At 46.4% G+C, this 288,358-nt stretch overlaps 3 protein-coding genes across 8 annotated transcripts; 1 reads left to right on the forward strand and 2 right to left on the reverse strand.

Moving 5' to 3' along the window:
• Positions 1-7,124: 7,124 nt before the first annotated feature.
• LOC143769437 (uncharacterized) lies at positions 7,125-51,563 on the reverse strand. 5 transcript variants are annotated; one of them, XM_077257960.1, is made up of 9 exons: positions 43,220-43,272; positions 36,873-37,019; positions 36,387-36,473; positions 36,080-36,160; positions 34,873-35,196; positions 11,644-11,751; positions 11,234-11,326; positions 10,853-10,933; positions 7,125-10,572 (listed from the first exon to the last, which is right to left on the reverse strand). In XM_077257960.1, exons 1-9 carry the CDS (start codon positions 43,238-43,240, stop codon positions 8,431-8,433), a joined length of 3,084 nt encoding a protein of 1,027 aa, XP_077114075.1. In that variant the 5' UTR covers positions 43,241-43,272; the 3' UTR covers positions 7,125-8,430. The 5 variants fall into 5 exon arrangements, with proteins under 5 accessions (XP_077114075.1, XP_077114108.1, XP_077114119.1 ...); XM_077257982.1 differs by lacking the exon at positions 43,220-43,272 and adding an exon at positions 51,429-51,563 and having other exon boundaries at positions 7,131-10,572; XM_077257970.1 differs by lacking the exon at positions 43,220-43,272 and adding an exon at positions 42,969-43,069 and having other exon boundaries at positions 7,131-10,572.
• Positions 51,564-69,022: 17,459 nt separating this feature from the next.
• COPA (coat protein complex I subunit alpha) lies at positions 69,023-100,502 on the reverse strand. Its single transcript, XM_077258018.1, has 33 exons — positions 100,262-100,502; positions 90,694-90,807; positions 90,551-90,624; positions 90,357-90,437; positions 90,124-90,200; positions 89,934-90,043; positions 87,395-87,504; positions 86,678-86,777; positions 81,557-81,692; positions 81,376-81,458; positions 81,089-81,239; positions 80,910-80,976; positions 80,535-80,610; positions 80,165-80,247; positions 79,945-80,084; positions 79,719-79,804; positions 79,486-79,624; positions 79,194-79,356; positions 78,855-79,001; positions 78,472-78,661; positions 78,295-78,390; positions 78,129-78,217; positions 77,874-77,997; positions 74,029-74,115; positions 73,844-73,953; positions 73,685-73,762; positions 73,528-73,596; positions 73,304-73,440; positions 72,830-73,016; positions 72,637-72,747; positions 72,357-72,518; positions 72,077-72,271; positions 69,023-70,126 (listed from the first exon to the last, which is right to left on the reverse strand). The coding sequence occupies exons 1-33, from the start codon at positions 100,299-100,301 to the stop codon at positions 70,067-70,069; spliced, it is 3,672 nt and encodes a 1,223-aa protein (XP_077114133.1). The 5' UTR covers positions 100,302-100,502; the 3' UTR covers positions 69,023-70,066.
• NCSTN (nicastrin) lies at positions 100,492-121,126 on the forward strand. 2 transcript variants are annotated; one of them, XM_077258031.1, is made up of 17 exons: positions 100,492-100,645; positions 102,377-102,481; positions 103,469-103,592; positions 103,698-103,816; positions 104,503-104,648; positions 104,721-104,871; positions 104,937-105,046; positions 114,825-114,977; positions 115,156-115,260; positions 115,411-115,488; positions 115,598-115,767; positions 115,955-116,057; positions 117,391-117,483; positions 117,758-117,845; positions 118,529-118,695; positions 118,896-119,108; positions 120,203-121,126. In XM_077258031.1, exons 1-17 carry the CDS (start codon positions 100,570-100,572, stop codon positions 120,326-120,328), a joined length of 2,127 nt encoding a protein of 708 aa, XP_077114146.1. In that variant the 5' UTR covers positions 100,492-100,569; the 3' UTR covers positions 120,329-121,126. The 2 variants fall into 2 exon arrangements, with proteins under 2 accessions (XP_077114146.1, XP_077114154.1); XM_077258039.1 differs by having other exon boundaries at positions 104,940-105,046.
• Positions 121,127-288,358: the final 167,232 nt, after the last annotated feature.

A 288,358-nucleotide genomic window follows, 5' to 3' on the forward strand; every position in this document is an offset into this window, starting at 1 on the left:
CGGGGCGGGGACATAATGGCTGCGTACCAACAGGTCACTCAAGTTTTTGCACCTACGGGAGGTCATCTGGGGAGATGAACCAAGGGAAGCCGCCAGGGAGGGCTCAGCTCCCAAGACCGGCCAGTGTCTGGCGAGGATGGAGCGCATAGCTCTCCATTCATGATTGTAGGTGGAGATAAAACGAATAGTACCCGCCCCATCCCCACCAGAACGCCGGCCATGTGAGTGTAGGAGAGTCTCCCGTGGGGTTCTTCTGGCACGGTCGTATCCGTACTTGATGGATCGCCGGCTATACCCCCGGGCCAGAAAACGATCACGTAGATCAGAGGCTTGTGCCTCGAACCTAGACTCTGAGGAACAGATTCGCCTCATCCTCAGGAACTGTCCGATCGGGACGGCCCTCACGCTGGATGGATCATGTGCCGATGATGCGTGCAACAGTGAGTTAACGGAAGTCGATTTCCTGAAGACGTCCGCCTGGATACGCCGATGTGAGTCGACCTCCAGGCGAACGTCCAGGAAATCGACCGCAACATCACTGTAAGTATGTGTAAGTTTAATGTTCCAGATGTTATCATTCAATGTATCCATAAAATCACCGAGCTGCTGGACAGTCCCATCCCACAGAAACAGGATGTCATCTATGAAGCGATACCAGCACAGCACATGGGAGGCGGCCGGTGGGCCCTCGTCGCCGAACAGGAATCTTTCCCAGTGTCCCAGGAAGAGATTAGCGTACGAGGGCGCACAGGCCGCGCCCATGGCCGTGCCGCGCTTCTGTAAATAAAAGACATCTTTGAAAACAAAAAAATTGTGCTTGAGGGCGAAGTCGAGCAGCTCGAGGATTAAACCACATAGAGGGCCGTCCAGATCGGAGGCCCCGAGGAAGAAGCGAACCGCCTCAATCCCACGCGAATGTTCTATACAGGTATATAAACCCTCCACGTCTGCAGTGACGAGGAGGGTTGTCCTATCCACAAGGATGCCATCAACCCGCGCCAGGACGTCAGTAGTGTCACGAATATGGGAGGGCAATGTCTGGACCAGAGGTTTCAAATAGAAGTCAATAAATTGACATGTATGGTCACACAGCCCACCAATTCCAGACACAATAGGACGTCCCGGGGGGCTGAGGGCATCCTTGTGGATTTTAGGTAACAGATAAAAGGTCGGAGTTCTCGGGGAGCGAACCATCAAACCATCAAAAACCTTCTTTGTAATAATACCTAATTCAAAGGCCCCACAAAGGATCTGCTCCAACTCCCGCAAGTAAGTGGCCATTGGATTGAAAGACAGCCTGGCATAAGTATCAGGATTTCGAAGCTGGCGAAATGCCTCACGTTCGTATTTGTCATTTGGCCAGACCACAATGTTCCCCCCCTTGTCCGCCGGTTTGAAAACAACGTCCCGCATAGATTGAAGCTGCTCAATGGCACGACGCTGTTTGGCGGTTAAGTTGTCAAAAATCCGTCTAGTGGATAATTTTTTAAAATCCTCACTAACTAGTTTAGTAAATATTTCAATTGCCGGACTTAAGGACAAGGAGGGGAACCTTGTGGACCTGGGCAAAATGGAGGACGGAAAATTACTTACATTTGGGCACTCCTGTTCCTCCAGCAAATCCTTTAGGTCACAAAGTGCCTGTGCCTCCACTGCACTCATGGATTGTGATGTAGCATCCCTTGTGTGCAGTTTTTTCAAGATCAACTTGCGGGAGAAAAGATGCAGGTCCTTTAGGGCTGTGAAATAATCAAATGAGTTTGTTGGAGAGAAGGTTAGACCCCTACTAAGAACATCCAACTGACACTCAGTGAGTATATGTTGTGACAAATTTAATACCTGGAGACCTCCCTGACGGCTCCCACGGGCCATGGTGCCCCCAGCTCCCCTGCTCCTGGCATGTTGCCTGGTAGTCATCCTTCTATCGTCAGACTCGGGTACCGGGATCTGTTCAGATTGGGAGGTGCCAGGCCTTACATCATCATCATGATTGGATCTGCCTGAGAGTACGGAGGTGGATCTAGACCGGGAATATGATGTATTTCTGGACCTGGGGCGAGACCGCCCCCATGGATTCCGCCATCTATACACCCTGGACTGTTGTTTGTCCTGAATATCTCGGTTAAACTTCTTAGCCTTTGTTATTTGGATATCATGAGCCCACTTTTGTAAGTCGGCATCCATTTCTTCATTGAATTTTTTCAATGCATCACCAGTCATCTTACTCTGCAGGCAGATCTGTAAATCATCAATTTCTTTTTCAATTGATTCCAAAGATTCATGGTTCAACTGTTTCAGCAGGACCATGAACCCCTTGGAACAAGTATTGGTCAGTGCCTCCCAATCGTTTTTAAATTTATCATCCGAAATGGGAAATGACGGGAACACCTGGATTCGGAGTCCGCGTGGAATCAGATCCTTATTAATATACATATCTAGGAACTCATGGTTCCACCATGTCCGAGTTCTCTTACACAACAGTTCCTTAAAGCGGTACACAACCTCCTGCAGCTCCTTGGAGGGTCCCTCAACAACCCCGTCAGCATTATCGAGACAAGCATCACTAATCGGTGCTCGCCAGGTGCAGTCACGTGCACGGAAGTCCATGTCTGAAAATGGGAGAGCTGTGAAAAACACAGAAAATAATGAACACAAGAATCCCATATACATCATGTGAGTATAAAACGGGGTCTGGCGGACCAGGCACGCCTATAGAACCCCAACTCACCAAATCAGCTCTGTTAAGCCATAAACACAAGGAGGAAAATACTGAGCAATGATTTACTGAAACAAATTTTAATTAGACAAATAGTAATAAATACATACAATGCAGATATAAGTAGTAAATAGCTAAAACACATAGCGAGTGCCCGAAAAATGCTAACATGGACCCCCATACACCACTCCCCAGATGTAAAACCGGTATGAAGCCCATAACATAGATCACTATCATGCTCCCCTAATTTGGGGATGTAAAGAGCAGGAAAAGCACCGTAGGTGCATATTAGCACCCATATAACCGGGCACAATCACCCAAGTGGGGACCCAGTGGTGAAAATCCCTTGATGGATAAATGAAGCAAATGCTTCAACCTACCATGAGCAGAGACCGGGTGGGGAGACTGGTGGGGAGAAACCCCAACGCGCGTTTCGTGGCCACACAGGACCACTTCCTCAGGGGGATAACACGTTACTGCATGAGAGGACCTTGAAATAACCCATGGCCCCGGTCACATGGTGACCTAGCTTGATGAAACAATGAGCCCCTTTGACCTTCCCCCTCCTGACCTGTGAATGAGGAGGGAGACTAAAAATATCAGGGAGGTGAGACACAGATCAGTCCTGTGTGGACTGATGATGTGGACACAGCATATCAGAGAGAAGGAAGAGTATATGGACTATGCTATCCTCCTCTGCTGGATTGTTGGACTTTTATCCTGTTACTGAACTGCATTCGTGTTCTGGACTATTTTATTCTTTGTGTGGTGGATCGTTTATGGACCTTTCATATTTTTGCCTAAATAAAGGTCTTGGAATTGTTTACTATACTCTAGCTCTGTTGATTGTGTGTTATCGGAGAAGGACCCCGTGACACATTGGATGAGAAAGAACCAAGGGAAGGTGTGGACAGACTTGAAAAAAGACAGATTCAGAGGTGGAGGAGTTGGTTAATGTTTTTTGGCAGTTTTAAGCTTCTGGACTTGGTTTTTCTGCTTCATCGGCCTTTTCCTTCCTGTTGCTGAGTGGTGGGAGTGAAAGTCTGGGCTGCTGCACTCGGCTGCATGGTAGAGGTGGAAGGCTGGGCTGCTGCACTCGGCTGCGTGGTTGAAGGGGAAGGCTGGGCTGCTGCACTCGGCTGCATGGTGTAGCTGGGTACTGTTGGAACAGTCCTAATGTCCAGCGGTGGATGTTGTGGTGGTGGATAGTGCCACTGATGCTGTCCTGGAGCTTGTTGCCCTGTAGGGAGAGAACTTGGTGCCTGCTGCTGATATTGAGACTGCTGCATGGCTTCGGTGTAAGCATCCTGACAGACCTTCATCACATAGAGCTGGAGATCAGGACTAAGGTTTTCCGTCACGCCTCATTCTATAGAGGAAAAATATTGTCACATCGGTCTATTAAGGTCGGCTTCCAGGCTGTCAAGGCGTCTGTGGACGTCCTGGAAAAGTGTGTTCATGTGAGTGAACCCACTATCCAGTCTTTCTACAACCGCCTTCATCCCAGCCTAGAAGACCGAGCTTAAGTAATAAACTTGGGCATGACTGACGTCTCCCAGGCCCTCACCCACTGGCGAGCAGACCCAACCAAAGTAGTGGCAGAGGGCTGGGAGAGGGGAAAACCAGATGGACCGGCTTCCTGTTTCCCAGCCTGTGAAGCCTGCCTGGTTGCTCCATTGCTGGTGGATAACTGAGACTGAGCCTGTTCGTTGGCTGGTTGATGAGGCGCCTCTCCAACAGAGGACGATCCAGGTTCTGTGGTGCTGCACCAGGTTCTGTGTGGAAAATAAATGAAATTCATTAGTTAAAAAAATTAAAAGTTTAAATAATAGTAAGACAACACAAAAGACACTCACGTTCGCAGAGCAAGCGCAGGCCTCAGAAAAATAAGCCACTGATGGTACTTACATTTTCTGACTTTTTGAGTAGCACCACTTCGAACCCGAATCTCCTCTCTCATGTCCTTATTGAAGCGATCCTTCATCGAACGCCAACAAACTTTTACTCTCTTCGCTGTGAAGGGAGAAGAAAAAAAAAATTGTAAAAAGACACCAACATTTACAGCAAAACCGACGCAAGACCACATTGCAATACTTACGAAAATCCTTTCTGACTTGTGGCCTTGCGTGGTCCCAATCATCCAATAGCGATCTGGCCACTTCTTCCCAGAGTTGTCAGATCAAGGCTGAGATGGAATGATTCCGATCAACGCTGCTCGCTCTTGCACAGCTTGAATAAGGACGTCATTATTGATATCTGGTTATCCTTCCTCACGTTGTGGAACCTATAGATGAAATACATAAAAAAAATTTGTAAGTAAAACTGAAAACAAATTCAATTACAACTCTAATAAAGGCTACTTACACCCCATCTTTCCTCCTCAGCAACTTGAGGCCGACGACCCTGAGAAGAATCATTTCCACTAGACTGCTCCTGCTCTTCTGCACTGTCAGGTACCTGTAAAGAAAATACATGTCTGGTATTGACAGTCAATAAATACCAATCAGTAAATCAAATGTGATTACATAATCAGTGTCATGTCCACTTTCGGAAGATTCTGTGGAGGACAAATTGGAAGAGAATGCAGCAGTCAAGTGAAACACTAGAGAAAAAAAACAGATAAGAAAAATTTAACTTGTTAAAAGCCAAACACAATGTAGCACAAAAAAAAGAACAATGGACACCAATACTTACATTACAGGCAGTAGTCAAAAGGCACAGCAGTCAGGCAGCACCAGGATGGCAGCACCAGGACGGCAGCAGCATCAGGACGGTAGCAGCACCAGGATGACAGTCCCAGGAAAACGGCAGCACCAGGAAGATGGCAGCACCAGGAAGATGGCAGCACCAGGAAGACGGCAGCACCAGGAAGATGGCAGCACCAGGAAGACGGCAGCACCAGGAAGACGGCAGCAGCAGGAAGGCGGCAGCACCAGGAAGACGGCAGCAGCACCTGGACCGGAGCAACCAACTGTCTACAAGGAACAGAAAAAAATTAGTACAGAGAACACAGGACGGCAGCAACAGGACCGAAGCAGCAAACAGTCTACAAGGAACAGAAAAAAATTTAGTGCAGAGTACAGACTGCAAAGACAAACAGAAATTTTCAAAGCTTCTATACTTACATCCAGCAGCACCAGGACAGCAGCACCAGGAAGACAGCAGCACCAGGACAGTAATGCATTTTTTTTACGCACTCATCCGCAATCATCCACATGTGGACGATTGTGCAATATTTGACGCCTCAAAAAATGCAACATGTTGCGTTTGCCGGACACCGCTGCACACCGCGAAACATGCATATGCATCCACATGCGAATGCATGCAAACGCATGTCCCTGCGTACACCATGTTAAAGATATGTACGCATAATGCATGCGGATCATACGCTGTGCACAGAAACGCTAATGTGAACCCGGCCTAATGTGCAGTACGCCTTTTGTCGTAGAAGGCGACATCACCTCAGGTTTTTATTTTCTGTCTGGGTGACATTAGCTCTATAGTCTTTTTGACAGAGGAATCTATTTAAGGTGATATTTCCATCAATGTCATAAATATCTCCTCATCTTTGGTAAAATTGCCCCCAGTGCCCCCTCTCATGTAACTTTTTCAATAATGCCATAAGTTTTAGAAGTGAAGTAAAATCTCTATTGAAGGCCACCTAAACTGGGTCATAAGACCCCTATTTTCCTAGAAGGTGAGAGCCCCAGTGTTGTAAGACATTTTTAACAAAAACAAGGAACCACAGTATTGAGCACAATTCATCTAACAGGCCTCATTTATTAAACTTGTTGTCCATAGCAACCAATCAGAACTCAGCTTTCATCTCATAAGAAGCTTTGGTGAAATGAAAGCTGCGCTGCGATTGGTTGCTATGGTTGGAGGCAAGAAAGACACTTTTTCTTTTTAGGCAGTTTTGCTGAATCTACCCAGTCTTTTGTGGTCCTCTCCTGCTGGGAAAATAAAGAGGTTTACACCATATTTGCCAACTCTCACATAACATGAGGGGATTCTCAGGAAAAAAAGCCAGACCACTCGAAAAAGTTAGCAAATACTTTGGGGCCTAGTGGAAATAATAATAAAAAAAGCCATATAGTGTGGTCGCAGTGCACCATTATAGCGGTGGGCCCATAGGCTACCATGGAAGTTGGAGGCCTCCTGGGCTGCCATTTTAGTTCAACCATGGACTGTGGCTGAGCATAATACGAGAATATCATAGTAACTATATACTGCGGTATATTGAAGGAGCAATAAAACGAGCGCTGCTTCACGTTCCCTAATGGCACTAAAAAATAAGGCAAACAATAAAAATCTTTTAAAAATATGGAAAATAAATAAAATATAAAAATTTGATTCACCCCCATATTTTCCCCCTTTAGTAATAAAGAAATATACAGAATAATTTATTGGACAAGGATAAGATTTATTAATGTGGCTTCAACATCAGTTATAATTAGTTTAAAATCTTTTTGAAACAAAAAAAATGATGATGATGATTTCTTTATTTATATAGCGCCAACATGTTCCGCAGCACTTTACAGTTTTTGCTCACATTATCATCGCTGTCCCTGATGGGGCTCACAATCTACTGCTCATCACCTGTCAAATACAATCCCAACAGTGAAACATGGTGGTGGCTGCATTATGCTGTGGGAGTGTTTTCCGCTGCAGGAACAAGACGACTGGTTGTCATTGAAGGAAACATGAATGTAGCCAAGTACAACAGAGATATCCTGGATGAAAACCTCTTCCAGAGTGCTCTGGACCTCAGACTTGGCCGAAGGTTCACCTTCCAACAAGACAATGACCCTAAGCACACAGCTAAAATAAAAAAGGAGTGGCTTCAGAACAACTCTGTGACCATTCTTGACTAGCCCAGCCAGAGCCCTGACCTAAACCCAATTGAACATCTCTGGAGAGAAATGAAAATGGCTGTCCACCATCCTTCACCATCCAACCTGACGGAACTGGAGAGGATCTGTAAGGAAGAATGGCAGCGGATCCCCAAATCAAGGTGTGAAAAACTTGTTGCATCATTCCCAAGAAGACTCATGGCTGTACTAGCTCAAAAGGGTGCTTCTGCTCAATACTGAGCAAAGGGTCTCAATATGTATGACTACGTGATATTTCAGTTTTTCTTTTTTAATAAATTTACAAAAATTACTACATTTCTGTTTTTTTTCAGTCAAGATGGGGTGCAGAGTGTACATTATGAGAAAAAAATAAACTTTTTTGAATTTACCAAATGGCTGCAATGAAACAAAGAGTAAAAAATTTAAGATTGCGTGAATACTTTCCGTACCCACTGTAGGTATAGAAATTCTTGAAGATAGGGAGTCTAGCCCTATTTGGACTCCACTTCTACTGAGTAGGGAAAACCTGTACATGACATCCCTCCCAAGAAGAACTGCATTGTTTGCAACTCATTAGGTGATGTATTGGGTCTTGAATAAAGTGTGGTCCTTCGGTCCTGGGTGACAAAATCTGGTACTAGTATGGAGGGGCTCAATTAGATTTTTGCAATGTACACCATTAATTAGAGGCTTCAGTATTATGTCCAGTGACAGTTTCTCCTTAGCAATTGCATAGCTATATAATTGTTAAGCCGCTTATAAAAGGTACTATGTATGGTCTCATTGACTGTCTCTCCAGCATTGCCAAAACAGACTTCAAAATAGCATGTCTTTATAATGTCTTCTGAGGAGCAGAAGAAACTAAGGTTGTCGACTTGTTAGCCGTTTTGCAACCAGAAGGCCCAGTATGATGGCAACTAGAGCAGAGCTCACAGATTCTGGCAACACATGGATCAGAGTTGCAACCAACAGAAGACACATAAGACCCATAAAACCTGTCTTGAAAATTCTGTTTCTGAAAGGTGAATCTTGTGTCTCCAAAGCATTGTTTCGCGCTTCTACACTTGGTGGCTGTGCTACTCTTTCAGTCCCATCATCATTGGAATTATCCACACTTGGACCATCACCACTATCCTGACTATAAATAGTTTCTTCTACTTCTGGACTGGTGGGACCATTCTCATGGATTGTGGCTTCTGTATGTCTATGAGAATTCTCATCAACATCATCATCACCATCATCACAACTGTCTGCTTCATGGTCAGCCACACCTATTGGACCAACACCAGGAAGATCAACTAGAAGATCATAAGTTTTCAAAGAACCATCGATGCTTCCTTGATCAGTAATTCCTGGGTCATGGGTACTGCTAATCTTAGATTTAGCATCACATGTACTCCCTTCACCACATTCAAGTTCAGCTTTGACCAAATCACCAGAACTGCTGTCTAAGTCAGGTTTTGATCCTCCATGTTTATCAGTTTCTCTAGTGAAAATTACCTCAAATGAATTAAGGCTATTATGTAAGAAAGTGCTGGAAGATACAGCAGAAGATAGAACAGAAGTTGCAATAGGGTCTACAAGTTTTGCTGCGGGTTTCTCTGGCTCTTCTTTATCAGCATCATCGCCTTTCTCTGCCTCCTGGACAGCAATACCCAGTGTACCACCATGAGGAAATACAGCTAGGTGCTCACCAGTTTTCAGAGAACCATCTAGGCTTATTTGATCTGTCATTCCTGCATAATCAGTTATTCCAGTCTTGGATTTAGCATCACATACACCCATTACACCAGTCTCAAGTTGTACTTGGACCCAATCAACAAGATTGATGTCTAAGTTTATTTTCGCTTCAACAAATTCATCAATCAATTCAGTGACAATTACCTTGAGGCCATCATCACAAGAAGTGCTTGAAGATCCATCAGAAGATGCAACAGAATCTACAAGTTTTGCTCCAGGTATCTCTGGGTCTTCTTTATCAATATCATTACTATTGCCTGCCTCCTGATCAGCAATATCTAATGTACCAACACCGGGAAGCTCAGCTACAGGGGCATCATTTTTCAAAGAACCATCGATGTTTCCTTGATCAGTCATTCCTGGGTCATTGGTACTGTCAATCTTAGATTTAGAGTCAGATATCCCCACTTCACATCTCTCAAGATTTACTTTCACCAAATCAAAGTCTAATTCAGGTTTTGCTCCATCATATTCATCAGTTACTTTAGTGATAATTACCTTGGTGCTATCATCTAAGAAACTGATTGAAGACCCATTAGAACACGGGGCAAAAGATGCAATAGGATCTACAAATTTTGCTGAAGGTTTTTGTGGGTCTTCCTTATTAATATAATCGTCATTGCCTGCCATCTTATCAGCAATATCTACTGTGCTGATGCCAGGAAGCTTAGCTACAGGGCCATTATTTTTCAAAGAACCATCAATGTTTCCTTGATCAGTCATACCTGGGTCATTGGTACTGGCAATCTTAGAGTTATCATCACAAATATCCACATCACCACTCTCAAGTTCTACTTTGGCCAAATCAACAGGACAACTGTCTAAGTCAAGTCTTGCTACATCATATTCATCAGTTGCTTTAGTGACAACTACCTCACTTGACATAGAGCTTTTATCTAATAAAGTGCTTGAAGACACACCAGAAGATAGAGCAGAAGATGCAATGTAGTCCACAAGTTTTTCTTCTACTTCCTCTTCACTATAGGGAATGGGCCTCTCTACAATAGACTTGGCTGTGACTGCAGCCAAGATGGCAACCAAAATGCCAAAAGAACATACTACTTCAGCACCCACGAAAAATGCTTCAACTTTTAACCACTTATTTAGCATTTCTCTTTGAAACTCCTTCATGAAGGTCTTATGTTGACAGGTCTTGCTGCAGATAAACTTCAAAGCCAAGGAAGACAGTTCATGAACAATCTGCTTCCTTTCATCTTGCTTCTTAAGGAAAAGTTCTACCTTATTTCTCCATGCTGAGGTCATCTGTAATGAGTTTGATAAGAGCTAATGATTAAAAAATAGAACTAAACAAACATATTAAGATTCACCTTATTTTTTAAAGACAGAGTGTTCCAAAGCATTGTAAGTGATGGAAATCTTGTACCAACATGGAATCGGATCATCTAATAATGACTTAATAGGTGTGGCTATGGAATATTGGGGTGTGGATAGAGTAGTTGGTGGGGCTTACATTTTAACCATTTGCCAATTTCTTCCTGTAGTAATAATATTTTAGATGGCAAGCATGACAGGTAGTACTTACCAATAAATTTTCCACGAAAGCGGGAAGATGGAAAACTGAGACAACGTCATAGGATTCTTGTAAATTTTGCAAAAATTGTACCTGTAAAACAAAGAGATAATAAAGTTTTTAGAATAATAGCTCTTCAAAAATATATAAAAAGTTTACAAGAAACCTTATAACAAATGGTATCAAGGTGTCTATCCACAACATTCCCGTTCCACCCTATGCTGACCATAGGATCACGGGATCTGTGGACTAGGTTACTTCTCGTCAGTTGAAAATTCATCAGCCAATCTTGGTGCCTTCAATATTTCCACCCTGTAGGCCCACAGCTACCACTGATCTATAGATTACATTAATAATATAGGTCTGTAGGTGGTCCAAGGCAGGTTAACTTACCTCAGACTCTGCTTCAGAAATGGAGACCACCTTGTGGCATAATCCAAACACAAATGTTTCTTCAGAATGGACAGGTTTTTTGCCTCCCAATGCCTGGAGATTCATAAAGAGAAGTAACTATAATGAGTCTATTAGTAAAAATAAGAAGACTGCTGATCTGCATCACTGGTTAGCATTTAGGTGGTGCTGCTACATTGTCCCACCTAAGAATATCATGTATTTTATTATTTTATTGAAATTTTGCTAATCATGGAGCAGAAGCTATAACTAGTAATGTCTCCCTGTTCTCCTGGCCAACTCTACCCCACACTTTTCTATCTTCACTCATCAAATGGTCTGATGAGAAAACAATATGAGCCTTCAACACAGAAGTGTTTCAACATTCACAGTTTTGATAAATCTCTACTCACCCAGTTGTCTGGACAGGGATTTCGGAATATAATCTGCACCCTCTTTCCTTGATGTGTTACTGTTAACAGATCCACCATCACATCGAAAACATTCATCATTTTCTTAATCTGGGGAAAAAAATTACATAAAGTCATAATTATAGGGAGCAGTAGTATAGCAGTTATATTCTTATACATACAGCTCTGGCAAAAATTAAGAGACCACTGCAAAATGTTTAGTTTGTCTAATTTTTCTCTTTGTAACTTTTATGACAACATGTCTCCATGTCTCCGAATTTCCAAGCATTAAATTTTGTATTTTTTTTTTTTAAAAGGAGAAATGGTCAAAATAAAAAAAAACAGTGCTTTCAGACCTCAAATAATGCAAAGAAAACAAATTCATAATCATTTAGAAACAACAATACTAATGTTTTAACTCAGGAAGAGTTCAGAAATCAATATTTTGTGGAATAACCATGATTTTTAATCACAGCTTTCATGTGTCTTGGCATGCTTTCCACCAGTCTTTCACACTGCTCCTGGCGCAACAATTTAAGCAGTTCTTTGTTTGGTGGCTTGTGACTATCCATCATCCTCTTGATTACATTCCAGAGGTTTTCAATGGGGTTCAGGTCTGGAGATTGGGCTGCTCATGACAGGGTTTTGATGTGGTGGTCTCTTAATTTTTGCCAGAGCTGTAAGAGCAGTATTATGGTATGTTTGCACGGTCAGGAATAGCTCAGTGTTTGCTCAGGATTTGATGCAGGTAAAATCTGCACCAAATCTGCATCTGAGGTCACTGGCAGGTCACCTGCGTTTTTGATGCATTTTTTCATTGCATGCGCTTTTTTGTCACTTGAAATAAAGCTAATTGAAAGTTGGCTTCTGGGAAGGAAAAAAAAGTGATTTCCTGTTTTCAGATATATTGGGATATGTTCCAACAGTCATTAAACGCTGCGGGTTGTACGCTGCATACATCTGCAGCGTCCAGATGTTACAGCATAGTGGATGGGATTTCATGAAATCCCATGCCCATTATGAGTGCACCGATGCCTACAGCTCACCTGCAGAGACGGACATGTGGTGCATCTTTCCAGACTGCAGCATGTCAAGTTATGTAGTGTAGACCCTGTGTAAATTTCCCATACACTTTCATTAGATGCAGTAAAACCGCATTATCTTCCTAGTCACATGCATATTAAGTGCGGTAACGCAGCTTACTATGCATGTGTACTAATTTAAATAACAGTTAATCTTGTGACACAGCCAGACGTACATGTCACAGAAAGTGGAGGACAGCACAGAGAGAGGTCCCCTCCTTTTTAATAAATAAATAATAATTAAAAAAAAATAGTGTGGGATCCCCCTATGTATGTTAACCAGCCAGAGTAAAGCAGACTAGTGAGACTGATATTTCAGGCTATAACGATCAAATATCCATGAACCTTACCAGCCTGATAATACCAGGCTGCTGCAGTTTGCTTATCTTGGATTGTTAGCAAAAATAGTGGGATCCCCTCCAAAAAAAAAATGTTGTGGGATCCCCCTATTTTTGTTAACCAGCCAAGGAAAAAGCAGACAGCTGCGGACTGGTATTTCAGGCTGGTAAGCAGGGCCAGACTGGCCATTGGGCACTTCTGGCAAATGCCAGAAGGGCCGGTGCCAGTAGTGGGCCGCTCGATCCGCCTCCCCCCGCCAGCGCCGACTCACCCCCCTGCCATCGCATTCAACTATACCGGCGTCTATGACACCGGTACAGTTGAATGCAATGATGGAGGAGAGAGCGTCTACAGACGCTCCCTCTCCCATCATTCCCTGCTCTGCCTCTGACACTGCGAGTGCGCGAGTGCAGCGCCCCAGAGTCCTGGTCGTTGCAGTACTGATGCTCCGCCACTAAGGGGAGTGATGGTATGTCTGATGGCACTTAAGGAGGTCACCTGACCAGGTATCACAGACACCAATACACTTCATAGTCTGGCCTCCAGGGGGAGCTAAGGGTGCTATGTATTAGGCCACTCCTTACAAACTGGTAAAACTGGGGGTTGGATAGAAAGTTAGACAGAAGCTGACTGGGTTGGAACCAGGCAACATCCTGTGGCAGAGGGTGTTGCAGGGGAAGATTCAGGGGGTCCCTGTCAGGGGTGGGATCCTGACAGAGGCCTAGCGAAAAGGACAGAACGTTAAGGAACCGCGCCTGCACTACATCGCGGCGGTATCTCAAGAAAGGACAAGAAGCGAGGTTTATTGTGGAGAAGTGAGAAACGAGATCAAAGCAAAAAGGAGATAACACCAGTAGGAGTCGTGCTGTAAGATCGAGGCAACATCCTACTGAGGCACGTAGCCGGTGGCCGGAATGCTGAGGAAGTATTGGGCTCCAAGCATTACTTCAAACCAACGGCAGGACAGTTAATTATAGGTTGGCTGTCTCACCTAAATCACCTAAGCAGACATAGGGGCAACTGTGGGAGAGGGGCATCACTAGGGTCCCGGAAGAACTCCAGGCCTACCCGTCATACGGGTGCGTCCTATCCATATCATCTGGGGGACGGAGAAGAACATCAGAACAGACATAAGTTGTGGGAAAGAACATCAGAAACAGACACAACAGTTGTGAGGACTATCCCGTGGTTCTCAGCAGGGAAGTACTACAACACACAGGCGCTAGAAGGTAGGCACAGATTTCCACCTGCAAAGGGAACTCTGGAGGTGCCATCGGACCGGCCGGTCTCAGACAGCCCTGTTAACCGTACTCTGGATTGAGGATCTTGAAGCCTTCAGTAAAGAGGTAAAGAGACTGCAACCCTGTGTCCTCATTATTCATTGCGACCTGCACCACGCACCACCACCTACAACTTTCATTGGACGCCCCTTAGCAGGGTCACGGACCGGGTCTAGCCACCGTGACAACCCCAGGGGGCGCGCCACGATGACGTCATATCATCGTGCTCCTGCTGTGTCCCGGGCAGACTGCAGCTGCTGAGACAGGAGCAGGAAGCAACACGGGGCTCGAGGAGAGGTGAGGAGTGTGTTTTTTTTTTTTTACTGCACTGTGGGGCCATTCTCGGGGGGGGGGGAGTAGGAGGAGAAGAGATGCGGGCTGTGCGTGTGGGCTGTTCTGTATATAGTACTGTGTGGGCTGTGCTGTATATAGTACTGTGGGGGCTGCGCTGTATATACTACTGTGTGGGCTGTGCTATATACTACTGTGTGGGCTGTGCTGTATAGTACTGTGTGGGCTGTGCTGTATATACTACTGTGTGGGCTGTGCTGTATACTACTGTGTGGGCTGTGCTGTATATAGTACTGTGTGGGCTGTGCTATATACTACTGTGTGGGCTGTGCTGTATATAGTACTGTGTGGGCTGTGCTGTATATACTACTGTGTGGGCTGTGCTGTTTACTACTGTGTGGGTTGTGCTGTATATAGTACTGTGTGGGCTGTTCTGTATATAGTACTGTGTGGGCTGTGCTGTATATAGTACTGTGGGGGCTGCGCTGTATATACTACTGTGTGGGCTGTGCTGTATACTACTGTGTGGGCTGTGCTGTATATAGTACTGTGTGGGCTGTGCTGTATATAGTACTGTGTGGGCTGTGCTATATACTACTGTGTGGGCTGTGCTGTATATAGTACTGTGTGGGCTGTGCTATATACTACTGTGTGGGCTGTGCTATATACTACTGTGTGGGCTGTGCTGTATATAGTACTGTGTAGGCTGTGCTATATACTACTGTGTGGGCTGTGCTATATACTACTGTGTGGGCTGTGCTGTATATAGTACTGTGTGGGCTGTGCTATATATTACCGTGTGGGCTGTGCTGTATATAGTACTGTGTGGGCTGTGCTGTATATAGTACTGTGTGGGCTGTGCTGTATATACTACTGTGTGGGCTGTGCTGTATATCGTACTGTGTGGGCTGTGCTATATACTACTCTGTGGGCTGTGCTGTATATAGTACTTTGTGGGCTGTGCTATATATTACCGTGTGGGCTGTGCTGTGTATATTACTGTGTGGGCTGTACTGTGTATACTACTGGGTGGGCTGTGCTGTATACTACTACGCGGGCTGTGCTGTATACTACTACGCGGGCTGTGCTGTATACTACTACGCGGGCTGTGCTGTATACTACTACGCGGGCTGTGCTGTATACTACTACGCGGGCTGTGCTGTATACTACTACGCGGGCTGTGCTGTATACTACTGTGTGGTCTGCGCTGTATACTACTGTGTGGGCAATGTTATCTACTACGCGGGCTGTGCTATGTTATGCAGGCTGTGCTATATACTATGCGGGTTGTGCTATATACTATGCGGGCTTTGCTATATACTATGGGGAGTATATTATATTCTATGGTGGAGGCCGTGTTATGTACTATGTGGCTGTGTTATATACTATTGTGGGGGTATATTATATTCTATGGGGGAGGCTGTGTTATATACTATGGGGGGGCTGCATTACATTCTTTGGGGGGCTACATTATATATTATGGGGATGTGGGCTGTATTATATTCTATGGGGGGTTACATTATACTTTGGGGTGGCTGCATTATACTCTGTGGGGTGGCTGCATTATACTCTGTGGGGTGGCTGCATTATACTCTGTGGGGTGGCTGCATTATACTCTGTGGGGTGGCTGCAGTATACTCTGTAGGGTGGTGGCTGCATTACACTATATGTGTGCTGCATTATACTGTATCGAGGACTATGGGGAATACGTTATACTATATGAAGAACTATGGGGTGCATTATACTATGGGAAGTGAATTGCACTACATGGATGACTACATGGATGACTATGGAGGTGCATTATACTATATGGAGGACTATGAGGAGTGTATTATACTATGTGGAGGACTGAGCAGTGTATTTTAATATATGGAGGACTATAGGGAGTGTATTATACTATATGGAGGACTGTGATGAACATTATAATATATGGAGGACTATGGGGTGTATTTTACTAAACAAGTAAAATGTTGCATATTCAGATTGTTTTTGCCGGAACAAAAATCATTGTTCTCAGCAGCACATCGCCGGTGTAAACTGTAGATGTGCTGCTGATAACATGTTACTGTATGGTGATCTGTTAGTGATCTATTAGTGATCGTTCTGTCCCATCATTCTTTCTCAGTTGGTGTAAAGAGGCCGGGAAACAAGCATTGAACAACTTCAGTATTGTTGATCAAACTCATTTAGCGGCATGGACTCAGCGCACGTAAATACAACAGAAATGCTTTTGTGTGATGTGCAATATGTTAGCATTTGGGGCCACATTTTAAACTTTGCCTAGGGCCCCACTTTGCCTAAAACCGGCCCTGCCTACAAGTGTACAAATATATTATACAGTCACCATGTGACAAGTGGGCCTGTGTAACAAATGCCAGGGATGAATTTTAATCCCAGTCCGGCCCTGCTGGTAAGTATCCAATATCCATGAACCTTATCAGCCTGATAATACCAGGCTACAGCAGTCTGCTTACCTAGGATGGTTGGCAAAAATAGTGGGAAATTGCATGAAGTCCCCCTATTTTTGTTAACCAGCCAAGGAAAAATCAGACATCTGCGACCTGGTATTCTCAGGCTGGCGAGGCTTATGGATTTTGGCCCTCACCAGCTTAAAAATAGCAGCCAGCAGCCGCCCCTCAACTGGCACATTCCAATTGTGGTACTTTATCTGGCTCTTCCCACTCGCCCTCTAGCGGTGGCAAATGGAGAAATATTTGTGGGGTTGATGTCACCTGTGTATTGTCAGGTGACATCCATCCCAAGGCTTAGTAATGGAGAGGCATCTATAAGACACCTATCCATTACTAATCCTATAGTTAACACATAAACACAGAGCAAGAATAAAGTTCTTTAATATTCTTAATTTACCATACTTACTGGAACGCCTAATCCCCGTCTCCCTCAATCTCCTGCAAAAAATATAAAATAATAAACCAACATATAATACTCCCTGTCCGACGTAGTCCAAGTACTGAGTGTCCCACAACGAGTATAGCTCTGCTACATCTGGATGCCTTTGGCTGAAAGGTGGCATTGTGCCACCATCCAGCCTGACATCCAGACACAGCAGAGCTTGCAGATGACAACCGGAGATAACTCGGTCTCCGGCCGTCACCTGCACTGCAGTTCTCACGGTCAGCTGACCATGAGAACTTTGCTAGTGACCAGAGATAACCCCAACAGTCACGTTCACGGCAGCTCGAGGTCAGCTGATCTCATTCCGAGAACTGCAGTGGACATGAACCTCCGGCTGTGGCACAAGGTAAGACATTATGTAAATTAGTTCACATGGGTAGTAAACTGCGTTTCCGCAATTACTACGCATGTGACTATAAAGATGATGTGGTTTTACTGCATCTAATGATAGTCTATGGACAATTTACGCTTCCGTGACTGAGCGTCTCCACATCGTAAATAGACATGCTGCGGTCTGGAAAGACGCGCCGCATGTCCGTTTACGCAGATCTGCCACCTGCATCTTTGAATGCATAGTGGAGATGGGATTTCATGAAATCCCATCCACTATGCTGTAACATCTGGTTGCATCTGCGTCCAATACGCAGCAAATACTGAATGTGGAAACATACCCGTATAGTAGTTATATTCTTGTACATAGGATCAGGATTATAGTAGTTATATTCTTGTACACAGGGGCAGTATTATAGTAGTTATATTCTTGTACATAGGGGCAGTATTATAGTAGTTATATTCTTGTACAAAGGGGCAGTATTATAGTAGTTATATTCTTGTACATAGGGACAGTATTATAGTAGCTATATTCCTGTACATAGGGGGCAGTATTATAGTAGTTATATTCATGTACATAGGATCAGTATTATAGTAGTTATATTCTTGTACATAAGAGCAGTATTATAGTAGTTATATTCTTGTAGATAGTGGCAGTATTATAGTAGTTATATTCTTGTACATAGGAGCAGTATTATAGTAGTTATATTCTTGTACATAGGTGCAGTATTATAGTAGTTATATTCTTGTACATAGGAGCAGAATTATAGTAGTTATATTATTGTACAAATGGGCAGTATTATAGTAGTTATATTCTTGTACATAGGGGCAATTTTTATTATAAAAACAAAACATAAATACAATTATAATAAAAACAAAAATCACCCATAATTACAAAACACAATTCACTTTGGTTATATACACACAAGTACTAAATAATCAGATTCATACATAAATTAAAGTGTCCACACCTGGAGGTAGAAGAAAATTAAGGGGGAAAAAAATAAAAATAAATAAAAAATAAATAAATAAATAAATAAATAATAATAATAATAAAAAAAAAAAAAATAATAATTCATATTTCCTAACTGAATTTTACATTCCTCCATAACTTATTATTTCTCGGACTCCTTCCAACTTCTAGTGATTTTATCCACCGGAGCTCTGACATAACCTGACCATCTGCAGCGGTGTGATCAAACAGCTCATTGTGCAGTGACACCCGGGTTCTCATGTGCCAATGATAGTATTTAATGACACTTATTATAATGTACATCGTCTCTCTGTCAATGTTACTAACAGTGGAGGGGACACCATAGATGATGTCAGGATACTTTAGGGTCCGCAGTCTGGGGATTTTTAGATTATCTGACACTTCCTCCCAGATCTTCCTCCCTCCCCAGCAATCACATATAAAGTGCTCCATAGTCTCCTCCTGCTGACAACCAAGGGGACAATTCCGATCAGAGACACTCAGATGTTTCAGGTTCCCCCTGACAAAGAGCCGACTATGCATTGAAAGCCAAGTTACATCAAACAGTTTAAGAGGAAGTCGTTTCCCGTTTAGGAACCTAAGGCTTTCTTGCAGGGTGGTGGTGACACAATCTCTCAGGGCCAGTGGAGAGTAGAAGAAAGTCCTACATACATGAGCATATATGTCTCTTCTCCTACTGCTCTCAATGTAAGACTTCTCCAGTCCCCACCTCCTAAGACACTTCAGACCGTAATCCAGATACTGGGGGAGGTGGTCACCTGTCCATCTCCTCCTCTTGAGACTGCCGCCTCGCACCCAAGATTCTGCAAAAGGCAATATCCAGTACCTGATACTATTTACCCACAGGGAGCTACTGTTTGAGTCCATGTTCCCAAAATTTACCTTTAGGAACAAGGAGTCAAAGAAAACCCTTGGATTCAACATATCCAGCCCACCCTCTCTCCGCGGTAGGTACGTTATTCCCCTCTTTATTAGGTTCAACCTATTCCCCCACAAGAGCTGAAAGAACAGGCTGAAGAGCCTCGCTGAGAAAGATTCTGGCAAAGGGAAAATGACAGAGACATACAAGAAAACAGGGACCAGATAAGTCTTCAACATTGCGACCCTTTCTCTGTAGGTCAGCCTCCAGTTCTTCCATCGCTGAACCTTTGCATTTCCGGTTTCCAATTTCTCCTCCCAATTTAGGGTGGCATTATCCTCCCTCCCAAATTTAACCCCGAGGATCTTAATATGGGTGGAGGCTTTGGCAAACTGCAGCAGATCAAAGCTGGGATCAGTATCTAATGTCCACAGAGCTTGACTCTTCTCAAGGTTGACCAGAGACCCGGAGGCCTCTGAGTAACTTCTGATAGACGCAGATAACATCTGCACCTCTCGAGGATTAGAGATCACCAACGTCACATCATCCGCATAGGCAACAACATTCAGAGGCAGGCAATGGGGGACCGGCACCCCCTGAAAATCGCACTCCTGCAGTGACCTCAGAAACGGGTCTAGGGCAAAAACATACAGGAGAGGACTCAGTGAGCAACCCTGTCTCACCCCTACCTCAACTCCAAAAGTGTCACCCTGCCAACCATTAATCAGAGGAAAGCTCACCGTCTCTCTGTACAATGTCTTCAGCCAATCCAAAAATTGTCCCGGAATACCGTACTTTGACAAAGTGGCCCACAGATAGTCATGATCAACCCTGTCAAAGGCTTTAGCCTGGTCCAGACTAACAATATATTTGCCACACCGCAGAGCTTTACATCTCTCAAACATCTCCCGTATCGAGATGACTGCTCCAGAGATGTTCCGCCCTTTTACTGTGCCAAACTGAGAGCCTGCCAACAGTGCTGGGGACAAACAGACTAATCTAGAAAACAGGATCTTTGCTAGAATCTTCCTGTCCACACTCAAGAGGGCAATCGGCCTCCAGTTCTTGATGTTGCTCGGCTCTTTACCCTTAGACAACAGAATCAACGAGGACACTCTCATGGATGGAGGCATCAGGTGATTTTCTAGACAACTTCTATACACATCCACGAGGATTGGAGCCAGGAGGTCTCTGAATTTCCTATAAAATTCTGCTGTTATGCCATCTGGACCTGGTGCCTTCTTCAGATGTAATTTATCAAATAGCCTCCTTAACTTCCTCCACCGTTAACTCTGCTGTCAAAGGAGAAAAGTCCACATCATTAGTATCAGGCGCAGGAGTTGCCTCCAAGAATTGAGCCATCTTATCTTTATCCAAAACTTTCCTCTGAAACAAGTCAGCATAGTAAGATCCCACCACCTCCAGGATACCCTCCCGTGAATCCTGCAATACACCCTGGAAGTCAGTGAGACCCGTGACCATTTTTTTGACTACCCTCTCCCTGCAATTCTCAAAGGGATCAGGGGCCCCTAAGGACCCATAATCCCGTTCAAGAACCAGGGAGGTATACCTACTATACTGATACTGCCTTATCTCAGATTTCAGTCGGTCGATCTTCACTTTGTCATCCCCACCCGCCGAATATAGTGACTCCAATTCTTTACGCAGCTTTAGGTACTGGCTGTACTTATTCCTCCCTTTATTAACTGACAGTCTCTTTAAGAGGGATCTGATATCCTCCTTGACGTCCTCCCACCAGTCGGTCATGTTGTCATAGAAGTCAACCCTATCTAGATGAAGCTGGATAAGGGAGTAGACACGACTCTGAACATAAGCATCATCCAGGAGACTGGAATTGAGCCTCCACAACCCTCTACCGATGTCCGGACGGTTAGAGGTCCCCAGACAGAAGCACAAGGAGAGGTGATCAGAGTAAGGGACGACCTTCTCACTCAGGGTGCCGACAGCCTCAGTAGGACTTACAAAAGAAAAATCTATCCTACTGCTCCTGTTGGAACATGAATACGTGAAATTTGGCTGTCGACCTCCCTGTGCGAAAACGTCAGTCAGTCCAGCCTGCATTATAATGTTATGTAGGACCTTACCATCTCTGGTCACTGTCCTGCCCGAGGAACTGTCACCTGATGTCAGTATGGCATTAAAGTCCCCTGCCATCACCACCGGAAGAGAAGTGAAGAGGTAAGGCTTAACGCTATTAAAAAGCTGAATCCTGTCAGTCACTGTCTGTGGCCCATAGATGTTAATAAGCCGGAGTCGCCTACCATGAATAGTGACTTCCAGGACCAAACATCTTCCCATGACCACCTCCGTCATCCTATGCACAGTCACATCATTGGTGTTAAACAGGACAGCGACTCCGGCGTAAGGCTCCACAGCCAGTGACCAGAAAGAAGGACCGGACCGCCATTCCCTCTCAGCTTCTCTCATAAGCCCCAGAGATGTCAGTCGTGTCTCCTGCAGGAATATGACATCGGTGTCCAGATGCGTGAGATGTTCATACACCACATGTCTCGTCCTCCTTGCCTTAATACTATTGACATTACTTGAAGTTAGTGTTAATGAGAACCCCGCCATCACTACACAATAGAGAAGGAGCACAGTAACTGCCATCATCATGAGTCAGGGATGTTCTGTCCACCACTGGTGTCCATGACAGACTCTACCTGAGGGTCCACAGATAAAGGCTTCCGCTTTGACGGAGGGTGGTCCTCTATGTCCCTGTCACACTCTGCATCAACTTTCCTCAACTCTGTCTCATAATCATCATCATTAGACTCAGATAAAACGCCATACTTGTTGGACACAACCATCACTCCTGCAGAATTCTGAAGTTTCCTAGTAGCTCTCTGACTGGTGTCATATTCTGCCTCAGGTTTACGGGAGGATGTGCTCTTTTTCTTCCTTTTATTAAGATTGATGCTCCAGTCATCCGATTCAGACAGTGATGCTGAAGGGGGGGGGGGGGGACACCTGAGGCTGCTTTACCTCTGCACCCTCTATACCCTGCTTCTCTGGTGTTACATGAGTGGACTCCTGTTGGGCATCTGGGTTGGTCACCATCTCTCCTGACATTAAATCCTCCCCCTCATGTGCCCCTGCCACCACATCCTCATCCTCCTGAGCCTCTGCCCCTGCCAGTACAGCCTCATCAGGGAAGACTCTGCAGATATTATGCCAGGCGTCTGGACAGTCCCTGTGAGGGTGGCCCATCTTACCGCAGAGGTTACATCTAACATCCCGGCAATCCACAGCGACGTGGCCGATTTCACCACACAGGCTGCACTTCACCACAGTACAGGCGTTAGCCAGGTGACCTTTCCCACCACATTTGAAACACTTTCTGGGCTGCCCGGGGTAATAACATCTTCCCTTCTCCCTCCCAATGAAGAAGGAGTTGGGTAAGTGGGCAGTAATGTTATTAAATTGCCGCAATTTCACCACAGCTTTCCACCCCATTGTCCAGATACCATCCTCATCTCTGACCTTGGAGAGTCCAGAGGCGAGGTCACAGTGTCTCCGGAGCCACACCTCGATGTCCTGTGGGGGAACGGCCTCATTCCAGAAGGTGATATTTACCGTGACTGTGTCCGGCCTGGAGATAGGAACCAATATAAATTTATTCCAGCCTTCAGAGTCTCTGAACCTGGGGTAATTGGCCCAGAACCTGTCCAGGTCACACTGCAGCTTGAAACTGACCTCGTAGCCCTGCCTGTCCTGAAGGTTAGACACCGCCAGTATCTCGTTTGCCACAAACCCCATCTGGCCGCATAGCAGCTCTCTCACCACATACCTGCGCTGTGGCAGATCCTCCTTGGCACCTATGTATTTAAACCGCACCACATTAATGCGCTTAAATGTCTGTCCGGTGTACCTGGCGCTGGAAGTGAAGGATGGGGCGCCGCGGCTCCAGGCATTCCTGGGGGGCACCTGCCGGGTCACACTGGGCCGACTGACAGGGAGAGGGTCTGCAGCAGGGGGGCTGCCACACCTTGTGGACTAGATGGTAAAGGGGGATAGTCACACATATCATGCACATTATCATCAGCAGCATCATTATCATCAGACAGTGCCACGTCCATGACAGAATGTGAAACCCCTCCAACCCCCGACCCCATGGGCACAACATCACCAGCCCCAGTCTGTGCCTCAGCCTCGGCCTCATCAGCACAAACAGTCTCACAAATAATGTCCTGCTCCTGCGTGGGGCATTCTGGGACCTGTGGTGCCTCTGCTGGAGTCTGCAGTGCATGCTCCTGTTCACACTCAGCTGCCTCAGCAGCACAAACAGTCTCACAAACACTGTCTTGCTCCTGCATGGGACATTCTGGGACCTGTGGCGCTTCTGCTGGAGTCTGAAGTGCATGCTTCTGTTCACACTCAGCTGCTTGCTGCGGCAGTTTTTTCCCTTCCTGGAAGCAGAAGCGGGCAGCCTGTAACACTGGCCGTGTCCGCTGCTGGGGGGTCCCGGTCTCTACAGCACAGTCCTGCTTATAGGAGGCGAACCGCTCCCGGTTCCTGTAGGTCTCTGCCAGGGGCCCCATGCCCTCCAGCACAGACTCAATGTCCTGCACAACACTTGCCAGCTGCACCCCCAGTGTGTTCAGTCTCAGGTCATAGGCATCATTACAGGCAGGATTAGCGACTTTTAGACTATAAATGAAGTCTACCTCCATTTGCAGCGCTTTTTTTTGCTGCTGTAACTCACCCAGTTTTCTGACCAGTCCCGGTGTAACAGGCCAAAGTAACCCCGTCCCAGATTAACCCCGGGTATAATTTGGCCTAGGCCAGAGTATACCCCGGGGTATAAACTGGCCTAGGCCAAACTATACCCAGGCATAAAATGGCCTAGGCCAAACTATACCCCGGGGTGTAAAATAGCCTAGGCCAAACTATACCCCTCCAGGCCACATTATACCCCCCAGGGTTAAAGTGGCCTAGGCTACATTTAACCCTGGGTATATTTTGGCCTAGGCCAAACTATACCTAAGGATGTAAAACAGCCTAGGCCAAACTATAACAGGCCACACTATACCCTCAGGCCAGACTATAGCCTTTTACTGGTTGCTATGGGATTTTACATGGCCACTTTATCCTAGCAACGCCCTGGATACGGTTGGAAAAGGGGTTTATCTACCTTGGGGGCACCCTCACAGCACTGCGGGGAAGCCGGGGAACCCTTTTACTGGTTGCTATGGGATTTTACATGACCAATTTATCCTAGCAACGCCTTGTATACGCTTGGAAAAGGGGTTAATCTACCTTGGGGGCACCCTCACAGCACTGCGGGGTGGGTGGGGATCCCTTTTACTGGTTGCTATGGGATTTTACATGGCCACTTTATCCTAGCAACGCCCTGGATACGGTTGGAAAAGGGGTTTATCTACCTTGGGGGCACCCTCACAGCACTGCGGGGAAGCCGGGGAACCCTTTTACTGGTTGCTATGGGATTTTACATGACCAATTTATCCTAGCAACGCCTTGTATACGCTTGGAAAAGGGGTTAATCTACCTTGGGGGCACCCTCACAGCACTGCGGGGTGGGTGGGGATCCCTTTTACTGGTTGCTATGGGATTTTACATGGCCACTTTATCCTAGCAACGCCCTGGATACGGTTGGAAAAGGGGTTTATCTACCTTGGGGGCACCCTCACAGCACTGCGGGGAAGCCGGGGAACCCTTTTACTGGTTGCTATGGGATTTTACATGGCCACTTTATCCTAGCAACGCCTTGGATACGCTTGGAAAAGGGGCTTATCTACCTTGGGGGCACTGTCGCAGCATTGCATGGAGGCTGGGGAACTCTTTTCCTGGTTGCTAAGCGATTTCAAATGATCAATCTAAGGTACTTACACCATGTAAAACCCTATAGCAAGCAGGGTGCCCCCAAGGTAGATAAACCCCTTTTCCAAGCATATACAAGGCATTGCTAGGATAAAGTGGTCATGTAAAATCCCATAGCAACCAGTAAAAGGGTTCCTCGGTGTAACAGGCCAAAGTAACCCTGTCCCAGATTAACCCCGGGTATAATTTGGTCTATGCCAGAGTATACCCGGGCATAAACTGGCCTAGGCCAAACTATACCCCGGGGTGTAAAATAGCCTAGGCCAAACTATACCCCTCCAGGCCAGATTATGTAACTAATCTGGGGTTAAAGTTGCCTAGCCCAATTTATACCTCTCAGCTCATATTATACCCCAATGAAATCATTTGCATTGAGTGATATACACAAGAATTACTTAATGCTTCAACATTTTATTGAGAAACCAAACTGACAATTCTTAAAGAGTACCTCCCACTATACAAAACTTTTGCCCATGGCAAAAGTAGTTGTAAAGGGGGGTATTTGTAATGCATATGCATTACAAATACCCCCCCATTTTATAGTTACCTTAGGGGGGCTGCCCGATTACCCCCCCTCGCTAACCGCCGCTGCCCGTCTCCTGGTAGACGGGGTCCCCCTCCTGCCGCTAGGTGGCGCTGCCTCTCCATGCGCCGACGTCACAGCCAGGCGCCATAGAGGAGAGCGGCACCTGGCTAGTGCCGTTGGAGCTTGTAGAAGCAGAGCCAGCACCACCTAGCGGTGGGAGGGGGGGCAATAATTTCTCATTAGCTATAAGTCACTTATCATGCAATGCAATTATCTGGGGCAACAAATCGCCCAACAGTCATTCTGTGTATTATGACATTTAGTCTAGCATGTCCTTGCTACCAAATTAACGTTTAAAGCTAAACACTGATAACAACATTGAAATGATCGTGCTTATTTTCAAGATACAGTGCATGTTCAGTTGTTGACTGCAGATTGAAGCTTGCAGGATATGTCAACCAATCCATGGAGTCACCGACGTTTGTGTAGATTATTATGTCGCAACTCAACAGATTCGCCGTGGTCATGATCTCTGCATCAGTTGCCCAGACTCCATCACGAGAGATTCCAGAGATGTTCACATATTCATTCACATTTTGGTTCAAGTAGTCCTGTAGTTTTTTTGTCAAGTCAGTTTTCATATGGTGGATGACTTTATCTCTGAGAAGGGAATGGTTGTCCTCTGTTCCTGTCAAGATGTAGCTGATGGCCCGGAAGAAGCAGTTTCCATCACCTTTGGTTTTATATGTACGCCGTGGTTGTTCAAGGTCTCGTCTGCATCCACAGTATACAACCTTACTAAACGTAAGGCCAAGAGTGGTGCTAAGATACTTCCTTCTTGAACTTGGTAGTAGGTTGAAAGCCTTAGTTTGCTTATTTTTCTGTGTGGCAGAGTCACTGGAATAATCATCATCGGATGGTGGAGAAGCCTCTTTATCCTGGTAAATCTTTAGGTTGCTGGTGTGGTATGTGTTGCTTAATATCTTGCCAGTTTTGTTGTTCTTAAGTTTTACTCGTCCCTTGGTCAAGGATTCCACAACTAAATAAGGTCCAATCCAGCGTGGTTCCATCTTTGAACCTATGCGTTGAATACGGCGCTGATTCTTGATATAAACTATGGTACCAGCAGTGATTTCTTTGTTGCTTTTGTGTCGGCGATCAAAGGCACACTTCTGGTGTTCTTGAGCAGAGTGGATGTTGGTACTGACGTCTGAGTGCAGCTTTTTAAGAATGCTTGACAGTGTATTTAGCACATCAGGGGTGGCATGATCTGAAATGGGCATGGGATCCACCGTATCATCTTTTGAGGGATTAAGGTCCATGGGAAGCTTGGCCTTCCGTCCATACATGACCTCAAATGGAGTAACCTTGGTTGAAGCATGCACAGATGTGTGATAGGCAAACAGAACACCAGGGATGAATTGATCCCAGTTGTTTCCTTGGTCATTGACAAGCTTACTAAGAGCTTCTTTAAGTGTCCGATTATCACGTTCCCGCTGGCCATTTGTTTGTGGGTGGTATGCAGATGAAATACGGTGATCTGTTTGAAAATGTTCCATCAGGTTGTCAATGATCGAGTTTACAAACTCTCGTCCCTGGTCGCTAATCAGAGTCTCCATACAGCCAAGGCGACAGATAACGGAGTACAAAAAATTTGCCACTGACTTGGCACTCTTATCTGGGACAGCTGTTGCTTCAGTCCATTTGGAGAAATGATCAGTGGCAGCAACTATATATTTGTTGCCATTTGATGTTTCCTGAAGAGGGCCAATCATATCAATCCCAACTAAGCTCCATACTTTTCCAGGCACTGATATACTGTTGAGTGGTGGAGCTTCCTTTGTGATTTTGGGATTTATAACAAAACATTTTTGACAGGCTTTCACATACTGGTGAACGTCATTTTTCATTCCCTTCCAGTAAAACCGGTCAGAGATTTTGGCTAAAGTTTTATCTCTGCCAAAATGGCCCCCAGATATTGGGTTGTCATGACAGGCCTTCAGGATATTTGGCAGTCGACTTTTAGTAAGAACCTCCTTTTCCCTATGATAAACAATTCCTCCTTGGGCTCGATATGGCTTTGCTGTTTGTCTAAACTGGGACTTGGCATTTGCACGTTTCTCAGGAGGTAGATCGTAGGTATACTGAGGGTACCTTTGTTCTGTTGCAGTGTAGAATCTCAAAAGCTGGTCATACAATTGATCTTCCATGGTTGTCAAAATTGGAAAAGATTTGGTGTCATAGAGAGCAGAGAGGTGTCATAGAGAACATACAAAACAAGTTATCATTAACTATGCACTGACAGGACAGCGCCATCTACTGTCAGTTCAGATCTGCACACTTTTCAACAAATAAGCAATAGGGTGAGAAAAACAGTGAAGTGATAACATTATGGCCTAGAGAAATACTATAAAAACTATTTTATACCCCCTGGTATAAAGTTTATCCCCCGGGGGTATACTATGGCCTAAGTCAGCTTTTGAATTTTTGTGCTGTTTCCTTCCTCAGTAAAAGGGTTCCCCGGCTTCCCCGCAGTGCTGCGAGGGTGCCCCCATGGTAGATAAACCCATTTTTTAAGCGTATCCAAGGCGTTGCTAGGATAGAATGGCCATGTAAAATCCCATAGCAACCAGTAAAAGGGTTCCCCACCCACCCCGCAGTGCTGTGAGGGTGCCCCCAAGGTAGATTAACCCCTTTTCCAAGCGTATACAAGGCGTTGCTAGGATAAATTGGTCATGTAAAATCCCATAGCAACCAGTAAAAGGGTTCCCCGGCTTCCCCACAGTGCTGCAAGGGTGCCCCCAAGGTAGATAAACCCCTTTTCCAAGCGTATACAAGCCGTTGCTAGGATAAAGTGGTCATGTAAAATCCCATAGCAACCACCTAAGGGGTTAACCACCTATCCTTAAGTGCTGCGAGAGTGCCCCCAAGGTAGATAAACCCCTTTTTCAAGCGTATTCAAGGCGTTGCTAGGATAGAGTGATCATGTAAAATCCCATAGCAACCAGTAAAAGGTTTCCCCACCCACCCGCAGTGCTGCAATGGTGCCCCCAAGATAGATAAACCCCTTTTCCAAGCGTATCCAAGGTGTTGCTAGGATAGAGTGATCATGCTATATCCCATAGCAACCAGTAAAGGGGTTCCCCACCCACCCCTCAGTGCTCGTCAGTGCCCCCTAGGTATACAAAGCCCTTTTCCAAGCATATCCAAGGCGCCAAGACAACGAGCTGGCACGAGCAGGGCTGAAGATTTCATGTCACATGTGACTATAGGGAGGGGGTGGGGCTTAGAAAGGGAGATCCCTGGCGTCACCAGAGGTGGAGGAGCTTGAAAAGGAGCAGTGCCCGATGGGAGGGGGAGCTGTGACCTAGAAGAATGAGCAGCTTTCCCTCAGCTTACCCTGGGGGGTATAATCTGGCCTGGAGGGGTATACTTTGGCCTAGGCTATTTTATACCCCGGGGTATAGTTTGGCCTAGGCCAAAGTATACCCGGGGTATAATCTAGCCTAGGCCACTTTAACCCCGGGTATAGTCTGGCCTGGGGGTATAATCTGGCCTGTTACACCGGTATCTCGTCCGCTAGCTGCAGCTCGGGTGCACGTGCCGGCTGCACAGGTTTAGGCTTCACCACGGGTGCAGGGGTTTTGAACACAGTCTTGTGCGGTTCCACCACAGATGGCTTTGTGGCTCCTCGGCTGGGTGCAGGCTCCGCAGCAGGTTTATCGCTGCCACCTGATTGTGACCGGGTGCGTCCTGACAGCGCCACACTGCGATGTTGCTGCAAGTTCTCCTGGATAGTCTGTCTTTCCAGAGACGTCCGTCTCTGCCTGGAAGCAGGAGAGGTGATCTGCACAGCTGAGGCTGCTTTCACCTGTGCTCCAGGCAGGGGCTGCTTACTGACTGGGGAGTTACAGGACTTCATACTGTGCTGTGTAACATCACTCACCAACACTTTCACTTCTGGCTTCTTTGCTGGACTTGGAGGAGATTTTCCTCCCAAGACTTTACTTGCAGGTTTTTCCTCTTTCACAGAACTGCTGCAGCTTTGGCTCGCTGCATTCACTGGTCTCACAGTGACTTTGGGATTACTATTCCCATTTAGAGAGGTCTGGGAACCGTGTCCCAGTGTAGGCCGAGAAGCCTGGGCCTTGCCTGGGGAGCTTCCCCGCCCAGGGTGGCCCCTCCCTGGGCTTGCTCCAGACATCAGGAGAGCTACAGACACACAACCTCACAGCTAGGAGGCAGTATTATAGTAGTTATATTCTTGTACATAGGAGCAGTATTATAGGAGTTATATTCTTGTACATAGGGGCAGTATTATAGTAGTTATATTCTTGTAGATATGGGCCAGTATTGTAGTAGTTATATTCTTGTACATAGGAGCAGTATTATAGGAGTTATATTCTTGTACATAGGGGCAGTATTATAGCAGTTATATTCTTGTACATAGGAGCAGTATTATAGTAGTTATATTCTTGTACAAAGGGGCAGTATTATAGTAGTTATATTCTTGTACATAGGGGCAGTATTATAGTAGTTATATTCTTGTACAAAGGGGCAGTATTATAGTAGTTATATTCTTGTACATAGGGGCAGTATTATAATAGTTATATTCTTGTACATAAGGAATAATATTACAGTAGTTATATTCTTGTACATATGGGCCAGTATTATAGTAATTATATTCTTGTACATATGGGCTAGTATTATAGTAGTTATATTCTTGTACATAGGGAATAGTATTATAGTAGTTATATTCTTGTACATAGAATAGGGGCAGTATTATTGGAGCTATATTCTTGTACATAGGGGCAGTACTATAGTAGTTATATTCTTGTACATAGGGGCAGTATTATAGTAGTTATATTCTTGTACATAGGGGCAGTATTATAGTAGTTATATTCTTGTACATAGGGGCAGTATTATAGTAGATATATTCTTGTACATAGGGAGCAGTATTATAGTAGTTATATTCTTGTACATAGAGAGCAGTATTATAGTAGCTATATTCTTGTACATAGGGGCAGTATTATAGTAGTTATATTCTTGTAGATAGTGGCAGTATTATAGTAGTTCTATTCTTGTAGATAGTGGCAGTTTTATAGTAGTTATATTCTTGTACATAGGGGCAGTATTATAGTAGTTATATTCTTGTACATATGGGCCAGTATTGTAGTAGTTATATTCTTGTACATAGAGAGCAGTATTATAGTAGTTATATTCTTGTACATAGGGGCAGTATTATAGTAGTTATATTCTTGTATATAGGTTCAGTATTATAGTAGTTATATTCTTGTACATAGGGGCAGTATTATAGCAGTTATATTCTTGTACATAGGGGCAGTATTATAGTAGTTATATTCTTGTACATAGGAGCAGTATTATAGTAGTTATATTCTTGTAGATAGTGGCAGCATTATAGTAGTTATATTCTTGTACATATGGGGCAGTATTATAGTAGTTATATTCTTGTACATAAGGAATAATATTACAGTAGTTATATTCTTCTACATATGGGCCAGTATTATAGTAGTTATATTCTTGTACATATGGGCCACCAGTATTGTACTAGTTATATTCTTGTAAATAGGAGTAGTATTATAGTAGTTATATTATTGTACAAAGGGGCAGTATTATAGTAGTTATATTCTTGTACATAGGGGCAGTATTATAGTAGTTACATTCTTGTACATAAGGAATAATATTACAGTAGTTATATTCTTCTACATATGGGCCAGTATTATAGTAGTTATATTCTTGTACATATGGGCCAGTATTGTAGTAGTTATATTCTTGTACATAGAGAGCAGTACTACAGTAGTTATATTCTTGTACATAGGGGCAGTATTATAGTAGTTATATTCTTGTACATAGGGGCAGTATTATAGTAGTTATATTCTTGTACATAGGGGCAGTATTATAGCAGTTATATTCTTGTACATAGGAGCAGTATTTTAGTAGTTATGTTCTTGCACAAAGGGGCAGTATTATAGTAGTTATATTCTTGTACATAGGGGCAGTATTATAGTAGTTATATTCTTGTACATAGGGGCAGTATTATAGTAGTTATATTCTTGTACATAGAGAGCAGTATTATAGTAGTTATATTCTTGTACATAGGGGACAGTATTATAGTAGTTATATTCTTGTACATAAGAGCAGTATTATAGTAGTTGTATTCTTGTACATAGGGGCAGTATTATAGTAGTTATATTCTTGTACATAAGGAATAATATTACAGTAGTTATATTCTTGTACATATGGGCCAGTATTATAGTAGTTATATTCTTGTATATATGGGCCAGTATTATAGTAGTTATATTCTTGTACATAAGGAATAGTATTATAGTAGTTATATTCTTGTACATAGAATAGGGGCAGTATTATTGGAGCTATATTCTTGTACATAGGGGCAGTACTATAGTAGTTATATTCTTGTACATAGGGGCAGTATTATAGTAGTTATATTCTTGTACATAGGGGCAGTATTATAGCAGTTATATTCTTGTACATAGGGGCAGTATTATAGTAGTTATATTTTTGTACATAGAGAGCAGTATTATAGTAGTTATATTCTTGTACATAGGGGCAATATTATAGTAGTTATATTCTTGTACATAGGGGGCAGTATTATAGTAATTATATTCTTGTACATAGGAGCAGTATTATAGTAGTTATATTCTTGTACATAGAGAGCAGTATTATAGTAGTTATATTCTTGTACATAGGGGACAGTATTATAGTAGTTATATTCTTGTACATAAGAGCAGTATTATAGTAGTTATATTCTTGTACATAGGGGCAGTATTATAGCAATATTCTTGTACAAAGGAGCAGTATTATAGTAGTTATATTCCTGTACAAAGGGGCATTATTACAGTAGGTATATTCTTGTACATAGGGGCAGTATTATAGTAGTTATATTCTTGTGCATAAGGAATAATATTACAGTAGTTATATTCTTGTACATATAGGCCAGTATTATAGTAGTTATATTCTAGTACATATGGGCCAGTAGTATAGTACTTATATTCTTGTACATAGGGAATAGTATTATAGTAGTTATATTCTTGTACATAGCATAGGGGCAGTATTATTGGAGCTATATTCTTGTACATAGGGGCAGTACTATAGTAGTTATATTCTTGTACATAGGGGCAGTATTATAGTAGTTATATTCTTGTACATAGGGGCAGTATTATGGTAGTTATATTCTTGTACATAGGGGCAGTATTATAGTAGTTATATTCTTGTACATAGGGGCAGTATTATAGTAATTACCGTATATTCTTGTACATAGGAGCAGTATTTTAGTACTTATATTCTTGTACATAGAGAGCAGTATTATAGCAGTTATATTCTTGTACATAGGAACAGTATTATAGTAGTTATATTATTGTACAAAGGGGCAGTATTATAGTAGTTATATTCTTGTACATAGGGGCAGTATTATAGTAGTTATATTCTTGTACATAAGAAATAATATTACAGTAGTTATATTCTTCTACCTATGGGCCAGTATTATAATAGTTATATTCTTGTACATATGGGCCAGTATTGTAGTAGTTATATTCTTGTACATAGAGAGCAGTATTATAGTAGTTACCTTCTTGTACATAGGGGCAGTATTATAGTAGTTATATTCTTGTACATAGGGGCAGTATTATAGTAGTTATATTCCTGTTCATAGGGGCAGTATTATAGCAGTTATATTCTTGTACATAGGAGCAGTATTATAGTAGTTATATTCTTGTACAAAGGGGCAGTATTATAGTAGTTATATTCTTGTACATAGGGGCAGTATTATAGTAGTTATATTCTTGTACATAAGGAATAATATTACAGTAGTTATATTCTTGTACATATGGGCCAGTATTATAGTAGTTATATTCTTGTACATATGGGCCAGTATTATAGTAGTTATATTCTTGTACATATGGGCCAGTATTATAGTAGTTATATTCTTGTACATAGGGAATAGTATTATAGTAGTTATATTCTTGTACATAGAATAGGGGCAGTATTATTGGAGCTATATTCTTGTACATAGGGGCAGTACTATAGTAGTTATATAGTTATATTCTTGTATATAGGGGCAGTATTATAGTAGTTATATTCTTGTACATAGGGGCAGTATTATAGTAGTTATATTCTTGTACATAAGGGGCAGTAATTATAGTAGTTATAATCTTGTACATAGGGAGCAGTATTATAGTAGTTATATTCTTGTACATAGAGAGCAGTATTATAGTAGTTATATTCTTGTACATAGGGGCAGTATTATAGTAGTTATATTCTTGTACATAGGGGCAGTATTATAGTAATTATATTCTTGTAAATAGGAGCAGTATTATAGTAGTTATATTCTTGTACATAGGAGCAGTATTATAGCAGTTATATTCTTGTACATAGGAGCAGTATTATAGTAGTTATATTCTTTTACATAGGAGCAGTATTATAGCAGTTATATTCTTGTACATAGGAGCAGTATTATAGTAGTTATATTCTTTTACATAGGAGCAGTATTATAGTAGTTATATTCTTGTACATAGGGGCAGTATTATAGTAGTTATATTCTTGTACATAGGGGCAGTATTATAGTAGTTGTGTTCTTATACATAGGGGGCAGTATTATAGCAGTTATATTTCTGTAGATAGGAGCAGTATTATAGTAGTTATCTTCCTATACACAGGAGCAGTATAATACTGTAGTAGTTTTAGTGTACAATCCCCATTTGGATTTTGTTTCTCACCTGTTCTCTCTGATCCTCCTGTTTCTTCTCTTTCTCAGCTTTATAGTCAAAGCTCCCGATACCTTCCATAGATGTTGCCAGCTCAGCTGCCACCAATGCCATCAGGGCCCCAATAATCATGTCTCCTTTTTTCTGACTAATACAAAATGCTTGAAGTTTCTCAGTCAATATCCCATTGAGGCTTTTACAATAATCATTAATAATATGGTCTTCACAAGAGTTGAGGAACTGAGCGGCTGCCTTGCTGAGCTCCTGCACATCGACCTTGTGTTTTTTGTTAGGACTACAAAGGGATGAGAGAGAATCTTGATAGTTTATGTCCATCTGAAAGTTGTAAAAATAAAAACATGTCATGGAGAATTGGTAAATCTATAGAGTTTTGAGAGGATGTGGTGGTCTGTCCCATGGCACCTAGACTTGATAGGTTGACTCTTCCAAAAACGCTCTTGGTCTTGTACATAGTTTTTTAAGCCCATTTTTTTGTATTTTAAATATGTCCTGAGGGTGCTGTAAAAATAATGACTTGTACACACTCACCTATGGATCCCCAACCCTTCTCGGGTTCCCTGCCAGTCTTTACTACTTTTCTTCTGGTGTAGTTCACCACTGCAATTACTAATTGGCTGCAGCGGTCATGCACCAACAATGATAATAGAGTAGTAGAGGATCCTTAGGTTGGTAAGTGCTTTTTATTTTTGGGTAATGTGTAACATAAGAAAAAATGCATGAAAAACCCCTTTAATGGGATTGCTCGACACTGAATCAATTTTTTTAGACATGGATGGAGGTGATGTCTGACCCACTGATTGGCTGCAGGTAACAACAAGAGCGCATCATCAGATGTTTATTTGATGACTTACGTTTCTGTTCACCCTTGATTGGCTGCAGTGTTCTTGATACTTCTAAGGAGAGCACACATTGCTTCTGCAGCTGGTGCATACCTCTGGAACAGCCTGTACTGGTTTACATAAATAGTGGACAACCCCTTTAAGTTGCAGTAACAGATGAAGCCCATGGAGATGAGTGGTACTATTTCTATGAGAAAGGATCCATGTTTTTTAAGGGATGCTTTTTCCAAGCAAAGGGATTCAGGAGCTGTGTTTTGGTTTTTCAAGGTGGGAACATTTTTCTGCATGATATTAAAAAATAAATAACGGTGGAAGTCATTATTACTTTATGGACTAGGTCATTCTTCTAACCTCCTTACCAAACAGCTTTTGAAAAAACCCATGATGTTGAAGTTCGGGGACAGGCGGGAAATTTCCGAGGGACTGAGCAGCATACAGACCTGTAGTGGAGAAAAATAGGGAATTTCGTGAAAACAGATCTTGAGGGATCTGGGACAAAACTGGAAACCACTATGCCTGTTACCGGGACAATTTGGAGGATCAATTCTTTATAATCCTTTGGCAAGTTATATTACGATCAGTGCTATGAAAAGCCCCCATCTGCCTCATGAAGGGCCCAGATCTTCCTCACATCAAGTACCCAGATATTCAGATGATGGTACTCACCTCCCAGTCGGTCCCAATTGTGTTTGTTACGGTCAACACCTTGGTAGACACTCCATGCTGGAACATGCTCTTCTCTTTGTTACCACCCTGTAGAAGGAAATCTTGAAAATCAATAGTGTTATAGACAGTATCCTAAAAGAAATATATTATCAGAAAACCTTTTTCTTTCATTAAATATATATTTATTCAACATAACAATTCAGTGGTATGAGAATGTCCTGGAGTTGCAATCATCCAGACAATATCGCACTGTAGTGAAAGGAAAGACCTTTGCTAACACACTAAGCCTTCTAGAATGTAGAGATCTTTTCTTTCCCATGTTCTGATTGGCTTAGATGTGAGCCAATCACAGCATGAGCTCTGATATAGTGGGGATCTTCAAACTAACAACTAATGAGAATGACCTTTGCGATTCTCCTTGTAAGGTGCAACTTTTTGATTTCTGTCACGGCCACCCTTTGCTTGACACATATTCTTCTCTCTTACCTCCTTATTCAGAAGATGTAGTTGAGTGTTGTGGTTGGTGATGATGTAGAGGCGACTTTTACTGACCCGAGGGAACTTCAGAGCAACCTCGTGTTGTTTTACCGAGTAGTCGTTCTGCACCTCAAAGACTGTGACCTTAGCGTCCATCTGTTCAGCAATGAGATGGGTATCAAGAGTGATGCGTCATGCTAAAATAGTGTATCCAAGCCATTATTACATGTTTATCATGTATCCAAGCCAATCATATCCCATAAAAACTGCTCATCTTGTATTTTGGAGCCAATCAGGTGTGATACAACTCAGCAGAAAGTATCTTAGGCAATCAGAGCCACTTATGCATAATTACGTTTGCGGAGTCACGTTGTCTGAGCCAATCGCGATACTTTTTGCTTCGCTGGTACATCTAAGCCTGTCATGTGTGATACTGTATGCCGAATGTGTGCATCTAAGCCTGTCATGTGTGATACTGTATGCCGAATGTGTGCATCTAAGCCTGTCATGTATGATACTGTATGCCGAGTGCGTGCATCTAAGCCTGTCATGTGTGATACTGTATGCCGAGTGTGTGTATCTAAGCCTGTCATGTGTGATACTGTATGCCGAGTGCGTGCATCTTAGCATGTCATGTGTGATACTGTATGCCGAGTGTGTGCACCTAAGCCTGTCATGTGTGATACTGTATGCCGAGTGTATGCATCTAAGCCTGTCATGTGTGATACTGTATTCTGAGTGTACGCATCTAAGCCTGTCATGTGTGATACTGTATGAATCTAAGCTTGTCATGTATGATACTGTATGCCGATTATGCATCTAAGCCTGTCATGTGTGATACTGTATGCTGAGTGTATGCATCTAAGCCTGTCATGTGTGATACTGTATGAATCTAAGCTTGTCATGTATGATACTGTATGCCGATTATGCATCTAAGCCTGTCATGTGTGATACTGAATGCTGAGTGTATGCATCTAAGCCTGTCATGTGTGATACTGTATGCCGGGTGTGTGCTTCTAAGCCTGTCATGTGTGATACTGTATGCTGAGTGTATGCATCTAAGCCTGTCATGTGTGATACTGTATGCCGGGTGTGTGCTTCTAAGCCTGTCATGTGTGATACTGTATGCTGAGTGTATGCATCTAAGCCTGTCATGTGTGATACTATATGCCGAGTGTGCATCTAAGCCTATTATGTATAGCACTGTCAGCCACAAAATCTTTACTGTATGATAAGTCAGTTTGTGTGTGTCCTGTTTCTTAAATGAAATCACTAAAAAAAGGGATTTTTTTGACAACTAACAATCCAATTTTATAGTCAGTATCATTGGGGGACTCTGGAGACGTTGGAGGATTGCACAGTGGTCCCTATAGCTGGGAGGAAATGTAAAAGAGTCAGAAAGATGTAAGTAGATACAAAAGTAAGCACCCAAAAGAACTACGACTTTGGCTTGGGCTGTGTTGACGCGCCTGTCCAGAAAGGTTAGGTTGTGGAAGGAGAGAAAGAAATTCCTTCCGTATGTCCATCCAGGACAGGACCATGACATCATCCAGTTAAGGACTAGCTATGAGGATGGAGGAGAGTCATTACTGTCCAAACACCTTTTTGCGGACCTGTGGAGCTATGGCTAGACCAAACAGGACAGCCACGGATGAGCAAAGTATATAACGTGCTGAACAATTTTGCAGATCTGGACGTGTAGATATACATCCTTGGTGTCCACTGAGTAAAGGAGATCCCATGGATACAATCACTGTCTGCATGGTCAAATATACTTGCTAACATGGGAGATCAGTTGGGTGATCTCAGCCAGATCGTCAGGTGGCCTGCCAGAGAAGAAGAGTTTGTCTGTCTGTTTGGCCTATTCTGTAGCTGCCCTGCTGACTCAGGAAAATGCAAAAACTGGTCTCAAGGTCAAAAGAGCCTCCTCAAGTGAGGATTTGTTGACATCTCTGTGGCCGTGTTTTGATTAGGCCAGCATCGGAGGAGAAAATGCAAATACGGAGGGTACATGCTAAGTTGGTTACCTAGTTACATAGGATGAAAAAATACCGCGGTCCATCAAGTTCAACCTTTCTCCACCAATTATACATTTTGTCACTAAATTATCTATAACCCATAATGTTCTGTACTGAGGAAATCATCCATCCCTTGTATAACAGCTGTTATAGAGTCGGCCATTACTACCTCTTGTGGTCGGCATTCCACAGTCGGACTGCTCTAACTGTAAAGAACCCTTTCCTATGTAGCTGCCGGAATCACCTTTCTTCCTCCAGTAATGAGCGCCCCCTGGTCCTTAGTATGGTCTTTGGAAGGAATAAGTCATGTGCCGTCCTCTGTACTGACCACCCATGTATTTATACATATAAATGAGATCCCCTCTGAGACGTATTTTTTCTAAGCTAAACAAGCCCAACTTTTCCAACCTCTCCTCATATGAGAGGCCTTCCATCCCTTGTAATAATCTATTGCCCGTTATTGAACTGATTCTAACTTCTGAATTTCTTTTTTAGAATGTGAGGCCCAAATTTGGATCCCGTATTCTAGATGTGGTCTCAAGTGATTTATAAAGGGGTAACAATACGTTGGGATAGCGGGATTTTCTCGCTCTTTTTATACATCCTAAAATCCTATTAGCTTTTGCGGCTGCTGCTTGACATTGAGTACTGCTGCACAGCTTACTTATAACCAGAATGGAGGTCCTTCTGTTCTGTAGTCCCGAGTATACTCCCATTTAATGTATATACAGCAGTAGGATTACTCTGTCCTCGGTGCATTACTCTACATTTATCAATATTACACCTCAACTGCAGAGTGTTTGCCCTTTAGACATCTTATTCAGATCGTTTTGCATGTTAAGGGGAAATTTTCACTATTGTTACCTGGGGCATAACTTTGGAATGGAGTGGCACAGAAGAAAAAGATAACCTGTTCCAGAACCAGTAGAGGATGCACGCCGTGTAAATAAAAAAAATGATTTTTTTTCTTTATAAGGGTTATCCAGGACTTCTTTTTTGTTAATTTTCTCTTTGGGGCTAAACACTTGTCATCTGTGCTGCCCTACAATGATCTTCTCCTGCTTCCTGTGATGTTACAAACAGGGCAGCTCCTTCTCTCCCATCTGCTGGCGCCATGTTGATTGACAGCCGGCTCTTTGCTGTGTTAGGCTGAGCTGGATGACAATTAACATCATGTCAACAGAGCAGAGCGGAAGAGAAGGAATGGCTCTGTCGATTTCCTGTCACCGGCAGGAGCCGTCCGTGACTACTCTGAGCCAGAAAACGTTGGAGTCCCTCCTGTCTTTTGTGGATTTCCTCAATACAGCATGGCCAGGTATCTCCTTTACCATGGCCCATGATTCCCATAGAATGAACTTCCTGGATACAGTAGTCATTAAAGATCAAATGGGCAATTTGAGTACGGATATCCACATTAAAAACACAGACAGGAACAGCCTATTACATTACCAGAGCTGGCACCCCCAGGCCATCAAGAAGGCAATTCCCAAATCCCAAATTCAGCGGGTAACCCGCATAGTCTCGGACATTGAATTACGAACACAAAGAGTATCTGAAATGAAGGCTAAATTTCAAGCAAGAGGCTACCCAGATTCAATTCTTCAAGAATCCCAATCAATCAACCACTCCACCGGTCCAAAATCTCAAAAGCAAAATCGCATTCCTTTCGTTCACACCTTCCACCCATTCGCCTATATACTCCATAGAAACATACGCCAACACTGGCATTTGCTCAAAACTGCCCATCCCAATTTCCCTGAATTCAGGGAACCATTCCTCCCTTGTTTCAGGAGACCCCGCAATCTCAGAGATTCACTGGTTAGAGCTGACCTAGGATCTGACAGAAGACCACCCACACAAAGGTTCCTTCAGAATCCCAGAGTAGGGACCTTCCCATGTCTCCACTGCGCTCAGTGTAGCAACGTCCTGAGGGGCAATTCACTCCACCATCCACATTCTGGAAGGTCTTTCCCGATTAAAAGCTATTTTACCTGTGAATCATCATACGTAATCTACGTTATTAAATGTCCATGCGGCATGCTGTATGTGGGAGAGACGACCCGACCTATCCGAGAGCGTATCTCTAAACACAAATCTACGATCAGATGTGGGAACAAACTTCTACCCATCCCACAGCATTTTATATCTAAAGGTCATAACATCTCACAATTGATGTTCCAAGTAATTGAACATATCTCATTACCCAGACGTGGAGGTGACAGACTGGCTTCCCTCAAACAGAGGGAATCCTTTTGGATCCATACCCTCGATACCCTACATCCTAGAGGTCTCAATAGAGATTATGACCTCACTTTCATATAAGGTTTGATACCTCTCTTCTTCTCTTACCAGTTTATTTACCAAAGATGTTTACTGTCTATATTTATCTTGTTGTTACTGTTGAGGAGAGCCATAAGATCAAATACTTAATTAACCTCAACACATAAGATAATTGAGAGAAGCAACCTATAACATGTATTGTTTAACCTTACATAGGTTTTCCTCAGACAAAGTGAGACACTGAAGATGGCCGCCATCTCCTGTATCAGAGCCGTGTGCTCTGGTATCCAAGATGAACAATGAAGACACTAAAGATGGCCGCCATTTCCTGTATCAGCATGCCGTGTGCTCTGGTATCCAAGATGACGCCCACCCTGATGACCTCATGGATCCACCCACAGCGACGCCCACCCTGATGACCTCATGGATCCGCCCATGGACTTGCTCATGCCCAACCCACTAACCAATGAAATACATCAGATCACTCCCATTTTAGAGCTAACCGAGCCCCCTTACAGGAGATATATAACATTGTGTTTGACTAATAAACTTCCCTTCTTGGAGCTGAGCCACACATTGATCAAGGAGAGTTACAGCTGACTGTGTCTGGTGTATTTCTTTAGTGCACATGATCAATATCCATTAGGCCAGGAGTAGGCAACTAGAGAATTGAACATTTTATTAATTGTTCAACCCTAATATTACTATGAAGAAATCTACATCATGTTATTTAATCTTATTACTGATATTTCAATATTCTTAACAATGTCTATCTGTCTCCCTAGAGCCGATTATATTGAAACTCCAGGACTCTTCTTCCTCTCAGCGGGGCACAGTGGATAGAGCACATATCACCCTCCTCGTCCACCAATGCGGCCATTATCTTACGTTCTTTCCACAACTCTCTAGCGGTATCTCTAGCGGTATCTATGCAACGGTACACAAATCTAGTTGTCCCGCCTCCCCCTTGACAGCATCCTCTGGTTGGCTGACATAATTCTGTCAGTCACGACAGCGGTACACGGCCACTTCCGGTACGTCATTTCCGGCACGGCCGTTCCACACTAAAGGAACGCCGCACAGGCACTCTCACATTCGGGCATCACACCGACAGCGGTGGACACCGCGTCAAGACCCGCACAACATCAGGTAATACCCCCAACTACCTCCTGCCACCATGACGCGGACTCACAGTCCTAAGCCTTACCAGACCAATTTACTTTCATTCACAGCACTCAGATGTGCTTTCTGCTCGCCTCAAAAAGCATAATTCAGGTACCGCTTATCTCCTAGGGGACTTCACGTTATGTGCACAAGTGCACCCCTATCCCTATTTCTATGTTTTTTGTCTCTCAATACAGCGGATTTTTTTCCCCTCTTTTCACAACTTAGATATATCATAGAACCATCAGATCTACTGAGTGGACACTCAGTCATTCTACCGTACGGTACGCACATTTTTATACTCTCTCCACCTTATTCACCCACATTAGGGGGCTCTGGGTGGTAGTGTTGGCTCCTCCAGTTGTATTAGATTTCCAGCAAGCTACACATTATGACCGCATGATTCACTGTATATACCTTGTTTCCTTGCTTCTTGTTTCCTTTTTGGTTTTTCATTTTTTGTATATATTCACATATGTAACTACAGACGAATGTAATTGTTTATTTTGCTTATAATCTTGTAGTAACTGACGAAGGCCATACCAGGCCGAAACATTTTGATCGTACTACAGAATAAAAAATCTCAAATTTAAGTTGAGTGCCAGGTTCTTTATAATTACATGTATATGGTTTGGGAACCTACCTGTGCACCACTATAGCTGTGCTCACGTGTTTTGATCCACTGTACTCTGAGCCAGAAGAGATAGTCGCAGGGCAACTACCTGCTAAGTGCTCTGCCCCATAGGGAAAGTAAAAAATCTGCTGAATAACCCCTTAACTATTCTCCCTCCTCCTGGAGGGTAGCAGGAAAATCATAAAAGGCAAGAACACTGAATAAAACAGCAGATGCGTCTGTCGCAGAAGGACCACAAGCTAACTCTGTGTCGTACTTACTTTTCTTCTCACTCTCCTCATCAGACTGAACTTTATCCTTGTGTAAAGGAGAACAGGATTAGTTTCTGTTTCACTTCTTGTAATTCACCAGCCTTACTTTAACCCCTCGCCGGCCAAGTGCAGTTTATTCAGCCTGAGGCCGGTAACGCCCAACGGAGGCATTTTCCATTTTTGCCCTGTAATTTTCCTCTCCTCTTTTTCCAAGAGAAGATGACATTGCCGCATAAGGGCTTGTTTTTTTTTTTAACTATAGTTTAGAATGGCACCATTCATTTTATTATAGAATGCGATGTGACAGGGAAAGAGAAATCAAAGTAGAATGTAATGGTGCAAAAAAAAACCCCACCATTTCTTGTTTTGTTGGACATTGGCACCTGCATTGTGGTGGGTAGGTGACTGGGCAATTAGTACAATAAAGAAATGATGCCCCAGGATCAAATCACTTCATTGTAGCTTTCAGATATTGATAGCGGCGCTGCCACTTGTTGGAAAAAAACTTCTTATCCCCCATGGTGGATTATATCTTCTCCTACGACACACAGCAGTGGAGCAAAATAATCTGAAACAAGTTACAACCAGGATCCATCATAACCTAAACCCGGGGAAGATAATAGTGCCTTAAAGAAAGCTAAATTGAACCAAAGTGGGTGATTGTAAAACCTTACGACCCCGGCAGCCATTAGCGGAGGACATGGTACCACTCTTGCAGAACTTGGTGAGGATGCCCAAGTGGCAATTGTAGAGTGTACTTGCTATTTCCTCCCCAGCCAATGGCTGTTGGACATTATGTATATATTACTTCCTCCCCATTGGGGAGGTGCCTGAGCAACCTTCTGTTTACAATCTATGTTGTGCAAGGTCGCATACCAGTGCAAGTCCTGTTTGCTGCATGCTAGTGCAAATCCTGCTTTCTGCACTCTGATGCAAATCCTGCCTGCTGCACTTTAGTGTAATTACTGCCTGCTGCACTCTGATGCAAATCCTGTCTGCTGCACGCTGATGCAATTCCTGCTTGCTGAACGCTGATGCAGACCTGTCTGCTGCTCTCTGACATAAACTGCTGCACTCGGATACGAACTTGGTCAGCTGCACTCTGATGCAAGCTCTGCCTGCTGCTCCATCCAGTCTGTCCTTTCGGGTCCAGCTGCTGCGCGACCGTTGGTCTGTTCTGGACTGGCACCTGGCGTGCATTGGGAGCCAAGTCTAACCTCACCATCAGAGGCTCTAGTGAACATTCAGGTGATCGCTTAGTAACGCCCCTCCAGGCTTTCTGCGGTCCGTGGCATAGTGGTTCCACAAACCACGTCCGTGACAGTTTAAAATAAATCTCTGCATTATTTTTGTCCATTTCTTCCATTCCCTATCAAGGAGCATTTTAATTTTCTCATTGACAGGGAATGTACGCCTTCTCTTTTGCTCCAAACCCCGGAACATGATGTCCTGGACTGTTCTAGGGGTTTTCGTATCTGATGTCCCCATGGTTGCCCTGATGGCTCTAACTTGTCTGTGTCTTCCGCCAGAAAACACAGCCTACCCCCGTATCACTGTCCGAGGAGACAGAAGAGGAGTCTGATACATGTCTATCCTGCAATTTTACCGATCCATCTAAATCTGATGCCTGACGTTTTTTTTTCCCTCTTTTTGCCCCCTCTTGCTTAATTAGAAATTTCAAGGAGTCTTCAACTTCTGATTTAATTATGGATTTTAGATACATAGCAAAGCTGAGGGTTTCTTCAGAGATGGTCTTAACAGGGACATAGTCTCTTTATATACAGTTCTGGCAAAAATTAAGAGACCACCACATCAAAACCCTGTCATGGGCAGCCCAATCTCCAGACCTGAACCCCATTGAAAACCTCTGGAATGTAATCAATAGGATGATGGATAGTCACAAGCCATCAAACAAAGAACTGCTTACATTTTTGCGCTAGAAACAGTGTGAAAGCATGCCAAGACACATGAAAGCTGTGCTTAAAAATCATGGTTATTCCATAAAATATTGATTTCTGAACTCTTCCTGAGTTAAAACATTAGTATTGTTGTTTCTAAATGATTATGACCTTGTTTTCTTTGCATTATTTGAGGTCTGAAAGCACTTGCATATATTTTTTTTAATTTTGACCATTTTTTCTTTTCAGAAAAAAATACAAAATGCATTGCTTGGAAATTCGGAGACATGTTGTCAGAAGTTTATAGAATAAAAGAACAATTTATATTTTACTCAAAAATATACCTATAGAGAGAAAAATCAGACAAACTGACAATTTTGCAGTAGTCTCTTAATTTTTGCCAGAGCTATATATGCTGGGTAGATTATCCATGCACAGCGTATTCTTTATTATTGTGCTTGGTGCTACATTTCATGGGCCTTCACTAGTATAAAATACATAGAGAAAGGGACCTGTTTAACAAGGTCAACGGAGATCACTCGCCATACTGATGTTTAGTCTAGTGTACCGGAGATGAAGGCTGGATCGTCACTGGGGTGTGCCGGGTCTTTCACCAGCACACCCGGTGCATGCACAGACCGGGCATGTCCCGGCGCACTCAGCGTGGCACTCTAGCATTCCAGGCGTGTGCATACCTGGGACCTCATGTCGGCAATAGACTTTTACCAAGAGGTCTCTGCCTGCACGCCTGACCTCTTAGCCAGAGATGGTATCTTCAGTTCGGAAGTCATCCTGTCCATGCACACCCTCAAGACCTGGGTAAGTCCTAAATGTATCCCTCTTCTAGGTTCCCTCAAGGACAAGAAATCAAACTGATGCGGAGAGGTAACGCCCTTTTATTGAGTAGGTTTCCTGTCCTTGATTGTCTGGTACCCTCCCTCAGGTGCTGCTCTCGTGGGAGAAGTGGAAAATACTGCATTATAGGAGGGCTTGACCTTAATGGGGGCATCCTAAGCTAACTTTTCAATGTTTCTTAACACAGAAGGATAAAAAACAGGGATTTTTGTGTACTCATCGTAAAATCCTTTTCTCTGAGCCACTCAATGGGTGACACAGGACCATGGGTGTTATGCTGCTGCCTCTAGGAGGCTGACACTAAGTAGACATAAAAAGATTAGCTCCTACTCTGCAGTATGCACCCAGATACTGGCTCCAGCCGAACCAGTTCCGTGACAATGCAGCAGGAAAAAAAACAAGAACAATATATTAGAGTACACCAACGTCAAACCAAAAAACATACTCAAGCCGATAGGCCAACAGGGTGGGTGCTGCGTCCCCCAGCTATCTTGTTCATTTGTCCACACTTTTGTGTGCAGCAGTCCTTTTTATTGCTGCCATACTTGTCCTGAGATCATTGTAGGGAGATTGAAATTGTACTACAGTCCTTGTATTTTTTTCATATATCTTCCAGCCACTTTCTGCCACTTACATTGTGTTGTTTTATACACTGGGCCTGAGTTTTGGTTCAGTCTCCAAAAAAAAAAAGTGAGATTCAAATTCTCACAAAGTTGATATACTTCAGTCCTGTTAGTTTGTCGTATATCAGCCAGCCACTTTCTGCCACGTACATTGTGTTGTTTTATACACTGGGCCTGAGTTTTGGTTCAGTCTCCCCCCCAAAAAAGTGAGATTCAAATTCTCACAAAGTGGATATACTTCAGTCCTGTTAGTTTGTCGTATATCAGCCAGCCACTTTCTGCCACGTACATTGTGTTGTGTTACACACTGGGCCCGAGTTTTGGTTTAGTTTCCCCCCAAAAAAAGTGAGATTCAAATTCTCACAAAGTGGATATACTTCAGTCCTGCTAGTTTGTCGTATATTAGCCAGCCACTTTCTGCCACGTACATTGTGTTGTGTTATACACTGGGCCTGAGTTTTGGTTCAGTCTCCCCCCAAAAAAGTGAGATTCAAATTCTCACAAAGTGGATATACTTCAGTCCTGTTAGTTTGTCGTATATCAGCCAGCCACTTTCTGCCCCGTACATCGTGTTGTTTTATACACTGGGCCTGAGTTTTGGTTCAGTCTCCCCAAAAAAAGGGAGATTTAAATTCTCAACAAGTGTATATACACCTTCTACCTTGTTTTACAGTACCATATAACGGTTGTTATTTTGGTTAGATTTTCCAAAAAATGAGGAAGTCTGGTGGAAGAGGCCGTGGGCGGTGGTTGCCAGCTGGTACTGATGGTGGTGGTGCATCTGGTGGGAGTTGCAAAATCACAATAGCACCTAAGGCTGGAGGTGTTGAGCCAGCGTCATCGTCTGGCTACACAAGGCCTCAAAGGCTCCCTTATCTGGGAGTAGGAAAACAGCTTTTAAAGCTGGAGCAGCAGGAAAAAGTTTTGGCTTTCCTTGCTGACTCAGCCTCTAGCTCTTTCGCCTCCTCTTCACAAAGTTCCAAATATAAAAGCAGCGAGTCGTCAGTGGATGCTCCCGGTCAGGAACAAGACCGGGAGCAAACCAAGTGAAGGATGCGTCAGGTGACACTACAGGTTACTCCATGGAGCTCTTTACACATACCGTGCCTGGGTTAGAAAGGGAAATTGTTAACTGGCCATTACAAGATGAATCGGACATGGAGTGCACTGATGCACAGCCACAGCTAGATTATTATGCTGTTCCATTGACTCAGATCACTACATTGCCCTCGCAGTGTACTGAGCCAGAATCTGACCCTGATGAGACTATGGTGCCCCGTCCCGAATGCTATAGCACCTTACACGGTGACACAGAGGAAGGTGCACATCACATTGAAGAGGAGGTGATAGATGACCCAGTTGTTGACCCAGATTGGCAGCCATTGGGGGAAGAGGGTGCCGCTGCCAGTAGCTCAGAAGCGGAGGAGGATGATCTGCAGCAGCCATCTACATCTCAACAGCTGTCATCTGGCAGGCCCGTATCAGGCCAAAAACGTGTGTCAAAACCAAAAACAGTTTTAGGACAGCGTGGCCCTCCGGTGAAAGTAGTGTGAAGGAAGAAATTAAGAAAGAATCTCCATTTTGTGCTTTTCGACTCCATTTTGTTGTTTTGATATAAATTTTGTTAGTAGGCTAAAGTTTACAGCTTTTATGAGACCTTGATTGTTGCAATCTAAACAGAATATGAGACTGAGGGTGTATTGTTCTATGAAGCTTTGACGCACAGACTGTTCCTGCATTCTTATAGGTTAAGAACTGTGAGCGTGTTCTTATGCTGATTGGTTGAAGTATAATTTCTATGGCTATGATAAGTCATACAGAATAAATGGGGGCCAGAGAGATCAGCTTGATCCCCCCCAAACAGAGACACACGTCTCCGTCTGGTCATATTCAGTTGCCGGCAACACCTTGTATATTAATTTGGAAATCACTGGGTTAACCGTGAAGGATCACTTTAGATCCTCACTCAACAGTTGGCGCCCAAGAACGTGGGGCACCAAACAGGAACGCCTCTGCCCCCCGGAGGACAACAAGACAAAGGACCCTCGGACCGGACGCAGGCACTGGAAAATTGGGACTGATCATCCCCCACAACAACCACGGTAAGTTGGCAGTTATACTGTCCAGACTGACCGTTTGGTGTGGTTTTCCTGTGTTTGTTGCTGCAAAGAGGATCTGAGGTTTGTCCCCGGAGGCGGGATGATTTTTGGGTGGAATCATATAGAGGTGTAGTTCTGTTGGGAGCCCAGTGCTCGAACCGTACCTCATAAGGGACGGACACCCCGGATTGACCAGTGATGTAATTCTCTTTATAGTCAAAATATCCTGAATTCCTGATCACTGTTAGAATCAGGCGCGGTGAGGTGATCGAAGATTGGGTAGGATGCGTAACTCAGGAATATATAGGTATACAATATATATATCCAGAGGTGTCCGGAGGGTTTAGTCTGAGACGCCCTCCTCCTTTCGCTGAGTACCGCGATTTTGGGTGTCCCAGCGGGGGACAGGTAAACCCTAGTGGAATAGACTATACGGCCGCTCTAGTACTATGCACGACTAAGTAAGGGTATTTAGCTCTAAAGGAGAGTCATGTTTCCATTATGGAAGAAGAAGATTTTGAATTGTGTGATGAATTTGATATTGTTAGCTCAAAGATGGGAAAGAAATCTGTCAGGAATGCAGGGAAAATATTGTCAATTATTGTTTTTTTCCTAAGGTGTTCTGGTATGTGAATTGTGCGATGAAGATTTTGTAGAAATTAATTAAGTCTGAGAACTGCTGTATTCCATTTCTGTGTTTATCTCTAAAATATCCGATGGGAGGGGTCGAGCAGCTGCGCTGTTGCTTTCTCCCTTCTGCGCTGAGGAATGCTGTGATTTTCTTATCTATGCTGTTTCTGGTAGGGAGGGGGCGCGCACGTGGCTGCGCTCTTGAGTTTCACTATATTTTCTTGGTGTAGATTACGCACTGGTAGATCTGTGTTTTGTTTAAAGCGACAATATTGTTTTGAAGTACAAAGAAATATTGTAAATTGAAAGTGAAATCTAGTGCCTAGTTTTAGAAGGAAATTTGTAAGTGATTGTTTGATTATCACTGGTCAACAGCATTTTTGGTGCCAAAGATATTTCATCGAATTTAGGGTATTTTTGGGGTGCTGATTCTGAATATGTCATCAGTTTTGCCAGATTGGCTCAAGTTTTTGAGATTTTTGGTATCTTATTTATAGCACTTGTTGGTAAATGCGACGCATCATCTCATTAATTTCTTTGGATTAGTACTTGAACTGAGCAGTTCTCAATATAGTTTTGTGTTAATTAGTGTTCTAAAAGTTTGTTCATAGCTTGATTTTTGCACTAACTTTATGTTGTTGTCTGTTTTCCAGTGAAAAGCATGAACTCATCAAGAAGAAGTTGTCTTAACGATCCAGACTCATTCTGTTACATTTGTGGTGAATACACACTGCCAAAACATAGAAGAAACATAACAGACTTCGTAAAAAAAGTGTATTTTGCCTATTTTGGGGTTATGCTTGGGGACCAAGACAAGTTTTGGGCACCACACATAGTGTGCAAAGCATGTATCGAATGAATTATTACAAAAATGGAGCAAAGGACAAAGAAAAAGCTTCAAATTTGGTGTTCCAATGGTGTGGAGAGAGCCAAAAAATCATCATGATGACTGTTATTTATGGTAAACACAGGTACAGGCACATCTTCACAATGAGGGACAGGCCTTCTTGCAGATTCCATGTTACTCCCATTTTCGTTTCTTATGCTTATTGAATCCTTGCACTTGCACTGCACAGAAATAACAGTCATCATGATGATTTTTTGGCTCTCTCCACACCATTGGAACACCAAATTTGAAGCTTTTTCTTTGTCCTTTGCTCCATTTTCGTAATAATTCGATACATGCTTTGCACACTATGTGTGGTGCCCAAAACTTGTCTTGGTCCCCAAGCATAACCCCAATATAGGCAAAATACACTTTTTTTACGAAGTCTGTTATGTTTCTTCTATGTTTTGGCAGTGTGTATTCACCACAAATGTAACAGAATGAGTCTGGATAGTTAAGACAACTTCTTCTTGATGAATTCATGCTTTTCACTGGAAAACAGACAACAACATAAAGTTAGTGCAAAAATCAAGCTATGAACAAACTTTTAGAACACTAAAAAACACAAAACTATATTGAGAACTGCTCAGTTCAAGTACTAATCCAAAGAAATTAATGAGATGATGCGTCGCATTTACCAACAAGTGCTATAAATAAGATACCAAAAATGTCAAAAACTTGAGCCAATCTGGCAAAACTGATAGCATATTCAGAATCAGCACCCCAAAAATACCCCAAATTCATTAAATTATTTTGGACACCAGAAAAATTTTTTTTTTTTGTTGACCTGTGTTATCAGTGTGATTGAAAGATTGGTAAAAGATTCACCTGCTTCAAGTTGAGTGGTTGATATATAGCAAATTGAGGATCAACAGAGGAGATAGAAGATTTCCAGGAAATGTATTCTAATGTTATTCTTGGACCCCACCGTCATGATGTGCTCTTTAGGATAGGGACAGGGGATCTCACAAAACAACATGTTGGGGCCATAGTATATGCCGCAGATAACCAGCTCCGACATGCTGGAGGACTGGCTGCAATGATTTCACAGAAAGGTGGACCCATGATACAGGAAGAATCTAATTCATATATACAAACTTATGGCCAGGTAGAAACAGGACAGGTCGCAGCAACCAGAGCAGGACAGTTTCCGTGTCAATATGTAATACATGCAGTGGGGCCACGGTATAATCCTACCAACATTCCCAAGTCCCAACAGTTACTTACTGAGGCTGTCCAGAACGCAATCCTGTATGCCTCCTCCGTTCCTCCCGGTACGATGCCTCAACGTACAATGGCCATACCATTAATCTCTGCCGGTATCTTCCAATATCCCAGGAAGGATGCCGCCATGGTTATAGTATCAGCAATAGAGTGCTGTATACAGGAAAACCCCATAAAATTGGAGGAGGTCCGATTCAGGCAATACAATATCTAACTGTAACAGAGCCTCCTGCACCACCTCCACAGCACATGCCTTCTGTGCCTGTACTACCGCCACCTCCTCCCGCCCCCGAGTCAGTAATATCAGAGTTTGAAGATGATGTGAAAACTACTCCTGACAGGCCAAAGTATACCCCCTTTTCTCCATCGCAGATAGACACCCTTTGTAACCAATTACCCGATCCAGAAACCTCCCCCATGGCCTTCTATAGACAAATAGCAGCGAATTTATTCCACTCCCCGGAGAGATCTGTTACACTTACTCCAAGTGAGGGCTGGGGAGGGATATTTTCCAATTATTGAGGGTGGCATAATGTATAATGTGAACCTGGATGGGGGAACATATGAGAGTGGTGTTGATTTCTGTAATGCTTTAAAAGTTTGGGCACAAGATAGATTAGCGGACCAAGCTACCTCCCTCACAGATGTCACACAGGACAAGGGGGAGACTGCCGAGAAGTTTTATGGGCGTCTTATGGTAGTGTTTAAAGATTTGGGATTCTCATTGTATAATAAAGCCCATTCACACCTTTTTGTAGTAGCTTTAATGTCCGGCCTTAAATCTGAATTGAAAGAGGCAATGATGTCAGTTAGACCTGATATCGAGACTTCCACTCCAGATGATGCATTGAAAATAGTAAAGAGTTTTCAAAAGAATTTAGCCCAGCAGGAAAGGCAAGGGTTAAACCAGTAGCCACAGCAATTCCCGCTCCAAACACTGCTCTAGCCCCCACCGCAGTACAAGGACGTTCCTTATCAGTGGCCCACAGACTTCAGCTCCTGCCCTCCCCACCTTACACAAATCCAATATCTTTTTTAACCCTATGTCTGGGAATCTCACTCCCCAGCCCCGCCATGCAAATTCTCAGATCAAGAGCTTGTTTTAATTAGAGTAGATGGCAGGCCCAATAAACATACTCTTACAAAACCCATCCCTGTGGGACCTTTCCCTGAAGTTACTGCTCAGTTCGTAATCTCTTCTATATGTTCGGTAAATTTACTGGGGGCAGATTTATTATCACAGTTCTGCTCCAGAATATAATTCCAAGATGATGCTCAGATGTTTCTTACGTTATATAACCCCTATGCAGATGAACACAATGAGATCTGTATCCTACATGCCCTTCCCACGGTTATGATGGCCCTGATAGGCCCAGATCCACCCCCAATAATGCCTGTAGAACCAGTAAAAGTGTTTCTCAAACCTGGTGCCCCTTTTTCTAAAGTCCATCAATACCCTTTGAAACATGATCAGGAGCAGTGCCTCAAGGGGCAAATACAAATGTTACTCGATAATGGTGCCCTGGTACCCTGTGTTTCCCCATGTAACACGCCCTTGTTTCCCATTAAGAAAAGACCCCACCCGGCCAACCCCCTGTGTACCGGCTGGTACAAGATCTACGGGCAGTTAATGCAGTTACTGTTCTGGAATCTCCGGTGCCTAATCCACATACTCTTTTGTCCCAGATACCTCAGGATGCTGCTTGGTTCACAGTTATCAACCTTGCCAATGCCTTCTTCAGCATTCCATTACACCCAGATTGCCAGTTTCTGTTTGCATTCACATATCAGGGATGACAATTGACGCGGACAGTTATGCCACAAGGGGCCCAAAATAGTCCCAATCAGTTTGCAAAAAAAATAAAAATAAAATATGGGCGAGTGTCTTTTACCCTGGCAGTTAGAACACCCCTATGTTACGCTGTTTCAGTATGTGGCTGATCTTTTGTTGTGTGCACAAACAGAGCAGGAAGCCATTGTTGCTACTGTTAGACTCCTCAAGTATCTGGCAGATCTGAACTGTCGGGTTTCGGCCTCGAAACTTCAGTTCTGCCTTGGTCAAGTGATATTTTTGGGTCACTGTCTCCTTCAGGGTGTCAGACACCTCTCAAAAGAAAGAAAAATAGCCGTCAGCGCCCTTCCTTTTCCAAAAGATGCGACTGAACTCCAGCGTTTTCTTGGACTATGTACTTATTGTCGTCAGTGGATACCGGACGCATCCCGTATAATGCAACCTCTCTACAATGCCCTGAAAGACGGTTCAAGATATGCTGATGATTTTGGCAGATTTTACACCGGATACGCTGTTACTACGGAAGACACTGTGGTGCACGCAGCTGCACTCCCTCCCTCACTGTCAGCACAAGAAGCAGAACTTCAGGCTCTGTCTACTGCATGTGTTCTGGCCAAAGACAGGCGGGCTAATATATACACGGACTCACAGTATGCATTTGGTATTGTTTATGATTTCGGAGCCCTGTGGGCCAATCGAGGGTTTATTACCACCGCCGGGACTCCAGTGAAGAATGCTAAAGCTGTTAAAACCCTCATGGACTCAATCAAATTACTTACAAAGGTGGCTATTATCAAAGTTAAGGCACACGGTCCTAGGAAAAGTCCACACACTGTTGGTAACGCCTTTGTGGATATGCAAGCAAAAGCTGCTGCTTTTCTACCCGTTGAACTGAACATACCAACTATGGTGACCACACGCTCTCAGCGTAAACAGTCACAAGAAACACTGACTCTACAGGAACCTGATGATCGACGACATACTGAGGTTTTCTGTCGGACCCCGCGAGACCGCTTAATGACGATGCAGAGAATGTCCCCAAAAGGAAGAAGTGAAGCAGTGGAAGGCTGATGGAGCATGTATGGACAATGGTCTCTGGAAAAAGGACCAATTTCTGTGTCTCCCTAAGCGGATGTATCCTGCTATTGCCACGTGGGCACATGGGCCCACACATTGAGGAAAAAAAACAGGCCCTAGCCCTGGTACAAAAATTCTACTGGGCTCCAGGTATTTCTACAGTCCTGACAGCACTCAACCGTGCATGAAATATCTGTCAGACCTGCAATCCCGGTCAACTTCAATGTGTACCCCAGAAGCACCTTGCTAAGTCCGACTATCTGTTCCAAAGGCTCCAGGTGAACCATATCACGTTGCCTAAGTCTGGAAGGTATGAATATTGTCTGGTGGTTGTCGACATGTTCTCCAGTTGGCCTGAAGCATTCCCGGTTACCAACATGACTGCAAAGACTACAGCGAAGAAATTGGTGATGGAAGTTATATGCAGATATGGTGTTCCAGAAGTCGTTGAAAGTGACCAAGGCCCGGCCTTTTCTTCTCATGTGTATCAGGAGGTGCTGACAATGCTTGGATCTACTGTAGCCCTCCATACTCTGTACAATCCACAATCCAGTTGGAAAGTTGAGAGACTGAATGGCACACTGAAGGGACAATTGACCAAAATGATGCAGGAGACTACGGCTCCATGGCCAGAGCTCCTACCCATTGTACTGTACCACACTCGTACTACACCCCTATTGCAAAACATGGCCTGTCCCCATATGAGATATTGTTTGGTGCTAGACCCTCAGTTGCAAATTTCCAGTCTCAGTAGTTGTCAGAAGAAACAGACCGTGCTGTTCAATATGTTATTCAGTTTAGTAAAAATCTTGCTAACACCCATGTTTTAGTTTCTTCTTCCCTTCCAGATTCAGCGGAAACCGACACTTGTCACAATTTAAAGTCTGGTGGTTTTGTGGTCGTGAAAAGGCATGTCAGAAAATATGGACTAGAACCCTTGTATAACGGTCCCTACCAAGTCCTCAGTATCATTTCTATGTCAGTAAAGCTGGAAGGAAGGCCGACGTGGATCTACGCATCGCACTGCAAGCTGGTCAAACAGACTAGTAGCAAATAAGGGGATATAATGTTTTGTTTTTTCGTATTTCCATATAATAATATTGGTAACCACATGGGACAGCCTAAATTCCTCAATATCCTTGAATAATAAGTTTGTCCAATATCATGAAAGATTAGTAGCACAGATGGGTATAGCCAATAAAATTGTCAGTTCTATTTTCATTTACCCTATGATTACACAAATGTGGGATACATTGGTTAGGGCCACAGATTTTCTAGATGATCAAATTTGGGATATATTGGATATATTTAATATACTACTGTTGCTGTCCAAAACCAACTTATCATAGTTACTAATTAATATACTGTAGTACTGTAACAGCAGCACAGGGTGGTATGTGTCAGGTTATTGGACCCGCATGCTGTCATTATATAGATCCCAATAACACTATGAAGTTTAAGTTAGAGGACATTCAAAGACTCAGAGATTAATATAATAAAGACAATGACCGTAATAAGGACAGTTGGTGGGCAGACACCTTCTCCTTTCTTAATCCAGCAAATTGGTTTAAGGGATTTGGGGGCTGGATAGCTGGAATCTTGCAAAGTTTGTTACATATCGCTGCCTTTATCCTTGTTATGTATGTAATACTAAAACTTTTTTTTTGGTGTATTTCTGTGTGTATTAGGAAATTCTGCACTAAGACAACTAATGATGAAACCAAAAGCGTTGCCACCCCTGCTCTTCTCTACACCGATTTCACAAAGTTACCTGATGAAGATGTTGAAGCCAAGCGCATGGCTATCTTCAAAAGATCCCCACTACTGTTATCAATAATTGTTATTTGTAAATTCTAGTATACAGGGGGGACGGGTACGCCGCAACAGCCATGGCTGGTAACATGGCACCAGTCATGTGAAGACCAGTACCCCTCGAGCTTAGAGCTTGGGATAGTACCTCTGATGCTGGACATTAATTAACAAAATTTATCTAGAGGGGAATGTGAAGGAAGAAATTAAGAAAGAATCTCCATTTTGTGCTTTTCGACTCCATTTTGTTGTTTTGATATAAATTTTGTTAGTAGGCTAAAGTTTACAGCTGTTATGAGACCTTGATTGTTGCAATCTAAACAGAATATGAGACTGAGGGTGTATTGTTCTATGAAGCTTTGACGCACAGACTGTTCCTGCATTCTTATAGGTTAAGAACTGTGAGCGTGCTCTTATGCTGATTGGTTGAAGTATAATTTCTATGACTATGATAAGTCATACAGAATAAACGGGGGCCAGAGAGATCAGCTTGATCCCCCCCAAACAGAGACCCACGTCTCCGTCTGGTCATTTTCAGTTGCCGGCAACACCTTGTATATTAATTTGGAAATCACTGGGTTAACCGTGAAGGATCACTTTAGATCCTCCCTCAACAGTAGCACAGCGTGAAATGCCTGAAAAGGTATTCGATAGTAGGAAGAGTGTAGTATGGCAATTTTTTAACCAAGATCCGAATGATCAGTCAAAAGTTATCTGTAAGAAATGCTCAAAGACCTTTAGCAGAGCGAAGAATCTTCAAAATTTAAATACAACATGCATGCTTAGACATTTAACCAGCATGCACTTGCAAGCCTGGACTAACTACCAAACGTCACGTACCGTTGGTGCACCTGCTCAGAATGAAGGTAGTCAGCAACGCTACATTGCTTTCCTCACGGTTAGCCCACTGATTAGGACACCACCAGCAACAAATGTGGAGGTATCGTCGCAAGGCCAAAGCAGTCATGGAATCACAAGGTTATTGGTAGGAAACACTGTATGTAGGCCAACATCAAGAATACCATCACCAACCCTCTCTCAATCCGCCATGTCCACCACCAACACCGCTAGTTCCACCATATGCAGCTCTCCAGTCCAGCTCACCCTACAAGAGACTCTCTTTAGGAAAAGAAAGTACTCATCCTCTCACTTGCGTACACAGGGTTTGAACGCCCAGATTGCTATACTAATCTCGTTAGAGATGATGCCCTACCGGTTGGTTGAAAGCAAAGCTTTCAAAGACCTGATGGCCTACGCAGTACCACGCTATGACCTACCCAGTCGGCACTTCTTTGCGAGAAAAGCCATCCCAGCCCTCCACCAGCATGTCAAAGACCGCATTGCCCATGCACTGAGGCAATCAGTCAGTGGAAAGATGCACCTCACAACAGATGCATGGACCAGTAGGCATGGCCAGGGACGTTACGTGTCCATCACGGCGCACTGGGTTAATGTGGTGGATGTAGGGTCCACAGGGGACAGCCATAGTGGAACAGTTCTGCCTAGCCCATGGTCTAGGAAACAGTTGGCTGTAGGCGTTCGCCACCCCTCCTCCTCCTCCTGCTCCAGAAGCGAAAGCTCGTCCACAGAGCGCAGTCGCACGACCACTCCATCCGCAGCTGCCAGTGTTGCACACGAGGTGTCCCATTATGGAACAGCTAGTGGTAAGCGTCAGCAGGCTGTGTTACAAATTAAGTGTTTGTGCGACAACAGACACACCGCGGAAGTACTGGCCGAGTACTTGCAGCAACAAACTCAGTCATGGCTGGGCAGTGTACATCTTGAGGCAGGCAAGGTAGCCAGTGATAACGGAAGGAATCTTATGGCTGCCATAGCCCTTTCAGAACTGAAACACATACCTAGCCTGGCTCACACCTTGAACCTGGTGGTGCAGTGCTTCCTTAAAAATTATCCGGAGTTACCAGCCCTGCTCCTGAAGGTGCGAAGACTTTGCTCGCACATCCGCCGGTCGCCAGTACACTACAGCCGTATGCAGAACCATCAGCGATTGCTGAATCTTCCCCAGCATCGCCTAATAATCGACATTGCAACAAGGTGGAACTCCACACTGCACATGGTTCAGAGGCTGTGCGAACAGAAGCGTGCTGTAATTAATTTGTGGGAGGATACACATACACGGGCAGGCACTTGGATGGCAGACATGGAGTTGTCGGGTGTGCAGTGGTCGAAGCTACAAGTCCTTCAGTGTTTTGAGGAATGCACACGGCTGGTAAGTGCAGACGACGCCATCATAAGCATGAGCATCCCACTAATGCGTCTGCTGATGCAAAGTTTGACGCACATTAAGGAGCAGGCGTCTGCAGCCGAGGAGGAGGGAAGCCTTGATGACAGTCAGCCATTGTCTGCTCAGGGTACTCTCCTGGATGAGGTGGCGGACGAAGAGGAGGAGGATGATGGGGATGAATATTTATGGGAGGAGGATGCTTCTCAGGGGGCAATAGAAAGTGGTGGCGTTGCAAGGTCAGGTACAGGGTTTTTGCGGGACACAAGTGATGTTGATTTGCAAGAAAGTGCTCCTTAACCCAGCACAAGCTGTCAATTGACACCTGGAACATTGGCCCACATGGCTGATTATGCCGTGCGTATCCTAAAAAGGGACCCCCGCATTATCAAAATGATGACCGATGACGATTACTGGTTGGCCTGCCTCCTGGATCCACAATATAAAGGAAAATTATGAAATATCATGCCACATGAGAACCTTGCGCAAATATTGGCTACCAAACAAGCAACTCTTGTAGACCGTTTGGTTCAGGCATTCCCAGCACACAGCGGTGGTGATGGTTCTCACACGAGCTGCAGGCGGCAACATGGCAGAGGTGTTAGAGGTGCACAAATCCGAAGTGGCGTTGGACAAAGGTTTTTTTTTTACCAGTTTGTGGAGTAATTTCGCAATGACCGCTGACACGACAGGTACTGCTGCATCGATTCAAAGTGACAGGAGACAGCATTTGTCCAGTATGGTTACGAACTACTTTTCCTCCCTTATCGATGTTCTCCCTCACAGGTCATTTCCCTTTGATTACTGGGTATCAAAAATAGACACCTGGCCTGAATTGGCAGAATATGCATTACAGGAGCTCGCTTGCCCTGCTGCTAGTGTGCTATCAGAAAGAGTCTTCTGCTGGTTCAATACTGACCGAAAAAAGGACACGTCTGGCTACCCGAAATGTTGATGATCTAACCTTCATTAAAATGAACCAATCATGTATTTCAAATATTTTTGCCCCACCTTCCCCTGCTGACACATAGCTTGCCTGAAAAATGTCTTGATTTGGGTCTCCTCTTACTGACTTCTCCAATTCCTCCATTTGCAGCTGCTGAATGTCCACCATAGGCCATTTTTATACCTCCCAAAATGGGCTGACTCCCCCCACAGGGCCGTGGTCACCACCTGGTGCAAGCACCCGTGCGAGTGCCGTTTGCCTGGACAGGTGGGTGGGCCCACTCTTGGGCGACGGCACTGGCACAGGGTCCCTCATAGTACAATGAAGTGTCTCTGACGGTGGTGGTGCACAACCAACGTCAGACACACCGTCGTAATATGAGGGGCCCTGTGCCAGTACCGCCGCCCACGAGAGAGTGTTCCCCCCAGCTCGAACACTGCTCTACCACTTGCAATACTTACCTCTCCCTGCTCCACCACTGTGTGGTCTGCTGTTAAATCCTTCAATGGCACTGCCAATACAAATTTGTTGAAATGATAGATGATAGTTAAAATATACAGGGGCCCTGACCTTCATTTAGACCAGTTAATACTTTTCGCCTACTACCACTGTCTGCTACTCAGCAGAGGAGCCCACCCCTGTACCTAGCTATGCCACCTGTTTATTTATGAACAATTTTTTGGCAGACCGTTAGCCCGCTTTATTATTTGGGCCTACTAACTGTGTCTGCCACTCATTACAGTTTTCCTCCACTGAACAAAGAAATGCCACCTGTTTAGTCCTGTTACCACATTTGAACTGCATTTAGCCTACTTTATTTTTTGGGCCTACTAACTGTGTCTGCCACTCATTACAGTTTTCCTCCACTGAACAAAGCAATGCCGCCTGTTTACATACCTCCTAACTTTTGAAGATGGGAAAGAGGGACAGAGTTTGCGGCGTGCAAAGCGCGCCGCGGCAAATTTTAGGCCACGGCTCTGACCACACCCATTCATAACTAGCCACACCCATATCCACGTCCCAACCACACCCATTTAGCACTGCTGATCACACTGTTTCATAAAGAATAATTATAAACAAAAAAATATGGCCACACAGTGCTCCATACTATATAATGGCCACACATGATGCTCCATACTGTATAATTGCCACACATGATGCTCCATACTGTATAATGGCCACACATGATGCTCCATACTGTATAATGGCCACACATGATGCTCCATACTGTATAATGGCCCCACATGATGCTCCATACTGTATAATGGCCCCACGTGATGCTCCATACTGTATAATGGCCACACAGTGCTCCATACTGTATAATGGCCCCACATGATGCTCCATACTGTATAATGGCCTCACATGATGCTCCATACTGTATAATGGCCACACATGATGCTCAATACTGTATAATGGCCACACATGATGCTCCATACTGTATAATGGCCACACATGATGCTCCATACTGTATAATGGCCGCACATGATGCTCCATACTGCATAATGACCCCACATGATGCTCCATACTGTATAATGACCCAACATGATGCTCCATACTGCATAATGACCACACATGATGCTCCATACTGTATAATGGCCGCACATGATGCTCCATACTGTATAATGACCACACATGATGCTCCATACTGTATATTGGCCGCACATGATACTTCGTACCGTATAATGGCCACACATAGCTACTCCTACACACGCGGCTGCACTCCATACACACACGCTCCGCTCCATACACCTCGTACACACGCGTCTCCGCTCCGTACACCTCGTACACATTTAGCTCCGCTCCATACACCTCATACACATTTAGCTCCGCTCCGTACACCTCATACACACACGGCTCCACTCCATACACCTCGTACACATTCAGCTCCGCTCTATACACCTAATACAAACACGGCTCCGCTCCATACACCTGACCTTGTACACACACGGCTCCGCTCCGTACACCTCGTACACACACGGCTCCACTTCATACACCTCGAACACATTCGGCCTCCGCTACATCCACACTGTAAACACCTCCTGACCCCACACATGGCAGCTTACCTGATCCAGCACCATGGCAAGTTGGCAACCAGCACAGCCGAGTCCTGCAATCCACGGAGGTCCCGATCATGTGACCCCTGACTCCTCCCCCCTGTGACCTCATCACAGGTCCTGTGGCCACGAAGCAGCCAATATGTGGTGTGCTGTGCTCAGGCAGCTCTATGGGTGGATGGATGAGGCTGACCGCCTGATATTGCAGCACACCTCCCAACCACTGCGGGACAACTAATGTCCCGCCCGGGATCGCAGGGCTGATTGTCAAAATTGGGACAGTCCCGCTGGATCCGGGACGGTTGGGAGGTATGCTGTTTAGTCCTGTTACATTTGAACTGCATTTAGCCTACTTTATTATTTGGGCCTATATCTGTGTTTCCTCCTCATCCTGCCCATTGCCCAGCCACTGCTAGATGAGTCTGCTGGTACATTCCCCTTGCATTCTACACAGCCACAATCTGACTCTCCTGAAAGCCAGGTTCCCCTTCCCGCATACTATACCACCTTTAACGGGGACAAAGAGGAAGGTGCAGATGAAAGTGCAGGTTCCTTCATCAGGTGGGGGGGCATACTCGTTGGTGACGTCACTGGCACAGGGCCCCTCATAGTACGCAAAAGTGTCTCTGCCAGTGGGAGGCGCCACCCGCCGTCAAACACACTGCCGTACTGAGGGGCCCTGTGCCAGTGACGTCGCCAACGAGTATGCCCCCCCACCTGATGAAGGAACCTGCACTTTCATCTGCACCTTCCTACGAACGAGTGGGCCCCCCCTACTTGCTCAGGATCACAGCACTTGCAAAGTTGAAATACTTACCTCTCCCTGCTCCACTGCCGTGACGTATTCCGCGTTTCCTGGGCCCACGAAAATCTTGAGCCAGCCCTACCCCCCCAACTTTAGCCAAATGACTCCCAGTTTTCAATGCCTAACTATTATTATAAAGTAAATTAAGGTTGACAAGCTTAAAAATAAGAATTGATGTTTTTGGCATTAAAATGGGCACTGTAGGTGTTTTCCTGTCCTCCACTCACTGCCTACTTTGATTCCCCATTGACTTGCATTGGGGTTCGGGTTTCAGTTGGCCCCCGACTTTTCGCAATAATCGGCCGATTTCACCCGACCCGACTTTTGACAAAGTCAAGTTTCGCGAAACCCTACTCGATCCGAAAAAAGTAAAAGTCGCTCAACTCTAGTGGAAACCACTTCTTGGGAAAACTCAGCTGGGGTTAGGACCCAGGATTCATCGGCTATGCCGTTAAACACAGGGCCCCTGAGTTCTGGTGGCAAATCGGGTCCTGGGAGAGCAAATCTGGTCGATCCAGGAGTTGGCAGGGAATGTTGTTGACAACTCCGTGTACCATGCCCGACGCGGCCAGTCTGGATCTTGACAGACTTGTTTAGGAGCTTCAGGTCCAGAATGGGCAGCACTGTCCCGTCGTTCTTCGGAACCACAAATAAGTTTGAGTAAAACCCCTCTCATTTTCTGGGACCGGAATAATGACTCCGATTTGCCGTAGTGAATCGATGGCTCAGTAGGACTGTGACTGCGCATCCTGCTTCACGGCACTCCTGCATCTCGGACCTGGACATACAGCGCTGTTCGTTTGCAACTGAGTTGCCCGTCTGATGCGCTTTTCTTCGCCTTGCGGTATCCAGCAGTCCCCCAGCACATACCCGCTATAGCAGGCTCCTAAAATCCAGACGTTCTCTTGCTCTTACAGAGCGATCCTCCACATCCAGCTCATGTTAAAGGGAACCTGTAACCCCCAAAATCGAGGGTGAGGTAAGCCCACCGGCATCAGGGGCTTATCTACAGCATTACAGAATGCTGTAGATAAGCCCCTGATGTATCCTAAAAGATGAGAAAAGAGGTTATATTATACTCACCCAGGGGCGGTCCTGCTGCTGGTCCGGCGCCTCCTATCATCTTCATGAGATGACGTCCTCTTCTGGTCTTCACGCTGCGGCTCCGGCGTACTTTATCTGCCCTGTTGCATAGCAAAGTACTGCAGTGCGCAGGTGCTGGGCCTCTCTGACCTTTCCCGGAGCCTGCGCACTGCAGTACTTTGCTCTTTGCAGACAAAGTACGCCTGCGCCGGAGCTGCAGCGTGAAGACCAGAATAGGATGTCTTCTGATGAAGATAGGAGGCGCCGGACCCAGACCAGCAGCGGGAACGCCCCTGGGTGAGTATAATATAACCTCTTTTCTCATCTTTTAGGATACATCGGGGGCTTATCTAGAGCATTACAGAATGCTGTAGATAAGCCCCTGATGCCGGTGGGCTTACCTCACCCTCGATTTTGGGGGTTACAGGTTCCCTTTAACATGAGCTGGATGTGGAGTACTTTGCTCTGCCCTCAACAGTACGCCTGCGTCGAAGCCGTAGCGTGAAGACAAGAGGACGTCATCGTAAGAAGATAGGAGGCCCCGGACCCGGACTGCGACGACCATCGGATCGGACCGCAGTGGAACAGCCCCTGGGTGAGTATAATCTAACCTCTTTTCTCATCTTTTAGGATACATCGGGGGCTGATCTACAGCATTACAGAATGCTGTAGATAAGCCCCTGATGCCGGTGGGCTTAGCTCACCGTTGATTTTGGGGGTGACAGATTCCCTTTAAAGAATGTTCTGATGAAGGTCCTATGACGTACCGAAAACGTTCACACATTTTTGTCTGAATGCACAATAAAAGGAAGCTCTATTTGTTCATATACTGAGTGCCAAGTTTGTTATTATATATTGACTGGTTGCATACCTGACTTGAGCACCAACAGCACCACAACTAAGAGTGCCGTGTTCTTCTACATCAGGCTTCACATGTGGATATGCAGCTGGCCTGGAAAGATGGCAGCCGAGAATTGCACGGGGAAGTCTCGCCGTGAGCAAGACGCGCCAAGAGGAGGGCAGAACTGGCGTCACGATGTCATGACATGGGCGGCGCTCCGCCGCAACATCATAAAAATGGGGGAAGCTTCGGGTTGCGGCCTAAAATAGGCCCAAGCCGGGGTCTAAGTTTTGTACGCCGGCCGGAACGTGCCCAGGGGAGGCCATGGGTGATAGCGCTTAAAGCGCTGTTGCAGTACCGCGTTCCGGTCCACACTTACTAGAGGTATGTGTCCTGGTATGGAAACCGCCGCAGTGCAGGACCCAGACTGTGGAAGCGATCCTGCCGTACAGGTCAGCTGCAGCTTGGATGGTGCAGGGAACCCACCATGCACTATCAATTTGACAGAGAGGAGAGGGACCGTCCGCTTTCCTTCCATCGCCGCTGTTCAGTCAGTGGCGATGCAGTGGGGGCCGCACAGACGCCATAGGGGGTTGTCCACTACTTTCAATTAACCCCCCAATGTATCCCCCCGGGGCCCCTAATGAATTTTGTAAATACCTTCTGTTGCCGTTTTCACCTGTGAGCGGCGCTATGTCGGTGGCTGAGTCCGGGTCACGTGACCCCCAGGCTGCAGCCGCCGCTAATTTCCGCCAAGAGTGACTGGGCTGTGGGCGGCGCTGGGGGCTGCAGGGCTGTGCTGGGGGCGGGCGGGGCTAGGCAGGGATGTGCATGCTGTGCTGGGCGGGGCTGTGATGTGCGGGCGCGGGGGGTCTGCGTGGCTGTGCCGGGATGTGCAGGCGCCAGGCGGTGCGGCTGCGCCAGGATGTGCAACACTACCTTTGTCCCCTTTTGGTGTTTTATTAATACATTTTGTACTTTGAAATAATTATAGACCTATGTATCATCTGTTCTGGTAGTATGCTCATCTATTTTGTGATGATAGGTCACTACGATACTAAATTATTGAATATACATGGCCCTACTGAGTGTTTAGGGTAAATTGTCTAACCATGTATAATTGTCAAATAAGGTGTTAACATTCAATGATGGGACAATAGTAGTCCCATCATCCGGCTAATGTGTTGAATGTAAAAAAAAAAACAACAAAACACATACACAATACATACAACAAACATACATACATTACACACATACAGTACATACAACATACATACAACAAACACCGTGTGACATGCGACATGCAGTACATACATACAACATACATATAGACATACAGTACATATAACAGTACATACTCGCCATCACTTGTCACTTTGATCCCCGAAGCCAGTGTCACCTGTAAAAAATATTAAAATGACAAACACTATACTCCCTGATCCGCAGATATCCAATTAAAACGAGTGTCCCACGACGATCTCCCGTGGAGAGCAGCATCAGCTGATGTGACCGTTCTCCAGGGGCTCCAGGAATACAATGATGGAAGGTATCCTTCCACAATGTATTCGCCACAATGTATTCCTACGCCCCTGTGAGAAAATAGTCCCCAGTCTCACTTGTGGCACTGCTGTGTGAGAAAGTTCCCACGCAGCAATGGCATAAAGCGAGACCAGAGAACTAAGGTAACCTCTCAGTGATGCACTGCAGGAGCCATTGTCTCCTGTCAGTGTGTCACTGTAGGGTCTATAGAGTGGTGACATCACCCGATGTCACTTTTCTATAGGGGAGATCGTGGGACACTCGTTATTAATTGGACTACGGCGGTGAGTATACGGTTTATTATTTTTAATTTTTTGCAGGTGATCGAGTATGGTAAGTATGGTTAAATTAAGAATATTAAAATACTTTTTTTCTGGCTGTGTTTTTTTTTTTTTTTTTAACCCTTTCACTACTCTAGGATTAATAATGGATAGGCGTCTTATTGACGCCTCTCCATTATTAACCCGGCTTAATGTCACCTTACAATAGCAAGGTGACATTACCCCATATCCCACCGCTACTCGGGAGTGGGAAGAGAGGGGCTAAGTGCCGGAATTGGCGCATCTTACAGATGCGCCATTTCTGGGGCGGCTGTGGGCTGGTATTTGTAGCTGGGGGGGCAATATCCATGGCCCCTTTGGGCTATGAATATCAGCCCGCAGCTTTCTGCCTAGCCTGTGTGCGGTTTAGATTCTTTTTTTTTTTTGGTGCGGTTTTTATGCAGTTTTTGGTGCAGTTTGTGCGCGGCTTTGATTCAGTTTTTGGTGCAATTTTGATGCGTTTTTGATTCAGCTTTTGGGGCAGTTTTGATCCATTTTTGATGCAGTTTTTTGGCGGTTTTGATGCGTTTTTTGGTGCAGTTTTTGCGCGGTTTTGATGTAGTTTTTGTTGCGGTTTTGATTCCGTTTTTGGTGCAGTTTTTGTGCATTTTTGATTCATTTCTTGGTGCAGTTTTGATGCGGTTTTTATGTGTTTTTTAATGCTTTTTTTGCATGCGTTTTTGAAAGGCAAATAAAGATGTATTATTAAAAAAAAAAAAGATTTGTGATGTCATTATTGTCCAACATCCTCTTTTACATTTGTCCAACCCACACTCCATTACACACAGATAAATAGATGGATGAATGGATAGACAAATCTTCATATAGATAGATCTATAGATGCATACATCTATCTGTTCATATGTCTATCTATAGATATATCTGGATAGATATATCTATTGATAGATGTATGGATAGTGTAGGGTGCGCGTCCACTGTCCGGATTACATCCGGATTAGCTGCAGATTGGATGCTGCGTACTTGTAGTCCCATCGGATGATGCCTGCACACACACCCACCCAAATACCCCCCGCACAGACCCGCACACACCCTGACAGCCCCGTACACACCCGAACTGTCCCGCACACACCCCGACAGCCCCGCACACACCCCGACAGCCCCGCACACACCCCGACAGCCCCGCACACACACTGACAGCCCCGCACACACACTTCCCTCCTCCCGAACTGCAGCGTTTCTCGGACCCACATCCGCAACAAAACTGCAGATCTTTTTTACATCTGCGGTTTTGCTGCGGATGTGTCCGACTCATTGCAAGTCTATGGGTGCAGAAAAGCTGCAGTTCCGCACAAAAGAAGTGACATGCTGCGGAAAAAAAAAGCAGCGTTTCGGTGCGGCTTTTTCCGCAGCATGTGCACAAGTCTGCGGCTCCCATAGACTTACATTGGTTGTGCACTACACTACGGTTTTGATGCAATTCCGTGCGGCAAAAAAAGCTGCGGGTCTGCAATCAAATCTGCAACATGTGCACACAGCTTTAGCATTTAGTGAACCTAGCAAAAAAGCCAAGCAAAAAAAAAAAAAAATTGTGGGATTGCACTTTTTTTGCAATTTCATCGCACTTTGAATTTTTTTCACATTTTCTGTTACACGACATGGTAAAACCAATGATGTCGTTCAAAAGTAGAACTTGTCCCGCAAAAAACAAGCCCTCACATGGCCATATAGACGGAAAAATTATGGCTCTGGAAAGAAGGGGAGCGATAAACGAAAAAAGCTCCAGGAGTGAAGGGGTTTAGAAACATGGAGATGGACATATCTATGGAAATAGATATATAGATATCTTTGTATGTATCTATCCATCCATCTGTGTGGAATGGAGTGTGGGTTGGACAAATGTAAAGGAGGAGGTTGGACAGAAATGACATCACACATCTTTTTGAAGCTAGAGGGAGAGGTTTGGGTGTGTTTTGGAGTGGGTGTGGTAGGCTCGGGCTTAGAGGCCAGTGCAAAGCATCATGGAACTTGTAATATTAGAGCACAATAAGTCAGGAGAAAGGAAGTTGACGATTAACCCCATGGAAGCTGGATCCAGCACTGAAGATGTGCTGCTACAGCATGACAAAAGGTAATATTGCTAAAATAAACACAGTGGATGTTTTCAGTGGCACATAATAGCAAGATTTATGAAAAAAAAAAAAATTATAGCAGTGGACAACTTCTTTAAGGAATCTGTCGCGCACTGTAATCCTTTGAATATGTTGAAGATAAAAATACAAAATAAAATAAGAAAGCTACAGATGTGGTCTGAAGATCAGACCACATGTGCCTCCTACTGACACTAAGTTGAACTGGTTCTGCTGGAGCCAGTGTCTGGGTGTATACTGCAGAAGAGGAGCTAATCTTTTTGTGTTTACTTTGTGTCAGCCTCCTAGTTGCAAGCATGAGTGTTATACTCATGGTCCTGTGTCCCCCAATGAAGCGAAGGAGGAATGTTAAATGACAATGGCTGGTTTCTCCACCGACAACAATAACCTCAGCAGCGTGAGAATTCATCCTCTATAACCCCACCCATGCTTTAGTAAAATGCTGCAATCCCTTAGGCTAGGTTCACATTGCGTTAGGGCGATCCGTTTAACAGATCTGTTACTTAGCTGCACTGATGCAATGTAACGGATCTGTTAATGCGCCCATACTTACATTAACGTAACGCATCCTAATGCATGTCAAAATCGGCATGTGTTAGCGATGATGCATTACTTTGTAAATGCACCCTTGAACACGGTTTACCGCGTTTTCGGGTAGGTTAGGTCTAACGCACAGCGAACGGATGCCTTTGCTGTGCATAGACCTCTACTGCTAATGCATGTCAATGAAATGGTACCATGGGTTAACGCGATTGTAGAAATAAAGAGATTTTGGCCATCAGGGATAGCGCATCCGTTTAATGGATCCGTTAAACGGATGGCACTATCGCAATGTGAACCTAGCCTTAGGCTTTACTCACAAAGGCATCACCCCGACAAGGGCTTATCATCAGTCTCCCTATGTCACAACAAACAATGCAAGTCAATTCTCTTCAAAAGTGTAGACCATATAGTAAAAAAGAAAAAAGAGCAGCTAAACAATAGGATTTCAACAGAGCTTTATTCCCAGCATGAACACTGGTCAGAGATCACATCGGTCCAAAGGGCAGCCATGTACATACAGGAAGGTTAGAAGGGGCGTCCTCTTGAAAGGTGTGATTTCGTAGGACTTAAATTCTTCCTTCAAATCAATGAAATAGGTCATCGAAAATTATATACTTTCACATTTTACGCTTAACGACAAATCTTCCGACACATTTTTAAAGCTAAATGACTTAGAGTAACTTTTTATTCATTCATTTTACAGCCCTTGCAAAGTAATATATTTTTTAATATACTCCCATCACCTTCTAATGCTTCCTTTCCTCACAAACTTTATGCTGCAAGTGCTGTAGAACAGCCTTCTTTATGTTCTTTTACAAGCTGCTTTGAACTGCTGCTCTAGCAGGAATCTGCACTATGCTGCCCCTTGTCTCTGCTCCACTTCCCCGGTTTTGATATATAGATTCTTGCTAGAGTAGCAGTTCAAAGCAGCTTTTAAAAGTGCACAAACTAAACATAAACCAGCACTTTCAATATGTGGTTTGTGAGAAGAAGGAAGCAAAATAAGTAAATAAACATGATAATTAACTTAGGAAAGGCTGATAAATAATGAAACAAAAAAAGCTTAAATCACTCAAATGGAATTGGCTTTTTCTGTGACTTTATGCTGCGAGAGGGGAATACAGAGCAGCTTCATTCACCATTTGAAGAGAGAACGGTGAAATAAAAAGTAGTTTCATGCACATTACAGTTACAACATTTTGTATTGGCTTTTATGCAAACTGTTTCATTCATAGATATGCGAAACCAGATGTTGTACTCGGCAATTGGCCTGGTGATGATCATAAACTGCTCAAAATAAGTATACGGTTCCAGATTTCTGATTTTTGCTTCACATATGGAGAAAGGACTTCGATTTGCTGAGCTAAAAAATTAGTAAAAGGAGGCCTTGAGTCTCAACATGTAAGCATGGGGGACAGAAGCGGCTACTAATAATCAGGATGAGTAACAAAAAGAAAAAAAAAAAAAGGCTGTGAGGAGATCCTAACGGAACTGTAGAGGGCTGATCCTCAAACCAATCACATCTTTTCCGATTTCCGTCACCTATGAAAATGAATAACGGTAAAGAATTAGTGTTTATGAAAACAATAATCCAAGGATCTTATCCCCTTAGTGACAGAGCCAATTTTTACAATTCTGACCACTGTCAGTTTATGAGGTTATAGCTCTGGAATGCTTCAATGTATCCCACTGATTCTGTTTTTTCATGACATATTGTACTTCATGTTAGTGGTAAAATTTCTTCGATATAACTTGCGTTTATTTATGAAAAAAGCGGAAATTTGGCAATAAGTTTGAAAATGTATCAATTTTCAAAAACTTAATTTTTGTTCCCTTAAATCAGAGAGTGATGTCACACAAAATAGTTAATAAATAACATTTCCCACATGTCTACTTTACATCAGCACAATTTTGGAAACAATTTTTGTTAGGACGTTATAAGGGTTAAAAGTTGACTAGCAATTTCTAATTTTTCTAACAAAATTTGCAAAACCTTTTTTTTTAGGGATCACCTCACATTTGAAATGAGTTTGGGGGTTAATATAACAGAAAATACCCCAAAGTGACACCATTGTAAAAACTGCACCCCTCAAGGTGCTCAAAACCACATTCAAGTTTATTAACCCTTCAGATGCTTCACGAGAACTAAAGCAATGTGGAAGGAAAAAATGAACATTTTACTTATTTCCCCAAAAAATTACTTTGGAACTAATTTCTTTTTTATTTTCACAAGGGTATCAGGAGAAAATGAACCACAAAACTTGTTGCGCAATTTCTCCAGAGTACGCAAATACCCCACATGTGGAGAAAGCCACTGTTTGGGCGTATGGCAGGGCTCAGGGTGCACCATTTGACCTTTTGAACGCAAAATTGGCAGGAATCAATGGTGGCGCCATGTCGCATTTGGAGATGTACCTAAACAGTGAAAACCCTCCAGTTCTAACTCCAACTCTAACCCCAACACACCCCTAACAACAAACCTAACCCCAACACAAACCTAACCACAAACCTAACTCCAACACACCCCTAACCACAAACCTAACTCCAACACACCCCTAACAATAAACCTAACCAAAAACACACCTCTAACCACAAACCTAACCCCAACACACCCCTAACCACAAAGCTAACCCCAACACACCCCTAACCCTAATCCCAACACACACCCCTAACCCCAACACACCCCTAACCACAAACCTAACCGCAACACACCCCTAACCCAAACCCCAACACACACCCCTAACCCCAACACACCCCTAACCACAAATCTAACCCAACACACCCCTAACCACAAACCTAACCCTAACCGTAATCCCAACCCTAACCCACTTTTGCCCCAACCCACGAATGCCGAGACCCTAGAGAAATTCCGACACTGGGGGCGCTATACCCTTATTCCTCAGCGCCATTAAAAAGCGACGCTGTGGTTTAAGTACCCTTAACTGCCGCTGTTAAAAGACATTGGCGGTCGTTAAGGGGTTAAATGGTTAAACATTTTTTCAAAATGAAAATAAGTGATGGCTGCCATCAGCGTGGGGCGGTAAACTTAAGGGAGCAAGTGAAGGACACAGCAAAAAGCAGCGGCGGCAGGACGGGAGTGAGTACATTTTGTTATTTATCCTTTCCCGCCTCTACTTTAATAATGCTTTGTGATCTGGAGAGATATACCGTATGTACTTGAGTATAAGCTGACCAGAGTATGAGCGGTACCACATGACTGCTGCCGGCGTCAGAAACAATCTGAGAAGCAGGGACCGCACCGGGAGCAGGTGAGTATGATTTGACAGCCGACACTACCCCTCCCCTGCCGACCCCCTGGGACAATTACTTGAGCATAATCTGAGAGTGGTACTTTTAGCCTAAAAATGGGCTGAAAGTCTCGGCTTATATTTATGGTAAGAAAAGCCTTTTAGCGGCAATAAGACTGAATAAATTCAACAAGAATTGAATTAAAACTGCTGCCAATGATATGCATTTGATTTCCTGACATACCGTGGTGACCCTGCAGATCTGTCCCTTATACTCCGGGCTGTAGCAAGCTCCGCTGAGGGGACATTTTTCCACCGGTTTCCCCCTGTATATTGGCCGGTAAGAGGCGGCACAGATGTCGAAGGGGTTGTGCATGTCGTAGTTGAGCTGGTAGGTGTCGGTGAGGTTTTTCTCGCAAGCAGCCAGAATCTTGCGTGTCTGTCGTAGGAGAAAATAAATATATTAACTGCCACAAAGTCGATTCTAACCGTATCTGCATTAATCTTCCACCGCCATTCCGCACCTGCTGCGCCACTTCAGGTTTGGGCCCCAATTCTAGCAGTCGCCTGGCGAACACGGCAGCCGTTTTGAAGTTCTTCAACTTGAAGAAGAGATTGACGGCCGTTCTTAGGACCAAGATCATGTGAATCGGCTGCAGGCTGGAGTGTGTGAAGTAGGCCGCCATCTGCAAAAAACAAGTCACAATGCTCATTGGAAGAAATATGTACACTGCCCCCGAGAGGCACATCAACGTCATTACAGATATAGCAATGATTTTGTTTGGGCGCCGTTTTTTGCCTCACCTCGCAAATGCGCTTCTGTTGCTCCAGGGTATCTTTAGGAAGCTTCTTCCGCTCTATTTCCATGGACAATCCCACTATATACTCTCTGCAGATTGTGATGAGCTGCTGGGCCTGCAATGGAAGGTAAATAGGCAGTGATTTGGAGATTCACATTTCCTACATGGAGCGCTACACTATGCAACGGCCCCCGCACCTCTGCTATCTCTTGCTTGTTGTCCACCACCAGAAGAGGAACGCTGAGGAGGATGAGGCGAAACTTCTCCACCGCTTCCTCAAATTTTCCTGATGTGGTTAACTGGTAGCACAACTGTAGACGCTGGATCAGGTCGCTGAGCTTCAGGCCAACGGCTGGAAGTCCGTTCTTTAACCCAGCGTCCTTCCTGCAAGAGTAAATCCAAAGCTTAGAGGCAGAGATCCTTTTCTAAAATGCTCTAATAGGAAATTTATGGCAATGGTGGTCTCTCAATAAAGAGATGCAGTGCCCACCAGGGGAAGCCCTACTGCAGATAAAACGGTATGTGTGCAGCGGCCACTAGGGGGAGCTTACAAGATACAGATTCACCATCAGAGACTTTCCTCCGCTAGTGGTGGATACAGACAGAATAGTATTTAATTGTACAGCTTTCCAACAAAATATGAATTGTGTCGATCAGGAATGTGTCCTTACCAGTTCCTTTGGGGATAACCGTACATCGCTGGCAGCCCTGGCAGTGCCTGATAAGTGCTACGACCCCTGGAGAAGGTGTGCAGGAAATGCTGCTTATAGGCGCCAAAGTTCACCACCCCCACTTGGTCATAGAGAAGCTGAGGAGATAAAAAGATGGTCGAAGTGGATCTACAGGAGCACGCAGCTAGCACTGAATCCATGTCGGAGGCTTATGGTGAACTTACTCGCATTGCGGTCTCAAACGATCCGGCCAAGACGTGATCCACCGGGAGCTGAGAGTTGTTGCACCAAGACTGCAGTATAAAAATGACCAGAACATAATGAACATCTACGCCTTATCCTGCGTCACAACATGACTGTGTAGAGGGCAGAACATCTTACCTGTGCGGGACTACTGCCCTTGGTTGGTGGCACGAAGAAGCCGTCTTCTGCCGAGCCTGAGGCACCAGCGGGAACATCCTGAGAACACAGGGCCAAGTTTAGAAGGAAAAGGCAGAAGATAAATCCTTGCTGCCAACTGACTATCTCAGGACTACTCACCAGCTCAGGAGGAAGGTCCAGGTCCTCTTCCACATCCCATCCACCTCCTTCTTCCTGTCCTTTACCGGGGGCCTCATCTCCGAATGTTTCTCCCGCATCCACGAAGCCATCTGAAAAGCAACGCCATGGCTATTGGGTTTATATGCTTAGAAGAGAAGGAGGGTAATCTAGGCTGACGCCTTCACCTTCATCCAGCGCCAGCTCAGCATCTTCTCCCCAGCCTTCTCCTCCCACCGTGTCCACGTCCATATCGGCAGCCATTGCTCCCTTAGCTGGAAGGAGAAAAAGTGAAACCTCATTAATTAAGGGCAATTTTTTGGGAAAAAAACCCATAGGATTCCCAGTTATAGGGGTCAACATCCCCCTGTCCTGACATTAGTAATACATAGAGCCTCTCTGGGCCTGTTAGGACACAGCAGCTCTGCCACGTCTCGCAATGGTGCCGAAGCTTCGATCCAGTACTTAAGAGTGCACTTTATGTCCAGACGCCAGCTAATAGGACAGAAGTGGCGATACCCCATAGGGGGAGACTGGCGGAGCGGGAGCCTTTATCCTGCAACTAACTGGCATAAACTTAAAGGGGTTGGCTACTACTAAAAAAGTGGACTTGCAGTACCCAGCCAGGGCCACTATAGGAATGACAAAGCTGCTATGCTCCCGGCAGCATCTGAGATGTACTGGCTGACAGGGGTGTCAGGTGTTGAAAGGATGGGCCATCATAAAAAATATATAAATAAAATAAAATAGTGCCCACCCCTTTAACTTCTTCACCCTCCAGCCTGTTTGTACCTTCATGACCAGGACAAATTTTAAAATTCTGACCACCGTCCCTTTATGAGGTAATAACTCTGGAACGCTTCAATTGATCACACTGATTGTGAGCTTGTTTTCTCGTGACATTGTACTTCATGCAAGTGGTAAAATTTGTTCAATATGTAAAAATAACAGAAATTTGACAAATTTTGAAATTGTCCCAATTTTCAAACTTCTAATTTTTACGCCTTTAAACCAGAGTTATGTCACGTAAATTAGTTAATAAATAACATTTCCCACATGTCTACTTTACATCAGAATCATTTTTTAAACAATTTTTTTTATTAAGAAGTGTGTCCCCCAATTAAGCGATAAAGAAAAAAAAGTTGACCAGAGACTGTTCATTTTTCCAACAAAATAGACAAAACCATTTTTTTAGGGACCATATGACATTTGAAGTAACTTTATGGCAGAAAATATCCAAAAGTGACACAATTATAAAAACTTCACCCATCAAGGTGCTCAAAACCACATTCAAGAAGTTCATTAACCCTCCAGGTGATTCTCAGGAACTGAAGCAATGTGGAAGGAAATAAACAACTTTTTTTTTTTTTTACAAAAATTTTAATTCTGCCCTAATTTTTTTTTTTTTCACAAGGGTCACAAGAGAAAATTGACCCCAAAATTTGTTGTGCACATTTTCCTGAGCACGAATACCCAGTATGCAGGGAAAAACTACTGTATGGGTGCATGGCAGGGCTTGGGAAGGAAGGAGCACAGTTTGACTTTTTGAAAGCAAAATTGGCAGGAATCGAGGGTGGACGTCAATGTGCATTTGGAGATCATCTGATGTGCCTAAATATCCCCACAAGTGACCACATTTTGGAAACTAGGTCCCTCAAGGACTATCTAGAGGTATAGTTTTATAGTAACGATTATGCTTTTGGTTTTACTGGTGTTGTGTCAACAGGGTAAAAACAAATGTTATTAATTTGTGGACGTGTGGTACGCTTTGAAGCAATCCTTAATGCACAGGCCAGGATTCTCAGGGCAGGTTTCAATATGGTAAATTGTGTCCTTTCAGATTCCCCTCTTGGAGCTTACTCTGCACCGTTTTTGTGATCGTCCTTTCGTCGCTGTTTGGGGAACCTCTCCGGGAAAATGTTGACCTGGGACAATGTGGGCACTATCCACTTCAGAAGTACTGGGACCAGCACCTTCATGAGTGACAAACATTAGGGCCTTGATGTCTACCTCCTTAAAGTGAAGGAAGGTCCCCATATTGCCTGCAGATCAAAACAGCACAAAAGCAGTGTACAGTGCCATCTGTACGGCCAATTTTTTGCACCATCCTTTAGCTTTTCGCATCACATTGCATGGTTTGAGGACCTGATCTGAGAGATCTACACCCCCATGTACTTATTATAATCCAGGGTATAATCTGGCTTTGGGACTTTTGGTACCTCAGACAGTAACAAGTGGGCTGTTGCCATGGTGTATGGTGGTCAAGATAAGAACATCCCCTTTTGTCCTTATGCCTGACCACCAGTATGTTGTCGCTGCATTGGGCTCTGCTTTCGCCTTTTTAGTGGCTTAGGGAGGCCCTAAATCTGTGGGGGTACCCTTGCACAGCTTGTACAGTGTAATTCCGTACTCGGCCCTTTTACTGGGAAGGTATTTCCTGAATTTTAGAAGAAAAAAAAAATGAAAAGAAAAATCAATTGAAGTAAATAAAGTTTGTAAAGAAAAAAAAATTGTATTGAGTTCATTACATTACACTAAAAAAACCAAAACAAAAACAAAAAACACATAATCAGGTTCCTCGCATCATGTTCTCATACACTTTATGCAGTTAATAGCACTCTGTGTCTGTACTGCTACATACTTAGGCAGTTAACTGGTTCATGCAGCTTTACATGAACACCCGAGCCTTACACTATGGCTGGTCCAAATAACTAAAGCAATTGTTACCATCCACCTCTCGTGTCTCCCCTTTTCCTCATAGTTTGTAAGCTTGCGAGCAGGGCCCTCATTCCTCCTGGTATCTGTTTTGAACTGTGATTTCTGTTATGCTGTAATGTCTATTGTCTGTACAAGTCCCCTCTATAAGTTGTAAAGCGCTGCGGAATATGTTGGCGCTATATAAATAAAAATTATTATTATTATTATATTATTAATGCCCTAGCTATAAAATTTAGTTAGTGCGAAACCTTTTTTTTTTTTTTGCAAAAGAAAATCGGACGTCACTAGCAGTGTGATGTCCGCTCCCCTAACGCACTACCTCCCTACCTATAAGGCTCCTCTCTTCCTCTGTACTATTTTTTTTTTCTACAAAAAAAAAATAATCAGAAATCACTTACACTGCGACGTCCGCTGCTCTAACTAGCTATAAAATGTAAAAAAGTCCCTTGGCCCCGTCTGATCAGCAGCGATACTGACCAGAGCATAGCAACCACAGAAAGAACATGAATGCTCAGCGCAGGATGCCGTGCACACGAAAAAAGTGCAAAAAATTTCAATTGAGAGTGCTGGAGGGAGGGGTTCTGGAACAGGGATTTGGGAGCTGCTGCAATCACAGATCGGTCACATGACGATCGTCGGAGACAGATCACAGGAGGATCGCACTGGTTATCAATGATTATTCACTCTCTCAGGTACCAAGATTTACACAAATGCTCTGGATGCCAGACCAAAGGTAAAGATGGCGTGCAAAGTGGTGATTGCTATTTTAGATTAACCCCTTTGGCACTGATTGGCTGAACAATAGTTTGACCACTCAACACCAAAAAGGTTAATCAGCGGAGGCGATCGTCCCATCCATTGTGACTGCTGTGATTGGTGCTGTCTGAGCCAGCTTGTCACATATATATTTTTTTTAAACAACTTTGTTACGTCACTGTGATTGAATGGTCACAATTAATCAGCCAATCACATTTCTGCTGCCGGCATCCTGAAGAAGGGACCCTGCTCAGGTGCACTCCGCACCGCCCACCGCCGCAGCATTGCCACACCTCTGCAGCAACTCCCCGGTAAGCCTGTGTTCACACTATAGGACGCACCCCCCATTTTCCTCCCAAATTTTTTTTTGGGAAAAGTGCATCTTATAGTCCGAAAATATGGTATACATTTCGCATTGCGGGAAAGCAGCTCCCGCAGCATGTACATATACGGCGATTGTCGTGAACAGGTAAAATGGTCAATCGTGTTGTATTGTAATTTTGGGTAGGAAGGCGAGAGTTCCTTCAGATTAACATCGCACATCTACAAGACTACTTACCCTTATTTGATATGGATCCTTCAAAAAAGCCTTTGGATATGGTGAGCAGAGGCCAGTTAGTGTCCAGCGGCATCACCGGAGGAGGGGGCAGAAGCAGCTTAGCATCGGGATCCACCTCGGGAATCTGACAGCAAACATTAATCATTATAATATTGCCTTCTAATTAAAAAACGTTATTAAAAGATGAGTAATGTCGGGTGTGTGCACCATAGATGACCAATAAGTGAGGGTCCCGCCTGCAGGCCACCAACTTACAATTTCTTTCTCGGGGTCGAATGTTTCCCGTAGGTTTTCTTCCTCCTCGCTGATTCCATGGGTGGCAGCAGTGAGATAGGCCAGAGATTCTGTGCAAATGATGAGAGTAATAGTGAGTAAACGGTGGAGGGTTGAGGAATCGCCAGCCCACCGGCAGGGCACTCACTCTGCCCACAGTTCTTGAGAATCTTCACTCTCTCCTCCACGTCCCCCAGGTATAAAGCATTCTGATACTGGCCGCTGAAATCTTTACGGATCTCGGCTAAAAGTGAAAGGAGATGGGGTATGAGCTGCCGCAGTAATGCTATCAGACCGGGTGTGTGCCAGGGTGTGTCTAACTAACCAATCTTCATCATCTTGCGCAGTTTCTCCAGGTTCCCGGTGATCAGATAGAGGAAGGAGAGCTTGTCGAAATTCTTGGTACGCTGGTAGCACATCTCTACAATCTGATGGTTGCCCTGTAGCAAAGCCACCTCACCCAGTTTCTCCCAACAGTGCTTATCGTCCAAAGCCTTGGCAGCTTCAAGGGCAATCTGGTGAGAAAAAGAAAAAAGAAGGGGTTGTGCGACGTGGAATGTCTCAGTAGAGCCCCGCCAGGACCTTCTTCATCAAATGGCATCTCCATACACATTCAAACTGCTCTCAAGCAGTAACCCAAGGGTTGAGACAATGGAAGGACCAAGTTATGAGGGTAGAAAAAAGGAGAGCCCAGGCGTAGCCCATTACCTCAATGTTACCGCACTCCAAAGCCAAACTGAACCTGGTCTTCTCATCTTTCACAAAGTGCAGAGCCACCTCCGGGTAGCCTTTCTTCTGCAAGTAAGCGATAATGGACTGGCCGACCAGCTTGGCATTCCTCACCATATGTAGGACCTACGAGCAGAGGGTTATTAGACATTGTGTATCCCCCCATAGGTCAATTTTACACGAAACTTCAAAATATCTGGGAGACTAATCCTAAGAAAATATGGCAAAGAGGGCGGCCCGTCCCCAGACCGAAGGCCAAAGAGGGCGGCCCGTCCCTGACCAGAAGCAAAGATGGGAACCCTGCCAGCCTGAACCTACCTCATCATATTTCCTGTTAATCAGGGCCAACTTGAACTTGAATTCTGTTGGATCGATGGTGAGCACCCGCGGGCGGCACTCCCGGTCCAGACAGTAGACGCTGTTACCCTTCACTCGTGTGATATAAATGGGCAGATCGAGGGTCCGAATGATGCCATAGTCTCTGAGGCGACAAAAACAGTGGGCAGAGTGAGTGATGAGACTGACCCCTCATACACGCATGTAATGCGTATGTAGACGGAGGGTAAGGTACCTGAACATGACATATTACCGTTGCCCTGCCTGTACGTACCCAGTGGTGAGGGCGTATTTGATGTGGTTGCTGGTAGTGTAGATAAACACTCCGCTTTCGTCCCACGCTCCGCTCTTCACCCGGATGTTCTCGTGGATGTTACACAGAGACTCCAGTTTCCTGTTGCAGATCATTATGGCTGTGGATGGACGACAGCGAGGGGAGATGAGCCGGCCAGGCATGTACCCTGATGCCCAGGCAGTACTATATGCGAGAACCTGCAGGGAACTCACCATGTTTGGCCAGAAGAGCCACATGAGACATGTCTGATGACCAAATCACATACTTCACTTTAGAGATCTTCACAGATGCCAGAGTTCTGTGTGGAGAGAGGAAGCTTATCATGCACGGACCCAGTAGTGGACTCTGGCTAAATTGCCAATTAGCAGAGGGTCTCAGGTGGCCAGACCCATGATGAATATCTTGACTGCTGTGATGGGACTGCCATGGAGTCATTACCTTTTCTGCTGTACATCAAACAAGGTGATGGAGTCGGCGTCTCGGAGGAGCAGGTTCCCGGTTCCGGAGTAGAAGATCTCATCGCAGTTCGGCACCTGAACTTTCTTGGTGATTTCGTTCTTTAGGTTCTTGATGAGGATCTGCAGGGCAGAAGGAAGATCGACAGGTCAGCGAGGAGGCTGAGGCCAGAGAAATGGTGCAGGTAGGCCAAGCAACTCACTGAATGCATGCGATCCAGGACTGCAAACCGATTGCGAGCCACCCACACTGCGGTTAGTCCAGAGGAGCGCTTCCCTTCTGGGGCTGTGGAGAGAGGTGGAGATCAGGAATGATGTACTGCACGGGAAACCTAAAATACGAGTGGCAGGAACAGAAGGTGCATGATATGAGGAGTTACAGTCTTCACTATCCTCCAGAGCTGCATTCTGGGAAGTGTAATATCACATACAGCACAAATCTGTATCGCTTATAACTATAATAGATCTTCTATGCGGCTGTGGAGCATCCAGCTCAGAAATGCATTCACCTTCCAAAGACACCTTGATTTACTCCTTTAAAGGTTATGAGAACATGATTTTCTTGTTTCTTACCATCAGGATTCTGGGAGTCAGAGTCTCTGGGGATGGTATACAGGTCATACGTGCTGTTCTCAAGGTTACTGGCCCTCTGCCCAAATAGAAAAAATAAATAAATTACGGTATCACTTTCTTTCGCCCCTAAAATAGCCGAAAAGACTCATTTCTAGAGCGCAGAGAATATTCTAAAACGGCTATTGGCCCCGTGTGCTGTCACCATCCCTCTCTCCTGTGCCCTACAGCCAGCACCACCCTCTAACTTTAGAGATCAGAGCTTGCTCCAATCACTGCCGTTTATAGGCTAAAATGCCAGCTATAAGCGACGCCCTCCACCATCCTTACACCACGACGTAGATAAAACCACGATTCTGTACAACATTGGCTCCTTACCGTGCACAGCAGGACGGCATTCTCAGCAGGGTTGTAGGACATATTGAACACCGGGAACTTGGAGCCGCTGTAGCGAGAACACAACAGAGAGGATCATACACATATAATAGGTGGCCGATGACATTGCAGGTAACTTAAAGGGATTGTGAACGTCACCAGGTGTCTGGGGTGTATCCCACCTTCTCAGCTGCATCACTGCCACATCCTTCGAGCTGTTAAAGTCCAACTGTCGCAGGAAGCGGTCCTTTACATAGTACAAAATGTTACCATGCACGGCATAGGCGGGACGCTCTCTCTCCAGCTTAAATACGATCATTCCCCCGTCGTGTCCTGGCGGGAACAGATACAAGTAAGTGATCATAAGCAATCTTATAATACGATTGCTTCAAAACTACAAATTCCAGCAGGCCCTGGCTGGAGAGTTTCAGGGTGGAGATGGGGTGAGAGAAAGCAAAACGCATCTTACCTGCAGCAAAGAGGTTAAGGTTGGGGTGAGCGGCCAGGACCCAGAAACGGTCGTGATCTCTGCGGAAGGTTTGGACTCCAGTTCTGGGGTGAAATGGATAATCTGTGTTCAGAAATAAATCTACAGAGAGAATATACCGGTGGCAGAGGAGCTTGCTACAGAGGGACAGGCTGCTGCTCACCTCTTGGACATGTCCCAGACACGGATGCTTTTATCCTCGGAGTTACTGAGGATCAGCTCCTGGCGAGGATGGAAGACGGCGCACGAGACGTTGTTGTAATGTCCTCGGCACGTGTCCACCTCCCAGGCCTTAGATTCTGCATCAAATCAAGATGAAGAAATCAAAGAAATGGCAGATGAAACCGAACAACTCCAACATCTGATGTTTTGCAAAAACCTCATACGAATTCCTGATAGAGAAGAAAAATGCTAACAATCCTCAGTCCAAATAGCAACCATTACACATCAAATCCAGAGTGACTGTGTACAAACATTACTGAGTATTATATCCCAGAGCTGCACTCACTATTCTGCTGGTGCAGTCACTGTGTACATACATTACTGATCCTGTACTGATCCTGCGTTACATCCTGTATTATACTCCAAAGCTGCACTCACTATTCTGCTGGTGCAGTCACTGTGTACATACATTACATTACTGATCCTGTACTGATCCTGAGTTACATCCTGTATTATACCCCAGAGCTGCACTCACTATTCTGCTGGTGCAGTCACTGTGTACATACATTACATTACTGACCCTGTACTGATCCTGCGTTACATCCTGTATTATACCCCAGAGCTGCACTCACTATTCTGCTGGTGCAGTCACTGTGTACATACATTACATTACTGATCCTGTACTGATCCTGAGTTACATCCTGTATTATACCCCAGAGCTGCACTCACTATTCTGCTGGTGCAGTCACTGTGTACATACATTACATTACTGACCCTGTACTGATCCTGAGTTACATCCTGTATTATACTCCAAAGCTGCACTCACTATTCTGCTGGTGCAGTCACTGTGTACATACATTACATTACTGATCCTGTACTGATCCTGAGTTACATCCTGTATTATACCCCAGAGCTGCACTCACTATTCTGCTGGTGCAGTCACTGTGTACATACATTACATTACTGATCCTGAGTTACATCCTGTATTATACCCCAGAGCTACACTCACTATTCTGCTGGTGCAGTCACTGTGTACATACATTACATTACTGATCCTGCACTGATCCTGAGTTACATCCTGTATTATACTCCAGAGCTGCACTCACTATTCTGCTGGTGGTGTCACTGTGTACATACATTACATTACTGATCCTGTACTGATCCTTAGTTACATCCTGTATTATACCCCAGAGCTGCACTCACTATTCTGCTGGTGCAGTCACTGTGTACATACATTACATTACTGATTCGGAGTTACATCCTGTATTCTACTCCAGAGCTGCACTCACTATTCTGCATAGTTAAGCACTAACTTTCTTAATGACTATACATCTTACAGACATTTTGTTATGCAGGAACTAGCAGAGCATGCTGGGAGTTATAGTTCTAAGTTGAACACAATCTGTCAATGCAGTTCTCACACACGGCCTACAAAGCAGGAAAGAGGGAAGGGAGGAGACAAGCGTCTAATATCTTATACCACTGCACCAAACAGGGCGTCTGTAGTGTTACTGTCCCCGGATGACTATAACCCAGGGCGTCTTTATAGGGGACGCCCCAGGTGGCAGACGTTTTAGACCAGGCAGCTGGATGAGGTCTTCTCTAAGCTTGAGGCCATGTGCACACGTTCAGTATTTTTCGCGTTTTTTCGCTATAAAAACGTGATAAAAACGCGAAAAAACGCTTACATATGCCTCCTATTATTTAGTGTATTCCGCATTTTTTGTGCAAATGTTGCATTTTTTTCCGCGAAAAAAAAGCAACATGTTCATTAAAAATGCGGAATTGCGGGGATTCCGCACACCTAGGAGTGCATTGATCTGCTTACTTCCCGCACGGGGCTGTGCCCACCATGCGGGAAGTAAGCAGATTATGTGCGGTTGGTACCCAGGGTGGAGGAGAGGAGACTCTCCTCCACGGACTGGGCACCATATAATTGGTCAAAAAAAAAGAATTAAAATAAAAAATAGTCATATACTCACCTTCGATGGCCCCGGAGTGTTCCCGCCTCTCACCGCTGCATGCTGCCGCTTCCGTTCCTATAGATGGTGTGGTTCAGGACCTGCGATGACGTCGCGGTCTTGTGATTGGTCGCGAGACCGGTCATGTGACCGCGACGTCATCGAAGGTCCTGAACCACACCGGCATCTATAGGAACGGACGCCGCTGAGGATATCGGCTGTCTGCAGAGGGTGAGTATAACCATTTTTTTTTTTATTATTCTTTTTAAACATTCTATCTTTTACTATAGATGCTGCATAAGCAGCATCTATAGTAAAAAGTTGGTCACACTTGTCAAACAGTATGTTTGACAAGTGTGACCAACCTGTCAGTCAGTTTTCCAAGCGATGCTACAGATCGCTTGAAAAACGTTAGCATTTTGCAAGCTAATTACGCTTGCAGAATGCTAAAAAAAAAAGCGAAAAAAAAAAAGCGGATTTCTTGCAGAAAATTTCCGGTTTTCTTCAGGAAATTTCTGCAAGAAATCCTGACGTGTGCACATACCCTGATAGTTGGGGTGCGACTCTAAGTACATGAAGGCTACATGGGAGGACATTGTCATCCATCTGTCGATCGGTTCCCAGAGGGAGACAGTCTGAAAATGGCAGCTTTTTAGTAGCTGCAGATAACAATAGGTGGGGGACCAGTAAAACGACATCGTTCTGTACCCACACACATGCTACACGGGGGCAGCAGGCATGAGTGCCAACACCTCTAGTCATGTCTACTGAGAACTGGCCTGTAGTGGGCACAGCGTATTCTGGAAAACAGAGATACAGACAAAGGTGAGTCCATTTACATCCACCCTGCAGAACCAGCAATACACCTGTGTATACAGACAAGACATATTGGTGGGGGCTCTAAGGGGAGCTCTCCACTGGTGGTGGCCATAGTGCAGAACACCAGAGTAATAAGGAACTCTCCACTCATTGTGGCCATACTGAAAACCACAAGAGTAATAAGCTCTCCAGTGGTGGTGACAATACAGCAGACCACCAGTGTATTAAAGGGAACCTGTCACCCCCAAAATGGAAGGTGAGCTAAGCCCACCGGCATCAGGGGCTTATCTACAGCATTCTGTAACGCTGTAGATAAGCCCAAGATGTATCCTAAAAGATGAGAAAAAAAGGTTAGATTATACTCACCCAGGGGCAGTCCCGGTCCGGTTCTGGTCTGATGGGAGTTGCGGTCCGGTGCCTCCTATCTTCATCAGATGACGTCCTCTTCTTCTCTTCACACTGCGGCTCCGGCGTACTTTGTCTGCCCTGTTGAGGGCAGAGCTAAGTACTGCAGTGCGCAGGGCCTCTCGGAAATTTCCCAGCGCCTGTGCACTGCAGTACTTTGCTCTGCCCTCAACAGGGCAGACAAATTACGCCTGTGCCGCAGCGTGAAGACAAGAAGAGGACGTCATCTGATGAAGATAGGAGGCCCCAGACCGCGCCACCCATCGGACCACCCGCCCAGGTGAGTATAATCTAACCTCTTTTTCTCATCTTTCAGGTTACATCGGGGGCTTATCTACAGCATTCCAGAATGCTGTAGATAAGCCCCTGATGCCGGTGGGCTTAGCTCACCTTCCATTTTGGGGGTGACAGGTTCCCTTTAAGGAGCTCTCCAGTGGTGGTGACCATACAGCAGACCACCAGTGTATTAAGGAGCTCTCCAGTGGTTGTGACCATACTGCAGACCACCAGAATAGTAAGGAGCTCTCCACTGGTGGTGGCGATACTGCTGACCATCTGAATAATAATAAAGGAGAGTTCCTCTGGTGGTGGTCATACTGCAGACCATACTGTAGATTATCCGAGCAATAAGGAGCTCTCTCCTGGTGGTGTCCATACTGCTGACCATCTGAATAATAAGGAGCCCTCTTTTGGTGGTGGCCACAATGCAGACCCTCTGACTAATAAGGAGCTCTCCTCTGGTGGTGGCTATACTGCTGACCATCTGAGTAATAAGGAGCGCTCCACTGGCAGGGTGGATAAAAATCAATGTTTTTTTTAAAAAAAATCAAAAAAATCGGATTTTTTTTATTTAAATCGGATTTTTTTGATTTAAATCGGATTTTTTTCAATAAACTGCTTTTTGAGGAAAATATTTTACCATCCAAAGGTTCTTCCATCATGAGATAAAGCTGAGTTGTTTAACTCAGTAGAATAAAGGCTGTATATGTGTAACATTCACAATGCCATGCTCTTCCAGAGGTTTCTGTAGGATGCTGACTATCCAACAAGTTTGGGCATGTCAACTGAATGGAAAAAGAAACTAAACCAAAAGTGAAACCAAGCTAGAAGTGTGGAATTAAAGGGGCAGTATGAACAAAATGTGGAGGCTATTAATAGTTTATACAATTAAGACATGCTGCTTTTAAACACCTAAACACCTACCTATTGCCATATAGTAAAACAAAAAAGATTTTTACTTACTTTGGGGTCCCCCCCTCACCCTGGCGTTAGATCGTTGCCCCTAGTTTCGTCCGTGTAACTATGGGCGCACATGCGCACTGCTCTCACTTCTCATTTTAATCGTGATTTATATTAAAAAAAACCTTTTGATTTAAATCAGTGATTTAAATCATGATTAAAATCATGATTTAAATCGATCCGATTTAAATAGAAAAAAATCTTTTGATTTAAATCGTGATTTAAATCATGATTTAAATCGGCGTGATTTAAATCAATCCACCCTGTCCACTGGTGGTGGACACACTGCAGATTATCTGAGTAATAAGGAGCTTTCCTCTGGTTGTGGCAATACTACGTATTATCCGAGTAACAAGGAGCTTTCCTCTGGTTGTGGCCATACTACGTATTATCCAAGTAACAAGGAGCTCTCCTCTGGTGGTGGCTATACTGCAGACCATCTAAATAATAAGGAACTCTTCTGGTGGTGGCCATACTGCAGACCATCTGACTAATAAGGAGCCCTCTTTTGGTGGTGGCCACAATGCAGACCATCTGACTAATAAGGAGCTCTCCTCTGGTGGTGGCTATACTGCTGACCATCTGAGCAATAAGGAGATCTCCATTGGTGATGGTCATATTGCTAACCATCTGAATAACAAATCGACCATGTGACCCTTAAAGAAAGGGTAAAGAATCTGATGCCCACCCCTACTTACCATTCATCCTCCAGATTTTGACTTGGCGATCATCTGCCCCAGACACAATTAAAGGCATGGTGGGGTGGAAAGCCGCCCAGTTAACCCCACGGTCATGTCCCTATGAGGATGAGAAAAGAAAATGACAATGCATATATCCCTGTATTTCGATTTCCTTCAGCTATGCATCTATGTTCGCGGATGCTTCCTGGAGTGGCGCAGCTGCTTTACTCCGGTATAGCGCCATACATACAGTCCTGGCTGTCCCTGGCACTGCAGCTCAGATCCATCAAGTAGAGGGCATAAAATTGCAGTACCAGGCATGGCCAGGCTGGGTGTCAAGATATCCATGATCACGTGACCACTGGGAGGGAGGAGTCACGCCCAATTATCAGTTCATCACCCTTTCAAAATAAGCAATAAGTCATTTAATCGGTCAAATCCATTTTCAAAAATTCTCATAGTCCAACATACAAGAAAATAATCTATGCCGGATTTATAAAATTCATGAAAATTTAGTGGATCCTGTAGAAGTAGAGCGCCCCACTTGTCCACAGGTTATGTGAGGTACTGCAGCCCATTTTCTTCTATAGAGGTGTGATACCGCTCAGATCATGTGGACATGTGCGGTGCCGTTTCTGGAAGAAATCAGCCGTGTTTTTATATATTCCCCCGCTAGTGGTGACAAGCGGGGATGAGGGATCCTGGATGAGGTCAGGGGTCAATTGATTCACAAACCTCCAGAACGTGCTTGACCACAGCATCGGTGGTCCCAAATAAGTCCACCCCGGTGATTCCTCGGACATCGGTCTCCACCGCCCCAGGAGACAGGTTCTTCTTTCTCAGGCCTTTCCATGGGAGGGGAGTAAAGGAGGGACAGGTTAATAAATAAGGACGGCGCTAACAGGTCTAGGGCTGTATTATAGGGCAGCGCCATCATCTGCCCGATGCCAACCAAGCATGATCAGGCATAAAATGATTGCCAATACGGAGCCCGCCCCCCATAGTGGTAGACCTGACAGTGGACCCCATGTATTTCTGGAAATACTTCATCTTTCTTATCTTTCGCCTGCGGGCGGATGAATGGAAAGCGGCAGAAACATGGCGGTGGACTGACATTGGCCAGATGTGTCAGAAGCATGAATGGAAAATGTCTGTGACTGCACAAATAAAGAGGGCGGAGAGGACACTGACGATGGACCAGTGAGTGGTGCGGACTTGGGAGGGAGGGGGTTAATCGCTATGTGGTGGGGTTACTGTGGGATAAGGGGGGCATGCGTTTAATATCCGCAGAGGAGAGATGGATTAGTTCAGATGGTGACGTGCAACAGACGACATGTACGATGACGGCGCCCCCTGTCTGCAGTTATGGGGGGGTGGGGCTGGAGAGGGGATCCCTATTTTTTTATAATGGGGTTTAGTACAGCACAAACCCATGCTCACCTGGTTACAAAGGGTTAAGAAGCACAATTTTTTCCATCCCCCCAACAAACTCAAAGTTAAACTATAATTGGGGGTAATGATGAATGGGTTGTCTACAGAATGCATGAATGTGCTTGGCTCTCTGTGCCCCCCACCTGCATATTCCCCAATGCAGCATAGGAACCAATACGGACAACCCCTTTAAGATATTACATAAGCCCCCCAGGTTAATACATGTAATTCCCGCTGTTGCGTTACTTCGTTAGTGTGTGCTTCCCCTGCTGACGATGCTTAGCACGGCATGCAGCTCGCATAGGGTTAAACACGTCATGCATTCACAGTTACAGGACATCAGAGGGAAGGCAGACGGCAGCCATAGCATTAATAAAGGGGGGAGCATTCCCTCCAAGTGCATGCAGATTATGGCAGAGGCGAGACCTTCCCCCCACCTCGGCCATATTCTGCCATCGACTGGTCGGATCTGCCATGTACTGCAAAATGTGAATGGTGGAGCGTCCAGCCAAGAACTGCAGGAGACAAGGAGCAGGGAAACTCCAGAGCTGTGCTCACTATTCTGCTGGTGGAGTCACTGTGTACATACATTACTGATCCGGAGTTACATCCTGTATTATACCCCAGAGCTGCACTCACTATTCTGCTGGTGCAGTCACTGTGTACATACATTACATTACTGATCCTGACTTACATCCCATATTATACCCCAGAGCTGCACTCACTATTCTGCTGGTGCAGTCACTGTGTACATACATTACAATACTGATCCTGACTTACATCCCATATTATACCCCAGAGCTGCACTCACTATTCTGCTGGTGCAGTCACTGTGCACATACATTACATTACTGATCCTGTATTATACTCCAGAGCTGCACTCACAATTCTGCTGGTGCAGTCACTGTGTACATACATTACTGATCCTGATTTACATCCTGTATTATACTCCAGAGCTGCACTCACTATTCTGCTGGTGCAGTCACTGTGTACATACATTACATTACTGATCCTGAGTTACATCCTGTATGATACCCCAGAGCTGCACTCACTGTTCTGCTGGTGCAGTCACTGTGTACATACATTACTGATCCTGACTTACATCCTGTATGATACCCCAGAGCCGCACTCACTGTTCTGCTGGTGCAGTCACTGTGTACATACATTACTGATCCTGAGTTACATCCTGTATGATACCCCAGAGCTGCACTCACTGTTCTGCTGGTGCAGTCACTGTGTACATACATTACTGATCCTGAGTTACATCTTGTATTATACCCCAGAGCTGCACTCACTATTCTGCTGGTGCAGTCACTGTGTACATACATTACATTACTGATCCTGTACTGATCCTGAGTTACATCCTGTATGATACCCCAGAGCCGCACTCACTGTTCTGCTGGTGCAGTCACTGTGTACATACATTACTGATCCTGAGTTACATCCTGTATGATACCCCAGAGCTGCACTCACTGTTCTGCTGGTGCAGTCACTGTGTACATACATTACTGATCCTGAGTTACATCCTGTATGATACCCCAGAGCTGCACTCACTGTTCTGCTGGTGCAGTCACTGTGCACATACATTACTGATCCTGAACTAAATTCTTTATTATACTCCAGAGCTGCGCTCACTATGTACATACACTACTTGCAGAGGAAGCAGGGACATTTCAGCTCTGAAGTTTAGAATTCTGTTCCTAATAATATATATTTTTTGTTTAGTGGATTGAGTTTGCCTGAATTTGTTACATTGCCCCTTTCTCCTGCTCCTGGCCGCTCCTCCTGCAGTTTTGGGCAGGATGTGACCACACAGGTGACCCCCTTGACCTGGGCAGCTCACCAGAAATATCCCAGACGCGCACTGTCTGGTCCAGGCTGGCGGACACCACCAGATCCTCGGAGGGGTGGAACTGGGCGCACATCACGTAATGATTGTGACCGGTCAGGACACTGGAAGGAAAGAGAGGGGTTACAGGTGAAGTATCTCATATTGGGGGGTCCGAGGGGACGGACGGGCTTCATGGCTTTACCAGACACAAGTGCGGGACTGCCAGTTCCAGATGCGGATCGTCTGATCGTCCGAGGCGCTGAGGATCCAGGGGTATTCCTGCAAAATGATTCCTCTATTGACAGTTCTGCTTCAAATGTCAAAAATATTCCCACCCCTTCATATAAGATAGACCATGGGGTGTGAATATTCTTACAAAATATCCCGTTTTGGAGACTCTGTCCGCATCAGGGCTGTCAATTTGCTGAGACTTACATGATGGAAGAAAGTGGTGCGGATATAATCCAGGTGACCCAGGAGGGTGAAGAGACAGCGCCGGAGCTTGTAGTTCCACACCTGCAGGAAGCAGAATTCCTGGATGAGACAGCCAGGAGATGGCGGGGAGGATTGTAGGTCGCCATGCCATCTACTGGCAGTCAGATCCGTAGAGCATCCGCTCAGCATCTCACCTTAATCTTGTAGTCATCGCCCCCAGAGACAAAGAGCGGCTGCTGCTTGTGGAAGTCAATGCCGCGGACGGGGCCTGGACAGGAAAGAAGAGGGTGAGGATCATGTGACACCACAGCCGACAAGACCAGCCGGCGACACTCACCATCGTGTTCATCGAACTTGTCAATCAGAGTGCACATGCGATAGTCCCACAGCTGGATGACGCCATTGTGCAGGCTGGTGAGGACCCACGGACGCTTGGGGTGAAAGCTCAGGCCTGGGGGGAGAGAAAGCAGGCTCAGTACAGACGCTTACATCAAATTGTCCCCAAAAACAGAATCATTCAAAAAAGTAATTACTTCTCAGAATATACAATAACCACATATAACCCTTTCCATAAATTAAGCACCAGAAAAAAGGTCAGAGTATTTATATTAAACATCTTACAAAATTTATTTAACCCCTTCACCCCCAAGGGTGGTTTGCACGTTAATGACCAGGCCAATTTTTACAATTCTGACCACTGTCCCTTTATGAGGTTATAACTCTGGAACGCTTCAACGGATCTTGGCGATTCTGACATTGTTTTCTCGTGACATATTGCACTTCATGATAGTGATAAAATTTATTCGATATAATTTGCGTTTATTTGTGAAAAAAACGAATATTTGGCGAAAATTTTGAAAATTTCGCAATTTTCCAACTTTGAATTTTTATGCCCTTAAATCACAGACATATGTCACGCAAAATACTTAATAAGTAACATTTCCCACATGTCTACTTTACATCAGCACAATTTTGGAACCAAAATTTTTTTTTGTGACGGAGTTATAAGGGTTAAAAGTTGACCAGCAATTTCTCATTTTTACAACACCATTTTTTTTTTAGGGACCACATCTCATTTGAAGTCATTTTAAGGGGTCTATATGATAGAAAATACCCAAGTGTGACACCATTCTAAAAACTGCACCCCTCAAGGTATTCAAAACCACTTTCAAGAAGTTTATTAACCCTTCAGGTGTTTCACAGAAATTTTTGGAATGTTTAAATAAAAATGAACATTTAACTTTTTTTCACAAAAAAATTATTTCAGCTCCAATTTGTTTTATTTTACCAAGGGTAACAGGAGAAAATAGACCCCAAAATTTGTTGTGCAATTTGTCCTGAGTACGCTGATACCCCATATGTGGGTGTAAACCATTGTTTGGGCGCAGGGCAGAGCTCGGAAGGGAAGGAGCGCCATTTGACTTTTCAATGCAAAATTGACTGGAATTGAGATGGGACGCCATGTTGCATTTGGAGAGCCCCTGATGTGCCTAAACATTGAAACCCCCCACAAGTGACACCATTTTGGAAAGTAGACCCCTTAAGGAACTTATCTAGATGTGTGTTGAGCACTTTGACCCAACAAGTGCTTCACAGAAGTTTATAATGCAGAGCCGTAAAAATAAAAAATCATATTTTTTCACAAAAATGATCTTTTCGCCCCCAATTTTTTATTTTCCCAAGGGTAAGAGAAGAAATTGGACCCCAAAAATTGTTGTGCAATTTGTCCTGAGTACGCTGATACCCCATATGTGGGTGTAAACCATTGTTTGGGCGCAGGGCAGAGCTCGGAAGGGAAGGAGCGCCATTTGACTTTTCAATGCAAAATTGACTGGAATTGAGATGGGACGCCATGTTGCGTTTGGAGAGCCCCTGATGTGCCTAAACATTGAAACCCCCCCCCCCCCAAGTGACACCATTTTGGAAAGTAGACCCCTTAAGGAACTTATCTAGATGTGTGGTGAGCACTTTGACCCAACAAGTGCTTCACAGAAGTTTATAATGCAGAGCCGTAAAAATAAAAAATCATATTTTTTCACAAAAATGATCTTTTCGCCCCCATTTTTTTATTTCCCCAAGGGTAAGAGAAGAAATTAGACCACAAAAGTTGTTGTGCAATTTGTCCTGAGTACGACGATACCCCATATGTGGGGGTAAACCACTGTTTGGGCGCATAGCAGAGTTCGGAAGGGAAGGAGCGCTATTTTACTTTTCAATGCAAAATTGACTGGAATTAAGATGGGATGCCATGTTGCGTTTGGAGAGCCCCTGATGTGCCTAAACATTAAAAACCCCCACAAGTGACACCATTTTGGAAAGTGGACCCCCTAAGGAACTTATCTAGATGTGTTTTGAGAGCTTTGAACCCCCAAGTGTTTCACTACAGTTTATAACGCAGAGCCGTGAAAATAAAAATTATTTTTTTGTTCACAAAAATGATTTTTTAGCCCCCAGTTTTGTATTTTCACAAGGGTATCAGGATAAATTGGACCCCAAAAGTTGTTGTCCAATTTGTCCTGAGTACGCTGATACCCCATATGTGGGGGGGGAACTACTGTTTGGGCGCATGACAGAGCTCGGAAGGGAAGGAGCGCCATTTGGAATGCAGACTTAAATGGATTGGTCTGCAGGCGTCACGTTGCATTTGCAGAGCCCCTGATGTACCCAAACAGTACAAACCCCCCACAAGTGACCCCATATTGGAAACTAGACCCCCCAAGGAACTTATCTAGATGTGTTGTGAGAACTTTGAACCCCCAAGTGTTTCACTACAGTTTACAACGCAGAGCCTTGAAAATAAAAAATCTTTTTTTTTCCCACAAAACTTATTTTTTGGCCCCCAGTTTTGTATTTTCCCAAGGGTAGCAGGAGAAATTGGACCCCAAAAGATGATGTCCAATTTGTCCTGAGTACGCTGATACCCCATATGTTGGGGTAAACCCCTATTTGGGCACACGGGAGAGCTCTGAAGGGAAGGAGCACTGTTTTCCTTTTTCAACGCAGAATTGGCTGGAATTCAGATCGGATGCCATGTCCCGTTTGGAGAGCCCCTGATGTGCCTAAACAGTGGAAACCCCCCAATTATAACTGAAACCCTAATCCAAACACACCCCTTACCCTAATCCCAACAGTAACCCTAACCACTCCTCTAACCCAGACACACCAACCCTACCAACCATAAATGTAATCCAAACCCTAACCCTATCTTTAGCCCCAACCCTAACTGTAGCCCCAACCCTAGCCCCAACCCTAGCCCTAACCCTAGCCCTATCACTAGCCGTAACACTAGCCGTAACCCTAGCCCCAACCCTAGCCCCAACCCTAGCCCCAACCCTAGCCCCAACCCTAGCCCCAACCCTAGCCCCAACCCTAGCCCCAACCCTAGCCCCAACCCTAGCCCCAACCCTTGCCCTAACCCTAGCCCTAACCCTAGCCCTAACCCTAGCCCTAACTCCAGTCCTAACTCTAGCCCTAACCCTAATGGGAAAATGGAAATAAATACATTTTTTAATTTTTTTATTTTTCCCTAACTAAGGGGGTGATGAAGGGGGGTTTGATTTACTTTTATAGCGGGTTTTTTAGCGGATTTTTATGATTGGCAGCCGTCACACACTGAAAGATGCTTTTCATTGCAAAAAATATTTTTCGCGTTACCACATTTTGAGAGCTGTAATTTTTCCATATTTGAGTCCACAGAGTCATGTGAGATCTTGTTTTTTGCGGGACGAGTTGACGTTTTTATTGGTAACATTTTCGGACACGTGACATTTTTTGATCGCTTTTTATTCCGATTTTTGTGAGGTAGAGTGATCAAAAACCAGCTATTCATGAATTTCTTTTGGGGGAGGCGTTTATACCGTTCTGCGTTTGGTAAAATTGATAAAGCAGTTTTATTCTTCGGGTCAGTACGATTACAGCGATGCCTCATTTATATCATTTTTTTTATGTTTTGGCGCTTTTATACGATAAAAACTATTTTATAGAAAAAAATAATTATTTTGGTATCGCTTTATTCTTAGGACTATAACTTTTTTATTTTTTTGCTGATGATGCTGTATGGTGGCTCGTTTTTTGCGGGACAAGATGACGTTTTCAGCGGTACCATGGTTATTTATATCAGTCTTTTTGATCGCGTGTTATTCCACTTTTTGTTCGGCGGTATGATAATAAAGCGTTGTTTTTTGCCTCTTTTTTTTTTTCTTACGGTGTTTACTGAAGGGGTTAACTAGTGGGGCAGTTTTATAGGTTGGGTCGTTACGGACGCGGCGATACTAAATATGTGTACTTTTATTGTTTTTTTTATTTTATTTAGCTAAAGAAATGTATTTATGGGAATAATATATATTTTTTTTCTTTATTTAGGATATTTTTTTTATTTTTTTTTTTTACACACATGTGGGGAATTTTTTTTTACTTTTTTACTTTGTCCCAGGGGGGGACATCACAGATCATTGATCTGACAGAGTGCACAGCACTCTGTCAGATCGACGATCTGCTGTGCAGGGCTGCAGGCTTACCAGCGCCTGCTCTGAGCAGGCACTCGGTAAGCCACCTCCCTCCCTGCAGGACCCGGATGCCGCGGCCATCTTGGATCCGGGACCTGCGGCGAGGAGGGAGGTAGGAGACCCTCGGAGCAACGCGATCACATTACTTCAGGCTTGACTGATTACACAGTGGGGGAGCCTCCTGAATTCAGGGTGTCAGAGCAGGTACACAGTAAGTACTGGGCGCACACACTGTAGAGGGAGGGGATGCGCGGGGGGGATGCGGGGGGATGCGCGCTGCATAGCGGGGGGATGCGCGCTGCATAGCGGGGGGATGCGCGCTGCATAGCGGGGGGATGCGCGCTGCATAGCGGGGGGATGCGCGCTGCATAGCGGGGAGATGCGCGCTGCATAGCGGGGAGATGCGCGCTGCATAGCGGGGAGATGCGCGCTGCATAGCGGGGGGTGCGCGCTGCATAGCGGGGGGTGCGCGCTGCATAGCGGGGGGTGCGCGCTGCATAGCGGGGGGGTGCGCGCTGCATAGCGGGGGGGTGCGCGCTGCATAGCGGGGGGATGCGCGCTGCATAGCGGGGGATGCGCGCTGCATAGCGGGGGATGCGCGCTGCATAGCGGGGGGATGCGCGCTGCATAGCGGGGGGATGCGCGCTGCATAGCGGGGGGTGCGCGCTGCATAGCGGGGGGGTGCGCGCTGCATAGCGGGGGGTGCGCGCTGCATAGCGGGGGGGTGCGCGCTGCATAGCGGGGGATGCGCGCTGCATAGCGGGGGGATGCGCTCTGCATAGCGGGGGATGCGCACTGCATAGCGGGGGGATGCGCACTGCATAGCGGGGATGCGCACTGCATAGCGGGGGATGCGCACTGCATAGCGGGGGAGCGCACTGCATAGCGGGGGGTGCACACTGTACACTATGTTCCAAATTATTATGCAAATGACATTTTTCTCTGATTTTCCTAAATGGTTGGTGCAAATGACAGTCAGTCTAATGAAAGTCATCACCCGTTAGATTATACATCGAATTTTATTGAAGAAACCTCCCAATGATAACAGTATAATCTCCAAAATGAATAAAAACTTAAAATGCACTGTTCCAAATTATTAGGCACAGTAGAATTTCTAAACATTTGATATGTTTTAAAGAACTGAAAATGCTCATTTGTGGAATTTGCAGCATTAGGAGGTCACATTCACTGAACAAAAAAGCTATTTAACTCCAAAACCTCCTAACAGGCAAAGTTACATGTTACCATAGGAGCCTTCTTTGATATCACCTTCACAATTCCTGCATCCATTGAGTTTCTGCTTGTATTTCTTTGCATGATGTCAGCATAGCCTCCCAGAGCTGCTGGTTTGATGTGAACTGCCTCCCACCCTCATAGATCTTTTGCTTGATGATCCTCCAAAGGTTCTCTATAGGGTTGAGGTCAGGGGAAGATGGTGGCCACACCATGAGTTTATCTCCTTTCATGCCCATAGCAGCTAATGACTCAGAGGTTTTCTTTGCAGCATGAGATGGGGCATGGTCAGCATGAAGATGATTTTGCTCCTGAAGGCACGTTTCTGCTTTTTATACCATGGAGGAAAGTTGTCAGTCAGAAACTCTATATACTTTGCAGATGTCATTTTCACACCTTCAGGAACCTTAAAGGGCCCTACCAACTGTTTCTCCATGATTCCGGCCCAAAACATGACTCCTCCACCTCCTCGCTGACGTTGCAGTCTTGTTGGGACATGGTGGCCATCCACCAACCATCCACTACTCCATCCATCTGGACCATCCAGGGTTGCTCAACACTTATCAGTAAACAAGAATGTTTGGAAATTAGTCTTCATGTATGTGTGGGCCCAATGCAACCATTTCTGCTTGTGAATACTGTTTAAGGGTGGCCGAATAGTAGGTTTATGCACCACAGCAAGCCTTTATAGAATCCTACACCTTGAGGTTCGAGGGACTCCAGAGGCACCAGCAGCTTCAAATATCTGTTTGCTGCTTTGTAATGGCTTTTTAGCAGCTGCTCTCTTAATCCGATGAACTTGCCTGGCAGAAACCTTCCTCATTATGCCTTTATCAGCACAAACACATCTGTGCTCATATACAGCCACAAATATCTTAACAGTACGATGATCACGCTTACATTTCTGGGAAATTTCTAATGTTTTCATCCCTTCACCAAGGCATTGCACTATTTGATGCTTTTCGGCAGCAGAGAGATCCTTTTTCTTTCCCATGTTACTTGAAAACTGTGACCTGCTTAATAATGTGGATCATCATTTTTAAGTAGTTTTCCTTTAATTAGAATCACCTGGAAAACTAATTATCACATGTGTTTAAGATTGATTTCAGTGATCCATTGAGCCCTGAGACACAATACCATCCACGAGTTTATTTGAAAAACAAAACAATTAAATCTTTATCACACTTAAATCCAATTTGCATAATAATTTGGAACACAGTGTACAGCGGGGGGGAGTGCGCACTGTACAGCGGGGGGGAGTGCGCACTGTACAGCGGGGGGGAGTGCGCACTGTACAGCGGGGGGTGCGCACTGTACAGCGGGGGGTGCGCACTGTACAGCGGGGGGTGCGCACTGTACAGCGGGGGGTGCGCACTGTACAGCGGGGGGGTGCGCACTGTACAGCGGGGGGGTGCGCACTGTACAGCGGGGGGTGCGCACTGTACAGCGGGGGGTGCGCACTGTACAGCGGGGGGTGCGCACTGTACAGCGGGGGGTGCGCACTGTACAGCGGGGGGTGCGCACTGTCCAGCTGCGCACTGTACAGCGGGGGGTGCGCACTGTACAGCGGGGGGTGCGCACTGTACAGCGGGGGGTGCGCACTGTACAGCGGGGGGTGCGCACTGTACAGCGGGGGGTGCGCACTGTACAGCGGGGGGTGCGCACTGTACAGCGGGGGGTGCGCACTGTACAGCGGGGGGTGCGCACTGTACAGCGGGGGGTGCGCACTGTACAGCGGGGGGTGCGCACTGTACAGCGGGGGGGGGGGGGGGGTGTGTGCGCACTGTACAGGGGTGTGTGCGCACTGTACAGGGGGGGTGCGCACTGTACAGCGGGGGGGTGCGCACTGTACAGCGGGGGGGGGGTGCGCACTGTACAGCGGGGGGGTGCGCACTGTACAGCGGGGGGGGGGTGCGCACTGTACAGCAGGGGGGTGCGCACTGTACAGCGGGGGGTGCGCACTGTACAGCGGGGGGTGCGCACTGTACAGCGGGGGGTGCGCACTGTACAGCGGGGGGTGCGCACTGTACAGCGGGGGGTGCGCACTGTACAGCGGGGGGTGCGCACTGTACAGCGGGGGGTGCGCACTGTACAGCGGGGGGTGCGCACTGTACAGCGGGGGGTGCGCACTGTACAGCGGGGGGGTGCGCACTGTACAGCGGGGGGGTGCGCACTGTACAGCGGGGGGGTGCGCACTGTACAGCGGGGGGGTGCGCACTGTACAGCGGGGGGTGCGCACTGTACAGCGGGGGGTGCGCACTGTACAGCGGGGGGTGCCACTGTACAGCGGGGGGGTGCCATTGTACAGCGGGGGTGCGCACTGTACAACGGGGGGGGGAGAGAGTGCGCACTGTACAGCGGGGGGTGCGCACTGTACAGCGGGGGGGGGGAGTGCGCACTGTACAGCGGGGGGGGGGGGAGTGCGCACTGTACAGCGGGGGGGGGGGAGTGCGCACTGTACAGCGGGGGGGAGTGCGCACTGTACAGCGGGGGGGAGTGCGCACTGTACAGCGGGGGGGAGTGCGCACTGTACAGCGGGGGGGAGTGCGCACTGTACAGCGGGGGGGAGTGCGCACTGTACAGCGGGGGGGAGTGCGCACTGTACAGCGGGGGGGAGTGCGCACTGTACAGCGGGGGGAGTGCGCACTGTACAGCGGGGGGAGTGCGCACTGTACAGCGGGGGGGAGTGCGCACTGTACAGCGGGGGGGAGTGCGCACTGTACAGCGGGGGGGAGTGCGCACTGTACAGCGGGGGGAGTGCGCACTGTACAGCGGGGGGAGTGCGCACTGTACAGCGGGGGGGAGTGCGCACTGTACAGCGGGGGGGGGGAGTGCGCACTGTACAGCGGGGGGGGAGTGCGCACTGTACAGCGGGGGAAGAGCACTGTACAGCGGGGGAAGAGCACTGTACAGCGGGGGAAGAGCACTGTACAGCGGGGGAAGAGCACTGTACAGCGGGGGAAGAGCACTGTACAGCGGGGGAAGAGCACTGTACAGCGGGGGAAGAGCACTGTACAGCGGGGGAAGAGCACTGTACAGCGGGGGAAGAGCACTGTACAGCGGGGGAAGAGCACTGTACAGCGGGGGAAGAGCACTGTACAGCGGGGGAAGAGCACTGTACAGCGGGGGAAGAGCACTGTACAGCGGGGGAAGAGCACGGTACAGCGGGGGAAGAGCACGGTACAGCGGGGGGAGCGCACTGTATAGCGGGGGATGCGCACGGTATAGCGGGGGATGCGCACGGTATAGCGGGGGATGCGCACGGTATAGCGGGGGATGCGCACGGTATAGCGGGGGATGCGCACGGTATAGCGGGGGATGCGCACGGTATAGCGGGGGATGCGCACGGTATAGCGGGGGAAGAGCACGGTATAGCGGGGTGCGCACTGTATAGCGGGGGTGCGCACTGTATAGCGGGGGTGCGCACTGTATAGCGGGGGTGCGCACTGTATAGCGGGGGTGCGCACTGTATAGTAGGGGTGCGCACTGTATAGCGGGGGTGCGCACTGTATAGCGGGGGTGCGCACTGTATAGTAGGGGTGCGCACTGTATAGCGGGGGTGCGCACTGTATAGCGGGGGTGCGCACTGTATAGCGGGGGTGCGCACTGTATAGCGGGGGTGCGCACTGTATAGTGGGGGTGCGCACTGTATAGTAGGGGTGCGCACTGTATAGCGGGGGTGCGCACTGTATAGCGGGGGTGCGCACTGTATAGCGGGGGTGCGCACTGTATAGCGGGGGTGCGCACTGTATAGCGGGGGTGCGCACTGTATAGTAGGGGTGCGCACTGTATAGCGGGGAGAGCACTGTATAGCGGGGGTGCGCACTGTATAGCGGGGAGAGCACTGTATAGCGGGGGTGCGCACTGTATAGTGGGGGTGCGCACTGTATAGTAGGGGTGCGCACTGTATAGCGGGGAGAGCACTGTATAGCGGGGGGTGCGCACTGTATAGCGGGGGGTGCGCACTGTATAGCGGGGGAGCACTGTATAGCGGGGGAGCACTGTATAGCGGGGGAGCACTGTATAGCGGGGGAGCACTGTATAGCGGGGGGGAGAGCACTGTACAGCGGGGTACTCCCCGGCCAGGTCACTCTTGACTCCTCCCAGTGACCAACATAAGCCCCCCACACACATAATGCCTTAGGTCACATCTCAGCCCCCCAATACCTTTCACCCGAGCAGATTTAGTCTCGAATTTGGTCAACATGTCCTCCGTCCGCTTCTGCCGAGCCTCCTCTCCGCCGTCACACGTCAGCCTCTGTCCCGGAAGTGCCGCGTTGGATCAGCCTGACTTCTCTTACGCATGCGCGTCGTTCTCCATTCTCCAAGCAAGTGCTACCATAGAGTTCCAGCCCTGGAAGAACTTCCGGAAGGGAGGTCGGATATCCGAAGCCGCGCAACTTTCCTCACCATGGCCGCGCCTGCAGACTTCCGGCTAGGAAGTGATAGGCGGAAGTGGTTACTAATTGGTAAACATGGCGGCTGCTGGAGAGAAGGGGAGATTCCTGCAGGGATGGAGAAGTCTTGGGGCGACCCTGGTGCTGCTGGCAGGTGAGAGGTGATGTATGGAGTTATTTCCTCCAGCCCGCAGGGCTCTGCCGGCCACTGTGTGTGTGTGCAGCCCGACACTGATATCTGCGTCCTCTGTCACCCCCTCCTCCTGTGCCGGGGGTCCTCTGTCACCCCCTCCTCCTGTGCCGGGGGTCCTCTGTCACCCCCCCCTCCTCCTGTGCCAGGGGTCCTCTGTCACCCCCCCTCCTCCTGTGCCGGGGGTCCTCTGTCACCCTCCTCCTTCTGTGCCAGGGGTCCTCTGTCACCCCCTCTCCTCCGCCTGTGCCAGGGGTCCTCTGTCACCCCCTCTCCTCCGCCTGTGCCAGGGGGTCCTCTGTCACCCCCCCCTCCGCCTGTGCCAGGGGGCCCTCTGTCACCCCCCCTCCTCCTGTGCCGGGGGTCCTCTGTCACCCCCCCTCCTCCTGTGCCGGGGGTCCTCTGTCACCCCCCCTCCTCCTGTGCCAGGGGGTCCTCTGTCACCCCCTCTCCTCCGCCTGTGCCAGGGGGTCCTCTGTCACCCCCTCTCCTCCGCCTGTGCCAGGGGTCCTCTGTCACCCCCTCTCCTCCGCCTGTGCCAGGGGTCCTCTGTCACCCCCTCTCCTCCGCCTGTGCCAGGGGGTCCTCTGTCACCCCCCCCTCCGCCTGTGCCAGGGGGCCCTCTGTCACCCCCCCTCCTCCTGTGCCGGGGGTCCTCTGTCACCCCCCCTCCTCCTGTGCCGGGGGTCCTCTGTCACCCCCCCTCCTCCTGTGCCGGGGGTCCTCTGTCACCCCCCCTCCTCCTGTGCCGGGGGTCCTCTGTCACCCCCCCTCCTCCTGTGCCGGGGGTCCTCTGTCACCCCCCCTCCTCCTGTGCCGGGGGTCCTCTGTCACCCCCCCCTCCTCCACCTGTGCCAGGGGGTCCTCTGTCACCCCCCCCCCTCCTGTGCCAGGGGTCCTCTGTCACCCCCCCCCCTCCTGTGCCAGGGGTCCTCTGTCACCCCCCCCTCCTGTGCCAGGGGTCCTCTGTCACCCCCCCCTCCTGTGCCAGGGGTCCTCTGTCACCCCCCCCTCCTGTGCCAGGGGTCCTCTGTCACCCCCCACCCTCCTGTGCCAGGGGTCCTCTGTCACCCCCCCCTCCTCCTGTGCCAGGGGTCCTCTGTCACCCCCCCTCCTCCTGTGCCAGGGGTCCTCTGTCACCCTCCTCCTTCTGTGCCAGGGGTCCTCTGTCACTCCCTCTCCTCCGCCTGTGCCAGGGGGTCCTCTGTCACTCCCTCTTCTCCGCCTGTGCCAGGGGTCCTCTGTCACCCCCTCTCCTCCGCCTCTGCCAGGGGGTCCTCTGTCACCCCCCCCTCCGCCTGTGCCAGGGGGCCCTCTGTCACCCCCCCTCCGCCTGTGCCAGGGGGCCCTCTGTCACCCCCCCTCCTCCTGTGCCGGGGGTCCTCTGTCACCCCCCCCTCCTCCTGTGCCGGGGGTCCTCTGTCACCCCCCCCTCCTCCTGTGCCAGGGGTCCTCTGTCACCACCCCCTCCTCCTGTGCCGGGGGTCCTCTGTCACCCCCCCTCCTCCTGTGCCGGGGGTCCTCTGTCATTGCCCCCCCATCCTGTGCGGCAGTTCCCCTGTTATCCCCCCCTCCTCCTTTGCTGTGGGTCCTCTGTCCCCCCCCAATGCGGCTAGTCGTCTGTCGCCCACTCCCTTCAGTTCCCCCTCCTTATTCTCTGGCTTCATCTTCTCTCTTGTGGTTTTTGTTTTTCAGCTTTGTGTGGTGGGAATTCAGTGGAGAGGAAGATTTACGTCACTCTAAATAGTACGGCCCCCTGTGTCCGGCTCCTGAACGCCACACACCAGATCGGATGCCAGTGTGAGTCCTAGTCCTACGACGCCTTGGGAGGTTATTTCTTTCTACAGAGGCCACAAGAAAATTAGAGGCCAGGGGCGGGCCCCCTCTCTGCCGCCAGGGGCGGGCCCCCTCTCTGCCGCCAGGGGCGGGCCCCCTCTCTGCCGCCAGGGGCGGGCCCCCTCTCTGCCGCCAGGGGCGGGCCCCCTCTCTGCCGCCAGGGGCGGGCCCCCTCTCTGCCGCCAGGGGCGGGCCCCCTCTCTGCCGCCAGGGGCGGGCCCCCTCTCTGCCGCCAGGGGCGGGCCCCCTCTCTGCCGCCAGGGGCGGGCCCCCTCTCTGCCGCCAGGGGCGGGCCCCCTCTCTGCCGCCAGGGGCGGGCCCCCTCTCTGCCGCCAGGGGCGGGCCCCCTCTCTGCCGCCAGGGGCGGGCCCTTTTCTCTCGCCACAGGCGCCGCCTCTTTCTCTCGCCCTGTCTGTCTTTCCCGGCGCTGCTTAGTGTCAAAAGGGAGAAGAAAAAAATGTGGACAGAGAAAGTCTGGGTTATAAACAATTGGTTGAACAGCGTTCTTTCTCATTGGGGGGGGGGGGGCTAAACTTTGGAATGGGGGGGTACTCTGTTTACATTAAAAAAAAAAAGTGTCCAGGAAATGTCCTATTAGAAAAAGAAAGCAAAAATAAGCACCTAAACGTACGTGTAAGCTGTGAGTCTGGGTTACTGTGGGCTAATCTCTACGTGCCTCTAGAGAAGCCGTCTACCCTGCACTTTTCTCTACCAATACAGCAATAGATATCACGAGCTCATATGGAATAATATATGTTTCACCCATGCATCTTCAGGGAATGGGGCGACAACTTAATACTCTGGAGTATGCTGCCAACTTTCTCGACAAACGAAATGGGAAATAAATCACCATCAATTGTATCTATAGATAACATGGGTACTGAGGAAGGATATCTACTCTATAGAGTTGATGTTCTCTGTATTATCCTTAACGTTGTTGTTGTTTTTCAGCCTCTAGAAATGGCGACACGGGTGTGATACATGTTGTGGAGAGGGAAGAAGACTTGCCCTGGGTACTGGAGACCGGTCCTACCCCTCCGTACATGGTGCTTCTAGAGGGCAACCTGTTCACCAAGTAAGAAACGACTAATAAAGGTTTTTAACGTCCAAAAAAGAATAATGTATGGAATGGCGAAGTGTTGGGTTTACCACATATTGATGAACGTCTCATCCCAATCAGGGACATTCTGCTGAAATTTAAGGAGAGCTCTAGAATATCTGGAATAGCGGTAATATACTCCAAACCACCCCCACCTGAAGGCTTCTCCATGGACCTTCAGTGTCCTAATGATGGATTTGGTGAGTTTGTTCTGCTTGTAATATATGTATGCTGCCCCCTATGTACAGGATTATAACTACTATAATACTGTCCCCTATGTACAAGAATGTAACTACTATAATACTGTCCCCTATGTACAAGAATGTAACTACTATAATACTGCCCCCTGTGTACAAGAATATAACTACTATAATACTGCCCCCTGTGTACAAGAATATAACTACTATAATACTGCTCCTATGTGCAAGAATATAACTACTATAATACTGCTCCTATGTACAAGAATTTAACTACTATAATACTGCCCCCTGTGTACAAGAATATAACTACTATAATACTGCCCCCTGTGTACAAGAATATAACTACTATAATACTGCTCCTATGTGCAAGAATATAACTACTGTAATACTGCTCCCTATGTACAAGAATATAACTACTATAATACTGCCACTATATACAATAATAGAACTACTATAATACTGCCTCCTATGTACAAGAATATAACTACTATAATACTGCTCCTATGTACAAGAATATAACTACTATAATACTGCTCCTATGTACAAGAATATAACTACTATAATACTGCTCCTATGTACAAGAATATAACTACTATAATACTGCTCCTATGTACAAGAATATAACTACTATAATACTGTCCCTATGTACAAGAATATAACTACTATAATCCCGCCATCCTCCTCAGGACTGTACTCCAGTGCGCACGGCTCCCAGTACTCGCACTGTAATGGGACGCTGTGGAATCCTCTTGGTAGTGGGATGTCCTATGAAGATTTCCAGTTTCCTATCTTCCTCCTGCAGGATGAGAATGAGACTGAGGTCATTAAGCAGGTTGGTAGGTCGCTCCTTCTTCGGATTCTTGTACTTCTACTTCATCCTCCTCACCCTTTTTTCTCTCTCCAGTGTTACACGAAGCACAACATTCCTGGCAACGACACTTCTCCCCAGTACCCACTGTGTGCCATGCAGCTCATCTCTCCGATGCACGCCGTTACTAGCACCGTCTCATGTATGAGGCGCAATTCAATCCAGATGTCCTTCAGCATTAACCCTGGTGAGTGTCCCCTGGTATAATGTAACCGTGTAGTCTCCAGTACTGACGTCATCACTGTCTTTTAGAAGCTGTGTGTGATACTCTTACTGATTATAATGTCTGGAGCACTGTGAAGCCGGTCAACATCTCGGGGCCCGTACCACCCGACGATCAGGTGGTCATATCGGCTGCCAGGGTGAGTGCGCTAGGGGCGGGGCTTCCCTCCCCAACTTACTATTTATGTCGTGCCGCCATTTCGGTCATTACTGGAAATGTTAGGGTGTCCCCTACTCTCTAGACAGCCTCACACTTTTGGTTGGACAAGGTGGAGACCTCCTTTAACCCCCGATAGTCATCATCCTCCCTATATAACTGACACATTGCAGTATAAAGTACAAATGATGAAACGATTGCAGGTTCATTTGACCCCCACCCCAAAAGAAAAAAGTAAAGAACTAAATAGACGATATATGTATGTGAAATATAGTGAGGGTAGAGATGCATATAAAATATATATGAAAAAAGGTAAAGCTATAAATTCAAACTAAATCAAATACAACTATAAATATCATATGTACATGTAAAGGTTTAAGTGGAAAAAAAAAAAATATATATACTGGTTCAGTATACCTTCAATTTTGAATAAATCCCCAACAGTGTCACAGCAAAGCACCCCCACACCATCACACCTCCTCCTCCGTGCTTTACGGTGGGAACCAGGCATGTAGAGTCCATCCATTCACCTTTTCTGCGTCATACAAAGACACGGTGGTTGGAACCAAAGATCTCAAATTTGGACTCATCAGACCAAAGCACAGATTTCCACTGGTCTAATGTCCATTCCTTGTGTTCTTTAACCCAAACAAGTCTCTTCTGCTTGTTGCCTGTCCTTAGCAGTGGTGTCCTAGCAGCTATTTTACCATGAAGGCCTGCTGCACAAAGTCTCCTCTTAACAGTTGTTGTAGAGATGTCTTCTGCTAGAACTCTGTGTGGCGTTGACCTGGTCTCTAATCTGAGCTGCTGTTAACCTGCGATTTCTGAGGCTGGTGACTCGGATAAACTTACCCTCAGAAGCAGAGGTGACTCTTGGTCTTCCTTTCCTGGGGTGGTCCTCATGTTAGCCAGTTTCTTTGTAGCGCTTGATGGCTTTTGCCACTCCACTTGGGGACACTTCCAAAGTTTTCCCAATTTTTTCTTAAAGTAATGATGGCCACTCGTTTTTCTTTACTTAGCTGCTTTTTTCTTGCCATAATACAAATTCTAACAGTCTATTCAGTAGGACTATCAGCTGTGTATCCACCAGACTTCTGCTCAACACAACTGACGGTCCAAACCCCATTTATAAGGCAAGAAATCCCACTTATTAAACCTGACAGGGCACACCTGTGAGGTGAAAACCATTCCCGGTGACTACCTCTTGAAGCTCATCAAGAGTGTGCAAAGCAGTCATTAAAGCAAAAGGTGGCTACTTTGAAGAACCTAGAATATAAGACATAATTTCTCCTACGTATCATTGGGGGACACAGGACGAATGGGTGTTATGCTGCTGCCACCAGGAGGACACTAAGTTAAACACACACAAAAGATTAACTCCTCCCCTGCAGTATACACCCACAGGCTGGACAATCCAGAGCCAGTTCTTACTTAGTGTCTCAGGAGGCACTTGGGTCCTCAGGACCCCACCAATTTTTTTTTTGATTTTTAACGGAAGGGAGCGACAGGCAAATTTTCAGCTCTGATCTCTCCCGAACCAACAACGGGCAAGTACACGGAGCGTTCCTCCTGTATCCTTTCCCGCGACGATGGATGCCAGCCCTGGCTCACTTTCCAGTGTGGCGACGGTTCCTCAGCGTTCCGATCTCTCTCCCTCCCTCCTTTTCAGGCGACCACGGGGACTAATCATCCACCTAAGTCTCCTGGAGCCAGGGCACAGCCGGACTAATGATATGGCGTCCGTGCAGCCGCCCACTGCACCACCACTGAAGATAGCGGATGTTGCACGGCGGCAGAAGCTCTCCACCCTCTCCCTACTAAGGTGAAGGTGGATGGAGCATCGGCCCTATCGCACAAGGTAAGTGCGGGGGCCGACGAGCTGTCAGAGGACGCCTGTTCAGGGATCCCTTATCCCCTTTCTATTGCGGCGCTGCAGCCGCGGGGCAGCCTTATAATGGGAGCATGGCGGGCAATCCGGCGCTCTGTTAGAGCGATGGCACAGTTTACCGGCCCTGGGCCGGACTCTAACGCGGGCGATCATTCTCCCTCCTTCATACAAGGAGGGCGGCGCTACAACGGCAGCGTTCTGACGCGCATTGCAGGGAATCCACCGCCCGCCCACGACACGCCCCCTCTCTCTCTCTCTCTGGGCGCTTCTCGTTCCCGAGAAGCGCCCTTTCCACATCTCGGCGGCCATCTTGGACCAGGAAGTGCGCTGGCGGCTCTGCAGCACCACAGCGCACAGGACCTCAGGATCTCCCTGCCAAGCATCGCTGAACTTGGTGAGACGCACTCACTACGATTGTCTCTTCCCCTACCAGTACACTCACTTAAGGGAAAAGATGTCACAGTCTAAGCAAAAACGGACTGGAAAGACCCACTCTGTTATTTTTGCTGTGTGCACCTCCTGCAAGGTATCTCTACCCCGAGGTCACACTACCCCGCTGTGCTCCGCCTGCGAAATGTCTGCAGCACAGGATACTCCGGCCTCTGACCCGGAATGTACTGAGCCTAGTACCCCCGCATGGGCGTCCTCCCTTGCTCGTTCTGTGGCATCCTTGGAAAGGACGATACAGTCCCTCCGTGAACCGTCCTTTACCCAGGCCACTTCCACGGATGATGCAACGCGACCTAAGAACCCCTCTCGGCCTAGAGGTCGTACCGTTTCCAGAAGCCCTCACTCATCTAGAAAGAGGTCCAGGGTAATATCTCCGGTCCCTGATCAGCCCTCCGGCTCAGAGAGCGAAGTCTCTCGTCACTCATCTCCAGCTCATAGCAGGGAATCCTTTCTGGACGACGCATCCAGCGTGTCCTGTTCCCCAGAGTATCGTCACGACCAAGAGACCCTAGATTCTCTCATAGACTCTGTAAGTCAGACGCTACAGTTAGAGGAGGAAACCCCGTCCAAGGCGGTTCATCCCGTGTCATTCGGGCGAACTACTAAGGCTCATAGATTTTTTCCTATGCATCCTCAATTCAAGGACATTGTCGATCTCCATAGAGTCCGTCCGGATAAACGCTTCTCAGGGCAAAAGGCTATGCAATTGAAGTATCCGTTTGCTCAGGACCTTGCTAAGGAGTGGTCTCAGTCACCCTCCGTGGACCCGCCAGTGTCGCGGCTAGCCACTAAGGCGGTTCTATCCTCCTCCGAGGGCGCGTCCATTAAGCATCCCTCTGATAGACAAATCGAACAGATGGCTCGCTCGGCTTTTGAAGCTTCTTCGGCTTCTCTCTTCCCCTCGTTTGCCGCCACATGGGTTGCAAAAGCCATGACCCATTGGGCTGAGTCTTTAGCCTCTACAGCACTTCACGCCGACCTACCCCCCGAGGTTTCACACCTGGCCACCCAGATTGCCAGAGCGGGGGACTTTGTAGTTTCCGCTTCCTTAGACGCGGCCAACTGTGCCTCACAGGCAGCGGCCAATGCTGTCACCATCCGCAGATCCCTTTGGCTCAGGGACTGGAAAGCGGACTCAGGTTCCAAAAAATCTCTCACGTCCCTTCCATACCAGGGCGAACGCCTTTTTGGGGACAAACTAGATAAAATAATCGCAGACTCCACAGGGGGAAAGAGCAAATTCCTTCCCCAGCAACGAACCTTTCGTCCCTTTCGCAACCAACAGGGCCGAGGCCGATATTTCCGTTTCGGCTCCAATTGGTCCAATCCTTCCTCCGCGCCTCCCGGCGTCGGGAGAGGTCAGCGCAGGGACAGGGCCTCCCAGCCGTCTTACAAACCTTCTCCCTCTTGGAGAGGCAGACCCAGACAACAGGGATCCCGAGGACCCAGACCTAACAGGTCTCCACCTCAATGACTTTTGGCAAACGCCAAAGGACACAGACAGAGTTGGCGGCCGCCTACTCCTCTTTCGGGACGCGTGGCTCTCGGTAGTTCCCGACCGATGGGTCCGCAATCTGGTGTCCTTCGGCTACAACATAGAGTTTGTCTCTCTTCCCCCATCTCGTTTCTTCCAGTCCCCTCCTCCCAGAGCAAGGGTCCGTCAGTATTTTCAGGCCATAAGATCGCTATGGGAAGACGGGGTCATCAGTCCGGTGCCCCAGAACGAGAGGTACCAAGGTTTTTATTCCAATCTTTTCATTGTACCAAAGAAGGACGGCTCAGTACGTCCAATATTGGACCTCAAGCTTCTCAACAAGTACGTCAATTCCGTATGGAGTCCCTCCGCTCGGTAATTGCCTCTCTGGAAGAGGGCGAGTTCCTTGCATCTCTAGATGTTCAAGACGCTTACCTGCACATCCCCATTCTACCGTCTCATCAGCGTTTTCTCCGCTTCGCGGTCCAGGGGCACCATTTTCAGTTCGTCGCCCTACCTTTCGGGCTGGCCACCGCTCCTCGGGTGTTCACCAAGGTCATGGCAGCTGCCGTGGCCATTCTGCATGCTCGAGGCATAGTGGTGTTGCCCTACTTGGACGACATTCTCATAAAAGGCTCCTCTTTCCGGTCCTGCTCAGAGGCGGTAGACATCACGATAAATACTTTTTTGCGCCTGGGCTGGAAAATCAATTTCAAAAAAATCTTCCCTAGTCCCGGCCCAAACCATATCCTACCTGGGAATGATCCTAGACTCCTCTCAGGGTTTAGTACTTTTACCTCCGGGAAAGGTATCCACTCTACAGAGAGAAGTCCGGAAGCTTACTCAACCTCGCTTTCACTCCCTACGCTTCTCCATGAAGGTTCTCGGCAGGATGGTGGCGGCAATGGAGGCAGTGCCCTTTGCGGTTTTCCACCTTCGTCCCTTACAACACGCCATTCTGGCAGTATGGGACAGGAATCCTGCCTCGCTCGACCGCCGTCTTCTTCTCTCTCGCCCAATCCGACAGTCCCTCAGGTGGTGGACCAAGAGGTCCTCCCTGACTCGGGGGAAGTCCTTCCTTCCGGTGCACTGGCTGGTTGTCACAACGGACGCCAGTCTCTTCGGCTGGGGTGCAGTGTTCCAGCGCCACTTGACTCAGGGTCGCTGGTCTCCGCAGGAGTCCCAGCTGCCCATCAACATACTAGAGATTTGGGCAATCAGACTGGCTCTCCATCATTTTCAGCCGTTCCTCTCCGGCCGTGCGGTCAGAGTCCAGTCCGACAACGCCACTGCGGTAGCCTACATCAACCGCCAAGGGGGCACTCGCAGCAAAGCGGCCATGGCCGAGGTGACGCTCATTCTCCGCTGGGCCGAGACGAATTATTCCATACTCTCAGCAGTCTTCATCCCGGGCGTGGAAAACTGGGAAGCGGACTTTCTAAGTCGCCACAGCCTCGATCCCGGAGAGTGGTCTCTCCATCCCGCAATCTTTCACCAGATATGCTCTCGATGGGGGACCCCGGACGTGGACCTAATGGCATCTCGCTTCAATTGCCAGGTTCCTGTCTTCATGGCCAGGTCTCACGACCCCTCAGCCTTCGGAGCCGACGCTCTCGTTCTCTCATGGCAGGGTTTCAGACTCCCATACATCTTTCCCCCAATCCCTCTTCTGGCAAAGGTGATCAGGAAGATCAAGGCAGAACGGATTCCAGTAATTCTCATCGCTCCGGACTGGCCGCGCAGGACATGGTATGCCGAGATGGTTCAACTGGTCTCAGACGTACCTTGGAGGCTGCCGAGCCGCGCAGACCTCCTGTCTCAAGGGCCCATTTACCACCCGAACTCAGAGGCCCTGTGTTTAACGGCGTGGCCGTTGAGTCCTGGGTACTGAGGCAGAAAGGGTTGCCCCAGACGGTGATATCTACCATGCTCCGCGCACGCAAGCCTTCCTCTATGCGCATCTACCACCGCGCCTGGAAGGCATACTTCGCCTGGTGCAGGAAGCGGGGACGTTTCCCCTTCCGCTTTTCTATCCCTCACATTTTGGAATTCCTCCAATCAGGAGTGGACTTGGGTCTTTCCCTCAGCTCTCTTAAAGGCCAAATTTCTGCTCTCTCGGTTCTTTTTCAGAGAAGGATTGCAAACAGGCTGCAGGTCAGGACCTTCATCCAGGGTGTTTCTCATATGGTTCCGCCGTACAAGATGCCCTTGGAACCATGGGACCTGAACCTAGTTCTCTGTGCTCTTCAGGAGCCCTCCTTTGAGCCCTTGCATGAAGTGTCTTTGCTGTTCTTGTCTTGGAAGATTGCCTTCCTCGTGGCTGTCACGTCTATTAGACGTGTCTCTGAGCTGGCAGCTCTGTCGTGCCGGCCTCCTTTCCTCGTGTTCCACCAGGACAAGGTGGTTCTGCGGACATGTCCGACTTTTCTTCCGAAGGTCGTTTCCTCCTTCCATCTTAATGAGGAGATTGTCCTTCCCTCACTGTGCCCTGCTCCTTCCCACCGCACGGAAAGGGCGCTCCACACTCTGGACTTAGTGAGGGGTCTCAGACGTTACGTCTCCAGGACTGCGTCTCTCCGTAGGTCAGACGCCTTGTTCGTTCTTCCGGAGGGGCCACGGAAGGGACTTCCCGCTTCCAAGGCCTCCATTGCCAAGTGGATTCGTTCCGCCATCCAAGAGTCCTACCGTGTCAAGGGTCACGCCGCACCTCCGGGGATCAAGGCTCATTCTACCCGGTCGGTCGGCGCGTCCTGGGCCATCCGGCACCAGGCATCGGCAGCACAGGTCTGCAAGGCTGCTACATGGTCCAGTCTTCATACGTTCACGAAACACTACCATGTGCATTTTCAGGCCTCGGCAGATGCTTCCGTCGGTAGGCGAATCCTACAAGCGGCTGTGTCTCATCTGTAGCTCGTAGGCACGCACAGCATTTATAACTTTTGGTTACCCACCCAGGGACTGCTTTGGGACGTCCCATTCGTCCTGTGTCCCCCAATGATACGTAGGAGAAAAGGAGATTTTTGTGTACTCACCGTAAAATCTTTTTCTCCGAGTCATCATTGGGGGACACAGCACCCTCCCTGTTAGCCTAGTTGGCTCGACTGTTCTTTTCAGTCTGTGTTTTGACTATGACATGTTTTCTGTTTTTTGTTAACTGGTTTACTCCTACTGCTTTGTTACCGAACTGGCTCTGGATTGTCCAGCCTGTGGGTGTATACTGCAGGGGAGGAGTTAATCTTTTGTGTGTGTTTAACTTAGTGTCCTCCTGGTGGCAGCAGCATAACACCCATTCGTCCTGTGTCCCCCAATGATGACTCGGAGAAAAAGATTTTACGGTGAGTACACAAAAATCTCCTTTTCAGTTGTTTCACACTATTTTGAGAAGTATATAATTCCACATGTGTTAATTCATAGTTTTGATGCCTTCAGTGTGAATGTACAATTCTCATAGTCATGAAAATACAGAAAAATCTTTACATGAGATGTAGCCAAACTTTTGGTCTGTACTGTATGTGTGCGCGCGTGTGTGTCTGTGTATATAATATATATATATATATACACACACACACACACACACACACACACACACACACACACACACACACACACACACACACATATATATACATACATACACACACACACACACACACACACACACACACACACACACACACACACACACACACACACACACACACACACTTTATAGATGATCTCTGCTCAAAATTACTGTTATTGTGAACAGTCAGGCAAGTTGAAGATGGAATGAAGGCCTAAAGTTGCAGATGACACATTTCCTTTGGATTTTAGGCAAACAAAATTCTGTATACTCATTTTTTACTTTTTGAAAATTCCAAAAAGAAAAATGGACTGATGCAAAAGTTTAGGTACCCTTGGAGATTTGTGTGCTCAGATAACTTTGGCCAAGATTTCAGACCTTAATTAGCCTGTTAGGGTTATGGCTATCATCATTAGGAAAGGCCAGGTGATGCAAATTTCCTATCTTTATAAAAACCCAGCCTCCTCTAACCTTGTGCCAAAAAGCAGCAGCCATGGGTTCTTCTAAGCAGCTGCCTAGCACTCTGAAAATGGTGGCGGCCCACAAAACAGGAGAAGGCTATAAGAAGATAGAAAAGCATTTTCAAGTTGCCCTTTTCTCAGTTCTAAATTTCGGTGAGAGCCGCTCTAACATTGCTAGAAATGCAAATCAAAACCACCATTTGACTGCAAAAGACCTTAAGAAAGATTTAGCAGACTCTGGAGTTGTGGTACATTTTTCTACTGTTTAGGACATCTGCACAAATATGGCCTTCGTGGAAGTGTCACCAGAAGAAATCCTCTCCTGTGTCCCACCATAACATTCAGTGTCGTAAGTATGCAAAATAACATCTAAACTAGCCTGATGCATTTTTGAAACAAGCCCTGTGGCCAATGAGGGTAAAATGAAATTCTTTGGCCACAGTGATCACAGGTATGTGTGGAGTGAAAGGGCACAGAATTTTTTGACAAGAACATCTCACCAACCATTAAGCCTGAGGGTGGATCAATAATGCTTTGGGGCTGTGTTGCAGCTAGTGATGAGCGAGTATACTCGTTGCTCGGAGTTGAGTATTTGTTAGTGCTCGGAAATTAAGTTTTCAGCACCTCAGCTGAATGATTTACAGCTAGTAGCCAGGCTGAGTACATGTGGGGGTTGCCTGGTAGCTAGGGAATCCCCACATGTAATCAAGCTGGCTGACAGTCGAAAATCATCCAGCTGCTGCAAGGAAAACTAAATCTCCAAACACTAACAAATACTCAGAGACCACCTGAGCGGGAAAACTCGAACGAGTACACTCGCTCATCACTAGTTGCAGCCAATGACACGAGGAATGTTTCATTGGTAGCGGGAAGAAAGGATCCAATGAAATCATAACTAATTCTTGATGCAAACATAACACTATCTGTAAAAATAAATTCAATTTGAAAAGAGGATGGTTTCTACAAATGAATAATGATCCTAAACACACATCAAAATCCACAATAGACAACCTCAAAAGGTGCAAACTGAAGGATTTACAAAGGCCCTCATAGTCCCCTGATCTGAACATCGATGAAAATTTGTGGCTAGACATCAAAATAGCAGAGGATGCAAGACGACCCAGGAATCTCACAGAACTGGAAGAATTTTCCAAGGAAGAATATGAAAGTCCCCCAAACAAGAACTGAAAGGCCCTTGTCTAGCTATAAAAAGCGTTTACAAGCTGTGATACCCACAAAAGGGGGTGCTAGTAAGGACTAACTATGCAGGGTGCCCAAACTTTTTCATTGGCCCGTTTTCCTTTCTGTAATTTTTAAAATGTAAAAGATGGAACAAAATGTATTTTTTTTTTTTTTTTTTTTTTCCCCCTAAAATACAAAAGAAATGTCATCTGTAACTTTACTCCTTTTAGAGATCATTTCATCTTCAACTTATTTAACTGTTCACAATAACAGTAACTTTGACCAGGGGTGCACAAACTTTTACATGCCACTGTATGTGTATTAGAATTTTTTTTTTTTTTTTAAATATATATTAGAATTTTTTGATGATTTCATTTTTAATTTCATATGTAAAATAACAAAACAATTAAATATATTTATGCATATGTTTGTATAAAAGAACAAAACTCCCGATTTGACAATTAATTTTATTTGGTCTCATTACCCTCCTGAAAGGAAACCCCCATGCACTAAAATGTGATTAAAATGTAATTTGGACTCCAAAAATGTGATCAATAAAACCTACAATTCGCCATGCAAAAAAAAGCAGAAGTAAAAAGTCCTCGCGAGGCTCCATCTATAAAACCATAAAAGCAATTCCAGGTCTCGGAAACTCTTAGCACCAAGCTTTTTTTCTCTAAAGTTCAGAATTTCATTAGCCCCTGAAACAATAAATCTCCGTAAGTGTTGTGACTTCTTCACCAGCTGGACGGACGGTCGTTCTTCTGGAACCTGGCACCCTCGGCGGAGAGCACGGTGTCCGCCCTGGTGACCCAGCTGGCAGCCGCAGAGGCAATCCACAAAGTGGCCGATTCCCAGTTATTGCCCAGGAACATCATGTTTGCCTTCTTCCAGGGGGTAAGATGGTTTCTGTGTCAGTCTTCACCGAAGTTCTCGAATTCTATTCAGCAGTTGGAACACTGTCGTTTAGGCGCTGTGCACAGGCTGTTGCTGTTGCATGGCATGCTGGAATATTTAGTTCTGCCCTGTCAGAGAGACGTTTATGTAATCTCAGGTTATGTTATTATGTTTTCAGGAAGTGTTTGATTACATTGGCAGTTCCCGGATGGTGTATGATATGGAGAAAGGAAAATTTCCCATCCGGCTGAACAACATTCACTCCTTTGTGGAGCTCAGTCAGGTAATACACAGAACCGTACATTAGTGTACATCCTTCATACTTTACACTGCAGCACTGCTTCTTTAAATTGGCCAGTGTGCTCAGTATGACAGGAGCGCTGCAGGCTTCTTCGGTTACATTTTGATCTGCATTTCTGCCTTTGTCCACCAGGTGGCGCTGAGGAACGATTCTACTCTGTGGATCCACACTGACCCCATTTCTCGGGGTAATGAGTCTTTAAACACTGAGGTGGGCGCCCGGATGATCCTGCTGGCTTCTGCCCTGCTGCCGCCATTTAGCTCCCCCTAGATGTGGGGTAATGGAATAGCATTCATTGTAAAATATATCCCTCATCCAGGTGGAACAGCTGATCCAATTACTGAAAAATTCCAGCATTAACACCAATGTTACCCTGCAAGAAACCGACCAATCCCAGCCCCTTCCGCCAGCGTCCTTCCAGCGGTTCCTGAGAGTCCAAAATATCCCGGGAGTGGTGCTGACTGACCACAGAAGCGCATACCGCAACAAGTAAGACCAGCGCTGCCCCCATATGTAGGTTTCTTGGATGAAGCTTTGCAGAAATGGCCGCTGACCTTCACACATCCACCATAGTCGACTCCAGGCTGTTACCTATTTTCGTCCGGCAGGGGGCAGCGTGGAGCTGTACGAGACGTCACAGCTGACAATGGCTCCTCTCCGTTCTCTCTCCCCATAGGTACTATAACAGTATGTACGACACCGCCGCCAGCATCAACATGAACTATCCCAGCGGACTCTCCAAGGAGGAAGCTCTGAACTACGTCACAGAAGCTGCTCAGGTACCTCACTACAGCAGGAGGAGGCTCCACGTGTGTCCTCATACACGCCGCAGGCCAGACCCTCTTAATATGTTCCCACCCCAGAATAGATTATGGTGTCCTCCAAGGTGCTCCTCCTCCCCTGATCCTCTACAAGACTAGATCTGTGTGCCTCCTTCCGGGGGGCACATTTATTCAAGCCCCACACTTAGGACTTGGCACACCCTTAATGCAGCCGGTTTCAATAACACCCCACCCCACTCCCTCCTCATTCTTGAGGTCAGTCATCTCATCCCCGAGTAGCTCTCACTTCTCAGAAATTAACTCCCCACCTTCCTCGACTATGACTAGGTGGCCCCAATCCTACCACCTTACACTCCTCCCCAACTAGGTGTTAGCGGCGGTCCTTCCCAGGATCACTCACCCTCACACAAAATCCCTGCCTTCCTGCTACTAGGCCTCTTCGACGCTCTCCCCTCCTAGGGTCAGAGTCTGCCTCCCCCTGACTAGGTCTCTATGGCGCTCTCCCCTCCTAGGGTCGGAGTCCTCCTCCTCCCTGGCTAGGTCTCTACAGCGCTGTCCCCTCCCAGCGTCACTCTGCCTCCCCCTGACTAGGTCTCTATGGCGCGCTTCCCTCCTAGGGTCAGAGTCCTCCTCCTCTCCCCTGGCTAGGTCTCTACGTCACTCTCTCCTCCCAGGGTCAGAGTCATCCTCCTCCCTGGCTAGGCCTCTATGGTGCTATTCCCTCCCAGGGTCAGACTCCTCCTCCCCCTGGTTAGGTCTCTACGGTGCGCTCCCCTCCCTGGGTCAAAGTCCTCCTCCCCCTTGGCTAGGTTTCAGCGGTGCCCTTTTCCTGGGGTCATCTGTCCCTATTCCCCCTTTTTCCCTGACTGTTCTGTCAGAACCCTGTCCCAGAGTCACAGTTGCCCCTCCACCTATCCTATCTCCCTGATTAGCTCTCAGTGGTGCCCCCATTCACCTCTGGTCTGGATAGATCTCCCACTCTTTTTTGGGTCACAGTTATTCCCCCCCACTTACGGCTAGATCTCAGTGGCACCCCTTCCTGGGGTCATAGTTAATCCCCCCCCCCCCCCCACTCCTGGCTAGATCTCAGTGGTACCCTTTTCCTGGGGTCACAGATCTACCCCCCCCCCCCCTTTCCTGGGGCCAGTCTTTGTCCCACTCTCGGCTAGGTCTCATTGCCACCCCCTTTCCCGGGGTCACAGTTATTCCCCCGACTCTCGGCTAGGACTCAGTGGCGCCCCCTTACTGGGGTCAGTCTCCCCCACCCACCCTGTAAGTGTTGGCGGTGCCTACATATAGGCTCTGTCTATAAATGTTTTCCCTTTTGCAGTCCCTCTCGGAGGTGGCCACGTTGCTGGCCAGGACCCTGTACCAGCAGGCAGGAGGTCACAACACCGCTGACATCCAGGCCGACGTGACGTCGGTAAGAAGCTCCAGTCTGACATCTGTCTACTTTACTTTACTCTGATTCTACGTTCACCTTTAAAGCTGCCTTCAGATTTCTGCTGGTGTCCTGCGGTAAGAGCTGACATGAGCGCTATAGAGTCCGCGCTGACCTGGGTCATATCTTTGCCAACATGGACGAACTAAATCTCTGTTTTATGGGGACAATCAACAGAATTTTTCAGGCAGCTTTGGTTGTGACTGGAGAAGGTGACAATAAACAGCGGGGCTTTTATTTTTCTGTTTTGTTTCAGGTGACTCGGATGTTGTACGGCTTCCTGGTGATGTCTAACAATAGTTGGTTTCAGTCCATCATTAAGTCTGACTGGAAAGGAAACCTGGGTAAGGCTGGTCCACTTCTCCAAGTGGGATCAGGTTACACCCCACCCATAGAAGTCTATGGAGTGGGAAGGAGAGAGAGGTGCACAGACGCACACAAACCTGTGCAGCTACTCTTTCGTAACTGTTTATCTCAACCCAGCATTGGATTCACAGCTACACTGCTCAGTACTATTGTATAATGACCTTTATGCTGCTTCTTCTGACCATGTACTGCATAGAAACGTGCAAGCAGAATCTCCCTGCTTCTTCAGTGTGCAATGTATGGGACAGACCATAAGCTCATCTCTACCGGAGTCGGAGGCAACAGAAAATACGAGTGAAAGAGGCCACAGTGGGGGAAGCTTGTGAAATGTGCAGGATACTAGTCATAATGGTTAAAGATAGGTTATTCATCTTGTACATACACATGTCCCTGCTGCTGCATTTTTTAAACTGTTTACTTGACTTCAGAGCTGGATGCACAGCTACACTACTCAGTGCCGCCATGTAATATCCTCCATGCAGATAGGAGACATCATGGCATCTAGTCTCCATTCACTAAGTCATGGACAACTGAAAATTGCGTCAAATCTTTAAAAAAAATAAAAATAAAAAAAAAAACAAATGGAAAAAACCATAGAAAACTAGGATGAAAAGTCACAGGGCACAATGTGGTGTAACACAGATGCTGATTGTATTTCTAGAAGAAAAACCTCCTCAGTATTATGTGACGGCCTCTCTGATCGGGAGGACCCAGTCCCCAAACCCACCAACCAGCTTCCTCATCTCCGTTCTCGCCAATCTCACGGGGCAAGTGGTGAACTTCACCAAGGAAGAATGTCAGAGCCCAGACAAGGCTGCAGATCCTAAGGCAAGTCTGTAACACTGCAGAGCTGCAATCACAACTCGGCAGGCGTCAGAGCTGAAATATAGAATATATATCAGCTAATGTATAAAAAACTAAAGGCCCTCTATCTTATGGTCCCTGATGACCTGCCTACTGACTGTATCCATCACCAACTTAAAATATTAGGGTTTTTATAAGTTTAATTTGTTTTTTTCCCTCTTTAGCTTTATGAATACTTATGGGTGCAGGGTCCATTGAATGATAACTCGACGACCCGGGCACCGTACTGTGTGCGGACCACCCTTCATAGCTATCTGGCCGAGTCTCCCGCCTTTGAGCTGAATGAGTGGGACTCCACAAATTACTCCACCTGGACGGAAAGCCGCTGGAAGGAGATCCGGGCCCGCATATTCCTTGTGCCCAGTCACGAGCTGGAGGTGGGTGCCACCAAGCAGGAGCCCCAGTCTACTACACCTTGGGGGACTGTATTTTTCCTCTGTCTGCACGGAGCCATAACTTTTATGTTTTCCCGTCCACATCGCCGTGCGAGGGCTCATTTTTTGCGGGACTAGTTTTAGTTTTGATTGATTGCCATTCACTTTATCATATAATGTACTAAAAACAGGAAAAAAATAATTCTGGGTGGTGATGAAATGGTGGAAAAACAAATTCTATTCAGTTTTTTTTTTTTTTTCTTTGTATGGAACCTAGTGTGCAGTAAACATGACACTTGTATAGTTTTGCTATTACATTTTTGTTGGGAGTGGGTGGCATTTTATAAAACTTTGGTGTTTCCATGTTCTCAGACCCCCTCCTTTTGTTATTCGGTTGATTAACCTGTGTTAGGGCTTTTTTTTCTTTCATGGTGACCTGTAGTTTTTATTCCATTTTGGGGTATATCCAAACTTATATATATTTTTTTTTTTCCTAATTTATTTTTATTGTAGCTCCTCATACTTTTATTTGGAGGACATAGTGACCCAAAAAAGTCAATTTTTTATTTTTAAAGATCAGACTTTCCTGGACATCAAATATTCTTGCCAATTTTTATTTTCCGGCATGGGAAAAAAAGTGATTTTTTTTTTTTAAACATTCCGATTTTTTGTTGTTGTCTTTTTAACTCTTTTATTGATTTACCCACCCCATTCTCCCACCAGCAGGTTCTAGTTTGTGATTGCCCTACACATCAACATTGCAGTACACTGTCACCATAGCCGTGACTTCTGCCATGACGGCACAGTCGGTGCCTGTGTAGTCACATTAGGGGGAAATTAACCGCTTAGGTTCTGCTGTCAGAGATTGACTGTGGCATCTAAGGGGGTGAACCGCTGGTTCCGGAGTCCACTCTGTACACTTGCACCCATCAGGGCTTAAGTGCTGAGAATGTGTTACAGGGGGTCATGGTTCATCCATCTTGGTGTCCAGTGAAACTATTGGGGTCCACGGACCCCCCAGCCCTTCATTACATGCACGTGATGTAATACTGACTGCTCCCACCTCTTTGCTCACTCGCTTTTCTCTTTGCTCGCAGGTGATAACTCTGATCGTGGGCATCGCCGTTCTCCTTTTGTCTTTCGGCGCTACCTACTTCATAAACTCCAAGGCAGACATACTGTTCACAAGTGCACAAGACAGCAGCGGGTCAGTGACCTACTAGAGACATACCGCCTCCTGCTGGATGGAGGACTGTGACTGCTACTGTTTGTACTGGTTAGGTGGGAACACCCTTGCTGCTTTAACAATGGATCCACACTGGAAAGGACTTTGATTTTTTTTTTTTCTTTAATTCAAGCAGCGACCATGACAAAAATGAAAACTCCTGTTCCCACCTACAGGGAAAAGTGCAACATGATGGCAAAAAGTTTCCAAGATGGAGGCTCTGGATCCAGGACCAAATGCGTCCTCTGTCTTTACCTGCTTTACTGGGTGGCCTACAAACGGTTAATCCAATTCTCTCTCCCAAAATAGACGCCAGACTATAACATATGAGGAGGGCCCAATGCTGAACCTGACTGTCGCCCAATTCAGACCCCAAACCTGACTGCTTGGCAGTGAATGTGACGCCTACTGACCATTTCAATGACTACCTAATAGAGGTGTGCTGCCAACAAACGAATGGAAAGACTGATTGGTGGGGGTGTGGTGGATGACAACCCAAGCGGAAAGGCTGGTTGGTAGTGCTCCCTGACCACTGTAGCTATACAGACGCACGCTGGCGATATATACGGCAGCAATCGCACGCCCTATATCTGTCCTCATCTCAAATGCTGTGGTTAAAGCATATGTTTTCAGATTTTTCCCTTGGAATTTTCATGAAATTCAAAGCAATATTCCACCAACCGTAGGTTACTTGCTGCCATGGCGATAGAATGAACAACATCTGCCATCTTTCATTGTTCTTGTGGTTTTTTTCTTACGTCATTCACCTAGTATGTAATAAAATGACTAAAAATGATTCTATGTTAAATCTTTAAAATATCTAACGGGACAAGTCAAAAGAACTGCGGTACTACACTTTGACCTTTAGGTGTCACAGTTTTCAGCAACCTATTGAAAGTACTGAACTATAAACACTAGGTGTCACTTTTTCGATGCAAAGTACTGTAGTACTGAACTATAACCACTAGGTGTTGCCATTTCTATGAAAAGCAGTGTAGTACCTAACTATAACCACTAGGTGTTGCTGTTTCTATGGAAAGTACTGCAGTACTGAAGTAAACAAGTAGATGTCGCTGTGTCTGTGTAAAGTACTGTAGTAGTACCGTATTGTAGATCCTTCTCACCCTGTATCTGTCTGCTATTCCTGGTATGTCCTCTGGCTGCTATTACTGTGTTTTGTTTTTTTCCTTCCTGCATGTTTTCCCACCATAATTCTTTTTTTATTTTATTTTTTTTTAAATTCGTTTATTAATTGCAGGATAAATCATACACACATTTGCTCGTATTCATTATTATCCATTAGTTACATAAAATTACCATACATAGCCATATCAAAAGTATTGCAAAGGTAAGAAACAGTGCATGTTAATCATTTATGTCCTATTTTGAACCTTAACTAGTTTAACTTTTAATAAAACCTCTAAAACTAACATAATGCCGCCTGGAGGAGAGTTCTAAATAGGTTCCGCCCTGTGAGTAAATAATGTCCGCATAATCGTACACCCAGTTCTTATGCATATACTGAGTTATTTTAGCTTAAACAGTATGGCAGGAGGAGTTCCATCTTCCCCATATCTTCTCAAATTTGGCTGGACAACCTCTATTTTGATACAATGTCCGCTCATACGGAATAATTGAGTCAACCCATGCTCTAAGAGTTGGACAAGAACCACCCATCCACCGCAGTGCCAACACCTTTCGTGCCATAAACGGCGTCTCCCTCAGAAAAATTCCCGTATGATGATCCCAGGTCTCTGCCTCCCGTACTCCGAATAAACATACCAGGGGTTCAAGTGGGACAGGGATCGACACCAAGGATGTCAATAATATCGTCACCTCACTCCAGTATTGAAAGACAACAGGACATTTCCATATCATATGGATAAAATCTGCATCACTGGAGTGACACCTCAAACAGTCTGATAAGTGGAGACGACCCATTTTAAAAAGACGAGTCGGGGTCAAATAGGATTGATATATGATGTACAGCTGGGTCATCCTATTATTGACTGATGGGGAGACCTTAGTTGGAGATTCCAGGATTTCATCCCATTCTTCTCCCAGTGTATCTGGAAGAAGCCTCCCCTATTTCCCCTTAATTGAATCTATGGTAGATCCTTCGCCTATGGATAACAAATAGGTATATAAAGAGGAAATAAGTCCCTGAGGACCCTGCAAATTAAGAATTCCTATTAACGGTAAAGCTGAAATAGCTCAACCTGCACCCATATTCCGTATATCTGATTGGAAGGCTGACCTTAATTGTAAGTAACGGAAAAATTGAGACTTCGGTATGCTATAAGTATTTTGTAATTGTTCAAAGGAAACTAAGATCCCCTGGTTATGTATATTACTCACTGTGAGGACACCATACGATATCCAAAATTCAGTAGACGGGTGGCTCAATAATCCAGGAAAATAACTATTATTCCACAGTGGCATTTCGGCTGCTATATCGACAAATTTTGTTATTTTTTTAATTTGCCTCCATATTGATCGTGCCAGCCGAAGCAGAGGAAGCAAACAAGGAACAGCAATTCTCTCCATCTCCAAAAAACCCAGCGGGCAATCAATTTTAGCTGAATGTAGAATATGGCTTTCAGAGTTAGGAAGGGATTTCCCGGGCATCCACATATTCATCATTTTAGCCTCACCAGCAAGGTAATATAAATAGAATTCCGGTAAGGCCGCCCCACCCCCTTGTTGGGGTCTCTGCAGGGTGGATAATTTAAGTTTAGGCCTAGCCTTCCCCCATATGAAAGATGTAGTTAGGGAGTTTAGGGTTGCAAAGAAAGATTTAGGTATTGAAACTGCACTGTGTTGGAAACAGTAGCTCAATTTTGGGAGCAATATCATTTTGATCAGGTTGATACGACCAGCCACAGACAGCAGGAGCTTGTCCCAGGAAGCAAATTTGGATTTAACCACATCCAGTAATGGATATATATTGAGATGCAAATCTAGGTGACTGCGCTGAGACATATGTATTCCCAGATATTTAAAATTGGAGACAATGGGCAGCAGCGAGAGGGTTTCAAGACATGACATTGGGGTATGGGAGAGAGGCATCAGAGCAGACTTCTCCCAATTTATATAGAGACCAGAAAATTTACTAAATTTATCAATCATCGTTATTACTTTTGGTAATGTATCTTCCATTTGGTCCATGAATACCACCATATCATCAGCATAAAGACCAATGATGTCCACTCGATCAGCAATATGTATCCCATTAATGTCTACAGAGGACCTCATCCGTATTGCCAAGGCCTCTATTGCCAAGGCGAATAAAGCTGGGGAGAGAGGGCACCCTTGGCGAGTTCCCCTATGCAAAGAAAATGGTGCAGACATAGAGCCATTCACCACCATACGTGCCCTGGGCTTCGCATATAATGTACCTATCCCTCTCAGAAATTTATTCCCAAACCCATATTTCCGCAGACATGCAATTAAAAAGGACCACTCAAGGGAGTCAAAAGCCTTGGCTGCGTCCAGCGAAGCCAGTGCCCACCTATTATCCGGCTCCAGAGAACTATACTGAATGACCGACTGCACCCGTCTGATATTGATAGAAGTATTTTTCCCGGGCATAAAACCGGTTTGATCCGGGTGTATGAGATCTAATATGATCGTGTTCAATCTAGTAGCTAGGATTTATTAAAGATTTTATAGTCCACATTCACCAAAGAGATTGGTCTATATGATCCACAATCCAGAGGATCCTTCCCCTCCTTCCTGAGCACGATAATATTAGCATCATAAAATGTTTCAAGCACAGATTCCCCCTCCCATATTCCCTTGAGTACCTTCAGTAATATAGGTGCTAATTTGTCACGGTATTTCCTATAGAATTCAATGGGAAACCCATCAGGTCCCGGGGCCTTCCCAGTTGCCATATCTGCTATAGCATGTTCTACCTCTTCCAGGGTAAATTCAGCCTCCATAAAGGCTTGCTGGGATGGGCTCAGCGAGGGGAACGTTATATCCAATAAATAATCCAAGCATTCATCAACATCAAAACCACTACTCGACTTGTACAACGAGGTATAATAATCATAAAAGCCCTGAAGTATTCCATCAGTAGAGGATACTAATCATGCCATCGGACACCCGGATCTGCAATATTGTGTTGGAGGTACTGTGTTGGCGCACCAAGAAGGCTAGGAGTGTACTGGCCTGATTCCCCAGCTCAAAATAGGACTGACGAGTAAAAAATAATTTGCGTTTTGACTTGGCGTCTGCGTGTTGGGTATATAGTCTCTGGGAAGTAAGCCATTCAATTCTATTACTGCTGGACTGATTAGCTATATAAGTGGCCTCTGAATCTTTTAATCTTTGCTCTATCTCCTCATCCTCCCTCGCCGTTACTCTCTTAATATAGGAAATGGTAGAGGACAAGCACCCCCTCAAGTATGCCTTCAGGGTGTCCCAAAATAAACCAAGGTTTTGGAGTTCCGAGTGTGTTAGAATAAAACCATTCAACTGATCGACCGTCCTATCACTAGAGTCTATTAATTTTAACCAAAAGGGATTCAATTTCCAGGATCTATTATTATCGGATTGTCCATATTTAAGTTTAAGAATAATTGGGCTATGGTCTGAGATCCCCCGATTACCATGTTCAATACTATCCACCCATAATGCCAAACCACCCGACCCAAATATATAGTCTATTCGAGATAAAGACTGCCTAGTAGATGAATGGCAGGTGTACCCCCTGACTTCTGGATGACTTATTCTCCATAAATCTAGCCAACCATTACCATCCATAAATAGTGCCAATTGAGAGGGGGGTTGAGGTAAAGCTTCCCCTGATGCTGCGTCGTCTAATCTCAATCTATCCATGGATTGATTCATAACTAAATTAAAGTCTCCCATGCAAATAACGTTGGCTTCCGGATATTTTAAGGAGAAGCCCAGAGCCATACGGAGGACTGACATGTTGGCGGGAGGGGGGTTATAGATACATAACACCACATACTCTCGTGAGTTGATGAATGCATGTACAAAGACGAAACGACCCTCGGGATCACGTCTCTCCTCCTTGGCCTCCCATCTGACCTCCTTGTGTATCAGCAGAGAGACCCCTCTTGAATAACTAGTGTGGAAGGCATGTAGGGACCATTGTATCCACGGTTTTTGCATACATCGAGCCGTGTCCCTTGTTAAATGTGTCTCTATTAATGCTGCGATATGAGGGTGACATCTTTTTATCTGCGAAAATACCTTAATTTTCTTTCGAGGGGTTTTAATACCTCGTATATTCCAGGTCATACATATAATTTCAGCCCCCATGTTTACTTTTAAAGGAAGAATTAATGCATATCATTATTGTTCGGGTGCATTTCAGCAGCATCGCACAGAGCAAAGAGTTAGCATTAGCGGCAACCATATTTAGTAAGCAACCAAAACTGGTACATAAAACCAAACTAAACAAAACTTGAACAGTAAGGGAGAGTATTTCCATACTCCCACAGTCAGATTGAAAAGGGGATACCCTCACTGGATTCAGTGTCCGGTATTGTTGACATTTTCCGCACCCAGACAGAAAGCTCTATTTATATTGCCGCTAGTCAAGGAACCCAGGTTAAGAGTCTTCCACATTCCACATTCGGCCCTCCGCGAGACCGTAGCCACTCGGTCGCCTCCGCTGGGTCTGTGAAGAATAAGGAGGAGCCCTTATGGACGATACGGAGCCGGGCTGGATAGAGCATGGAGTAAACGATGTTCTTATCTCTAAGTTGTTTCTTGACATCCATAAATCGTGCCCGCTGCTTTTGAAGTTCCATGGAAAAATCTGGAAAAATCGATATGGTGGCATTATCGAATTTGATGAGGCCCTTCTGTCGCGCCAAACGGAGGATGGCATCCCTGTCTCTGCAGTTAAGGAGACGTGCCAGGAAAGGTCGCGGCGGAGCTCCAGGAGGAAGAGGTCTCGTCGGTACCCTATGGGCCCTCTCCACCGAAAATGTTGAGGAGAATCCATCTCCCAGTGAAGACTTAAGCCATTCCTCTAAAAATTGCTCGGGCTGCTGACCCTCTGACCTCTCCGGGAGACCTATAATTCGGATATTATTGCGGTGCAGTCTATTTTCCAAATCGTCTGCCTTTTGCTTCCAAGCATTTACGGATCCAGCAGCTTTAGTCAGTTTAGCCTCCATAGGAGTGATAGTGTCTTCTATATGAGATACCCTCGTTTCAACCTCCGAAATACGTCATGTCGCAGGCGGCCCACCTCAGTATGCACATCTTCTATTTTCTCCGTAAGAGATGATCTAGTGAGGGAGATAGCCTGCATCAACTGCTCTGATGCCTGTTTAAGAGTCAGTTCATCCTCCTCTCCCTCCTCAGTACCATTAGAGGGGCGACCTTTGCGCTGAGATGGTGCAGGGTTATTTCTAAGATTGAGCACATTATCATGAGAATCGTCCTTGACATATTTTTTAAGTTTTTCAGCAGCCGCCGCTCCTCTAGAGTGTTGCATGGTGGGCACACACAAGGGGATCTCACAAAGTAATTTCAGAGGTAATTATGGATAAACTGTACTCCGATTTCAAGTCCCGTATTATTAAGCACAAAATTATAAAACAAAAGTCCACTGGGCAGGTGGCTTAAGGTATCTGAGATATAGAGGTAGCCGCTGTAACACACAAGCCGTACAGTCTCACTGTTGCCACAGGGGGAGCAGCAAAAAGGGGGGTTAATCCCTGCAATGTTATGGCGTTTGCAGGGAAGGTGTCCGCCCGACAGGGGGGCGCAGGTCCCACTTTCTCAGGGCACACACTGCACCACCCCTACTTCAGGCACACGCTCACTCGCCCAGCGCCGCTGATAGGGAAGTTGCGCTTCTAATCTTATCAGTCAGGGTGTGCGCTAAGGTGATGGCCACTGCCCCAGGCACGTACCGCCGCTTGTGTCAGCTATCCTCCGCCGCCGCCTCCAAGATGAAAGGGGCCCGGCTCTAGCAAAGAGCAGCGCCGCGTCCTGTGTCCTCCCCGCTCCTGTGTGCAGGCACCTTGCTCACCGGCGCGGTCGGCCACCGCTGCTTCCAAGGTGAAAGGGGACCCGGCTCCAGCAGAGAGCAGCGTCTCGTCCTGTGCTTCCCGGCGCGCGCTCCGAAAATGGCCGCCGCTGCACGTGGGGGCCTCCTGTTTGCTCCGGCTCCCGCAACTCCCAACTCCACGAATCTCCACAGCGATCTCTCAGGAGATTCACAAGACTCTCCGATGCCTGGGGTTCCAGTTTTGGTGAGTACCGCTCGGGCACGCAGTTTATACGGCAGGATTAGCTCAGGATATACGGAGCTCTCCTAAGATGCCTCCTTCTTCGGCTACATAGCCACGCCCCCCCACCATAATTCTTTGATGCTAACACACAGTTGGTTTTATCTTTCCATTTGATTATGACGATTTCCTTTTGCATTTTCCCTTCTGACTTCTAATTTATCCCCTCCTGTGTCTGTGATCAGTCTCCCTGCTGCCCCTCCCTCCTGATCTCACATGGCCTATTTCATGTGCACTTAGCCTGTTATAAATTCAGAGTCACACGTCTGTCTCCATAAGGATGGCTCTAAAAGGATAACAGCATAAATATGTCAGAAGTTAACAAAAGGTACGACTAACCACTGTTAGTAAATGTACTAAATTTCTTTCCCTTTCCACCACACTTACTCTCATCATTCTGACATACGCTCTAACAGTTTTGGCTCCATTACTCCTCACTCTACTTCGCTATCCCCAAATCCCAGCACCCTCTAACCAAGTAATAATCTCTCCTGCCTCCCCACCTGACCTCCACTGACCTGCTCCTCAACCTCAATCTCTCCTAATAAAACACAAAACAAGCCACCCACAGTCCTCCCATTTGCTCTGTCTCTCTCTGCTTCTCCTCACTGTTGGAGACATATCTCCCAATCCTGGACCCCCACAGCTCAAACCTCCCTTCTATCGCTCCCAACCCAGCATAAACACCCGAAATCTTGCCCACCTCAAATCTTTGCTCTTTACGCCCAACACCCTGCTCCCTTTCTGTGGATCACTCTGGAATTTCCGCTCTGTCTGCAATAAACTCCACATGATTCATAACCTCTTTACCTCTCGTAATCTTTCCTTCCTGGGCCTCAGCGAAACACTGCCTCCCCTGCTGCTCTATGTTAGGCGGCCTCCACTTCACCCACACTCCTTGTCCTGGCAACAGACATGGTGGAGGAGTGGGTCTTCTCCTTTCTTCCACCTGTACCTTTAACCCAATCCCTCCTCTACCCTCCCTTATCCTCCCCTCTTTTGAAGTCCACACTGTCCGCCTCTACTCCCTCTACAACCTCCAAATGGTCATCATATACCGACCTTCGGGTCCGGCCACTGCGTTTATTGACCAATTCTCTACCTGGCTTCTTCACTTTCTGTCTGCTGAAATTCCCACCATCATCATGGGTGACTTCAACATCCCCGTTGACACCCACCAGTCAGCAGCCTCCAAACTCCTGTCCCTTACTTCACTTTTTGGACTTGCTCAGTGGTCCTCCTCAGCCACCCACACAGACGGACACACATTAGACCTGGTCTTCACCTGTTTCTGCTCCATATCTACACTGTGTTCCAAATTATTATGCAAATTAGATTTAAGTGTCATAAAGATTTAATTGTTTTGTTTTTCAAATAAACTCGTGGATGGTATTGTGTCTCAGGGCTCAATGGATCACTGAAATCAATCTTAAACACATGTGATAATTGGTTTTCCAGGTGATTCTAATTAAAGGAAAACTACTTAAAAATTATGTTCCACATTATTAAGCAGGTCACAGTTTTCAAGTAACATGGGAAAGAAAAAGGATCTCTCTGCTGCTGAAAAGCATCAAATAGTGCAATGCCTTGGTGAAGGGATGAAAACATTAGAAATTTTCCAAAAACATAAGCGTGATCATCGTACTGTTAAGAGATTTGTGGCTGTATCTGAGCACAAATGTATTTGTGTTGATAAAGGCATAATGAGGAAGATTTCTGCCAGGCAAGTTCATCGGATCAAGAGAGCAGCTGCTAAAAAGTCATTACAAAGCAGCAAACAGATATTTGAAGCTGCTGGTGCCTCTGGAGTCCCTTGAACCTCAAGGTGTAGGCTCCTTCAAAGGCTTGCTGTGGTGCATAAACCTACTATTCGGCCACCCTTAAACAGTGTTCACAAGCAGAAATGATTGTATTGGGCCCACACATACATGAAGACTAATTTCCAAACAGTCTTGTTTACTGATAAGTGTTGAGCAACCCTGGATGGTCCAGATGGATGGAGTAGTGGATGGTTGGTGGATGGCCACCATGTCCCAACAAGGCTGCAACGTCAGCGAGGAGGTGGAGGAGTCATGTTTTGGGCCAGAATCATGGGAAACAGCTGGTAAGGCCCTTTAAGGTTCCTGAAGGTGTGAAAATGACCTCTGCAAAGTATATAGAGTTTCTGACTGACAACTTTCTTCTATGGTCTAAAAAGCAGAAACGTGCCTTCAGGAGCAAAATCATCTTCATGCTGACAATGCCCCATCTTATGCTGCAAAGAATACCTCTGAGTCATTGGCTGTTATGGGCATAAAAGGAGATAACCTCATGGTGTGGCCACCAACTTCCCCTGACCTCAACCCTATAGAGAACCTTTAGAGGATCATCAAGCAAAAGATCTATGAGGGTGGGAGGCAGTTCACATCCAAACAGCAGCTCTGGGAGGCTATTCCAACTTCATGCAAAGAAATACAAGCAGAAACTCTCCAAAAACTCACAAGTTCAATGGATGCAAGAATTGTGAAGGTGATATCAGAGAAGTGTCCTATGTTAACATGTAACTTGGCCTGTTGGGATGTTTTGGAGTTAAATAGCTTTTTTGTTCAGTGAATGTGACCTCCTAATGCTGCAAATTCCACAAATGAGCATTTTCAGTTCTTTAAAACATATCAAATGTTTAGAAATTCTACTGTGCATAATAATTTGGAACAGTGCATTTTGAGTTTTTATTCATTTTGGAGATTATACTGTTATCATTGGGAGATTTCTTCAATAAAATTCGATGTATAATCTAACGGGTGATGACTTTTATTAGACTGACTGTCATTTGCACCGACCATTTAGGAAAATCTGATAAAAATGTAATTTGCATAATAATTTGGAACATAGTGTAACTTCACCACTTCCCCTCTCCCTCTATCTGACCACCATCTGCTCACTTTCTCATCACTGTCCTCCACACCTGTCACTGTCATGTCCAGCAACATGCGCACCCCCGCAGAAACCTCACACATCTAGACCCTTGCACACACTCTGACCCTATTCAGCCACTGTCCTCCATAGCTTCACTCCACGACACATACACTGCCACTAGTTTCTACAATGCCACTCTTGCATCAGCCATCGACTCGGTCGCCCCTGTCATGCATAGCAGAGTGTGATGAATCAATAGGCAACCCTGGCACAGTAACATCACTAAAAAGCTTCGGCAAGTATCAAGAATTGCAAAACGACGTTGGAAGAAAATGCATTCACAAGATGATTTCACTGCACTCAAACAAGCAACACTCGCATTCAAATCAGCTCTCACCTCTGCTAAACAGGCCTACTTCACAACCCTCGTATCTTCTTTATCCCACAACCCCAAACAGTTGTTCAACTCTTTTAACTCCCTCCTCAGCCCACCACTGCCCCCCCGACTTCCTTAATCTCTGCCGAAGACTTTGCCACGCACTTCAAAAATAAGATAGACCAAACAAGGCAAGTCTTTGTTGTTCAACCACCACAACCCCTTTGTATACCAGACCAATGCCCAAACCCCATAACTTCCCTCTCCAAAATCACTGAAGGACAGCTTGCTCATCTTCTCTCCAAATCACACCTCACCACTTGTGCACTTGACCCCATCCCACCTCCTCCCCAACCTCACCACCACACTAACCCCATCTCTAATCCATCTCTTCAATCTATCACTAACTCCTGGTACCTTCCCCTCTGCTTTCAAACATGCCACAATCACACCTATCCTCAAAAAGCCTTCCCTTGACCCAAGTGCTATGTCCAGCTATCGCCCCATATCTTTGCTCCCATTTGCTTACAAACTCCTTGAGCAGCACGTCCATGCTGAACTTTCCTCTCACTTTGCATCTAACTCTCTCTTCGACAACCTACAATCTGGCTTCCGTCCCCACCATTCCACTGAGACTGCCCTGACCAAACTTACGAGCGACTTACAGCCAGAGCTAATAGACATTTCTCTATACTCCTCCTTCTAGACCTGTCCTCTTCTTTCGATACAGTTGACCACTGCCTCCTACTACAGATCCTCTCCTCCTTTGGTGTCAAAGACCTTGCCCTATCTTGGATCTCCTCATACCTCACCAACCGCACATTGTGTTTCCCCACTCCCATACTACCTCTTCATCTCGCCCCCTCTCTGTTGGAGTCCCCCAAGGCTCTGTCCTAGGACCTCTTCTCAATCTATACACTCAGCCGGGGACAACTCATAAGGTCCTATGGCTTCCAGTACCTTTCATATGCTGATGACACTCAGATCTACCTCTCGGGCCCAGATGTCACCTCTCTGCTCTCCAGAATCCCGGAATGTCTATCAGCCATATCATCCTCCTCCCCCTCTCGCTTCCTCAAGCTCAATGTGGACAAATCTGAACTCATTATCTTTCCCCCATCTCGCACATCTCCCCTACCTGATCTATATATCACAATAAATGAATTCACACTTTCCCCCGTTCCGGTAATCCGCTGCCTCGGAGTAACCCTTGACTCTGCCCTGACCTTCAAACCGCACATCCAAACTCTTGCCACCTGCTGTCGCCTCCAGCTCAAAAATGTTTCCAGAATCCGTCCTTTCCTCAACCCTTACTCTAACAAAATGCTTGTGTATGCCCTAATCATCTCCCGCCTTGACTACTGCAACATCCTCCTCTGTGGCCTACCTTCTAACACTCTGGCTTCCTTCCAGTCCGTCCTTAAGGTACCTTCACACTGAACAACTTAACAACGATAACAATAGCGATCCGTGACGTTGCAGCATCCTGGATAGCGATATCCTTGTGTTTGACACGCAGCAGCGATCAGGATCCTGCTGTGATATCGTTGGTCGGAGCTAGAAGGCCAGCACCTTATTTCGTCGCTGGATCACCTGCTGACATCGCTGAATCGGTGTGTGTGACACCGATCAAGCGATGTGTTCACTGGTAACCAGCGGACGCCGGGGGACCCGACAGACACCGGAATGTAAGTATGTAGTGTTTTTTTTTTTTTACATTTACACTGGTAACCAGGGTAAACATCGGGTTACTAAGCGCGGCCCTGCACTTAGTAACCCGATGTTTACCCTGGTTACCCGGGGACTTCGGCATCGTTGGTCGCTGGAGAGCTGTCTGTGTGACAGCTCTCCAGCGACCACACAACGACGAAATCGTCTATATTGCTGCAGCGTCGCTTAATGTGACGGTACCTTTAACTCTGCTGCCCGACTAATTAATCTCTCTCCTCGCTACACTCCTGCTTCCCCTCTTTTTAAATCTCTTCACTGGCTCCCAATTTCCCAGCGTATCCAGTTTAAATTACTAACACTGACCTACAATGCCATCCATAACCTGTCTCCTCCGTATATTTCCACACTAATCTCTCAATATCTTCCCTCACGTAATCTCCGGTCCTCCCAAGACCTCCTCCTCTCCTCCACACTTATTCGCTCCTCACCCAATCGCCTCCAAGACTTCTCCCGAATATCCCCCATCCTCTGGAATTCTGTGCCCCAACATGTCCTGTTATCCACCACATTTGGGTCCTTCAAAAGAAACCTGAAAACCCAGCTCTTCAATAAAGCTTACAGCCTGTAACGACCACACGGCCACCGCAACACCATTGGAGCTACTGCAACCCCCGACCTACTGTTGGGGGTTGCAGTACACCATCCTGTACAATGTAAGCCCGCAAGGGCAGGGTCCTCGCCCCTCTGTACCAGTCTGCCATTGTTAGTTTTGTTTACTGTACTTGATATTTGCATTTTGATGTAACCCCTTCTCATATACAGCACCATGGAATTAATGGTGCTATAGAAATAAATAATAACTATGACCACTAGGTGTCGCTGTTTCTATGGAAAGTTCGCAGTACTGAACTATACCCCCCAGGTGTTGCTGTTTCTATGGAAAGTACTGTAGTCCTGAGCTATAACCACTATGTGTTGCCATTTTTATGGAAAGTACTGCAGCACTAAACTGTAACCACTAGGTGTAGCCGTTTCTATGGAAAGCATTGTAGTACTGAACTATATCTATTAGCTGTTGCAATTTTTGTGGAAAGTACTATAGTAATGAACTATAACAACTAGGTGTTGCTGTTATTATGGAGAATACTGCAGTACTGAACTATAAACCAATAGGTGTTGCCATTACTATGGAGAGTACTGCAGTTCTAAACTATAACCACTGGATGTCGCTGTTTCTGTAGAAAGTACTGTAGCACTGAACTATAACCACTAGGTGTCTCTGTTTCACCAGCTTTCTATAGACAGTACTGCAAGTGCTAGGTGTTGATATTTCAAAGCTTTCTATGGGAAGTACTGCACTATGACCTGTAGGTGGCGCTGTCTCGACCTATTCTTCCTTGCTTGACACCACTGTTGAAAATAGGTATATAATAGACTGTTGTAGCAGAGCTGAGGTTGTTTTCTCGCCACACGTTTGTCACTTCGCTGATTCCAGACAGAAGTCAATTGAGAAATCTAGAAAGATAAATTTAGTTTGGATAACGAGAAGGGTTTTTAATTTTTTTTTTGTATTAAAAAGAAAGTAATAAAATACATTATTTTAGCTTTTGATTGTGGCAAAAATCCTCCCGTACAGTCTATGGATTGTGATCCAAGTCTGGCAGCCATAGATCTGCAGTGTGTAGTGTATAGCGGTTACATCGCAGCGCTGCGGTTTTGTAGGGCTCCGGGTGGCTTCTCGCTGTCATAAGAGACCCTAACTCCATCTTGAATCTTCTCACTCCTCTTCCAGCTGCTGTCGGTCTGACCTGGGAGCGCCCCGCGGAGGCTCACGTGGCAGATGGGAAGTGAAGGGATGAGATTTAAAATGACAGCGGAGACCCCAGGACAGTAAGACTAATGATCATGGAGGTTTAACCCCTTCCCGCTGACTATGGGAATATGATTTATATTTGGAGCTGAAGTTTGGTGTCAGTGGCTTTACAGCTGCCTCCTGGCATTGAGCGCGGCGTGTCCGGTTCAGGGGCCTGCAGAGTCTTGTCTGGTCCCCCAGCTGATTTGTGATGCAGAAATGAGGTTGTCAGGGCATGCTGGGAGATGTAGTTCTGCACCCAAAAGCTATAAGGCTATGTGAACATGTTGCGGATTAGGCTTAGGAATTTCTGGTGCGGATTCTGCCTCTCCTGGCAGAAAACGCACCTGCGTTTTTTTGTGCGTTTTTGCTGCGGTTTTCTTGTGGATTTGCTGCGGTTTTTACCCCTGCGGTTTTCTATAATGGAGTGGGTACAAAAAGGCTGCAGATTCACAAAAAAGAAGTGACATGCTATTTCTTTTAAACCGCAGCGGATTTTCCGCAACGTGTGCACAGCGGTTTTTTTTTCTCATTGATTTACATTGTACTGTAAATCAATTGCTGATCTGCAGCGTTTCTGCACTGCAAAAACCGCTGCGGATCCGCAGAGAATCCGCAACGTGTGCACATAGCCTAATGGTAATGGAAGGAAGGTAGCAATAAAAACTATAGCTCAGTACAAAAAAGTAATCCGCAATCCGTCAAAGCCTATAAAATAATATGGATGGAATGATTTAATTCTGCCGCAATCCAGGTCATTTTTACCGTACAGTGAATACCATGAAAACAAAACCCAATAAACTTACTGGCATTACAATTTAATTTTTTCACTGCTCTAGTTTTTTCTTTCCTTTTTCTCTGTACATTATGTGGGTAAACGGGACGCGGAGGTGCACATGGTGCGGCCATAGATGGGAGATGTAGTGACTTGGGAGCGGGGGCCGCTACTGCTAATATGTCTGTGCCACCTGCTGTCCTGGCGCTCAGTTGGCGGCTGTGTACGGCTTGTTTAATGTCGCCAGCTCCTACGCTGCGAGTGATGAAACTGCAGGTAATGTCAGCAGATATCACCGGATGTAAACAAGCAGCTGCCCCCGAGGGAGATGTCACCTACCGGCACCTTGATGGCAGCACATTATCCTCCGGCATCACACAGGATTAGATACACGGCTCAGCAGTCAGTATCACACATGACAGGATTAGATACACAGCTCAGCAGACAGTATCACACAGGATATGATTGATTAGATACATGGCTCAGCAGACAGAATCACACGGGATAGGATTAGATACACGGCTCAGCAGACAGTATCACACAGGATAGGATTAGATACACGGCTCAGCAGACAGTATCACACAGGATAGGATTAGATACATGGCTCAGCAGTCAGTATCATACAGGATAGGATTAGACACCGCTCAGCAGACAGTATCACACAGGATAGGATTAGATACACAGCTCAGCAGACAGTATCACACAGGATAGGATTAGATACATGGCTCAGCAGACAGTATCACACAGGATAGGATTAGATACACAGCTCAGCAGACAGTATCACACAGGATAGAATTAGATACACGGCTCAGCAGACAGTATCACACAGGATAGGATTAGATACACTGCTCAGCAGACAGTATCACACAGGATAGGATTAGATACATGGTTCAGCAGACAGTATCACACAGGATAGGATTAGATACACGGCTCAGCAGATGGTATCACACAGGATAGGATTAGATACACAGCTCAGCAGACAGTATCACACAGGATAGGATTAGATACACAGCTCAGCAGACAGTATCACACAGGATAGGATTAGACACAAGGCTCAGCAGACAGTTTCACACAGGGTAGGATTAGATACACGGCTCAGCAGACAGTATCACACAGGATAGGATTAGATACATGGCTCAGCAGACAGTATCACACAGGATAGGATTAGATACACAGCTCAGCAGACAGTATCACACAGGATAGGATTAGATACACGGCTCAGCAGACAGTATCACACAGGATAGATTTAGATACACAGCTCAGCAGACAGTATCACACAGGATAGGATTAGATACACGGCTCAGCAGACAGTATCACACAGGATAGGATTAGATACACGGCTCAGCAGACAGTATCACACAGGAGAGGATTAGATACACAGCTCAGCAGACAGTATCACACAGGATAGGATTAGATACACGGCTCAGCAGACAGTATCACACAGGATAGATTTAGATACACAGCTCAGCAGACAGTATCACACAGGATAGGATTAGATACACGGCTCAGCAGACAGTATCACACAGGATAGGATTAGATACACGGCTCAGCAGACAGTATCACACAGGAGAGGATTAGATACACAGCTCAGCAGACAGTATCACACAGGATAGGATTAGATACACGGCTCAGCAGACAGTATCACACAGGATAGATTTAGATACACAGCTCAGCAGACAGTATCACACAGGATAGGATTAGATACACGGCTCAGCAGACAGTATCACACAGGATAGGATTAGATACACGGCTCAGCAGACAGTATCACACAGGATAGGATTAGATACACGGCTCAGCAGACAGTATCACACAGGATAGGATTAGATACACAGCTCAGCAGTCAGTATCACACAGGACGGGATTACATACACGGCTCAGCACACAGTATCACACAGGATAGGATTAGATACACGGCTCAGCAGTCAGTATCACACAGGATAGGATTAGATACACGGCTCAGCACACAGTATCACACAGGATAGGATTAGATACACGGCTCAGCAGACAGTATCACACAGGATAGGATTAGATACATGGCTCAGCAGTCAGTATCACACAGGATAATATTAGATATACGGCTCAGCAGACAGTATCACACAGGATAGGATTAGATACAAAGCTCAGCAGACAGTATCACACAGGATAGGATTAGATACATGGCTCAGCAGACAGTATCACACAGGATAGGATTAGATACACAGCTCAGCAGACAGTATCACACAGGATAGGATTAGATACACAGCTCAGCAGACAGTATCAGACAGGATAGGATTAGATACACGGCTCAGCAGTCAGTATCACACAGGAGAGGATTAGATACACAGCTCAGCAGTCAGTATCACACAGGACAGGATTAGATACACGGCTCAGCAGACAGTATCAGACAGGATAGGATTAGATACACAGCTCAGCAGACAGTATCACACAGGATAGGATTAGATACACAGCTCAGCAGACAGTATCAGACAGGAGAGGATTAGATACACAGCTCAGCAGTCAGTATCACACAGGACAGGATTAGATACACGGCTCAGCAGTCAGTATCAGACAGGATAGGATTAGATACACGACTCAGCAGACAGTATAACACAGGATTAGATACACGGCTCAGCAGTCAGTATCAGACAGGATAGGATTAGATACACGGCTCAGCAGTCAGTATCAGACAGGATAGGATTAGATACACGGCTCAGCAGACAGTATCAGACAGGATAGGATTAGATACACGGCTCAGCAGACAGTATCAGACAGGATAGGATTAGATACACGGCTCAGCAGTCAGTATCAGACAGGATAGGATTAGATACACGGCTCAGCAGACAGTATCAGACAGGATAGCATTAGATACATGGCTCAGCTGACAGTATCACACAGGATAGGATTAGATACACGGCTCAGCAGTCAGTATCACACAGGATAGGATTAGATACACAGCTCAGCAGTCAGTATCAGACAGGATAGGATTAGATACACGGCTCAGCAGTCAGTATCACACAGGATAGGATTAGATACACGGCTCAGCAGACAGTATCACACAGGATAGGATTAGACACAAGGCTCAGCAGACAGTATCACACAGGATAGGATTAGATACACAGCTCAGCAGAGAGTATTACACAGGATAGGATTAGATACACAGCTCAGCAGGCAGTATCACACAGGATAGGATTAGACACAAGGCTCAGCAGAAAGTATCACACAGGATAGAATGAGATACACGGCTCAGCAGACGGTATCACACAGGATAGGATTAGATACACAGCTCAGCAGGCAGTATCACACAGGATAGGATTAGATACACAGCTCAGCAGAAAGTATCACACAGGATAGAATGAGATACACGGCTCAGCAGACGGTATCACACAGGATAGGATTAGATACACAGCTCAGCAGGCAGTATCACACAGGATAGGATTAGACACAAGGCTCAGCAGACAGTATCACACAGGATAGAATTAGATACACAGCTCAGCATACAGTATCACACAGGATAGGATTAGACACAAGGCTCAGCAGAAAGTATCACACAGAATGGGATTAGACACACGGCTCAGCAAACAGTACCACACAGGATAGAATTAGATACATGGCTCAGCAGACTGTATCACACGGGATAGAATGAGATACACAGCTCAGCAGTCAGTATCACACAGGATAGGATTAGATACACGGCTCAGCAGTCAGTATCACACAGGATAGGATTAGATACACGGGTCAGCAGACTGTATCACACAGGATAGAATTAGATCAACAGCTCAGCAGACAGTATCACACATGATAGGATTAGATACATGACTCATTGGACGGTATCACACAGGACAGGATTAGATACACAGCTCAGCAGATGGTATCACAGAATAAGATTAGATACACAGCTCAGCAGACAGTATCACACAGGATAGCATCAGATACACGGCTCAGCAGGCGGTACACACAGGATAAGTGTCATGGGGTTACTGAGACAGTGTGGAGCCAGAAGACTGCAGCATCTGATTTCTCCTACTCCGGCGATGAGAAGGAACACTTCTCGGTCATATTAAATGTGTCTACTTCTTCTGGCAGAACAGGGGTTAATCTGCCATGTTGGAAATCCCTGTGCTCACAGCTGAGCTCGGTTAGCCACTCCTTTTCCCTTTATAATCTGGGCTCTACTACTAATCCTCCTCAGAGCTAGCATTTGCTGCATGGCTAACGGTGGAGAGGAGCACATATGAGGAGAGTTAGAGGAGTTATTAGTGACTGTTGCTTGGTTTTTATGCGTGGTAATTCCTTATTAGAGATGAGCGAATATTTCAATGTTCAGTTCGGCTCACGATAGCCGAATCTGCATTATTCGCTGATTTAATTATCGATTAAATCGCCAAATATAGCCAAACATACACAGCACAAAAGCTGGTGTTTCCCACGCTATATGACAGCATGGGAAACGTCGGTGTAGCACTTCTGATCGGCGGTGAAATCATCCCCGCAGGTTAGTGAGACATGGTTCCCACACTGCCAGAAGACAGCGAGAACACTCAGCTGTGATTGGAGGTATAAAGTTTACCTCCGGTCACTGGTGTTTTTTGATGGGACTACTGCTCCCATCAGCTGACACCTGCTGCTGCTAATAACAGTGAGAGCAGGAGCGGCAGATGAGCGTATTCATCAGCCGCTCCTGCACTGTAAATAAATAATAATTAAAAAAACCTGGGTGGGTTCCCCTATATTTTTGATAGCCAGCCAGGCAAAACTCATAGCTGGGGGCTGCAACCCTCAGCTGTCAGCTTCACCAAAGTTGTTTATTATAATAACTAGATGGCAGCCCGATTCTAAAGAATCGGGAGTCTAGAATCCATATATACTTTATTTATTCAAATGTAAGAATAATACAATTAATAAATAATAGTAAGAAAGAACAAAAAATGGCTGCACTCACCAGTTCTTGACAATTCTTGACAGTACGGCACATTTCTGATTGGTCGCTCGCGGCAGGCGGCAACCAATCAGAAAAGTGCCGCGCACCACGAAGGCATATATCTTTGTCCACCCTGAGCGGGTGTAGGACGCTGGTGATGTCACTTATCTCCGGACATTATCTCCGGACAAAGCCACGGAAGTTGGCACAAATTGCCGGAAGTAGTATTCTAGGCAATTATATATTAGATTTTAATGTTATCAGTGTTTACCTTTGAACGTTTATATTGTATTGTCCAGTCACCAGCCATGTGTACGATTATCGGCCGAAAGCCTCTCTGGAACCAATAATCACCCCATGTAAAGGTATCTTTATAAGTTAAAGATTCAGAATACTATGACTTTTATCATATCCTGAACAGTCAAGTTTTTTATGAACCGTTAAGGTTTTCTGGTTGAAGTAAAAAAAACTCTGAGTGTTTACAGTTTGAAACCATAAAATGTTGAAAAATTATGTCATTCTTGAGTATATCACTCAATGGTGCTCATAAACGTGTCAAATTTGATCTATAATATACTTTAATATACGTTACTTTAATCTTTAATATACTTAAGAACAGGGCCCCAGACATCACACAGGGGGTCTGAAACACCGCACAGTGGTCCAAAATATCGCTGTGCTCTGCCTGGGGCCCCATATGCTGCCTGGGGCCCCTGTGCTCTGCCTGGGGCCCCATATGCTGCCTGGGGCCCCTGTGCTCTGCCTGGGGCCCCTGTGCTCTGCCTGGGGCCCCATGTTCTGCCTGGGGCCCCTGTGCTCTGCCTGGGCCACTGTGCTCTGCCTGGGGCCCCATATGCTGCCTGGGGCCCCTGTGCTCTGCCTGGGGCCCCATATGCTGCCTGGGGCCCCTGTGCTCTGCCTGGGGCCCCATAGGCTGCCTGGGGCCCCTGTGCTCTACTGGGACCACTGTGCTCTGCCTGGGGCCCCATATGCTGCCTGGGGCCCCTGTGCTCTGCCTGGGGCCCCTGTGCTCTGCCTGGGGCCCCATGTTCTGCCTGGGGCCACTGTGCTCTGCCTGGGGCCCCATAGGCTGCCTGGGGCCCCTGTGCTCTGCCTGGGACCACTGTGCTCTGCCTGGAGCCCCATGTTCTGCCTGGGGCCCCTGTGCTCTGCCTGGGGCCCCATGTTCTGCCTGGGGCCACTGTGCTCTGCCTGGGGCCCCATAAGCTGCCTGGGGCCCCTGTGCTCTGCCTGGGACCACTGTGCTCTGCCTGGGGCCCCATATGCTGCCTGGGGCCCCTGTGCTTTGCCTGGGGCCACTGTGCTCTGCCTGGGGCCCCATATGCTGCCTGGGGCCACTGTGCTCTGCCTGGGGCCCCATATGCTGCCTGGGGCCCCTGTGCTCTGCCTGGGGCCCCATATGCTGCCTGGGGCCCCTGTGCTCTGCCTGGGGCCCCTGTGCTCTGCCTGGGGCCCCATATGCTGCCTGGGGCCCCTGTGCTCTGCTTGGGGCCACTGTGCTCTGCCTGGGGCCCCATGTTCTGCCTGGGGCCCCTGTGCTCTGCCTGGGGCCTCTGTGCTCTGCCTGGGGCCCCATATGCTGCCTGGGGCCCCTGTGCTCTGCCTGGGGCCCCATATGCTGCCTGGGGCCCCTGTGCTCTGCCTGGGGCCCCATAGGCTGCCTGGGGCCCCTGTGCTCTACCTGGGACCACTGTGCTCTGCCTGGGGCCCCATATGCTGCCTGGGGCCCCTGTGCTCTGCCTGGGGCCCCATGTTCTGCCTGGGGCCACTGTGCTCTGCCTGGGGCCCCATAGGCTGCCTGGGGCCCCTGTGCTCTGCCTGGGACCACTGTGCTCTGCCTGGAGCCCCATGTTCTGCCTGGGGCCCCTGTGCTCTGCCTGGGGCCCCATGTTCTGCCTGGGGCCACTGTGCTCTGCCTGGGGCCCCATAAGCTGCCTGGGGCCCCTGTGCTCTGCCTGGGACCACTGTGCTCTGCCTGGGGCCCCATATGCTGCCTGGGGCCCCTGTGCTCTGCCTGGGGCCACTGTGCTCTGCCTGGGGCCCCATATGCTGCCTGGGGCCACTGTGCTCTGCCTGGGGGCCCATATGCTGCCTGGGGCCCCTGTGCTCTGCCTGGGGCCCCATATGCTGCCTGGGGCCCCTGTGCTCTGCCTGGGGCCCCATGTTCTGCCTGGGGCCCCATGTTCTGCCTGGGGCCCCTGTGCTCTGCCTGGGGCCACTGTGTTCTGCCTGGGGCCCCATATGCTGCCTGGGGCCCCTGTGCTCTGCCTGGGGCCCCATATGCTGCCTGGGGCCCCTGTGCTCTGCCTGGGGCCCCTGTGCTCTGCCTGGGGCCCCATATGCTGCCTGGGGCCCCTGTGCTCTGCCTGGGGCCCCTGTGCTCTGCCTGGGGCCCCATGTTCTGCCTGGGGCCCCTGTGCTCTGCCTGGGGCCACTGTGCTCTGCCTGGGGCCCCATATGCTGCCTGGGGCCCCTGTGCTCTGCCTGGGGCCACTATGCTCTGCCTGGGGCCCCATATGCTGCCTGGGGCCCCTGTGCTCTGCCTGGGCCACTGTGCTCTGCCTGGGGCCCCATATGCTGCCTGGGGCCCCTGTGCTCTGCCTGGGGCCACTGTGCTCTGCCTGGGGCCCCATATGCTGCCTGGGGCCCCTGTGCTCTGCCTGGGTGTAGGACACTGGTGACGTCACTTATCTCCGGACATTAGCTCCGGACATTAGCTCCGGACATTAGCTCTGGACATTATCTCCGGACATTAGCTCCGGACAAAGCCACGGAAGTTGGCACAAATTGCAGGAAGTAGTATTCTAGGCAATTATATATTAGATAATAATCTTTATTTTTAGCGCAAACATATTCTGCAGCGCTTTACAGTTTGCACACATTATCAAGAATAGAGGGGTCCCCACGCCGTATTTTTAATTATTATTTATTATTTTTAATTATTTAAATAATTGTAAATTTTTTGCTAGATCTCCACATTTTTGACAACCATCCTTGCTAAATCAGACAGCTGGGGGCTGGTATTCTCAGGCTGGTAAGTGGTCATGGATATTAGCTCCCCCCAGCCTAAAAATAGCAGCCCGTAGCTGCCCCCAAAAATGGCACATCTATTAGATATGCCAATTCTGGTGCTTTGCCCGGCTCTTCCCACTTGCCCTGTAGCGGTGGCAAGTGGGGTTCATATTACTAATGGAGACTCATGTATAAGACACCTATCCATTACTAAACTTATAGTTGTATGGTGAATAAAGACACAGCCAGAATAACGTCTTTTATTAGAAATAAGACTGAACAACAGGTTTCTATTTTATTTAAAAATAACAAACACAGCTAAACTTGCCTAATGCCTATTCCACCGAGGCCCTTGATCTCCTGTAATAAGACAAAAGTAAAAAACTAACAATATCCTTCACCTGTCGGTCTTTTTGTCCCACGCCATAATCCATGTCTGGGGGATTCGTTTTCAATCTGGACAGTGCCAAGCAAGGCTGGTTGTCAAAAATCGGGGGACCTCATGTTGTTTTTTAAAAATTATTTATTAAAAAATACAGCGTGGTGACCCCTCTATTCTTGTTAACCCTCAGCTGACAACTGAGGGTTGCAGCACCCAGCTGCGAGTTTTGCCTGGCTGGTTATCAGAAATACAGGGGAACCTACACAGGTTTTTATTTTATTATTTATTTACAGCGCAGGAGCAGCTGATGAAGGCTGGCGTCACACTACCATAGAATACGAGCGAGTGCTATGCGAGAAAACATTGCATAGCAGTCAGCCCAGTGCCCAGTGTTATTCTTTGGGTTCATACTCATTTGTGAGAAAAAAGGATGAGTGCAATCTGATGAGAAATCGGACACCACTCTGACCAATGTTATTCAGTGGGTTACATCTCATATGCGATTTTTTTCTCAGCTGAAATCGTACTGAGAAAAAAATCGCAGTATGCTGCGATTTGCTGCGTATCTCGGACGAAACTCGTCAATGCAAGTCAATGGATGCGAGAAAAAAATTGCACAGCACTCAGACCATGCGAGTGCTGTCCGATTTTTACACACCAGTGTCCTTTGAAAAGTCGGCAATTCATGTGCGGTGTACAGTAAAATCACACTGACAGAATAGAATAGAAGGGATAGAATAGATATAAAATACATCGAAGTATAGATGTCAGTGACACACATATATATACAGTACAGACCAAAAGTTTGGACACAGCTTCTCATTTAAAGATTTTTTTGTATTTTCATGACTATGAATATTGTAAATTCACACTGAAGACATCAAATCTATGAATTAACACATGTGGAATTATATACTTAACAAAAAAGTGTGACACAACTGAAAATATGTCTTATACTCTAGGTAGTCACCGGGAATGGTCTTCCAACAATCTTGAAGGAGTTCCCAGAGATGCTTAGCACTTGTTGGCCCTTTTGCCTTCACTCTGCGGTCCAGCTCACCCCAAAGCATCTCGATTGGGTTCAGGTCTGGTGACTGTGGAGGCCAGGTCATCTGGCGTAGCACCCCATCACTCTCCTTCTTGATCAAATAGCCCTTACACAGCCTGGAGGTGTGTTTGGGGTCATTGTCCTGTTGAAAAATAAATGATGGTCCAACTAAACGCAAACCAGATGGAATAGCATGCCGTTGCAAGATGCTGTGGTAGCCATGCTGGTTCAGTATGCCTTCAATTTTGAATAAATCCTCAACAGTGTCACCAGCAAAGCACCCCCACACCATCACACCTCCTCCTCCATGCTTCACGGGGGGAACCAGATATGTAGAGTCCATTTGTTCACCTTTTATGTATCGCACAAAGACACAGTGGTTGGAAATCTCAAATTTGGACTCATCAGACCAAAGCTCAGATTTCCACTGGTCTAATGTCCATTCCTTGTGTTCTTTAGCCCAAACAAGTCTCTTCTGCTTGTTGCCTGTCCTTAGCAGTGGTTTCCTAGCAGCTATTTTACCATGAAGGCCTGCTGCACAAAGTCTCCTCTTAACAGTTGTTGTAGAGATGTGTTTGCTACTAGAACTCTGTCTGGCATTGACCAGGTCTCTAATCTGAGCTGCTGTTAACCTGCGATTTCTGAGGCTGGTGACTCCGATAAACTTATCCTCAGAAGCAGAGGTGACTCTTGGTCTTCCTTTCCTGTGGCAGTCCTCATGTGAGACAGTTTCTTTGTAGTGCTTGATGGTTTTTGCAACTGCACTTGGGGACACTTACAAAGTTTTTCCAATTTTCCGGACTGACTGACCTTCATTTCTTAAAGTAATGATGGCCACTCGTTTTTCTTTACTTAGCTGCTTTTTTCCTGCCATAATACAAATTCTAACAGTCTATTCAGTAGGACTATCAGCTGTGTATCCACCAGACTTCTGCTCAACACAACTGATGGTCCCAACCCCATTTACAAGGCAAGAAATCCCTCTTATTATACAACGATGTTGTATGTGGAATTTCCTGAAGAAGAGGTCGCACTGACCTTGAAACGCATTGAATAAACCACCTTTTAAATTTATTATCCTTGGAACTTCATCATTAAGGCAGCGCGGATTTAACCCACACCTCCTGCACAGTTTATATTCTTATTAAACCTGACAGGGCACACCTGTGAAGTGAAAACCATTTCCAGTGACTACCTCTTGAAGCTCATCAAGAGAATGCCAAGAGTGTGCAAAGCAGTCATCAAAGCAAAAGGTGGCTCCTTTGAAGAACCTAAAATATAAGACACATTTTCAGTTGTTTCACACTTTTTTGTTAAGTATATAATTCCACATGTGTTAATTCATAGTTTTGATGCCTTCAGTGTGAATTTACAATTTTCATAGTAATGAAAATACAGAAAAGTCTTTAAATGAGAAGGTGTGTCCAAACTTTTGGTCTGTACTATATATATATATATATATATATATATATATATATATATATATATATTTATTTATATATTTATATATATATATATATATATATATATATATATACTGCTCGAACAAATAATGGGAACACTAAAATCCCACATCCTAGATATCACTGAATTGAATATTCCAGTTGTAAATCTGTATTCATTACATAGTGGAATGTGTTGAGAACAATAAAACCTAAAAATTTTCAACGTAAATCACAACTAATATCCCATGGAGGTCTGGAGTTGGAATGATGCTCAAAATCAAAGTGGAAAATGAAGTTACAGGCTTATCCAACTTCAGTGGAAATCCCTGAAGACAAGGAAATGATGCTCAGTAGTGAGTGTGGCCTCCACATGCCTGTATGACCTCCCTACAATGCCTGGGCATGCTCCTGATGATGGTCTTCTGAGGGATCTCCTCCCAGACCTGGACTAAAGCATCCGCCAACTTCTTGACAGTCTGTGGTGCAACCTGACGTTGGTGGATGCTGCGAGACATGATGTCCCAGATGTGTTCAATCGGATTCAGGTCTGGGGAACGGGAGGGCCAGTCCATAGCTTCAATGCCTTCATCTTGCAGGAACTGCTGACACACTCCAGCCACATGAGGTCTGGCATTGTCCTGCATTAGGAGGAATCCGGGGCCAACCGCACCAGCATGTGGTCTTACAAGGGGTCTGTCGATCTCATCTTGGTACCTAATGGCAGTCAGGCTACCTCTGGGAAGCACATGGAAGGCTGTGCGGCCCTCCAAAGAAATGCCACCCAACACCATTACTGACCCACTGCCAAACCGGTCAAGCTGAAGGATGTTTCAGGCAGCAGATGACTCTCCACGGCATCTCCAGACTCTGTCACGTTTGTCACATGTGCTCAGTGTGAACCTGCTTTCATCTGTGAAGAGCACAGGGCGCCAGTGGCAAATTTGCCTTTCCTGGTGTTCTGTGGCAAATTCCAAGCATCCTCGATGGTGTTGGGCTGTGAACACAACCCCCATCTGTGGATGTCGGGCACTCAGACCATCCTCATGGAGTCGGTTTCTAACTGTTTGTGCAGACATATGCACATTTGTGGCCTGCTTGAGGTCATTTTTCAGGGCTCTGGCAGTTCTCCTGCTCCTCCTTGCACAAAGGCTGAGGTAGCGGTCCTGCTCCTGGGTTGTTGCCCTCCTATGACCCCTACCACGTCTCCTGGTGTACTGGCCTGTCTCCTGGTAGCGCCTCCAGTCTCTGAACACTACGCTGACAGACACAACAAACCTTCTTGCCACAGCTTGCATTGATGTGCCATCCTGGATGAGCTGCACTACCTGATCCACTTGTGTGGGTTGTAAAGTCCGTCTCATGCTACCACGAGTGTGGAAACACAACCAACATTCAAAGTGACCAAAACATCAGCCAGAAAGTATTGGTACTGAGATGTGGTCTGTGGTCCCCACCTGCAGAACCACTCCTTTATTGAGTGTGTCTTGATAATTGCCAATAATTTCCATCTGTTTTCTATTACATTTGCACAACAGCATGTGAGATTGATTGTCAAACAGTGTTGCTTCCTAAGTGGACAGTTTGATTTCACAGAAGTATGATTTACTTGGAGTTATATTCTGTTGTTTAAGTGTTCCCTTTGTTTTTTTTGAGCAGTGTAGTATGATGGTCCCACAGACCCATATATATAGTATGATGGCCCCACAGACCCATATATATAGAATGAAGGCCCCAGTTCTCCCCATATACTGTATATTATATACATTATACAAAAAAAAGGGTTGCACTCTATCGTGCCAAAGCATGTCGAATAGGAAATACATGAAATAGGAATAGCAAAATGGCTTTTGAACATTAGGAAAAATATTTATGAGACACTTTGCACAAAATTTGGCCAAATAGTGTGAGCCCATCAACCATTGTCAAGGTGGCCTCATTAATCTGATGGGTCCCTGAGAGTGCAACCTTTTTTCGTATACTGTATATGGAGGTAGCTGCTCCTGGTATGCACCTATTCACACTAGTTTGGATGTGCCAGTCATTTTTCTGTCATTTCTATGTTAGCTTACTCACTGAGCACTCCTCCCTTCACCATGTGGTTTTTTATTACATCCAGGGGTGGGATTCAGTTGGTTCTCCCTGGTTCGATGGAACCGCTTGTTAAAAAAAAACACGGTTCCCTGAACCGGGGAGATTCAGAGCCGCGATCCGGTACCATACCTCCCAACCTTCCCATATCCCGCTGGGGATTCCCGATTTGAGAGTGCCCCTCAATCCAGCACTGCAGAGCTGCATCCCTCCACCCGCAGAGAGCCGCACACCACATGTATGGCTGCCGCTGCGCTCTGTGCACTCAGGACCTGTGATGAGGTCACAGGAGGGGAGGAGTCAGGATTCACATGATCAGGGGTCTCCCTGTATTGCAGGACTCTGCTGTGCTGGTTGTCATGGTGCTGGACGACGGTAAGCTTATGTGTGGGGTCAGGAGTTGTTTACAGTGTGGATGTAGTAGAGCCTTTTGTGTGCACGAGGTGTGTACGAGGTGTGTGTGTGTGTGTGTACGAGGTATACAGAGCGGAGCCGTGTGTGTGTATGAGGTGTACAGAGCGAAGCCGTTTGTGTGTATGAGGTGTACGGAGCAGAGCTGTGTGTGTGTATGAGGTGTACGGAGCGGAGCCGTGTGTGTATGAGGTGTACGGAGCGGAGCCGTGTGTGTATGAGGTGTACGGAGCGGAGCCGTGTGTGTGTGAGGTGTACGGAGCAGAGCCATGTGTGTGTATGAGGTGTACGGAGCGGAGCCGTGTGTCTATGAGGTGTACGGAGAAGAGCCGTGTGTGTATGAGGTGTACGGAGCGGAGCCGTGTGTGTACGAGGTGTACGGAGAGGAGCCATGTGTGTATGAGGTGTACAGAGCAGAGCCGTGTGTGTGTATGAGGTGTACGGAGCAGAGCCGTGTGTGTGTATAAGGTGTACGGAGCAGAGCCTTGTGTTTGTATGAGGTGTACGAAGCAGAGCAGTGTGTATGTATGAGGTGTACAGAGTGGAGCCGTGTGTGTACAAGGTGTACGGAGTGGAGCCATGTGTGTATCAGGTGTACGGAGCAGAGCCGTGTGTGTATGAGGTGTACGGAGTAGAGCCGTGTGTGTCCGAGGTGCACAAAGCAGAGCCGTGTCTGTGTATGAGGTGTACTGAGCGGAGCCGTGTGTGTATGTGGTGTACAGAGCGGAGCCGTGTGTGTACGAGGTGTACGGAGTGGAACCGTGTGTGTATGAGGTGTATGGAGCAGAGCCATGTGTTGTGGATTCTGTTTGTGGGCTCCCTCTGGTGGTTACTGCTGGTACTGGGTGACTTTGGTGGGTTGCGGCTTTTGGTTTCCACCTGTCCATCAGAGGCTGGGTGTTTCCTATTTTACCTGGCCTTTCTGTCATTCCCTTGCCGGCTATCAATGTATTCAGATGTGCTCTGTTTGGTTCCTGCCTACCTGCTCCCAGATCTTTCAGGATAAGCTAAGTGCTGATTTTCAGTTGTTTGGTTTTTTGTCCAGCTTGCTTATTATGTCTCTATGCTAGCTGGTAGCTCTAGTGGACTGAGGTTCTCCCCATGTGCCATGAGTTGGCACATGGGTTCTTGTAATCTCAGGATGGTTTTTTGATTAGGGTTTTTTGCTGACCGCTCAGACCCCTTTTGTATCGTTCTGCTTTCTAGTTTACAGCGGGCCTCAATTTGCTGAACCTATATATATCATCTCTATGTGTGTGCCTTCCTCTCATTTCACCGTCAATACATGTGGGGGGCAACTATACCTTTTGGGGTTCATTCCTCTGCAGGCAAGTGAGGTCTTATTTTCTCTGCAGTACTAGTTAGCTCTTAGGCTGGTGCGTGGCGTCTAGAACCAACGTAGGCACGCTCCCTGGCTATCTATAGTTGCGTTTGTCAGGCGTAGGGCAGCAGTCAGCCCAGGTTCCATCACCCTAGAGCTCGTCCGATATTTTGTATTACTTTGCTTGTCCCTTGCTATCCCTAGCCATTGGTATTCATGACAGTATAGCCGGACTACAAAGTGTTAATTGTTTGGGCTGAAGCAGGAGAAAAAGAAGTGTTTAAGGGAAATTTTTTTTTTTTTTTCCTTCAGAGTTTTGCTGCCTAGCCCTTAATTGCTGTCTAGCTGCTTCTTACCTCCTCTTAACCCTTGAATGGCTCTGATATTAGCTGTTTAACATGGATGTCCAGAGTTTGGCTTCCAGCCTGAGTAATCTCGCGGCAAAAGTTCAAAACATACAGGATTTTGTTGTTCACACTCCCATGTCTGAACCTAGAATTCCTATTCCAGAGTTCTTTTCTGGAGATAGATCTACCTTCCTGAATTTCAGGAACAATTGTAAATTGTTTCTTTCTTTAAAATCTCGCTCCTCTGGAGACCCTGCTCAACAGGTCAAGATTGTAATATCTTTCCTGCGGGGCGACCCTCAGAATTGGGCATTTGCATTGGCACCAGGGGATCCTGCATTGCTCAATGTGGATGCGTTTTTTCTGGCATTGGGATTGCTCTATGAGGAACCCAACCTGGAGATTCAGGCTGAAAAGGCTTTATTAGCCCTCTCTCAGGGGCATGATGAAGCGGAAATATATTGTCAAAAATTTCGGAAATGGTCGGTGCTTACTCAGTGGAATGAGTGCGCCCTGGCTGCTAACTTCAGAAATGGTCTTTCCGAGGCCATTAAGGATATTATGGTGGGGTTCCCTACGCCTACAGGTCTGAATGAGTCGATGGCTATGGCCATTCAGATTGATCGGCGTTTACGGGAGCGCAAACCCGTGCACCAGTTGGCGGTGTCTTCTGAACAGGCACCTGAGACTATGCAATGTGATAGAATTCAGTCCAGAAGTGAACGGCAAAATTATAGGCGGAAAAATGGATTGTGTTTTTATTGTGGTGATTCAGCTCATGTTATATCAGCATGCTCTAAACGCACAAAAAGGGTTGATAAATCTTTTGCCATTGGTACTCTGCAGCCTAAGTTCATTTTGTCTGTGACTGATTTTTTCACTGTCTTCCATTTCCGTCGATGCCTATGTGGATTCAGGCGCTGCCCTGAGTCTTATGGATTGGTCATTTGCTAAACGCTGCGGTTTTAGTCTGGAGCCTCTGGAAGTTCCTATCCCTCTGAAGGGAATTGACTCTACACCATTGGCTATGAATAAGCCGCAGTATTGGACACAAGTGACCATGCGCATGACTCCCGTTCATCAGGAGGTGATTCGCTTCCTTGTACTGTATAATTTACATGATGTACTAGTGCTTGGTCTGCCATGGTTACAAACTCATAATCCTGTCCTGGACTGGAAAACAATGTCTGTGTTAAGCTGGGGATGTCAGGGGGTTCATGATTATGCACCTCCGATTTCAATCGCTTCATCTACTCCTTCTGAGATCCCTGCATTTTTGTCTGACTATAGGGATGTTTTTGAGGAGCCTAAGCTCAATTCGCTCCCTCCTCATAGAGATTGTGACTGTGCTATAGAATTGATTCCTGGCAGTAAGTTCCCTAAGGGTCGTTTATTTAATCTGTCACTGCCAGAGCATACTGCTATGCGGAATTATATTAAGGAGTCCTTGGAAAAGGGACATATTCGTCCATCTTCGTCCCCTCTGGGAGCAGGTTTTTTTTTCGTGGCCAAAAAAGATGGGTCCCTGAGGCCTTGTATAGATTATCGCCTTCTGAATAAGATTACAGTCAAATATCAGTATCCACTGCCATTATTGACTGATTTGTTTGCTCGCATTAAGGGGGCTAGGTGGTTCACTAAGATAGATCTTCGCGGTGCGTATAATCTGGTGCGGATAAAACAGGGTGACGAGTGGAAAACCGCATTTAATACGCCTGAGGGCCATTTTGAGTATTTGGTAATGCCTTTTGGACTCTCCAATGCTCCGTCAGTCTTTCAGTCCTTTATGCACAATATTTTCCGTGAATATCTGGATAAGTTTATGATTGTGTATTTGGATGATATTTTGGTGTTTTCTGATGACTGGGAGTCTCATGTTTTACAGGTCAGGAAGGTGTTTCAGGTTCTGCGGGCCAATTCTCTGTTTGTGAAGGGCTCAAAGTGTCTCTTCGGAGTCCAGAAGATTTCTTTTTTGGGGTACATTTTTTCTCCTTCTACTATTGAGATGGATCCCGTCAAGGTTCAGGCGATTTGTGACTGGACACAACCTACATCTGTTAAGAGCCTTCAGAAGTTCTTGGGGTTTGCTAATTTTTATCGTCGGTTCATTGCTAATTTTTCCAGTATTGTTAAACCTTTGACTGATTTGACTAAAAAGGGTGCTGATGTTGCTGATTGGTCTCCTGCGGCCGTGGAGGCCTTTCAGGAACTTAAGCGCCGGTTTTCTTCTGCTCCTGTGTTGTGTCAACCAGATGTTTCACTTCCTTTTCAGGTTGAGGTTGATGCTTCCGAGATTGGAGCGGGGGCGGTTTTGTCACAGAGAAGTTCTAATGGCTCGGTGATGAAGCCATGTGCATTCTTCTCTAGAAAATTCTCGCCCGCCGAGCACAATTATGATGTGGGTAATCGGGAGCTTTTGGCCATGAAGTGGGCATTTGAGGAGTGGCGTCATTGGCTTGAGGGTGCTAGACATCGTGTGGTGGTCTTGACTGATCACAAGAATCTCATTTACCTTGAGTCTGCCAGGCGTTTGAATCCTAGACAGGCTCGTTGGTCGTTGTTTTTTTCTCGTTTCAATTTCGTGGTTTCATACCTGCCAGGTTCAAAGAATGTGAAGGCAGATGCTCTTTCCAGGAGTTTTGTGCCTGACTCTCCTGGAGACTCTGGGCCTACTGGTATCCTTAGGGATGGGGTAATATTGTCCGCCGTATCCCCAGACTTGCGACGTGCATTGCAGGAGTTTCAGGTGGATAAACCGGATCGTTGTCCACCAGAAAGACTGTTTGTTCCGGATGATTGGACCAGTAGAGTCATCTCCGAGGTCCATTCTTCTGTGTTGGCTGGTCATCCTGGAATATTTGGTACTAGAGACTTGGTGGCCAGGTCTTTTTGGTGGCCTTCCTTGTCTAGGGATGTGCGTACCTTTGTGCAGTCTTGTGAAGTGTGTGCTCGAGCTAAGCCTTGCTGTTCTCGGGCCAGTGGGTTGTTGTTATCCTTGCCCATCCCGAAGAGGCCTTGGACGCACATTTCCATGGATTTTATTTCTGATCTCCCGGTTTCACAGAAAATGTCCGTTATCTGGGTGGTGTGTGACCGCTTTTCTAAGATGGTTCATTTGGTGCCCTTGCCTAAGTTGCCTTCCTCCTCTGAGTTGGTTCCTTTATTTTTTCAGAACGTGGTTCGTTTGCATGGGATTCCGGAGAATATCGTTTCTGACAGGGGATCCCAGTTTGTGTCTAGATTTTGGCGGACGTTTTGTGCCAAGATGGGCATTGATTTGTCTTTCTCGTCTGCATTCCATCCTCAGACGAATGGCCAGACGGAGCGAACTAATCAGACCTTGGAAACTTATTTGAGGTGTTTTGTTTCTGCTGATCAAGATGACTGGGTTGCTTTTTTGCCGCTGGCCGAATTTGCTCTTAATAATCGGGCTAGTTCTGCCACGTTGGTCTCTCCTTTTTTTTGTAATTCGGGGTTTCATCCTCGTTTTTCCTCTGGTCAGGTGGAGTCTTCGGATTGTCCTGGAGTGGACGTGGTGGTGGACAGGCTACATCAGATTTGGAATCAGGTGGTGGACAATTTGAAGTTATCTCAGGAGAAGACTCAGCAGTTTGCTAATCGCCGTCGCCGCGTGGGTCCCCGACTTCTTGTTGGGGATTTGGTGTGGTTGTCTTCTCGTTTTGTCCCTATGAAGGTCTCTTCTCCTAAGTTCAAGCCTCGGTTCATCGGTCCTTATAGGATCTCGGAGATTCTTAACCCTGTATCTTTTCGTTTGGATCTCCCAGCATCGTTTGCTATTCATAATGTGTTCCATCGGTCGTTGTTGCGGAGGTATGAGGTGCCCGTTGTTCCTTCGGTTGAGCCTCCTGCTCCGGTGCTGGTGGAGGGAGAATTGGAGTATGTTGTTGAGAAGATCTTGGATTCTCGTGTTTCCAGACGCAAACTCCAGTATTTGGTTAAGTGGAAGGGTTATGGTCAGGAGGATAATTCCTGGGTGGTTGCCTCCGATGTTCATGCGACTGATTTGGTCCGCGCCTTCCATAGAGCTCACCCTGATCGCCCTGGGGGTTCTCGTGAGGGGTCGGTGACCCCTCCTCAAGGGGGGGGTACTGTTGTGGATTCTGTTTGTGGGCTCCCTCTGGTGGTTACTGCTGGTACTGGGTGACTTTGGTGGGTTGCGGCTTTTGGTTTCCACCTGTCCATCAGAGGCTGGGTGTTTCCTATTTTACCTGGCCTTTCTGTCATTCCCTTGCCGGCTATCAATGTATTCAGATGTGCTCTGTTTGGTTCCTGCCTACCTGCTCCCAGATCTTTCAGGATAAGCTAAGTGCTGATTTTCAGTTGTTTGGTTTTTTGTCCAGCTTGCTTATTATGTCTCTATGCTAGCTGGTAGCTCTAGTGGACTGAGGTTCTCCCCATGTGCCATGAGTTGGCACATGGGTTCTTGTAATCTCAGGATGGTTTTTTGATTAGGGTTTTTTGCTGACCGCTCAGACCCCTTTTGTATCGTTCTGCTTTCTAGTTTACAGCGGGCCTCAATTTACTGAACCTATATATATCATCTCTATGTGTGTGCCTTCCTCTCATTTCACCGTCAATACATGTGGGGGGCAACTATACCTTTTGGGGTTCATTCCTCTGGAGGCAAGTGAGGTCTTATTTTCTCTGCAGTACTAGTTAGCTCTTAGGCTGGTGCGTGGCGTCTAGAACCAACGTAGGCACGCTCCCTGGCTATCTCTAGTTGCGTTTGTCAGGCGTAGGGCAGCGGTCAGCCCAGGTTCCATCACCCTAGAGCTCGTCCGATATTTTGTATTACTTTGCTTGTCCCTTGCTATCCCTAGCCATTGGGATTCATGACAGCCATGTGTGTAAGGTCTACGGAGCAGAGCTGCGTGTTTATGAGGTGTACGGAGCGGAGCCGCGTGTGTACGATGTGTACGGAGTGGAGCCGTGTATGCAAGGTGTACAGAGTGGAGCCATGTGTGTACAAGGTGTACAGAGCGGAGCCGTGTATGCAAGGTGTACAGAGCGGAGCCGCGTGTGTAGGAGTAACTATGTGTGGCCATTATACTGTACGCAATATCATGTGTGGCCATTATACAGTATGGAGCATCATGTGTGGCCATTATACAGTATGGAGCATCATGTGTGGCCATTATACAGTATGGAGCATCATGTGTGGCCATTATACAGTATGAAGCATCATGTGTGGCCATTATACAGTATAGAGCACTATGTGGGGCCATTATACTGTGCGCAGTATCATGTGTGGCCATTATACAGTATGTAGCATCATGTGTGGCCATTATACAATATGGAGCATCATGTGTGGCCATTATACAGTATGGAGCACTGGCCATTATACAGTATGGAGCACCATGTGTGGTCATTATACAGTATTGAGCACTGTGTGGTCAATATACAGTATGGAGCATCATGTGTGGCCATTATACAGTATTGAGCATCATGTGTGGCCATTATACAGTATGGAGCATCATGTAGGGCCATTATACAGTATGGAGCACTGGCCATTATACAGTATGCAGCATCATGTGTGGCCATTATACAGTATTGAGCACTGTGTGGCCATTATACAGTATTGAGCATCATGTGTGGCCATTATACAGTATGGAGCACTGCGTGGCCATTATGCAGTATGGAGCACTGTGTGGCCATTATACATTATGGAGCATCATGTATGGCCATTATACAGTATTGAGCATCATGTGTGTCCATTATACAGTAAGGAGCATCATATGTGGCCATTATACAGTATGGAGCATCATGTGTGGCCATTATACAGTATTGAGCACTGTGTGGCCATATTTTTTTGTTTAGAATTATTGTTTATGAAACAGTGTGATCAGCAGTGCTAAATGGGTGTGGTTGGAATTTGAATATGGGTGTGACTAGTTGTGAAACGGGTGTGGTCAGAGGCGTGGTCTAAAATTTGCCGCTGCGCGCGATGCAGACTTTACCCTCTTAACCTTCTTCAAAAGTTGGGAGGTATGGTTTAACTGCGCCCCTACTTGTAGATGCTTGAGGAAAAGGTGTGTGTAAATGGGTGTGGCTTAAAAAATGGGTGTGGTTTTCCTACACACAAACACAGAACCTGTTGTTAAAAATTTGAATCCCACCCCTGATTATATCTAATCACATTTGGTTCTGGCCAACCCATATATGTAGTCTTTACTGAGAGAGCTGTCCACATTCACCCATGCATACAGACATTAGCCTTCGGTAAGTGTACACATTTGGACAGGGAGTTCAGGGACCCATCAGATTCATGGCCAAATTTTGTGCAAAGCTTCTCATAAATATTTTTCCTAATGTTCAAAAGCCATTTTGCTACTCCTATTTCATGTATTTCCTATTCGACATGCTTTGGCACGATAGAGTGCAACCTTTTTTTGTATATTGTATATGGAGGTAGCTGCTCCTGGTATGCACCTATCCACACTAGTTTGGATGTGCCAGTCATTTTTCTGTCATCCCCATATATATGGTAGGATATCCACAGCTCCCCCCATATACAGTATATAATATACTCCCCCACAGCCCGTTCATATAAAAAATAATGAAGTTTATACTCACCTCATCCTAATGCCTGGCATCGCAGCCTCCATCCTCTCTTCCAGCCTGTATAGTGGCGCGAGACAATGACGTCATCGCGCCGCCTGCATGCGCACACTGATGTCTCAGCCGCGAGCTGTGGCTTATGAGACAGACTGTGATGTGCACCGTGCGGCCATGTCTGCTACCATCCTCATCACAGCAGACACGGCCGCACGCAGTTTGCTGTGCACGGCCATCAGGCTGTGCCAGCCCTGCACAGATGCTGGGGGAGCATTTGCCTCACTGTCACCCGGCCCAGCCCGCCCCCGAAGATGGGATCCAAATATAAGAGTGCGGTTGATCGGAAACGTTTGGTGGGTCCGGACCTGTGTGTTGGTGACTTGGTGTGGCTTTAAGTTGAATGTTCCATCTTGGAAACTGGGTCCCAGGTTTGTTGGTCCTTATAAGATCTAAGCCATAGTCAATTCCGTAGCATTCCACCTTGCTTTACTGCCTGCCTTTAGGATCCATAATGTATTTCATCAATCCCTCCTCAACAAATACATTGCATCTTCAGTACCATCACCACTACTGCCATCTCCTGTCATTGTCGATGGAACGTGGAGTTTCCGATTGTGAAGATCTTGGACTCTCGTCTTGTTCATCGGTTGCTTCAGTATCTGATACTTTACCAGCATCTGATGTTCATGCGGCCAGACTGGTCCAACTTTTCTCGTGCCACACCCCGATAAGCCGGGTCCTGAGGTTCCAGAGGTCCCTCATATAAGAGGGGGTACTGTCATGACTCAGCAGTCAGTATCACACAGGATAGGATTATTTGCAAAAAAATGGAACAGCACAATACCATTTAGCGGGTGCCCAGGCCACCTCAGCAATGCATCCAATACTTGCCACAATCCAGACAAAATCAAAAAGGAAGGCAGCTCTCCATTGATTAAAGGTGAAAAAAGTGGATTTTATTCAGACCCACATAGCACGACGACGTTTCACACTGAGCCATTCTCAAGCAGTGAGTCCCACACACAGGTGAGTATATATGACCATAAAAAAGTGCTTTAGTGCCAAAAGTGCCTTGTGAACAAAATTAAATATAACTGAGAAATAATTATTTTTTTGTTTGGGGACAGTTATTATTTACAGCAATGTGGGACCGCCATGGGGCCAATATGGCCCCTGCATGTGCTAAATTAGTCATGGGTACCCTGGAGGAGGACCTAGTCTATGTGTCCCATCACTTCCAGCATATGCTGGCGTGGTGGAGGTACATAGACAATGTTTTCCTCCTGTGGACAGGGACCCAGAATGAGTTGAATTTCATAAGTATCTGAACACAATTGATCGAACAATTAAATTTACACTGGTATCGTCCCGAGAGAATTTGCAAATTAACTACTATCTTATTTATCAAACAGACTGACAGGAATAATCTATTACTGTACAACAGTGAACATCCACGCAGTATGGTAAGATCGGCACCCCTGAGTCAACTCAAGGGTCGGATAGTTAATTAAACTGAAAAGGTAAATGGGGTTCTGGATTCTCTAGTGAACAAATTTAGACACAGAGGATATCCAGAAAAGTTATTGGATCAGCAGACAATATCACACAGAATAGGATTAGATACACGGCTCAGCAGACAGTATCACACAGGATAGGATTAGATACACGGCTCAGCAGACAATATCCCACAGGATAGGATTAGATACACGAGTCAGCAGACAGTATCACACAGGATAGGATTAGATACACGGCTCAGCAGTCAGTATCACACAGGATAGGATTAGATACACGGCTAAGCAGTCAGTATAACACAGGATAGGATTAGATACACGGTTCAGCAGACAGTATCACACAGGATAGGATTAGATACACGGCTCAGCAGACAGTATCACACAGGATAGGATTAGATACATGGCTCAGCAGAAAGTATCACACAGGATAGGATTAGATACACTGCTCAGCAGACAATATCACACAGGATAGGATTAGATACACGGCTCAGCAGACAGTATCACACAGGATATGATTAGATACACAGCTCAGCAGACAGTATCACACAGGAGAGGATTAGATACACGGCTCAGCAGACAGTATCACACAGGATAGGATTAGATACACGGCTCAGCAGACAGTATCACACATGATAGGATTAGATACACAGCTCAGCAGACAGTATCACACAGGATAGGATTAGATACACTGCTCAGCAGACAGTATCACACAGGATAGGATTAGATACACGTTTCAGCAGTCAGTATCACACAGGATAGGATTAGATACACAGTTCAGCAGTGTATCACCATGATGATCCGTTTTCTCTGAACATTGGGCTCCATCTTCTCGGATCTATGTTTTGTTAATTGGGGATGAATGGAAGGTGTTTCCGACTCCCATGACCTCTGACCTCCGCTGGCTGGAAAGTGGAGGAGGGGCGGCTGAGTGGCAGGGAGAGGAGACAGCTGCCCTGAGCCCTAAGGGGTAAAAGATGCTGCAAAAAGCAACATCATGCCAAGGGAACACATGTCCCTAACCACACAGAGCCGAGACGCAGCACATGGTGTAAAGAGCACAGCGGCTGGTGAGGGGATGCCGAGGCCGGCGAGGATTGGCTAGAACTTGCTTCAGATTTTATATACAGCGCTGGGCAAACGTTTTAAGAAAATATAAAGCTGCGCTCTGGATTGTTTAGAATGGTAAATCTAGGAAATTGGAGCTGCATTACTGCCATAGAACAGTGGTTAAGTGCCATATTATGTACATTTTGGAAAATTGGAAATACAATATTGCTATAGGAAAATTTACAGTAAAAGGAAGATTCTTAGCACCTAGATTGGCCAATGTATATGAGCCCAACTGCAACGTCAATGCGTACCTTATAGTTGGGTCCCTGTCCTGATAAGATACCTCGCCAGGACTAAAAAGCTTACAATTATCAGGACAGAGATCCAAGTATAAGGTACGCATTGACATTGCAGTTGGTCTCATATACATTGGCCAATCTAGGTGCTAAGCACCTTCTTTTACTGTAGATTTCCCTATATGGTAGCAATATTGCATTTCCAATTTTTCAAAATTTTACATATACATAATATAGCACTTAACCAATGTTCTATGGCAGTAATGCATTTCCAATTTCCTAGATTTAGTGTATGTGCACACGTTGCGGATTAGCCTCTGGAATTTTTTGTGCAGATTCTGCATCTCTTGGCAGAAAACGCAGTTGCAGGTATGATGCGTTTTTTATGCGGATTTTGTGCTGATTTGCTGCGGATTTACTGCGGATTTTGTGTGGATTTCTTGCGTTTTTACACCTGCGGATTTCTATAATGGAATGGGTACAAAAACGCTACAGATCCGCACAAAAGAAGTGACATTCTACTTCTTTCAATCCGCAGCGTTTCCGCACGGAATTTTCCACACCATTAGCACAGCATTTTTTTTCCATTGATTTACATTGTACTGTAAATCACTTGCGGATCTGCAGCGTTTCTGCGGAAAATCCGCAACGTGTGCACATAGCCTTACCATATATTTTCTTAGAATTGTTATGTTAACTGGCAACTATTCACACTAGTTGGGATCTGCTAGTCAGTTTTTTTCTGTTTGGGGCAAATGTTTTAGGCAGGTGGGAGAAAATGCTGCACAGTAAAAAGCTTCTCGAATAGAAGGAATAATGCCTTATTTTAATCAATTAACAAAATGGAAAGTGAATGAACAAAAGAGAAATTGAAACCATAAGTGTTTGGTGACCGCTCGTCGCTTCCGCCAATGGTATCTGGTGACTGCCCGTAGCCTCCATCACCAGTATCTGTTGACTGCCTGCTGCTTACATCATCAGTATCTGGTGACCGCCCGTTGCCACCATCATCAGTATCTGGTGACCCCCCGTTGCTTCTGCAGCACCCCAGGTAACCGGTTGCTGCAGTGATGTTGCCTTCATTTCCGGGAGGGTGATGTCTCGCTTGGAGGCAAGGGGGATTCTCTCTATCAGGTAAGGCACTCACATTCAACACATCTAAATCTAGGCCAGGAGGGGGAGCTCAGGACCCGGATTCAGGGGAGTTTCCTTAGACTTCATGTATCCTGGTCTGGAGGAGGAGCCAGTCAGTTAGCAGCCAATCTGAGAGAGGAGAGGAGAGTAGACTGACATCTGGAGCAGACCTAGAGGCCGAGCAGCCAAGTGGGAGCTGTGGCCTCAGGAAAGCCTGAGAATTTGAAGGAGTTGAATTGTGAAGGAGCTTAGAGACAAGAAGCACAGTGGAGGAAAGGGCTCAGGTGGGGAACAGCGGAAGGACACCCTCAGAGCCAGAGTGCAGAAGCTGGGTACCAGGAGCCCGAGGTTGTGTTGTTCTACAGGACGCGCGACAGAACCGGAGGGCATAGGACTATATGGCAATTGCCTGTAACAAGTCGGAGGTGAAGCAGTAATCGTACAGACATCTGTCTTAGGACAGGAGAGATGGGACCCTGTCAGCAAGCTTTAAGCCGCAGGGACCTCGCCATCTGGCGCAAGTAAGAAAGGCTTTGGACCTCACCTGAAGTGGGATCCCTTATTGCCTCCAAGCTGGCCGGACTACAGCTACCCTACACCTGGTACCCTGGACTGAGGACTGCTACCATCAGTAAACCAGGAAAAAGACTGCAAACTCTGTGTCCTCCACTTATTCGTTGGCATACACCATCTTTGCAACACACCGTGAGAGCCCTGGGGACATACTTCACCTGTGGGAAGTTATACCATCTAGCTGCCATACCATCACCCCAGAGGACCTCTTTAAGCAGCTTCGGTCCCACTGACCGAATACCACAGGTGGCGTCGCGAGCAATAGACTTTATCCACAACTACACTTTAAAGACCTTTCCCCTTTAATTGGGTGCCCAGGGCCATGGACTGGGTCACAGCCACCGTGAAATTCCCTTTAAGACCGGACTGGATACCAAGTACCCCAAGGCCCTGGCAGGCGTTCCACCTCCATAATCAGTATCTGGTGACCGCCCATCCCTTCCATCATCAGTATTTGTTGACTGCCTGTCTCCTCCATCATCAGTATCCGGTGACTACCCGTCTCCTCCATAATCAGTATCCAATGACTGCCCATCACCCCTGTCATCAGTATCTGGTGACTGCACATCACCTCCGTCATCAGTATCTGGTGTCCGCCCATCACCTCCATCATCAGAATCTGGTGACCTCCATCATTAGTATCTGGTGATTGCTCGTCACCTCTATCATCAGTATCTGGTGACCAGCTATCGCCTCCCTCATCAGTATCTGGTAACTGCCCGTCGTCTCCATCACTTCTACTCAGTCATGCATACGCAAGTTATGAAGGTTTTCAGCAAGAGGTTGTGCCAAACACCTTTGAGAACAGTCCATAGATCTTCTGTGGATGTGGCTTGTACACAATTCTTCCAAAAAGTCATTTTTCTGGCCAAAAGTTTCAGAACAGATTGTGTAGATTGTGTAGCTGATCCCACTGGTTGATGACAGTGCTGAGCTGATGGAGCTGATGGCACTGCTGGACATCTTCCGATTCTTAAGGCAAGCAAACATGATGTGTCTTTCATCTGCTGCACTCAATTTTGTTGGCCCACCACTTCATCTACCGTCGTCAGAATTGTCCATTTCTTGGTGATTCTTTTTCTTGAATCGCACATCTTAGAACCCCATTCTCATCTGAAAACTTTACATGGGAGAGGCCTTGCTGATGCAGTATAACTGCCTTGTTGTTGTTCTCAGTCCTGCTGTGGTGTATGACCGGTGACATGAACCATTCTATCTCAGCCTCACCTTACTAGCAGAGTTCTGCTGCTCATCATCCAATTTAATGCCTCCTATACAGCTGTTTCTGTTTCAGTTATGGAGTGTTTCAACCAACGTATAAAACTGATGATCTTTATTACATGTTTGATATACTTGGTCACTGATACACAAGCAATAATCTTACAAAATCCAAGACTTTATTCATGTGTATGTAGAACTGATGCACACCTGCCTAAAACTTTTGCACTGCGTTCTACATTTTTAAGAATAGTTTTTCTGAATCTGAGCTTCAGATCTGTTCACAGGTTGTTTTTTGTATTGGTGACCAGCTCCACTAAAGTGTATAAGAGTGAGCCGTAATGTCACGCACAACCTGTGGACAGGTGTGGCGCTGGCCCAAACCTTCTAGGTGAGGCCCCTATCTGCTATTAACCAACCTCTCTGGTCCACGTGTGGCACCCCAGGAGTCCGGATGCTACAATGGTATTGTCTTCCTCACGGGGGAGGTGATGTCATGCTTGGAAATAAGGAAGGATCCCTTAATCAGGTAACACTGACATGCAACACCATCCTGACTCCAGACCAGAAGGGGGAGCTCTAAGAAGGGGAACTTCCCTATAAATTCTGGCCTGGGGGGAGGGGTTAGACAGTCTGTTCGGGACAGTGAGAGGAGAAGTGGCAGAGGGGAAGAGCCTGGGGTCTGGAGCTACGAGTCGGCTCACCCCAGAGGAAAGCGCCACGAGACCGGACCAGAAGGGAGAACTCTAAACCCGGTTTCAGGGGAACTTCCATATAAATTCTGGCCTGGGGGAGGGGTTAGAGAGTCTGTTAGGGACAGTGAGAGGAGAAGAGGCAAAGGAGAGGAGCCTGGGGTCTAGAGCTGCGTTTTGGCTCACCCCAGAGGAAAGCGCCAAGAGACCGGACACCGGGGTTCGTGGTGGTGTGGGAATTGCAGACCCAGCCACTGAACTCGGAGGGCAGGAGATTGCAAGTTTCTTGCCCCATCTAACATCTGCAGGTACCACAGCAAGTCAGGAGCCTGGGGCTGCAAGAGAGAAGGGACACTGCCCATGAAAGGTTCAGGCTGTCAGCCATACAGGTTGAGAGTACAGACAGAGGACTTGTGTAGAGCTTCAGGCAGCAAGGGTCAGATATACAGCACGGGAGGAAGGCCTCCGAACCCACCTGGCTAAGTGGATCCCAAGCTGTTTCCAGGCTGATCGGACCCTACCATCACCTGTTACCTGTACCCTGGACTGTACCTGAATTCTACCAGTAAAAGGTAAAGGAAACTGCTATTCCTGTGTCCTGCAATTATTTCCTGCACCCTCAGTCCTGCACCCCCCGTCAATCATCCCTCTTACCAACTACACCGGGAGCCCTGGGGACCAAGCTCTACCTATACTAAGCTGCAAAATCATCAGCCCCAGAGGACCCCTTTATGCACCCAGAGCCCCAGAGCACCCCTGGCCGAATACCACAGGTGGTGTCACGAACATTACTACATTAGACTTTATTTCCATTTTCATCAACTCCATTTTACTGGATGCCCAGGGCCACGGACCAGGTCACTGCCACCATGACCACCCCTTTAAGAACAGAACCGACCTGGTATTGAGTACCCTATGGTCCTAGTGGGCACTCCGACTTGTCGTCACGAACAGGATTCGTACCCTGCGCTTGCCGGGTGCTGTTTGCCATAGACTTTGTAAACTGTGTGATAACCGCCCTTACTGCGCAACGCGGGGTGCAAGGAGCTGAGGAGGTGTGCCATAGTGGGCGGAACTAAAGAGAAGAGCACGAAGGGAAGCTGTGCTCCGTGCTCTGCGGTGTGCGGATAAAAGAAGCAGGAGGCCACTGGCTCAAGAACCAGAAGGAGCACTGTCCAGATCGCCGGTGGAGAAGCCACTCCCACCGGTAAAGGAACGCAGGGCCTGGCTGAGGTTAACTGGGGGGAGAAGGAACATGTCCAGCCCAGGTGGCGATGCAGCACCGGTGGCAGCCGCAGCCCCCATAGTGCCGCAAGATTCAGTGGCAGACATAGCCTCAACCCCTATAGTACCGCAGAATCCGGTGGCAGACGCAGCTGCAGCCTCCAGAGTGCAGCAAGATCTGGCAACCGCCGCCACAGTCCCCATAATGCCGTACATACCGTGAGCGGCCTGGTTTCCACAGTATTCAGGGGAGTCACACACCCTAAGTGATTTTAAGGAGAGCCTCTGCAGTTTGTTTAAAGTGTACCCCCTGTCTGAGGAGCCAAAAGTCAGCATCCTCATTGGTCAGTATACAAAACATGCAAATAATTACACTGACGTGTATCCACTAAACACTATAAACCTAAAAATATGATACACACCCAATATATTTGGAAAAGTATATAGTTTTATTAACAAGATGATTACAACTCTAATAACACAAAAGGGGAAAGCCACCTGGTGGCAAAAGAGTGCAGGGTTCCACACAAGGGCATGAATAGTTAAATACACTTAATCAAGAATTAAGTCAGACCAATAAATACAGAAATAAATATTAATTGTATATGATTGTAAAGAATATATCTTACAAATTAATAAAATAATACTAACTTTCTGTATATTAAACCGTCCAACTATGATTGTTAATCAATTTGTAGAAATTCAGCAAAGAACTATAAGTTAAATAAATATACCTAAGCACATAATTGCATGCAATCATGTTGCTGCGCAAAAATAAAAATGAACAAATAAGTAGTTAATACATATATAGGCTCCGATGGAGATACAGTATAAGTACAAACTTCTATTGCGAAAATAAAAAATATATACTTAAATGAAAAAAGGTGAATGCGGTGCAATAAAAGATAAATAGTTAGATCCAATAAAAAGTTTAGAGAGTGACAGTATTAGATAATCTAGCTATTGAGCCACAAATGTGCCAGTGCATATCAGAGCATCATTGCCCCACAAGAAACTAATATAATAGTCAATTGCCAAAAGAGTACATACCCCAGTGTTGGACCCGCACAGCCCGACGCGCGTTTCGCCTTGGCTTTGACGAGGGAGGCTAAAGAGAGGCCCTTCACATTGCATTTTATATAGAGGAAAACCAATCGGATAGTGCGTGGTGATTATGGTCAGGTGATGCCGGCGGAACTGTGATACCATGCATGGTACAGGAACAGGGGACGTGTCTCCTTTGAGCGCGTCACATGACCGGAAATGACGACGGCTTGCGTTCCACAGTGGAGCGCAAAGTGGCTGGAGCAGTCTGATATCACGTGTGCAAACGTAAGTGGATGAAATAGAAACAATAATTAATGTGAAATAAAACAGTGTAGGGAAAAACTGATAAATCAGAAGGAAATAAATGAATATATTATGTACATAGGTGACCATAAATATGTGAAAACTTACGGATAAAGAAATTAAGTGAATAGACGAAATTTATACAGTACAATGCTAATTAGAAAAAACAAATCAAATAAATATGGTAGTGAACTTCATATGAAGAATATAAAATCCTGTGAAAAGAATAATAATAATAGAAATGACAATAATAAGTGAAAGGAAAGAAAAGAAAGACCACCACAAAAAGAATAAATAACAAAAAATAAATATTTAAAAAATTAAAGGTATTAATAATATATATCTGCATGGAAAAAATGCAGTGACTAGCAAGTGAAGAAAATATAGTGCAGATAATATAATATCTTGTTAAATGGCAAAAGATCTAAAAAAACAAACAATAAAACAGAAAACATGTTAAAATCAATAAAACCAATAAAAAACAAAACAATAATAAACGAAGAAACTAATTAGAGAAAAGGAACAAAGCTCAGTGCTTCATTCAGGCCTTTCGGTGATACAGTGTCTAATATGTAAATCTATTGCACTTCTTTTTGCGCTAGACGTTTTTTTCCAGTCACCCCCTCGAGTATCTATGTTGATTCTATCAATGCCACTTACCCTAAGCAAAGATGAGTCACAGTTGTGGAAAAGCTTGAAGTGGCGGGGTATGGTCTTTAATTCTTAAACATTGGTGGCTTCCTCCGCTGCCTTAATGTCCAAAACATGATCCCTAGTTCTTCTCCATAATTCACGTGAGGTTAAGCTCACATATAGTTTGTTACAAGGACAACTGGCGCAGTATATTGCACTAGTGGTTTTGCAATTAATATTTTGAGTAATTTTGTAGGTCTTAGAGTTTGAGGAGTTTGTAAAAGTTTGCACCCCCACACTGGTTTCCTGGAATTAAAGATGGTCTTCTCTTTTGGTCCCTCCAGATTGCTATGGACCAATATGTCCTTCAAGTTACGTGACCTTCTGTAGGTAATTGCTGGACGTTTAGTAATGTATTTATTGATTGCATTGTCCAATTTCAGAATATCCCAATATTTATTGAGTGCATCCCACATCTCACCATTCCTAGCATTGAAGGTGAATATAAGCCTAACCATATTATCCTCCTTACATCTTTTTGGTTGGTAGAGAAGTTCTGTTCTTTTAGAAAATTTTGCACGACGGTATCCTTTCTGTATCAACCTCTCTGAATATCCTCTATCCACAAATCGGTCCCTCAATTTACTTGCTTTTTTCTCAAAATAGGTATAATTTGAACATATCCTACGCATTCTAAGAAATGCGTAGGACTCTTTTGCCACCTGGTGGCTTTCCCCTTTTGTGTTATTAGAGTTGTAATTATCTTGTTAATAAAACTATATACTTTTCCAAATAAATTGGGTGTGTATCATATTTTTAGATTTATATCCTCATTGGTCAGTTAACTGGTGCGGCCCAGAGGGCAGTAAAGTCATGGCCGAACACTGATAAAGGGACTGTCAAACAAATCTTGGCCGAGCTGAAGGACTCTTTTGACACTCGCACTGCAGCAGAAATAAAAATGAGATTCTTTGGATGTAAACAAAGGGTGCAGGACAGTATACGGGGCTATGCCCTTATTCTCTAGGAGGCACTGTGAGCCATTAAGCAGATTGACCCTGACAGCGTGCAAGATGGGAACAGATTATTTAAGGAGCAGTTTATTGAGGGACTCCTGTCCAGCACCCACAGGACACAGCTGCGCATCCTGGCCCTGCAAAACCCTGACCTGGACTTTGCACACTTTAAAGATAGGGCCATCCGGGTGCTGCATGAACCAAATTCCAGCCGCTCAGCGTCCCCTTAGGCGCCCAGTAATTACATATCACCAGGAAGCGGCATCTTTTCCGCAGACCCTGGTGGAAGCCGACGCGCATACCCTGGATAATGACCCCTCTGCAGAACTGCATCTCCAGGTCCAGGAGCTGACCAAAAGTGTAGCTGCCCTAGCCAAAACAGTGTAGTCCCTGTGGAGCGCCCCCAAGGGCAAGGGGGTACTCGGTACCGGGTCCTTCGGTTCTCAGGGGGGATGTCACGGTGGCTGACCCGGTCCGTGGCCCTCGGGAGGTCCGTGTAAAAGGGAAAGGTCTTTAAAGGGGAAATGTTCATGACGCCACCTGTGGTATTCGGTCAGGGTGACCGACGCTGCTTTAAGGGGTCCGCTGGGGTGATGTTGTGGCAGCTAGATGGTATACCTTCCCACAGGGGAAGTATGTCCCCAGGGCTTCCCAGTGTGTAGATGGTGGCTGGTGTGAGGCGCAGTGAAGAACGAGGACACAAGGCTGCCATCTCTTTACCTTTTACTGAAGGCTTCAGCATCCACAGTCCAGAGCACCAGACCACAGGGCAGGCAGAGTCTGGCCAGGTTGGAGGCAAATCCCGAGTCCCCTTATCCAGGTAGAAATCAGTAGCCTTCCTCTAGCGCCTTGGTGTTGTAGTACCTTACTGCTAAGCCTCTCATAAGGTCCTCACAGATGTTGTAGATGTTATTGATGTTATCTCTCTCTCTGTCCCTCAGATGGATAGGACAAACCCGTATGACCGGTGGTTTGAGGCTTTTTACAGGGACTCTATCATGCCCCGGCCTCTAAGCGCTGCCACCTTGCCTCCTGGGTGTGGGGCGGATCAGTAACTTGCAATTAGCTGTCCTGCCGGTCTCTGGAGCAAGGCATAATGGACTGTTGTTCCCTCGGTGATCCGGCTACCGGGATCCTGTGCCTCAGAAGAAGGCAGCCTGTGCAGGGCAGAACTCCTTCTGGTATCCACTCCTTTGCTATGACTTCTTTACCGTCTCTACAATACAGTTCTCTTTGGTGTCCATTCTTAGGAACTGCCGCATTTAGGGCAGGCGCAGCCCCGTGACCCTCTGTCTAGGCCTCTGACAGGCTCCCACCCCTGTCAGGGACCAACTACCTGAGCGAAGCTCAGCCAGCAACTGCCTAACTTCCTCTCCAGGCCACCAGTTTTACCTAAGTGTAAAGAGTGCCCTAATAAATAGGAGCATAGCTCCCCCTGGTGGACTGGAGTATGAACTGTGTTGTATGTTTGTGATACCTGGTAAAGAGATCTCCTTCATTGCCTCCAAATGTAACATCACTCCCCCCTAGAGGAGAATGATATTACTGCAACGACCAGGACCCTGGGGCGCTGCACCTGCAAGAGTCCCCAAAGGAGAAGATCCAGCTGGCTTCCAGTCTAGTTGAAATCCAATGGCGACAGCAGAAGATGATCCCACCGACCAGAGGGAGAGACAACAACTGCTACGACCAGAACAGATGACCCATTTGTCGCCGCTGCAGCAAGGCAGGACATATCACAAGATTCTACAATTTAAACGAGCATCCCCTGGGGCAGAGGGCCAACCCCCAGGAGTAAGACGACCAGGCCCACAAAGCTGGCAAGCCAAGTAGGACGACTGGTCCTCCCAATTGTGATTGAAGGCATCCCGATGAACGCTCTACTGGACACCGGCTCTCAGGTGACGACTATGCCATATATTCTTTACAAACGTTACTGGGCTGATTCAGACATTACCCGAGGCCCAGATAGTGATTTGACCATAGTAGGCAGCAATGGTCAGCCTTTGCCGCAAGTGGGGTACAAGGAGGAGACCATTAAGGTGGGGAGAGTAGAGTTGAAAGCCCAAGGCCTGGTAATTGTAGATATTGATCAACGAGAATGTAACCCAATGATGACCTTAGGTACTAATGTAATAGAAAACTGTCTTTGCGAGGTTATTGTGTTGTTACAACTGGTGGCCGAAACTGCTGGTTCCAGTGAGCAGCGTTTTCTGCAGAAGGAGATCAAACCACTGATGCAGAGAGAACAGGTAGAACTGTCTCGTGGAGAAGTCGGCAGCGTCAGAGTGAGTGATCCAATCCCCATTGCAATACCCCCCAGGAGTGAAATGTTAATCAGGTGTCGAGCAGCAATAGACCTCAGGGGTCAAGACTACCAGGCCCTGGAAGAACCTGTGTATTCTGATAGCAGGCCCACCATTGACAGACGGAGGCGTAGTTGATGTCCGCAAGGTGAGGGTACCAGTACCCATCCTGAATTTTGAGGAGAAAGAGGTCCATTTATCCAGGTATGCCACCCTTGCTAAATTGTTTACTGTCAGTAACAATGCAATACAAGCAACAGAACCCTTGGTCCTGTCTGACGAGGCGGAGGACAATGGCTCTCCAGGACAGTTGGAAGATTGGTGTCAACAGTTACACGTAGGCACTGATTCCACTCCTTTGCACCAAAAACATGGGGCCTACTGTGTGGTCCATGAGTAAGGGTACCGTTACACACAACGATTTACCAACGATCACGACCAGCGATACGACCTGGCCGTGATCGTTGGTAAGTCGTTGTGTGGTCGCTGGGGAGCTGTCACACAGACAGCTCTCCAGCGACCAATGATGCCGAAGTCCCCGGGTAACCAGGGTAAACATCGGGTTACTAAGCACAGGGCCGCACTTAGTAACCCGATGTTTACCCTGGTTACCATCGTAAATGTAAAAAAAAAAAAAACGTACATACTCACATTCCGGTGTCCGTCAGGTCCCTCGCCGTCTGCTAACCGCACTGACTGAGTGCCGGCCGTAAAGTGAAAGCAGAGCACAGCGGTGACGTCACCGCTGTGCTCTGCTTTTACTTTCCGGCCGGCAGTCAGTCAGTGCGGGAAGCAGACGGCTAGGGACCTGACGGACACCGGAATGTGAGTATGTACGTTTTTTTTTTTTTACATTTACGATGGTAACCAGGGTAAACATCGGGTTACTAAGCGCGGCCCTGCACTTAGTAACCCGATGTTTACCCTGGTTACAAGAGAACGCATCGCTGGATCGGTGTCACACACACCGATCCAGCGATGACAGCGGGAGATCCAGCGACGAAATAAAGATCCAAACGATCTGCTACGACGTACGATTCTCAGCAGGGTCCCTGATCGCTGCTGCATGTCAGACACAGCGATATCGTATGGATATCGCTGGAACGTCACGGATCGTACCGTCGTAGCGACAAAAGTGCCACTGTGAGACGGTACCCTTAGAGCGGGTATTCAGCAAACACCCACTAGACTTTGGCAGGTAAAAGGGGTTTAACATCATATCCTCCCTGGAGATCATCCGCCCATTAAAGAAAGGTACCGGCCTGTACCCCCAGCTCACTATCAATGTGCCAAAGATATGTTATGGGAGATGAAGGAGGCTGGGGGTGATCAGAGATAGTTGTAGCCTCTTGGCGCTCCGTTAGTCCTCGTTGGAAAGAAAGATGGTACTATGAGAATGTGTTTTGACTACAAGTGAAATAGCAGCATTACACACAAGGATGCCTGCCTGTTACCTAGAATTGAGGAGTCACTAGCTGCACTGAAATCCGCTCACTGTTTCTCCACCTTAGATCTCACCAGTGGGTATTGGCAGGTTCCTGTTGCAGAGGTGGATAAAGAGAAGACCGCCTTCACAACACCAATGGGACTCTCTGAGTTTAACTACTGTACATGCCATTCGGGCTGTGCAACACAACAGGGACGTTCCAGGGGATGATGGAGTGTTGCCTCGGGCACAAGAACTTTGAGACCACTCTGTTGTACATGGATGACGTCATCATCTTCTCCAAGACCTATGAAGACCATTTGAAGCACCTGGCTGAGGTGTTGGAAACCCTGTCCAATTTTGGCCTGAAGGAGAAGCCATCCAAATGCCACCTGCTGAAGCCCAAGGTGCAGTACCTAGGTCATTTGGTAAGCGCCGAAGGTGTGGCACCGGACCCTGACAAAGTCACCGTTATCAGGGACAGGCCAAAACCCAGCACTATTCATGAAGTACGACAGTTCCTCGGGTTGGCAGGCTACTACCGAAGATTCATGAAAGATTTCACCAAGATAGCCACACCACTGCAAGACTTGCTAGTGGGCCAATCAAAGAAGATTAAGAACAAGAGTCCTCCGTTTGAATGAAACAATGGACTAGAAGAATCCTTCACTCGGTTGAAGTTGGCACTCATGGGAGATGAAGTCCTGGCCCATCCTGACTATGACCAACTGTTTGTACTCTATGCAGACGCCAGCAACGTGGGATTGTGGGCAGTGGTGTCCCAGGTGTAGAAAGGCAGAGAGAGAGTGATTGCCTACACCAGCAGGAAGCTTTATCCCATCGAAAGGAACCCCGACAACTATAGTTCCTTTAAGTTAGAGCTTCTCGCCATAGTCTGGGCTGTAAAGGAGCGCTTCAAGCCCTACTTGGCATCAGTGAAGTTTACCATCTACACGGACAACAATCCGCTGACCCACCTGGAAACGGCAAAACTAGGTGCATTGGAACAGCGATGGATGGCCCGGTTGTCCAACTACGAGTTTACCATCAAGTACCATGCAGGGCATAAGAACGCAAATGCCGAAGCGCTGTCCAGGATGCCCAATTTACCCAAAGAGGGAGAAGATCCGGAAGCACTAGAAGAGATCGAGTTACAAGCCTTCCACCACCCCGAGGTGACCCAGTACTTCCATTGTATGAGGAACAAGCGCAAGGACAGGCGAAAAGTCACGCTGAACCCATTACGCTACCATGAATGGGCATAAACACAGGATAGTGATCCAGCAGTCTGACTAGTAATGGAGCTACTGACACAAGCTGACTCGCACCCTGGTACAGATGCCACACAATAGCCCAACAGTTGTGCAAGGAGAAGGGCAAGCTATTCATTTATGAAGGTAATCTGTGTCGGAGGAACATAGATCCACACACTCACAAGCTGGTCTGGCAAGTAGTAGTCCCGAGGCGGGATGCGCCAATGGTCTTGGAAGCGTACTACGATGGAGCAGGACACTTCGGATGGAAGAAATTAGACGTTCTACTTCGTGAAAGATTCTACTGGATTGGCATGAGAGAAGCCATTGAGACTTGGTGCCAAGAATGTGGCCCTTGCAACCTGCGCAGGAAAGATCGTAACAGCCAGAGGGCTCCCCTACAACCCATAGTCACCAAACAGCCACTTGAACTGGTAGCTTTGGATCATGTGAAGCTGACTCCAAGCCGTTCAGGCTATGTTTACTCCCTGACCATAGTGGATCATTACTCAAGGTTCCTGGTAGTCGTGCCTGTCAAGGACCAAACAGCAAAAACGGCAGATAAAGCATTTCAACAACACTTTTGTCGACCACATGGTTACCCTGAAAAGGTACTCACTGACCAAGGCCCAGCCTTTGAGGCAGAAGTGTTCCAAGAGTTCTGTAACCTGTGCGGATGCAAGAAAATCAGGACAACACCGTACCACCCACAGATGTAGGACTGAACCCGGAGGGCAGGAGATTGCAAGTCTTCTGTCCCATCCAACACCTGCAGGTACCACAGCAAGTCAAGAGCCTGGGGCTGCCAGAGAGAGGACAGTGCCCATGAAAGGTTCAGGCTGTCAGCCATACAGGTTGAGACTACAGACACAGAGGACTTGTGCAGAGCTTCAGGCAGCAAGGGTCAGATATACAGGGCAGGAGGAAGGCCTCCGAACCCACCTGGCTAAGCGGATCCCAAGCTGCTTCCAGGCTGACCGGACCCCACCATCACCTGTTACCTGTACCCTGGATGGTACCTGAATTCTACCAGTAAAAGGCAAAGGAAACTGCTATTCCTGTGTCCTGCAATTATTTCCTGCACCCCACCGTCAATCATCCCTCTTACCAATTACACTGGGAACCCTGTGGACCAAGCTCTACCTGTGGGGAGCTAAGCTGCAAAACCATCAGCCCCAGAGGACCCCTTTAAGCAGTGTCGGCCACCCCTGACCGAATACCACAGGTGGCGTCACAAACATTAGTACATTAGACTGTATTTCCATTTTCATTAACCCCCTTTTACTGGACGCCCAGGGCCACAGACTGGGTCACTGCCACCGTGACCACCCCTTTAAGAACAGAACCGGCCCGCTACCGAGTACCCTATGGTCCTAGCAGGCGCTCCACACGTAGCTGCGACTCTCGGGCCCAAAGGGGGTGACAGCGACCCACCTGCAGTGTAACCACTTAGAGACCTCAGAGGTCTCAGCAGGTGGATGCTGTGGAGCGCCATACAATCCAACACTGTGTTCCCCTGCATTGTGGCAGCTGGTTGGGTACAAGGCAGTGAACAGGGCTGGAGGATCAGTACTGGACCCATGTTTTATGAGATTTAGTTGGCACTGAAGTAAAATAATGCCAGCTCTGCCCAGTCTGGCACCTTACAAAAATACAATCAGCAATGGCGGAATCAGTGAGGGAATGAGACCTTCTCCACTGGCATCCAGCACACCCTGAGCATCTTTACAGATGAGTTTGTACCAGGTGCCAAGGTAGACGCTGGCAGCATTGGACATTGCAGAAAGACCAAAGCATCCAAGGCAGATAACAGCGCTGCATTCTGTGAGCAGGTCAGGGCATGGGTGACAGTATGCAACAGTACATGATGACAGTCTGTAGCTGTAGCAATCATATGCATCTGGTCTTGTACTGTATAGTCAGAACAGTACCACTCCTCCAGTCCTGCATAGGTACACTGCACAGTACTTCTTCTGTCCTGTATATATACACTGCACAGTACCACTTCTCCTGTCCTGTATATATACGGAATGCCTGCCAGGGCCGTGGGGCACTCGGTACCGGGTCCAGTATTTAAGAGGACGTGTCACGGCGGTGACCCGGTCCGTGGCTCTGGGCACCCATGTAAAAAGGGATATTGATTCAAGTTTATGTTAGTGACGCCACCTGTGGTATTCGGTCAGTAGGGACCGATGCTGCTTAAAGGGGTCCACTGGGGTGATGGTATGGCAGCTAGATGGTATAACTTCCCACAGGCGAAGTAGGTCCCCAGGGCTCCCGGTGTGTAGATAGAAGATGGTGAATAGTGCAGTAAAGAATGAGGACACAGGTTTGTGGTCTTTTACCTGGTTTACGGAAGCTTCAGGCAACCGCAGTCCAGGGCACCATATCACAGGACAGGCAGGGTCCGGCCGGCTTGGAAGCGAATCCAGAGTCCCCTTCACCAGGTGTAGATGAAAGACTTCCTCAAAGCGCGGTGGTGTTGTAGTCCCTTACTGCCTTTGTCTTCTGATAAGGTACTCACAGTTCCTCTCTGTCCCCCATAAAGGTTAGGACATAACCCGTATGACAGGTGACTCAAGCCTTTTTATAGGGTCTCTATCATGACCCGGGCTCTATGTGTCACTGTGTCTCTTGGGTGTAAGGCAGACAGGTAACTTGCAGTTCAGATGTCCTGCTCGTTTCTGCTGTGCCTCTTAGAGTCCGACACGGCCCAGGGAGGTAGCCAAATTACTGCTCTGTTCCCTTGGTGTCACTCTCCTGTGCCTTTTCTCTCCTGCACACTTTCCACAAGTTGTTCTTTTCCTTTCTGTTCTCTTTCTCCAGGGGCTGTAGTACCTCAGACTACAGGGCCTCTTCAGACCTTCTGACACTCTATGTCTGTCTGCTCACTTCTCTGTCTGTATCAGACTGCTGTCTGGCACTAACTGACCAAAATCTCTCTTTCCCTCCAGAGCAGAATGTATTTATAGGGGAGTTCACCCTAAACCAGGTTTACAGCTCCCCCTTCTGGCCTGGAGTATCAACGTGTTGTGTGTATGTGATTACCTGGTGAAAGATATTCTTCATCGCTTCCAAGCGTGACATCACTCTCCCCGTGGGGAAAGCAATGCCACTGTGACGACCAGGACCCTGGGGCGTCACATATACACTGCACAGTACCACTTCTCCTGTCATGCATATATACACTGCACAGTACCACTTCTTCTATCCTGTATACATACACTGCACAGTACCACTTCTTCTGTCCTGTATAGTATACATACACTGCACAGTACCACTTCTCCTGTCCTGTATATGTAAGGTACTAGCAGGAACGCGGGATGCAGTGACAAGCAGGAGGCAGAGCAAGAGTTAACAGGTTTTTTATATATAGTTACCACATCAGTAAATACTACACGCAGGGAGTAGGGGGGTGTAAGTATACAGGCCCACAATGTGTATACGGCAATAAAGCAACAACAACGGGTCAAATAACGGGTTAACTTATCAGTCTCTGGTTCTTGGACGATGGTGGATGGAAAATCCCACGATGGCACCATAGGTGGCGTGAGAAGTCTCTGAACCACTCCTGGAGAAAAGTGAACCACTGACTCGGTGATGAAGCATCCTGGTCTTCCTGCTCGTGGCCTTGTAAGGGGGACAAAGAGACAGCGGGTACCTGCATGCCGGGTCCGAAACTTGAGAGGCTGCATCTTCTGTTCCCAGGGGGAAGCTTTAGTGAGGCAGATCTTTCTCTGTTGCCTGGGAGAAGCTGGAGTGAGGCAGAACTTCCTCCTGACTGAGGAGGTGGAGATATAAAAGGGGAAAGTGCGCGCAGCAGAGCACTTTGTCGCCAACCCAGGGCAGTGCGCACATAGGTGAGCGGCGTGCTCCGCTTCCCCTCCCCCCGACAGAGTACCAGTGCTGTCGCAGGGTCCTACCGTCTGAAGAGGACCGCCGCACTGAGGGGAGCAGTGTGATGTACTGTAAGGGGATGAAGAGAAGGATGGACTCAAATGGGGTTGCCTCTTCTGCTCCGTGTCCGGAACCACCAGTGCAGATACCAGTGTTCTGGGGGGGGAAGCTTACCTGACCTGGACCGACCTTCCCATGTGACAGAAGGGGGCGGGTACCAGTTAAAAGGCACTGCACGCGGGAAGCTGACAAGAGTCCTGGCAGGAAAGTACAGAGCAAAGGTGAGTGAGCAGCCAGCTGCGCCGCAGTCACTAAGCGTGAGGGCCCCCCAACTGAGGACTCTTGCAAAGAGGCTTGACGCTGTAAGTGCCCCCCGAACTGATGCTGACCCGCCAGCCTCTGTGACTGGAGGAGACTCCCCTGACAGGTTAGAGGCAGACGCTGGTGTGGACAGGCCCGGTGAACTGAGCAGTATGCCTGAGCCCCTGAGAGGAGTAATTGGACTGACCGAGGAGTGCAGTATCGTTCCTGCAGTGACTCGTGCTGGACGGAGCTTTGGGACTAAGACTAGTGAGAGCAGGACGTCGTCTCACCCCACACCGTCCTGTTGCCTGCCTTGGGGACCGTGTTTCCGTCATGGACTGGGACCTGAGAGACTGCATGTGCCGCTGTTGACGGTGCCAATGTTGGAGAATTAGACCCATCAATCAAGCCTTCTACAGACTGATAAATTGATATCTGCCTTTGTTTATTTCCTGAAAAAACGTTTAACCCTTTACTTTTTGCATTTAATCCCCCATCTGCTCTTCCCTGCATGGACTGTTTATACCTGTAAATAAACCTTTTACTCTTGGTCTGCCTCAAATCTGTGGCGACTTCCTCCGTGCCTGCTGATTATTGCAAGTGGCGTAGTCGGCAGGATGTCGCACAACGGCACGGAGGCGGCAGACCAAGCAGTTGGGGGAGACCCCAGGTCCAGAATCCTCCTGTGAGCCATGCTAAATAATTTGCCGATATTCTCTGGGAATAATGTGATGTTGTGGAGCTGGACAGAGCGCATCCGAGGGATGATGCGGATGCATCCCATATCGCCGGCCCTGGAAGCAGAGATAGCCATGATGGCCCTAGAGGGGAAAGCCCGGGACTCCATTATGCTTAGACCCCCCAGGCGAGAGACACCCTGGACAAAGTCTTACTGATACTGGAAGAGACGAATGGGGACCCCACTGACGTAGGGGAACTGCGCATGCTGCTGTTCCACCGGGTTCAAAGAGAGGGGGAGATGGAGATGCAGTTTATGAATGTGAGGCGCCCACCAGGGCAATGGGGATACTTGGTACCGGGTCTGGTCGCACTTAAAGGGGATGTCACGGTTGCTGCGACCCGGTCTGTGGCCCTGGGCACTCAAGAAAAGTGGGAAAGTCTTTAAAGGGTTTAATAAAGTCTATTCATGACGCCACCTGTGGCTTTCAGTCAGAGGGGACTGACACTGCTTAAAGGGGTCCTCTGGGGTGGTGTTGTTGCTGCAAGATGGTGACGCTTCCCACAGGTGAAGCGGTGTCCCCAGGGCTCCCAAGGTGTATGGTAAGGATGATGGGCTACTGGCAAATAACAGAGGACACAGGGTTGCAGTCTTTACCTGGCTTACTGGAGTTGTAGTAGGCCTCAGTGCAGGGTACCGGCAACAGGTAAAGAAGGAGTCCAGGCTGACCGGAGACAAGTAGCAATCTCCCTTGGCAGGTCAGTTTGGGAGCCTTCCTCTATGCGCTGGGTTTCTGGTATCTTGCTACCTGTAGTTTGCTGGCAAAGTACTCCTTTCTCTCTCCTGTCCTGGGACAAAACCTGCACAGTAGGCAGCTTGAGCTGTTCGTTTGGGGTCTTTTACTCGGTGACTCCAGGCTCTAACTGCTGCTTTATCTCAGGTATGGTATTTGCAATTAACATGCACACATGCATTATCATGCAGTCCAATGCCCTCCGGTTCTACTGTGGACCTTACGGATATCCACAATCTCGGGCTCCCAGTGCCTGGTTTCTGGGCTCTGGCTGTATTAGGGAAGTTCCCCTAATACAGAGTTTTGAGCTCCCCCTTCTGGCCTGGAGATAGAATATGTTGTGTTTAGGATTTACCTGCCAAAGGGATCCCACTTGTCACCAGGCATGGCACTACCCTCCTCGAGAGGAAGGCAGCATCACTGTGGTACCCGAACTCCTGGGGTGCCACAAATGCCCTGCAGAAACTTCATACTGCCATTACCCATAAGGACGGCGTAGGCGTAGGGCCAATTGACGTTGTGCTGCGGGACCAGCTAGTGACGGGTTTGAGTGACATCAGAGGTGTATCTAGGGTTTCTGGCACCCGGGGCAAGAATTCATTTTGGTGCCCCCCCCAAGGACATATGCCACCTGTCAGCCCCATCATTGCCCTCTCCTCCTCCACCATCCGCATCATTGCTCTCTCCCTGTCAGCCCCATCATTGCCCTCTCCTCCTCCACCATCCCCATCATTGCTCTCTCCCCGTCAGCCCCATCATTGCCCTCTCCTCCTCCACCATCCCCATCATTGCCCACTCCTCCCCCCACATACACCACTCACTTCTCTGCACATTCCCCTGCAGCGCGATACACACACACACACACACCCAATACTGAGCCACACACATACACACATTCACATACACACACATTCACATACACACACACACATTCTCACACACACACACACATGCTCACACACACACATACACACATTCACACACACGCACACACACACACACACATACACACACACATTCACACACACACACACACATTCACATACACACTGAGTGATATTATACACTGTGTTTACAATCAATATGGCCGCCGCAAGGTGGGAAACCGGGGGGCCGTGTAGCGGTATAACCAGACATGTCAGATGTCAGCCAGCTCTCCCATCCCCCTGTACATCATGTGTTATACTCAGTTATACTCCAGTCCTCTCCAGAGCTGCATTCACAATTCTGCTTAGAGGAGCGTTACACGGTGAGATCCCGGCTCTCAGGTTATGAATCACAAGGTCAGGTGCTGCCAAAAATGTGAACGCAGCTCTAGATGTGACTTGGGAAAATGACAATAAATCCCAAAATTAATAGCACAAAGTATTGATCTGTGTCTGGAAAATTATAGGGTCTGTTAGGGGTTGAGACACTTACAGGAGTCCCCATGTCTGAGCCTCTCATAGGGGCACCTGTGTGTGAGAAACGTATGGGGTCCCTGTGCCAGAAACACTCATGGAGCACCCATGTCTGAAAAATGTATGGAGGTCCTATGTCTGACCTACTTATCTCCATGCCTCAAATACTTATAGAAGCCCCTGAGTGTGCAACACTTATAGGGGTCCCCATGCCTGAGATGCTTATAGGGGACTCATATCGGAGACACTTATGGGGGCTCCTGAGTGTGCAACACTTATGGGAGTCACCATACCAGCAGCTATTTTTCTGTCTTCACACATGGTAAATCTCCATAACCCTCATTACAGTAGTGCCATTGAGCCACTTATGGGGGTCCTCATGCCTGAGGCACTTATGGGGGCCCTGGAGTGTGTGACACTTATGGGTTTCCCCATGCCTGACACACTTATGGGGGCCTGTAGTGTGAGACACTTATGGGGGTCCCCCTGACTTAGACATTAGGGGTCACCATACCAGCAGCTATTTTTCTGTTTTCGCACATCAAAAATGTTCAAAACTCTTCTTTGTGCCATTGTACGACACTTCCATCCATGGTGTAGGTCTATGGTAGAATTGGGTTTCTATGGTCGGCCATGTTTACCTCACTTTCACCATTCACACCCCAGTATTACACAGGACAGGCTTCAGTAATAGCGGCCAGAGGTGTCTGGACAGAGTCGGTGCGGCAGCAGACAGGACGGGTCCTTTGTTATGGAGGAGCTGTGTTTGCTCACATCTGTGGGAACAGCGGCAGAGAAGAGTCTCATATAAAGGGGCCTTGTCTGCCCGCGCCCCTCCTGCCCGCGCCCACACATTCACACATTCTCACACACACATTCTCACACACACATTCACACACACACATTCACACACACACATTCACACACACACACACACATTCACACACACACATTCACACACACACATTCACACACACACACATTCACATACACACATTCACACACACCTCTCACCTCTCCTCGCGCTCTGCCGCAGCATCTCATCGCCTTCCTCTGACACAGCCGGCCGCTGAATGATGACGTCGTCCAGCGGCGTGTCTGTGTGAGAGGAAGCAGGAAGACAGATCGCTGGGCAGCAGAGCTGCAGGGATTTCTCCCTGCCCGCCGCAGCCACCCTGCAGGGGCCCCCTCCACCTCTGCACACGTTGGGAGCCGGCGCTCTGCAGCTTCTCTGTGCCGGCTGTCAGCTTTACAGTCGGCACAGAGAAAAGCTGACTCCCTGACTGGGGGCGGCAGAATGCAGCCGCCGGGGGAGACACTGCGGACCGCCGAATTAGGCAACCCGACTGCACCCCCCTGCCGGCTGCGACCGGGGCAAATGCCCTGGCTGCCCCCCCCAGATACGCCACTGAGCGACATGATTATGAAACAGGCCCTGCGGGAGCGCATGCGGGTAAAACCAAGTATGACTTTCTCTAAAGTGGGAAGTGAGATGCGCACACGGGAGCAGGAGCAGGGAGTGATGGTACCGGTGGGGAAGGTCCGGAGCCAGGAGGTAGCTGCCACGACAGCCGCTGCCCTTTAATGAGTGGAAGACTTGAGAAAGGAGATACAACAAATCCATGAAAAATTGGCTGGTAGATGGAGAGGCAGCCAAAGATCATACTGTGACCTTGGGCATGAACGTGCTTAAAGATTTCAGAAGCCTTCTTATTAATGAGTACCCAGACCAGTTCCTGCAACAGAAGAGCATTCAAAGGAGGATTGTCATGATCTCAATGGCAAGAGAACATAGCATAAGCATATATAGGAACTAGCTCTTGGAAGATGGGAACTGAGCTGACCATGAACTAAACCTAACGCACAACTAGCAGTGGCCGGGTAGCATGCCTACGTTGATTCTAGATGCCCAGCCCAGCCGGAGGACTAAATAAAGCTAGCAGAGGAAAATATTAGTCCTAGCTCACCTCTAGAGAAATACCCCGAAAGGAGACAGAGGCCCCCCACATGTATTGGCGGTGAGTTGAGATGAAATAACAAACGTAGTATGAAAATAGGTTTAGCAAATTTGAGGTCCACTTACTACATAGCAGAAGACAGAAAGGGCACTTTCATGGTCAGCTGAAAAGCCTATCAAAAACACCATCCAGAAATTACTTTAAAACTCTGGCATTAACTCATAACACCAGAGTGGCAATTCCCGTTCACAAGAGCTTTCCAGACACAGTAACGAAACTACAGCTGTGAACTGGAACAAAATGCAAAAACAAACATGGACAAGAGTCCAACTTATCTAGTAGTTGTCTAGGAGCAGGAACAAGCACAGAGAGGCTTCTGATAACATTGTTGACCGGCAAGCAACTAACAGAGCAGCAAGGTTATATAGCGACTCCCACATCTTGATGGGAACAGGTGAACAGAGAAGATGAAGACACCAGTTCAATTCCACCAGTAGCCACCGGGGGAGCCCAGAATCCAAATTCACAACAGTACCCCCCCCTCAAGGAGGGGGCACCGAACCCTCACCAGAACCACCAGGGCGATCAGGATGGGCCCTATGAAAGGCACGAACCAGATCGGAGGCATGAACATCAGATGCATTCACCCAAGAATTATCCTCCTGGCCGTATCCCTTCCACTTGACCAGATACTGGAGTCTCCGTCTGGAAACACGAGAGTCCAAGATTTTCTCCACAACGTACTCCAACTCACCCTCAACCAACACCGGAGCAGGAGGCTCAACGGAAGGCACAACCGGTACCTCATACCTGCGCAATAATGACCGATGAAAAACGTTATGAATAGAAAAGGATGCAGGGAGGTCCAAACGGAAGGAAACAGGGTTAAGAATCTCCAATATCTTATACGGGCCGATAAACCGAGGCTTAAACTTAGGAGAAGAGACCCTCATAGGGACAAAACGAGAAGACAACCACACCAAATCCCCAACAGAAAGCCGAGGACCAACACGACGGTGGCGGTTGGCAAAAAGCTGAGTCTTCTCCTGGGACAACCTCAAATTGTCCACCACCTGCCCCCAGATCTGATGCAATCTCTCCACCACAGCATCCACTCCAGGACAATCCGAAGATTCCACCTGACCAGAGGAAAATCGAGGATGAAACCCCGAATTACAGAAAAACGGGGACACCAAAGTGGCAGAGCTGGCCCGATTATTGAGAGCGAACTCCGCCAATGGCAAAAAAGCAACCCAATCATCCTGGTCAGCAGACACAAAACACCTCAGATATGTCTCCAGGGTCTGATTAATCCGCTCGGTCTGGCCATTCGTCTGAGGATGGAAAGCGGACGAAAAAGATAAATCTATGCCCATCCTAGCACAGAATGCCCGCCAAAATCTAGACACGAATTGGGTCCCTCTGTCAGAAACGATATTCTCAGGAATACCATGCAAACGAACAACATTTTGAAAAAACAGAGGAACCAACTCGGAAGAAGAAGGTAACTTGGGCAGAGGAACCAAATGGACCATCTTAGAAAAACGGTCACACACCACCCAGATGACAGACATCTTCTGAGAAACAGGCAGATCTGAAATAAAATCCATCGAGATGTGCGTCCAAGGCCTCTTAGGAATAGGCAAGGGCAACAATAATCCACTAGCCCGAGAACAACAAGGCTTGGCCCGAGCACAAACGTCACAAGACTGCACAAAGCCTCGCACATCTCGTGACAGGGAAGGCCACCAGAAGGACCTTGCCACCAAATCCCTGGTACCAAAAATGCCAGGATGACCTGCCAACGCAGAAGAATGAACCTCAGAGATGACTCTACTGGTCCAATCATCAGGAACAAACAGTTTATCAGGTGGGCAACGATCAGGTCTCTCCGCCTGAAACTCCTGCAAGGCCCGCCGCAGGTCTGGAGAAACGGCTGACAATACCACTCCATCCTTAAGGATACCTGTGGGCTCAGAGTTACCAGGCGAGTCAGGCTCAAAACTCCTAGAAAGGGCATCCGCCTTAACATTCTTAGAACCCGGTAGGTATGACACCACAAAATTAAACCGAGAGAAAAATAATGACCAGCGCGCCTGTCTAGGATTCAGGCGCCTGGCGGTCTCAAGATAAATCAAATTTTTGTGGTCAGTCAATACCACCACCTGATGTCTGGCCCCCTCAAGCCAATGGCGCCACTCCTCAAAAGCCCACTTCATGGCCAAAAGCTCCCGATTCCCAACATCATAATTCCGCTCAGCGGGCGAAAATTTACGGGAAAAGAAGGCACAAGGCCTCATCACGGAGCAGTCAGAACTTTTCTGCGACAACACTGCCCCAGCTCCGATCTCAGAAGCGTCGACCTCAACCTGAAAAGGTAGAGCAACATCAGGCTGACGCAACACAGGGGCAGAGGAAAAACGGCGCTTAAGCTCCCGAAAGGCCTCCACAGCATCAGGGGACCAATCAGCAACATCAGCACTGTCATGTCCCACGACTTGAGAAATCATTTAATGTTTGCATTGTTTGTGTTCCATCCTTTCTTTCTAGGCAGAAGTTTGCCTTTCCCTTTATTTTGTCCCAACTCTCTCACTGTAGTCCTGTGATGTATGTTTGTTCACGCCCTTATTCTCCATTTTGTCATCATCCCCATATCTGTATGCATCCTATTACATGTCCTCTGTTGAATATTCCTTTTTACCTGCTACTTTCATCATAATACAAGAATTTCGGTTAAAGCAATCCTCTTTTCCTGGAGTCTTCTTACATGAGATCGTGGCTGAGTTAAGCTATCTGATAAATCGGTATGAACGTGAGTACAGGTCAATACGGAAGCGCCCAAAAGAAAGGCCTATCCAGGCACCACTGCGTTCTACATATCCATGAGTCAGAATAGTAAAAAGGAATATCCTGCCTTCAGAGACAGTAACTCAAGGTCTGTGCTGAACCCCAGTGGAAAAGGACATTTCCCAGATACACAGTAACCCAGTTCCCAGCCAGACCCCAGCGTGCATAGAAGCACACACTGCAGATAAACAGTGAGAAGTATAACCCTCATCATCCACTCTTCCTGCCTGCAAGCAAATCATGTCTGAAGCAAGGAATACAATGTCCCTACCAGACTTACAAACACAGGAAAGAGACCTAGATCCCCATCCACCAGCTAGTGAAAGAGGAAAACGTACAGTTAAACCTACATGGAAAGTCATGGAGAATTTAGAGACTGAAAAAGGTGTTGTATATCGTGATGTGTCTTCACTGTGGGAGAAAGTGCTGAGTCACATAGACACTGTATCAAGGCCTGCTTCTCATGAGTTACCACTTGAGGGAGCCCTAGAACAATTATGCACAGCATACCAAAGGTATATGGAGAAGACTGACCAATACATTATTCTCCTGAAGAAACTGAATTTGCCAGAGACTTTAAAAGAATTGCAAAGTTTCCAGCAGCTTAATTCTGAAAGGGACTGCACCGTACGCGACATTAAGACAAAGATAGAGGCTAAAATTGCACGGACACCAGATGCATCATCTCGCTCATCCAAATCGTCTAAGCACTCAAAACGCTCATCTAGGTCAAGTTCATCAAAATATTCCACTCTCAGCCAGCAGCTTATAAGGGCACGTGCTAAGGCAGAAACGTCTAAGATACAAGCAGCCTTTGCGCAAAGGAGAGCAGATATGGATGCAGCCACAGCACAAAAGAGAGCAGAAATGGCAGAAATGGATGCAGCCACAGCACAAAAGAGAGCAGAAATGGATGCGGATGCAGCACGCAAGGAAGCTCTGGAGAAGGAATGTGAGCACGCAACAGCCATGGCGGAGTTAAGGATCCTGGAGCGAGCTATCAGTGGGAGTCAAAGAGACAGCATCAGTTTGTGTGAAGTGGAGGCGGAGGACCCTATTGAACGCACAAGAGACTACGTGCTAAGCCAAAATGGCGAACAGCAGATCATCACTAACACTCCTGATGGCGTTCATGCTTCTCCAGGACACCAGGATGCCGATCCACTTACAGAACCCTACACTCAAGGTCAGTACAATGCTCCCAAACTTGAACTTCCTTCGTATTCCAGTATGCGCCAAGACCATGCATCTCATCAAACTCCACAGGCTATTATCTACACGCAACCCAATATACCGGCAGGTCATTATACTCTCGACAACCGCACAGTGCCAGCTCCGCATGTAGCAGAGACTATACCCACCAAACCGGTTGCTGGACTAAATGCATATGCCACTCCATACTTACCCACGTTTCAAGGCCAAGACATCTCCACCCCTATGTACAGCACCGCTCAGCCCACATTCGTGCATCCTAAGTCAGAAAGAACAGACATGTCCGACTTCGCAAGGTACATGATTCGCCGCAAACTTACTAAAACCGGTCTCACAAGGTTTGACGACCAACCTGAAAATTACAGAGGTTGGAAAAATGTCTTTAGAACCGTAACTAGTGACCTCGGCATCACTGCTGCCGAAGAGCTGGACCTGCTAATCAGATGGCTAGGACCACAATCCACAGAGCGTGTCAAGAGACTCAGGTCTGTACATACCAGTAATCCAATGGCTGGTCTCATGGCTGCATGGGAAAGACTAGAGAAAAACTTTGGCAGTCCAGAAGCCATAGAGGATGCACTGTTCAAGCGTCTACAGAGTTTTCCAAAGATATCAAGCAAGGACAGTTCAAAGTTCCTAGAGCTCAGTGACTTGCTGTTAGAGCTCCAGCTGGCCAAGGCAGGCACCCACCTACCTGGCCTCAGCTACCTGGACACTGCTCGTGGAGTAAATCCCATTATCTCCAAGCTACCGTACAACGTGCAAGAAAAGTGGACTACACTAGGGTCAAAATACAAGAAAGACCATCAAGTGTCATTTCCTCCATTCTCCTACTTCTGTGAGTTTATAAAAGATGTGGCAGAGCACAAGAACGACCCAAGCTTTTCCTACCAAGAATCCAGTGGCCCAGCTTCACCTCCTTCTAAATACGTCAGCGCACGCTCGAACGACAGAAACCGCAGGGGTCCAGTGTCAGTGAAGAAGACGGATATTCTTCCCTTACCAACATCAGCCCCAGGCAAGAGTAACAAGGGTGAAAAGATAGAGAACCCAAATCGTGAATGTCCCATCCACAAGAAGCCACATCCCTTAAAAAAGTGCATCGGCCTCAGGAAGAAACCGCTCCAAGAATGCAAGGAGCTTCTAAAGAAGTTCGGGGTATGCTACAGATGTTGTGCTTCTACTGAACACCTTGCTAAAGACTGTAAAGCTACAATTAAGTGCATGGAGTGTGACAGTGAGGACCACGTACAAGCGCTCCACCCATTCCGTCCTGACTCTACACTTACTCCTTCCCCCACCATGAGCCATGGCGGGGAGGACGCAGCTCAAACTGCAAGCCATACCACAATATCTTCTTCATGCACAGAAGTCTGCGGAGAAGACCTCTGGGACAAGTCCTGTGTGAAGATTTGCCTGGTGAACGTGTATCCCAACGGTCACCCAGAGAAAGCCGTGAAGGTGTACGTCCTTCTGGATGATCAGAGCAACCGATCACTTGCAAGGTCAGAACTCTTTGATATGTTTAACTTAAAGGGAAATGCTTACCCTTACAGCTTAGGTACCTGCAACGGTGTTACAGAGGTTTCTGGGAGAAGGGCCAGTGGTCTTACAGCGACATCTCTCGAGAACACCGTCGAGATACCGTTACCTACACTGGTCGAGTGCAACCAGATTCCATCCAATCGAGAAGAGATCCCAACGCCAGAGGCTGCTCTTCATCACCAACATCTCAAGGGGATAGCAAACAAGATACCAGCCCTCAACAACAGTGCAGATATACTGATTCTGCTTGGCAGAGACATTCTCCGGCTGCACAAGGTGCGTCAGCAAATTAACGGACCACACGATGCACCATTTGCCCAACGCTTAGATCTAGGCTGGGTAATCATAGGCAATGTTTGCATACATAAGATGAAGAGACCTAACAACATCTCCTCTTACAAAACACACATCTTGTCAAATGGTCGCAGCACTCATTTCCAACCATGCCCACATCACTACTGGGTGAAAGAGAAAGTGAGCAACACCAAGTGGCAACAGGAATCCTTCAACAACATGAACACACTCCAGTCCTGGGAAGAAAACCTCGGGTCATCAGTGTTCGATTCCACAAGTAATGACAACAAGTTGGCACCCACAAGGGAAGATAAAGAATTTATAAAGGTTATGGATAAAGAATTTGTTCAAGACGACTCCAACAGTTGGGTAGCTCCTTTACCCTTTCGTTTCCCAAGAGTGAGGTTGCCGAACAACCTGCAGCAAGCAACTGCAAGGTTCTCATCCTTAAAGCGTACCCTAAAGAGGAAACCAGAGATGGAGAAGCATTTAATTGACTTTATGCAGAACATCTTTGACAGAAATCATGCTGAACCTGCGCCACCACTGAGGGAGGGAGAAGAATGTTGGTATCTTCCATCCTTTGGTGTCTATCACCCTCGCAAGCCTAACCAGATCAGAGTGGTGTTTGACTCCAGTGCTCAGTTTGAAGGCCTCTCTCTCAATAACCTGCTCCTAACTGGGCCCAACCTGAACAACAGCCTCCTTGGAGTATTGATCCGCTTCAGACAAGAACCTGTTGCCATAATGGCCGACATTCAGCAGATGTTTCATTGCTTCATTGTGAAAGAAGACAACAGAAACTATCTTAGGTTCCTATGGCACAAAGACAACAATGTCAACAATCAGGTCATAGACTACCGGATGAAGGTCCATGTCTTCGGCAACAGTCCCTCACCTGCTGTGGCGATCTATGGACTGAGACGGACAGCCCAGGAAGGTGAGAGAGAGTACGGTTCCGATGCTCGGCAATTTGTAGAGAAAAACTTCTACGTGGATGATGGGCTCAAGTCCTTGCCCACAAGCGAAGATGCAATTGACCTACTCTCCAGGACACAGGAAATGCTATCCACATCAAACCTCAGACTCCACAAGATTATCTCTAACAGTCAAGAGGTAATGAACGCGTTTCCATCTGAAGACCATGCCATAAACATAAAGGACCTCAACTTGGGTTCTGATATTACTCCAGCCACATTTCTCACACAGAAGATTGGAGCTGCTACAGTTCCGCCTGGGAACTTCGATAACAAGGACATTTACAGACGTCAGTGGAGGCAAGTACAACACCTGGCTAACGTGTTTTGGCATCGATGGAAGACCAAATATTTGCACTTGCTTCAAAACCGTCACAAATGGCAGACGCCCAGTCCCAATCTCCAAGAAGGAGACCTTGTTCTCTTAAAGGATAAAGAGGCTCATCGTAATGACTGGCCAATGGGACTTATTACCAAGGTCTTACCCAGTGAGGACGGAAAGACTCGTAAGGTAGAAGTTAAGGTGACAAAAGGGGGCTCTACCCGAACCTTTTTCCGCCCAGTCACTGAACTCGTGCTGCTTCTACGAAAGGAGGACATCACATGAACTGAACATGCTCCTGGACGTTGCTCACGGCGGGGAGCATTCCTCTTCATTCTCCAGTTTATTGAACCTTTAACATTCCCATTGGATTCTGGGTTGGTGGAAGAGTTTGCATGTTTGCGGCTTCCCCAATCTGAAGATGGGTTTTATATACTTGAACTTATCTTTCGGTGTGATCTACGGGTCAACAACAACGAGTTGGACTTAAAAATCTTTTATGTTTATTATTGCATGCATGTTTTCTTCCTCTTGTTTTTTCAGGTTCGAACGACTTCGAAAAATTACGGACATCGTGAAATCCAAGGATTTCAGACGGGGAGTGTCATGTCCCACGACTTGAGAAATCATTTAATGTTTGCATTGTTTGTGTTCCATCCTTTCTTTCTAGGCAGAAGTTTGCCTTTCCCTTTATTTTGTCCCAACTCTCTCACTGTAGTCCTGTGATGTATGTTTGTTCACGCCCTTATTCTCCATTTTGTCATCATCCCCATATCTGTATGCATCCTATTACATGTCCTCTGTTGAATATTCCTTTTTACCTGCTACTTTCATCATAATACAAGAATTTCGGTTAAAGCAATCCTCTTTTCCTGGAGTCTTCTTACATGAGATCGTGGCTGAGTTAAGCTATCTGATAAATCGGTATGAACGTGAGTACAGGTCAATACGGAAGCGCCCAAAAGAAAGGCCTATCCAGGCACCACTGCGTTCTACATATCCATGAGTCAGAATAAGCACCCTTCTTAGTCAAATCGGTCAATGGCTTAGCAATATCCGAAAAACCAGCAATAAATCGACGATAAAAGTTAGCAAAGCCCAAAAATTTCTGAAGACTCTTAAGAGAAGAGGGCTGCGTCCAATCACAAATAGCTTGAACCTTGACAGGATCCATTTCAATGGAAGAGGGGGAAAAAATATATCCCAAAAAGGAAATCCTCTGTACCCCAAAAACACACTTAGAACCCTTCACACACAAAGAATTAGACCGCAAAACCTGAAAAACCCTCCTGACTTGATGGACATGAGAGTCCCAGTCATCCGAAAAAATCAGAATATCATCCAGATACACAATCATAAATTTATCCAAATAATCGCGAAAAATATCATGCATAAAGGACTGGAAAACTGACGGAGCATTAGAAAGACCAAAAGGCATCACTAAATACTCAAAGTGGCCCTCGGGCGTATTAAATGCGGTTTTCCACTCATCCCCCTGCCTGATTCGCACCAAATTATACGCCCCACGAAGGTCAATCTTAGAGAACCACTTGGCCCCCTTTATGCGAGCAAACAAATCAGTCAGCAACGGCAATGGGTATTGATATTTAACAGTGATTTTATTCAAAAGCCGATAATCAATACATGGTCTCAAAGAGCCGTCTTTTTTTGACACAAAGAAAAAAACGGCTCCTAAGGGAGATGACGATGGACGAATATGTCCCTTTTCCAAGGACTCCTTTATATATTCTCGCATAGCAGCATGTTCAGGCACAGACAGATTAAATAAACGACCCTTTGGGTATTTACTACCCGGGATTAAATCTATGGCACAATCGCACTCTCGGTGCGGAGGTAACGAACCAAGCTTGGATTCTTCAAAGACGTCACGATAGTCAGACAGGAACTCAGGAATTTCAGAGGGAATGGATGATGAAATGGAAACCACAGGTACATCCCCATGAGCCCCCTTACATCCCCAGCTCAACACAGACATAGCTCTCCAGTCGAGGACTGGGTTGTGAGATTGCAGCCAAGGCAATCCTAGCACCAAATCATCATGTAGATTATACAGCACCAGAAAGCGAATAATCTCCTGGTGATCCGGATTAATACGCATAGTTACTTGTGTCCAGTATTGTGGTTTATTATTAGCCAATGGGGTGGAGTCAATCCCCTTCAGAGGAATAGGAGTCTCCAAAGGCTCTAAATCATACCCACAGCGTTTGGCAAAGGACCAATCCATAAGACTCAAAGCGGCGCCAGAGTCGACATAGGCGTCCGTGGTAATAGATGACAAAGAGCAAATCAGGGTCACAGATAGAATAAATTTAGACGGTAAGGTGCAAATGGAAACAGATTTACCAAGCTTTTTAGTGCGCTTAGAGCATGCTGATATAACATGAGTAGAATCACCACAATAGAAACACAACCCATTTTTCCGTCTAAAATTCTGCCGCTCGCTTCGGGACAGAATTCTATCACACTGCATACTCTCTGGCGACTTCTCAGTGGACACCGCCAGATGGTGCACTGGTTTGCGCTCCCGCAAACGCCTATCGATCTGAATAGCCATTGTCATGGACTCATTCAGACCCGCAGGCACAGGGAACCCCACCATAACATCCTTAATGGCATCAGAGAGACCCTCTCTGAAAGTCGCCGCCAGGGCGCACTCATTCCACTGAGTAAGCACAGACCATTTACGGAATCTTTGGCAGTAAATTTCCGCTTCATCTTGCCCCTGAGATAGGGACATCAAAGTTTTTTCTGCCTGAAGCTCCAAATGAGGTTCGTCATAAAGCAACCCCAAGGCCAGAAAAAACGCATCCACATTGAGCAACGCAGGATCCCCTGGTGTCAATGAAAAAGCCCAGTCTTGAGGGTCGCCCCGGAGCAAGGAAATCACAATCCTGACCTGCTGTGCAGGGTCTCCGGCAGAGCGAAATTTCAGGGACAAAAATAATTTGCAATTATTTCGAAAATTCTGAAACCCAGATCTATTCCCCGAGAAAAATTCCGGCAAAGGAATTCTCGGCTCAGATACAGGTGCATGACAAACAAAATCTTGCAAATTTTGTACCTTCGTGGCGAGATTATTCAAACCTGCAGTTACACTCTGAAGATCCATTACAAACAGGTGGACACAGAGCCATTCAAGGGTTAAGAGGAGGTAAGAAGCAGCTAGACAGCAATTAAGGGCTAGGCAGCAAAACTCTGAGGGGAAAAAAAAAAAAATTTCCCTTCAACACTTCTTTTTCTCCTGCTTCAGCCCAAACAATTAACACTTTGCGGGCCGGTCAAACTGTCATGATCTCAATGGCAAGAGAACATAGCATAAGCATATATAGGAACTAGCTCTTGGAAGATGGGAACTGAGCTGACCATGAACTAAACCTAACGCACAACTAGCAGTGGCCGGGTAGCATGCCTACGTTGATTCTAGATGCCCAGCCCAGCCGGAGGACTAAATAAAGCTAGCAGAGGAAAATATTAGTCCTAGCTCACCTCTAGAGAAATACCCCGAAAGGAGACAGAGGCCCCCCACATGTATTGGCGGTGAGTTGAGATGAAATAACAAACGTAGTATGAAAATAGGTTTAGCAAATTTGAGGTCCACTTACTACATAGCAGAAGACAGAAAGGGCACTTTCATGGTCAGCTGAAAAGCCTATCAAAAACACCATCCAGAAATTACTTTAAAACTCTGGCATTAACTCATAACACCAGAGTGGCAATTCCCGTTCACAAGAGCTTTCCAGACACAGTAACGAAACTACAGCTGTGAACTGGAACAAAATGCAAAAACAAACATGGACAAGAGTCCAACTTATCTAGTAGTTGTCTAGGAGCAGGAACAAGCACAGAGAGGCTTCTGATAACATTGTTGACCGGCAAGCAACTAACAGAGCAGCAAGGTTATATAGCGACTCCCACATCTTGATGGGAACAGGTGAACAGAGAAGATGAAGACACCAGTTCAATTCCACCAGTAGCCACCGGGGGAGCCCAGAATCCAAATTCACAACAGAGGATCTTCCAGCAGCTGATATGGACGGCTCACGCCCAGGAGACATGTAGTGGAGGGAAGCCGCTGGGAACAATAATTGTGCCAGCATCTGTTACTCGAGTCTTGCCCCCAGGACAGACCGTGCTCCCTCTGCCCTTCTGGGCCTGTACACCTCTGGAGGGGGTTGAAGTGCAGATTGATCCCAGCAAGGCCGACGAGATGCCATCAGGTATATTAGATGCATGGACATTAGCTACAGAGCGTGGTGGAACCACCCTAGTGCTTTGTGTGAACTTAGGGTAGAATGACGTTACCTTGCCCCCAGAAGTGAAGTGGCCCACATCCTGGGCAAGCCCGAAGAGCTAGTTTCCTCTGAGGCAGTGCATCTGACTGTGAAGCCACCAGATCCATGGATGGTGACGGTGGAAGCTGAAGTGACACCCAACCCCCAATTAGTGAAGGAGGGGCGACGGATACTGGAACTCACAGATCTGACTCCTCAACAGGTCCTGCGGGTAGAGTCCCTGCTAGGAAAATACCAAGAAGTGTTTGCAAAGCATGAGGACGATTTTGGGTGCAAAACCGCCATAACACACAAAATACCCACCGGAAATGCGCCACCCGTCAGAGAGCGGTACCGACAATTTCCTCCATGGATGTACCAGGAGGTGAAGGGGATGCCGTCTTAAATGATGAGACTATGGTGCTCCGTCCCGAACGCTATAGCACATTACACGGTGACACAGAGGAAGGTGCACATGACATTGAAGAGGAGGTGACAGATGACCCAGTTGTTGACCCAGATTGGCAGCCATTGGGGGAAGAGGGTGCCGCTGCCAGTAGCTCAGAAGCGGAGGAGGATGATCCGCAGCGGCCATCTACATTGCAACAGCTGTCATCTGGCAGGCCCGTATCAGGCCAAAAACGTTTGTCAAAAACAAAAACAGTTTTAGGACAGCGTGGCCATCCGGTGAAAGTAGCACAGCGTGCAATGCCTGAAAATGTATTCCATAGTAGGAAGAGTGTAGTTTGGCAATTTTTTAACCAAGATCCGAATGATCAGTGCAAAGTTATCTGTAAGAAATGCTCAAAGACCTTTAGCAGAGGGAAGAATCTTAAAAATTTAACTACAACGTGCATGCTTAGACATTTAACCAGCATGCACTTGCAAGCCTGGACTAACTACCAAACGTCCCGTACCGTTGGTGCACCTGCTCAGAATGAAGGTAGTCAGCAACGCTACATTGCTTCCCTCACTGTAAGCCCACCGGTTAGGACACCACCAGCAGCAAATGTGGAGGTATCGCCGCAAGGCCAAAGCAGTCAGGGAATCACAAGGTTACTGGTAGGAAACACTGTATGTAGGCCAACATCAAGAATACCATCACCAACCCTCTCTCAATCCGCCATGTCCACCACCACCACCGCTAGTTCCACCATATGCAGCTCTCCAGTCCAGCTCACCCTAAAAGAGACTCTCATTAGGAAAAGAAAGTACTCATCCTCTCATCCGCGTACACAGGGTTTGAACGCCCACATTGCAAGACTAATCTCGTTAGAGATGATGCCCTACCGGTTGGTTGAAAGCGAAGCTTTCAAAGACTTGATGGCCTATACAGTACCACGCTATGACCTACCTAGTCGGCACTTCTTTGCGAGAAAATCCATCCCAGCCCTCCACCAGCATGTCAAAGACCGCATTGTCCATGCACTCAGGCAATCAGTCGGTGGAAAGGTGCACCTCACAACAGATGCATGGACCAGTAGGCATGGCCAGGGACGTTACGTGTCCATCACGGTGCACTGGGTTAATGTGGTGGATGCAGGGTCCACAGGGGACAGCCATAGTGGGACAGTTCTGCCTAGCCCACGGTCTAGAAATAGTTGGCTGTAGGCGTTTGCCACCCCTCCTCCAGAAGCGAAAGCTCGTCCACAGAGCGCAGTCGCACGACCACTCCATCCGCAGCTGCCAGTGTTGCACACGAGGTGTCCCATTATTGAACAGCTAGTGGTAAACGTCAGCAGGCTGTGTTACAAATGAAGTGCTTGGGCGACAACAGACACACCGCGGAAGTACTGGCCGAGTACTTGCAGCAACAAACTCAGTCATGGCTGGGCAGTGTACATCTTGAGGCAGGCAAGGTAGTCAGTGATAATGGAAGGAATTTTATGGCTGCCATAGCTATTTCAGAACTGAAACACATACCTTGCCTGGCTCACACCTTGAACCTGGTGGCGCAGTGCTTCCTCAAAAATTATCCGGAGTTACCAGCCCTGCTCCTGAAGGTGCGAAGACTTTGCTCGCACATCCGCCGGTCGCCCATACACTCCAGCCGTATGCTGAACCATCAGCGATCGCTGAATCTACCCCAGCACCGCCTAATAATCAACGTTGCAACAAGGTGGAACTCCACACTGCACATGGTTCAGAGGCTGTGCGAACAGAGGCGTGCTGTAATTAATTTGTGGGAGGATGCACATACACGGGTAGGCAATTGGATGGCAGACATGGAGTTGTCTGGTGTGCAGTGGTTGAAGCTACAAGACCTCTGTCAAGTCCTTCAGTGTTTTGAGGAATGCACACAGCTGGTAAGTGCAGACGACGCCATCATAAGCATGAGCATCCCCCTAATGCGTCTGCTGATGCAAAGTTTGACGCACATTAAGGAGCAGGCGTCTGCAGCCGAGGAGGAGGGAAGCCTTGATGACAGCCAGCCATTGTCTGCTCAGGGAACTCTCCTGGACGAGGTGGCGGACGAAGAGGAGGAGGATGATGGGGATGAATATTTATGGGAGGAGGATGCTTCTCAGGGGGCAATAGAAACTGGTGGCGTTGCAAGGTCAGGTACAGGGTTTTTGCAGGACACAAGTGATGTTGATTTGTAAGAAAGTGCTCCTCAACCCAGCACAAGCAGTGAATTGACACCTGGAACATTGGCCCACATGGCTGAGTATGCCTTGCATATCCTAAAAAGGGACCCCCGCATTATTAAAATGATGACCGATGACGATTACTGGTTGGCCTGCCTCCTGGATCTACGATATAAAGGAAAATTACAAAATATCATGCCACATGAGAACCTTGAGTAAATATTGGCTACCAAACAAGCAACTCTTGTAGACCGTTTGGTTCAGGCATTCCCAGCACACAGCGACGGTGATGGTTCTAACACGAGCCTTAGGGGGCAACATGGCAGAGGTGTTAGAGGTGCACAAATCCGAAGTGGCATTGGACAGAGGGGTTTTATGACCAGGTTGTGGAGTGATTTCGCAATGACCGCTGACACGACAGGTACTGCTGCTGTTATGATCCGGTGACCTTGGAGCCGCATGAGACTTTCTCAGGAGTAGGTGGAACCTGTACTGACCGCAAACCCTAAACTGTCACCGCAACTAGAAGTAGCCGTGGGGTGTACCTAACACATCCTAGACACCTCGACACAGCCGGAGGACTAAATACCCCTATAGATGGAAATGGGAATTCTATCTTGTCTCAGAGCAGAACCCCAAAGGACAGGCTGCCCCCCACAAATATTGACTGTGAGTATTAGAGGAAAGACACACGCAGGCAGAAATCAGGATTTAGCAAAAGAGGCCACGCTAGCTAAATAGGAAAGGATAGGACAGAATACTAAGCGGTCAGTATTAAAACCCTAAAAATATCCACAGCAGATAATACAAAAATTCCACCATCTAACTAAAGACATGGAATGTATATCTGCATCTCCTGAGAATCCAACTTGACTGAAATATCCAAACACAGTCTAAGCTGGACAAGAAAAAACATTGAATAGTACTGAATTGTAAAGCACACAGCATGTGTGCTGCAGAAACAAAACCAGACACTTATCTTAGCTGATTTAGCAGCAGGGCAGGAGGAACCAGACAGAGATGCAAAACCTCCAAGAACAATGGACAACTGGCAAGGGCTAATGAATCCTGCACACCTAAATATCCCAGTCAGAGCTGCAATCAGCAGGGACACCTGCCCAGGATTGCAACCCAGGGACAACTGCATTACTACCAACAACCACCGGAGGGAACCCAAGAGCAGAATTCACAACATGCTGCATCGATTCAAAGTGACAGGAGACAGCATTTGTCCAGTATGGTTACAAATTACTTTTCCTCCCTTATCGATGTTCTCCCTCACAGGTCATTCCCCTTTGATTACTGGGCATCTAAAATAGACACCTGGCCTGAATTGGCAGAATATGCATTATAGGAGCTCGCTTGCCCTGCTGCTAGTGTGCTATCAGAAAGAGTCTTCAGTGCTGCTGGTTCAATACTGACCGAAAAAAGGACACGTCTGGCTACCCAAAATGTTGATGATCTAACCTTCATTAAAATTAACCAATCATGGATTTCAAATTATTTTGCCCCACCTTCCCCTGCTGACACGTAGCTTGCCTGAAAAGTGTCTTGCTTTTGGCCTCCTCTTACTGACTTCTCCAATTCCTCCATTTGCAATGTCCACCATAGGCCATTTTTATACCTCCCTAAATGGGCTGACTCCCCCCACAGGGCCGTAGTCACCACCTGGCGCAAACACCCGTGCGAGTGCTGTTTGCCTGGACAGGTGGGTGGACCTGGAATCCTGCAGCGCCAAATGGGTTTTTCTTCAGGTCTCTGTAAAACAAAGCAACTTTCATGGAAATGTTAGAAGCAGTCTTTTTAAAACTTCTTTGTAAAACCAGTAGGAAGCACCTTTAAGAAGGTGCAAACTGTGTACAATGGAGAGTTTGTGAGCCATTCACTGTCCATGACTTGAATGTCTTTAAACAAAATGCAACTTTTGAAAAATATAGTGCAAAAATATAAAAAAATAGTGAGGTATTGGTTGATATTTTGGCCAAAATACGCAAACTCGTAACCCACACCCTGCAGTGCATTTGTTCCAAGATCTGGGCAGGTAAGTCTTGCTGCCTTTTTTTTTTCTGCTGTTGAAAATTGAATTTTTGCAGACCTTGAGTCTTTAGTGGCTTTGCTATTTAGTTTAGTGATAGGACTCGTAAGCGTGGGGACCCTTGGCGCGGGTTACGAGCTTGCATATTTTGGCCAAAATATCATCCGATACCTCACTATTTTTGTATATTTTTGCACTATATTTTTCAAAAGTTGCATTTTGTTTAAAGACATTCAAGTCATGGACAGTGAATGGCTCACAAACTCTCCATTGTACACAGTTTGAACCTTCTTAAAGGTGCTTCCTACTGGTTTTACAAAGAAGTTTTAAAAAGACTGCTTCTAACATTTCCATGAAAGTTGCTTTGTTTTACAGAGACCTGAAGAAAAACCCATTTGGCGCTGCAGGATTCCAGGTCTGGATACACACCTTGTAGCCCGCCCAAACCAACATAGAGGGTTAATGATGGGTCCTTCACATCCTTGCTTTTGTTATAAAGTATTGATTGACTTGAGTATTAATTGCACTACCTCAGTATTGAAAGACTTGAATGTTGACTTGTTGCACTTTGCTAGTTAGAATTATATGTTGCATGATAGAAAGTTAATATAATAAAGAGTTAATATAGTGAATGAGAATAAAATTGAGACTTGAGCTTAGACAGTGTTGTGTGCAGATAGGAAAATAACTCATGATGCACTTTTGAATGAAATGGAAAAGATACAGAGAGCCCGTGGGGGTTGGTTGAAAGTTCTGCACCTGAATAAAGAAAATACTTGTTTTGCACTTTGAAGCTTTAAGATAGTAAACCCCTAGCGGGTAATAGCCTTTCATTTCATAGTTAGTTAGTTATTTCACTGTTATCTATTGTTAAAAGTACGTGTACCATGTAAATAGTTCTTGCAACGTTCAAGTGTCCTTACCTCCCATAAAGGGAAGCTCCAGTTCCATTATTAATTAGTATTAACTTGTTTTATAAGTTTAAAGCATTCCAAAAACTGTAAGTCTTTTTGCTAATCTGTATTGTTCTTCTTCTTTTCCCTGTTCGGGAGTACTGGAATTAACGGGGGGGAGATGTGAATGAGAATAAAATTGAGACTTGAGTTTAGACAGTGTTGTGTGCAGATAGGAAAATATCTCATGATGCACTTTTGAATAAAATGGAAAAGATACAGTGAGCCTGTGGGGGTTGGTTGAATGTTCTGCACCTGAATAAAGAAAATGCTTGTTCTGCACTTTGAAGCTTTAAGATAGTATACCCGTAGCGGGTAATAGCCTTTCATAGTTAGTTAGTTATTTCACTGTTCTCTATTGTTAAAAGTATGTGTACCATGTAAATAGTTCTTGCAATGTTCAAGTGTCCTTACCTCCCATAAAGGGAAGCTCCAGTAGATATAACTGGTAGTCTGTAGGGAAAGTAAGTTAGTTCCTGACAGAGCTCCAGTGAGTGAGTTCTTGCCAGGAAACAGACTGTATCAGTTTGAGGCAGAGAAGAAGGTTTTACGGAGCTGCGTAGCCTCAGTGCAGCAGTTCATGGAAAGAGACATTGAGAAAGCCGAATTGATTGCAGACAGCATGCAGGAGAGCAAAACACAGGAGAGGATATTAGAGGGAAACCAGCCTCGAGTAGGCTGCCTCCTTCTGAGGCACAAAAACCGGTAGCCGGAACACCGAGGATCGTAAGGCCCTCTACGACTTACATAAGAGACCGGCAGGACAGCTGAACTCTACGTTATCTGTCCGACCTAACACCCAGGAGGCACGGTGGCACCCCTCAGAGGCCGGGACGTGCTAGAGTCCCTATAAACAGCCTCAAGCCACCAGTCATACGGGTTATGTCCTATCCTACCAGGGGACAGAGAGAGAGATAACATCTGTGAGGACCTTATGTGAAGCTTTAAACAGTAAGGGACTATACAACCACGGCGCTAAAGGAAGGCTTTTGATTTCCACCTGGGTAAGGGGACTCCTAACTTGCCTTCAAACCGGCTGGACCCTGCCTGCCCCGTGATCTGGTGCTCTGGACTGTGGATGCTGAAGTCTTCAGTAAACCAAGGTAAAGAGACTGCAACCTTGTGTCCTTGTTCTTTACTGCACTCCTCACCATCTTCCCTCTACACCACGGGAGCCCTGGGGAAACACTTCACCTGTGGGAAGTTATACCATCTAGCTGCCATAACATCACCCCAGTGGACCCCTTAAAGCAGCGTCGGTCCCCACTGACCGAACACCACAGGTGGCATCACGAACTTAAACTTCATTCCCTTTAAAGACCTTTCCCTTTTACATGGGCGCCCAGGGCCACGGACCAGGTCGCCACCGTGACATCCCCCTGTGAACCGCAGGACCCGGTACCAAGTACCCCACGGCCCTGGCCGGGGCACTCCAGTAGCTTCTGTAGTGGTGAGGAGGCAGCGGGGTCAGTGCAGGCTGTAGGCTTTCCTGAAGAGGTGGGTTTTCAGGTTCTGTCTGAAGGATCCGAATGTGGTTGATAGTCGGGCGTGTTGGGGCAAATAATTCCAGAGGATGCGGATATTTGGGAGAAGTCTTGGAGGCGGTTGGGTGAGGAGCGAATAAGTGTGGAGGAGAGGAGGTCGTGGGAGTACGGAGATTGCGTGAGGGAAGATATCGGGAGATTAGTTTAGAGATATATGGAGGAGACAGGTTATGGATGGCTTTGTAGGTTAGTATTAGTAATTTGAACTGGATACGCTGAGGGAATGAGAGCCTTGGGGGACTCCAACAGAGAGAGGGTGGGATTAGGAGGAAGTATGGGAGTTGGAGAAGCTGAATGTGCAATTGGAAAGCCATGAGGAGATGCAGGATAGGGCAAGGTCTTTGATGCCAAAGGAGGAGAGGATCTGTAGTAGGAGGCAGTGGTCAACTGTGTTGAAAGCACAGGACAGGTCTAGAAGGAGGAGTACAGAGTATTGTCCGTTAGCTTTGGCTGTAAGTAGGTCATCAGTAATTTTGGTCAGGGCTGTCTCAGTTGAGTGATGGGGGCGGAAACCAGATTGTATATTGTCAAAGAGCAAGTTAGTTGAGAGATGCACAGCTAAGGATGTGCAAATTCCCGAAGTGAAGTCTCACCACTGCGAACCGCGTACAACATCGGATCAGCGCTACAAAGAGAGTCAGCAGATGTCAGATGCACCGACCGGTAAGTACTGTAGAGGTCGGAGGGTAACGGGGAATTGGTCTCAGGAGATGCACAGTCCATATGCACAGGGGATAGAACGATGGAATGCGGGTCTGTAAGTTGGCGTCGGTCAGTGGAGAAGGATTCAACCTTCTCCTGTAGCACACACTGGGTACCCGCCAAAAACCCCGTTTCCACGTGCTCCATCTCTTTTATATTACACCAGCCTCCAACAGTCAGGTGTAAAGGTTTACTCTGGTCAGAAAGTGCTTCTACTGACAAAAATGGTGACAGTCCCGACAGTTCCGGTCCAGTCCAGACATGCAAGAGAGACCACTATTCAGGTCCATCTTCCTACATTCCACTACTCCTTTTGCTCACCATTCCACCGACGAGATTTTTGGTGAAACACATGGCCGTCTTCCTCTCGTTAGTACCTTTTGCTGCCAAATGAAATGTTCCTGTTTGAAACGATAGGGGGGTTTGCCTGATGTTGTTCGTTTGGAGCGTTGTAAATTGGAAAAAGTAGTGGAGTCCCCTTGAGCGGTAGAATCAGGTTGTACAGAAGGGAGCAATGGTGAATCTGTATTCTTGGGATCAGATTCTTTGGGGACCCCAGGTCTTGGTTCCTCACACTCCTCATCCTCTTCTTCCTCTACTATCATGGGAACTGGCTCAGGAGTCTCTGATGTCTCTTCTGCTCGTACTGGGTCTTTTGATAGACAAGGCTGAAGCATGTTCCAATGAACTATCCGATAGGGTGAGCTCTGTTCTCCTTCAGGCTGAATCTCATACACAGGCTCCTTGGAGCTGATTCGTCATTTTACCCGGTTTGGGTCCTTTTCCCACCGATTTTCCAGCTTGTCTTGAGGATGTCTTTCTCGCACTAAGACACAGTCTCCGACCTGAAGATCTGTTGTCTGTGGTGGAGTCCTCTCAGCATGCTCCGACTCCCGAAGCCTGGTCTGTACCAACTGATGCAAAGTCTGCAGGAAGTGACGATGTTCTGGATCCCAGTCCTTGGGTAGTCCTCTTCTGGATCCAAATCTAACTAGGTGATTCCCTTTCCAGCCCGACTGAATAGGAGAGAATAGGGGGGTATAACCTGTGGTTTGGTGTACTCGATTATTGTATATCCACAGCAGATCTGATATATACTCAGGCCACCGGGCCTTCTGATCTTCTTCCAGAGTTCTCAACATTTGAATTAATGTTCGATTGAAATGTTTATAGGCGCCGTTTCCCTGAGGGTGATACGGTGTGGTGCGGGATTTGTCAAACAGGTACATACGATGTAATTATTCCATCACTTTACCCAAGAAACAGGCACCCTGGTCAGAATGGATCCGTTTCGGACATCCGTAAAGTTGAATTACATTTTTACAAATTGCATGTGCAGCTGACTCCGCAGTTTGGTCTCTGGTTAAAGTCACAACAGCAAACTTCGTGAAGTGATGTACCATCACTAAGCAATGTTCATACCCCTGGTGGGCCGGCCCGATGGTCAGATAGTTTATCACTAACAGCTCCAGGGGGACGGATGTCACAATGGACTGTATAGGGGCTCTCTGCTCCAGCGGTTTAGCTAATTCACATGTTCGACATGCTCTACAAGTCTCTTCCACGACCGCCTTTAGCCAAGGATGATAAATGAACCATTGTAACCACTGAAAAGTCTTCTACTGACCAAAGTACACTCCTTTTTCATGTGCTTCGGTGGCTATCTCAGACAGCAGCGCTTCTGGGACTATGACTCGCGAGGTGGCACCCAGCTCCACCTGAGTCTCCTGGGACAGGCTATTTCTCTCCGCCAAACTGGGAAGTCTCTTTAAGGTCACACACCTTCTAAGCAGAGCAAGCTCACTATCTTCTTGTATCCCGGAACAGGCCCAAGACGCCCCCTGTGTCAGGATTTGTACCTGGTAGAGAAAAAAGTACCGCACACTCAAAGTTGATATGATGTGAAAAAGGGGATATGCCAAATTTATTTACACACAAAAAAAGGAACAACAATTGCCACTGTGATAGTATGTAGAAAGGAACCCGACGTTTCGACCCTCCCGGGTCTTATTCATGGGGTTACTTAACTCTTTTGGTACACATATAAAGGTGTGGCAGTGTTAGAAGGCAAGACAATGGTCCTTTTAAGGCATAACCTTGTAAATCCAATGGTGGCTCCTATGAGATAAGTAGAGGAGTCCTGTTTAAGGTAGGCTGCGGGGGTTTCAGCTTGCAGAGCTGTCCTGTACTATCCTGGGTCTGGGGGTCAGCGGCGCATCCCGCGCCCAGCTGTGTGGTCCTGGATTGGCAGTTCATAGTACAGGACAGCTCTGCAAGCTGAAACCCCCGCAGCCTACCTTAAACAGGACTCCTCTACTTATCTCATAGGAGCCACCATTGGATTTACAAGGTTATGCCTTAAAAGGACCATTGTCTTGCCTTCTAACACTGCCACACCTTTATAGGTGTACCAAAAGAGTTAAGTAACCCCATGAATAAGACCCGGGAGGGTCGAAACGTCGGGTTCCTTTCTACATACTATCACAGTGGCAATTGTTGTTCCTTTTTTTGTGTGTAAATAAATTTGGCATATCCCCTTTTTCACATCATATCAACTTTGAGTGTGCGGTACTTTTTTCTCTACTATTTTTTTTTCTCTACTATTGACTTGACCTCACGGTCTGATTTACCAGCACCTCTACCCTCTTGACCAGAGTGCACACCATTACCCTCGTTGATAGGATTTGTACCTGGTCCTGCAATGCCACCACCATTCTGGCGAGATCTAGGAACCTGGGAACCTCCTCACTTTCCAGTTCTTCAGTCTCTATTTTGCTCGGGTTTAGCATGTTTTCCCCTAGATAGGGCATCTGCATGAGTGTTCTCTGCACCTCTTTTGTAAGAAATTTTGTATAGAAACTTTGCCATTTTGGCCACCCATCGTTGTTCCAGAGCTCCCAGCCTCGCATTTTCCAGGTGAGCCAATGGGTTGTTATCTGTGCATACCAGCACTTCAGAACCGGACAAATATTTCGCAAACCTCTCCGTCATAGCCCACACCAACGCCAGCAGCTCCAACTTAAAGGAACTGTAATTGTATGGATTACGTTCAGAATCGTGAAGGGACCAACTTGCGCAAATGATCACCTTCTCTTTCCCGTGCTGTATCTGTGACAAGTCCAAGCAAACTCCCATCGGTGTGGAGAATAAATGGTTGAGAAAAGCCCGCATAGGCCAACACAGGAGCTTCTGTCAATGCCTTCTTCAAATCTTGAAAAGCTTCCCCCTGGTGTTCCTTCCAGCCAATGTTCCAGTTCTTTGCCCCTGAGGTCACTCATTTAAGCAGCTCCAGCAGCAGTCTTGCTCCGCGGGCAAAATTCTTCACAAAGCGGCGGTAATACCCGGTCAGTCCCAGGAATGCTCGAACATCTTTCATCGTCTCTGGAGTGGGCCAAATCCTCTATCACCGCGATCTTCTCTCGGGATGGTTTCACCCCGTCAGCAGAAACAACATGGCCCAAGTATGCAATCTGAGTGCGAAAGAAATGACATTTATAAGATTTTACCTTTAATCCGTGCTTCTGAAGGCGACTCAACACCTATTCCAGTCGTTGGAGATGTTTCTCAAATAAAGCAGCGTAGACTATAATGTCATCTAGATAGGTAATCGTGGCTTCAAAGTTCACCCAGACACCTTTCCATGAGATGTTGAAGAGTTCCAGGAGTGTTGGCCAAATTGAACGGCATTCGATTGAATTCAAACAGACTCATGGTTAGAATAAAAGCAGTCTTTGATCGATCCCGTTCAGACATCGGCACTTGCCAATAGCCACTGGCGAGGTCCAACGTAGTAGAAAATTTGGCTTTTCCTAGCGCAGACAGGGATTCCTCAATCCGGGGTAATGGGTATGAGTCTCTCACGGCACAAGCATTGAGTTTCCGATAATCCACACAAAAACGCAAAGTCCTGTCCTTTTTCCGCACCAGCACTATCGAAGCAGCCCAGGGACACCACAGGGTATAGCTGTGGTGTAATTTGCCGTTCTCTAATGGGCACGGTATTTTCAGTAGGTATCTCGTGTGTGATAGCTGTGGTGCAGCCAAATTCGTCTTCATGGCGAGCAAACACGTTCCTATAGCGCCCTATCAGAGCTTCCAGCTGTTGCAGCCTGGCTCCTTATCGAGCTCCACTACGCATGCGCGGTTTTCCGGCAGCTTGTCGGCTTTTTTCTGAGTTCTTTGGCATCTAATGACTCACCGGATATGACCTTCTTGTGGCATATTTAGACCCGCCTGTTCCTCTATCGATTACCGCTCCACTATACCGGAAGTATCCCGGCGTTCCTTATATCACAAGTATGAGATTTCTGTTCGGGTTTATGGACTCTGGTGCAATTCTATCTCCAGTTACTGCTTATTTAATGAATGATGGTTATTATTTTTCCCTCCTTAGCATTCTGGCTAGTTCCACTATTATATTTTCCATTAAACCACTCTCCTGTGACATACAGGTATTTATGCGTTTTGTGTATGCTATGGCACGTTTAAGGAAAATCCCGTTTTTTAGGATAATTCCATCATTTTTTCAGCTGACGTATCTTACCTTACTGATGTTCCTGGGCTTTATGATGTCTAGTATATACCGTTATTTTCTAGTAAACAGGTATGGGACTCATTATTTGATTAATTAATTTTTTTGTATACTATATACCGGTTCCTTTTTAAGGCATTTTGGATATTTGGTTGTATGGTCCCCCTTTTTTTCTGTGGAGGTCCCTTGGGATTTCTGATGGTCTTATTCATTTCTTTTATATACTCTTCTATATACTTTTTTTTATATTTCTAGACATTTGCATGTTTCCTGGTGGTGCATTTTACATATATACCCCATAAGAATATATATTATTTCTGGTCACCTTATATTCTTGATCTACTTGGTTATGGTTCTCTTTACAGCAATTACAGCCTCTGACTAGTGACTGGTTCCCAGTTTCTTATGTGCTCTTCATTTTTGTTTGTGTTGTTGACCTGTTATTTATATGATGATGTTAATCATTTGTTTATTTATTTTTTTGTTTAATTTATATAGATTACCTTGATAAAGGCAACTTTGCCAAAACGTTGGATAATATCTGTATAAACTACTTCGTCGGCTGTCTAATAAACACAGTTTAATTGGAACTCTTCCTGTTTTGAGACTTATTGTGTGCTGAAGGTTATCTTTCAACATATTCATTATTTTCCTTCAAGCACCATAATACTCCAATTGAGTGCATCAACTTTTAACCTTTGGACAAAATAAAAGAGCGCCATCACAGCCCTCATGCCCAAAATGCACCGGCCTATAACAGTACAGAGCTCATTCACCCTGGTCATCTAGTGGTTCTGGATGATGAGGATTAGGAGGAGGATAACAGCAAACAGATCAAATCTGGAAGCGTATACCCATGTGTGGTTGTGAAGAGGTGCATGAGAATACACCTCCCCAAAAGAGAGAATGTATTTGAGGTTATGTTTCGCTGTTTTCATTTGGTGGTGTACAGAAGTCTTTCCCAATCCAGCCCTTGTTCATTTTTATAAGAGTCAGCCTGTCAGCATTTTCAGTTGACAGGCGGATGCGCTTATCTGTTATAATTCCACCAGCCGCACTAAAAACCCGCTCTGACAGAACGCTAGCAGCAGGGCAGGCCAGGACCTCCAAGGCGTAGAGAGCCAGTTCATGCCACGTGTCCAGCTTGGATACCCAATAATGAAAAGGTACAGAGGAATCACGGAGGACGTTTGTATGATCTGCAAGGTACTCCCTCACCATCTTCCCAAACATTGCACTTCTTGTGACAACACCCCTTGCCTCTGTGCCGTCACGATGGGAGGGTCTGAGAAAACTGTCCCAGAACTTTGCCATTGTTCTCCTGCCTGATCTGGATTGTACTTCTGTCTTTTTCTTTTTTTTAGTACACCTCTCTGCCTCTGGTAGAAGAGATTGAAAGTTTTCCTTGTAGTGTGGGTCTAGAAGTGTCACCAACCAGTAATGAGTGTCACCCAAAATTTTTATAATCCGAGGGTCACGTGAAATGCAGCGCAACATAAAGTCAGCCATGCGTGCCAGACTGCTAACAGGAAAGACTTCCGTGTCCTCGCCAACAGGACGACTGACCACGCTGTCCTCCTCCTCCTCATCCTCATCCTTCTCCTCCCTGTCCTCAGGCCATCCCCGCTGAACAGACGGTATGACAGCTGTGTTTGTAGTACCGTCTATAGCGCATGAAAGTAGCTCCTGTTCTTCCTCCTTCTCATTGACTACCAATCCATGTTGAGAAGATATGTATTATGCCGCTGTTGCCGTCTTCCTCGCCCTGTCATACTTACCTGTCTTCGGCGTCCCGGCGCGCCTTACCTTCTGCAGCGTCTTCTCCTCGGCGCTTGCTCCCGGCCTATGCTGCTTCGCGCGCACGCACGCTAGGTTCAAAGCTGCGCACTTCTAACCTTCGGCCGGCGCTCCTTATCGTCCTCTCTATGGTCCAAGAGGACTTGTACCCAGATGTGCCGCACTGCATCGGGTATTTAAACTACTTCCTGCCGCCCCTCTGTGCCTGATGATCATTTGTGCTAACAAGTGCTTTTGGCCGCTCGAGGTCTTTGTGTGTTCTTTATCCTCTGACTTTGGCTTGTTCTTGTTTCCGCAGTGCCTCGCCAGTTGCCGTGTTTCTGCTGTACCTCTCCTGTCCCTGAGTCTCCGCAGTATTCTTGTCAGTCCCTGTACCTCTGCAATACCTTGTCAGTCCCTGTGCCACTGCAATACCCTGTCAGTCCCTGTACCACTGCAATACCTTGTCAGTCCTCGTGCCGCTGCAACACCCTGTCAGTCCCTGTACCGCTGCAATACCCTGTCGGTCCCTGTGCCGCTGCAATATCTCGTCAGTCCCAGTGTCTCTGTAGTGTCTCCATCAGTCTCTGAGTTACTGCAGTGTTCCTGTTAGTCTTTCTGTCTCTGTCATACCCACCAGTTCCGTTTTTCTACAGTACCCACCCATCCCGAGTTCCTGCCTCCCCGCCAGTCCTTGGTCTTTTTCCCGTCCTGGTCCTCCAGCTTCCGTGGCGATAGTCCCCCACGGGCCTGCCCCTAACTCTCCCTGTATAGGGGGTGGTCTATCTGGTCAGTTCGTCTGTGGGGGGTTCGTCGTCACGGTCCAGAGGGTCCACTTTTTGTTTAGAACCATCACAGTATCATCAGGCCATGGACCCCGCTGGTATCTCCGCCACTCAGAAGGAATTACTTTTTTTGCGAGAGAATCAGACCAGAATCATGTCCTTCCTAAAAAACATGGAGTCTCATCTCGCAGCTTTACAGTCTACTGATCCTGGGAATGCCTCACAGTTGGCGGCTCTTCAGCAGGAGCTTGGTCAACAGCGGGACTCTCAGTCCCATATTTTGACTTATATGGCCTCTGTGGATAATTGGCTTCTCTTCCTTCAAAATGCTTCCTCTGCTCCTATCCAGGCCTCTGCTCCGCAACCCTCGCCCTGTCTAGCCAGGCCACCTCGGTATGGTGGGGATCCTGTTATGACCCCAATGGCAGAGGGTCTCAGGAATAAATACCAAGTCTGCAAACATAAAAAACCAGCTCATAGGGCAGTGGTAACTGGGCTGACCATATATCTAATCCTAGCACCACAAATAGAAGTAGCCGGGGAACGTGCCTACATTGGTTCTAGACGTCTCGCGCCAGCCGGAGAACTAACTAACCCTAGAAGGGAAAAGAAAGACCTTTCTTGCCTCCAGAGAAAAGACCCCCAAAGTTGGATACAAGCCCCCAACAAATAATAACGGTGAGGCAAGAGGAAAAGACAAACATAAGAATGAGCTAGGTATTTAGCAAAGAGAGGCCCACTAGCTAATAGCAGAATATAGTAAGATAACTTATATGGTCAGCAAAAACCCTATTAAAATATCCACGCTGGATATTCAAGAACCCCCGAACCGTCTAACGGCCGGGGGGAGAACAACAGCCCCCTAGAGCTTCCAGCAAAGTCAGAAATCACATTTAGTACAAGCTGGACAAAAATAGAAGCAAAGCAAGTAACTCAAAAAACAAAGAAGCAGGACTTAGCTTAATTTTGCAAGAGCCAGGACCAGCAGACAGGAGCAACAGAAGGATCTGATTACAACGATGCCAGGCACTGGACTAAGGATCCAGGAAGTTTAAATAGCGACACCCCTGGACTAACGACCCAGGTGAGTGCCAAACTGAAGAAAGACAATCCCAGAGTCATATCACTAGTGACCACAAGAGGGAGCCAAAAAGTCTAATTCACAACAGGATCCAAAATTATGTCGCAGGTTTCTCAATCAGTGTCTACTACACTTTGAGTTGTCCCCATTACTATACCATACCGACCGAGCTAAAATAGCTTTTGTGGTTTCCTATTTGGAGGGCGAAGCTTTGGCCAGGGTGAACCCTCTCTGGGAGTAAGATGATCCGGTTTAGATACCTTTCGCAAGGTATTTGATGAACCTGGTCGTTTGGTTTCTACTACAGAGTCCCTTTTCAACCTTTACCAGGGTACCCTCTCTGTAGCTCAATATGCCAACCGTTTTCGGACGCTGTCTTCTGATTTAGGTTGGAACAATGAGGCGTTGGTTGGAGCATTTTGGCGAGGTCTGTCTTCCCGTATTAAGGATGAGGTGGCGGGGCGTGATACTCCTACTGCTTTGGATGACCTTATTTCTTTGGCGACTCGCATTGACATACGCTTTCAGGAGCGTTCTCGTGAGGTTGTCAGAGAGAGGAGATCCCCGCATTTATCCCCAGTTATACGAGGAGCTTCCGTTTCCCAAACCACTGCAGTTTCTTCATCCTCTTCTCCTGAGCCCATGCAGGTAGATCGCCTCAAGCCCGCCGAACAACGTCGAAAGGAGAGACTCGCACAAGGCTTATGCTTCTATTGCGGCAGCGCCTCTCATCTTCTGCGTTCCTGCCCCCAGAAGCCAGGAAACGCCTCCGCCTAGGACAGGTAAGAGAGGGCTCCCTAGGTAGTTATGATTCCTCTCCACCTTTGATTTTGTCTGTTATTTTGCACATGGGTTCCAGCCGCTTCTCTCTTGAGGCTTATGTAGATTCTGGTGCGGCTGGGAATTTTGTTCAACTTGAGCTGGTCGAGAGGCTTGGGATTCCTGTCAGATCCTTAAAGGTTCCTAGGCAAATAGCGTCTGTCGATGGTCAGCCTTTGTGTGAGGTTGTTACTGCTGTCACCGAGGATGTTGAGATTCAAATTGGAGCCCTACATCATGAGAAGTTGGCTTTTTATGTTTTACCGTCTTTATCCCATACGTTTCTTTTGGGACTCCCCTGGTTAAGGAATCATGAACCTACTCTGAACTGGTGTACTGGAGACGTCCTATCCTGGGGACAGTTTTGTCAAAATAGATGCCTGCTTCCCGTCAAGCCTGCTAGTTCATCTCCCCCGGCTCCGGAACTAGCAAATCTACCCGCAGCTTATCACTCTTTTTCGGACGTCTTCAACAAAAAGGAGGCAGAGGTATTACCACAGCATCGTCCATATGACTGTCCCATAGATCTTATATCCGGTTCTACTCCTCCCAGGGGTCGCATTTATCCTCTGTCTCCCTCCGAGACTCAAGCCATGTCTGAGTATGTCCAAGAGAATCTGGCCAGAGGCTTTATTCAGAAGTCCTCTTCACCTGCAGGAGCTGGTTTTTTCTTCGTCAAGAAGAAGGATGGTTCTCTTCGTCCCTGCATTGATTACCGTGGCTTCAATAATATCATCATTAAAAACAAGTATCCACTTCCTCTCATCCCAGAACTCTTTGATCGTCTGCAAGGAGCACGAGTCTTCACTAAACTGGATCTCAGGGGAGCTTACAATTTGATCCAAATTCGTGCGGGAGACAAATGGAAGACTGCATTTAACACCAGGGACGGTTATTATGAGTAGTTAGTGATGCCCTTTGGTCTATGTAATGCCCCTGCAGTTTTTCAAGAGTTGGTGAATGATGTATTTCGGGACCTACTTTACACCTGTGTTGTGGTGTATTTGGACGACTTCCTTGTGTTTTCACTGGATCTGCTTTCTCATAGAAGAGATGTGCAGCAAGTTCTTCTTCGTCTGAGAGAGAATCGTCTTTATGCAAAACTTGAGAAGTGTGCTTTTGAACAGTCATCCCTGCCATTCTTGGGTTGCATCATCTCCGATTCTGGTCTGTGTATGGATCCGGGTAAAGTTTCTGCCATACTCAACTGGCCTCACCCGCTTGGGGTTAAGGCGATTCAGCGTTTTCTAGGATTCACGAATTACTATCGGCAGTTTATTCCTTACTTCTCCTCTTTGTCTGCTCCCATCTCCTCCCTGATTAAGAAGGGCGCCAATCCTCATCTTTGGCCAGCAGAGGCCGAAGAGGCTTTCCAGTCTCTCAAAGAAGCATTCGCCTCTGCTCCTATACTCCATCGCCCTGAAGCTAATAAACCCTTCTTCCTAGAAGTTGATGCCTCTGCTATCGGAGCGGGAGCTGTGATTTCTCAGAGGTCCTCTTCTGGTCGTCTTGTGCCTTGTGGCTTCTTCTCCAAGATTTTTTTCGTCTTCTGAAAGAAATTACTCCATTGGTGACAGAGAATTATTGGCCATCAGATTGGCATTGGAGGAGTGCAGGTATCTGTTGTTACACCCCTTTATCATCTATACGGATCACAAGAATTTGGCATATATTCGTTCTGTGCACAGACTGAATCCACGGCAGGCCAGGTGGGCCTTGTTCTTCACCCGATTTGACTTTGAACTTCGCTTCCTGCCTGGTGATAAGAACTTCAAAGCCGACGCTCTTTCCAGGTCCTTCTTATCGGTGGATGCTGAGGAGGAGTCCACGCACATCATTGACCCCACCAGAGTCATCACACTTGCTCCGGTCTCTATGACCTCTTTACCTCCGGGTAAAACTTTTGCTTCTGAGCGGAACAGGAGACGTGTTTTACTCTGGGGACATGCCTCCAAGCTAGCGGGTCATGTCGGTTTCAAGAAAACTCTCGATTTAATATCTCGCTACTACTGGTGGCCGACTCTTTTGAAGGATGTCCGAGATTTTGTCGTCTCCTGCCCGTCCTGTGCCAAGAACAAAGTTCTTCCAGTGGCTACTACTCCGTGGCAACATATTGCAATGGATTTCATAACTGACCTGCCTCGTTCTTGTGGTTGTACCGTCATCCTCGTGGTCGTGGACCGTTTTTCTAAAATGGCTCATTTCATTGCTCTTCCTGGTCTGCCTTCAGCTCCTGTGCTGGCGAAGATTTTTGTTCAACATATTTTTCTTATTTATGGTCTTCCACAGCATATTGTTTCTGACCGTGGAGTTCAGTTCACCGCTCGATTCTGGAGATCACTCTGTAAGTCGTTGAACATCTCGATTGTGGAGAGTACTAATCAGATTCTGGTTACTTATCTCCGGCATTTCTCCAACGCTCATCAGAATGATTGGTCTAACTTACTACCATGGGCTGAGTTTGCTTATAATAATCAAACCAGCGGAGCTTCTACCAAATCTCCATTTTTTGTCATCTATGGACAACATCCTGGTCTTCCTCTACCGGTTCCTCCCGTCTCTACTGTGCCGGCGGAAGATCTTCTGTCTAGAAAATTCTCCAGGGTCTGGCAGGAGACCAAGTCTGCTTTCGAACTAGCTCAGCATAGGATGAAGAGGCATGCAGATAAAAGGCGTCTCGATTCTCTTGTATTCCATCCTGGGGACAAGGTCTGGCTTTCTTCCAGATTTATTCGCCTTAAAATCCCTTCGCATAAACTGGGTCACTACTACATTGGTCCTTTTCAGGTGTTGGCACATATTAACAACGTTTCTTACAAACTTAAGTTACCTGCCTCCCTTCATATTCCTAACTCTTTTCATGTTTCTCTCCTTAAGCCTGTAGTGTTTAATCAGTTTCATACCTCAACCTTTTCTTCGCCTCCGCCTGTTTCCGCGGACAATGTTTTTAAGGTTAGGAACATTTTGGCCGTGAAAAAAGGAGGTAGAACTTTGTTTTTGGTCGACTGGAAAGGTTTCGGTCCTGAGGAGAGATCCTGGGAGCCTCGGGAGAACATTCAGGCTACTCGAATTTTAGCTAGGTTTTTCTCTAGCCTAAAGAGGAGGGAGGGATGTAAAGACGGGGATGCTGTCGTGCCGCCGCTGCCGTCTTTCTCGCCCTGTCATACTTACTTGTCTTCAGCATCCCGGCGCGCCTCACCTTCTGCAGTGTCTTCTCCTTGGTGCTCTCTCCCGGCCTCTGCTGCTCGCGTCCACGCTAGGTTCAAAGCTGCGAGTGCGCACATCTAACCTTCGGCTGGCGCTCCTTATCGTCCTCTCTATGGTCCAGGAGGATTTGTACCCGGATGTGCCGCACTGCATCAGGTATTTAAACTGCTTCCTGCCGCCCCTCTGTGCCTGATGATCATTTGTGCTAACAAGTGCTCTTGGCCGCCCGAGGTCTTTATCCTCTGACTTTGGCTTGTCCTTGTTTCCGCAGTGCCTCGCCAGTTGCCGTGTCTCTGCCGTACCTCTCCTGTCCCTGAGTCTCCGCAGTATTCTTGTCAGTCCCTGTACCTCTGCAATACCTTGTCAGTCCCTGTGCCGCTGCAATACCCTGTTAGTCCCTGTACCGCTGCAATACCTTGTCAGTCCCTGTGCCGCTGCAATATCCTGTCGGTCCATGTGCTGCTGCAATATCTCGTCAGTCCCTGTGTCTCTGTAGTGTCTCCATCAGTCTCTGAGTTACTGCAGTGTTCCTGTTAGTCTTTTTGTCTCTGTCACACCCGCCAGTTCTGTTTTTGTACAGTACCCACCTATCCCGAGTTCCTGCCTCCCCGCCAGTCCTTGGTCTTTTTCCCATCCTGGTCCTCCAGCTTCCATGGCTATAGTCCCCCACGTGCCTGGCCCTAACTCTCCCTGTATAGGGGGCGGTCTATCTGGTCAGCTCGTCTGTGGGGGGTTCGTCGTCACGGTCCAGAGGGTCCACTTTTTGTTTAGAACCATCACAATATGAAGCTGGACTGAGTGTAATCCCCCTGTATGGTTCCTTGCTCCATGTCCACGTGCTCTGCATGCAATACATCCTCTTTAATTGTGAGCAGAGAGGTTTTCAGAATGCTGAGAAGCGGGATGGTGACGCTAATTATGGCGTCATCGACGCTCACTATCTTGGTGCAGTCCTCAAAGTTTTGGAGGATGGTACATATGTCGGACATCCATGTCCACTCCTGAGGTCTTATGTGCGGAGTCTGAACTGAATATCAATGGCCTTGTTGATGTTGGTAGTCAGCAACTGCCCTCTTCTGCTCACAAATCCTTTCCAACATATGCAGCGTAGAGTTCCAGCGCGTGGGGACATCACACACCAGCCGGTGAGCTGGAAGCTGCAAGCGCTGCTGAAGTACGGCAAGGGCGGCTGAAGCTGTAGCTGACTCTCTAAAATGGGCAGACAGATGGTGTACTTTCACTAGCAGATCCGGCAGCTCCGGGTAGCTTTTCAGAAAACGTTGAACCACGAGGTTAAGCACATGGGCCAAGCAAGGTACGTGTGAGCTCACTTGCCTCAGAGCCGCCACCAGGTTATGGCCATTCTCACACACGACCATGCCTGGCTGTAGGTTCAGCTGTGTCATCCAAACATCTGACTGCTCTTTCAGCGCTGTCCACAACTCTTCTGCATTGTGCGGTTTGTCACCTATGCAGATTAGCTTCAGCACAGCCTGGCTGAGGCAGTGCTGCAGTGCTTCCAGCTTCTGACTGATATGTTGATTTCAGAGATGGAGGATGAAGAGGAGGAGGAGGTACAGGAGCTGTAGACAGTGGGGGCAACCCTGATTGACATAGGTCCAGCAATCCTCAGCGTGGGGAGGATGTGTTCCATCCCAAGGTCCGACTGGGTCCCGGCTTTCACTATGTTAACCCAGTGTGCCGTCAATGAGATGTACCATTCCTGCCCACAAGCACTTGTCCATGTGTCCGTTGTTAGGTGGACTTTCCCTGTAACAGCATTGTTGAGGGCATGGGTAATGTTGTGAGACACATGCTCGTGTAATGCCAGTACGGCACATAGGGAGAAATAGTGGCGACTGGGGACCGAGTACCTTGGGACGGCCGCTGCCATCAGGTTGCGGAAAGCTTCCATCTCAACGAGCCTAAAAGGCAGCATTTCTTGCTCAAGAGGAAGAGAAATATTAGAATTTAGGACTGTGGCCTGTAGGGTGTTGGCTGGGTATTTTCTCTTGCGTTCCAAAGACTTGGTTATAGACAACTGAAGGTTGTGCTGGGACAAGGACGTGGACGGGCTTGATGATGGTGCTGCTTGACTGTGGGCCACAACAGGTGCAGGGCTAGAGGCATCTTCACATGCACGGTGTACTGGGGATTGGCTTCTACGCAAAACAGTGGAAGAAGCAGTGGTGTGACATGTAGGCAGTGGTCCTGGAGCCTGGGATTCGGCCCACAAAATCGGGTGCTTTGCTGCCATGTGCCTGATCATGCTGGTGGTGGTCAGGCTGGTTGTTTTGCTACCCCTGATGATGCGGGCATGGCATGTGCTGAAAATGGTCTGTTTGGGGTTATCGGCAGAGTCTCTAAAAAATAATCAGACTCGGGAAGATCTAACAGTTGGAATGGCAATTTCTCTCATGTTGGTGTTACGGGGAATGGATGCACGCCTTCTGTCTGTGGCCACCACATTGCTTCTTCCTGCCTGTTGGGGTGATATGCCTCCTTCCCCATGTGTGCTGCTGCCCTCGCTCTGCATGTCCTCCTGCCAGGTTGGGTCAGTCACATAGTCATCCACCACCTCGTCTTCCACATCTGCACCCTGCTCCTCCTCCTAACTTTCTGGCAATTGTGTCTCATCATCGTCCACCTCTTCTGACACTTTCCCACCATCGCTGTTGCGTGACCGGGGCTGTTCAAAGCTTTGGGCATCTCTACATGTGATCTCATCTGCCCCCACTTTAAGTTGACCGGCCGATAGTTCTGAATCTTAAAATGGAAAACTGAACAGCTCTTCAGAGTGTCCAAGTGTGGGATCAGTTGTCTCAGGGCACTAGGCATGGTGGGAGGAAGGAGGATCAGGGCAAGGAATATCCGGGCCACAATCACGGCAATTCAAACTTTACCGTGTGGAAGACATGGTGGTGGTGATGGTGGCTATGTGACTGGAAGCATTATCTGCTATTCAACCAACAACCATTTCACACTGCTCTGGCTTCAATAGTGGTGTGCGGCGGTCCCCTAGAAACTGGGACAGAAAGGTCGAGCGAGAAGATGTGGGTGTTTGTTGTTGCCCACTTTCACCTTGGCCACGGCCTCGTCCTCTGCATGCACCATCATCATCACGTCCACTTCCCCGTCCCTTGCCCCTTGCCTTGCCCATTTTAAATGGACTACTGCACTATTTCAAATGCTCAACACAAATATATTTATTAGTAGTGTAATAATATCTGATCAGTATGCCTGCAAATCTATGATTTTTGAAAACCAAACACCAGGCAGGCCTCAGCCTGACATAACAGATGTTATTCAATTTTTGGGCACTTTTTTGTGAAGTTAATTTATGCAAAATAGTGCTGTATATAAATAGAGTAACAGACAGCAAAAAAGGGTTACACCGGCCTACAATGCCCAAACTTGGGGCACGCAGATATATCAGGGCTGTCACGGAAATACCACACTGGCAAATATGTGCCATTTTATATTTTTTTATGCTAAATAGTGCTGTATATTATTAGAGTAACAGACAGCAAAAAAATAAGTACACCGGCCTACCAAACTTGGAACAACCAGATATATGAGGGCTGTCATGGAAATAACACACCAGCAAATATGTGGCCTTTTAATATTTTTTTATGCTAAATAGTGCTGCAAATAATAAGAGTATCAGACAGCAAAAAAAGTGGTACACCGGCCTACAGTGCCCAAACTTCGAGCACGCAGATATATGAGGGCTGTCACGGAAATACCACACCGGCAAATATGTGGCCTTTTTATATTTTTTTATGCAAAATAGTGTTGTATATAATTAGTGTAACAGACAGCAAAAAAAGTGGTACACCACCTGGCCTACAATGACCAAACTTGGAGCACGCAGATATATGAGGGCTCTCACGGAAATACCACACTGGCAAATATGTGGCCTTTTTATATTTTGTTAGACTAAATAGTGCTGTATATAATGTGAGTAACAGAGAGCAAAAAAGTGATACACCGGTCTACAATGACCAAACTTGGAGCACGCAGATATATGAAGGCTCTCACGGAAATACCACACTGGCAAATATGTGGCCTTTTTATATTTTTTTATTCTAAATAGTGTTGTAGTGACCAGGAAAGCCATTACTAATGTATGTTATATATTATATGGTAAGTGTGTTCTCTATTCCTTACATGATTACACTTGCGACATCGGCTCCTTGTCTTGCCTTGGGAGGAGGTAAACTATTTAATTCTATGCTGCCCTCTCCTGCCTTATTTTGGTATTACAACTTGTAGTACTATACTGCCCTAGTCTGCCTTAGTTTGGCATTGCAACGTGTTTTTCTGATTTGAAGATAAGTGGCAGTTGGAGGTGGTGCGTGTGGGACAAAAAGTACTTTATGTACGGTTTTGGTGAGAGGTAGAATATTGGGGCTCCTGGATTGGGACAAGAGGCGTGTACAAATAGTACCCTATTCGGAGTGCCCTGCTTCTTACAGCAACAGAGTGCTGAAACAAGAGAAGGAATTGCAGAACTGCGCAGCAGATTCCCTGGATACTCCGATCTGAATAAGGTCAGTTTGATCCTCCTCCTTCATGCAGCACAGTTAGCAAAATGAAAAGTTACCACCATCCTCCCAAGGCCGGGACCGAGACAAGGCTTTTACCGTCGCAATTGTAGGAAAAATGTTATCAGCTACCCATAACTGTTATTGAAAAATATAAGGATTGTTACAAGTCTTCAGTAAAGTTCATCTTTCAAGTTTGCACGAGACCCCAGTGTATGCTTCTTTCGTTCGCAGCCTCATCCCTTGTGGGCATCAACATAACTCACAGTTTCATATATCCGTCATCTCCCCCTTTATAATTGCCACCGAACCTAGGGATTGTTAGAGCCATCGGAGTCACCGTGACTGAACCATCCTCCGAGATACTAGGCCCTGCATCTCACAAGGCGGTGCGTCATATATAATTAGAGTAACAGACAGCAAAAAAAGTGGTACACCGGCCTACAATGCCCAAACTTGGAGCACGCAGATATATGAGGGTTGTCACGGAAATACCACACTGGCAAATATGTGGCCTTTTTATATTTTTTTATGCTAAATAGTGCTATATATAAATAGAGTAACAGACAGCAAAAACAGTGGCAAAACGGACTAAAATGCCAAGAATTGGAGAAAGCAGATATATGAGGCCTTTTTTGGTGAATTTGAAACACCAACAAAAAAAAGTGGCACAAGGCTAGCACACACAACTATGCTACGTATGCCTGACAAACTATGATTTTTAATCAGGCCTCAGTCTGACAGAACACACTGTATATTATTTTTTTGGGGGGGTGAATTTTTGGGAAAAAAAATGCAACTAGGTACTTAGTAAAGAAGCTGCAGCAGCAGCAGCAGCAGCAGACAGTTATAGAGCTTTGGGAAGGATGCAGTGGGAGTAATGGACGCACATACAGTGCCTGCAGGCCTTGCACTGATGTGGATATGCTGTGCCCTGCCTGCCTAGCGCTGCAATATCGGGACCCACAAATTAGCCCTAAAAAGCACTGTTGGTTTCTCAGGAGTTGTGGAATTAACAGTTGCAGACCTACACTACCTCCAAAAACCATGATTCTGACCCTATCTCGGCAGCAGCTCTCCCTACTCTCACTGAATCCGGAGCTGAATGCGGCGAGCAGGACGGTGCCAAGTCTCTTATACCAGGATGATGCTGTACGGCTCAGCCAATCACTGCACGACCACAACAAAGATGGCTGCGTAGTTTCATGGCCTGGCAGACAATCCCTGCACCGTGATTGGGTCTCTAAAGTCGGCCAAAAATACTGGGTGGAGACTGCAGTTACCGCCGAATAATCCCGGAAATGCTCGCTGCTCGCCAAGTACGCCGAGCATAGTGATACTGGGGCGAGTAACGAGTAGTGGCGAGCACATTCGCTCATCACTAAAAATAACCAATAAATTTCATTCAACTTCACAGTTTTGTTCCACTTGTTGTTGATTCTTCAGCAAAAATTTACATTTGGTATCTTTATGTTTGAAGCATGATATGTGGGAAAAGATTGAAAAGTTCCAGGGGGCCAAATACTTTCGCATGGCACTGTATATACACTGCACAGTACCACTTCTCCAGTCCTGTATACTGGGTGTAATCCTCAGTATCTGTATTATTCTGTATATATACACTGCACAGTACCACTTCTCCTGTCCTGTATACTGGGTGTAATTCTCAGTATCTGTATTATTCTGTATATATACACTGCACAGTACCACTTCTCCTGTCCTGTATACTGGGTGTAATTCTCAGTATCTGTATTATTCTGTGTATATACACTGCACAGTACCACTTCTCCTGTCCTGTACACTGGGTGTAATTCTCAGTATCTGTATTATTCTGTATATACACTGCACAGTACCACTTCTCCAGTCCTGTATACTGGGTGTAATTCTCAGTATCTGTATTATTCTGTATATATACACTGTACAGTACCACTTCTCCTGCCCTGTATACTGGGTGTAATTCTCAGTATCTGTATTATTCTGTATATATACACTGCACAGTACCACTCCTCCTGTCCTGTATACTGGGTGTAATCCTCAGTATCTGTATTATTCTGTATATATACACTGCACAGTACCACTTCTCCTGTCCTGTATACTGGGTGTAATCCTCAGTATCTGTGTTATTCTGTATATATACACTGCACAGTACCACTTCTCCTGTCCTGTATACTGGGTGTAATTCTCAGTATCTGTATTATTCTGTATATATATACTGCACAGTACCACTTCTCCTGTCCTGTATACTGGGTGTAATTCTCAGTATCTGTATTATTCTGTATATATACACTGCACAGTACCACTTCTCCTGTCCTGTATACTGGGTGTAATTCTCAGTATCTGTATTATACTGTATATATACACTGCACAGTACCACTTCTCCTGTCCTGTATACTGGGTGTAATTCTCAGTATCTGTATTATTCTGTATATATACACTGCACAGTACCACTTATCCTGTCCTGTATACTGGGTGTAATTCTCAGTATCTGTGTTATTCTGTATATATACACTGTACAGTACCACTTCTCGAGTCCTGTATACTGGGTGTAATTCTCAGTATCTGTATTATTCTGTATATATACACTGCACAGTACCACTTCTCCAGTCCTGTATACTGGGTGTAATTCTCAGTATCTGTGTTATTCTGTATATATACACTGCACAGTACCACTTCTCCTGTCCTGTATACTGGGTGTAATTCTCAGTATCTGTATTATTCTGTATATACACACTGCACAGTACCACTCCTCCTGTCCTGTATACTGGGTGTAATTCTCAGTATCTGTATTATTCTGTATATATACACTGCACAGTACCACTTCTCCTGCCCTGTATACTGGGTGTAATTCTCAGTATCTGTATTATTCTGTATATATACACTGCACAGTACCACTTCTCCTGTCCTGTATACTGGGTGTAATTCTCAGTATCTGTGTTATTCTGTATATATACACTGTACAGTACCACTTCTCCAGTCCTGTATACTGGGTGTAATTCTCAGTATCTGTGTTATTCTGTATATATACACTGCACAGTACCACTTCTCCTGTCCTGTATACTGGGTGTAATTCTCAGTATCTGTATTATTCTGTATATACACACTGCACAGTACCACTCCTCCTGTCCTGTATACTGGGTGTAATTCTCAGTATCTGTATTATTCTGTATATATACACTGCACAGTACCACTTCTCCTGCCCTGTATACTGGGTGTAATTCTCAGTATCTGTATTATTCTGTATATATACACTGCACAGTACCACTTCTCCTGTCCTGTATACTGGGTGTAATTCTCAGTATCTGTATTATTCTGTATATATACACTGCACAGTACCACTTCTCCTGCCCTGTATACTGGGTGTAATCCTCAGTATCTGTATTATTCTGTATATATACACTGCACAGTACCACTTATCCTGTCCTGTATACTGGGTGTAATTCTCAGTATCTGTATTATTCTGTATATATACACTGCACAGTACCACTTCTCCAGTCCTGTATACGGGGTGTAATCCTCAGTATGTGTATTATTCTGTATATATACACTGCACAGTACCACTTCTCCTGTCCTGTATACTGGGTGTAATTCTCAGTATCTGTGTTATTCTGTATATATACACTGCACAGTACCACTTCTCCAGTCCTGTATACTGGGTGTAATTCTCAGTATCTGTGTTATTCTGTATATATACACTGCACAGTACCACTTCTCCTGTCCTGTATACTGGGTGTAATTCTCAGTACCTGTATTATTCTGTATATATACACTGCACAGTACCACTTCTCCTGTCCTGGATACTGGGTGTAATTCTCAGTACCTGTATTATTCTGTATATATACACTGCACAGTACCACTTCTCCTGTCCTGTATACTGGGTGTAATTCTCAGTATCTGTGTTATTCTGTATATATACACTGCACAGTACCACTTCTCCAGTCCTGTATACTGGGTGTAATTCTCAGTATCTGTGTTATTCTGTATATATACACTGCACAGTACCACTTCTCCAGTCCTGTATACTGGGTGTAATCCTCAGTATCTGTGATATTCTGTATATATACACTGCACAGTACCACTTCTCCTTTCCTGTATACTGGGTGTAATTCTCAGTATCTGTATTATTCTGTATATACACTGCACAGTACCACTTCTCCAGTCCTGTATACTGGGTGTAATCCTCAGTATCTGTATTATTCTGTATATATACACTGCACAGTACCACTTATCCTGTCCTGTATACTGGGTGTAATCCTCAGTATCTGTATTATTCTGTATATATACACTGCACAGTATCACTTATCCTGTCCTGTATACTGGGTGTAATTCTCAGTATCTGTGTTATTCTGTATATATACACTGTACAGTACCACTTCTCCAGTCCTGTATACTGGGTGTAATTCTCAGTATCTGTATTATTCTGTATATATACACTGCACAGTACCACTTCTCCTGTCCTGTATACTGGGTGTAATTCTCAGTATCTGTGTTATTCTGTATATATACACTGCACAGTGCCACTTCTCCTGTCCTGTATATGTAGCGCCCCCACTGCCGCAGGGCCGAGGGGTACCCGGTACTGGGCCTCTGAGTCTCTGCTCTGAGGTTGTCACGGTGGCTAGGCCCGGTCCGTGACCCTGCTGAGGGGCGTACAGTAAGTGATGGTTGTAGATGGTGGTGGTGGTGCGGTGCAGTAAATAACGAGGACACCAGGTTGCAGTCTCTTTACCTCTTTACTGAAGGTCTCTGGGTCCTCAGTCCGAAATACGGTTCACCGGGCTGCGGAAGTCCGGCCGGTCCAATGGCACCTCCAGAGTTCTCTTTGCAGGTGGAAATCTGTGCCTACCTGCTAGCGCTATGTGTTGTGGTCCTTCCCTGCTGTGCTTACGGAAAGTCCCCACAACTGTTGTGTCTGTTTCTTAAGTTCCCTCACAACTCGATTAGATGATGTTCTGCTAATCTTCCGTCCCTCCCTGATGTTACGGTTAGGACGGCACCCGTATGACGGGTAGGCTCGGAGCTCTTCCGGGACCCTAGAGTCGCCCCTCTCCACAAGTTGCCCCCCAAGACTGCATAGGTGATTTAGGTGAGACAGCCCGCCTATGACTGACTGTCCTGCCGTTGGTTTGAAGTATTGCCTGAAGCTGAATATAGTAATACTTCCTCGGCGTTCCGGCCGCCGGTTGTGCGCCTCAATAGGATGTTGCCTCGGTCTTACAGCACGACTCCTACTGGTATTTCTCCTTCTTGCTTTGATCTCGTTTCTCACTCAGCACAATATATCTCGCTTCTTTTCCTTTCTTAGGGCACCGCCGCTATGCTGAGCCGGCACGGTCCCGTGACGTTCCTTCTTGTAGCCAGGCCTCTGTCAGGGTCCCAAACCTGACAGGGACCCTACCGAATCTTCCCCCACAACACCCTCTGCCACCAGGTGTTGTCTGGTCCAACCCAGTCAGCTTTCTGTCTAACTTCCTGCCTGACCCCCAGTTTACCCACACGGTGAGGAGTGGCCTAATAAATAGCACCCTTAGCTCCCCCTGGAGGCCCGACTGTGAAATGTATTGGTGTATGTGATACCTGGTCAGATGAACTCCTTCAGTGCCATAAGACGTACCATAGCCCCCCTTAGCGGCGGAGCCACAGTACTGCAACGACCAGGACTCTGGGGCGCTGCACTCCCCCCCGGTTAAATCCAGTACTCTTGGACTGGGAAGAAAACAACAATACATGTCAGCAAAAAGACATACAATTTTTGTGAGTGCAATAACAATAAGCATATTTGAACAGAGCTTCCCTTTTTGGGAGGTGAGGACACTTAAACGTTACAAACATGGTTAAATACTTTTAAAGAACTTTTCTATAAATAACTCTTCTTACCCAACCGGGTATTCTACTAAGTGCAAAATTTTTAAACATTAATTCAACATTGCCTTTAAGGATGTACACTCTAAATCCACTAAAGACCTTCTTATAACACATTATAAGGCTTGAGCAACTGTGCTACATTCTCCTACTTTACATCTGCAGGACCGCCTGTCCTAACGGCTCCAGACCTACTGCCTCTCCTTTCTATCACAGGACCGCTCCTTTCTGCCCGAGCCTTCTGTCCTTCCACTACTATACACAGTATAGAACATGTTTTTCTTTCAGTTTGAGATCACTGAGCCATCTCTATATGGCTCCTAAGAGGACTCGCCACTAACCTCTACGGGTTCACTTCCTGTCCTCATCCTTCCATTAACATTATTGAACATTTCTTACAATCAACTAGTTGGATACATATAACTTTTACACATGAGCATCATCATCATTTTCTTTTTGTCAAGACATTATTGCCATCTATCTGTCTTAAAGCAATACCATTCTTTAAGTGCAACAAGTGAACATCCCCTTTAAGAGGGGATCCAGTCTGTATGAGGTAGCACATCTTCTCAAGCTACCAGTCCGTACTCAGCAAAGGCTCCGGTGCGGTATCTTCGCAAAGAGTCCTTCTTTAAGTAAAACCAGTAGGGAGCACCTTTAAGAAGGTGCAAACTATTTACAAGCAGTTTGTATCATGCACTGTTCATGATTGCGGCAGTTCTTGGTAACGGAACAAAAGGTAGGAAAAACAAACCAAACAGCAGAAACAATAGGGATCCCGGGTCAACAAAGGGATCCCTTTAAGAGTTAACCCTGGACGGGTTTAGCAGCAACATAACGGGAAAACAATGAACTATTTACATATTATGCAGAGTTTTAAAATCTTACTCTTGTGATGCGGAAGGTGGTTTTTGGTTCCCGGACGATGCAGCACCTGTGCTGGTAGTTGGTCTCTCAGATGCCATCAGATCAGCCGGTGTCTGGATTTGAAGGCTTAGGCTACGTTCACATTTGCGGTGTGCGCCGCAGCGTCGCCGCCGCAACGCACAGCGCAAATGTGAACACATGCACAACGCTGCTTTTTGCGCCGCATGCGTCCTTTTTTCCATTGATTTTGGACGCAGCAAAAATGCAACTTGCTGCGTCCTCTGCGCCCCGACGCGGGCGCCGCAGGGACGCATGCGGCGCAAAAAGCAAGTGCACCGCATGTCCATGCGCCCCCATGTTAAATATAGGGGCGCATGATGCATGCGGCGCCGCTGCGGCGCCCGACGCTGCGGCGCTAGCCGCAAATGTGAACGTAGCCTAATCCTGCTTGCAAGTTCAGCAGCCGCTACAAAGCGTAAGGTGGTGACAGTAACAAGATCTGGCAAATCTGGATCAGTCATGATCGGGGCAACAGGTGACGCTCCCTCAGGCTCACACCGGTGGATGTTCCGAGCGCACCATCCTTGTGCGTTCCGGTGACGAGTGTAGGTCACCTGATCCCCCCTTTGCAATGGGTCACCATCTCGACTGCAGCAGGGAGTTTTTACATTGTAACTAGTAACAAAGACATCAGTTGGTAGCCCCGGTTCCTGTATGGAGCCCCATCCCCTCTTCGGGTGGTAGGCCAGCACAGTTCCCCGCTTTACCACGTCTTTCCTGCCGTGCGCAGACTTCCTACGTTGTGTATCATGTTGTTTGGTCTCGTCTCGATCTTTCCAGTGTTGTATTAGACATCGCTTATACTGTTCCCAGGTAAGTACCGCAAGGGTGAGGCTCTCCCCCGGAGCTCCATACGGCTCGTTCCAGGGGGTGTCCCACCGGAGGATCACCCCGTCCGGGCCTACATCTATGGGTTCCCCCATCTTGGTCGGTAGTGGAGGTAACAGCTTCCCCATCGCGTCGGGGGTGAGGACTACCCGCTCCACTGAGAAGAAACGGTTATTGTTGCTGGGGTGAGGAGCGGTCACAGGAGCGGGATCGGTCAGGGGAGCCGGATCGGTCGGGAGAGCAGAATCGGCCGGGGGAGTAGGGGTGCCGTCCATACCTGCGCCTGATGTGATTCCACCGATGTCGCTCCGGTCCGTTGACGAGGACGCTGGAATCGGCTGCAACCCGGACCGCGGCTCTTCCGGAGTCACCTCTTGATGCGGCTCCGCCCTCCATGGTTCCGTGGCTGGGATAGGTAGGCTCGGCTCCTCCACTGGCGGCTCCAAGGAGTTCAGGTCCTTCACCGGCGGTGGACGCGAGTCCGTCTCTGATGGGTAGGGGCAGGCCAGGATCACCTCGCTGTTGCTCGGGCACTTGCTGCTCATCGTCGCTGTTGGGCATTCGGCGGCAACGCATGCACCTCGCTCCGCCATTTCTCCGAGGTCGGGCTCCTTCTTCACCTCGTTCCCGCCGTTGCAAGTCAGGGGGCGGTTCGCCTCGGCTGCTGGGTAAGTCGTCCTCTCGCAGCAGGAGTCAGAGGGGGCGGTCGCTACTTCTGGCGCCGCTTTGGTAGTCTCCTCCCATGGCACGCCCTTCTTCTTCCTCCGCGCTCCCTGGGACGCTGCAATGGCGGCGACTTTTGGCGGGAACTTTTGGCGGTAAATGGCAACACACAGTCTTTGCAATAAAGTACAGTCCAAGCACAATAAATCACAGTTCCAAGGCACACATGACCTGATTCTTCAGGCTTAAGTAGATCCTGTTCGTGACGCCAAGTTGTAGCGCCCCCACTGCCGCAGGGCCGAGGGGTTCCTGGTACCGGGCCTCTGAGTCTCTGCTCTGGGGTTGTCACGGTGGCTAGGCTCGGTCTGTGACCCTGCTGAGGGGCGTACAGTAAGTGATGGTTGTAGATGGTGGTGGTGGTGCGGTGCAGTAAATAACGAGGACACCAGGTTGCAGTCTCTTTACCTCTTTACTGAAGGTCTCTGGGTCCTCAGTCCGAAATACGGTTCACCGGGCTGCGCAAGTCCGGCCGGTCCAATGGCACCTCCAGAGTTCTCTTTGCAGGTGGAAATCTGTGCCTACCTGCTAGCGCTATGTGTTGTGGTCCTTCCCTGCTGTGCTTACGGAAAGTCCCCACAACTGTTGTGTTTGTTTCTTAAGTTCCCTCACAACTCGATTAGATGATGTTCTGCTAATCTTCCGTCCCTCCCTGATGTTACGGTTAGGACGGCACCCGTATGACGGGTAGGCTCGGAGCTCTTCCGGGACCCTAGAGTCGCCCCTCTCCACAAGTTGCCCCCAAGACTGCATAGGTGATTTAGGTGAGACAGCCCGCCTGTGACTGACTGTCCTGCCGTTGGTTTGAAGTATTGCCTGAAGCTGAATATAGTAATACTTCCTCGGCGTTCCGGCCGCCGGTTGTGCGCCTCAGTAGGATGTTGCCTCGGTCTTACAGCACGACTCCTACTGGTATTTCTCCTTCTTGCTTTGATCTCGTTTCTCACTCAGCACAATATATCTCGCTTCTGTTCCTTTCTTAGGGCACCGCCGCTATGCTGAGCAGGCACGGTCCCGTGACGTTCCTTCTTGTAGCCAGGCCTCTGTCAGGGTCCCAAACCTGACAGGGACCCTACCGAATCTTCCCCCACAACACCCTCTGCCACCAGGTGTTGTCTGGTCCAACCCAGTCAGCTTTCTGTCTAACTTCCTGCCTGACCCCCAGTTTACCCACACGGTGAGGAGTGGCCTAATAAATAGCACCCTTAGCTCCCCCTGGAGGCCCAACTGTGAAATGTATTGGTGTATGTGATACCTGGTCAGATGAACTCCTTCAGTGCCATCAGACGTACCATAGCCCCCCTTAGCGGCGGAGCCACAGTACTGCAACGACCAGGACTCTGGGGCGCTGCATATACTGGGTGTAATTCTCGGTATCTGTATCATCCTGTATATATACATTGCACAGTACCACTTCTCCTGTCCTATATACTGGGTGTAATTCTCAGTATCTGTATTATTCTGTATATTTACTCTGCACAGTACCACTGCTCCTGTCCTGTATACTGGGTGTAATTCTCAGTATCTGTATTATCCTGTATATATACACTGCACAGTACCACTTCTCCCATCCTGTATACTAGGTGTGATTCTCAGTGTCTGTATTATTCTGTGTATATATACACTGCACAGTACCACTTCTCCTGTCCTGTATACTGGGTGTAATCCTCAGTATCTGTGTTATTCTGTATATATACACTGCACAGTACAACTCCTCCAGTCCTGTATACTGGGTGTAATTCTCAGTATCTGTATTATTCTGTATATATACACTGCACAGTACCACTTCTCCTGTCCTGTGTACTGGGTGTAATTCTCAGTATCTGTATTATTCTGTATATATACACTGCACAGTACCACTTCTTCTGTCCTGTATACTGGGTGTAATCCTCAGTATCTGTGTTATTCTGTATATATACACTGCACAGTACCACTTCTCCTGTCCTGTATACTGGGTGTAATTCTCAGTATCTGTATTATTCTGTATATATACACTGCACAGTACCACTTCTCCTGTCCTGTGTACTGGGTGTAATTCTCAGTATCTGTATTATTCTGTATATATACACTGCACAGTACCACTTCTCCTGTCCTGTGTACTGGGTGTAATTCTCAGTATCTGTATTATTCTGTATATATACACTGCACAGTACCACTTCTCCTGTCCTGTGTACTGGGTGTAATTCTCAGTATCTGTATTATTCTGTATATATACACTGCACAGTACCACTTCTCCTGTCCTGTATACTGGGTGTAATTCTCAGTATCTGTATTATTCTGTATATATACACTGCACAGTACCACTTCTCCTGTCCTGTGTACTGGGTGTAATTCTCAGTATCTGTATTATTCTGTATATATACACTGCACAGTACCACTTCTCCTGTCCTGTATACTGGGTGTAATTCTCAGTATCTGTATTATTCTGTATATATACACTGCACAGTACCACTTCTCCTGTCCTGTATACTGGGTGTAATCCTCAGTATCTGCATTATTCTGTATATATACACTGCACAGTACCACTTCTCCTGTCCTGTATACTGGGTGTAATTCTCAGTATCTGTAATATTCTGTATATATACACTGCACAGTACCACTTCTCCTGTCCTGTGTACTGGGTGTAATTCTCAGTATCTGTATTATTCTGTATATATACACTGCACAGTACCACTTCTCCTGTCCTGTATACTGGGTGTACTGTAATTCTCAGTATCTGTATTATTCTGTATATATACACTGCACAGTACCACTTCTCCAGTCCTGTATACTGGGTGTAATTCTCAGTATCTGTATTATTCTGTATATATACACTGCACAGTACCACTTCTCCAGTCCTGTATACTGGGTGTAATTCTCAGTATCTGTATTATTCTGTATATATACATGTCACGGATTGGGGTGACTTTAGACCAGCAGACGGCTATCACATGTGCAGGGGGCTTATCCTAGTTTTCCTCCACTGCCACAATGTGATGAAAAGAACACACACAATGCTATTGACCTCTTAGTTTACAGCAGGGGCTTATTTTAGGTATCCCACTGCTCTTCAATATACCATGAACTGCAGGGATTTGTGTATCCCGCTTACAGTTTCACTCAACACTTGCAGCTCTCTGGCGCCCCCCTTACTCTCAGGTCAGATTAGGTACTGCACCTAGGGTAATTAGTCGCCAGAAAGGCTGCCTGCTATGTACTGGCTATTGGGCGCGCTGCAGCGACGCGATAACTACTCCCACTCAGGCAGGAACAATAATTATCAAGCCGCAGTCGCTACAGTGACCCCCCAAAAGCCGGCACACGGTAAGCTGCCACCAGCTCCGATCAAACGGGTCCGGAGCTAACCCCAAAACAGTAGCGTACTTCCCCTTCAAGAGACTTAGGGTACGTTTTTAGAGCAGGGAGAAAGGACTGGCATGAAATAATATACCCCACAGAATGTAGGCAGTGCTTTTTATAAAAATATTTTACAAAGATGTTACAACTGAGACAATTGCAAATATGTACAAGGTAATTATGAAAATAAAAGGATTAAAGGAAGAAAAGATAACTCACATGTTCTTAGTTCATATCAGTTCAGGCAAACACCATGCTAGGGGGAGGGGCTCCCAAAAATCCCAATGCATGAGGTACAGCTCTTCAGGTCAGACCCACATGTTCTTCCAGCAACAGACTGCCTGCTGGAGTCCGGCCAAAACAGTTATAGTTTAGCCTGGTGACATCACCAAAAGGGCTGGCTATCCCAGTCCCTCCTCTCTCTGCATTCTGACTAAGTATAAGCTAAATCTTTCTAAGACTTGTAATTCCGCTGCTGAACATATCATAATCGCACCATACCCCTCATTCATCTCGTATCATCGCCGGCATTCCAGTGAGACCAAACATGTCCCACCTGTCACGCACACTGACAGAGAAATCCCTACCTCTGTACCAGATGGAGCTAGAAACCTGTGTTTCGAGGGATGGGTAGATCCTCCGAGTGTGAATATGACGATATATTTTTGTGTTCGTATTTTAAATCGTTTGCCTAATATCTTTCAAAAACAGAACAAAGGACTTTCATGATTCTAGAATCTTCTCTAACAGTTAAAGCTGAGCACTTTCTACTACAGGAAATGCCGGTCGTAAATGCCTTTCGTCAATAAAACTCTCTTCCCCCATGCACAGTGGAAAGGCAGCTCAACTCTGAAGTAAAAGAGAAGGGGGGGTTTCTTAGCCCACATCCTGGGCTGACAAGAGAAACTAAACCTATATGATATTTCATACCATATCGTGACACCTCCCCCTTTTAGCGTGCGCTACGGCGGCAGAACCTCTCGGTATGCCTCCATGCGCACCTCCGTGGGTTCACCCTGGCGGGAGAGTCCATCTGCATTACCATGCTCTTTGCCCGCTTTGTGTTTAATGGTGAAGTCAAATTGCTGAAGGGCAAGGCTCCAGCGTAGCAACCTGCCATTGGTTCCACACATGGTGCTTAGCCAGCGCAGAGGGTTGTGGTCGGTCACCACCGTGAAGGTGCGACCGTACAAGTAGGGCTGCAAGCGCTGCAGGGCCCAGACTATGGCCAGGCACTCCTTCTCAATGGTGGAGTAGGCCACTTCCCTCGGCAAAAGTTTCCGGCTCAGGTACAACACGGGGTGCTCTTGGTCCTCCGAGTCAACCTGACTGAGCACAGCACCGAGGCCAAACTCGCTGGCGTCGGTCTGTACCAAGAACGGTCGACTGCTGTCGACTGCTTTCAGCACAGGGGCGTTGCACAGTGCTGTCTTCAACGCCTGGAAGGCCCCCTCACAGCCATCTGTCCAGTTGACGATGTGGGGTAGCTTCTTCCTGGTGAGGTCCGTCAAAGGTTTTGCCAGGCTACTATAGTGCTGCACGAAGCGCCTATAGTACCCTGCAGTGCCCAGGAAAGACATCACCTGTTTCTTGTTCTTGGGAGTGGGCCAGTTCACGATCACGCCCACTTTGTCAGGCTCTGGCTTTAGGGTGTTTCCGCCTACCCGGTGCCCCAGGTAGTGAACCTCCCTCATGCCCATCTGGCACTTTCCCGGCTTGATAGTCAGTCCTGCTCGGTGAATTCGCCCGAGCACCTCCTCGAGATGCTGCAGGTGTTCATCCCAGGAGGGACTGAAGATGGCAATGTCATCTAAGTACGCCACAGCGTACTTCTCCAGTCCCTGAAGCAGGAGATTGACCATCCGCTGGAAAGTGGCAGGGGCATTCTTCATGCCGAAGGGCATGACCGTGGACTCGTACAGTCCAAAGGGTGTGATAAAGGCGGACTTCTCCTGCGCCTCGGGGCTCAGGGGAATCTGCCAGTATCCGCGACTCAGATCCATTATTGTCAGGTATTTTGCGCCAGCTAACTTCTCAAGCAGCTCCTCGATGTGCGGCATTGGGTGCGCGTCAGAGGCTGTAATGGCGTTGAGCCCCCTGTAGTCCACGCAGAACCGGGTGGTCCGGTCCTTCTTTGGCACGAGAGCTACAGGTGAGGCCCATGCGCTCTTTGACCGTCGAATCACCCCCAGCTGTAACATCTCATCGATCTCCTGGCGCATAATCTGCTGCACCTGGTCAGAGATTCGATAGGGTGTTCGCCGTAGTGGGGCGTGATTCCCGGTGTCCACCTCGTGGACCGCTAACTCAGTCCTTCCAGGCCGGTTGGAGAACACGACCCGGAAGGGTTCCAGTGTGGTTTGCAACTGCAACCGCTGTGGTTCATCTAGCGAGGCGCTTACCTCCACGTCCTCAATGGACCCACGGGCCTTGGCTTGGGCCAGCATGTCCAGGAGGGCGTCTTCCTCCCCGTCTTCGGGTGCGCTGCAGACCGGTAGGACGAAAGGTTCACGTTCGTGATGAACCTTCATCATGTTGACGTGAAAGGCCTTTCGCCTACCCCGAGTGTGGTCAAGCGTGACCACATAGGTGACCGGGTTGAGCTGTTGGTGGACGACGTATGGGCCCTCCCAGGCTGCCTGAAGCTTATCCGTTGGTACAGGAACCAGTACCCACACCTTTTGACCCACGTGGTAGGTCCGCTCCCAGGCGTTCTGGTCGTACCAGTGCTTCTGATCAGCCTGAGCCTGCGTCATGTTGTCATGCACCAACTGCGTCAAGGTCTGCATCTTGTCACGGAAGCGCATGACATACTCCACTATGGACACTTCAGAAGGGTTCGGCTCCTCTTCCCAGGATTCTCTTACCAACCCAAGGGGTCCCCGGACTCGCCTGCCGTACAGGAGCTCGAAGGGGGAGAACCCCGTCGAGGCCTGCGGAACCTCTCTGTAAGCGAATAGCAGGTGTGGGAGGTACCGCTCCCAGTCGCGCCCTTGTGTCTCAACCAGCATGCGTAGCATCTGTTTGAGGGTACCATTGAAGCGTTCACACAAGCCATTGGTCTGTGGGTGATACGCACTCGATACCAGGTGCTTCACCTGCGTTTTCTTACAGAGAGCCTCCATTAGGTGAGACATAAATTGGGTCCCTCGATCAGTAAGCATTTCCCTGGGAAATCCTACCCGTGAAAAGATGGCCAACAGGGCATCCGCCACCTTATCTGCCCTAGTTGACGACAGAGCTACTGCCTCTGGGTACCGGGTAGCGTAGTCTACCACAGTAAGAATATATCGCTTTCCAGAGCTGCTGGAGACGGCCAGCGGGCCCACAATGTCCACCGCAATCCTCTGGAAAGGCTCCTCTATCACTGGCAAAGGGATCAGGGGAGCCTTAAGAGCAGGCCCCGCCTTCCCCACTCTTTGACAGGTGACACAGGAGCGGCAGTAGTTTGACACATCTGTCCCCATCTTAGGCCAATAGAAGTGTTGAGACAGCCGGGCCTTAGTTTTGCTGATCCCCAAGTGTCCAGCTAGCGGGATCTCATGGGCAATCCGCAACAACTCACCCCGGAATTGCTGTGGGATGACCAGCTGTCTTTCCCTCAACCACTCCTTTTGTGATTCTCCGGGTACTGTCTCCCGGTACAACCTTCCTCCTTCCCAGAACACCTTCTCCTTATCAGTCTCAGAGAATGACGTCCCGGCGAGTTGTCTCAAACTCTCTAGGCTCGCATCTGTGTGCAGAGCGGCCTGAAACTCCTGGCTAGGGGAAGCCAAAAGCGATGTCAGGGTCCCTTCCCCACGGGAACCCTCTTGGACCTGCTCTGGGTCCACCTCTGGTTCAGTCACACTGATGACTGAGGAGGGTCCGGAAGGCAGACAGGTATCTGCGTTCCGGGCACTCTGACTGCGGGTGACAGCAGCTACGTAGGCTGTCTCCCCGGGGATTTCTACAGACCCATCAGCTGATGCTGCTATGGGCTCTACCTCCCCATCCACCCCCATTACCTCAGGAGCATTGCTACTTATGGGCCAGTTACCTTCCTCGGTGGCACTGGTCAATTGCATGGCATCACCTTCCTCACGGTTCCCATGTATCTCCCCATTTCCGGTAGCACCGACACTTGCCCCTGCTAGGGGTTCCTCAGCCGTCTCACTCCGCAGAGCGACATGGCTGAGCACTCCTGTACCTATGGACACATCAACTTTCACAGAAACATTATTATCAGATACAGTTGGCACAGGTACAACATTTTCACCATCAATCCTAGGGAAAAAATGGTTAACAGATGCATCACTACAAGATAAAGCATGGTCAGGTAACACATGCGATTTCCCATCATCATCATCATCACCACCAGGGTTAACTTTACCCTCATTAGTAGATTGGGGAGGGGTGTCAATGACGTAGTATGCAAACAACCTCCCCAAATCAGTCCCCAACAAAACATCAGTGGGCAAATTATCAGACAGCCCCACTTCCTTCACCCCGCTCCCGGCACCCCAATCAATAAAAACCCGGGCCATCGGTAAGGGACAGCTGATGCCCCCAATCCCAGTGACAGTTAGGGTTTTCCCCGGAATGATTTCTTCAGGGGCCGCCAGTTCGGGTCGGATGAGGGTTCGTTCAGCCCCGGTGTCCTTGAGGCCTGTAGCAACACGACCTCCCACAATGACACGCTGTACGTTATCACACCCCCTCCCAGCCACACCACCCACCAAAAGAACTGCTGCATTAGGCCCTGGGGCCTGGGATGAGGGGTTCTTCTGCTTGGCTGGACATCGGTGACTGAGGTGTCCAGTCTGCCTGCAGTGGTAACACTGGCGAAGTTCGGTGGTTGGTCTGGTGCTGTTGGCCACGGGGACAGGACCTCTGGTGGGTTGGCTGGCAGGGGTACTGGCGTTGGCTGCAGGCTTACCCCCTCTCCAGCTGGTGGTGACTGGCTTCCGCATTTCCGATCTACGGTTGGCCTCATAGGCATCGGCAATCTGCGCTGCTTTCGTCACGTCTTTGGGTTCTCTGTCCATCACGAACTGTCGCACATCAGTTGGGCAAAGATGGAAGAACTGGTCTTTGATCATCAGGTCTCGCAGCTGTGCAAAGGTGGTCACTGACAGTCCTTGGGTCCACTGGTCAAAGTGGGTCCCCAGTCCATGCACCACATCACTGTAACTGTCGTGTGGGCCACGTTGGAGGGTCCGAAACTTTTTACGGTACACCTCGGGTGTAAGCTGGTACTTAGCTATGAGAGCCTGCTTGATGGCCTCATAGTCACCATCTTGTTCTTGAGGGAGTGCAGCAAACGCCTCCAGAGCTTTTCCTCTCAGCCCTGGTGTCAGGTATCGTGCCCATTCTTGTGAAGGCAGCTGGTACTGTCTGCAGGCTTTCTCAAAGGCCCGCAGAAAAGTGTCCAAGTCCCCATCCTTTTCCATAACAGGAAAGTGGTCGGGCCGGGGCTTTGGTGTCTGAGCGCTGCTGGGCTCACGGCTCTGGGATGACCCCTGCATTTGCAGTTGGGCCATCTGCAGCTGGTACTCCCGCTGCGCTTGGGCCTCTCGCTCGGCTCGCTGGGCCTGGGCCTCTCGCTCGGCTCTCTCAGCCTCTCGCTGGGCCTCTCGCTCGGCTCGGGCCTCGGCCTCCTGCCGGTATTGCTGAATCAGCTGCCGACGTCCCTCATGGTCGTCAGTGGGGAATTCTTTCAAGGCCGCCTGCAGGTGGGGGTCCAATTCGCCCGGATTGCTAACGGGGCGAGCAATCAGTGGTTGGACCTCTGCTGCAGCACCATGTTCGCTGGTGCTGGCATCTGCGGCCTCTGGGCTCTGTGAGTGGTCTAGAGCGGCTTCCCATTGCATCAGGACTGCGACCAGTTGGCTTTTGTTTTTGTTTGCATAGTCAATGTGCTGTGACTTGCACAAGGCCACAAGGGTGTCTTTGGTCTGCTGCTCATAAAAGGTTTCTCCCAGCACAACCATGGTTGCCAAATAAAAGATAGGATAGAAAAACGAAGAAAAAGGGAAGGGATAATTACCAGTACACAATTGTCTCACAACTAATAAGTACTAAGTTCGTTCTCCCAAACTTATTTGCGCAGGGTTCTCGCAAGAACTTTCTGCAAGTTTTTAGTGAGAGGAATGATTGCTCAAACCAAATCACTAATGCTCTAATATCCCACCGCCTTGCCACCAATATGTCACGGATTGGGGTGACTTTAGACCAGCAGACGGCTATCACATGTGCAGGGGGCTTATCCTAGTTTTCCTCCACTGCCACAATGTGATGAAAAGAACACACACAATGCGATTGACCTCTTAGTTTACAGCAGGGGCTTATTTTAGGTATCCCACTGCTCTTCAATATACCATGAACTGCAGGGATTTGTGTATCCCGCTTACAGTTTCACTCAACACTTGCAGCTCTCTGGCGCCCCCCTTACTCTCAGGTCAGATTAGGTACTGCACCTAGGGTAATTAGTCGCCAGAAAGGCTGCCTGCTATGTACTGGCTATTGGGCGCGCTGCAGCGACGCGATAACTACTCCCACTCAGGCAGGAACAATAATTATCAAGCCGCAGTCGCTACAGTGACCCCCCAAAAGCCGGCACACGGTAAGCTGCCACCAGCTCCGATCAAACGGGTCCGGAGCTAACCCCAAAACAGTAGCGTACTTCCCCTTCAAGAGACTTAGGGTACGTTTTTAGAGCAGGGAGAAAGGACTGGCATGAAATAATATACCCCACAGAATGTAGGCAGTGCTTTTTATAAAAATATTTTACAAAGATGTTACAACTGAGACAATTGCAAATATGTACAAGGTAATTATGAAAATAAAAGGATTAAAGGAAGAAAAGATAACTCACATGTTCTTAGTTCATATCAGTTCAGGCAAACACCATGCTAGGGGGAGGGGCTCCCAAAAATCCCAATGCATGAGGTACAGCTCTTCAGGTCAGACCCACATGTTCTTCCAGCAACAGACTGCCTGCTGGAGTCCGGCCAAACCAGTTATAGTTTAGCCTGGTGACATTACCAAAAGGGCTGGCTATCCCAGTCCCTCCTCTCTCTGCATTCTGACTAAGTATAAGCTAAATATTTCTAAGACTTGTAATTCCGCTGCTGAACATATCATAATCGCACCATACCCCTCATTCATCTCGTATCATCGCCGGCATTCCAGTGAGACCAAACATGTCCCACCTGTCACGCACACTGACAGAGAAATCCCTACCTCTGTACCAGATGGAGCTAGAAACCTGTGTTTCGAGGGATGGGTAGATCCTCCGAGTGTGATTATGACGATATATTTTTGTGTTTGTATTTTAAATCGTTTGCCTAATATCTTTCAAAAACAGAACAAAGGACTTTCATGATTCTAGAATCTTCTCTAACAGTTAAAGCTGAGCACTTTGTACTACAGGAAATGCCGGTCGTAAATGCCTTTCGTCAATAAAACTCTCTTCCCCCATGCACAGTGGAAAGGCAGCTCAACTCTGAAGTAAAAGAGAAGGGGGGGTTTCTTAGCCCACATCCTGGGCTGACAAGAGAAACTAAACCTATATGATATTTCATACCATATCGTGACAATACACTGCACAGTACCACTTCTTCTGTCCTGTATACTGGGTGTAATTCTCAGTATCTGTATTATTCTGTATATATACACTGCACAGCACCACTTCTCCTGTCCTGTATACTGGGTGTAATTCTCAGGATCTGTATTATCCTGTATATATACACTGCACAGTACCACTTCTCCTGTCCTGTATACTGGGTGTAATTCTTAGTATCTGTATTATTCTGTATATATACACTGCACAGTACCACTTCTCCTGTCCTGTATACTGGTGTAATTCTCAGTATCTGTATTAGGCCGGCGTCACACTCAGCGTAAGACAATGCGGTCCGTTTTTTACGGCCGTAATTCCGCCGTAATACGGAGAAATGTTCCCAAAATATTGATCCGTAGTCAGGGTGTGTCAGCGTATTTTGCGCATGGCATCCTCCGTATGTAATCCGTATGGCATCCGTAGCGAGTGCTTTAGCGCAGCTCCTGCCTGTAAAATGATTTAACCCCTTCAGATGGATTTACTTCGTGGGACGTGACAGGTCATCAGAGGGTATGTATATTGTGGGTTTATTATTTTGCCAAGCGAGGGTCTTCAGGTGGATTGAGAGAGCAATAAAATACTAAAACAACCGGTGTGTTTATTTCATTAATATAATTTTTAATAATGTGTGTGTGTTTTTTTTAACCCTTTCAGACAATTGGATTAATAATGGATAGGTGTCATAATTGACGCCTCTCCATTATTAATCTGGCTTAATGTCACCTTACAATAGCAAGGTGGCATTAACCCTTCATTACCCCATATCCAACCGCTACACGGGAGTGGGAAGAGAGTGGCCAAGTGCCAGAATAGGCGCATCTTCCAGATGTGCCTTTTCTGGGGTGGCTGGGGGCAGATGTTTGTAGCCAGGGGGGGCCAATAACCATGGACCCTCTCTAGGCTATTAATATCTGCCCTCAGTCACTGGCTTTACCACTCTGGCGGAGAAAATTGCGCGGGAGCCCACGCCAATTTTTTCCGCCATTTAACCCTTGATTTTAGCAGCTACAGCGCCCAAATTTTGCACATACACACTACTAACATTAGTAGTGTGGAATATGCAAAAAAAAAAGGGGATATGAGATGGTTTACTGTATGTAAACCATGTCTCATATCCTGTCGGGTTTGTGAAGGAGAAATGAAAAGCCGGCAATTGAATTACAGGCTTTTCACTAACACCGCTGCGTATTTCTCGTAAGTTACACTGCTGGTCCGTGTGGAATCCGTATTTTTCTCGCCCCCATAGACTTTCATTGGCGTTTTTTTGCGCAATACGCTGACAAACGCAGCATGCTGCGATTTTGTACGGCCGTAGAAAGCCGTATAATACTGAACCGTAATATACGGCTGATAGGACCAGACCCATTGAGAATAATTGTGCCGTTTGTTTGGCGAGTTTTACGGACGTATTTTCTGCGCTCTTACGTCCGTAAAACTCGCTAGTGTGACGCCGGCCTTATTCTGTATATATACACTGCACAGTACCACTTTTCCTGTCCTGTATACTGGGTGTAATTCTCAGTATCTGTATTATTCTGTATATATACACTGCACAGTACCACTTCTCCTGTCCTGTATACTGAGTGTAATTCTCAGTATCTGTATTATTCTGTATATATACTCTGCACAGTACCACTTCTCCTGTCCTGTATACTGGGTGTAATCCTCAGTATCTGTATTATTCTGTATATTTACACTGCACAGTACCACTTCTCCTGTCCTGTATACTGGGTGTAATTCTCAGTATCTGTATTATTCTGTATATATACACTGCACAGTACCACTTCTTCTGTCCTGTATACTGAGTCTAATCCTCAGTATCTGTATTATTCTGTATATATACATTGCACAGTACCATGTCTCCTGTCCTGTATACTGGGTGTAATCCTCAGTATCTGTATTATTCTGTATATATACACTGCACAGTACCACTTCTCCTGTCCTGTATACTGGGTGTAATTCTCAGTATCTGTATTATTCTGTATATATACACTGCACAGTACCACTTCTTCTGTCCTGTATACTGAGTCTAATCCTCAGTATCTGTATTATTCTGTATATATACACTGCACAGTACCGCTTCTCCTGTCCTGTATACTGGGTGTAATTCTCAGTATCTGTATTATTCTGTATATATACACTGCACAGTACCACTTCTCCTGTCCTGTATACTGGGTGTAATTCTCAGTATCTGTATTATTCTGTATATATACACTGCACAGTACCACTTCTTCTGTCCTGTATACTGAGTCTAATCCTCAGTATCTGTATTATTCTGTATATATACACTGCACAGTACCACTTCTCCTGTCCTGTATCCTGGGTGTAATTCTCAGTGTCTGTATTATTCTGTATATATACACTGCACAGTACCACTTATCCTGTCCTGTATACTGGGTGTAATTCTCAGTATCTGTGTTATTCTGTATATATACACTGCACAGTACCACTTCTCCTGTCCTGTATACTGGGTGTAATTCTCAGTATCTGTATTATTCTGTATATGTACACTGCACAGTACCACTTCTCCTGTCCTGTATACTGGGTGTAATTCTCAGTATCTGTATTATTCTGTATATATACACTGCACAGTACCACTTCTCCTGTCCTGTATACTGGGTGTAATTCTCAGTATCTGTATTATTCTGTATATATACACTGCACAGTACCACTCCTCCTGTCCTGTATACTGGGTGTAATTCTCAGTATCTGTATTATTCTGTATATATACACTGCACAGTACCACTTCTCCTGTCCTGTATACTGGGTGTAATTCTCAGTATCTGTATTATTCTGTATATATACACTGCACAGTACCACTTCTTCTGTCCTGTATACTGAGTCTAATCCTCAGTATCTGTATTATTCTGTATATATACACTGCACAGTACCGCTTCTCCTGTCCTGTATACTGGGTGTAATTCTCAGTATCTGTATTATTCTGTATATATACACTGCACAGTACCACTTCTCCTGTCCTGTATACTGGGTGTAATTCTCAGTATCTGTATTATTCTGTATATATACACTGCACAGTACCACTTCTTCTGTCCTGTATACTGAGTCTAATCCTCAGTATCTGTATTATTCTGTATATATACACTGCACAGTACCACTTCTCCTGTCCTGTATCCTGGGTGTAATTCTCAGTGTCTGTATTATTCTGTATATATACACTGCACAGTACCACTTATCCTGTCCTGTATACTGGGTGTAATTCTCAGTATCTGTGTTATTCTGTATATATACACTGCACAGTACCACTTCTCCTGTCCTGTATACTGGGTGTAATTCTCAGTATCTGTATTATTCTGTATATGTACACTGCACAGTACCACTTCTCCTGTCCTGTATACTGGGTGTAATTCTCAGTATCTGTATTATTCTGTATATATACACTGCACAGTACCACTTCTCCTGTCCTGTATACTGGGTGTAATTCTCAGTATCTGTATTATTCTGTATATATACACTGCACAGTACCACTCCTCCTGTCCTGTATACTGGGTGTAATTCTCAGTATCTGTATTATTCTGTATATATACACTGCACAGTACCACTTCTCCTGTCCTGTATACTGGGTGTAATTCTCAGTATCTGTATTATTCTGTATATATACACTGCACAGTACCACTTCTCCCGTCCTGTATACTGGGTGTAGTTTTCATTATCTGTATAATTCTGAATATATTATACACTGCACAGTACCACTTCTCCTGTCCTGTATACTGGGTGTAATTCTCAGTATCTGTATTATTCTGTATATATACACTGCACAGTACCACTTCTCCTGCCCTGTATACTGGGTGTAATTCTCAGTATCTGTATTATTCTGTATACTCATATATACACTGCATAGTACCACTTCTCCTGTCCTGTATACTGGGTGTAATCCTCAGTATCTGTATTATTCTGTATATATACACTGCACAGTACCACTTCTCCTGTCCTGTATACTGGGTGTAATCCTCAGTATCTGTATTATTCTGTATATATACACTGCACAGTACCACTTCTTCTGTCCTGTATACTGGGTGTAATTCTCAGTATCTGTATTATTCTGTATATGTACACTGCACAGTACCACTTCTCCTGTCCTGTATACTGGGTGTAATTCTCAGTATCTGTATTATTCTGTATATATACACTGCACAGTACCACTTCTCCTGTCCTGTATACTGGGTGTAATTCTCAGTATCTGTATTATTCTGTATACATACACTGCACAGTACCACTCCTCCTGTCCTGTATACTGGGTGTAATTCTCAGTATCTGTATTATTCTGTATATATACACTGCACAGTACCACTTCTCCTGTCCTGTATACTGGGTGTAATTCTCAGTATCTGTATTATTCTGTATATATACACTGCACAGTACCACTTCTCCCGTCCTGTATACTGGGTGTAGTTTTCATTATCTGTATAATTCTGAATATATTATACACTGCACAGTACCACTTCTCCTGTCCTGTATACTGGGTGTAATTCTCAGTATCTGTATTATTCTGTATATATACACTGCACAGTACCACTTCTCCTGCCCTGTATACTGGGTGTAATTCTCAGTATCTGTATTATTCTGTATACTCATATATACACTGCATAGTACCACTTCTCCTGTCCTGTATACTGGGTGTAATCCTCAGTATCTGTATTATTCTGTATATATACACTGCACAGTACCACTTCTCCTGTCCTGTATACTGGGTGTAATTCTCAGTATATGTATTATTCTGTATATGTACACTGCACAGTACCACTTCTCCTGTCCTGTATACTGGGTGTAATCCTCAGTATCTGTATTATTCTGTATATATACACTGCACAGTACCACTTCTCCTGTCCTGTATACTGGGTGTAATTCTCAGTATCTGTATTATACTGAATATATACACTGCACAGTACCACTTCTCCTGTCCTGTATACTGGGTGTGATTCTCAGTATCTGTATTATTCTGTATATATACACTGCACAGCACCACTTCTCCTGTCCTGTATACTGGGTGTAATTCTCAGGATCTGAATTATCCTGTATATATACACTGCACAGTACCACTTCTCCTGTCCTGTATACTGGGTGTAATTCTCAGTATCTGTATTATTCTGTATATATACACTGCACAGTACCACTTCTCCTGTCCTGTATACTGGGTGTAATTCTCAGTATCTGTATTATTCTGTATATATACACTGCACAGTACCACTTCTCCGGTCCTGTATACTGGGTGTAATTCTCAGTATCTGTATTATTCTGTATATATACACTGCACAGTACCACTTCTCCTGTCCTGTATACTGGGTGTAATTCTCATTACCTACATTATTCTGTATATATACACTGCACAGTACTACTTCTCCTGTCCTGTGTACTGGTGTAATTATCAGTATATGTATTATTCTGTATATCTACACTGCACAGTACCACTTCTCCTGTCCTGTATACTGGGTGTAATTCTCATTACCTACATTATTCTGTATATATACACTGCACAGTACTACTTCTCATGTCCTGTATACTGGTGTAATTCTCAGTATATGTATTATTCTGTATATATACACTGCACAGTACCACTTCTCCTGTCCTGTATACTGGGTGTAATTCTCAGTGTCTGTACTATTCTGTATATATACACTGCACAGTACCACTTCTCCTGCCCTGTATACTGGTGTAATTCTCAGTATATGTATTATTCTGTATATATACACTGCACAGTACCACTTCTCCTGTCCTGTATACTGGGTGTAATTCTCAGTATCTGTATTATTCTGTATATATACACTGCACAGTACCTCTTCTCCTGTCCTGTATACTGGTGTAATTCTCAGTATCTGTATTATTCTGTATATATACACTGCACAGTACCACTTCTCTTGTCCTGTATGCTGGGTGTAATTCTCAGTATCTGTATTATTCTGTATATATACACTGCACAGTACCACTTCTTCTGTCCTGTATACTGAGTCTAATCCTCAGTATCTGTATTATTCTGTATATATACACTGCACAGTACCACTTCTCCTGTCCTGTATACTGGGTGTAATTCTCAGTATCTGTATTATTCTGTATATATACACTGCACAGTACCACTTCTCCTGTCCTGTATACTGGTTGTAATTCTCAGTATCTGTATTATTCTGTATATATACACTGCACAGTACCACTTCTCCCGTCCTGTATACTGGGTGTAATTCTCAGTATCTGTATTATTCTGTATATATACACTGCACAGCACCACTTCTCCTCTCCTGTGTACTGGGTGTAATTCTCAGTATCTGTATTATTCTGTATATATACACTGCACAGCACCACTTCTCCTCTCCTGTGTACTGGGTGTAATTCTCAGTATCTGTATTATTCTGTATATATACACTGCACAGTACCACTTCTCCTGTCCTGTATATTGGGGGTAATTCTCAGTATCTGTATTATTCTGTATATATACTCTGCACAGTACCACTTCTCCTGTCCTGTATATTAGGTGTAATTCTCAGTATCTGTATTACTCTGTATATATACACACTGCACAGTACCACTTCTCCTGTCCTGTATAATGGGTGTAATTCTCAGTATCTGTATTATTCTGTATATATACACTGCACAGTACCACTTCTCCTGTCCTGTATACTGGGTGTAATTCTCAGTATCTGTATTATTCTGTATATATACACTGCACAGTACCACTTCTCCTGTCCTGTATACTGGGTGTAATCCTTAGTATCTGTATTATTCTGTATATATAAACTACACAGTACCACTTCTCCTGTCCTGTATACTGGGTGTAATTCTCAGTATCTGTATTATTCTGTATATATACACTGCACAGTACCACTTCTCCTGTCCTGTATGCTGAGTGTAATTCTTAGTATCTGTATTATTCTGTATATTTACACTGCACAGTACCACTTCTCCTGTCCTGTATACTGGGTGTAATTCTCAGTACCTGTATTATTCTGTATATATACACTGCACAGTACCACTTCTCCTGTCCTGTATACTGGGTGTAATTCTCAGTATCTGTATTATTCTGTATATATACACTGCACAGTACCACTTCTCCTGTCCTGTATACTGGGTGTAATTCTCAGCATCTGTATTATCCTGTATATATACACTGCACAGTACCACTTCTCCTGTCCTGTATACTGGGTGTAATTCTCAGTATCTGTATTATTCTGTATATATACACTGCACAGTACCACTTCTCCTGTCCTGTATACTGGGTGTAATCCTCAGTATCTGTATTATTCTGTATATATACACTGCACAGTACCACTTCTCCTGTCCTGTATACTGGATGTAATTCTCAGTATCTGTATTATTCTGTATATATACACTGCACAGTACCACTTCTCCTGTCCTGTATACTGGGTGTAATTCTCAGCATCTGTATTATCCTGTATATATACACTGCACAGTACCACTTCTCCTGTCCTGTATACTGGGTGTAATTCTCAGTATCTGTATTATTCTGTATATATACACTGCACAGTACCACTTCTCCTGTCCTGTATACTGGGTGTAATCCTCAGTATCTGTATTATTCTGTATATATACACTGCACAGTACCACTTCTCCTGTCCTGTATACTGGATGTAATTCTCAGTATCTGTATTATTCTGTATATATACACTGCACAGTACCACTTCTCCTGTCCTGTATACTGGGTGTAATTCTCAGTATCTGTATTATTCTGTATATATACACTGCACAGTACCACTTCTCCTGCCCTGTATACTGGGTGTAATTCTCAGTATCTGTATTATTCTGTATATATACACTGCACAGTACCACTTCTCCTGCCCTGTATACTGGGTGTAATTCTCAGTATCTGTATTATTCTGTATATATACACTGTACAGTACCACTTCTCCTGTCCTGTATGCTGGGTGTAATTCTCAGTATCTGTATTATTCTGTATATATACACTGCACAGTACCACTTCTCCTCTCCTGTATACTGGGTGTAATTCTCAGTATCTGTATTATTCTGTATATATACACTGCACAGTACCACTTCTTCTGTCCTGTATACTGAGTCTAATCCTCAGTATCTGTATTATTCTGTATATATACACTGCACAGTACCACTTCTCCTGTCCTGTATACTGGGTGTAATTCTCAGTATCTGTATTATTCTGTATACATACACTGCACAGTACCACTTCTCCTGTCCTGTATACTGGGTGTAATTCTCAGTATCTGTATTATTCTGTATATATACACTGCACAGTACCACTTCTCCTGTCCTGTATACTGGGTGTAATTCTCAGTATCTATATTATTCTGTATATATACACTGCACAGTACCACTTCTCCTGTCCTGTATACTGGGTGTAATCTTCAGTATCTGTATTATTCTGTATATAGATGCGGCGCCCCAGTGTCCTGGTCGTCGCAGTGATGTCATTATCCTTTCAGGGGAGAAGTGATGTCATGTCTGAAGGCAATGAAAGAAAACCACGTTCAGGTATTACACGCATGCAACATGTTCACACTCCAGACCAGAAGGGGGAGCTCTAATCCTGTTTAGGGTGAACTCCCCTATTTACATCCTGATCTGGAGGGAAAGGAGTTCAGTTCCTGTCAGGCAGACAGAAGAAGTGGAGCTCTGCTGGCCTGAAGTGCTGCAACTCCTGGAAAAAGACACAAAAAGGTGAACATACTGCAGAGAGTGTGTAGGAAAGCAGATCACAGGAGAGGAATATCAGAGGTAAATCAGCCAGGAACAAGCTGCTCCTTTCTGAGGCACAGAAGTCGGTAGCCAGGAACACCGAGGGAGCAACTGTCTCTAAGCCTTGCTTCAGAGACCGGCAGGACAGTCAATTCCAAGTTGGCTGCCCGACCTTAATACCTACGAAGACACGGTGGCAAATTGTGGGGGTCGGGGCGTTTCTAGGTTCCCTACAAACAAGCCCCAGGCTATCCCAGTCATACGGGTTGTCCTATCCATACCATCTGGGGGACAGAGAGGAAGAAATAACATCAAGAACAATTATAAGAGTTGTGAGGACCTTACCGAGAAGCTCAGCAGGGAGGTACTACAACACACAGGCGCTAGTAGGAAGGCTACTGATTTCCACCTGGATAAGGGGACTCTGGAATTGCCATCAGACCGACCGGACTCTGCCTGCCCTGTCATCTGGCGCTCCGGGCTGAGGATACCATCTGAAGTCTTCAGTAAACAAGGTAAAAGACTGCAAACCTGTCTCCTCGTTCTTTATTGCACTTTGCCCATATATAGACTCTTTTACTGGACACTCCTGAGGGCCACGGACAGGGTCAGCCACCGTGACATCCCCTGAACCGCAAGACCCGGTACCGAGTACCCCATTGCCCTACACTGGGGGCGATCCACTTTGGCGTCACGAACAGGATCTACTTAAGCCTGGAAAAATCGGGTCATGTGCGCCTAAGAACTGCCAGAACTGTATGTGAACTGCGATTTACTTAAAGACTGTGTGTTGCCAATTGCCGCCAAAATCCGCCATTGCCGCGCCGTGTGGAGCGCGAGGTGAGGAGCCATAGCTTCGTGGGCGGAGCCAGCCGAAAAGAGTGCGAAGCAAGAAGACGGGTGCCGTGCTGCTGCCTGGGAAAGCCGGAAGTGGAGACGCCGTGCAGCAGAGCCGCCAGAAGAGATGCTGCAAAGTGCCGATTCCAGAGAGGAGCCCCGACTTCCATTTGGTTAGCAGAGGGGAGGAACGGCCATGTCCGATCCGGGAAGGAAAGGAGCGGCGGTCGCAGCCGCAGACCTGGAAGCGCCTCCAGGCCCCACAATAGGCGCAGCCGCAGGCCTTGTACCACCGCTGGGTTCCGCAGAGCTTGCCGCTTCCATCAGCCAGCTGGACACCGCTACGGCTACAGCGGCCATAATGCCCTTCTCCATGCCATACATACCTGGAGCAGCCTGGCTCCCACGATACTCTGGAGAATCGCATACATTAACTGACTTTAAGGAAGGGATCTGCAGCCTGCTTGAGTTTTATCCCTTGACAGAGCCTCAGAAAGTTCACATGGTAACGGGCCAACTGTTTGGATCGGCTCTGAGAGTCCTGGCCCGCTGCGGATAAGAGAACTGCGCAGCAGGTCTTTGCAAAGCTTAAAACCACCTTTGACACCCGCACCGCTACAGAAATTAAATTGACGTTCTATGGGTGCAAGCAGAGGCCGCAGGATAGCTTACAGGACTATGCCCTTAATCTCCAGGAGGCACTGCGGGCAATCAAGCAGGATGATCCAAACAGCATGCAAGATGAGGATAAACTCTTAAAGGAGCGGTTCATCGAGGGGCTCCTGTGCAGTCACCAAAGGGCACAACTGCACCTCCTGGCCATGCAGAATCCTGACCTGACCTTTGCGCAATTTAAGGATAAGGCCATCCATGTGCTACAGGAGCGACAGCCCAGCCGTGCAGTACTTCCCAGGCATCAAGCCCTCATGTACCACCAGAAGGTGGTGCCAGATGCTCAAGTTTCTGTCGAGGTCGATGCCCAGATCCTGGAAGACGATTCCCCTGCAGGACTATGCCTCCAGATGCAGGAGCTGACCAAGAACGTTGCTGCCTTAGCTCGGACTGTGCAGTCCCTACAGGAGGCCCCCAAGGAGAAGATCAAGCTGGCTTCCAGACCGGAGGAAGTTCCCTGGCGACGACAGAGGCGGATCCCGCCGACCAGAGGCAGAGATGACGATCGCAGTTGTAGCGCCCCCACTGCCGCAGGGCCGAGGGGTACCCGGTACCGGGCCTCTGAGTCTCTGTCCTGGGGTTGTCACGGTGGCTAGACCCGGTCCGTGACCCTGCTGAGGGGCGCCCAATGAAAGATGTTGGTGGTGGTGATGTTATGGTGCGGTGCAGGTCGCAGTAAATAACGAGGACACCAGGTTGCAGTCTCTTTACCTCTTTACTGAAGGCTTCAGGATCCTCAGTCCAGAATACGGTTAACCGGGCTGCGCAAGTCCGGCCGGTCCGATGGCACCTCCAGAGCTCCCTTTGCAGGTGGAAATCTGTGCCTACCTTCTAGCGCTTGTGTGTTGTGGCCCTCCCCTGCTGTGCTTACGGGATAGTCCCCACAACTGTTGTGTCTGTTTCTGAAGTTCCCTCACAACTCGATTATGATGTTCTTCTTCGTTCCCCAGATGATATGGCTAGGACGCACCCGTATGATGGGTAGGCTCGGAGCTCTTCCTGGACCCTAGTGTCGCCCCTCTCCTGTTATTGCCCCCTATGTCTTCTTAGGTGATTTGGGTGAGACAGCCCGCCTATAACTGACTGTCCTGCCGTAGGTTTGAAGTTAGGCCTGGAGCTCTATACTTCCTCGGCGTTCCGGCCACCGGCTGCGCGCCTCAGTAGGATGTTGCCTCGTCTTACAGCACGACTCCTACTGGTGTTTCTCCTTGTTGCGTTGATCTCGTTTCTCACTCAGCACAATATACCTCGCTTCTTGTCCTTTCTTAGGGTACCGCCGCGATCAGGTGCAGGCGCGGTCCCGTAACGTTCTCTCTGTTCACTAGGCCTCTGTCAGAATCCCACCCCTGACAGGGACCCCCCTGAATCTTCCCCTGCAACACCCTCTGCCACAGGATGTTGCCTGGTTCCAACCCAGTCAGCTTTCTGACTAACTTCCTACCTAACCCCCAGTTTTACCACATTGTGAGGAGTGGCCTAATACATAGCACCCTTAGCTCCCCCTGGAGGCCAGACTGTGAAGTGTATTGGTGTCTGTGATACCTGGTCAGGTGAACTCCTTCAGTGCCATCAGACGTACCATAGCCCCCCTTAGCGGCGGAGCATCAGTACAGCAACGACCAGGACTCTGGGGCGCTGCACTTTCATCAGGACGGACGACCCATCTGCCACCGCTGCAACCAGGTGGGCCACATTGCAAGGTACTATCATTTAAACGAGCAACCCCTGGGGCAGAGGGCCAACCCCCAGGAGTAGGACGACCAGGCCCGCAAAACTGGAGAGCCAAGTACATTGGAGGACAACCTGTTCTCCCCATTGTGATCGACGGTATTCCCATGAACGCTCTGTTGGACACCGGTTCTCAGGTGACAACTATGCCTTACATCCTTTATAAACGTTATTGGGAGGACACCGACATTACTCGTGGCCCTGATGATGATTTCACCATAATAGCCAGTAACAGTCAGCCATTGCCACAAGTGGGGTACAAAGAGGTCACCATTAAAGTGGGGCGGGTAGAATTGAGGGCCCAAGGAATTGTAATTGTTGATATTGACCGACGTGAATGTAACCCCATGATGACCATTGGTACTAATGTCATAGAAAATTGTCTTGCAGAGGTTATTGTCTTGTTACAGCAGGTGGCAGAAACAGCTGGTTACAGTGAGCAACGTGCCCTGCAGAAAGAAATCAGAGCTCTGATGCAGAGACAGCAGGTAGAATTGACTGGTGGAGAAATTGGCCTTGTCACAGTGAGTGATTCAATCCCTATTGCAATACCCCCAGGAGTGAAATGTTAATATGGTGTCGGGCAGCAATAGGCCTCAGAGGTAAAGAACACCAGGCCCTGGTAGAACCTGTGTATTCAGATAGTAGGCCCACCCTCCTGACAGCCAGAGGGGTGGTTGAAGTCCGCAAGAGGAGGGTGCCAGTACGTGTCCTTAAGGGTATGTGCACACGTCCGGATTTCTTGCAGAAATTTCCTGAAGAAAACTGGAAATTTTCTGCAAGAAATCCGCATTTTTTTTTGCGTTTTTTTTCCGTTTTTTTCGCGTTTTTTTAGCATTTTGCAAGCGTAATTAGCTTGCAGAATGCTAAAGTTTTCCAAGCGATCTGTAGCATCGCTTGGAAAACTGACTGACAAGTTGGTCACACTTGTCAAGCATACTGTTTGACAAGTGTGACCAACTTTTTACTATAGATGCTGCTTATGCAGCATCTATAGTAAAAGATAGAATGTTTAAAAATAATAAAAAAAAAAAAAAAATGGTTATACTCACCCTCTGCAGACAGCCAATCTCCTCAGCGGCGTCCGTTCCTATAGATGCCGGTGTGGTTCAGGACCTTCGATGACGTCGCGGCTTGTGATTGGTCGCGTGAGTCACATGAGCGGTCACGCGACCAATCACAAGACAGCGACGTCATCACAGGTCCTGAACCACACCATCTATAGAAACGGAAGAGAAAGCATGCACCGGAGAGGTGGGAACACTTCGGGGGCCATCAGAGGGTGAGTATAGGACTATTTTTTATTTTAATTCTTTTTTTTTACCAATTATATGGTGCCCAGTCCGTGGAGGAGAGTCTCCTCTCCTCCACCCTGGGTACCAACCGCACATAATCTGCTTACTTCCCGCATGGTGTGCACAGCCCCGTGCGGGAAGTAAGCAGATCAATGGGCTCCTAGGTGTGCGGAATCCCCGCAATTCCGCATTTTTAATGAACATGTTGCTTTTTTTTCCGCGATGCTATTTTTTCGCGGAAAAAAATCGCAACATTTGCACAAAAAATGCGGAATACCCTGTAAATAATAGGAGGCATATGTAAGCGTTTTTTTCGCGTTTTTATCACGTTTTTATAGCGAAAAAGGTCCACTTAACCAAATATGCCACACTTGCCAAATTATTTGCTGTTGATAATAATGTGATACAGGCAACAGAACCCTTGGTCCCATCCAACCAGGGGGAGGACAGTGGCTCTGCAGGACAAATGGAAGATTGGTGTCAGAAATTACACGTGGGCACTGACTCTACCCCATTGCACCAAAAACAAGGGGCTTACAGGGTGGTTCATGAGTATGAGCGGGTATTTAGCAAGCACCCCCTAGATTTCGGGCAGGTAAAAGGGATCCAACATCATATCCCCACGGGAGATCATCCACCCATTAAAGAGAGATACCGTCCTGTACCCCCAGCTCATTATCAGTGTGCCAAAGACATGTTGCGAGAGATGAAGGAGGCTGGGATAGTGAGAGACAGTTGTAGCCCCTGGGCAGCTCCATTAGTCCTGTCCGAAAGAAGGATGGCACAATGAGGATGTGTGTTGATTATAGGCAGATAAACCGCATTACACATAAGGATGCATACCCACTGCCCAGAATAGAAGAGTCCTTAGCTGCTTTAAAATCTGCTAACTACTTCTCTACCTTGGATCTCACCAGTGGGTACTGGCAAGTTCCCGTAGCAGAGGCGGACAAGGAAAAGACTGCCTTCACCACACCGATGGGTCTCTGTGAATTCAACTACATGCCATTCGGACTGTGCAACGACCCAGGTACGTTCCAGAGGATGATGGAGTGCTGTCTTGGACACAAGAACTTTGAAACTGTATTGCTATATCTGGACGATGTCATTGTTTTCTCCAAGACTTATGAGGACCATCTGAAGCACCTGGCCGAGGTGTTCAAAGCCCTGTCCAACTTAAGGTTACCTAAAGGTAAAACCGTCCAAATGCCATCTGTTAAAGCCCAAAGTGCAGTACCTGGGCCATGTAGTGAGTGCCGAAGGGGTGGCCCCAGACCCTGACAAGGTCACTGTGATCAGAGACTGGCCGAAGCCCAGCAACCTCCATGAAGTCCGGCAGTTCCTCGGGTTGGTAGGCTACTACAGGAGGTTTATCAAAGACTTCACCAAGAAAGCCACACCATTGCAAGACCTGTTGGTGGGCCAATGCAAGAAAACCAAGGGTAAAAATACCCCATTTGACTGGAACGATGGACTGGAGGGATCCTTCACTTGTTTGAAGTTGGCGTTGACGGGAGAAGAGGTACTGGCCTACCCTGAATATGACCAACCGTTTGTGCTGTATATGGATGCCAGCAACATGGGACCGGGAGCCGTGTTGTCCCAGGTCCAGAAAGGCAAAGAGAGGGTAATTGCTTATGCCAGCAGGAAACTTTGTCCCACTGAAAGGAACCCTGACAACTACAGTTCCTTTAAGCTGGAGTTCCTCGCCATCGTTTGGGCAGTGACGGAAAGGTTCAAGCACTACCTGGCCTCAGCAAAATTCACCGTCTTCACGGACAACAATCCACTGACACAGTTGGACACAGCAAAACTTGGTGCCTTAGAGCAGCGGTGGATGGCCCGGTTGTCCAATTACGATTTCACCATCAAGTACCGGGCAGGGCACAAGAATGCAAATGCCGATGCATTGTCCAGGATGCCCAACTTGCCAGAAATGGGAGAAGACTCGGAAGCACTTCAAGAAATAGAGTTGCCAGCTTTCCATCGCCCCAAGGCCACTCAGTATTCCCATCATGTGGGGAACAGGCGCAAGAACAAGCAGGACGCCACGCTGAATCCCCTGCCCCACCACGGATGGGCAGAGTCCCAGGACAGTGACCCCGCGGTCCGTCGTGTGAAAGAGCTCCTGACGCAGGCAGGTTCACACCCTGGCCTGGATGATCCACAAAGAGATGCAACAACTGTGGAAGGGGAGAGGCAAACTGTTTATTTACGATGGTAAGCTGTGCCGAAGAAGCATCGACCCACGCACTCATGAGTTGGTATGGCAGATAGTAGTCCCAAGACAAGATGCGCCAATGGTTCTGGAAGTGTACCACGATGGAGCAGGACACTTCGGATGGAGGAAGTTGGAGAGTCTACTCCGTGGAAGGTTCTACTGGATTGGCATGAAGAAGGCCATCGAAAAGTGGTGTCGAGAGTGTGGCCCATGTAGCCTACGCAGGAAGGACCGTGACAGCCAAAGGGCTCCCCTGCAGCCTATCATCACCAAACGGCCGCTTGAACTGGTCGCTAGGGTTGAGCGAAACGGATCGGTCATTTTCATAAGTCGCCCATTTGGCAAAATCGGCGTCTCATGAAACCCGACGCAATCCCTGTGTGGGGTCGGCCATGCGGTACGCGACTTTCACGCCAAAGTCGCGTTTCAATGACGCTAAAAGCGCCATTTCTCAGCCAATGAAGGTGGACGCCGAGTGTGGGCAGCGTGATGACATAGATCTCAGTCCCCACCATCTTAGAGAAGGGCATTGCAGTGATTGGCTTGCTTTCTGCGGCGTCACAGGGGCTATAAAGGGGCGTTCCCGCCGACCGCCATCTTACTGCTGCTGATCTGAGCGTAGGGAGAGGTTGCTGCCACTTCGTCAGAAGCAGGGATAGTGTTAGGCAGGGTACATTCACCCCCAAACCGCTTGTGCTGTAGCGATTTCCACTGTCCAACACCACCTTTTGTTTGCAGGGACAGTGGAAGCTACATTTTTTTTTCCTCAGCGCTGTAGCTCATTGGGCTGCCCTAGAAGGCTCCCTGATAGCTGCGTTGCTGTGTGTGTACGCCGCTGTGCAAACCAACTGCTTTTTTCAAAGCACAAATCCTGTTGTTCCTTCCTTTCTGCACAGCTATCTTGTTTGTTTGTCCACACTTTTGTGTGCAGCAGTCCTTTTTATAGCTGTCTGCCATACTTTTCTGAGATTACTGCAGGGAGATAAAGATTGGCAAGTCTGCCTCTGTGCCAGTGCTGTGTGTGGCATCTGTCTCTCATTGTGTGCCACAGAAAACCTAGTGTGCAATACTGGGCCTTTTTTTTTTTTTTTTTTTAAATTCTCCCTGAAAAAAATAAATAAATAGTGGGAGATAAAGATTGGCAAGTCTGCCTCTGTGCCAGTGCTGTGTGTGGCATCTGTCTCTCATTGTGTGCCACAGAAAACCTAATGTGTAATACTGGGCCATTTTTTTTTTTTTTTAATTCTCCCTGAAAAAAATAAAATAAATAGTGGGAGATAAAGATTGGCAAGTCTGCCTCTGTGCCAGTGCTGTGTGTGGCATCTGTCTCAAATTATTGGGGCACAGAAAACCTAGTGTGTCATACTGTTAATTTTTTTTTTTTTAAATTCTCCCTGAAAACAAAAAATAGTGGAAGATTAAGATTGGCATTTCTGCTTGAGTGCCGGTCCTGTGTGTGCCATCTGTCTCAAATTATTGGTGCACAGAAAACCTAGTGTGTCATACTGTTAATTTTTTTTTTTTTTTTTTTTTTTTTTAATTCTCCCTGAAAACAAAAAATAGTGGAAGATTAAGATTGGCATTTCTGCTTGAGTGCCGGTCCTGTGTGTGCCATCTGTCTCAAATTATTGGGGCACAGAAAACCTAGTGTGTAACATTGGGCCTGATTTTCCTTTCAGTGTCAGCCACCTATAAAGGTATATATAAATCCTACAGAAGTTTGAGTTCACCTTATAAGTTGTTTTACAGTAACAAATACCGTTACTTTGGTTACGTTTTGCAAACAATGAGGAAGTCTGGTGGAAGAGGTCGTGGCCGTGGGCGGTCATTATCAGCTGGTAATGATGGTAGTGGTGGTGGAGCATCAGGTGGTCGTGGTAAAAGCAGTACAGCACCTAAGGCTACTTTCACACTAGCGTTAACTGCATTCCATCACAATGCGTCGTTTTGCCGAAAAAACGCATCCTGCAAAAGTGTTTGCAGGATGCGTTTTTTCGCCATTGATTAACATTAAGCGACGCATTATGACAGATTGCCACACGTTGCACCCGTCGTGCGACGGATGCGTCGTGCAGTGGCGGACCGTCGGGAGCAAAAAACGCTACATGTAACGTTTTTTGCTCACGACGGTCCGCTTTTTCCGACCGCGCATGCGCGGCCGGAACTCCGCCCCCACCTCCCCGCGCTTCCCCGCACCTCACAATGGGGCAGTGGATGCGCTGGAAAAATGCATCCGCTGCCCCCGTTGTGCGGCGGAGACAACGCTAGCGTCGGGAACGTCGGCCCAACGCACAGCGACGGGCCAAGCCCGACGCTAGTGTGAAAGAAGCCTAAGTCTCGAGTTGTTGAGACAGGTTCGTCGTCTGGCTACACAAGGCCTCGAACGCTCCCTTTTCTGGGAGTAGGAAAACCGCTTTTAAAGCCGGAGCAGCAAGAACAAGTTTTGGCTTTCCTTGCTGACTCAGCCTCTAGCTCTTTTGCCTCCTCTTCTGAAAGTGCTAAATGTAAAAGCAGCGCGTCGTTAGTGGATGTTCACGGTCAGGGACAAGTCGCTTCCTTGTCTTCTTCACCCAGAACAAGAGAGAAGGATGCGTCAGGAGACACAACGGGTTACTCCATGGAGCTCTTTACACATACCTTTCCTGGGTTAGACAGTGAAACAGTTAGCAGGCCATGCCCATTAGAAGTTGAATCGGACATGGAGTGCACTGATGCACAGCCACAGCCAGATTACTATGCTGTTCCTTTGACTCAGACCAGAACATTGCCCTCGCAGTGTACTGAGCCAGAATCAAACCCAGCTGAGACTATGGTGCCCCGTCACGAACGCTATACCACCGGCTTACACGGTGACAAAGACGAAGTTGCACACGAGATAGAAGAGGAGGTCATAGATGACCCAGTTGTTGACCCCGATTGGCAGCCATTGGGGGAACAGGGTGCAGGCGGCAGTAGTTCTGAAGTGGAGGAGGAGGAGGAGCCGCAGCAGGCATCAACATCACAACAGGTTCCATCTGCCGGGCCCGTATCTGGCCAAAAACGCGTGGCAAAACCAAAACCAGTTGGAGGACAGCGTGGCCATCCGGTTAAAGAAGCTCAGTCTGCAATGCCTGAAAAGGTATCCGATAGTAGAAAGAGTGCAGTCTGGCATTTTTTTAAACAACATCCAAATGATCAGCGCAAAGTCATCTGTCAAAAATGTTCAACTACCTTAAGCAGAGGTCAGAATCTTAAAAGTCTAAATACAAGTTGCATGCATAGACATTTAACCACCATGCATTTGCAAGCCTGGACTAACTACCAAATGTGCCTAAAGGTTGCAGCACCCTCGGCCAATGAAGCTAGTCAGCAACGCTACATCCCTTCCCTCACTGTAAGCCCACCATTTCCCGCAACACCTGCAGTATCTGTGCAGCTTTTGTCTCCAGGCCAAAGCAGTCAGGGAATCACCAGGTTCGTAGTAGGAAACACTGCATGTAGGGCACCGGCAAGAATACCATCTCCAACCCTCTCTCAGTCTGCCATGTCCACCGGCACCACCGCTAGTTCCACGATCTCCAGCTCTCCAGTCCAGCTCACCCTACATGAGACTCTTGTTAGGAAAAGGAAGTACTCATCCTCGCATCCGCGTACACAGGGTTTGAACGCCCACATTGCTAGACTAATCTCATTAGAGATGATGCCCTACCAGTTAGTTGAAAGCGAAGCTTTCAAAGCGCTGATGGACTACGCTGTACCATGCTACGAGCTACCCAGTCGACACTTCTTTTCTAGAAAAGCCATCCCAGCCCTCCAACAGCATGTTAAAGACCGCATCGTCCATGCACTCAGGCAGTCTGTGACTACAAAGGTGCACCTGACAACAGATGCATGGACCAGTAGGCATGGCCAGGGACGTTACGTGTCCATCACGGCACACTGGGTGAATGTGGTGGATGCAGGGTCCACAGGGGACAGCAATATTGGGACAGTTCTGCCTAGCCCACGGTCAAGGAAACAGTTGGCTGTAGGCATTCGCCCCCCCTACTCCCCTTCCTCGTCCTCCTGCAGAAGCGAGAGCTCGTCCACAGACCGCAGTCGCACATCCACTCCATCCGCAGCTGCCACTGTTGCACACCAGGTGTGCCATTATAGGACAGCTAGTGGCAAGCGTCAGCAGGCTGTATTGGCAATGAAGTGTTTGGGCGACAACAGACACACCGCGGAAGTTCTGTCCGAGTTCTTGCAGAAAGAAACTCAGTCATGGCTGGGCACTGTACATCTTGAGGCAGGCAAGGTAGTGAGTGATAACGGAAGGAATTTCATGGCTGCCATAGCCCTTTCCCAACTGAAACACATTCCTTGCCTGGCTCACACCTTAAACCTGGTGGTGCAGTGCTTCCTGAAAAGTTATCCGGGGTTACCCGACCTGCTCCTCAAAGTGCGCAGACTTTGCTCGCATATCCGCCGTTCGCCCGTACACTCCAGCCGTATGCAGAACTATCAGCGGTCTTTGAACCTTCCCCAGCATCGCCTAATCATCGACGTTGCAACAAGGTGGAACTCCACACTGCACATGCTTCAGAGACTGTGCGAACAGAGGCGTGCTGTTATGTATTTGTGGGAGGATACACGGGCAGGCAGTTGGATGGCAGACATGGAGTTGTCAGGTGTGCAGTGGTCGAAGCTACAAGACCTGTGTCAAGTACTTCAGTGTTTTGAGGAATGCACACGGCTGGTTAGTGCAGACAACGCCATAATAAGCATGAGCATCCCCCTAATGCTTCTGCTGATGCAAAGTTTGACGCACATAAAGGAGCAGGCGTCTGCAGCCGAGGAAGAGGAAAGCCTTGATGACAGTCAGCCATTGTCTGGTCAGGGCTGTGTAGAGGATGCGGTAGCGGACAAAGAGGAGGAGGAGGACGAGGAGGATGATGGGGATGAGTACTTTTTTAATGAGGAAGCTTCTCCTGGGCCAACAGAACTTAGTGGCGTTGCAAGGCCGGGTTCTGTTTTTTTAAGGGAGACAAGTGACGTAGATTTGCTTGTAACTACCCCTCAAACCAGCACAACCGCAGATTTGACAACTGGAACTTTGGCCCACATGGCGGATTATGCCTTACGTATCCTCAAAAGGGACCCACGCATTATTAAAATAATGACCGATGACGATTACTGGTTGGCCTGCATCCTTGACCCTCGCTATAAGGCAAATTGCAAAATATTATGCCACATGAGAACCTCGAACAAATATTAGCAACCAAACAAGCAACTCTTGTAGACCGTTTGATTCAGGCATTCCCAGCACACAGCGCCGGTGATGGTTCTCACACGAGCTGCAGGGGGCTACAGGGCAGAGGTGTTAGAGGTGCACAAATCAGAAGTGGCGTTGGACAGAGGGGTTTTCTGACCAGGTTGTGGAGTGATTTTGCAATGACCACAGACAGGACAGGTACTGCAGCATCTATTCAAAGTGACAGGAGACAACATTTGTCCAGTATGGTTACTAACTATTTTTCATCCCTTATCGATGTTCTCCCTCAACCGTCATTCCCATTTGATTACTGGGCATCCAAATTAGACACCTGGCCTGAATTGGCAGAATATGCATTGCAGGAGCTTGCTTGCCCAGCAGCTAGTGTGCTATCAGAAAGAGTATATTAACCGAAAAAAGGACTCGTCTGCCTACCCAAAATGTGGATGATCTAACCTTCATTAAAATGAACCACTCCTGGATTTCAAATTATTTTGCCCCACCTTTCCCGGCTGACACCTAGCTTTCCTATAAAAAGGTCTTGCTTGTGGACTGGTCTTACTGAGTGTTCCAATCTCTTAATTTGCAGCAGCTGTTTGTCCAGCATACGACATGTTTACACCTCCCTCAATGGGAAAACTCCCCCCACGGGGCCATGGTCTCGCCACTTGGCGCAAGCACCCGTTAGAGTGCCGTTTGTCTGAAGAGGTGGGTGTGCCCGCTTTTGGTCGACGGCACTGCCACTGGGTCCCTCATAGTACAATAAAGTGTCTCTGGCAGTGGTGGCGCGCACCCAACGTCAGACACACCGTTGTAACATGAGGGGCCCTGGGACGCTACCGCCGGCCACAAGAGAGTTCACCCCCCCCCAGCTCAAACTGTGCTCTACCACGTGCAAAATTATCTCTCACAGCTCCACCAATGTTTAGTCTATGCGCTGACATCATTCAATGCCTGGCACTGACAATACCAATTTGTTGACATCTATGATGCTAGTTAAAATAGTCTGGGTCAGTGTCCTATATTGACACCAGTAAATACTGCCAAATTACTATGTCAGAAACTCAGCAGATGAGCCCACCCCTGTACCTAAGTATGCCACACTTTTGTTTTTTTGTTTTGTTGTTTTGCGAGACATTAACATCTATTTATTTTTTGGGAGTACTAACTGTGTCAGACACTCCTTGCAATCGTCCTCCGCTGACCACACCAATGCTGCCTGTGTACCCATGTAACCTATTTAAAACTGCATAGAGCCTATTTTTATTTATTTTAGGCCCAGTAAGCCTGTCTGCGGTCCCTCCTCGCAATCGTCCTCCGCTGACCACACCAATGCTGCCTGTGTACCCATGTAACCTATTTAAAACTGCATAGAGCCTATTTTTATTTATTTTAGGCCCAGTAAGCCTGTCTGCGGTCCCTCCTCACAATCGTCCTCCGCTGACCACACCAATGCTGCCTGTGTACCCATGTAACCTATTTAAAACTGCATAGAGCCTATTTTTATTTATTTTAAGCCCAGTAAGCCTGTCTGTGGTACCTCCTCGCAATCGTCCTCTGCTGACCACACCAATGCTGCCTGTGTACCCATGTAACCTATTTAAAACTGCTTAGAGCCTATTTTTATTTATTTTAGGCCCAGTAAGCCTGTCTGCGGTCCCTCCTTGCAATCGTCCTCCGCTGACCACACCAATGCTGCCCGTGTACCCCTGGAACCTATTTAAAAGTTCATAGAGCCTATTTATATATTTTATTTAATATTAATAAAGCCATGATGGACTACGCTGTACCACGCTACAAGCTAACCAGTCGACACTTCTTTTGCGAGAAAAGCCATCCCAACCCTCCACCAGCATGTAAGAGACCGCATTGTCCATGCACTCTGGCAATCTGTGAGTACAAAGGTGCACCTGACAACAGACGCATGGACCTGTAGGCATGGCCACGGAAGGTTACGTGTCCATTACGGCGCAATGGGTTAATGTGGTGGATGCATGGTCCACAGGGGACAGCCTACTAAGTCTGTCTGCAGTCCCTAATTAAAATTGTCCTCAATTCAGGTTTTCGGGCTTTTTTAAAAAATAGGAAACTGCATTTGGGCTACTAGTTTGGTTGGGGCCTACTACTGATGTCTGCCGCTCCTGGGTGTTCTCCTCCAGGTTTCCTTGTCTGAGCTTCAACCTTCTGGCTCTCATTAAGTATTTGTTGGTAAAAATTGGTGGTTGGGGCCTACTAACGGTGTCTGCCGCTCCCTGGTGTTGTCCTCCACTGTATAAATCTGAGCTTCAACCTTCTGGCTCTCATTAAGAATTTGTTGGTAAAAATTGGTGGTTGGGGCCAACTAACGGTGTCTGCCGCTCCCTGGTGTTGTCCTCCACTGTATAAATCTGAGCTTCAACCTTCTGGCTCTCATTAAGTATTTGTTGGTAAAAATTGGTGGTTGGGGCCTACTAACGGTGTCTGCCGCTCCTGGGTGTTCTCCTCCTCCTGAGTGTTCTCCTCCTCCTTGGTGTTCTCCTCCAGGTTTCCTTGTCTGAGCTTCAACCTTCAGGCTCTCATTAAGTATTTTTAAATGTAACACTACAGTTGCTATACTACTTGGGTTGGGGCCTAGTAACGGTGTTCTCCTCCTCCTTGGTGTTCTCCTCCTCCTTGGTGTTCTCCTCCAGGTTTCCTTGTCTGAGCTTCAACCTTCTGGCTCTCTTTAAGTATTTGTTGGTAAAAATTGGTGGTTGGGGCCTACTAACGGTGTCTGCGGGTCCCTGGTGTTGTCCTCCACTGTATAAATCTGAGCTTCAACCTTCTGGCTCTCATTAAGTATTTGTTGGTAAAAATTGGTGGTTGGGGCCTACTAACGGTGTCTGCCGCTCCCTGGTGTTGTCCTCCACTGTATAAATCTGAGCTTCAACCTTCTGGCTCTCATTAAGTATTTGTTGGTAAAAATTGGTGGTTGGGGCCTACTAACGGTGTCTGCCGCTCCTGGGTGTTCTCCTCCTCCTGAGTGTTCTCCTCCTCCTTGGTGTTCTCCTCCAGGTTTCCTTTGTCTGAGCTTCAACCTTCAGGCTCTCATTAAGTATTTTTAAATGTAACACTACAGTTGCCATACTACTTGGTTGGGGCCTAGTAACGGTGTTCTCCTCCTCCTTGGTGTTCTCCTCCTTGGTGTTCTCCTCCAGGTTTCCTTGTCTGAGCTTCAACCTTCTGGCTCTCATTAAGTATTTGTTGGTAAAAATTGGTGGTTGGGGCCTACTAACGGTGTCTGCCGCTCCTGGGTGTTCTCCTCCTCCTGAGTGTTCTCCTCCTCCTTGGTGTTCTCCTCCAGGTTTCCTTGTCTGAGTTTCAACCTTCAGGCTCTCATTAAGTATTTTTAAATGTAACACTACAGTTGCCATACTACTTGGGTTGGGGCCTAGTAACGGTGTTCTCCTCCTCCTTGGTGTTCTCCTCCTCCTTGGTGTTCTCCTCCAGGTTTCCTTGTCTGCGCTTCAACCTTCTGGCTCTCATTAAGTATTTGTTGGTAAAAATTGGTGGTTGGGGCCTACTAACGGTGTCTGCCGCTCCCTGGTGTTGTCCTCCACTGTATAAAGCTGAGTTTCAACCTTTTGGCTTTCGGCCTATAGTAGCAGACATTAAACTGCATTTGGCCTTCAACTTTGGTTGGGCCCTACTAACGGTGTGTGCCGCTCCCTGGTCTTGTCCTCCACTGTATAAAGCTGAGCTGCAACCTTCTGGCTCTCATTAAGTATTTGTTGGTAAAAATTGGTGGCTGGGGCCTACTAACGGTGTGTGCCGCTCCATGGTGTTGTCCTCCACTGTATAAAGCTGAGCTTCAATCTTAAAGCTCTCGTTAAGTAGTTGTTTTTAAAATGTGTGGTTGGGCCCTTAAAACGGTGTCTGACGCTACTGGGTTTTCTCCTGTTTTGTTGTCCCGACCTTCAATGTTCAGGCTTTCGGCTTACATTTTAAATAATTAAACTGCAGTTGGCCTACTACTTTGGTTGGGCCTAGTAACGGTGTGTGCCGCACCTTGGTGTTGTCCTGTGTTATTTTCCTGACCTTCAATGTTCAGGCTTTCGGCTTACATTTTAAATAATTAAACTGCAGTTGGCCTACTACTTTGGTTGGGCCTAGTAACGGTGTGTGCCGCACATTGGTGTTGTCCTGTGTTATTTTCCTGACCTTTAATCTTCAGGCTTTCGGCCTTCATTTGTAATATTAAACTGCATAGGGCCTACTAGTATGGTTCGGCCCTACTAATGGTGTCTGTCTGCCGCTCCTGGGTTTTCTACTCCACTGAACTAAGCAATGCCACCTGGTTAGTCCTGTTACCAATTTTGACCTGCATTTTACCCACTTTATTATTTGGGCCTATATCAGTGTTTCCGCTTCATCCTGCCCATTGCCCAGCCGGTGCTAGATGAGTCTTGTGGTACTTTGACCCAGACCACTACATTCCCCTTGCACGCTACACAGCCACAATCTGACCCTGCTGAAAGTCAGGTTCCCCTTCCCGCATACTATACCACCTTACACAGGGACAAAGAGGAAGGTGCAGATGAAAGTGCAGGTTTCTTCAACAGGTAGGGGGCATACTCGTTGGCGACGTCACAGGCACAGGGCCCCTCAGAGTACGCAAAAGTGTCGCTGCCGGTGGGAGGCGCCCCCGCCGTGCAAACACACCACCGTACTGGGCCTCCCTGCTTGCTCAGGATCACAGCACTTGCAAAGTTGAAATACTTAACTCTCACTGCTCCACCGCCATGACGTAGTCCACGCTTCCTGGGCCCACTAAAACCTTGAACCAGCCCTACCCCCCACAACTTTTGCCAAATGACCCCCAATTTCCAATGCCCAACTATTATTATAAAGTTAATTAAGATTGACAAGCTTCAGAAACAAGAATGGATGTTTTTGGCATTAAAATGGGCACTGTAGGTGTTTTCCTGGCCTCCACTCACTGCCGACTATGCTTCCCCATTGATTTGCATTGGGTTTCATGTTTCGGTCGATCCCCGACTTTTCGCGATAATCAGCCGACTTCACTCGACTCGACTTTGGACAAAGTCGGGTTTCGCAAAACCCGACTCGATCTTAAAAAAATGAAAGTCGCTCAACCCTACTGGTCGCGCTAGATCATGTAAAGCTAACACCCAGCCGGTCAGGCTACGTCTACGCTCTAACCATCGTGGACCACTACTCTAGATTTCTGGTAGTTGTGCCTGTCAAAGATCTGACAGCCAGGACAGCAGCCAAAGCCTTCCAGCAGTACTTCTGTAGACCACACGGGTACCAAGAGAAGGTACTGACTGATCAAGGACCAGCATTTGAAGCAGAAGTGTTCCAGGAATTCTGCAATTTATACGGGTGTAAGAAGATCAGAACGACACCGTATCACCCACAAACCAACGGGATGTGTGAAAAGATGAACCAAGTGGTAATCGACTTACTGAAGACCTTGCCTGTGGAGGAACGGAACTTATGGCCAGCAAAGTTGCCTGACTTGGTAGACATGTACAACCACATCCCAGTGAATTCCACCAACTGCACTCCAGCATACCTGATGCGAGGAAGATCCAGTAAGTTACCTGTTGATCTAGACATGGGAGTCCTAACCCCAGAAGATACCTCGCCAGATGCAGATTGAGATACAGAAAGACAGCAAAGGTACCGCAAAGTACAGGAATGCGTGGAAAGAAGTCTAGCCCAAGCCAGACAAAAACAAGAAAGGGACTACAACCAGCATGCTCCTGCAATTCCCTTGTCGCCAGGTGAACAAGTACTCAAACGGAAGAGGAGACTACACAAACTTGACGACCAATGGGAAGCGGAACCATATACCATCCTGCCATCCGACTTTGACAATACAAAGGTCTGTCTCATTAGCAAAGATGGAGGAGAAACCTCAACAGCAATATCCAGAGACCACCTCAAAATATGCCCTGATAAGTTGAGAGATAGGGAAACAGATCCAGGAACATCTCCACCCATAGAAGAGGAGAAGATGATACACACTGTTCTTGGAGACTTTCCCCAGTCTTGGACTCAAATAAATCAGGCCATCGTGGTACCTGTTTTGACATTTCGTCAGCCGAACCCCCCGGGACCAAATGTGATGCCAGATCATCTGGAGCCAAAAGAGACTCTGCACCAACAGATTCCAATAGCCGACGTGATCCCAGCCGTAACTCAGCCACAGCAGACTCCAACAGAGGATGCCATGCCAACAGTTGAATCGGCAAGTCTACCCTCGGCTATTGGTGAATCTGCCATGCCCACAATTAGCAGCAGTCCTGACTCGAGCTCCAGCATACCAGTGCTACCTAGACTCACTAGAAGTGTAGCCAGAAGACAGTGCACTACACGAGCCATAGCAAGCACAGCGGACCCTGTTAGGTCACTAGCAACCCCTGCACTGCTGAGGTCTACACGTAGCACTAAAAATCAGACCCCAATTCGCTACAAAAATTGGAAATATTAATGGTTGCTGCTGTTTGTTTGAAAATGTCTGTATACTGTATATATCTTTGTCACAGGTTTAAAATGGACAATGGAGTAATGGACAGTGAATTACTCAAAAACTTTCATTATACTTTTAAATGGATCCCTTTGTTTACCCGGGATCCTTGCTTGCGGGGTCCTCACCTCCCATAAAGGGAAGCATTGTTATCTTAACCTGTTTTAAAGCATTCCAAAAATTTGTATGCCTTTTTGCTAATGTATTGTTGTTCTTCTTTTCTTCGTCCTGGAGTACTGGATTTAAGAGGGGGGGAGTGCGGCGCCCCAGTGTCCTGGTCATCGCAGTGATGTCATTATCCTTTCAGGGGAGAAGTGATGTCATGTCTGAAGGCAATGAAAGACAACCACATTCAGGTATTACACGCATGCAACATGTTCACACTCCAGACCAGAAGGGGGAGCTCTAAGCCTGTTTAGGGTGAGCTCCCCTATTTACATCCTGATCTGGAGGGAAAGGAGTTCAGTTCCTGTCAGGCAGACAGAAGAAGTGGAGCTCTGCTGGCCTGAAGTGCTGCAACTCCTGGAAAAAGACACAAAAAGGTGAACATACTGCAGAGAGTGTGTAGGAAAGCAGATCACAGGAGAGGAATATCAGAGGGAAATCATCCCAGTCATACGGGTTGTCCTATCCATACCATCTGGGGGACAGAGAGGAAGAAATAACATCAAGAACAATTACAAGAGTTGTGAGGACCTTCCCGAGAAGCTCAGCAGGGAGGTACTACAACACACAGGCGCTAGTAGAAAGGCTACTGATTTCCACCTGGACAAGGGGACTCTGGAATTGCCTTCAGACCGACCGGACTTTACCTGCCCTGTCATCTGGCGCTCCGGGCTGAGGATACCATCTGAAGTCTTCAGTAAACAAGATAAAAGACTGCAAACCTGTCTCCTCGTTCTTTATTGCACTTTGCCCATATATAGACTCTTTTACTGGACACCCCTGAGGGCCACGGACCGGGTCAGCCACCGTGACATCCCCCAAACCGCAGGACCCAGTACCGAGTACCCCATTGCCCTACACTGGGGGCGATCCATTTACACTACACAGTACCAACTCTCCTGTCCTGTATACTGGGTGTAATTCTCAGTATCTGTATTATATATATATATATATATATACTAGCTGAAGAGCCCGGCGTTGCCTGGGCATAGTAAATATCTGTGGTTAGTTATAGCACCTCACTTCTCTTATTTTCCCATCACGCCTCTCATTTTCCCCATCACATCTTTCATTTTCCCCCTCACATCTCTCATTTTCTCCCTCACACCTCTCATTTTCCCCCTCACTCCTCTTATTTTCCCCCTCACTCCTCTCATTCCCCCCTAACACTTGTCATTTTGACCTCACATCTGTCATTTTCCGATCACTCCACTATTTTCCCTCACTCCTCTCATTTTGCACTCACACCTTTTCATTTTCACCTCACACCTCTCATTTTCACCTCAGTATATACATGTTTGTCATCTCCCTTATATATAGTATACACCTGTATGTCATCTCCTGTATATAGTATATACCTGTATGTCATCTCCCCTGTATATAGTATATACCTGCTGTGTGTCATCTCCCCTGTATATAGTATATACCTGTATGTCATCTCCTCCTATACATAGCATATACCTGTATGTCATCTCCTCCTGTATATACTATATACCTGTAGGTAATCTGCTCCTGTATATAGTATATACCTGTGTGTTATCTCCTCCTGTATATAGTATATACCTGTATGTCATCTCCTCCTGTATGTAGTATGTACCTGTATGTCATCTCCTCCTCTATATAGTATATACCTGTGTGTCATCTCTCCTGTATATAGTATATATCTGTGTGTCATGTCCTCCTGTATATAGTATATACCTGTGTGTCATCTCCCCTGTAAATAGTATATACCTGTGTGTCATCTCCTCCTGTATATAGTATATATCTGTATGTCATCTCCTCCTGTATTAGACCTCGTTCACACGTTAGTTGGTCAGTATTTTTACCTCAGTATTTGTAAGCTAAATTGGCAGCCTGATAAATCCCCAGCCAACAGTAAGCCCACCCCCTGGCAGTATATATTAGCTCACACATACACATAATAGACTGGTCATGTGACTGACAGCTGCCGGATTCCTATATGGTACATTTGTTGCTCTTGTAGTTTGTCTGCTTATTAATCAGATTTTTATTTTTGAAGGATAATACCAGACTTGTGTGTGTTTTAGGGCGAGTTTCGTGTGTCAAGTTGTTTGTGTTGAGTTGCGTGTGGCGACATGCATGTAGCGACTTTTGTGAGATGAGTTTTGTGTGGCGACATACGTGTAGCAACTTTTTGTGTGTTGAGTTGCATGTGACAGGTTAGTATAGCAAGTTGTGTGCAGCAAGTTTTGCGCATGGCGAGTTTTGCGCGTGGCGAGTTTTATGTGTGGTGCCTTTTGAGTATGTGCAAGTTTTGTGTGAGGCAACTTTTGCATGTGTTGCAACTTTTGTGCATGTGGCAATTTTTCCGCGTGTGCAAGTTTTGCGTGTGGCGAGTTTTCCATGAGGTGAGTTTTGCATGTGGAGAGTTTTGCGCGTGGCGAGTTTTGAGCGGCGACTTTTGTGTTTTGACTTTTATGTGGCGAGGTTGGTGTATGTGTGGTGAAATGTGCGCTGAGGGTGGTATATGTGTTCGAGCACGTGGTAGTGTGTGGTGCATTTTGTGTGTGTGTTCATATCCCCGTGGTGATGTGGTGATTATCCCATGTCGGGGCCCCACCTTAGCAACTGTACAGTATATACTCTTTGGCGCCATCGCTCTCATTCTTTAAGTCCCCCTTGTTCACATCTGGCAGCTGTTAATTTGCCTCCAACACTTTTCCTTTCATTTTTTCCCCATTATGTAGATAGGGGCAAAATTGTTTGGTGAATAGGAAAGCGCGGGGTTAAAATTTCACCTCACAACATAGCTTTGACGCTCTCGGGGTCCAGACGTGTGACTGTGCAAAATTTTGTGCCTGTAGCTGCGACGCCTCCAACACTTTTCCTTTCACTTTTTCCCCATTATGTAGATAGGGGCAAAATTGTTTGGTGAATTGGAAAGCGCGGGGTTAAAATTTCACCTCACAACATAGCCTATGACGCTCTCGGGGTCCAGACGTGTGACTGTGCAAAATTTTGTGGCTGTAGCTGCGACGGTTCAGATGCCAATCCCGGACATACACACATACACAAATACACACATTCAGCTTTATATATTAGATAGATATATATATATATATATATATATATATATATATATATATATATATATATATATATGTATATACACTACACAGTACCACTTCTCCTGTCATGTATACTGGGCGTAATCCTCAGTATCTGTATTATTCTGTATATATACACTACACAGTACCACTTCTCCTGTCCTGTATACTGGGTGTAATTCTCAGTGTCTGCATTATTCTGTATATATAAACTACACAGTACCACTTCTCCTGTCCTGTATACTAGGTGTAATTCTCAGTATCTGTATTATTCTGTATATATACACTGCACAGTACCACTTCTCCTGCCCTGTATACTGGGTGTATTCCTCAGTATCTGCATTATTCTGTATATATACACTGCACAGTACCACTTCTCCTGTCCTGTATACTGGGTGTAATTCTCAGTATCTGTATTATTCTGTATATATACACTGCACAGTACCACTTCTCCTGTCCTGTATACTGGGTGTAATTCTCAGTATCTGTATTATTCTGTATATATACACTGCACAGTACCACTTATCCTGTCCTGTGTACTGGGTGTAATTCTCAGTATCTGTATTATTCTGTATATATACACTGCACAGTACCACTTCTCCTGTCCTGTATACTGGGTGTAATTCTCAGTATCTGTATTATTCTGTATATATACACTGCACAGTACCACTTCTCCTGTCCTGTATACTGGTGTAATTCTCAGTATCTGTATTATTCTGTATATATACACTGCACAGTACCACTTCTCCTGTCCTGTATACTGGTGTAATTCTCAGTATCTGTATTATTCTGTATATGTACACTGCACAGTACCACTTCTCCTGTCCTGTATACTGGGTGTAATTCTCAGTATCTGTATTATTCTGTATATATACACTGCACAGTACCACTTATCCTGTCCTGTGTACTGGGTGTAATTCTCAGTATCTGTATTATTCTGTATATATACACTGCACAGTATCACTTCTCCTGTCCTGTATACTGGTGTAATTCTCAGTATCTGTATTATTCTGTATATGTACACTGCACAGTACCACTTCTCCTGTCCTTTATACTGGGTGTAATTCTCAGTATCTGTATTATTCTGTATATATACACTGCACAGTACCACTTATCCTGTCCTGTGTACTGGGTGTAATTCTCAGTATCTGTATTATTCTGTATATATACACTGCACAGTATCACTTCTCCTGTCCTGTATACTGGTGTAATTCTCAGTATCTGTATTATTCTGTATATGTACACTGCACAGTACCACTTCTCATGTCCTGTATACTTGGTGTAATCCTCAGTATCTGTATTATTCTGTATATATACACTGCACAGTACCACTTCTCCTGTCCTGTATACTGGGTGTAATTCTCAGTATCTGTATTATTCTGTATATATACACTGCACAGTACCACTTCTCCTGTCCTGTATACTGGGTGTAATTCTCAGTATCTGTATTATTCTGTATATATACACTGCACAGTACCACTTCTCCTGTCCTGTGTACTGGGTGTAATTCTCAGTATCTGTATTATTCTGTATATATACACTGCACAGTATCACTTCTCCTGTCCTGTGTACTGGGTGTAATTCTCAGTATCTGTATTATTCTGTATATATACACTGCACAGTATCACTTCTCCTGTCCTGTATACTGGTGTAATTCTCAGTATCTGTATTATTCTGTATATATACACTGCACAGTACCACTTCTCATGTCCTGTATACTTGGTGTAATCCTCAGTATCTGTATTATTCTGTATATATACACTGCACAGTACCACTTCTCCTGTCCTGTATACTGGGTGTAATTCTCAGTATCTGTATTATTCTGTATATATACACTGCACAGTACCACTTCTCCTGTCCTGTATACTGAGTCTAATTCTCAGTATCTGTATTATTCTGTATATATACACTGCACAGTACCACTTCTCCTGTCCTGTATACTGGGTGTAATTCTCAGTATCTGTATTATTCTGTATATATACACTGCACAGTACCACTTCTCCTGTCCTGTGTACTGGGTGTAATTCTCAGTATCTGTATTATTCTGTATATATACACTGCACAGTACCACTCCTCCTGTCCTGTATACTGGATGTAATCCTCAGTATCTGTATTATTCTGTATATATACACTGTACAGTACCACGTCTCCTGTCTTGTATACTGGGTGTAATTCTCAGTATCTGTATTATTCTGTATATATACACTGCACAGTACCACTTCTCCCGTCCTGTATACTGGGTGTAATTCTCAGTATCTGTATTACTCTGTATATATACACTGCACAGTACCACTTCTCCTGTCCTGTATACTGGGTGTAATCCTCAGTATCTGTATTATTCTGTATATATACACTGCACAGTACCACTTCTCCTGTCCTGTATGCTGGGTGTAATCCTTAGTATCTGTATTAGGCCGGCGTCACACTGGCGAGTTTTACGGACGTAAGGCTGGGGTCACACATGCGTGTTTTACGTACGTAAGAGCGCAAAAACTACGTACGTAAAACTCGCATTACATACGGCACAATGCTTCTCAATGGGGCTGCTCCTATTAGCCGTATATTACGGTTCAGTATTATACGGCGTTCTACGGCCGTACAAAATCGCAGCATGCTGCGTTTGTCAGCGTATTGCGCAAATAATACGCCAATGAAAGTCTATGGGGGCGAGAAAAATACGGATTCCACACGGACCAGCAGTGTGACTTGCGAGAAATACGCAGCGGTGTTAGTGAAAAGTCGGTAATTCAATTGCCGGCTTTTCATTTCTCCTTCACAAACCCGACAGGATATGAGACATGGTTTACATACAGTAAACCATCTCATATCCCCTTTTTTTTTGCATATTCCACACTACTAATGTTAGTAGTGTGTATGTGCAAAATTTCAGCGCTGTAGCTGCTAAAATAAAGGGTTAAATGGCGGAAAAAATTGGCGTGGGCTCCCGCGCAATTTTCTCCGCCAGAATGGTAAAGCCAGTGACTGAGGGCAGATATTAATAGCCAGGAGAGGGTCCATGGTTATTGGCCCCCCCGTGGCTAAAAACATCTGCCCCCGGCCACCCCAGAAAAGGCACATCTGGAAGATGCGCCTATTCTGGCACTTGGCCACTCTCTTCCCACTCCCTGTAGTGGTGGGATATGGGGTAATGAAGGGTTAATGCCACCTTGCTATTGTAAGGTGACATTAAGCCAGATTAATAATGGAGAGGCGTCAATTATGACACCTATCCATTATTAATCCAATTGTATGAAAGGGTTAAAAAACACACACACACATGATTTAAAAGTAGTTTAATGAAATAAACACAGCAGTTGTTGTAATAATTTATTGTTCTCGCAATCCATCAGGAACACCCTCGCTTGGAAAAATAATAAACGCACAAGATACATACCTTCTGGTGAACCGTCTCGTCCCACGAAGTAATCCATCTGAAGGGGTTAACTAATATTACAGGCACGAGCTGCGATAAACCACTCGCTCGTACCTGTAATCCCCGGCGAATGAATGAAATGTAGGTCATTGACCTACATTTCCTTCAGTCGCGGTGATGCGCCCCCTGGTGGATGTCCTCATATGACCTCGAGCGTGGGAAAAAGTTCCCAGGCTGCAGTTCATGAGAACATCCACCAGAGGGCGCCTCACCGCGACTCAATGTAAGTACAGATCACTGCTTTCCTTTCAGCACCCGGGGATTACAGGCACGAGCGAGTGGTTTATCACAGCTCGTGCCTGTAATATTAGTTAACCCCTTCAGATGGATTACTTCGTGGGACGTGATCTGACATCAGAAGGTATGTATCTTGTGTGTTTATTATTTTGCCAAGCGAGGGCCTGGAAATGGATTGCGAGAACAATAAATTATTACAACAACCGCTGTGTTTATTTCATTAAAATCCTTTTTAATCATGTGTGTGTGTGTGTGTGTTTTTTAACACTTTCCAACAATTGGATTAATAATGGATAGGTGACATAATTGACGCCTCTCCATTATTAATCTGGCTTAATGTCACCTTACAATAGCAAGGTGGCATTAACCCTTCATTACCCCATATCCCACCGCTACAGGGAGTGGGAAGAGAGTGGCCAAGTGCCAGAATAGGCGCATCTTCCAGATGTGCCTTTTCTGGGGTGGCTGGGGGCAGATGTTTGTAGCCAGGGGGGGGCCAATAACCATGGACCCTCTACTGGCTATTAATATCTGCCCTCAGTCACTGGCTTTACCGCTCTGGCGGAGAAAATTGCGCGGGAGCCCACGCCAATTTTTTCCGCCATTTAACCCTTTATTTCAGCAGCTACAGCGCTGAAATTTTGCACATACACACTACTAACGTTAGTAGTGTGGAATATGCAAAAAAAAATGGGGATATGAGATGGTTTACTGTATGTAAACCATGTCTCATATCCTGTCGGGTTTGTGCAGGAGAAATGAAAAGCCGGCAATTGAATTACCGGCTGTTCACAGATATCGCGCTGAATGAAATCTAAATACAGAATATATATATATGTGTCTCAATGATATATATATATATATATATATATATATATATATATATATACTGTATATATGTTTTCCCTAACATTTGAGCACATAAATCCATTAGATGTCGGTTTTGCAAGCCTGCGCGAAAATCTCGCAGTACGGATGCCATACGGATTACATACGGAGGATGCCTTGCGCAAAATACGCTGACACACCCTGCCTACGGATTACTATTTTGGGAACATTTCTCCGTATTACGGCCGTAGTACGGACGTATAATACGTGGCGTATTGTCTTACGCCGAGTGTGACGCCGGCCTTATTCTGTATATTTACACTGCACAGTACCACTTCTCCTGTCCTGTATACTGGGTGTAATTCTCACTATCTGTATTATTCTGTATATATACTCTGCACAGTACCACTTCTCCTGTCCTGTATACTGGGTGTAATTCTCAGTATCTGTATTATTCTGTATATATACACTGCACGGTACCACTTCTCCTGTCCAGTATACTGGGTGTAATTCTCAGTATCTGTATATACACTGCACAGTACCACTTCTCCCGTCCTGTATACTGGGTGTAATTCTCAGTATCTGTATTATTCTGTATATATACACTGCACAGTACCACTTCTCCTGTCCTGTATACTGGGTGTAATTCTCAGTATCTGTATTATTCTGTATATATACACTGCACAGTACCACTTCTCCTGTCCTGTGTACTGGGTGTAATTCTCAGTATCTGTATTATTCTGTATATATACACTGCACAGTACTACTTCTCCTGTCCTGTATACTGGGTGTAATTCTCAGTATCTGTATTATTCTGTATATATATATATACTGCACAGTACCACTTCTCCCGTCCTGTATACTGGGTGTAATTCTCAGTATCTGTATTATTCTGTATATATACACTGCACAGTACCACTTCTCCTGTCCTGTATACTGGGTGTAATTCTCAGTATCTGCATTATTCTGTGTATATACACTGCACAGTACCACTTCTCCTGTCCTGTATACAGGGTGTAATTCTCAGTATCTGTGTTATTCTGTATATATACACTGTACAGTACCACTTCTCCAGTCCTGTATACTGGGTGTAATTCTCAGTACCTGTATTATTCTGTATATATACACTGCACAGTACCACTTCTCCAGTCCTGTATACTGGGTGTAATTCTCAGTATCTGTGTTATTCTGTATATATACACTGCACAGTACCACTTCTCCCGTCCTGTATACTGGGTGTAATTCTCAGTATCTGTATTATTCTGTATATATACACTGCACAGTACCACTTCTCCTGTCCTGTATACTGGGTGTAATTCTCAGTATCTGTATTATTCTGTATATATACACTGCACAGTACCACTTCTCCTGTCCTGTATACTGGGTGTAATTCTCACTATCTGTATTATTCTGTATATATACACTGCACAGTACCACTTCTCCTGTCCTGTATACTGGGTGTAATTCTCACTATCTGTATTATTCTGTATATATACACTGCACAGTACCACTTCTCCCGTCCTGTATACTGGGTGTAATTCTCAGTATCTGTATTATTCTGTATATATACACTGCACAGTACCACTTCTCCTGTCCTGTATACTGGGTGTAATTCTCAGTATCTGTATTATTCTGTATATATACACTGCACAGTACCACTTCTCCTGTCCTGTGTACTGGGTGTAATTCTCAGTATCTGTATTATTCTGTATATATACACTGCACAGTACCACTTCTCCGGTCCTGTATACTGGGTGTAATTCTCAGTATCTGTGTTATTCTGTATATATACACTGCACAGTACCACTTCTCCTGTACTGTATACTGGGTGTAATTCTCAGTACCTGTATTATTCTATATATATACACTGCACAGTACCACTTCTCCCGTCCTGTATACTGGGTGTAATTCTCAGTATCTGTATTATACTGTATATATACACTGCACAGTACCACTTCTCCTGTCCTGTATACTGGGTGTAATTCTCAGTATCTGTATTATACTGTATATATACACTGCACAGTACCACTTCTCCTGTATACTGGGTGTAATTCTCACTATCTGTATTATTCTGTATGTATACACTGCACAGTACCACTTCTCCTGTCCTGTATACTGGGTGTAATTCTCAGTATCTGTATTATTCTGTATATATACACTGCACAGTACCACTTCTCCAGTCCTGTATACTGGGTGTAATTCTCAGTATCTGTATTATTCTGTATATATACACTGCACAGTCCCACTTCTCCTGTCCTGTATACTGGGTGTAATCCTCAGTATCTGTATTATTCTGTATATATACACTGCACAGTACCACTTCTCCTGTCCTGTATACTGGGTGTAATTCTCAGTATATGTATTATTCTGTATATATACACTGCACAGTACCACTTCTCCTGTCCTGTATACTGGGTGTAATCCTCAGTATCTGTATTATTCTGTATATATACACTGCACAGTACCACTTCTCCTGTCCTGTATACTGGGTGTAATCCTCAGTATCTGTATTATTCTGTATATATACACTGCACAATACCACTTCTCCTGTCCTGTATACTGGGTGTAATTCTCAGTATCTGTATTATTCTGTATATATATACTGCACAGTACAACTTCTCCTGTCCTGTATACTGGGTGTAATTCTCAGTATCTGTATTATTCTGTATATATACACTGCACAGTACCACTTCTCCTGTCCTGTATACTGGGTGTAATCCTCAGTATCTGTATTATTCTGTATATATACACTGCACAGTACCACTTCTCCTGTCCTGTATACTGGGTGTAATCCTCAGTATCTGTATTATTCTGTATATATACACTGCACAATACCACTTCTCCTGTCCTGTATACTGGGTGTAATTCTCAGTATCTGTATTATTCTGTATATATATACTGCACAGTACAACTTCTCCTGTCCTGTATACTGGGTGTAATTCTCAGTATCTGTATTATTCTGTATATATACACTGCACGGTACCACTTCTCCTGTCCTGTATACTGGGTGTAATTCTCAGTATCATTCTGTATATATACACTGCACAGTACCACTTCTCCTGTCCTGTATACTGGGTGTAATCCTCAGTATCTGTATTATACTGTATATATACACTGCACAGTACCACTTCTCCTGTCCTGTATACTGGGTGTAATTCTCAGTATCTGTATTATACTGTATATATACACTGCACAGTACCACTTCTCCTGTCCTGTATGCTGGGTGTAATTCTCAGTATCTGTATTATTCTGTATATATATACTGCACAGTACCACTTCTCCTGTATACTGGGTGTAATTCTCACTATCTGTATTATTCTGTATGTATACACTGCACAGTACCACTTCTCCTGTCCTGTATACTGGGTGTAATTCTCAGTATCTGTATTATTCTGTATATATACACTGCACAGTCCCACTTCTCCTGTCCTGTATACTGGGTGTAATCCTCAGTATCTGTATTATTCTGTATATATACACTGCACAGTACCACTTCTCCTGTCCTGTATACTGGGTGTAATTCTCAGTATATGTATTATTCTGTATATATACACTGCACAGTACCACTTCTCCTGTCCTGTGTACTGGGTGTAATCCTCAGTATCTGTATTATTCTGTATATATACACTGCACAGTACCACTTCTCCTGTCCTGTATACTGGGTGTAATCCTCAGTATCTGTATTATTCTGTATATATACACTGCACAGTACCACTTCTCCTGTCCTGTATACTGGGTGTAATTCTCAGTATATGTATTATTCTGTATATATACACTGCACAGTACCACTTCTCCTGTCCTGTATACTGGGTGTAATCCTCAGTATCTGTATTATTCTGTATATATATACTGCACAGTACCACTTCTCCTGTCCTGTATACTGGGTGTAATCCTCAGTATCTGTATTATTCTGTATATATACACTGCACAATACCACTTCTCCTGTCCTGTATACTGGGTGTAATTCTCAGTATCTGTATTATTCTGTATATATATACTGCACAGTACAACTTCTCCTGTCCTGTATACTGGGTGTAATTCTCAGTATCTGTATTATTCTGTATATATACACTGCACGGTACCACTTCTCCTGTCCTGTATACTGGGTGTAATTCTCAGTATCATTCTGTATATATACACTGCACAGTACCACTTCTCCTGTCCTGTATACTGGGTGTAATTCTCAGTATCTGTATTATTCTGTATATATACACTGCACAGTACCACTTCTCCTGTCCTGTATACTGGGTGTAATTCTTAGTATCTGTATTATTCTGTATATATACTCTGCACAGTACCACTTCTCCTGTCCTGTATACTGTGTGTAATTCTCAGTATCTGTATTATTCTGTATATATACTCTGCACAGTACCACTTCTCCTGTCCTGTATACTGGGTGTAATTCTTAGTATCTGTATTATTCTGTATATATACACTGCACAGTACCACTTCTCCTGTCCTGTATACTGGGTGTAATTCTCAGTATCAGTATTATTCTGTATATATACACTGCACAGTACCACTTCTGCTGTCCTGTATACTGGGTGTAATTCTCAGTATCTGTATTATTCTGTATATATACACTGCACAGTACCACTTCTTCTGTCCTGTATACTGGGTGTAATCCTCAGTATCTGTGTTATTCTGTATATATACACTGTACAGTACCACTTCTCCTGTCCTGTGTACTGGGTGTAATCCTCAGTATCTGTATTATTCTGTATATATACACTGCACAGTACCACTCCTCCTGTCCTGTATACTGGGTGTAATTCTCAGTATCTGTATTATTCTGTATATATACACTGCACAGTACCACTTCTCCTGTCCTGTATACTGGGTGTAATCCTCAGTATCTGTATTATTCTGTATATATACACTGCACAGTACCACTTCTCCTGTCCTGTATACTGGGTGTAATTCTCAGTATCTGTATTATCCTGTATATATACATTGCACAGTACCACTTCTCCTGTCCTGTATACTGGGTGTAATTCTCAGTATCTGTATATATACACTGCACAGTATCACTTCTCCCGTCCTGTATACTGGGTGTAATTCTCAGTATCTGTATTATTCTGTATATATACACTGCACAGTACCACTTCTCCTGTCCTGTATACTGGGTGTAATTCTCAGTATCTGTATTATTCTGTATATATACACTGCACAGTACCACTTCTCCTGTCCTGTATACTGGGTGTAATTCTCAGTATCTGTATTATTCTGTATATATACACTGCACAATACCACTTCTCCTGTATACTGGGTGTAATTCTCAGTATCTGTGTTATACTGTATATATACACTGCACAGTACCACTTCTCCTGTCCTGTATACTGGGTGTAATTCTCAGTATCTGTGTTATTCTGTATATATACACTGCACAGTACCACTTCTCCTGTCCTGTATACTGGGTGTAATTCTCAGTATCTGTATTATTCTGTATATATACACTGCACAGTACCACTCCTCCTGTCCTGTGTACTGGGTGTAATCCTCAGTATCTGTATTATTCTGTATATATACACTACACAGTACCACTTCTCCTGTCCTGTATACTGGGTGTAATTCTCAGTATCTGTATTATTCTGTATATATACACTGCACAGTACCACTTCTCCCGTCCTGTATACTGGGTGTAATTCTCAGTATCTGTATTATTCTGTATATATACACTGCACAGTACCACTTCTCCCGTCCTGTATACTGGGTGTAATTCTCAGTATCTGTATTATTCTGTATATATACACTGCACAGTACCACTTCTCCTGTCCTGTGCGCCGGGTGTAATTCTCAGTACCTGTATCATTCTGTATATATATCTGTTTTTGGGGAAATGTGCGTATGGGACTGGGACTAAGATATGCGAGTCAGTTTATTATGTAATTATATAATGACACCACTGGGGGCATGAGGAATCGGCTGGTGAGATTTAGTGCCCGTGGTGGCTTGCCAGTTCACAGTTTTGGGACTAATCCCCCACCCGTGTCATCCTTCTCTATAAAATATGAGTGAGCGATTGCACCATAAAAGCAATATTTGGAGTCTCGGTGCAGCAGGATCCTACATGAATTATTTACTGGGTATTAAGGAGGTGGGCTTCATGTTTGGAGAAGAGTGCGGTTTGGTTATTGTTTGCCAGTCGTATTTCATGCCTGGTTCAGGTGGCTAAGTGCGTGCGAGAGAGAGAGAGAGATGGAGAGGCAATTTAATTGAGAGGGAAAGAAAATAAAAGGAGAAGAGAAGAGAACACAGATAAAAGAGAACAATAACGGAAAAAATGGAAACGAAAAGTGGGATCCAGAGAAGCTGGAACAATAGATGCAAAGAGCAGAAGCAACAAGTGAGCAGGCGGCTGCGGGAAGTGGAGGACAGGAGAAAACATTCTCCAGGACCCTGTCCACTCTGTTCTGTTTAATTGACAGGCTCTGCTTGTCCATGCTCCTGTGTAATGCTGCACGTATCAAAGAGGGAAAGGTATCCAGCAACATATCCATTGGTAATGCTGCGTGTACTGAACTGGCACGATGGTGACACGATGGCGGGTGGTTGGCTAAATGTCACATTGACAGCAACGAAAAACAGTGGTAAAGTTGTATGATGGTGCGTGGTGGCTCTACTTGTTGTATGATGGGGGTCCTACAATGCTGACATTACTGTGTAAGGAGGAAGACCATGCTGCAGGTGCCTGTGCTCCGCCGGGTCCGGAACCGTCGAGGCTGCGTCTCAGGTTGCCTGGGGGAAAGGATAGTGAGTGACCCAGACCAGGTTACCAGGAGTCAGGGCTAAAGAAAAGCATGTGCGGTAGCAGACAGTATTGGCGGGGACAAGCCCAGTGACTGCCAGAGAGCAAGGTGCCATGCGCTCCTTGATCATGAGTACAGCGCACGTGCAGAGTGAAGAAGGCTGGGTACCGAACATATATCTGTGGCCTTCCATGCCAGTTAATATTGATGAACCTACGTTAGACTTGGAGAGTGCTGCGACCTTGTTTGCTTCGGCTGCCTCAGTTCATGGACTAGGGGCTCAGCGGAAGGTACCAGAGACCGACTACTGCCACCAGAAGACGGACCATCATTTCAAGGACCCCATCTGAGGTCATCTTCCCGGACGCTGCCCGTGCTACAACCCCCTGTGAGATCACTTGCTGAGGAGCATAAAGGACACAATAAGTTCCTTAACTGGATTGCTAGGAGTGAATATCCTGTTCTATTAAATTGTTACATTTGGTTAACCCTTGCTCTGCCTTCTGTCTGTCACTGCATCCCGCAACCTGCTTACAACTGTGGAACGCAAGCCAGGGCCGTTGGATACCCGGTACCGGGTCCGTTATTCACAGGGGGATGTCACGGTGGCGGCGAGCTGGCCCATGGCCCTGGGCGCCCATGTTAAAAAGAATATCTTTAAAGGGGTTTTAAATTAAATTTGTGTTCGTGACGCCACCAGTGGTATTCGGTCAGTGGGGACCGACGCTGCTAAAAGGGGTCCTCTGAGGTGATGTTATGGCAGCTGAGATGGTATAACTTCCCACAGGTGAAGTATGTCCCCAGGGCTCCCAGTGAATAGATGAGGATGGTGAGTGGTGCAGTAAAGAATGGAGGACACAGGTTTCCAGTCTCTTTACCTGGTTTACTGAAGACTTCGGGCAGCCACAGTCCAGGCCACCAGATCACAGGTACAGGCAGGGTCCGGCCGGCTTGGAAGCGAATTCAGAGTCCCCTTTTACCAGGTGGAGTTAAAAGCCTTCCTCATAGCGCGGTGGTATTGTAGTCCCTTACTGCCTATGGCTTCTGATAAGGCCATATGGCAGGTGACTCGAGCCTTTTTACAGGGTCTCTATCATGACCCGGGCTCTATGTGTCACTGTGCCTCCTGGGTATTAGGGCAGACAGGTGATGTGGAATCCAGCTGTCCTGCTGGTTTCTGCTGTCAGTCTTAGATTCCCTCACAACCTCGGTGTTCCGGGTACCGGTAATCTGCGCCAGCCAGGGAGGTAGCTAATTCACTGCTGCACTGGTATCACTCTCCTGTGCTTCGCTCTCCTGCATGCTTTCCACAATCTGTCCTTTCCTTCTTAACTCTCTTTCTTTAGGAGCTGTAGCAACTCTGGCTACACGGCTCCTTCAGTCCTTCCGACACTCAATGTGTGACTGCTCTATTTTCTGTCCTCTGACTGACTGTCTAATCTCTCTTTCCCTCCAGACCAGAATGTATTTATAGGGGAGTTCACCCTAAACTAGGTTTAGAGCTCCCCCTTCTGGCCTGGAGTGTGAACATGTTGTGTGTATTGTGGTTACCTGATAAAAGAGATCCTTCATCGCTTCCAAGCGTGACATCACTCTCCCCATGAGGAAAGCAATGCCACTGTGATGACCAGGACCCTGGGGCGTCACAACTGCATGATGCAAGCAGGGGCATACATAGAAATTATGGGACCTCATAGTAAAAGATCAAATTGGATCCCCAATTATGCTGAGCCACACTTCAAACCCCGCCCTGTCCTTTTGCGCACCCACATAGAAAAAGATCACTCCAAAACCCCTATAATACCCCTTTCATTTCCCCCAGACAGAATTATGCCTTCCCATGCATTACACAGTATGGCGGCTGCCCCACAACATATTATGATGCCCTCCTCTCTTTGAAGCCCCTAGTTTGATGCCCCCATACTGCCCCACCATATCACAGTTTCCCCATGACAGTATGATGTCTCCTCAGTGCCCCACATTGCCCCTGCCAATACAGTATAGTGTCTCATCAGTGCACCACCCAGTATGGTGCCCCCACAGTGACTCCCACCACCGTATCCCCCACAATATGAAAGTATGAAGCTTTTATAGTGCCTCTAACACATTCTAATGCCACAACAGAATCGCTAACACGATATAAGGTCTCACACACAGTATGATGCCCCCACAGTATCGTCAAACGTTATGTCCCCACACTGCCCTCCAACACAATATGACGTCTCCACAGTGCCCCACCTAGTATGGTGCCCCAACAGTGCCCCTCACCACAGTTTCATCCACAATAGGAAAGTATGAAGCTCCTACAGTATAATGACACCACAGTGTCCCCAACACAGTAGGACGCCTCACACACTACACACAGTATGATGCCCCCACAGTATCCTCACACGAGTGATGTCCTCATACTGCCCCCCAACACAATATGATGTTGCCACAGTGCCCCACCTATTATGGTACCCTCACAGTGCCCCTCACCACAATATGAAAGTATGAAGCTCCTACTGTATAATGACACCACAGTGTCCCCAACACAGTAGGAGGTCTCAAACACACTACATTCAGTATGATGCCCCTACAGTACCCTCACACAGTATGATCACCCACAGTATGGTGCACCTGCAGGATAATTGCAAAGTTCTTTACATACAAAAACAAACATTTAAATGGCTGAAAGCACAAACAAATAGCTTTCTTTAAAAAAATCTCAAGCTCCAAAAGTGTTCACGTATATTTAAATGCCGTTCTTAAAGAAATCAAGTTTTGTTCTGATCGGTAATAGTTGTGTTTTTGTAAACTCTTCACACCACTGCAGGTGCAGTGCCGGGCACATCCCACCATTTGTGACATTGCTTCCATCTGTCTTGGCATACAAGGCTGTCACCCTCACCATTGGCGTCACACCGGTTCATAACCGCCAGGATAACAGCACTGCCACCGAGCCAAAATGTGACGCAACAAATCTGTCATGTTACATTTCAGTGGATCCAAAACATGCAGGTGACATTATTGGAGGCAGAAGATAAAAAAAATGGTTATTCTGCTTTCAAAACCAGAGGATTTGCCCCTTTTTATAGAAGTGAAAAACAACTGCCTGGAAGTTTCTCATCCATAACATTATCAACATACAACCCTACTACTTGGGTTGTATTTCGATATTAGTACATAGCAGTGGTTTGCTCCATATGATTACGGTGACAATTGTGGTATTTCACCCATAACATTGTTTGCTCAGATTGAAATGTCTGCTACGGCTCACCTTCGGAGGTGGATTTGCGAAGCTGTAGGTTTGTATGAGAAGCACTGACCGGAGGCATTAGTGTAACAAGGTACAAAGGTGTTGGATATGCTGGATGACACTTAGAAGACAGAAGCTACATGTGTTGTTCGGCACATGGAGTTGTGTGGAATATTGGAGCTGGATATTCTATGTGGCACATGGAACAATGGGGTTTGATATGCTGGATGGCACGTCGAACAGTGTGAAACTATAGAGCTGCATGGGCTGGACATCACATAGAACAGCTGACCTGGATATGCTAGACAACATTTTGGACATGGAATGGCTGAGCTGAGCCGAGAGTGCAGACAGGAACTTTGGAACAATGGAGCTAATTTTGCAGACAGGTCCTTGAAACAGCAGAGCAGATTAGGTGAACAGGAATCTTGGAACACCAGAGCAAAATATGAGGACTGGCACCCTGGAACAGCAGAGCCAAGTATACTGTCAGGTAGCGTGGCACAGCAGAGCCGTGAAGCACACAGGCCCCTTGGAATAGCAAAGCCGAGTATGCGGAGAGGTACCCAGGAACAGCAGTGTTGAATGTTGTGACAGGCACCTCTGAAAAGCAAGGCCAAGTATGTGGACAGGTGCCTTGGAAAAGCAGAGTCAATGTGTAGGCACCTCGGAACAGCAAAGCCGAGTGTGAGATATAGTAGAGATTTGTGAGTTTGGAGACACACTAAAAATATATGTCTTTGAGCCAAGCAATTGAGCAGAGCTAAGATAGGATTGTGGCACACTGTAACTTAGACATTTCGGGAATATAGTAGCCATGAGAACATTGAACTGTCTGAATACCAGAAGTCATAAAGGTAAACAGTCACACTCAAAAAATGATATCTTTAGTAAAGAAAAAGATTTATTTCAATCACAAAATAGTGCAATAAATTCACAACAGTCAGGTCAAATGAGGATGGCAAAGGTAACGTTTCGACCCTATCTTGGGTCTTTTTCAAACCTTGCTGGAAAATGAATATATAACAGTGGTGAGTATACACGGAGTGAACATGCAATTCTACAAAAACAAGATACATATAAAATGGGTTCGGTTTATAGACGACATCTTCTGCCTATGGTTGGGTACTCCTGAGGATTTGCACACCTTCACTGAATACCTCAATTCCATTAGACCCGAGCTTCAGTTTAAGTTGAATTGGAATACTTCTCAAATCTCCATCCTAGACACTCTGGTCATCAAAAATGAAAAAGGGACCTTGTCTACTGCCATCTTCATCAAACCCACTGACACCAATAATCTGCTTCACTACACTAGTTGCCATCTGAACTCTACTAAAAACAGCCTCCCTCGCTCTCAGTTTTCACGAGTCACAAGAATAGTCTCAGACCCTGATCTAGTCTCTACTCGCCTCGATGAGATGGCCTTCAAATTCAGGGATAGGCAATATCCCGATAAACTCCTTCAGAATGAAAATATGAGGGCCCTTGAACCACGTCCAACCCAATTGGCCCGTTGCAAGAAAGAACAGGTTGCATTTGTCCATACGCACCATCCAATAATGCCTAGGATATACAACATCATTAGGAAACATTGGCCCCTTCTAACTAGGTCCTACCCACAGATTGAAGCCTTTAAATCACCAGCACTTATGTGTAAACGACGACCTAAAAATATCAGGAACAGTGTGGTTAGAGCTGACATTGGTAGTTTCACCAAACTACCCAAACAGAGTTTCATTGGTACAGAACGTAAGGGAACTTTCCCATGCCTCAGCTGTGCTTGCTGTTCCAATATAATCAAGGCAAGCGAAATAACTCACCCACACACGGGCAAATGTTATAGTATCAAAGGTTTTTATACACTGGCCAACAGGGGAACAGGGGAATCCCCTGGTGGCCCATGTGTAGATCTGGCCCCCAACCCCACTGTATGGGCAGTACTTGTCATAATTTACTTTATTCTCTCTGTACAGAAAACTGCAGAATCCAATCATTCATTAACCAAACTACCCAGTTCATTATTATATAGAGATATAGGTAAATTTGTGAACCAGGGTCAAGTAATATTTGTATGTGAACAGTAGACCCCCAAAGTCAATGTTACTGGTGGCCTCTTGGCACCCCAGTCCGACACTGTTTATACATGTGAGTCCAATTGCGTGGTGTACCTAATAAAATGCCCATGAGGTCTACTTTATGTAGGCGAGACCACCCAGCACAAACGCGATAGGATTGCTTCCTCATTTGACCTCACTGTGGTGAATTTATTGCGCTATTTTGTGATTGAAATAAATCTTTTTCTTTACTAAAGATATATATTTTTGAGAGCGACTTTTTATCTTTATGATGTAGTTTGTGGATTAAAGCCACGTCCAGTCTGCACCTCCATTATAGCAAGAGTGCACGCCTTTCTCTTCCTATCGAATACCAGAAGTGACATCAGAAGTGTCCCCAGATCCACCATAGCACTCCGACATGCATTGCAGCAAAGTGCTGCTTCGCAGGAATGGAGGAAGCAGAAACCAACACTGCAGCTGGATAGATGAGTAATAATGCCATTGATTTTTGAGCCTTTGGAGGAATCTCATAAGATGAAGGCCTGGTGGCACAGTATGACTGTGTAAATGCCCCGCCATAGAGTTGTAGGTATCAGGGGTTAACATAGAGAAGAGAAACCAATGCTAGTACTTTTTGCATATCAAGAAGATTAAGTGGCCATATGGGCCCCTTATAGTGCAGTAGTATAAGGCCGGAGACACACTGGTGCGAGATACGGCCGAGTCTCGCTGGTTAAAAGCAAGCTGTGGCACCTGCACTCCGGAGCGGAGCGTGCGGCTCCATGTATTGCTATGCAGCTGCACGCTCCGCTCCGGAATGCCGATGCCACAGCTTGCTTTTAACCAGCGAGACTCGGCCGTATCTCGCACCAGTGTGTCTCCGGCCTAACTCTCAGAATGGTCTCCTTTTCCTGGGTCTATCTGGTATCATACAGTTGTTAGACAGAAACTCAGTCTCATAGTAACTTGTAAGCGAGGTACAAAAAGTACACTTAGCCACAAAAGAAAAACCACTCCAAAAGTAGCATAATAGAAAAAGGAGTGTTGGTTTTTCTAAAAAGTACAAAACTTTATTAACACAATTGGACAAACAATGACATAACATAAAATGTGCAAATAAGCACACACAGTAGTGATACCCAGCAGTATGATTACAACTTACATACTGCTGGATATCAATACTGTGTGTCCTTAATTGCACTTTTTATGTTATGTCATTATTTGTCCATTTGTGTTAACCCCTTCAAGACCTTGCGATTTTCCATTTTTGCATTTTCGTTTTTCACTCCCCTCCTTCCCAGAGCCATAACTTTTTTTTATTTTTCCATCAATATGGCCATGTGAGGGCTTGTTTTCTGCGGGACAAGTTGCAGTTTTGAACGACATCATTGGTTTTAACAGGTCGTGTACTAGAAAACGGGAAGAAAATTCCAAGTGCAGTGAAATTGTAGAAAAGTGCAATCCCACACTTGTTATTTGTTTGGCTTTTTGCTAGGTTCACTAAATTTTAAAACTGACCTGCCATTTTTATTATCCAGGTCAGTCCGAGTTCATAGACACCAAACATGTCTAGGCTATGTTTTATCTGTGTTAAAAAAAAATTCCAAACTTTGCTAAAAAAAATATTGCGCATTTTTCCGATACCCGTAGCGTCTCCATTTTTCATGATCTGGGGTCGGGTGAGGGCTTATTTAGTGCCAAGCTGACGTCTTTAATGATATACGTTAGATACCATTTTATACGTTATATTTATGATACATTCTTTTGATCGTCTGTTATTGCATTGTAAAAACGTAATTCTGGCGTTTCTAATTTTTTTCTCACTATGCCGTATTTTTTAAAACTTTTTTTTACTTTTGCCATGCTTCAATAGCCTCCATGGGAGGCTAGAAGCTGGCACAACTTGATCAGCTCAGCTACATAGAGGCACGTGACGGGGGTCAGCGATGCGCTCATTTCCGTCCCGATGGCCGGAAGCGCTAGCTAAATTCCCCTGTCAGCGTTTGACAGCGGCATTTAACTAGTTAATAGCGGCGGCTGGATCGCATGTCAGCTGTTTTGTCCTGGCTTTGATGCGGGCTCACCCCTTACAGCGGAGGTTGGTAAGGGGTTAATAAAATTTTGTACTTTTTTTTAAAATAATCAAACACTCCTTTTTCTCCTTTTTCTATTCTGGTATCCTTTAGCTATACAGGTATAGGTATAGGTGGACGAGCACATTAGATAGATGTTACCTAATTCTATTGTTTTCTATGCAACCGCTCAACCATCTAGTATGACTTTGCAGTGATGGTGGAAAAAAATGGTTGGCATGTTGGGTTTCAACATGCCTAATCCTTTTGTTTCCACCTTAGATAAACTTCTGCTGAAGGTGTCTTCTCAGAGCACAAGTTCTTGAGGTTCTTTTCAGCCTCAGGGCCAAACTCTTTGGCATTTGCACATCTGTTTTACCCTATAATGTACTGGATAGGGTGCCATAAAATGCAGCCATTGGGCCTATAGAAGAATTAAACGTCAATGCATGCTGAAGAGCAAAAGCAGGTTACAGTGGTCCATAGTATGGAACATGAAGCTAGGAAGAAGCTGGCTGCTCAGGATGGCAGTCACACTGATTAAATCTGCTTTAGCACGCTTGGTCTTTCTTTGCATTATTAGTATTTTTTTTCTTTTGCCATATGTTATTTGGTAAATAGCGGTGACAGCTGAGCCGCTCGTGTCCCCCAGGAACACTTAGTGAACACAATGACTCATTTTCTGAGGGTTATTTTTCATGATGAAACATTGAGAAATCAGCAGAATGCACTGTTCATCCAAAAAGAAAAACTCTCCTCTGTGAGAGGACCGACTGTCAGGTTTCCCACCTTGGAGTAGGACAAGGTAATCACGGCGTGGTAGAAAGTCTTCTTCTAATTTCTCCTATCTGTTTTGTTATCTCGTTTCTATTTTCTCAGGTTCTTGAGTAAATCTCCATGAACAGTTTCCGATCTCTATTCCCATCTCCGGCTATTGACATCTCATCTCCGGCCGCATCTATTACTTGATCTTGTCCCTTCATCTATTTTCAGATGAACATTTCTTTTCTTATGCTGCCTCCTCGAGTCGTGTCCACCTCCTTCCAAGGGTTTTGCATTTGCATTTATATTTGACCCTTTCTTTCCTGTTGCCCAAGTTCTACTTTATCTCATAAGGTTTAACAATTCCTGCTTTTTCCCATCCAAAACCCACCCATGCCCTATCTAACGAGTTCCACCAACATCTCCTACTTGACCTGTTATTTTTAACTAAGTTCTGCAGTATCTCTATAAATTTCCCGCCTTACATCTTTCTTTGTAAACCTGACCCATATCCTGGTTCATCTTTTCTAGACCATTAACTTCCAGGTCTATCTGTTTTTTTTTATGTATTTCTATCCAAACCCTACTTATGCCCTTTCTCATGATTTCCTTATCTCCTTCACAATCTCTTCTTGACCTTCCTGTAAATTCCTCTATACATTCTACAGTATCAATGTAAACCAATGTCTTCCTGGGTAAACCACATCCATACTCTAAATCAATTCTGTCTATTTTTTCCAGTCTTCAAGACTTTTCTCATCTTTCCTGCCCTATATCTGTGATACTGTAGGTTCTGCCTTATGTCTTCCTATGTAAACCCCACTTTTTCATTCATTTCACTTTTTCATGACGGGAAAAATTTCTCTCCATTTAGAGACCTAAAAAACAAATGTAAGCTTCCCACAACAGTTTTTTTTACATTATGTGATTCTAAAAGATTACATTCATAATTTGCTCCTTAATAAACCCTTACTTTCTGAGGCAACAGTTAACCTTTTATGTAACGTAAATCCCAAAATATTTTGGAGGTGCAAAAGTATCTATAACTGGTTTAATAATGATACTGAACTAGTTAAAAATCCCTATATGGTCAGATGGGAATCAGACCTGAAACTGCCTTTTCAACCTGAAAATTGGGAAAATGCATTAACATACTCATATGCATCTAACATCTCTATGTCACTCCAGGAATACCTACTCTCTAGGTGGTATTATACCCCTTCCAGACTATGACATCAATTCAAATAACCAGCCAATGAGTTGGAGGAATTGTGGCCTTTATGGAAACCTCCTTCACATTTTTTGGAACTGCCCCAAAATTCAATCTTTATGGGCCCAAACCTTTGACCTTGTTAAGAAATTATCCAGCAGTAACATTATAACTACCCCTCAAATGGATTTATTATCTTAAGGTATGGAAGATATAAAACCCTCAGTCAGACCTATTTTAAGCCATACCTTCATTGTAGTTTAAAACGTGATTGCATTTCATTGGAAAAAGCCAGACCCACCTAAATTCCCAGATATTATGGAAAGAATAATTCTTCACAAAACATACGAGCATAGATTCGCCATTACCAATGACTGGTTTATCAAATATTCCAAAAATGCGCTTGTTGGTGTGAAATTCATCCTTGATCTATTGCTTATGAATACAGTATGTATCTCTTTGTTTTATTTGTAATAAGGGTTTATGTAACACCTTAGTCTTATCATTTACAGTAATTTCTATATATTATCTGTTTTACAAATTTTATTGTAATACCTTATGTTCCATTGATCATTACCCCTTCTCTTATTA

Source organism: Ranitomeya variabilis, chromosome 1, assembly GCF_051348905.1.
Source record: "Ranitomeya variabilis isolate aRanVar5 chromosome 1, aRanVar5.hap1, whole genome shotgun sequence".
Lineage (NCBI taxonomy): Eukaryota > Metazoa > Chordata > Amphibia > Anura > Dendrobatidae > Ranitomeya > Ranitomeya variabilis.

Bases quoted from the DNA above. Each gene is read 5' to 3' on its own strand.
- LOC143769437 (XM_077257960.1), bottom strand. From the start codon at position 43,240: ATGAGGAGAGTGAGAAGAAAA. The intron at 35,197-36,079 runs GTAAGGAGGTTA...TACAACTTTCAG, and splicing joins GTTTTTTCAAAAGCTGTTTG to ATGGACATAAACTATCAAGA. The intron at 11,327-11,643 runs GTGAGTAGAGAT...ATGAATCTCCAG, and splicing joins ATCCCTGTCCAGACAACTGG to GCATTGGGAGGCAAAAAACC.
- COPA (XM_077258018.1), bottom strand. From the start codon at position 100,301: ATGTTGACCAAATTCGAGACTAAATCTGCTCGGGTGAAAG. The intron at 81,240-81,375 runs GTAAGATGCGTT...TGTTCCCGCCAG, and splicing joins CCTTAACCTCTTTGCTGCAG to GACACGACGGGGGAATGATC. The intron at 79,357-79,485 runs GTACGTACAGGC...TTGTCGCCTCAG, and splicing joins AAATACGCCCTCACCACTGG to AGACTATGGCATCATTCGGA.
- NCSTN (XM_077258031.1), top strand. From the start codon at position 100,570: ATGGCGGCTGCTGGAGAGAAGGGGAGATTCCTGCAGGGATGGAGAAGT. The intron at 104,649-104,720 runs GTTGGTAGGTCG...TTCTCTCTCCAG, and splicing joins AGACTGAGGTCATTAAGCAG to TGTTACACGAAGCACAACAT. The intron at 115,261-115,410 runs GTAATACACAGA...TTTGTCCACCAG, and splicing joins CCTTTGTGGAGCTCAGTCAG to GTGGCGCTGAGGAACGATTC.